General features: G+C 41.3%; 1 protein-coding gene across 4 annotated transcripts; it reads left to right on the top strand.

Moving 5' to 3' along the window:
• Positions 1-36,585: 36,585 nt before the first annotated feature.
• CHD7 (chromodomain helicase DNA binding protein 7) lies at positions 36,586-221,105 on the top strand. 4 transcript variants are annotated; one of them, XM_084619507.1, is made up of 38 exons: positions 36,586-36,896; positions 104,393-106,240; positions 151,709-152,139; positions 161,051-161,186; positions 167,299-167,436; positions 168,602-168,667; positions 174,221-174,276; positions 175,846-175,960; positions 177,965-178,048; positions 179,265-179,402; positions 179,499-179,620; positions 180,106-180,349; positions 188,967-189,143; positions 191,260-191,403; positions 194,093-194,348; positions 198,930-199,140; positions 199,807-200,002; positions 200,235-200,402; positions 200,714-200,893; positions 201,241-201,351; positions 201,433-201,638; positions 202,313-202,512; positions 203,083-203,242; positions 207,062-207,151; positions 207,627-207,730; positions 209,148-209,277; positions 209,651-209,723; positions 209,964-210,021; positions 211,187-211,415; positions 211,585-211,793; positions 211,978-212,655; positions 213,447-213,604; positions 215,290-215,517; positions 215,764-216,207; positions 216,830-217,051; positions 217,504-217,644; positions 218,166-218,270; positions 219,198-221,105. In XM_084619507.1, the coding sequence occupies exons 2-38, from the start codon at positions 104,567-104,569 to the stop codon at positions 220,131-220,133; spliced, it is 9,018 nt and encodes a 3,005-aa protein (XP_084475633.1). In that variant the 5' UTR covers positions 36,586-36,896; positions 104,393-104,566; the 3' UTR covers positions 220,134-221,105. The 4 variants fall into 4 exon arrangements, with proteins under 4 accessions (XP_084475633.1, XP_084475630.1, XP_084475632.1 ...); XM_084619504.1 differs by having other exon boundaries at positions 36,587-36,896; positions 213,444-213,604; XM_084619506.1 differs by lacking the exon at positions 36,586-36,896 and adding an exon at positions 37,634-37,741 and having other exon boundaries at positions 213,444-213,604.
• Positions 221,106-262,924: the final 41,819 nt, after the last annotated feature.

The raw sequence follows: 262,924 nt of genomic DNA, 5'->3' as shown, positions 1-262,924 counted from the left end.
AAATCTACCTTGGATCTGAGTGGTAGTCTAGCAATACAACTTGCTACCTTATGTGAGCCAAGAGCCCAGGATATTGGGGGCTGGCAGTGCTGCAAAGATAAAGTGCTTGATCCTGGAGCTGTGAGAAAGGAATACAGTGCTCCATAGTAAACTCAGGCCATTTTGGAAATTGGAGCCAGCCTTCCTTGGCCATAGCAATTGTCAGTATAAGAAGTCTAATGGACAAGAGCTTCCCCTTCTCCAATACAGCCTCACCCCCAGGAAAAGGGCAGGGGGTGATCATGTCCTGTATGAGTGATAGGTTTTGGGGTAGAACTAAAGAAGCATCTGACAACCATTTCACCTGCTGAAGGCTTGGTGGACTCTACATTTTATAGAATTGGAAATCTGAGCGTCTCTAGCAGAGAGCCAACCTTAGTTTTCAGACTATACTAGTATTGTTCAGAAGTCTGCAGATTGGAATAAAATCTTGACTTTGATCATGCTGCTAATCCTACTCCAGTAGAAGAATGTAGTAGGAGTTCTGCTACAGAATCCACTGCTGTCCTAGTCCTGTTACTGGTCATAATCTGGTGCTTTCAAGGAGGAGCTAGAACAGGCCTAATGTTAGTTCCTGGGGGGTGTCCTGCTGCCCTACTTCGGCCACCAGCTTAGTGTGAAACTTATCTTTAAAGCAAATACTTTTCACTGTAACATACCATCTGCATCCTTTTGTTGCTTTTGTGTTTTGAGGAATTACCAATTTTTTTCGTGGATATTCAACACTCCCACCAGCAGCAGGCTGGACTAGGGTGGTTGTAATTACACGGCACACTTTACCAAGGTTATGACAATTCTGTGGCAAATATTACAACTTTATTTACACCTTACTAGCTGTGATAATTTGTCTAATTTCCTAGTTGCATTCAAGAAACACACTGCATTTTTATGGCCAGGAAATTGCTTGGATGACAATGGAATTTAAATATTTGTGTACATCAGGGACTTACACAGCTGCTGTAGTCTCATGAAAAGCCACTACTAGCAATGGAAAAGTCATATCAAGGTACACTATTATGCAACTTGCTAACTGTTTCTGTCCCTCTCGTAACTTACAATATGGAGTAAAAATACTGCTGAGTACAGAAATGGTAAATTCAGGATGGCAAATTCCCTCAAGAAACTTCTAGGCTTTTCTGTATCATTCCTAATGTGAATAGTAACCAATCTCCCGGAATCTAGGAACACTCACTTAAAGATTCTTGCCCACAATGGTTTTATGCCACTGTAATTCCAACAACTTCAATCGTTAGCTCTGATTTTACACCAAAGTGAGATCAGACTCAGGTCTTTTGTTAGTTAAAGGTAGCAGTATTCCCTAACACTGTTAAATACACTAATTTGTTGGGCTTATTTGTTACATAGAATAGTGTTATATAAGTGGATGGATAGACCATCTGTTGAATGATTACCAGGAAAAGAAAATAACTCAAAGTAATGTATTCCACATGTATACTTATTTTGTACATTTACCTCCATAAGTTTGACCTCTGGATAGTCTGTGAATTTGTGGGGGTTAGGACAACAAATTAACAAAGTTGGAGGTTATGAGGCCACAAGCATCCTAAAAGCCAGTTGGCTCTGGATGTTCTAGAATAGCAAGGTCTGCTTCGAAAACACTTCAAGCATGACTCTGCCAGGGATCGGCATCAACTGTTCTATAGAAACTTCATGTATCTTCACCCAGTGACAGAGCATTACATCTTTGTTCCATAGTGGTAGACTGTTTTCATGCTCTTTTGTTAGTGCCATGGAGTTTTTCAGTAGATACCATTATAGAATTTAGTGATAGACACCACTTTTTAATGGCTTTTGCTTCTACTCAGTAGTACAAAATGTTTTAGAGAGAGACACCCATAAAAGACTCTTTTAAACAGTGCTGTTGTACAAGACATGTAAACATGCAAGAAATGCTTAGTAGCATTTAATAGATGCAGAAACCTGTGATCTGCCAAATAATTTTCTCAGAGTTGCTTAGAAATGATGTAATATTGCAAAAGTTTATTTAAACATGGTAGAGCTTTTGTCAATTTCATCCAACAAAAGCTCTTCACAATATTAGTCTTCTTTTTTCCCCTTCATACGGTTTAGTAACTTCATTTGGGTTAGAGGAGCATTGTGTGCGGTTCCTTTCTTTGTCTTCAGCCCCACCCCCACCCCCTTTTTTGTGGATGTTGATAATATATTAGGTGATATTTTAAAATACATAATTCTTCTAAGAAAAATACTGTTCTGATTTTTGGTGGTTGTGACAGGGTGTACCTACCCCACCCTGTCCCAGAAAGGGTTAACTGTACATTGCAGACTGAGGAGGCCACACCCTTCCACCCCTGCTGGGCATGCTCAGGCTGGAGCTAGGATATAAAAGGAAGCAGTCTAGGGTAGGCTGCTGAAGGGGAAACATGCAGATTACACACACTTTCCTAGGAGCTGATACAGCCTCTGGACTACAGAACCAAGGCAGGCCTATCCCCAGACAAATCCTAGCCTGCCTGCAGAACCCAGAGAGGGAAACGAGAGTCAGGAGCTAAGGACCACTGCAGCAGAAGACAGGATAGGAAGCAGCCCAGGGGATTTAGACATTGTTCTGGTTATAGAACTAGGAAATAGGTCAGCATATTTCAAGGGATCACCACTGATGCATTGGTGAGTACCCTTGCCACTGCCAGGGCCCTGGGCTGCGAGTCATAGAAGCAGGGAGGGCCCGAGTCCCCCTCCCCCATATGCCACAACTCTCTAGGCAGTGTCCACTTCCCTGACGGGCCAATAGGCCACACAGTCTCACAGAAATGGGCAACTTTAGTGACTCCAGCCAGTAGGCCAACGCAGCCCTGTGAGGATGGGCTGCTTTAATGACTCTGGCCATTGGGCCACTCAGTCCTGGAAGAAAGGACTGCCTATTGACTTGGGCAACCATATCAGGCCACTGCCCTGAGAGTGAAGGCAGATCAAGGGACTCTGGTCACTAGACCATACTATGCCGCTTTATAATCAGGCTCACTTGTTTTTGACTGTATGTGACCTGACACCCTGTGACAGGGTGTACCTACCCCACAACAGTTATTTTTTAAAAGTGGGGGAAGGGACTTACATTTTTTGAATTTTCCTCATCACCATTCTGTCTCAGTTGCTTCTTGGCCATCCCCTGGGTTTGCTGTGAGGGGAATCCAAGCTGCTGTGCTCTGGAGTCCCAGGGCTGTTTCAAGGTCCTCTAGCCTGATTGGAGTCCAGCCACTGCCCCGATCTCAGGGGCCCTAAGCACAATCTCTGCCACGGACCCTTCCAGTTGCTGGAACCCACTGTCTAGCTCCATAAGCCCTCTGGGCACAGACTCCCTGGTTACTTACACATACTGCCCAGAACTCCATCCAGTGGTGTGAAGCTTCTAATTTACCGTGTAACTCTAGCAGGAGCATATAGTACGTGTGAAACAGTCAACACAGGGGTGCACCTCGTCCAGTCTTCATACTCTGTTATATTTAATCCTGGAAAGCGCAGGAGAGTACAGATCATAGAAAACAATAAACATTCAGAACTACAATCCCCTTCCATAGCCCACCCTTCCCTTGGGGCATCCATCTGTGTTATGAGGGGCTGACAGGGTTGTCAGTTCCCTTGCCTATTCTGCCCCTGCGCTAGCCTCCCTCCTCTTAATCTAGTGCATAATGGCTCTTCTCCCCTCACCCCGTTCACCTCTGAGTCCCTTTATAGACTCCTATTGTGGTCACCTGCTAACTTTCCATTCTGTTCCAAGCCCACCTCCTTTCAGTTAAGAGGAGGAAGTGTCTCCTTCCAGCTGCAGCAAACCCACTGTGCCAAAGTGGTTTACCTTGAATGAGCCATTGTTGAATGCTGATCATTCAACATTGGCTCTGGCCTGGCAGAGTCATGATGCAATCCTGCTAACTCAAGGCTGATCTATGTACATATAGGCTTTCTATCAGGCCTGCTGGAATGTTGATTGAAGGGGGGGGCCATGAGGCCCTGCTACTCTCCATGGCCCCACCCTCTGCTCCTCCTCTTCCTCCCTTCCCCAGGCCCTGAGCAAGCTAGAGCTGCTCAGTGGTAAGAGCCGCCCAGAGAGCCTGGGCTGCTGTGTGGAGCTCTGGACCCTCCACCTGCTCTGAGGGGGATGGCCCCCTAGGGCGCACCACCCAGGGCAGCTGGAGGGTCCTGGGCTCTCTGAGCAGCTCTTACCACTGCACAGCTCCAGCTTCATGCATGGCCTTGAGTGGAAGAGGAGGGGCACGGCTACTGAGAGGAGCTTGGCCTCATGGCATGGAGGGGATAAGGCCCACTTCACCCCCAACCACCGGGAAGAGGTTGGCACTGGGGTGGGGGCTGCCACTGGTGCTCTGTGCCTGCCTGAAGTTTGCAGTTTGTGGTGGCAATGTGGGCCTGTGCCCTCAAACTATGCCCATTTTAAAAATTGTGTAGGTATGGCCCTCCCACATTTTAAAGGAGGGGACATGGCCCCCCCTTGTTCCAGTACCCCTGCTTTCTATGACAGTCATTTCATGGTACAACTTCATAAAATCATTCACTACTATGATCGTCTAGACAGAACTCCCAATTTGTCACATTTCTCCCCCTTTCAAACAAGAATAAAGCAGGGGATGTGACAAGTATCTCAGGATGAACAGGCACTCCACTTCTAGACAGAGCATCTGCTGTTACTACTTATTAATTTGAACTTCATACGTTGTCATTAAACAATTCCAATGATGGTACCAATATGCAGTTTCATGCCATTATAGGTCAGTTCCTGTGTCCATACCCCTGTGGGGAGAGGTGTGTTCCTTCCCCCATCCCATCAGGTTTAATTATATCTCAAATGACCACACAAACTATAAAGTAAAAGGCATCTTTCCCCCTCTTTTCCATCTACACTTCCCCTAGCGGTTGCATCACATCCTTCTGGGGATTTCTCCATCCTTTGCCAGGTATCATGAATTTGTCAGCACTCTTTACTACCCAGTCTCCCTCATTCCAGAGGAGCGCTGGCATACATCACCTCTTGGCCTCGCCTCAGTTTGCCTTTCCCTGTGGATATTTGAATCACAGCACCTTTTAGCTGTGCCCACTTTCTCTGCTCCCAGTGGAGTTCTGGCATCTTCTAACTGTATCAGTGGCTCACCACTCCCAGCAGGATTGTTGGCCACCACACCTTCTGGTTGTACTACAGTCTTCGCAGTCCCAGCAGAGTTCTGGCCTGTGAACAATATGGCCATTTCCTGTATTATCGTTGGGAGATTTTACTGTATTAAGTTACTCTATCATTGTGGATGCGGGATTGTATTCCATGGGAGAGGATGACCACAGCTTCGTCAGGAACTCAGCACATTGGGGGTGATTAGGCACGTTGACTCAGGTTGTGCGGGGCATGGATCAGCGTTCACATCACACGCCTCAGTGCCCAGCCCAAGCCAGAGAAGCTAATGATTCAACCACCTCACCAAATTCGATGATGAATGCTGGTTACGTACCACCTGAGGCATGTTGCTCATATGCTAAGAAGACACAGGTTGTAACACCACCAGACAAGTAGCACCACCTGGAGAGGTTTGCATATACTAGTTTAAACTGGATTCTGCAGAGACCAACAGACAAAGGCAGGCCTTTTGGATAAATAGCCAGAGTTTACACTGATTTAGGGCTTTCTTTCTGATCCAGCAAACAAACAGGACCTTCTGTCCAAGGGGGCTCCCAATCCCTGGGGAGGGGGTGGAAGGATTTGACCTACTGGAGCCCCATAAGACTGAGCAGTGACCTCTTGTAAGCTGTTAGCATGCATATAGGAACACGTTTTTTAATATGTTTTTTCTGTAATGCTTTCACCTTAAGAATAACTGCATGTACTTAGGAAGAGCTGTGTGGTAACTTGCAGCTGAGGGCAATTACCCTCTTCACTGCCTTCAGAGAGAAAACAAAGCGCAGATGCTGGCCTTTTAGTCAGTGGGTCTTGCAGGGGATATCCTTGTGTAGGCAGGAAACCGTGCAACCAGAAAAACCCCGGTCAGAAGGGAGACAGATATGGGTCCCTGCTCAAGCTGAGGAGCCAGGAGCCTAGAGTGAGTGTCCATGGTGGACCACAGAGAGGGAATACAAGTGCAGTTGCCCTGAACTGGCCCATAACAAAGGCTCTGTGTTTGTCACGGAGGTCATGGAAGTCATGGATTCCAGGACTTCTGCAGCGGCCCATGCGGCTGGCCTGGGACCTCAGGCAGCCCCTGGGCCAGCCACACCAGTTGCTGCTGGGGCAGTCTCGACCCCCGCAGCAGGAGTTTGGATGTGGGGGGCTCAGGGCTGGGGATTGAGGCATGGGGCGGTGCTTACCTGGGGCAGGGGCACTGCCCAGGTGACAGAAATTCCCTTCCCTCAGCTCCAAGCTCCGCCTGCTGCATCTGCCTGCAGGTGCAGGCACCGCCCCCGCAGCTCCCATTGGCCATGGTTCCCAGCCAATGGGAGCTGCAGAACCAGGGTTGGGGTGGAGCAGAGGTCACCGCATCTGGAGCTAGAGGTCATCGCTTCCCAGGAGCTAGGTAGGGAACTTGCCCCAGCCTCTGCCAAGCCATCCCCCAAGTTTTAGTCTGGGGTGTATAGTAAATGTTCTGGACAGGTCATGGGACGTGAATTTTTGTTTACTGCCCATGACCTGTCCATGACTTTTACTAAAAATACCCATAACTAAAACATAGCCTTACCCATAACAACTCTTAGCTGAACCACTATCTCACTGCTTCTAGCAGGATTCTTCACCACAAACATTCAGCACTGACTCTGTTTCCCTGGTGAGGGTAGACATCAAGTTTGCCCCCTCAGCCACTGAGTGTGACTATGGCGGGTTTCCTCCTGAGCCCTCAGGGTTTCACCCTGTTACATAATTACAGAAAATTACGTATCAAGAAAAATAACTTCCCCAGATTCCTACAATCAGAATCCTAGAACCTCTTCAGTGTCCACGTTGACTAAGGGCTGCAGGTAATATACCCATAGCTGTTTGCTTGCTAGCCTCTGATCAGGCACACCCTTATGTCCTGGGTCCCATGGGCATGACTTGACTGTCTTCTCCTGTCTGCAGCCTGTTTGTCCTGGTTAGCAAGCTTCTCTTGCTCCAGCTCTGTCTGCTCACTCTGATGTCTGGCCCCCAGCTCCATCCATCTTTCTACTTCAGCCTCCATTGCTTTGGACCTCTTACCATCACTGCCACGTTTGCTAGATCCTGTGTGGCCCTGTCGTCTTCATCACCTACAAGCCCTACAGGAAAAAAAAGGGACCCCTTCTGGCCCTATGTCTGAAGCACATGCCCCATTGTGCGTCATGGTCACCAGCTCTGATTTCTTTTGATCATCAGCAGTCAGATCTCACTGCACACAGAAGCCTAGGAGCTTCTCCTTCTTCAGCTGTTCATAATTCATGCTTGCTAACTCACTTTTACCTGAGACAAACCTGTTCCTGATTTTCAGTTTAAGAGCAAACGTGTTTTTAAAAGCTTCACACACCAGGTAAATCCCAAACCCAATCTCTACAATAGAATGGCTCCTCTGTCTCTAAACTTTTTGTTAGAGATACGTAGATATAACTAGGAAAGGGTGGTTTTTTTTGTGAAGTAGTTTGTCCTATTTATAATCCCATGCATAACAGAGTAAAATCAAATTGCATATTTAGGTTTTTACACTAAATGGGTGTCAGTATTTACTGCTGGGCCCTCATGACCTCAATCCATCTCAGATCAGTTACAAGGAATACCCCATTTCTTATCCAAATGTGTCTTTTTCCCCCTTTTGATGCTATTTGAATTGTATGTCCTTGAGGCCATCAACTGTGAAGGCTACCGCGAAGAACAGCAGCAGATATTGGAAATGGAAATTGAAGTTGCAGTCAGGTCCAGATGGTATACCACCTGAAGTGTTAAAACATGGAGGAAGAGGCAAAGTCATGGTCCTTTGCAAACTATTTAACCTCATTTGAACAAAGGGTGAAGTTCCTGAAGACTGACAATGCTCAATCATTGCTCTTTAAGAAGGGTGACCCAACGGATTTCAATAAGCACAGAGGAATAAGTCTTATAAGCATTCCTAGCAAGTGATTCTCAACCAAATGAAAAGAGCATAGGAAATCCTTTTTTGAGTCACAAGCTTGCTTTTGATCTGGACGTTCCACCGCAGATCAGAGATTTGCTTTTAATCAAATCTTGGAGAGACGCAGAGTTCAATGCACCCCTGTTTTGCACATTCATTGACTTTAAGAAACGCATTCAACACCGTTAATAAAGAAATGATCTGGAAAGTACTGAAGTGGTATGGTTTATCAGCAAGCTGATTCAAATGCTGCAGATTCTGTATAGTATAGGCATGTAATAAGTGTCAATGACAAGCTGGCAAAGTGGTCTGAGGTGAAAACTGGAGTCTTCACAGTTCACAGGGGTTGTTATGATGAAAAGTGGATAGCTACTGACAGCAGAACATTTGCATCCCTGAATAAAAATGTTTAGAACCTTAAATAGGTATCCATGATTACCCACATTACTTTACAGCTATGAAACTTCGGTACTGACAAAGCATCTGGAGCAAAAGCTGCAAACATTTGAAATGAGGTATCTGTACTGTATTGCAGATATGATAAGACTTGATAGATTAAGAAATGCTGACATTTGTAGAAGATAGAAAGTGCAATGCAAGACAACAATCATTAAAACACATCAGTTACAATGGTTTGCTAGAATGACCCCATGCAGAGTGCCTAAAATTGTTCTCAGTGGAAGAGTGCATGGTGATAGAGACCATGGCCATTCAAGGAGAAGGTAGTATAACAGTATATAAAACTATCCAGGCAACTCCCGCAACAGGCTCAAATGGTGGCTCTAAACAGCTGTTGATAGAATCTGCTCGTAACCTCAGCCCCACCCAACCTTAGCACTGAGGAGAAAAGAGAAGATGATGATACATGCTTTCCCAGTTCTGTTACTCTGACTATTTGAATATGCCTCATGCACAGTAGTTTTGACCACAAGGTTTATATATCATATTGTTCTTAAAAGGACACTGTCATACTAGTTTTATGCTAAAAAGCATACATTTTTAAAGTTCTGCATTCTTGTATACAGTAGTCTTCAATTATGAGAGAGTTGGAGTGCCAAAACCCCCTTTGGAAAAATCCCTTGGGAACCTAGGCTGGCAGAGCTGTAATCAGACACTAAACAGTGTCGCTTGCTTATAATTACAAAACTGAGAGGATATGTAGGAGAGAAAACAGAAATATCAACAGAAGAACTGGAGTTGGCTTTCCAGGGAAGGAATAGTGGCTTCTGAAGTAGAAAATGGTTTAAAAATTTATTATGATTGAAGTATTTTAATCCAAATGTAAGAACACCCCAACCACCCTTTACCCTTGCTACTTTTTGCCTTCAGTTTTCTTACCTTGGGTCAAGTTCTCCCACAGTTCCCAGGGCCTGAATTAGCTTAGTGTGAGGTGGCACTTCTGTCAGTTACTCTAAAGGCTCTTTTTTTCTGGCAGGATGAATTTAGTCACAGCTTTCTTCTTGTTTTGTCTATTTCCACTTTATTTTCTTCCTATATACTCTCCTATTCATCTTCAACTTATTTTGTTTATCCTCTTCCATTCTGCCCCCGTTCTACCACTCCTTCAAACCCCTTTCTTTCCCCCTTTCCCCTGCAAAAAAAAGTCCTTTTCCTTTGGCTGATCCTGCCTTATTACAGTTTAGGAGCTTTTGTCCTGCTCACACACCTACTCCTCTGCAATTCCTATCATACCTCTGTTCAATGTTCTTCCTAAGTGGCTTATACAAAGTGGTTCTAAGAGCCAGGCAGAAGAAGACACTAAAACGACTGATTTTGAGAAGCAGAACTCCCACACCAGAGTTAGGGAGCTGGAGTCCAACCAGTAAAATGTTATTCTACAACCCTATTACACTAGACCAATTACTTCTATGCTTTGTAGGTAATGTAGCCCATATTTCAATTTAGCGTGTGAGACAAGGAATGCATCTTTCTCCTCCTGGTTGTAATCATGTAGCAGGTGAAGAATTGCATGGGTGCTATTTGTTCTCATATAATGTATGCATGATTTTGCTTGTGTGGGGGACATAATCTATTTCCTTCTGTTTTTCCCATTCAGTACTGGAAAGATCAAGGTTTTCTTTAATGTAAACCTGCACTAATGTTAATTGTTAGGAACCATGCAGAAGACTACACTATAAACACCTATATTCCTAGAGAGTTAAAGCCTCCCTGATCCCTGCCAAACTACAGTTCCTCTGCCGTATAGCTATGTGCTAACCTTATTAAAAATATACAGTAGTAATTTGTTTTATTATCGTATCGAAGTCCCAGTTTGTAAATAATCCATGTCACTGCCATATAAGTAGCTGATGAAATGTCTTTACTAGGTTTGCTGAGCATGAAAGAAACCACACCATTTGGCAATAAAAACTACTAACAATCTAACCAAATCAAGACCACGACAAAAGCAGCATGTTGTCGATCTATCGTTTTTATTTTTGGGACAGGTTTTATTATTTTTGGAGCTATTACAAGACCTACGTTAAATATTGTGGATAAGAGGAAACAGACTCTTGGCAAACGTGGAAAACCAATTACAGCATATTACTCTACTCTGGCTCCAGAAAAGGAGGGGCTAAGCCAGACATTTATTGCCTGCTTTCCTTAACAGCTGAAAAAGTGTTCTGCTGAAGGATCAGCTTGAGTAAAGAGACTATAACTATGACAACCTTATTGCAGGCAATCCAAGCTGGGGAAGGTAAAATGACACACTAAGCAATCAGTTTTATCTAAATCTAAAGGGGAATACTGCTGTCAGGGGAGCTTTGATTAAGGAAATCACTATTCTATATAGATATATTGCTCACTTAAAAAATAGTGCCCTTGGTTGCAACCTTCACACTTTAGGCCTTCCTATCAGGGTAGTGAACACTTCTGAAACTTGCTATAGGAAATACAATGGAATATGTGTTTGATCTCCTGACTTGACAGATAATAAATAATTTGATCCTATATTTTTAAAAGAGGAAAGAGGTAAAATAAGGAGAGGAGAAAATCATTCTAGTTGAATGTTTTAACCAGCATGTAGTCTAAGTAGCATATTGTTACAAATTAGTTTGGATGGTACCTAACCTGTTTCTCTTATCATTTGTAAAACTACATCTGTGTCAGTATGCAGGTGTACGTGAAGCAATGGATCAGCGTGTGTTGAAGTCACAGAGCCCTATTTCTTCTAGAATGTAGATGGGGTTGCTCACAGTATACCTCCCATAGAGGTTGGAGCCACTGATGGACATATTTATAAATGGGGAGAAAGTCAGTCTTTCACTTCTTTGGGGAGGGAGAGTAGGAAGAGTTATGGTGTACTTACTGTAACCTGGTAGGCCTCAATGGTCCCCCTTCATTTCTGTGTGCCAAGGAAAGCCCAGAAATATGGACTGACTTTGGTGGAAACTGGGGATGCTCACTATTTGTCAGGGTTGGTCAAACAGATATTAGGAGGCAGGATGCTAAAGAGCATAGATCAGAAGAAAATAAGGCAACTGAGAGGGAACTATTAATTGAGCAGACAGGATACGGGATAATTGAAGAAACATATAGGATCTCTCTGATTATGACTGAAGAGCAATTAGAGAAACTAAGTTTAGATGCAGGAGAGGACACCCTTCATCTCTATGAGACTGTGTATAAAAAAGGTAGATAACAGAAGAGTATTCAAGAGGACAACATTGCAGTTAAACTTACTCCTTACTTCTGAAGGCAGAAACTGAAACTAAGGAAGGATTAGCACTCTCGGGCTCACAGAAACAGCTTCTGTTTAGAGAAGGTAAGTGAAAGATGGAACAGATCAACTCGTGATTGAAAGAGAACATAACTTCTGTTAAACTAATTTATTTAAAATCTTTAAAAAAACAGATAAAAAAGGAGGACTTGTTGAATTTGCACTGTTCAAGCATTGGAACCATTTAAAAAGGCACTAATACAAGCTAAAGTTGTGAACAAGATAGGTGAAGATATTGAAAAAATGTACTAAAGTACCCTAAATCAGTGGCTCTCAACCTTTCCAGACTATTGTACCTCTTTCAGGAGCCTGATTTGTATTGCATACCCCCAAGTTTCACCTCACTTAAAAACTACTTGCTTACAAAATCAGGCATAAAAATACAAATGTCACAGCACACTATTACTGAAAAATTGCTTATGTTCTCATTTTTACCATAGAATTATAAAGTAAATCAACTAGAATATAAATATTGTACTTACATTTCTGTGTATAGTATAAAGAGCAATATAAACAAGTCATTATCCCTATAAAATTTTAGTTTGTACTGATTTTGCTAGTGCTTTTTATGTAGCCTGTTGTAAAACTAGGCAAATATATAGATGAGTTGATGTATCCCCTGGAAGACCTCTGCGTACCCCCAAGAGTACATGTACCCCTGGTTGAGAGCCACCGCCCTAAATAGCCAAATTCATGGGGAACAGTTGGCCTCTACATCCAAGTGGTGGTGTGTATAATTAATTTCTAGGTGCTTGTTTGTGAAACTTGACAGCAAGAAGAACTTCAGGGGCAGAATCTGTACAAGTCCGTGGTCAGAAAACATAAATAAATGTATTTTAGTTCTAAAACTCTCTATATTTTAACATGTGTTGACTTCCCCCCTTAAACTTTGAAATCATTTTTACTATAGAAAACTATGGCCTAGGAGAATATAAACACAAAGCTAGCTTTACAGAATTATAGCAATGAAAACATTTTAGCAGATCTATCCGTAGCCATGCTAATGAATGGAAACAGGAGTGCCATGTTGTTAAACTCAAGGATGTTCGCCTTCTTTGGTAGCAGCAGAGTGGCTGGAAACCTGATATTCCAATAGTTTTATACTCCCTTTAAATGTCCTGCCCCTCTATACCTTCAAAAGAGGGGCATCAGGGCAGGCAGGGCACAGACATGGGCCAACAAACACTGCTGTTCTAAACAATTCTAATCTCTGGTGTAGGGATATGCAAACACCCAAGACTGGAATACAAATAGACAATCGTTTGAACGTTAGTTACATAAAGTAAGTAACCTCTTTTTCCAATAGCTTCCTGAAAAAGAAATATGTGACCATGTTAAATCTGTTGATAAAAGGTTGGACAACTAGTTGATCACAAAATGTTCATAAGCTAAATTCTAGATCTAGTCAAGATCTAAAAAAGGTTTCTTAAATTCATTGCTTTAAATTAAGGAAGCTTCAATAGAATGAATTATACCTATATGAATACTTATAGAACATTTTGAAAATATAAAGTGTTCTACAAAGTAATTTTATTTCCATGTACTGTAATGTTTTACTTGCTTTGTATGTATTTGGCAGTAAATGGCTTCTTGTACCACTTCCATTTTGGTTTGATTTGAGAAAGTGGGATGTAATATATGTTGTGAGGGAAAGGATGTCCATGAGACAAGATATGGTGCTTGCTGTTTAAAATTAAAAATAAATAAAATAAATCCTCTTCTAAGATTATTTTGTAGATCTATGCTAACTTTATACTGTTCTACCGCTGAAAACCTTTTAGCGGAGATGATGCATAAATCTTGATGGTGGGGGGGCCATAATATTAAGGTTGCGGGGGGCATATGACCACCCCGCACATCACCTCTGGCAGGGGGGACATGGGGAAAGTTGAAACTTACTTGCTGACTTTGGCTGGACTTTTGCTGGCAGCTGGAGTAGAGCTGAGAAATCACATGAGAAATCCCATCCTGTGGAGGCAGGCAGTCAGGAGCTGTTTTGCCTGCAGGTGTGAGCCTGGGAGTGGTGGTGGAAGAGAGCCCGACCCAGGGAGCAAGGGGAGGAGGAGGGTAGCTCAGCAAGGACTGCTGTCCTATTAGACAAGCTGCTTCGTGCCCTGGTGGAGAATGCAGAGAGGGGAAGGGACAGGGTTGCTGGAACAATTTGTTTAATGGGGTTGCTGAGAGCCACTGAACCAAACTGTAACCCCTGTATATCGGGGTGGCCAACCTGAGCCTGAGAAGGAGCCAGAATTTACCAAGGTACATTGCCAAAGAGCCACTGTAATACATCAGCAGCCCCCCATCAGCTCCTCCATCCCGCTCCCAGCGCCTCCCACCCACCGGCAGCCCCACTGATCAGCGGTTTCGTGGCATGCAGGAGGCTCGGGGGGAGGGGACCGAGGGCACGGCAGGCTCAGAGGAGGGGGTGGAGTGGGGGCAGAGCCAGGAGTTGAGCAGTGAGCACCCCGGCATACTGGAAAGTTGGCGCCTGTAGCTCCAGTCCCAGAGTTGGTGCCTATACAAGGAGCCGCATATTAACTTCTGAAGAGCCGCATATGGCTCCGGAGCGACAGGTTGGCCACCCCTGCTGTATATAATGGAAACCACTTCAAGCCAGGGGTGCTGCAGCACCCTCCGCACCCTTAGTTCCAGCACCTATGGGAAGGGACCGAGCCCACACATCCCACTGCACCTAGAGATGGTGCAGGACTGGGTGATGCAGGACTACATCAGCACTTCATGGAAGGCAGAAACAATAGTGATCTGTGGTGCTGATTTACTAAATAATTCTGGTACCTTCACTGGCTTTATCTACATTTCTGAATCTAACTCAGATGAACCACCTGGTTTTCCAAACTCCAAAGATTCTTCCTCATGTGTTCCCCATTGCATCTTCTGCATTTCACTCTTCTCTATTATTTGGTCTCTCCTGTTCCCTATATCAATTGGACCCCTTCTGTCCAATTGTTTTTTGGAGGGGGTTGTTAAAGGATGGAGAGGGGGCAGACGTGAGGCAACACAGGAGAGGGGGGTTTTACTTGTAGTGCCCTAGCTCTCTGAAAGGGTTGTATTCCAATATCACATGAAACAACACCTTTTTAGTTTACACTGTGAATGGGGTCCCATCTTTCTCTGCTATGTGAAGTGGAGAGGAGAAAAGATGCTTGATTAAAAGGTGCAAAGGGCTTGGAGCCAAAGTGGTCTGCTCTTCTTCCCCTCAGGAAACCCTGAGTCTGGCGTGTGTCGGGAGGGAAGGAGAAGGGCTAGCATTGTAACTAGGAGCCAAGTGTCCTACTTTAGTCTGCTCTCCTCCAAATCTGGAGGTATTTAACTGTGTTGCCTACTTCATTCAAGTTGTGACTATATTAGAGTAATTGGTACCTGTTTTTTGCAACAGTGCAGCTACACTGTAAGCACTAGCATAGATAGAGCTCAAGCAGTCTTACCACTGTGATGAAAATCTAAATTATAGACAAGACCTCAAAGGGGCAGTAGGGCACAAGTATGGTGGGGGAAATCTAATAATTAGCAGCACCTGAAGAATCTGAGCTGTAAGGTATCCAGTAACAGTGCTGAAGGTGTTAGCCATTTCACACAGATGCTCTAGGATTTCTAGGGTTGGGATTCAAAGGCACACGCCTTGTCCTTTGTGAAACCACAAACTCTTTTCTCCTGTGGGTAAATTTTGTGGAATTTTCTGATTCCTCTTTTTCTTTCCTGTGGCAATGCAGGACTTCTGCCATTTCTCTTCCTCCACCCATTTACTTCTGATCACAGAACTAAATATTAATAGTAATTTATGTACAAAGGTCATGACTTGATCACAATTATAGTTTACAACCTAAATGAACTCCAGACCAGTAATGTATATAATTGGTGTTGTAGTAGGGACAATTTCACAAAGCTGAAAACAATTATAAGCCAAATGAGCTGGGAGGAAGAATTTAATCAGAAAAATGTTAATGATAATTGGGAATCATTTAAGAACACCTTACTAGCTGCCCAAAAAGACACAATCCCACAAGTGTCTTTAGAGGGGAAGTGAAAGCAGCTATAAAAATAAATAAAAAAGAAAAATATGTAACAAATGGAAGAAAGTGGGAAGTTGATAGTAATGAATATAAATCAGAAGTTAGGAATTGTAGAAAACTGATAAGGGAGGCAAAGGGATACAAGGATACATATAGGGACAGCAGTGATAAAAGCAATAAGGAGTTTTTTAAATATATTAGGAACAAAAAGAATCCTAACAATGGTGTAAGCCCATTACTAGTTGGAAGAGACACAATTATTATTAATAATACAGAAAAGGCAGAAATGTTTAATAAATATTTATATTCTGTACATGGAGAAAAAACAGATGATATAGTCTCATTGTGGTGATTACACTCATTCCATTCTGCTAGTATCTCTGAAAGATCTTAAACAGAAGCTACTAAAGTTAGACATTTTGAAATAACCAGGTCCAGATAACCTGCATCCAGAGTTTTATAATTGCTGATTGAGGAGCTTACTGAACTAGTAACGCTGACTTTTCAATAAGTCTTAGCACATTGGGAAAGACTTCTAGAAGACTGGAAAAAAGCTAATGCTGTGTCAATTTTTAAAAGAGTAAACAGGATGACTCAAGTAAATATAGGCTTGTCAGCCTGACATAGAGCTTGCACAAGATAACGTAGCACCTCATGTGGGACTTGATTAATAAAGAATGATGGGAGGGTAATGAAATTAATGCCAATCAACATGATTTTATGGTAAATAGATCCTGAAAAACTAATTTGAGATCTTTGTTTTATGAGATTACAAGTTTGGTTGATAATGGTAATAAGGTTCTCTAAGGTGTTCGACTTGGTACCACACATTTTGATTAAAAAAACAGAATGATATGAAATTAACATGGCACACATAAAATGGATTAAAAATTGGCTAACTTATAATCTCAAAATGCAATTGTAAATGAGGAATCATCAAGAGGGGGTGATTCCAGTTGGGTTCTGCACGGATAAGTTCTTGGCTCTATGGTATTTAACAGTTTTATTAATGACCTGGAAGAAAACATAAAATCATCACTAATAAAGCTTGAAGATTACACAAAAATTGGGGGAGTGGTAAATAATGAAAAGGACAGGTCACTGATTTAGAGCAATCTGGATAACTTGGAAAAATGGGCAAAAACAAGCAATATGCGTTTTAATATGGCTAAATATATACATCTAGGAACAAAGAATGTAAGCCATACTTACAGAATGGGGGACTCTATCCTGGAAAGTGTTGATTCTGAAAAAGATTTGGGGGTCATGATGGATAATCCCCAGTGCAACACTGTGGCCAAAACAGCTAATGGGGTCCTGGGTAGGATGTATAAACAGGGGAATCTCTAATAGAAATTTGGCACTGATGTAATTGCTTCTGGAATACTGTGTCCATTTCCTGTGCCCACAATTCAAGAAGGATGTTGATAAATTGGACAAGGTGAAGAGAAGAGCCACGAGAATGATCAAAGTATTAGAAAACATGCCTTATATTGATAGACTCAAATAACTCAACCTATTTAGTTTAACAAAGAGAAGGTTAAGGGATGACTTAATTACAGTCTTTAAGTATCTACATGGGGAACAAATATTTAACAATGGACTCCATCTAACAGAGAAAAGAGTAACACAGTACAATGGCTGGAACTTAAAGCTAGACAAATTCAGACTGGAAATAAGGCATAGATTTTTGATAGTGTGTAATTAACCAATGGAACAATATTCCAAGGGTTGTGGTGGATTCTCCAAGATTGGATGTTTTTCTAAAATATATTCTCTAGGAATTATTTTGGGGAAATTCTGTGTCCTATGTTACACAGGAGGTCAGATTAAATTATTACAATGGTCCCTTCTGGTCTTGGAATCTATGTATCTACTATTATTTGTATTACCGTAGCACCTGTTGGTCCTTGACTCCATGGTGCTGGGCACTGTACAAACACATAACAGGACAGTCCCTGACCTACAGAGATGTGATTTTTGCCTTCTCTCTAATAGTTCCTATCTGCATCTTCATTAAAGTCACAGTTGTCTGTGTGCAAGTTTTTGTTTTGCAATCTATTTAGAGCATTTTTTCTTAAAGATACTTTGTATGACAGATTCTATATAAAACTTTGGTGGGTATCCATCGTCTCCCATCCTACATAAGGTACTGTCAGGAACATATACAGTATTAGGACTCCATTTACCAGAAAACAATGATGCAAAGAAATTGTGAGTGAAACTCACCCAAGAACAGCCCCCATCTGCTTCCAGTTCCGGAGACTCCAGCCAACATGAAAGGAGCCCTTGCCTCACTTTTCCTGTTCTGCCTACTCTCTTCCTTCTGATTTGCATTCTTTTTTTATTTCCCCTAGAATTTTTAAAGGAAAAAAAAGAGAGAGAAAGAATAGGTATCCCAGAACCTCCTTCCTTCCCCCCCCCCCTACTCCCACTGAAGCCAGTTAGGATCCAAGCATAAGGGAAAGCTGGTACTCATTCTGTATGTAAGTCCTCTGCTGAGAGCAACAGATTTCACAGAAGGAGCAATTTAGGGATCCAGTATCAATCTTCATTTTTCTGGGTTGTTGCAGGGTCTGATCTCACATCTGCTAATGGAGCAAGCTGTTCTGTCTGCTCAGGGACCTGTTAACCTTTCAGTTTTCCTGTACCTGCATCCTCTGCAGGGTGAAGCTTGGGGGAGAGCAGTGATTTCTCCTTCAGAAACCTCTGTCTACCTCTGCTCCCATATTGTCATCTCGGATTACCTCTAGCCCCCGGCTTTTCAGGAATGTTTCCATCTCCTCCCTTCTAAACTCCTACTAAGACTGGGTCTACACTACTGCAGTAAGTCGACCTATGATATGCAACTCCAGCTACATACCTTAGGTCGAGTTACCGCAGGGTCTACAACATGGGGGGTCAACAGGAGAAAAATCTCCCGTTGACTTACCTTACTCTTCTTGTCAGGGGCAGAGTACAGGGGTCGACTGGAGAGTGATCTGCAGGCAATTTGGTGGGTCTTTACTAGACCTGCTAAATCAACTGCCGATGGATCGATCCCCGCTGTAGTGTAGACCTGCCCTAAATCCCACCCACTCTGGGTGGTGTACTCTAGAGAAGCTCATTCTTAAACCTGTAGAATGTCCTTGTCAGTAAGAAGTCAAGATTTAAAAAAGGACTTTAGAGCCCTTAAGAGTTCATGCCTCAGCCATCTCATATTCACACGGCCTTATTAGCTCCCATCTTTGTTTCATTCTTATTACAAAGGTCTAGCATTACCCTATTAACACAGTGAGATCCATCTGACATTCAAGGAAAGTAGCTTTGTGTCCTGAGTCGTATAGAAGGCTGGAAGAACAATATGTTCATTTAATATGAAATTCTGTGTTCATCTTTGTGAAAAAGGCTAAAAAACATCATTTTCCCTGGAAAGAATGGTAGATATGGAGAGGTATTAGTGAGAGAGAGCCCAATTTTTCATTTCTTTCGGCCTTAATAACTGCCAGCCCCAAAACATGTTTGATAGTAATAGATTTTAGAGAATTGTCTCCAATAGGGCCCTGGGGACAATTAAAATCCATCCTTAGAGGTTTTTAAGGGCCGGCTTGACAACGCCTTGGCTGCCATGATTTAGTTGGTGTTGGTCCTGCTTTGAGCAGGGGATTGGACTAGATGACCTCCTGAGGTCTCTTCCAACCCTAATATTCTATGATTCCAGCCTTCTGTACAGCTCAGGACACAAAACTACTTTTCTGGGATGTCAAATGAGTTAAGTTTTCCCTATGTTCTCCTCAGGAAAGGTTTAAGTTGTTCAATAGGTTTGAGGGCTGCCATTGAGGAAAAGCTGCTAACTGCTTGTCTACACAAATATTTAGTTTGGAAAGCTGGGGTATAAATCTACCCCAAACTAGCCTGCTGTGTACTAAGTGTCTGTGTAGACTCTGCTGCCACACACTAATATTTGCCGAGTGTCCTTTGATCTACCGTGCTCTGAAATGGCAAGACTACCATTGCCAGATGGATTGTGGAATAAATTTGTCTAGTGCAGGAACAGGCAAAGCTCCCTCCTGACATGACTGTCAGGAACCACTGCTAGAAGTCTCTTTCCTTCCTGTACAGTGATAAGTGAGGCATCTTTCTGAGGCAGTAGCCCCAATTTAGATATTTCACAGGATGGGGTGGGGGCAAATTCCAGTCCCTGCCTCCTCCAGATCTTGTCTTCACTCATTCCCCCGCCTAATAGGGACCCCAGGTCTCCCCTCAGCTGAGGAGTCATCCCTCTCTCTTAAGCACACAGTGCATGAGCTGGTGCTAGCCAGTGTCAAGTTCTCAGCAGACTCTCTTGTGCTCCATCATACAGGAACAGACTTCCCACGTGCCAGATCACTCACTGAAATCTGGCCCAACCGCCCTTCCCTCTGTACGTTGTGGTGCCCACACAGCCAGAGCAGTGCTCAAAACCACTGACAGCACCCATACTTATTTAGTATGGGACCACTGATTGAAAGTGGCTGGGCCATATGCTTTCCTTCCCCCTGGCTACATGGCCTATGGAACCTTGAGCAAGTACAAAAACACTGGGGGACTAAGTGGAAGTGACCCTCAAATTAGTGCCACTCCTTTGGTGTATGTACAGTGGCAAGTGACACTCCATACATTTATAACATGCTATCAACTGGATCTGCTATCTACTAACTCCAGACCCCACCTTTGCTTGGAAAGTGTTTTAAGTTCCATTAAAAAATTCCTTCTCCTATATGGTGCTTCTTACATCCATCTGTTTCTGACAGACTTTCATGAAATGGGAAAAGTGAGACATAAGACAAGCAAAAATTACATACCAATGTTTCCATTACCATAACTTCCTTTTTCATCCTACACCCTGCCAAGAAAGGGTGCTGCTACTTTTTGTATACTTCTCCATTTTTTCTTTACCTTATTACTATAGCAGTAGATAATTGGAGGAGGAAGGGAAGGACTTGTGCTTATGTACAAGAAACCTGTCTCAGTTTTTTCCTCTTTTGCTTCCTGCACAGTGGAGCAGTAACACAATCTGTCCCTGACCATCCCTTTTGTGCAATGGGAGAAAATGAGACCACAGACTTGTCTACATGCACAATTGCAGCAGTTAAACTAAAAGTGTGAGATTTAAAATCAGTTAACCTGGTGCAGAAGGCTCTGTGGCACGCTTAGAATGATCTAAAGCTGCTTTCATTTGATTTAGCTTAAGTTGATTAGGACCAGGTTTAGACTAACACCCAGTAAGAGCGTATCAATGTGGGGTTTAGGTTAAACGAGTGCAGTGTCTGCATCTAAACAAAACAAAAACTAATGGAATGACTAATAGTTTTACCCCCATAAACCTGAACCTCTAAAACAGCGGTCACTTCACAAAAGGGCCAGGTAGCCAGTTTGTAATATTGTCTTTAGCTGTTTAAGTCTTTAAGGGCCCTGTTTCTGTGGCATCCCGCTTTCCTGGTTAGAAGTGGACTCGTCTCCCCGCAAAACGACCCCTGTGTCATTTCCTGTTTTTTCTTTACCATTAAGTACGTGGGTGCCAGCCCCAGAGCACCACTCCCGCAGCTGGGATTCCTCACAGGAAAGGGAAGGGCTCTGGCTGCACGAGGGCCATCTTCCCTCCGGGCAGAGCTGAAGGAGGAGGCTCCTATTATTTTGTTAGAAGCTGGCCTAGGCAGTAGCAGGAGGCCCTCGCTGAGGTCAGGGCCCGTTGTGCTGCATGGGGCACAGACACAGGGAAGGGCTTTCAGTGTGACTAGCCCGGACAAGGCGGGGAAGGGGGGAGGGGCTATCAGGTATTATCCTCCCCACTGCCAGGGGCACTCAGGGCGCCCAGGCACGCACACAGGCTGGCAGGGCCAGGGCAGGACAATGGCCCGGCTCACTCCCCCAGGTGCTGTGGCAGGAAGCGGGCAGGGCCCAGAGTCGTCCCCATGGGGTACAGCGAGGGGGACCGCCGCAGCGCGTGGGGTACCGCCAGGGGGATAGCGGGACCTCCCCGGGCCGCGCGCGGCAGCGAGCCTCATTGTCCGGCCTGCCCTGCCCTGCCCTGCCCCGCTCACGCGCGGCGCGGTGGTAGGGGCCTGTCTCTTTAAATGGTGCTGGGCAGCTGTTCGGACATTTACGGGATTAGCCCTGGGCCACCTGGTGCCTGAGCTCGCTCGCTCGCTCTCCCCTCTCTCCTGACGCCCCCTCCCCAGGGAGCGGAGAACCTGCCTGCGCCGCACCAGCCCAGCACGGGCCGGGGGGGGGGTAGGGCCGCGCCGTTCCCATTGGCCGGAGACTCCAGCCAATCAGCGCGACGAGGAAATTGCCGTCAGGGAAAGGAAAGCCCTGTGATGGTGACGTCACGGGTCAAGCGGCACCTTCAGCGGGGATGGAATCCCGGGCAGAGGGGCCGGACAGGAACCGCGGCTGCCGCCCTGGAGGTGCGAGAGGGGCCGGACTGAACCGACCTATGGGCCGAGGCGCGTGTGACCGCCCCTGCGTGGGGTGCTTGGGAAAAGAGATCCGGGCTTCGGGGGGTTGTATTCGTGGGCGAGGGCATTCCGGGGAGCACAGGGAGCTTCCCACACCTGGGGCGGGGGGGAGGGCGATCACGGGGAGCGGAGGGGAACGGCCCACGGGGGGTGTGGGTGTGTGTGGGAGCGATCCCCGTGAGCTGCCCACGAGGGGGATTGGAGGGGAGCAATCCCGGGGAGTTGGGCACGGGGGGATGTGTGGGAGGGTGATCCCGGGGAGCTGCCCACGGGGGCGAGGGAGCGATCCCAGCGAGCTGCCCATGGGTGTGTGGGGGGAGCAATCCTGGGGAGCAGTGCGGAACTTCAGGGGAAGAGCATCGTGGAGGGGAATGGGGCTCTGTGAGGGCGAGCTGTGGGGATAAGGCGACTGCTGGGTAGTGAGAGGTGAGGGGCATTCTGCGCACTGGTGGGGGAGCGGAACTGTGTGTCATGTCATGGAAGAGGAGAGGAAAGGCAAGGCTCTGCCACAGGAGGGATTCCCAGGGGATAAGTCTGGGGAAATGGGGGGTTGGGGGGTATCATGGCATCATGCTCGGTTAGGGGGACTGGTGGTAACTCTGGAGTAGAGGGGTGAAGATGAGGGGGATGTTGGGGAAAGGGAGGAAGATGTTACAGCGTGAAGAATCTTGGGATTAGGAGGGATTCTTTGTGATCCTGATAATTAGAGATGGCAAGAGCCAGCAAAAGGTACACTTGAGTATTAAACTGACACTGTGTTGGATTTCAGTTCATTTTCAGATCTCTCTTCTAAAGATTAAATCTTTCTGTGTGTTGCCTGAAACTGCCTCTTCTCCAGTTCCCAATAAACTGCTGTTTGTTTCTTTAATTTGGGATAATTCATTCTACTGGCCATCCTTACTGCTATCATCTCCTTGGCCTTGTACAGATTTTCTAGCCGTTTAACTGTATTTTCTTTTTAAAATGTCCTTTGTGGTATTTTCACATCTTTGCTTAATTTTCACAAAGAAGATCTTCCAAGTCTCATTACTTGGCGAGACAGACTCCTCTATTTGGGGTTACTTTGAAGGCAGTTGTTGCAGAGGGTTTCACTATGTGTGTTGGAATGACACATTTAAAATCATACTGATAATATAAAATATTCTTCCTGAGGCTGTCACAACTCCACATATTAGAGTTATCTTTGTTTAACATTAATTCTTAGATAATGGGAATATTACTTCCTACAATAAATATGTCTCTATCAACTACTGAGGCGGCTGATGTATATCTACTGCTATTTATACAGCGTTCATAACCATGCTATATAATATACTCATTTTGAGGCTGAATGTTACATTATAAATAAAACTACAAATATACCTATAGCTAGTTGTTTTCAGTCTTCTTTTCCTCAGTGTAATAATGGAAAATTATTGATAGTTTCACTTTCTTGTATAAAACATAAGACATGAAAATTTGCAGTCATCTTTTTCAAAATAAAAATAGAAGCTGTTAGCTACAATTTGAATTACTGATTTAGATTTTAGATTTCCAGACTCTTACTTTTTACTTTTAGTTACTTTTAGATTTTCAGACTACACCTATCCAATTAGTACAAGGGTGAACGTAGTACAACTGCCTATCTGAGCATATTAGACGTTCTAAAAATTAACATTCTCAGAGTAGTCTCTATTGTTCTGGGCATGATACAAATGTATCAAAAGACAGTCCCATCCCATTCCGGTTTAGAGTTTCAGAGGATTCTGAGAGTTTGGCTCCCAAATTACACTGAAATTCAATGATAGTTGGGTGCCTAACTCCCTTAGGCATCTCTGAAAATCCCAGCCAAAATGGTCCAGGACTGTCTTTCTGATGTTTGTACAGTGCCCTGCAGAGTGGGGCTCAACCCTAATCAGGGCCCCCTGGGAGCTATTATAAATAATACTTAATAGTAGGTCAGGAAAGTAGGTTTTAAATTTCAGTCTTTATGAACCAGGTTCATTAACAGGTTTATGTGCTTCCTTGGGAATATGCTTTGTAGGAGTTTAAAACAAAGCCAGGACAGGGAAGCTTATTTCTATTTGGTCCAAATTTGTCTAAAAGATATTGTGTCTTTCAAAACTGACATCCCTTGTTAGAAAGAGCAGGTAACCTTAATACGCTTGAGTGCCATCCAGTTGAGAGTGAGTTGCATAAAGTCAGGTCAAAGTGAATCTCTTCTCAATTACAGTACCATGTGGATGGGATCTGACTCTGCAATACTATAATAAACATGGCAATTGCCGGCTTTCTGTCATTCACATGCTAACTCAAAAGTACACAGTAGGGAAGCAGACCCAATAATAAACTTGTGTACTTTTTCAAAATGACAGAGCATTTCAAAATTAATTACTTCCTTATTGTACTTTTACTGTTTATTTCATAACTATTCTTGTAGGTAATGCCCTTTTCCCATGAACATTCTCTTGTTACTGAATGATGGTTAGCCTGAGCATGGCTGATATGCAAGGGAAGTGAGGGATGGGAAAGGACTGGTTTGAGAACCAAAATTCTCCTTTGCAGCCTGGGGTCAGGATTCTTGTGGCCACCCCTCCAGCCTATGGGCAGTCACAGCCTGTCACCACTTGCACAATGTTTTGGGACCACTAGAGCTTCATGATTCTATATCACATAGCCCCTTCCTTGCAATATTTCACATTAGCCTTTGCTGTAGTCTTTGTAAAATGGGTGCAGAAACCTTTACTGCAGTGGTATGGAGATCCTCATGTGTGTGTGGCCCCTTCACTCTCCACCTGTGCCCCTATGCCTCTATGTTGCCCCACCACAGGCTTTATGTGGTGTGGAGGGTCTTATAAGGGCACTTGGCACATATGTAAGAATTTCACCCATAGTGAATGATCTGATTCAGTTTTTTAGGGGTCCAGTTCTGCTTCCATTAAAGTCAATAAAGGCTTGCCCTTGTTTTCAGTATGGGCAGCACAGGACCGTTAATAGAGTAAATATATACAAGGGATTTTGGTCCCGATCCTCAAAGACAATCAATGGGAGTTAGGTGCCTAAATACATTTGGGCATCTGGGCCTTTGTGGCTATGATTCATATCATAGTTGTTTTTAATCTCCCATTTTATTTTTGCTGTCACTTCCTCATTTCTGACTACATTTGGAACTGATTGTAGAATCCTTACACAGACAAAATTCCTGTCAGAGTTCTACCTGACTAAAGATTGTGGGACCTGGGTCATATAAGTAATAATTGCCAGTAAAGATATTTGTGTAGCGCTGATCAAAAAGAGGGTACTCCACACAAAAAATGGAAATACAATATTTCATTCAACAACTTTCATTAATTCTTTCCTTTTATAAAAATTTTCAGAATTAAACATTTATTTTGTTCAACAATTTTTAAAAATCTCATTTCAGTGAAGGAAAAACATTAACTTTTTACTTTTTATAGTGGTGGTGGAAGAGGAGAGTGAATTGACTGAATTTCCCCCCTCAAAATGAAATAAAGAATGTGGGGTGTTTTGGTCAAAAAATGGGGGAGGAGCGAAGGGACAAAAACAAATTTTCTTACAAAAATTTCCTCTTTGTTGAAAACCCATTTTTGTTGACTTTTTGACCAGTTCTATACTTTCAGTACAGTTGATTCATTCACATATGAACTCACCCCAAAACTTCCTGTATTATATGTCCTTGTGCCTAACTTGATATTTTTTGTAGATAAGGTCAATTTAGCATTTATTAAAATAAAAAAAAATGTGGGACTCGATGTAGGTGTTCTGGATAACCAGTTTTTCATTAACTAAGGCCCTCTCTCCAGAATGCATCCAAATGAATTAGTACTAGACTTTAAGACATAAGCATACTAATTAATACAAAGTTTCTTTCTCACAGAAATGTACTAATACTTGCTTGTTCCAAACCTGTACCTATTTATTATATTCAAAATAAAACTCCCATGGAGATGGTTGAACTTTGGATGCAGTGTATCTGACTCAGTGTAAACTGCTGGTTTTGCTAAAACAACTCCTTTACCTTCAATTTTATTTTCAGGCAGGTACAGTACATCATGGAAATGTCATTTGAACCTGAAAACTATGCCAGTATATTGATGTCATGCTGAGCTATTTGTCATTTAATGGGTAGACGGGTTAATTTTAAGTTCAAATTTTAAGGACTTAAAAAACTTACAAGGAATACTACTCTTCTTTCTCTCTGTACCCCTCCTCCAGTGTACAGCCAATTTAAAGATGAGGCAATATATTGTATGCCGTGTCTAGTTGTTTTGTTACATGCTGATAACGTATCAATTTAACTCTATTTAATAGAAAGACAAGCAGCATCTGAACAAAACATAATATTGAATTGATTCCAGATATAATTGGCCTGCATTTTTCCTCTTATTCCACCTTTATGACCTTCTAGAAATTCTCTTGATCATATGTACTAAACCGGCTCTGATCTTGCAAACACTACCATGTGTATTATTTACTTCTGACTAGTCTCACTGAAGTCATCTTAGCAAGCACTATGTATGGTAGCAGAATTAGGTCCCAAGTTTCCAAAATGTTCTGTTTTGTTTGTTTTCCCTTTCTATATATGTAAAATGATGGTGGAGTGGTAATGTCACCATGTTTAAAGTTGGACCTGGATTTTTATTTTAAAAGGGGTGAAAATGTTTTAGAAAATCTCTGTTTTGAGTTAAAGGATCAATTTCAAATGCTTTTTGTAACTTATAGAAAATTCAAGCCGTTCATGACATTTTGGTTTCTTTCCCCTTCAATATGAGTTAACTCCAATTTATAATTCCAGTCTCTAACTTTTTTCTTTAGACCCCCTTTTTAAAATATACTAGAGCAATCAGGGATATGCAATTTAAATGTGTGTGATTGTTTGCCATGTGGAGCAGAGACAAATGTTTGTGAAAAGTTCCAAGATGATTTCAATGAGTAGTTAAGGTTTAAGAAGTTATTGTTTTGAATGTTGATAAAACTTATGTTGACATAGTGTTATTAATTACACATCATTGATGACAGCACAGGAGTTATATTTACATAATGACAAAGGGCTAGGACAACATAATGTATCAGATATGCTGCCTGATTCTACACTGGAACATTTCAGAAGACTTAATTGTAAACCAGACTAACCAAGAGTATCTTAACACTACCCCCTACCCTGGCCTTTGCTATCTCACATCTCAACTAATATAGCCACCTCCTCTCTGGGCTTGATAAATCCCCAACTTGCTCCCCTTCCCCTTAAATCTTAAAGTTGTGACAAAAATAATCTTCCTGACTCATTGTTTTGATTATATCACTCCCCTCTTTGTATCTTTCCACTGATTCCCCTTTTCCCACTACCAAGTTTGTGCCAAGAACAAACTACCTGCAATTTGCCTGCAATTATCAGGATTGGCTGGTAGGTGATAGGGAGATCGCCATATGAAGTGATGCCAGGTCGAAATGGGCCTCTTCCTGCTCCACCCTCCATTCTGCTGCAATTTCACCTCTTCAGAGCAGCAGTGAGTTGAGTGTCTACAGGAAATATTTTGTTTAAGTTAATAAGTTTAATAAAGCTGTGGCTACTTGATCATGCCTGTCTCTATCTTCATTTGCTCCCTGCTAAGGAATAACTTTCAATGCTTACTTCAAAATAACTTTCAAAATTTCCTTTCAATGCTTGCTTCCCATATCATCTCATGCTAATATGCAGTTAATAAAAATATTTAAGCACTTTGTTAAACAGAAACCAGAAAATAATAGCAGCATGGAATAATTTCATTAACTTCTGGATGTGGGTTTTAGCAAAAATGAGAGTGCATATTATGTTTGAACAGTACAGTATAATTGTTATGTACGCTTCTACAAATATTTTTTATTGTGTAAAAGGTAAAGTTATGTATGAAAGATCATGTATTTAAAAAAAACCCAGAGAACTCAGCAGAATGTTCTCACTTGGAGAAAAAAAAGTATTTGGTAAAATTCTTCCCTGGTGTAACTTATTAAAGTCAAATCAATTAAGTTATTTCACCAGAGATTAAACTGATCCATTGCCCTATAAACTGTGCAGAAAACACTTGTACTGAATATCTGTGTTTCTTTAAAAATCAGCTCAGTGTTATTCTTAAAACGAAAACTAGTATTCAGCAGATATTGCTATTTTATAATATAATGTAAAGTAAAATCCTGCCTCCTTAAAGGGAACCTTAATGTATGTGATCTCCATGCTAAAAAAGTAAGTTCTATTTTTCATTAAAGAGTAATATGGGAACTTATAGCACCCTACAAGGCAATGATACCTAAACTGTAACCTAAGAGCTAAATATGAGGTCGTAGCATCACAAAATGCAAATCACACCTATCTCCTCCATAACCTCAGGATGAAGATAAAGCTGATCAGCTGCATGGTTTTATCACTGATTAACTCAAACAGCAAGCAATTTCTGTTCATCCATCAAGAAATTACAAACAAATATTATGGTTGTGCACAGTTGTTTCTAATATAAAAAAGTGTAAGTGAATTTATGCAAATTAGATGTGAATTTGTTTCATGTTAACCAGGTTTCCATTGCAGTTTCCTCTGTGCTGCAAAGCTGAGACACCCCTATTTATGGATAAGGTGGAAGGATGGTCATCTGTACATAGGAAACATGGGGAGAGAGATGCAAAGGAGAGGGATTACTAAAAGTGTAAAACGTGTTCTTTTTAAATATTGTCCTTACTGGACCAGAGACTTGTCCTCAGAAAAGCATTAAAAGTGCCAATTATGGCTGACTGCTTATTGTGTAAAATCTTTGCCACTTTTTTACATTTTATTATTCTTAAAAACTTGAACACAAATGTTCGGATTAATAAAGTTCATTTTGAAAGTTATTAGGCACTATACATGTTTCACCTGTAACAAAGTGTAATAGGTTATAGCTGCATTTTAAAACAATAAAACAAATTTTATTGCTGATGCGTTTTGTCACATTGTTTATTAATATAGGCTAGTACTTATGGTACTGCTTCACCAACCCTATGCTACCTATTATCATGAGAGGTGTGGGGATGGTTTACTGGTTTAGGCATGGAACTGTGAATCAGAATGTCTTGAGTTCTAATTTTGGCTTTCACAGTGATTCCTTCTGTGATGCTGGGCAAGTCATGGCCTGGTTTTCAGAGGTACCAAGCACCTACAACTCCAGGTGAAGTCAACAGGAGAAGAAGATGCTCAGCAACTATAAAAATCAATTAATATCTCTTCCTTAGTATTCTCATCTGTGAAATGACGACAAAGGAAGGAAAGCTCACTTATCAAATAACTGGAATTATCTGAATGTATTGCCTTTGCAGATCCAGACTGTACTGTTTTTTTGGTGGTTGTTTATTTTTTTTGTTTTTTTGGAAAGCACCTTGATTGAACTTGAGATTTTGTTTAAAGAGACATACAGGAATATAGATATCAGATTTCTCTATGAGTGTGTTACCATATTACATAACGAGTATCATTACAACACTTATGACTCATCATTTCTAGTGATTTTTATTAAACTAAGTGAAATATATGATTATGCATATTTAACAGAACAGGCATTTCTATCAATTAATAATATTTCAAAAAATTAGACAGTTATGCAGGTTTTTTGCCGGTTAATGTACTTTGTGTATTGAATAAAAGAGAACCTTTTCCCAGTGTGTCATATATGGACTTGCTTTTGTTAGGAAAGTTGTCTGCAAAGATAAATGATAAATGAGTTGTTATTTTGTTTCCTAATTGACTAGATGATATCGCTTCTCTTAAAGTTAGGTTTCCATATAAAACAGTTCTACAAATTTTGAGAAACATAGTGCCTAACTTGAAAGTACTGGTACCATGGGAAAGTGAAAGTACCATGGGAAAGTAAGCCAGTTCAAGTTAGTTTTTATTTCTAAATTAGAAAAGTTTCTTTATTGAATAGCTGGCTAATGGTATGTATTCCATGACTTTCCTAATCTTTAAAGCTCTCTGGTTTGTGATTTGGGTTAATGTCTGGATTATTTGCAATGGGTGTCATTGTTGAGGGAAAAGAACTTTCCCCAAACCCAAAAAGTATTCTTTGCTAAAGAATGTGTATACATTTCTGGAGGCCATGACTTTTTATTAATCTGTGGTAGCATAGCAATGTTTTCACTGCCATAATATTCTAGGTTATAACTATTTATAGGAACATTAGCAACTTAAAATCACACTTCTACTTGAATATTTTTTTAAGCTGCTAACCACTATACATCTAGGTTCATATGTGGTCCCCAAGAGCACAGAACTTGAGTGCCTCTTGAGTATTTTAAAATAGAAAACCACAACAACACTACATGTCTCTTATTTTCCAGGCCCATGAGACATAGCTTGATCAATCTGTTCTTTGCATCTGAAGTCTTTATTGAAGGAAAGCCGAGTTAAAGAGCTGAGTTTGGCTTTCAATTTTTATATGGTGAGGTCCGTGGTCTGTCTTGTGGGAATGAATGCGATAGTCTGAGAAAGGTCAGGGTCTCCTCTCCTGTTGCCCAAGAGTTCCATTGCTCCAGTGGAATATAGCTGTTGAGAGAAGTTATGATCACAGAGGCAGAAGTGACCTTTTAGGTAACTAGTTCAATTCCTATGGATGGTTTGAATATCAGGACGGAGTCCTTCAACTGAGCTTTGTATTCAAGAGGGACCTGATGCTGAGAGGAAAGCTCCAGGCTGATCTGCTTGTGGCAAAATGTGTTACTAAGCAGATGAGCTATTGCATTTTTTACCATTTGGAGCTCTTTCAGGGCATGTGGCTTCATTTTTAAGTATATTGAGTTGCAGGGATCAAGCATGAAGATTAAAAATATGTGGTTCACCATGGCCCAACAGGGAGGGGAGCAATCTACTGAGTAGATGGAATCATGGCTGTTTGGACATTGTGGAGCCCAAAAATACTCCAAAGCTGCAAATTGATGCAATGACCTGAAAGCAAATGTCCTCATGACGGGTATGTTGTAGAGGAAGTAAACTCTTTAGTGTTCTTCACGTGTTATAGAAACAAGAATTGCCATACTTGATAAGATCAGTGAGCATCTGGTCTAGTGCACTGTGTCCAACAGCATAAGTACCAGAAATCCTGAAGTGGGCAGTTATGGAATAACTTGCTTGTAGGAGAAGAAACTTCCCCATCTCCTTTGGTTACACGAGAGTTTATATCCGTTCCAAACTTTTTTCTTTTAATCCCAGTGTAACTTTTCCTAAGAGTTTCACTTGAATCTTGCCTGGAGTTTAGATTTAGAAAGATCTTTCTCTAGCTGCTGATTTCAAATATGTTTTCAGAAAGCTAGAGATGGAACTGTTTGTTTGATGTAAAGAGGATGTAGAGCTAAGTGTCAGCTGTGCTCTCATGGCACTTCAGTATGCATTATCTCATCTGCTCTCCCTGGTTGAATGATATGGAGAAGAAGATTGAGTCTTGTGGGATTCCACTGCCAGGGGCTTTGGAGGCTGAGGAACAGGCTACAGCTCACAGCAATCCTGGCTTCAGTCTGAGATGAACGAATGAAGCCATTTCAGGGCATTTCTGTTTACTCTTGCAGATTTTTGGAGGAAGGACAAGAGTATTTGATTATCAACAGCTGCAGCGAATTACAGCAGGATGTACTCCCCTTGCCTATGGACAAGAGGACTTCATTCCCCAGACCTTCAAGTGCTGTCTCTGGACCATGCTTTGGCCTAAACTTTAGCTGAAAGATTCCTAGAAGACTGACAGCTACTTGGAGACTGGTTTTTCCTAGCTTCTCAGCATGCTTAAACACTGAACAGTCATTTGTGAGATCATTAACAGTGAGTGATAGATTACAATGATTTTTGGACAGAAAAAAATGGGCAAGAAGAAACTGCACTGGAAAGAATCTGTCACCCACCCTGAAGCATACTATAGCATGACCAATACTAAGTCAGTAGCTGCATGGGATGGGGCACTTTAGCAGAAGAGCCTATAGGAGTCAGGGATTCTTCCTATTTCTTTTATTCCTTGGTTTATTGGCTGGATAAAGGTTTGTGTACATTTTAGAGTTTGGCTGAGTCCAAGAGTTTTGGGGTGGATCATGATGATCATTCTCTTCTCAAGACAGAGAGAATTCTTATTTCCTTCAGAAGTAGGAAGTGGTCTGACCAGGGCAGGGATGGTTCTTGCATTTATGTCCAATTTCAGCCTGAGGATCCAGTCCGAGGCTTGTGCATCTGGGGATTACCTGTAAGAAACCTAAGGTGGAGAGTTCAGGTAGGCAGGCTGGGGCTATCATATCAAACACAGCATCTTCATCTCCTAAAATGATTAGTCTTGTGCACTTCATCCACTGTGTCAGACAACATTTCTATCAAAACCACTCAAAAGCCTTTGGTGTCTGGGACTTTATGGATTAGCTGGATGTCCAGGTTAACCTTATTTCTGCACTCACAGATTAAGTGGGTGCACTCACTGGATTCTGTTTTGAGTTAACTGTTCCTGCATTTGATCCTGGGACTAGAACAGTTATTTCCTTCAGATTTGTCATCCCTGCTCAGTGAGCTGTTTAAGATTACTATAACAGACATTTTAGAAGGAAAGCTTCAACATCTCTCTGACCTCATCCCACTGAGCTTCCATTGCCCTGGAATCTATCTTGAAGTGTTGATTCCCCATCTCAGTTATTTGATTTGGTGCCTTCACTTGGTGCATAAATTTTACTTCCTTCTTCTCTTTTGAATCTCACTTCAGTCAAATTCAGAAGAGAGAAGACCTCTGAGTATTGTATTGGGCATCTCTTCATGTTCAGGAGACACTAACCATAGCTTATTGGAGAGAATAGAGCACCTGAGATCTCCTGAATCTTCCAAATGATAGTCATCTAAGTCTAAACCATATCCCATCCTGGAGTGCTTCAAAAGGCTCTGCATCAAAGCACATGGCTACTGAGCTGAGATGCAGCCTTTAAAACTCTCCTGATTGAGAGTGAGATGCTTTGAGTCAAGAAGATGTCAAGGTTTGGGATATGTGCGTAGAATGTCCTTTGAACTTCAAGATCCAGAATCAGTGCAGGGCATTAGCCCTTCAGTATAGATATCCTGAAATCACAGAGATTAAGGTAGATAGGGTCTTCTGAAATGCGGCCTATCTCCTTGCAGTTCTTCGGACATGAAGAAGCAGATGTATTTGCATCTGTAGCTTCTTTAGATAGATGTGCCTCCTTATAGTCCCACAATGTTCTGTACTTCACATTGGTAGTTCTTGAACACTCAAAAGTTCCCAGAGTATTTATGAATTGTTGTAGGAAATGAGGCATGGACCAGTGAGACCTTATAGCCTTAAGCCCTGATATCGCACTGATGATTTCTTGGTGTTGTACACATCGGTGTTGTAAAGTTCCATCCTATCTTTCTTTGAAGTGACAGTGCCTAGAGCTGAGTATCACATTTCACTAAATCTGCCTTTTAAAACAGAAAAGTCTACACAACCCAAACTTCCCAATGTATTTTCATGTGAGGGTAAGCCATGCTCGTTTTATAACACTGAGGCTTTAACACAACAAATCCTAATGCCATTCAATTATCTTAACTATTTTATTTTGGAAACTACATTAACTTCGCTAAAAGAGTAATTATATACCTGTAATTCAACTTCTCTGAATATAACATTTGACTGAATTCCTATTCATGCCTCTTCCTCCCATCACATGGTTTTCTAATGATTATATATATTCTCTGATGGTCTAATTCATATATATATATGTGGTGTCTGTTACAGTTAGAATTCTGAACTCTGCTTTCTGCTCATCAAGAAACTGAAAGGGAATGTTTTAGGGGAGCATGAGTCCCTGGCTGTTAGTATCAGAATGAATTTTGCTTTCCTGTGTCTCAGAGGGCACAAACTCTTTGAAAGCTGGTTGAGCTCTGGCTTGATTCATGTTAAGGAGCTGGGACCCAAGAGCAGGATGCTAGTCAAATGATACCTTCAGAGAAGAATTACAGCTGAGTAACTCTCTTGTTTGTTTACTCTGTGCCTTTGATAACATTGTGTAATCAGTTTCAGTTTCCTCTTGCATGGGCAACTACTATGTTAGTGTCCTCTGTTTGTGAGGCTCTTTCACACAACAGAAGTAAAAAATACACGTTAAAAATTGCAAAATGTGATTATAAAACTAGAAAAATCACCAGAGGTACTTGGGGCATGTGTGGTACCAGACTCCTTTACACTTATTGTTAAAAAAACAGAGTCAAAAAGCCATCAACTTTTAAACAGAACTCCCCATTGCAATCATGGGACCTAATGAGTCCCCATCCATACACACAGGGGCTCCTTAACATGTGTATTGGAGAGAGTGGAGTCAGCTGCCTCCATAAATTGTCCCTTTTCCTTCCCTGGGACCCTGTGAAAGCTGTTCCATGAATGTAGGATTCACACAGGAAGTAGGTGGAGAGAGAGAGGCCTGATGGGAATGCCCATTGTCCTCCACAGTTTTGCAGATTTTTCCCAGAAGAACCTGAAAATATATATCTATATTTTTTTACCATGGAGCTGCCCCTGCCCTTGTCCTGGAGGCTGCTGCAGCCAAAGGGAGTCCCTAGTCACACAAATCCATGGAGCTATTCCGCCAAAGAATTGAGAGGCCATAGCTAGTGCAGAGACACTGGGCTGCCCATCCACCTGGTTTAGGGCTAGCACCCGGACCCTGGCATACGGTGGAGTATTTGAGGAAGAACTGTGTGAATAGATGCTCCAGACCAGCCACCTCAGTTTTTACCATGAAAGGGGTCAGAAAGCCCCAGAAAGCCATCAGTTAAAAATAGCTGGGTTGTGGGGTCAGAGAGGAGGTGGCACATCCTTATTTTCTTACTCTCCCAGTCACACAACCAAAGACTTTAAAAAAAAGTTAACTTGCTAGAAAGTTCACTTTTAAAATTCACCCATATATAATCTTTACAGTAGCATGGGCTTTCAGTGCAATTCAGGAAAGGGTAGCCCTTAGCGAACCTTAAATAGGCCCGCAGAGCATTCATTGACTGGGGGGGCGGGATTTACTTATGGAATGAAAAGATGTTGATACTGCATTTCAGTTTGTATGATGAATGTGAATTTATAATTTATGAATAGGAAACTGGCCTCCACAGAGCCTTAATCAGCACCAGCCTACTACTCAAATAAAACCACATGACAGTATTAGAGGGCGACTTGATTTTGAAAAATTGAGCGGGTGGTGCAAAGATCACCGCACAGCGACAGGGACGCGAGCAGGAGCCTGTCGCTATAGACCAGATAGTATTTTCACAAAAGACACGTTCATAGGCCCTATGGACTCTGCCCTGGCTCAAGGCACCGTTCCCTGCTGTTCGTAAGTCCCTCTCACTGTAAGGAGCCGCAGCTCTGGCAAGCTTTATGCTACTGGTGGATGGTGCCGTTAAGTCCCAGTGGAGTTGCGAAGGGGGCTTGTTTCCCCGGGACGCGGGATTTGGCTAGAAAGGGCGAGCCGAGGAAAGGCAGCGGCAGCGCGAGGGGCTCGTTGTACCCTGCGGGCTCCGTGGCATCCAGTCTCTCCGGAGGGGTTTCGCTTTGCCGCGGTCGAGAAGTTGGCGGCGGCGGCGAGCAGCACTTTCCGGGACTCTGCCGTGGGTGGGTGCCTGGCTGGAAGACGCAAGCGTGGGCTGGGGAGCGGGCAGCCGGGTGCGCGCTGGCAGCAAGGCGCAGCCCGGGGGTCCCGGAGGCGAGCCGGGGCACGGGCTCTGCCGCTGGGGGTCAGTACGCGTGGCCGGCTTCAGCTCGGACCCTGCGACGGGGCTCGTGTCCCCGGCTGTACACACCTCCCCCTCGCTCCTCGTTCCCTCCCCGGCCGGCTGGGGCGCCCCCGGGGCTGGCTGCGTGGGGGAGCTGGGAGTGGGCTCCGGGTTCCCTGCGCCGGGGCAGCGCCTTAGCCCCCCGCCGCCGGCCAGCGGCTCCCGAGGAGGAGCAGGCCCGGCGCGGCGTGGCGCGGCGCGGCGCGGGAGGAAGCCCTGGCGGGGCGCGGGGGAGAGGTTAGTGACCCCTCTCCCGCCCGAGCGGGGCTGGATTCTTGCATAAATTATGCCAGGCTTGGGTGGTGACGTGTAGGGCATGGGCGGGGCCTGCGGGCGCGCTCGCCCCCGGGGAGGGGGCGGTGTCGGGGGCGCGCCTTGTGGCGGCGGGAGGGGGGCGGTAGCAGCAGCAGCAGCGGCAGCCGCCTGGCTGGCTGGTTGGTGTCTCGCTCGGCTCCTGCGGACGCGCTCGGGAACTATCGGATTAAACTTGAATCGAGTGAAAATTACACAAAGGAGCGGAGCGGAGCCGGGACCCGGCGGAGAGCCCGACACGGCCCCAGACCCGCGCTGACCTCGGGCAGGGACCTCCTCCGCCCCCACCCCCCGCACTCCCGGCGCCAGGGAGCAACTCCGCCGGGTGTGCGAGCCCCGCCGCAGCCCCGGGCAGCGGCACCAACTCCGGAGCGTGTCCCCTCCTCCTCCCCGGCCCCTCGGCAGCGGGCAGCGAGGGAGCGAGCGGGGGACACCGAGCCCAGCCAGCCCTGCGCTGACCCGGTGAGTGACCCCGCGCGGCGGGCGGGCTGGGGGCCGGATTGGCGGCGGCGGGGGGGGGGGAGAGACCCGCGGCAGGTCCCTGCCCCCCTGGGAGCGGGGTGTCAGCGCCCCTCCCTCCGGGACACCCCCGCGTGGGGCCGCGCGGTCTCGGCGGGGCGCTGCCCCACGGGCAAAGGGCTTTTTGTTGTGCGCCGGGGGGAGGGGGGGTGGCCCGCCCGGCCGGACCCCCGCCCGCCCCGCAAGTTTGGAGGGCGATGGAAACCGGGGAAAAGTTGGGTAAAACTGCGCGAGAGAGGGAGGGAGCGGCGAGGCGGGGGCCCGAGCCGCGGGGAGAGCGGCTCCCCCCGGGGAGCGCTGACCACGCTGCCTGCTCCCGGCGCCGGCAGCACAACAAGCGCTAACAAAGTGAGGGAGCCCCCACCCCGCCCCCACCCGCCGTCCCTGGGGCTCGGCGCGGGCACATGGAGCCCCGACGCGGGGGAGCCCCCCGGGGAGGCCGGGAGTGTGCGGGTGGGGGAACACGAGGTGCCGCCGGGGGTCTCTGCCCGGGAGGGGAGGGGGAGAGTCACACGCAGGGGACCGGGGGAGGGGAGGCCGGCAGGCGAGGGGGCTCCCGGCTGCTTCCAACAGCCGGAGAAGAAAGAGAAGGGGGTGGGGGAGAGACACTACCTAACGCGAGCTGGACTGGTGCTGGCGGCGCCTGCATAATAGAGACTTAACCCTGCGAACCAACTCGCCTCCCCTTCCTACCCCGGCCCCCTCCCCAGGCTGGGTCCGGAGCGGAGCGCTGGGCAGAGCGCACACGAGCTGGGGCTGCTCCCCCTGAAATCAAGGCCATTTTGTGGGTGAGCGGAAAAGGTGGTTTGAGGCCAAGCGGTCAGGGAAGGAGGGGGGGGGGCGTTGTTTGTGTTTGATTCACACAGGGAAATGGGGCTGGCAGGCGATTCTCTCTGTGTCTCTGGTTCGCCCTGCTCTGCTGAGGGCTGGGTTGTTGCTGCGGCGGGGTTGGGTACTGAATGGGGGGCTGGTGGAAGTGGGAAGCGGACACTGTGTGTGTGTGTGTGTGGGGGGGGGGTTGAAGGGGGGGCGGAGGGAAGGTTGTTGGTTAGACTCAGGGAGAAGGAGCTGCAGGCAATGAGCAGCCATCATTACGTTGCATTCATTTATCCTGATAGCATTACATAAGGGGACACCCTCTCACACTCTGGGGTACCCCCCGAACTGCTGGTTCTGTTATTTTAGGGGCCACTCGATTCTGCGGAAGGGGGTCACTTTCGTGCACATGCTGTAAATCGGACGAGTTTCTTTAGATCACTTTTACACTCCACTTACGCCTTGGTTTAAACTAGTTTTTAAAACGGACAATGGACAAAAGAAAAGTAGCAATGCACGGGGAGTTCCCTTTGAATTACTAAGAGATTGTTGGATACCCCTCACAATTCTCCACGTACTTGCTCCACTTTCTACCTTTGTTTTGGTTTGGGAAGGTACTGAATGTGCCTTCTCGCTACATTTAGGCTGGATTTTTCGTTTGTGAGAGCCTTTTCAGTTACTTGATCTCGTATGGATTTTGGTTTGGGGAATATCAGAAAAACCACCCCAGGGCAATAAGTTTCTTTCTGTGTATATGTGAGCCTCGATTTTACTTTCATCAAAGTAAAATCTGAGTGATGTTTGTAGTAAAAGATGGCTTTCAGGGAACTGTTTGTCATTTTCTATCGTGGTATATGGGACTAAGGGAGATACAAAGAAACAAGTTGAACAAAAATGTTTCTGTTCATTTCCTCACAGATCATCCATTCTAATGACGGCAAAAAAAATCTTAATGACTATGACCTTAGCAGCATGGGTAGCTGATTTATCCCAATTATAAATCCTGTTAGTTTGCAGTAATGTGTGAGTATCAATATATAATTCATATTAAAAGCATGACCAGTAATTATTTTTATAAAAGTTGAAATCCATCATTTTCCAGCGAGAATGCTGCATCTGTCGTTTGGAGTGTTTTTGTCTTGCTGTTGCACAACAGAGACTCTCCAGTCTTTAACCTAAAATGGCAGCTTTAATTTGACTGGGGCCCATTCATTGACAGTGATAATAAAAAGGCTGAAAGCTAAATGTAGCTGGATGGTTGGGGCACGTTGCAGGTCTCTTTTGCATCACTAAGCACAGCAGAGAGAGGAACTTCTAAGCTCTGTAGTTTCTTCATCAAAAAGTTTTCAAGAAAATTTTCCTTTAAAAAATCATGTTGCTTTGTATAACACATGCTAAACAACCGGCTGGCTTAAGAACTTAGCTGTGCTGAGACAGCTAGATAGGGGTTATTTTAGGAGAGAGAATTGCTCTGTTTAAACAATAGGGGAAAAATCGCAGTAATTCCCTTCAAAATAACCTGCAGTACATTGGGAAATTAACCATTTGTTTCTGAGGTTTGCTCACATCACCTGTTACAATGTTGACATTCTTACCATTTATATCTCTAGCTGAGAGGATAAAGTGGGCATGTTACTTGTTTTCTTTTGATATTTATATGGCATTATAAAGGTGCTAGATACTACGTAGTTTAACTTTTCTCAGTTAAATAATACCATATCTTCTTGGAGATGACAGTTACTTTCTCTAAGAACAACATTTGACATTATTTGACGTTCCAAACACTAGTTTTGGAAAACAGAACAATCGTTTATCTTTTAGATAGAAATGGATAATGCCACAAACGTTCATAAAATCTGTCCTGGTTTAAACTTAACTTTATTTTAGCGGCTTAATTTTAGTTCCTTTAAACCTTACAAACACTTTAATTTAAAAAAGACATTTTCCCAGAGATACTTAGTTCTAAACTATATCCTTTACGATTGAATCCTTTAGTCAGTTAAACCTGCATTGCTATCAGCTGGATAAACACACTTGACCAAGCTTCTCACTAGCTATTTAACACTGTAAGGTATGCCTTTTAATTTTTTAAAATTCAAATTAATTGGTTTAAACAATAGAAAAACTTGCTTACTCTTAATTTAGAACACACACACACACACAAGTTTACTACCTGTCTAGCTATTAAACAAAGTTTTGATTAAAGTGAGTAAACATTTGGATAGGATATTAATCCTCTTATATCATTCCTCTACACACTAACATTTCATAACAGAAATATTAATTTATAACAAGGTACTGAAATCAAAGTGTACACAAATAGCAGGCTAAACTTTATTATGGTTTTGGTGATGTCCATTGAAATACTTATTACTATGAATGTGTGAAATTAGTTTTTAAATAGCACTGGAATATGTATTTTTTCTCTCTCTACTGAATGTGCAAACTGTATAGTACAGCTATTTTATAAAATATTGAAGGGTTTTATCAAATAGCACATACATTAACTTTTCCAAAGTAGATATTTTCAATCTAAAAGTTTAAATAAGGTTTACAACCTTGATCTATGATTATCATATATTAGAAATTTATCTAAATACTTAATTTCACTTATGGTACATCACAAAGATTTTTAGTTATTTCATATTAACTTCAGATATTTTCAAGCTATTTGCCACCATGCTGGAATTTTGTATAGGCCAATTTTGATTTGACTGAAGATGTTACACCATTTTTATAAATATAAGGTGCCAAAAGTAAAGCTGTGTATGAGTACAAAGTAAGTCACTGCTAAGAAGGCCCTAAACTTCAGTTGTTCAGTGGAAATGGTCTTGGCCCTAAAGACAGTCTAAAGTATATCTAAAGACGGTCTTAAGTATAAGGAGATGGTGTGGAAAAACAGATTTTTTTTTTGTGCATCTGTAAAGAGAAAAAGCCTTAATAAGAAAGCATTACAAATAATAATTAGTATTTCAAGAGAACCTCCTAAATCTTTCATTGTGACTCTTTGGATTGGCATGACCATATTATATTGTCTGATATTGGCTATTTCTATCTAAATTCTGATATGACAAGTTGAAGCAGTGTGTGTGAAGAGGGAAGAAGGGGCCTGAAAGATGGGGAAGGGGGGAAACAAACATGTAAGTGCCTTTAATTCTATTCCAAATCTTTAGCCTTCATTTCCTGTAGGTAGTATATCTGTCAATTAATTTCCAGATGGAAGGCTTTTAAAATCTGCTGAATGTTTGAATGGGTGAATTTAGTGTTCACAAATGAGGCTGTCTGGATCAAGTTGGGGCTGGTGGTGTGGAGCAGTTGCACAGCAGGTTTCCACAATCTCTACAAACATACCTCATTCTTGTCTTGCAACCCCTCTCCTATGCCGTTCCTGTGGCTAGATTACCAATTGTTCTGGATTAGGGAATGGTTTAGTGATGCTCAGAGGCAATATGGATGAAACCGCATACTTTATACTCGTGTGGCTTAGGCCTTGCCTACAATATGAAAACAGTACTAAACTGATTTAGTTATGCTGGTAAAACTTTCTTATATAGATGAGACTTTAATTTCCATTTTAATCTGTTCTCCAAAGAGGCAAAAGTCTGTTGCGTTAATCTGCTGACACTACCTAGTTCTATCTGTGGCAGATTCCAACTTCTTCCTGAATGCATCCTCTTCCCTTATTTCCCAACCAATCATACTCCCATAAATAGGACACTTGCTATAAAGACTCTCCCTAATATAACTTATTTGAGCTAAGATTTAAGATTACTGTTGCTGGAATGCTACCAAAGTTAAGAGGAAGAAAACAATTTATTCTAAGGAGACCTAATCTGGTTTTAGGATCCTTTGTTGCAGAGAGATGGATAACTTGTTGCAGAGCAGCAGTTACAGGATATGTAACGTTATTTTTTTAGAACGCTTCTGGCAAGGTGCTAAAACTTGAATGAAGTTTTTTGTTTTGTTTCCATACATATAATCTAACTTTCTGTCACTCTTTATTTTACCATGGATTTCTCAGAGTGAAAATACATCGCTTGGTTACAAACTGAAATGTCTTTATTCTCCACTATTTTCTAAATAATTATTCTATTCAATAAGAAGCTTTCTGTCCCATAGAGAATACATTCCAAGGGTCTCAATATGACGACAAAGCTCTTAAGGATGTTCTTAAGTATACGGAAACTGATTAATTCCTACCTTCTAACCATGATCTTTCTGTTTTGTTTTTAAAGCTGTAAATATGCATCTAGAGAAAAATCAGGTAGGAGCTGATTATCCCTAAGCTTCTGACCTCTTTAATTTCATGCATACTGTTCCGCAGCTGTTTCTGAACATAATGTTCATTCTTTTTCCTTCTCTATGTTTATATCAAATAGTGTGCTTTTCTTAAAACTTGGAAACACAGACTGATGGCAGTGAAACTTTTAAGGATGCATCTTAATTTAAAAATGGGGGAAAATAAGCAAGACCACTCATTTAACAATAGGTCAGATTAGTGGTATCAGAACTCTCTGCTTTGAAAATTGATTGGCATTTGGGAGTATAGGTGCTGGAACTAGAGGTGCAGGGGGTGCACCATTCCCCCTAGCTTAAAGTGGATTCTGTTATATACAGACTTTACAGTTTGGTTCAATGGTTCTCAGCACCCTCACTATACAAATTGATCCAGCATCCCTGTTTGGGAGCTGACCACAAGCCCCTTTTGTCATGAACTAGGGAGCACTTTGTGGTGTTGTGACCCCTGTAGTTATTTTGGGTGTGGGGTTGCCTGGCTTTGGAGGGAGCTGTATCCAACCTTCCTCTGACATAGAGACAGTTGCTGTAATGAGAGGGCCTTAAGGGGAATGATGGGGAATAAATAACTTCAAGAATCAATTGTCTGGAAAAAGTCAGTGCAGCCAAAATGTCTGCCTTCTTCCTAATGGTTCGGTGAGAAAATTAAGTTTCACCATATATAGCCTTGATCCTAGAGGTTATTTTGTTCAGAGTTCATTGAAATATGGGCCCACTTCACTATGATTGAAAGTTGCCTTCCTGTGAATAACCAGTGGAGAAAGCAGTGCTGAATAACTTTTTAAAACCTTCTAGTCTGTAATATTGTTGTTTACTTTTTAAGTTATACATTGTAAATAGTGATCTCATGATTTCAACAGGTATTTGTCCATTAAACTTTGCTCTAGTAGTCAAATTAGGCAATAAATTGCCTCATATGCAAATGTTTTTTTGTAGACAATTCAAACTCCATATTTTTTTTTTTTAAATATCTCATTTGGTATTTCACTCCTACTATTAAAACTAATGTTTTATGAAGCAAAGTGTAGTAAACTTTGCTGTAGGTAGAAATTAGATCTCGTATCAATTTTAACACAGCTGTCATTTTAAAATATACCTGTAATACCTCCTTTGTGTTTCTCTCAAGACTGAACCACTCTTCTTACATTTTCATTGAAAAGTACTTAGTCAAACCTCCCAGTTTATGCTACTTTGTTTGCTTGATGGCATTGTTTTTTTTTTTTTTTTTTTTTGGCTAGGGTCAGATAATGATTTGTTGCAAAAGTATCAAGCACCTCAATTCCTAATAATCTTTCTTTGTCCCTGAGATGTAAGGGAACTTCTGACTGGTGTAAACCAACAGTCTGATCCAAAGCCCACCAAAATCAAAGTTTAGAACCCAAACTCTGACCCAAAGAGTGGAAATGTGTTATCTCTAAAATGCCAGAATAGCTCAACTTGATCACTTTATATATTTCAGAAAGTTGCCGTCATAATTATTCATGCATTTTTGAATAGGAAAGTGTTTTCAATATTTTAGGGCTTTACACGTTAAGCTTTATTTTGTGTTGTACGTTTCATGAAAACTCTATCCTAGAATTCTTGAGAGTTAAAATAGTGGATTGGAGAAGTTAGTTAAGAGGTAGAATCAAGGGGAAAATGTATGCAGATGAGATTTTAAATAAGATAGAAATAATTATGTTGTTACAGGAATGTTGTTCCATGTGATAGGAGGTATAAGGAAGAAGGTACTTGAACAGCTGATGTTTTTCTGGAGACTTACTAGAGCCTTCACTCCTCTAGCCTCCATGAGAGATAAGAGACAAAGTAGATAAGGGACTGGAGTAAGTCCAAAGAGAATTTTAGTAAGGGGAGTTGTGCCCTAATCTTGAAATAGGGGGCTAGTGGATTTGCACAGGAATGGGGCTGACTTGTATGTGTTGAGGAGCCCGTAGGCATTCTTTGTAAGAGAGAATGCAGGAAGTGGCATTCTGCAAATGCTGGAGCCTAAAGAACTGGGACTTGAGAAGGCCATGGAGAGGTTATGATGATCAGTGCAAAAAGGAAATGAAATAAAAGGATAAGAATTTCATCAGAGGTAGAGATGAGGCTGTGCAATACATGGGAGAGAATGCTACTCTAAACCTTCAAATCTCACTATCTTTGTGTTGAGAGGAGGAGAATTCAAAGTCGAAATGCCTCCACTTTTCATTGTTTCAGCAAGTGGAAAATCAGAGCTGTGGGTAATTTGTCTCTCAAGGTGTTCTTTCTGACAAAGAGAGATTATTAATCCACCTATCTGATGGAAGTTGACATAACTACAAGTTTACTAGGTAGAGACTGGCAGAGAGAGGACAGAGAGGAGTCATTTTAAAGGTGATGAGGGGGTGGTTTAGTATGAGCATAAAGGTGAAAGTAAGATCGGGGAGAGATCTTGAATTGAAAACTATCAAATACTTATTAGAGACAGATTCAAAAAGATGGTGGGGTGGGGGGGAGGCATAAGGGTAAGAGCTGTTCAGATATTGTGATGGGGTGTGGTGTAAAATCCTAGATAGATATGGTGAACTAATGGGCTCCAAGGACTGTGCTCTAGTTCAGTGCTACTCAAAGTGGTGGTCCGCGAACCATTGGCTGCTCATCTGCGCGCACATAGGAAAAAAAAATTGCTGGTCACCCTCATCAGATAGCTTGAGAAGCACTTCTCTAGTTTATAGTTCAGTATGTAGCACCCCTATCTTCCTGAAACCCCCAGACTTGCTTAGATAGGAGAGCATACCTGTTAAAGCTGAAAGTTAGAAGTGTGGAGATCTTGGAGAAATGACTCTAACTTTTGTATTCAGTGATATGCATTGCCTTATTTATGTATATGATAGCAAATGTCCTGATAACCAGAACTAACAAAACTAGCATGGAACAAGCTTTAGGAGTGTAGGAAATGCTGTGCTCATAGCTGTCTCTGGAATCTTCCCTAAGTTGATATCTAGGTAAATCTGGTAGTTACCAGAGGCTCTGCCCCTAGTTTTTCCATATCCTGGAGTGATGAAGAATTGCTAGCCCCTGGTGCAGGCTGCTTCTTGTCCTGGGTTAGAAGGAGGGTATCTGCTTTCTGTCATCAGCTGGGAGATAGTTTGGCTATGCTGCTAAGGTGGCTGTTTGGGGTTGCTCTTTGCCCCTTACCCCCTGGTTGGGGGAACTCTGGCCCTGGCTGCTGATTCCTGGTTACTGCTCACCGGCTCCTGTATGTCTACAGTTCAGATCCTACCTCAAGCAGCCCTGATGGCAGAGATTGAGCCTTAAAGTTTCTCATCAGCTCTCTAAATCACTTGATTTAAGCTCCTAAGCAGGACCAGTTTAGAAAGCGGCTAGAAACAGGAGCACCTTGCTGGTGCGGGAGACTTAACAAGTCTGGGAGAGGTGTGCTGGATAACTCCACTCTTTCATGTTAGCTTCTCTTTTAAGAGGCTGCTAAATTTTGAGCTCACCTGGCTACTGGAGGAAGCGGGCAGAGTTGTTTTCTCCTCTGTTTGGTTCAGCCTTCCTGTCTTAGTCTGGGAGACAGATAAGCAGACTTTTTTAGTGTCTTCTTGCCTTCCTCCATTTCTTGATTTCCACAGGGCTATACCTTTTTACTTCTGTATAGAAAAGTCACAGTTACAGGATTCTTAAGTTCTTCTGCTTCCTCAGAAGAGGAAGTGATATTTTAAAAGAAATTCATGTGTTTCATACTGCTGCTGCTAGAGCTCTACTTGACAAGAAAAGTGTAGTAACTCCTCTTCCTTTCCCTCCCCCTCAAAAAACTGTTACCTAGGAAAAAAAGAGGATAAAGATTTGAATGTTGTGGTATTTCATACAGAAGGAGTCTTGTCAGAGAAGTGGAACTGCCATTGGAAAGAATGGTTTGTTAAATAGAAGCAGAACTATAACAGCATCACCCCTAGTTTGAGGGAGCAGGGTTGTCTTGGAGTCATGTGTTGATGGCTGCATTGAGGCTAAAGAGAGAGAGGAAAAGTCAAACCTGGAAAAAATGTATTTTTATGGTGGCTTCTTTTTATTAGAAACCTGCTAAAGTGACTGAATATTGAGAAGACTATTTTTCAAGAAATAGAAAAGAAAATAGACTAGAGAGAGAGAGAGAGACTGTTCTGTGTTGAGAGAATTTTTTAGAAAGGTTGGGTACTGGAGGAATGTTGGGTAAAGTACTAGATTAGATCTATCATCTGAGAATTTTTATGTGAAAAAGATTGTTAGGTTTCACAGATCAGAAAAGCCACTTGTCTGTGCTCGGTGCTTAAGGTTGAATAGTGGAAATGGACATAGAGTTTTTGGACAGGGTGCATTTCCTTGATGCAGACACTAAACAAATCGAGAGAAAGCATGCCTTGAACTTCAGCAGAGTGAATAGCAAGTCAAGGGTTCTTGCAGCTCAGCTGCCCATTTTGCTACTGTAAACTGTCCAGTTCTGCAGTGGGAGTGATATTTTTGATACATGTTCACTTCTCGTTTCGCAAGTGAAATGGCATATCTACAGTAAGCAGTCTTTCGCAAAGTTCGGCAAATCTATCCACTGAGGAGAGGGGGGGGAAAAAGCACTGGTCTGGAAACCTAAGAAACTAGAGATTTAGGTCAAACTCTTATTGGGATAGGGAAACGTAACTTGCCATTTGTGGGCTTGCTGTCTGTCTCCAGATACTTTCCTTGGGGTTTTTGGAGAGCATGGATGTCCTCCTCTTGTAATATATTTAATAGTGGTGATGGCTTCAAAAGAGAACTCTTTGCTTCTTGTGTTAAGGAAAAATTGGCAAGATTGCTGATCAGGAACATTGGTTTTTAGAATCTTAATGATAAAGCCTTTTGTGAAATTTATGGTCCTTTAAGCTGTTGCCTTTATAGTTACGGTAGCTAATTTGGTTGTCATTTTTTTGTTCATTGCCAAGTTTTTCATTTAGTGTGGAAAATGTAGCAGTTTTTTCTGTTTAATTGCATTATCTTCTACTTCTAGTTAACTTTGTCTTAAGGCTTTTCTTAATCTGACATCTATTGCAAAAACTTCTCATACACTAGGAAATCTGAGTGCCTAAACCAGGGGTAGGCAACCTATGGCACGCATGCCAAAGGTGGCATGCGAGCTGATTTTCATTGGCACTCTCACTGCCTGGATCCTGGCCACCGGTCCAGGGGCTCTGCATTTTAATTTAAATGAAGCTGCTTAAAAATTTTAAAAACCTTATTTACTTTACATTCAACAATAGTTTAGTTATATATTATAGACTTATAGAAAGAGACCTTCTAAAAATGTTAACGTATTACTGGCATGCGAAACCTTAAATTAGAGTGAATAAATGAAGACTTGGCACACCACTTCTGAAAGGTTGCCAACCCCGTCCTAAAGTATAGACATGTCATACATAGTGTATTCTGTCTTTTACTATAGTAAATAGTTCTGTAGCTTTCAATACAGTTATATGAACATCAGTACATGCATTAGGCAGGGATGCTATTGGTGGGATCGGGATCAGAATCTGTTTCCTGAGCTTTGCAGTTGAGTGTATTGTCATTGAGTTAGAAGAGTAATCTTAGCTCAAGATCACATATATTTTATTTTTTTTAAACCATAATTGGTTGCAGTTAGTGAGGATATGAGTGCTCTAAAGGCACTTTAATATCAAGTTAGACTTCAGTTGTGTTATTTTTAAGATGGTGTGTGAAGACAAAATTCATCTCTTTTTGGATAGAGGGTGAGAAACCTGAAGATTTAATCATGTGTAAAATGCCTTGCCTAAGCTGATATACTTCTTCATTACCTCTTCACAAAAAAGATGCTTCTATTATCTCACTGGTCCTTTCCTTGCAGTTCCTATTTTGGCAAACCTCAAGTCCTCATTTGGACTTCTCAAGTCTGAGTGTCAACCTGAATATCACAAACTTTATCAAATGAGCAATCACTTACAATGGTGTCAATTATTCACACCTGTAAATTTGCCCAATGTAATGAGACTAATGAAAAAATAAAATGTGTATTTAGGAATAATTTGTATCCTATGAAACTTCTCAGCATGGTCTCATCAGATGTTTATTGCTATTATACTGACTCGGGCTATTTTCTAGTGCAAGTCTAAAGCTTTATATTATTGAAGTAAACAAATGTAATACAACTCACATCATATCAAACATTCCTTAGGTTAAAAAGGGTGGGGAAATCATGAAATGATATTGGATGAAGTAAAATATGAGTGAGAGTGAGCAGTTTTCTATTACTCTGGAGAACAGTGACAGCATAATATTAAATTGACAGTTATACTTACACATTTATACTTTTATTTATATTTATTTACGTTTATTTATTTATATTTTCAAGACTATTCTAAAGGGCTAGGTTCTTCAAATGACAAGCAGCTGTTTTGTGTAGATACACAAATTGATTACAGTGTTATGGACAGACATTTCTCAGCTGGATTAAGCCCTAGTTTTCCATTAAAAGTCCACTTGGTCTTCCCCTCCTCCTTTATGTTTTCAAAACCAAAGCTTATGTCTGTGCACTTATGGTAGAGTAGAAATCTTCTGGAAAGCTTGAGGCAAAGTAGACAAGGTGTATTTGAGATGAGTTCTTAATTAGGTTTTTAACTCCTGATTAGTTTTCTGTTTGCAATGTTGTGATAGCCATGAAGACCTGAAGAAGAGCTCTGTGGAGCTTGAAAGCTTGTTTCTTTCACCAACAGAAGTTGGTCCAATAAAAGATAAAGCTAACATTTTTGGCTTGTCATATCTCCAGTGACTGGAACTTGAAGTTACAAGCTTCTGTTGTTACTCTCAGTGAGGACTGGTGGCTTTAATTGTATTCAGAGTGAACACTTTAGCTGTGTTTGCTTTAATGGGCTTTGAGAACCCCAAAGCCTGACTGTAAAACATCCAGCACTGGGACCAGATCTAGTCTGGGATGCATTTGTGCCGTTCATGGCATGCTCAGATTCAGGTGTAAAATAAAAAAGAAAACTCCTAGCCATTCTCCTAGTGTAGATAAGCTTCCAAGTGTAAATCAATGTAGTGGTGATGTCTTGAGTCTGCACTGAGCCTGAAACAATGACTCGGAGGTATGAACAACTCTGCTCCCCAGTAATTTTTAATGTAGATTAACTATTTAATGGATGAAAGGAGGAAGCTGGTGGGAGCGAAGCTCCTGGGGGTGGAAATTGCTGCAAGAAATGCTGAGGAAGGAACAGAGGACACAAAGACAAGGAAGAGGGAGAGAGACAAACAGGAAAAATAGCAGTGAGGATATTTTTCCTTTGCACAATGCCGAATGTGACAAGGCAATGAACAAATAGAAAACAAAAGCTTGATCTACTATGTAAAGACCATATACTACTTGAACTTTGTGTAAAACTTTAATTTGACCAAAGCTAGCTCAGGTATGTCTGTACATACTGCAATCACACCTCCCAGTTACAGTCTAGACCGGGCTGGGCAAACTTTTTGGTCCAAGGGCCACATCTGGGTATGCAAATGGTATAGTGGGCCATGAATGCTCATGAAATTGGGGGTTGGGATGTGGGACGGGGTGAGGGCTCTGGCTTGGGGTGCAGGCCAGAAATGAGGAATTCACAATACGGGAGGGGGCGGGGGGTGAGGGGTCCAGCTAGGGATATGGGCTCTTGGGGGGGGGGGGAAGGGTTGGGGGTGCAGGAGGGTACTCTGGACTGGGACTGAGGGGTTCAGAGCGTGGGATTGGTGCTGGGGCACGTGAGGGGGTCAGGTGTGCAGGCTCCTGGCGGCGCTTACCTCAAGCAGCTCCCATAAGCAGTGGCATGTCCCCCCCCTCCGGCTCCTACATGGCAGCGCAACCAGGAGGCTCTGCATGCTGCCCTGTCTGCAGGCATCGCCCCTGCAGCTCCCATTGTCCTTGGTTCCTGGCCAGTGGGAGCTGTGGGGGCAGTGCTTGGGGCGGAGGCATCGTGTGGAGCTTCCTGGCTGCCCCTAGGCGTAGGAGCCAGAGGGGTGAAATGCCGCTGCTTCTGGGAGCCGCGCGGAGCCATGGCACGCACGGAGCAGGCTAAGCTCCCAACCCTGCTCACCGGCTGGAGCACTGGAGTGGGGCAAGCCCCAGACCCCACTCCTTGGCGGGAGCTCAAATGTCTGAAGGGCCAGATCCAGCCCCTGGGCCATAGTTTGCCCATCCCTGGTCTAGACATACCCTATGCGACCAATATTTGGTCAGTCTTTATAAGTTTACTGAGAGACTAGTTAGTTTTGTCTAGTGGACTAAACAGATACATGCAGGAACCTGTGAGTTTTATTCTAAACTGGTTTCCTAAGTTCATAATGGTATTTTCACGTCTGCTACAATGGGGTTAATAAGCCTTAGCATTTACGTAGCACATTTCATCAAATGATCTTAGTGTTTTATACATTTTAATTGTCTTATTGCTACTTTCTAGAAAAGTATATTGGTGTCATCATTGGGAGCAGAATTAGTTTAATGCTGAGCACTTTCTGAGTATCCCACCATAAGTATTTTTAAGTATTACACCTACCCTTTAACCCCTTTTTAAAAATTTCTGAGATTTGCAGAAATTAGTATTTTTTGTGTGTTTATATCTTTGTCGGGGGAAGACACCTAAACGTAGGAAACTAGCTATAGAGGGGAAGTGGTGAAACGTAATATACATGAAATGCAGTTTTATAGTTTAGGTTGCCTAACACTTTCCATTACAAGCCCCTGTTTTCAGTTGCTTATAACTTTGCCTAACTTTGACCATTTTGACTGAAATTTTCCATGCTTGGTCACTGCTTCAGGCTGAATATTTTAAGAAAAATTTAAGCAAATTATGTCATAGCCACTTCTGAGACTAAGGCTAAGGGAAAATATGTATTTTGCCAATGTTTTAAAAAAATACTTTCTTTGAAGAGCTTTACTGCCTCATTTAAAGTAGGATTTGTAATTTGTCAGGGATGTGCTCATGGGTTGAGAGATGCATTTTACTATCTTGAAAATCCATAGAAATTTGGCCAATGTATAAGCCTCTGAAAATCACCATTTATTCATGCTTATTCGAGGTTTGCTGCAGCTCTGAACCTTTCGTCTGCACTGAGCATATTCCCAAGCCTTAGTGTGAGCTATTGTTGATATGCAAAAGCAGTCACCTCTCTTTTTTAAGGGAAGGAATGTTGGATTGAAAGCCTGGAGGAGGCAGAGTTTTTTAATTTCAGTTCTTAAACTTGTATGTATTCTATATATTTCACAGTTGTTGAGCAAGGGTTCTTGCCCCTAATTTAGGAGGCAGGCAAGTATCATAACCTCATCTGTAAAATGGGCGTAAACTGAGATTGCACAAGATCACATCGGAGCTGAAGTTGGGTCTGCCATATTAGAGACAGCTCTAAGTCTCATCTGCAGTCATGCTGCCTTTCAGAATGGATATGCCAGATTTATTAGGTTCTGGTGTCAGTAATCATTAGATTATGCTGCCTTGCAGAGCAAGGCATAAAGCCTAGAAATTCCTATTCTTAAAACACTCCATTATTGTCTAGAAAATAATTTTACAAGCAACTGGCATAGTTTGTATCCTACCCCTCATTAGTGGCTGGTTCAGAGAGTTAACTGACTGCTACTGGTGAAGCTGCTACTTCAGCTTAAGTGCTAGATGTCTCTGCTGTGGACCTAAAGGTCTTGATCTCAAACCCTCCTGAGGACCCTTGTGAAGTTCAATAATGATTCCAGATAAAATTTGTTAACTTCATTTTTTTTGTCCAATACTGATTAAAGAATGTCATACTTGTAAATTCAAGCACTCGGGTCATGTCTACACTACAAAATTGTCAACCTAAGTTCTGTTAATCTACAGCCACTGCAGTAATTGAGTCAGTTTTACATGTCCACACTATGCTCCTTGTGTCAGCGGTGCACAAACTTACCAGGAGCGCTTGCACTGGATGTAAGTGTTGGTGTGGGGCATTGTGGGATATCTTCTAAAAGACAGCAACAGTCGATGTAAGCAACGCAGTATCTGCCCTGACACTGCATCTACTTAAGTGCTACGCCTCTCATGGAGGTGGAGTTAAGTCGGTGTTGTGGGCAAGTTACATCAGTAGGAGCTACATTTTAGTGTAGATGCTTACAGAGTTAGGTAGTGTAGACCCAGGCCTCAGAAATAAGGAAATGCCAAATGCCATTCCACTTTAATTCTGTCCACTTGTGTGTATGCTTGGTAGAGCTGAATGACCATTGCCTCATTCAGTGCTCAGTATATACAATGAATCTGATGGAGGGCTGAAAGAATAGAGGATTCTCTCCTGTGTTTAAGGCACTGGGCGAGGAATCAACAGAGCTGGGTTCTATTTCTGGCTTTGCTACTGTTTTATATGCAATGTCTGATAAAACTGTCCAAATGCACACATACTCAAGGGGGCCGATTCAAAGTTGCATGGGCTACCTTAACTCTTGCATTTCCTAACTTTTGAGTGCTTATTTTATTTAACCTTAATATTCTTTACTATAGTCATCTTAAGTATTGCTTGTAAGAATAGTAGGTAAAACATTTTCAGACTGACTTTCAGTTGACAGTGCCCCTTTTAAGCTGCTGTTAAATCTGGAAATGTTTCATTCATTAATCAAGGTGTTTTTGGAGTATCTTTTCCTGATTTTAAGTGCAACTTGAATTCCCTTGTCCTCAGACTTGTTTAAACAACATTCTTTTAAATTACTAATCCTAATCCTTTAACTATATTGAAAAATGTATAATCTAAAACGTGTGTGTGTGTATGTATATATAAAATTTGTTGCTTTGGTCTGGGAATAGATCATATGTGAGAACCAGCATATGTATTTGGTAGTATCTAGACAAGATGTACTGTTCACATTATAGTGTATATAAGAGTGTCTGAATTTTTGGTGCAAACCCTGCCCACTCTTTCCCAAGGGGTTATAATGAACCTATAAAAACATACCTTGCCGTGAAATTTGTTCTCAGACTAGGGTAACTTTTTATACAGAGTCCTTTAGAGCCTGAAAATAAATAGCAGAATTGTACCAGTGCATGTTATTCACCTCTTCGGGGGTCATTGTTTCATTCCATGTTACAATGTTTTGAAGCGTGACATTCTTAGATGCATCCTTGAAGCACTGAGGTATGGCTTGAAAATGGAGCTTTGTGGAAATAAAGAAGGCGCATTTGTGGAGTTGTCTTTTTTTATTTTTTTAAACCAAGAATATTTTTTCTATTAACATTTAAAACATGCATACTAAATACACACTATTACTTAAAGTCAATATTATATTTGTGACACACAGTAAAAGGCAGGAAATTCAAACATAATGTGCTCTCACTCATAAATCCATCCTGTTTTCTCCATCTGTTCTAACTATGAACTTCCTTTTGTCATTTTGTCACAACAGTTACTAAATTGTGTTTTGTGTTGCTGTAGTGCTAAGGCATATTTATTTTAAGCTCTATTTCTAAGGCACTTGGAACTTTGGGGAAAAAAACAACTCTACGGTTAAATTTCTCATGCCTAAGGTGCCTTACATACACATGTATCCTCTTAAAAATAGCCAGTTTTTTTAAAAGCTTGTTTTAGTTCCATTGTGGGAGAGGTTTTATTTTTTTTTTTTTACCCTTTTAACTTTGTGATTCTTTTTATTTCATTCTTTCAATAGCTTATTTTTAAGACTTCCCACAATTTTACTCCTCATTGACAAGTGTCTTTGACTTATTGGAAGAAAATTGATCCAGCGTGGCATTATTTATCCAGTAGTCGTACACCACAGTGGAATCTGGTAGTATAGATGTACACACTGAAATACAATGTAAACAGGTTAAAGTGGATCATTCTTTCTGCCAGCGCCCCCGAATACTCCTTTTTAGGAAATCATGCAATGGGTGTGGCCTGTATGGCCATCATACTGTGCTCTTTCTCATGTACCTCTTGTGCCCTCTGTAGGGTGTTCCATTTGCTGGGGCATGCAGCATGCAAAAGGTAATGTGAATGTACCATTCTTGTAAAAAAAAAACAAACCCCCACCAAAATATGGACTGCTGTATTTTGGTTGGGACTTTGTGTATAAAGTCAGGAAATTCAGTTACAATTCCCACAGCAACTGTAAATTGGTTATGACATAAATTGTCTCAGTATATAATATAAATATGCAACTGAATCAAGTTGTGGTTATCATGGGAGCCATAACTTTGATTTTCCTGGCTCTGCATATGAAAAATTCAACCATAACATTGCATTAATGTAAATTTATTTTATTTAATTGTTTAGAATTGAGGTCTCTTAACAATGAGGCCCTTTTTTGTCGTATGTATGTAAAATGTTATAGTACAACCTTGAATGAAAATCTCTAGCCCTTGAGGTTATGATAGCTACAGTTGAATAAGCTCATTTGTTCTATGTGATGTACATATTTTCAAAGAAACATAACATTCTAATTTTACAGAAAACAACTACTTCAATGTATTTTTTCTGAGAAACTACTTTCTTAACATTAGCTAGGTAACTAGATTTATCTCAAGGGTGTTTCAAAGAAGAGAAATAGCATGACCAATATCTAAATATAAGGTATGAGATAGATAGATATATACACACACTAAAAAGTATTTATCTCTATTGCTGTTTCATTTAGTAACTGAATAGTGTTTTGGGTGCTGAATCTGAAGCAAACACTTCTGAAAAAAGTTACAGTATCTTCCAAATACAGTGTGAAACGTGTAGTATAAGCACAACATTGAGGAGCTATACTTTAGTGGCAGGGAAAGTGATTGCTATGTAAAGATTGTGAAGTTCTCTGGGACCCTTTGGGATGAGGTGCTACATAAATGTTATATCATTATTAATTATAAGAAATGAAGTGAATTTTTCCTAAATTAATGCTCTGAAAGGCTGTGACTATGGATTCTTTTAACCTGGAAAGCAATTGAGAGAACTCAGGAAGGGGACCTTGCAGAAAGTTTTCATTTCTTCCCTTTTGTCAAAATACAAATTTCATAATTTTGTTTCCGTTTTGTGCCTTTGTTTTGTGACTCTGTTTTGTGCAGCACAGCCCTACTTGGCTTGTAGCTAGTATCCCAAATACAGTCATGTTTGCAAGAATCAATTTTGTTCACACCCTAAAATGTATTTAACTGAAAGAAATTAATAGAATTCCATTGGTGACCATCATATTTAAGATAATGTGGAATCTCCATCATTGTCTAATCTGCTCTTAAAAAATCTCCAAACATCTGTCAGGGATGGTCTAGCTCTAGATAATATATAGTCCTGCTATGAGTTCAGGGGACTAGACTTGATGACCTCTCCATGTCCCTTCCAGTCCTATGATTCTATAATTTGCAGTTGCCCTGGGTCACAGGGAAGGGAGATCAGTACACTAGTACTGAGTCTGATGTTGACAGGAACTTAAAAACCCCTTAGAGGAATAATGGCAAAGGACCTAGTGTATGGAATACAGTGCTTTGTAGTAGCGAGTATTCGTGATTTAGGAGCAAAGGTTTGTAGAACATATTACTTTAAATCCCCAGGCTGGTCAGGGAGGAGTTTCAAACCTTGTATATTTATATTTAAAGGTGATGGAACTAGAGTGATTAAAATGTGAGCTAACGAATTTAGTAGATCAGCAGTTCTCAAACTGCAGGTCGCAACTCCATTTTAAAGGGCTCGCCAGGGCTGGCATTAGACTTGCTGGGGCCTGGGGCTAACGCCCAAGCCCCACCGCCAAAACCGAAGCCCAAGCCCCACTGCTTGAGGGTGAAGTCCTTGGGCTTTGGCCCGCCTTCCCAGGGTGCAGGGCTCAGGCTTCAGTCCCCTCTCCTGGAGTCATGTAGTAATTCTTGTTATCAGAAGGGGGTCGCTGTGTAATGAAATTTGAGAACCCCTCTAGTAGACAGTACTTAAAGAAGAAATGGTTGAAGTACTAAGCACTTTCATTAGAAGGAGCTCTAGTTCAACTCCTATATGATTTAAAATGGGAGCAGCAGAAAAGTTTGAAAAACATGCAAGTTTAAAATTAAAAAAAATCTGGACGACTTTTGTCCCAACAGCTGCAAAAATTGTACTGTGATGGCACACCACAAGATAGGCATTTTGTCTTTCAGTTAGCTAGCCAGTAAAGCCTCCACCCTCTTGGACACTGATAAATCAGCATCACTGAACCTTTAACTAGTTCTTGGGCATCATTCAGTCTTGGTTAATGATGGCAGCGTTAGATTCTGTATAGAAAATGGCATCAAATCCCATGAAGGGATTCTTGTCACAATATATAAACTGATAAACTAGATGCTGTAATATTTCCCCATCCCCACTATATCTTAAAAGTGGGCATTGGCAGGTGGAAGTGACACATTAAATAAATACATAAATCATTTGGCTGGAAATGTGAAAAAGTTAAATCTTCCAAATACACAGTGAAACTTATAGTATAAGCACACATGGGACTGGAAATGTGAAAAAAGCTCTTTGCTGTTGCTTCTGCTTCTTTAAGTTTGTAAAACTATGCACAACTAGTATTTTTCTTCTTAAAACCAGCATCTCAAACATACGACACAATTGCATCCACAATATATTGACACTTAAAAATATGCACAACTGGTATTTGCTTTTTTTTAGCATTGAAAAACTATATGCTAGCTACTCCTTTATACTTTTGTTTCCAGCTGGCAATAAATGTAAACACAGACTTCTGCATCCCCTTTAATCCTTCTGTAAAATATTATGGAGTTAATGAAATCTGTATGGGTTCACCATCAGTAACCATTTTTAAAGGGGAAAAAGTGCTTGCTCCCCTCTTCTTTGTGTGTGTGTGTGTGTGTGTGCGCGCGCAGAGTTAAAACCCAAAAACCCAAAATGCAAAAACCCATCTATTTTGCACTTAATATAAAAACTACTTTTTGACAACTAAACGAAACTATCTACTCATGTTTGCTGCTTTCTTACTCAGTTACTTCACTGTATAAATCATGTGACTTATTGGAGAACATAATTATTTTATCCAAGGGAAAGGTGAGAGAGGAGCAATTTAGACACCAGGAAAAGAAGAGCGGGAAAGGGAGTCTGTTTCCTCTCTTCCTAATTTGTTGCAGGTAGGAGCAAGGGTTGGTGTGGTTTTTTTTTTTTTTTTTTAATTTGAGTGCACGTTTGCTAGATTCAATATGAAATTGGAATGGCCTTCATACTGGTACCAGAGGTTCCATAGTGGAAACGTAGTGTGCCTCCCTTTCCAGCTAGCTGGAAGGGGGAAATATACTTATTTGCCATTGAGATGCTGCCCTTGGACTCCCCTGGAGGACTCAGTTTTTCAAAATACTGTTGAAAAGTCTATATAAAGATGAGATTTTTCACTCAGTATGTATTTGGTCCCTTGTCCACCTACATACTGCAAGTCACTTGGAACTTGACCTCTCCATATACGCATTGCAATTTAATAACTAACTCTGTCTGTTTCCACTGTGATGTTGGCTTTAATTTTTTCTTAGTGTTTTTTTTTTAAATTTATTCATTTTTTGCAGGTTGAGGTGGTCTTTGGAGTCAGCTGACTTTCAGGAAAGATGGTATAGATCTGAGCTCATATAGTGATTTTAACATCAGTGACGTTAATATGGTAGCTCCCACTTTGATTATTACTGGTGCAATAGTAATTTTTTTTATTTTTTGGCTACAGTGGGTAGCAAGCTAAATTTTTCAATTATGTAATATTTATATTATAGCAGTGCCCAGAGGCCCCAGTAAGGGTCAGGGCCTGGTTGTACAAGATGCTGTACAAACACTGAAATACATACAGTCCTTGCATCAAATAGCTTAATATATAAGATAAGCCTACCTGTTATGAAAAGCAATAAACTTTAAATAAGTTTATGGATGAATGAAGATGAATATTCTCTACATTTATGTATTTTATTCCCAGACTATTTGTCCATATGAAACATTGCTTTAGTTGCTTAATACTTGTAGTCGGCATGAACCAGAGTTAGTGTCATGTATAAGTGACAATGTAAAATATTTGTTCCCAAACATAGGAACAATAATGTAGTTTCATAATGGTACATAATGGTTACCAAGCCTTCAGTCTAGTTTTACCATTTTTTTTTTCCACTCTTCATATTTCTGTGTGTCTGGTCAAAAGTTAGTTTCACTTGTTTTTCCAATAGTCTCTTCAACACAACATTAAGATTCTTCTATTTAAGGCAAATAGCTTCTTTGTTGCTCTTGGATATTTAATATATAATCCCCAGAATGGTATATGTGATATGCCGATTGTACCATGCCAGACAGAACCTTGTAAATGGTGATGTCGGAAGCTAATTCTTAGCAAAACGGTCAAACTTAATTTTTCTATATGCTTGTACATCTCATAGAAGAGGGAGATGACTGAGAAATTGAACTGTATATAGGCAAACAGTAGTATCACTATACATCTAAAATATTTTAGTGATGGTCAGAGTTCAGCTTTTTTTTTTTTTTTAAAGGGAAGATTGACTCATAAACTTTAAAGCCAGAAGGGACCATTGTGATCATCTAGACTGATTTCCTGTATGGTTTCTTTGGTTGGATCTCTGAGTAACCTCTTTCATGATAGCTTACTCAACTCAGATTTTTACTAGGAACATAAAAATTACTACAATGGGTCAAACTAATGGTCTTTCTAATGGACAATTTTGGTATGAACATTCAAAGACTGTAAAGTTATTGTACCTTTTGCCATAATTTGCTTTTATTAAAAGAAAAAAATTCAAAGCACAAAAATAGAACTAATGGTAATAAAAGGGGGGAACCAATGTCTATCTTTCAGTTGAAGTTACTCATCGCTAATTTTTTTTATATGTACACAAATAAGTCACCATATAATGTGATTTGTGACCCTGTCCATCTCTTTTCCCATTTATTCTCATCCTCCCAAGAGTCACAAAATAAGATATAGTCACCCTGTCTCTCAGAATCTGCCATTTCTATGATGTGCTCAGTCGTGTCTTAAGTGGGACTACCTTTACCTCTATAGCCTGCTGTTTTGATGTGTTTTGTTCTCATTTAGTGGCTGATCCACAGGGGGAGCAGCTTTCTGCTGCCTACTATTGTAGTTGGTTATTAGTGCAGAGCTCTGTGCTGATACATTGAAGGTCATGATTCAAATCCAGGTGATTGAGGAAGTGGAATTGGTAGGGTATTTTAAAAGAAACTAGTAAATTAGTTACACAAAATCTACTTTATTAGGATTGCAAATTTCAGACACTACAAAATTAAAACAATGTTCACGCAATCTTAATTGTTTCCTCATGCATGTGCATGCTACATAGTCTTTTATTACATGATATGTCTTTTTCCACAGGTTCTCTGCCTAATGCTGAGGGAATGAGGCAACTATTCAGTATTTATTCTCAATATTCAGTGTATTGCCCCATATCTTTTTTTCTTTATACCATCAAAACCTTGCACCAAAAATGGACTTCATTGGCTATACATTTCATACAGTGGCAGAGCCAGATTCAGGACTTGGAACCTCCTCACTCTGAACCCTCTGTTCTTTCCTCCAAATCAGACTGTTCTGTGCCAGATTCACAGCTGTCATTGACTTCCTTGCTCAGTATTGTGAAAATCAGGCTGAAGTTGGGCATCAAGAAATGAACATGGCCATGAAAATTAGTGGGTTTGAAAACTTTTTGTGTTTGCCAAGAAATAGTGGCATAGTTGGGAATAGAATCCTGTTCTCCTAAGTGACATTCAGCTGCCTAACTACAAGTCCCTCTTTTCTCAGTGAATTCCCCTCATTCTCTCTACATCTTTGAACTTCTACAGCAAGTAGGGGTTTGGGTCCTACAGACAACAGCCTCATTCACTACACAATCGTGTTTCATTCAATGAGCATTACCTGTCCTGTGCTCTGAATGAGAGGGGGATCCTGTATGGAGAGAGAAGTATATGGTCATGTAAGTAAAGGCTCTAGCAAACATGCACGCAAAGGGGCTAAATTAAGATTGCACAGGCAACCTTCATTCTGACACTTCCTAACTTTTAAGTGACTGAATTTACAAAGTTAAGATTCTTCTGACTTTTTTGTATTTAAAATATGGCTATGTTCTAAATATCTAGAAATAGTAAAATTAAGGCTACCTGCACAGCTTGATCTTTGCTTCCTTGTGCATATGCATTGACAGTTTCCAGTTATGTGATCACATCTCTATTTTTCTGGACCCTTGGCTCATCAGCGTACAAGCTGGGCAGAGCTCTGGGAGTGGGGCAGCTTTTTGATATCTATTTTATCGCTTGGATTCAATGTGAATCCTATACTCAATAGTCTGCACCCCATCCTGAGTGAGACAGCGGTTCTGTGGGAAAGTAATGGTACGTTAGTCACTGTATTGTAGTGCAGTGCTTCCCAGCTGGTGTGCTGTGACATGTTGGCGTGCCATCAGGCCCAAACAGGTTTGCCACAGGATTTTTCTTGAAAAACATAAGAACTTTCAACCCCTTCCATTTCATGTTAATTTAGTGTCACAGCCAGTTCGCATTCTGTACTCCTGCTGTCCAGGACAAGGTCCCTTTCAAATATTATGCATGCATCACATTCCAGTGAATCCTACGGAGTGGGGGCAGGCGAGGGGGAAAGAAGAAGGGAAGCCACCTTCTGATCGGCCATCTGCCTCACTGCTTTCTCCAGGGGCAGAGCAACCAATCAGAGCTCATTCTCCCTCTCCTCTCCTCTCCTCTTCTCTTCCCTCCCCTCCTGAGAGCAACAGGTTGGGTCCTTTGCCCCTCCCCCTCCATCCTTCAGCTGCTGGGTTGGGGGAAGAGCCCATGGAGCTGTCCCCAAGCCTGGAAAGGGAGTGGGGAACCTGCTGTAGCCCCCAGCATTGGGAAGGGGAAAGAACCCCAGGAGAAGCAGAGGTGAGGTGGGGGCAGGGGTGCTAGAACAATTTGTATAATAATTCAGAGTGTCATTGAGCCAAATTGTAAACCCTGTATATGATGGAAAGCACTTCAGTACCCCTCGCACCTCTAATTTCAGCACCTATGGGTGGGGGAGTTGGGAGGCAGAACTGGTGGGGGAGCAGGGTGGGGATGGGGGCAGAATCGGTGTGTGGTGGTGGGCTGGGTGTTACTTTCTCCACTGAGCATGCTTTTGTCCAGAGTTCTTATATTTAGCTTTAATGTTTAGTTTCCACTGTTGAAAATGTTAACTCTGGCACAAAGGATAGATCACGATCTAACAGCCACCATGGTTGTTTTGACTTTAACTCTACTAGCCTCATTCTGGATTAGTTCATGAATATTCATGAGTTTATTTGGAGACAATACGGTGTGCCTCAAAATTAAAAGTATCAAGATGTGCTGTGGTAAATGTTGGAAACCACTGTTGTGCATTATGCTCTTGGGAGATAGGTTAACATTGCTAGAGTTAAGGGTACTTGTCACAATTTTGGACTTGAGGGCTTCACTATGCAGCTTGCTTTTTTTAAACATAAGGAATTTCCAAGGTTAATGAAAAGCATTCATTGTGTACAACTATGTGCTAGACAGTAGTAGAACACTTGACAGTGTGTGCACACAGTCAGACAAAAGGCTCCTGAGGAATGAACTGAGGATCTTTCAGAGCCTTACTTTTTTTTTCATGTGCATGCTCACATCAATATATGTAAAGAAGCAGGGCTCCTTTGGAATGTCTATTCAGTGGAAGCTTCCACTGTATATGTATGCAGTTTCAGTTCAATGTTGGCAGTTTGTTAGAACTCATATAACATACCTGTATGCAGTGTGCTTTTTTTCAATTCTTAACGCTGTCAAATCAATGCCAATAGAGACACCTATGACTAGACTAGAGCTTATGTCCTAGCCAAACTGAAAGTGTCTACCGCTTTCCTTAGGAAAAACTAGAGCTAGTTTAAAAAACAACTCCTCCTCCTCCATACTTAATGGCCATTTGCCTACTACCCAATTGACTGTAGCAAAATCAAGGGCGGATAATATAGTAAAACTGGCTAACTTGGTAGGAGTACATGGAGACAGGTGTTACCATCTTTGACTTATAACTCTCAGAAAATGCATATTGTCTACTGGAAAACTTGGTTCTTTAGTGGTTACATTTTACCTGTGTTCTGTAGTAGATATCTAATCGCCTTTTGTACACCGAGTTTATTATGCCTTAGGATTTGGACTCATAACAGAATTTGCCAAAACATCTACAAATATTTTGTTTAGTTTCAAGGTTTAGTTTTTATTAAAAAACAGTCAATTTAATTGTAATTACTTTCTATGAATAATCTATGTAATTACTTTCTATGAGCCATTCAGTGGGTCTACAATATGTGACTAAAGGTAAAAAGTCTGTTTCAAAAGCTAGGGATTCCAGCGCTGTTTATCCTTGAATATAACCTACCAATTCACACAGGTTGAATTTGTTCATACTGTACTAACACAGAGATGGAATTAAGTAAGCAATGTTAGCAGTGAACTGCAAAGCAAAAATGCAGGAAGAGTTGACCAGAGGAAAAAATTATTTTTGCCCCTTTAATACTTCTTGATACAGTGTCGTTCAGTGGATAGTGCACTGGACTTGGGAAGATAACTGATTTTTTTTAGACAAAGGAAATGCAGTAGATTTAAACTACCTAGATTTCAGTAAGGCATTTGATACAGTTTTACATGGGAAATTATTAGTTAAATTGGAGAAGATGTGGATTAATATGAGAATTGAAAAGTGGATAAAGAACTACAACAGGTCATATTGAAAGGTGAACTGGCAAGCTGAAGGGTGGTTACTAGTGGCCTTCCTCAGGGATTGTCTTGGGACCAATCTTATTTAACATTTTTATAAATGACCTTGGCAAGGGAGTGTGCTAATAAAATTTGTGGATAACACACTTGTAAGGTATTGCCAATATGAAGGAAGAACGGAATATCCTACAAGATGACCTGGACAACCTTGAAAACTGGAGTAGTAGAAGTGGGATGGCATGTAATAGTGTAAAGTGCAAGTTATGCACTTAGGGACTAATAGAAAAAATCTTCTTGTAAACTGTGGATTTATTATTTGGAAGCAACAGGAGGAGGAGAGAGACCTGAGTATATTGGTTGATCACAGGATGACTATGAGCTGCCAGTGTGATGTGGCCATAAAAAAGACTAATGCAATTCTAGGGTGCATTAGGAGATCTATTTTCCAGGACAGATTAGGAAATGTTAGTGTCATTATACAAGGCATTGGTGAGACCTCATCTGGAATACTATGTGCAGTTTTGGTCTCCCATGTTTAAGAAAGATGAATTCAAACAGGAACAGGTACAGAGAAGGGCTACTGGGATGATCGAAGGAATGGAAAACCTATCCTGTGAGAGGAGACTTAAAGAGCCTGGCTTGTTCAGCTTAACCAAAAGAAGGCTGAGGGGAGAGATGATTGCTCTCTCTAAATACATCAGATGGATAAATACTAGGGAGGGAGAGAAGTTATTTAAGCTAAGCGCCAATGTGGACACAAGAACAAATGATTAAAAACTGGCCATCCACAAGGTTAGGCTTGAAATTAATTGAACGTTTCTAACCATCAGAGGAGTGAAGTTCCGAAACAGCCTTCCATGGGGACCAGTGGGGCCAAAAAACCAAACTGGCTTCAAGACTGATCTTGAAAAATTTATGGAGGCGATGGTATGATGAGACTGCCTACAATGGCATGTAGCTGAGCTGTGATGACTAGTTGCAAATATCCCCAGCAGCTGGTGATGGGTCACTAGATAAGGAGGGCTCTGAGTTACTACAGAGAATTTGTGGGTGTCTGGCTGGTGGGTCTTGCTGAAATGCTAAGGGTACAGCTGACCGCCATATTTGGGATTGAGAAGGAATTTTCCCACAGGTCAGATTAGTAGAGACCTTGGGGTTAAGAATTGGAGGGGTAGCCATATTAGTTCGTATCCACAAAAAGTACTAGGAGTCCGGTGGCACCTTAAAGACCAAAAGATTTATTTGGGCATGCTCGGGGGGTCGCATAACTAGTTAAGCATGCCAGAGTCTCGATCATTATAGGAATTAACCAGACAAATCGCTCCACCAACCTCACGTGGCCCGGACACGGAAAGGATTGACAGATTTGGGAGCTCTTTCTCTTTCTGTGTGTGGTGCATGGCCATTCTTAGTTAGTAGAGCGATTTGTCTGGTTAATTCTGATAATGATCGAGACTCTGGCATGCTAACTAGTTATGCGACCCCCCGAGCATGCCCAAATAAATCTGTTAGTCTTTAAAGTGCCACCGGACTCCTAGTAGTTTTTACCCTGGGGTTGTTTCTTTTGTCTTCCTCTGCGGAATGGGTCACTTGCAGGTTTAAACTAGAGTAAATGTTGGATTTTCTGTAAGTTGAAGTCTTTAAATCATGATTTGAGGAGTTTAGTAACTCAGCCAGAGGACAGGGATTTATTACAGGAGTGGGCGTGTCGGGTTCTGTGGCCTGCAATATGCCTGAGTTCAGACTAGACCATGATGATCCCTTGTGGCCTTAGTCTGAGTGAAGTGAGTTGGGGTTTCTGTTTCTGTCTCTGCCACTGATATGGTATAATTTTGCAGAAAGTAATCTAGATCATGTGTGCCTCAGTTTTCCTGTCTGTAAAATTAAGATCATGCTTATCCAACTTTATGAAGTGCTTTGAGACGGCCAAACAAAAAAAGCCCCATACAAATGCTTATAAAATTATTGGCCTACTAACATATTGCTATTTTTGACATTAGAAATTTATGAAATAACAGTGCAAAACATGACATTGCAGAATGGCATGTTTTTGTATATAGCCATTGAACTGAGAATTAAGAGTATTTTGTGACTTGATAGGGGGTGAGGAGAGAGTTAAAAATGGAAGAAAACTCAGTTTTAATTTTTTTCTTTGCAGCTTATCTGTACAGTTATGATGCAAATGACAAAAGATAATACAAGTACTTACACCGGACCCTCGCTAGAACGCGGGATTTAGGATCCATGCGTGTTAACGCGGGAACCCCATTAAAATGAATTGCGATTAAAGTAATTGGGATCCATGGCCATGACTGCGTTTATATGCAAATTTGCGCTAGATAGACATGCTTTCTGGCAAGGATCCGGTGTATTTCCTTAATTTACCCCATTCTGCTGAAGTATTGAAATGCGCTTGTTATATAATATCACACATGGATCAGATGCTTACAGTTACAGTAAATGGGATGATTTATGTCACATGTCAAGTGTCTGCAACAGTTCGGTATGAACATGACATCTGAATCAATGATAAATCTGAAACTGTGCTGGCTATTTGAAAGTTATAGGTTATGAAAATAAACAGAATAAAACCACTTTATATTTTCAGCTGAAATAGTGAAAGTCTACTTCCATTATATGCAGTACTTGATAATACTAATCCCTTAAGAGTAGTGATTTATTTTACTTAGGACATAACTCCTTCCAAACTATTTCAAATCTTAATATTTCTAAATTGATACAGGTTAAATTTTCTGAAAAATGTAGAAATTGGTGACTTCCTCCAGCTTGTATTGGAGTACAGGATGGATGCAAGTACTTTCTTTGAAATGCTTATGTACATACACCGGACCCTCACTAGAAAGCGAGATTTGGGATCCATGCTTGGGACCGCGTTAATGCGGGGATCGCATTAAAATGAATTGCAATTAAAGTAATTAAATTTGGGATCCGTGGCTGCGACCGCGTTATATGCGAATTTGCGCTATAGAGACGCGCGTTCTAGCGAGGGTCTGGTGTAGTATGCTATTGCTTAAAACAGCGGTCTCCAAAGTGGGGTGCATGCACCCCAAGGGGTGCGCAAGACCATCCCTGGGGGGTGAGTGGCATGAGGAGCACTGCCGAAGGAGCGCTGCTGGCATGGTGGCAGCAGCGCTCCTGTACCTTTGATTCTTCGGCGGCCTGCCGGCTGCAGCTCTTCTGTTTGTTTTTTTTTTGCACTTCCCTAGAGCTAGCCCTGGGGGTGCGCGATCCATGAAGTTTGGAGACCGCTGACTTAAAAAACTCTTTTGCTAAGTTTTTGGGGAAATAGCCTTTGTGCTGACTTTTTTGCATTCAGTAAGTTACTAAGTGGATGATATCAAAAGATTTACAGTGAAGTCTACAGCACTTTGAAGGCAAAAGTGTAGTAGTCTCTTCAGACATAGCTTTACACCCTCTTGACTAATAACGAGGGTAGAATGTAATTAGAAATTGTCCCTATCTTTATTGAGTACTAAAGAAAACCATGGCTCAGAGGTTAATTCAAATAATAATTAATATTGGCTTCTGTCAGTACAGGGTGATAATGAAATCTTTTGTCTCATGATTTTGACTGTAAAAGTGGATGGGTGCATGGTAGATAGGGACTCCAGCTTATAATCTCTGTAGGATAACTGAACATAATCAGCACCTAATTTTGATAAAATATAATTTAAGGGTCACTTGTACATGGTTATAATTAATATAGCAATCCACAATTAAAATTGTCCAAATCATATCATATCTGAGAGTAGAGATTCAGTAGTAGCTTATTTGCTGAAGTGGAGAGCTGAGCTATGAGTGATCTTGGATTCTGGTAGGTAATTTTCTTTTGTTAGTTACTGAGTGGTAATACAGGGTTGGGAATGGATCCCCTACAGAACTTAAAACCTCTTTTCCCACAGCATAGTGTTGGTATCTTGTCACTGAGTTAGTGTAATTGAAAACAGAACAGAGACTACTGGACAGCCAGCATTGTTGAAGGGGATATAGAGTGTCTACTGGAGGTCAGTGCTCTCTAAGATCCTTGTGGAGCTGTCGCTGTTGGGTGGCCAGTGCTGTAGAAGATCTTGGAGCCATTCCTTAGGCAGCTAATACTGAAAAAAGTTGCTTAGCAATTTGATTATTCCATTTTTTTAACTTTACTCATTACTCTTACATCACTGTGGTATGTTATATATGGAATGCTGCACTATGGATAAAAAAAATGCCATATGAGGGAATTGGTGTAACTACTATAGTTATTATTTGTGTAGGAATAGCGTTTCATAAAGCTCTGTAATATGATTAAAATGTTATCTCAAACACTTTGAGGTCATTGCAGGTTGACTTCAAATAGAACAAGACTTCTTCAGAAGTGCATAAAGTCTTCGTGCTTTCTAAAGTACAGCTTCAGGTTTCTCATGTTAGTTTTGTGTGCATTCTAGCTAATTTGACTTGCTCTTCAGAATCATTTAGCGAGGGACATGAACATTATTTAAATTTGAGGGAATTAGTGAAAACTTAATTCTAAATAGTGTTTGTCTTTTTTCTGTCTGGCACTTTCACAAAAACCCACTCACTTGTCCTGTCATAGTCTATATTCACAATGGATAGTGCCGTGTTCACTGCAGAACACTATCCAGCACAGCCCAACGTTAAGGTGAAATGCTTCTCTGAAGGTGAGAAGCTGAATGGGATCCATAATTGTCTCATATTCTTTCAATTCTAGAGAGTCAAACACAACATAAACTTTAGAATATGAAGTCACCCCTCTGTGTGATTGGGTATTATCAGCTAGTCATCAAGGTAGTTATTCCTGTGTGTCCTCATGATAACTGACAGTAGTGGCAACCCATGTTACTCTCTAGTTGCAGACAGGCTAAAAAGAACTGGTTGTAACGTAATGGTGGTGGTTCATCTGAAACCTCAGATACTTCTTGTCTCTTCCACAACTTTATAAGTCAGTATACATCTTAAAGGCTGAAGGCTTAAAAATGGCCTCCAGAAAGAATCAAGCGTAGGGACTGCTAATGGAAGGTTTGAAGGTCCTTGGGCAAATCAAAACTATTGCTTTACAGAGCCTGAAGAAGGTGACGTCTCTGAGGCTGCAGATAGCCAATTGAGAGGCTATAAATGAATTCTTAGATTAGTATTAGAACTTCAGTGGGACTAGAAGCCATGTTTGGGGAGGTGAAGGGGAACTGGCAGACCTGGCACTCCTATAACAGAAGAAGGGAATGCCTCTTCCTAAGTGAAAACTGAGTTCTCCAAAGACATCACTGCTGACCTTTTAGCTTCCGAGAGTTCTTCTCTCCAAGTTGAATCAGTCTGTCTCTTCAAACAAAAGGTTTGTTGCCTTTACTTAAGGCAGTTTTCTAGCTGTGAAGGTTACCATGTCTGGTATTTTAGGAGACTCTTAAAGAAGATCAGGAGATAGCAAAGTACTCAACTGCCTTAAAGTCTCAACTCGCCTCTGAAATGTGCCTGTGCCAGTCAGGAAAATATATCTGCAAGAATAACTGTAACTTGCCATTGGCAGAGTGAGAGATACTGAGCAATATGCCTTTTTCCTGAACTGGTCCAGTTGTTTCAGTCTATCAGGGGAAAATAATGGCGTAGACAACAGTTTGAAGTTGCAGCTTGGACTGGAACTCAGGCTCTGAAGCCTAGGGAGGAGGGGTAGGCTTCAGAGCCCAAGCTGCAGCCCAAGTCCCAAATATTATGGTAGGTCATATTCTCCCTTCTGTGTCCATTTCTTAAAGAGCCAGGACTCATGGGATTAAAGGTTCTTAAAATCTGGACCTTAAACTGGACTCCACTCAGCAGGGAGGCACAGGAGAGATTAGTCCAGATGGATTCCTTCTAGAACACATTCAAAAGCCTTGAAAAGACTCTGAGGAAGCCACTTCCAAAGATCCAGTTGGTAAAGATCTGGATGTGTCCATTCATAGGAGGCCCTGCCAGCTTCAGGACCTTTTAAGATTTAAGGGCCAGGTTCTGTACCAGTGAAGGATCAAACCAGAAACCTAGTTTCTTTGGGATCCCTCAGAGCTAAGGCTGTGAGTTTGTCACGGAAGTCACGGATTCTGTGACTTCTGCAGCAGCCGACGTGCCTAGCTCAGGGGCAGCCAAGGCAGCCCCTGCACCAGGCGAACTGGGCGCTGATGGGGCATGGTGCACCGCCCACCCCCGGCAGCAGAGTTTGGGTGTGGGAGGGGGGCCGGGGGTTGGGGTACAGGATGGGGTGAGGTGGGCTGTAGGCAGCGTTTACCTGGGGGGCTCCCCCGAAATGGCGACATCCCCCTTGCTCGGTAGAGGCGTGGCCAGGCAGCTCTGTGTGCTGCCTCCACCCAGAGTGCCCCAAGTTTTATTCACTGATATTTTTAGTAAGTCATAGAAAGGTCATGGGCTGTGAATTTTTGTTTGCTGCCAGTGATCTGTCCCTGACTTTTTTTTACTAAAAATACCTGTGACTAAAATGTAACCTTACTCATAGCTAATACGCCTTCTTCTCTTTGGTATCTGCCTTCTGAATCTGTAAAGGGGCAACCAGCTCAACTTGCAGAAAAGGGATCAAAGATCTCTGATGTGGGTACCAATGTTCCCTCTAACTTTTTCCATCCATGTGCAGCATGAATTTTGTTATGTGCACAAGTATGGAGGTGGTGAGTGGCAGGGGTGGGCCTGAGGTATTTGAAGTGTGGGAGGGGGCTCAGGGCTGGGGCAAAGGGTTGGGGTAAGGTTGCCAACCCTCCCAGTTTGGCTGGGAATCTCCTGGCTTGATCTCCTGGAAGCTACTGAAGCCAAACCATTTTTAGGCTGCTGAAAGTCCAGCAGAGCTAATGCAGACTCCCTACTTGCCCTGGCTCTGCAGAGCTCCTGGAAGCAGCGACTTGGCCAGCAGCGGTTCCTAGGAGGAGGCCTGGTGAGGGGGTCTCTGTGCACTCCCCCCGCCCTAAGTGCCGATTCCGCAGCTCATGTTGGCCGGGAAGAAGGAACTGCGGCTAATAGGAGCTGTGGGGGTGATGCTTGCAGGCAGGGGCAGTGTGCAGAGATGCCTGGCCATCCGTGAGCATTGGAGCTGCTGCTGGACATGCTGCTGCTTCTGGGAGCCACCCAAGGCAAACACCGCCTGGATGGAGTCTGCACCATGAACCTCCTCCCACACCGCACCCGAACCCCCTGCTCCAGGCTCAGCCCAGAGCCCACACTCCATCCCTCACCCCAGCCTGGTGAAAGTGAGTGAGGGTGGGGGAGAGCAAGTGATAGAGGAAGGGGGGCTGGAGTGAGCAGGGGTGTGACCTTGGGGAAGGGGCGGGGCAGGAGGAGGGGGCAAGGGTCTTTGGGTTTGTGCGATTAGACAGTTGACAACCCTGGGTGGGTGGGGGTGTGTGTGTGTGTGTGAGTGTTAAGGCTCTGGGGTGGGGCTGGGATGAGTGGTTTAGGGTGTGGGAGGGGGCTCAGGGCTGGGCAGAGGATTAGGATGCGGGGGGGGGTGAGGGCTGGGGTTGCGGGCTCTGAGGAGGGACTAGGGTGAAGGATTTGGGGTGCAGGCTGCCCTGAGGCTGCAGTAGGGAGAGAGCAACACCCCCCCCCCCCCGCCATAGCAGCCTGGGGTTGGGGAAGAGGCGCCTCTCCCCTGGCTGCAGCAACCTTGCACGACCCAAGCTCCCTGCCCACCCCCTATTCCGCACTTCACCCTACACCTCTCTCCTCCCCAGGTCCCTGTGGCTTCATGCCTGTGCGGCTCTCCTCATCAGGTGCCCGGCCCTTGATGGGCTCCTGGGCAGCTGCGCAGGCATGTACCTTAGAGAGAACACAGCTGGTACTTAGAGGTACTTACAGAATCTGGGTGCATCATTATTTCCTGATGGATCTGTTTCTGACTGCCAGATTCATTTGGCCCAGGCCATCTCCTGAAGAAGAGAGTAGCTTGAGTCCTGGAGACTTTTGAGTCTGAGGTTCTTGTCACCCCTTCAGATGTTCCTTACCTAAACACTTCAAACACTGGAGGAGTTGGTCCTAAATGGTCATTTGTGTAGTGTTTAACAGCTATTCTTCTTTCCCTAATTTTATACCTAACATCTCCCATAATGGATTATTCATAGTAGATAAATCCTAAAAACAAACTTTAACTAAATTATAAACTGTGCTACACTATAAGTAAACAAGCTTTAGCAGAAAAAGCTAAAAATTTTCCATATCTAACTAAACACACACAAGGGGAACGTTAAGTGTTGACAGACTGGCACAAAAAAGAGCAGAGGGACAAGTGGAAGCTTTATCACTAGTTCTAGGCCATGTTGTTATCCTTTTGGATTATTACTTTGAAAGGGTTTCACAGCTCGTACTGTAGAGTATTCAGCTCCTACAGAGGAGATCTTCAGAGGTAGCAACATGAAAGAGAGAGGAAGATTTTTTCCCCTTAAATCTTCAAGATTTGAAAGATTATTTCAATAGAGTGAAAATTTCTGTTAAAAAAAACAAAACAAAACAAAAAGACTTCCTAGTAGTGGGACCTAAACCTTTTCAGATTACATTTTGTTTGAAAATGTCACAAGCTAAACTTAAATTAAAATGTTGTTCTAAAATGACTGAGTAATGTGACATGAATTGCAGTATAATATAATGTATAACTTTTAAAAAAAAGTTTAAAATATTTTAACTCCAATTCTGCATATTTCTCTAGTCCTAAACTTCTTTTTCTTCAAGCCTTTGCTGGGATTTACAGGTAGCATATTAGTGCTGTTACACAAGTAAAATTTAAGTGTAGAATTGTCATTTGGGGTCACTTTTTAAAAAAACTGGCAGTTATACCCCTATGAAGGCATCTTATACCATATAGTTTATTCTGTTCCCCAAACTAGAATAAGTTTTACTAGTATAAACATTTGCACTGGTAAAACTGTGTCAGTGTGTTGGGGATTTTGCTGCTTAACTGTATTGGTGGCAAAAATTTCTAGGCAGGCAAACCCATAGAAATCCCATACTTGTACGCCATACTTGGAGTTATTCAGAGGGAGATTATTCCAAAGGGCCACACCTGTTCTATTGCTTAAATAGCAGTAGTGTGAAACTGATGTGAGCCTTAGTTTTACTCTTCCTTCACTAGCATTCACTTTTACAGTGGCATGTGGAGGATCAGCACAGAGGAGTACAAAGGCCGTCTGTTTGGTCAGCCCAAATCACCATGGATGTGATAAAAGGGACTCATTACCATGGCAACTCTCAGACAGAAAGGAATTTGTTCTGCTGTGTCTAGAAAATAGTCTAGTAAGGGCCAGTTCTAGGAACAAAGCAACTTCCAGGGAGTGTGAGATATTTGAAAAAGTTGTACTTGTGGTGAACTTCCTTAAAACAAAGTTTAAAATGAACTAATTCTATCCCAAAGGAATCTTAATCTGAGTATGGTTACATGTGTATGTGGCAGGAGGAAGGAGTTTCTTTTCAACTTCAGAGAGGTATAGTGTGGTCAGGGAGGTTTAGCTGAGAAAGCTTCCCCTGTGTGTTTGTGTTTTTTTTTTTTTTGCTTGATGGCTTTCTTGATGCCTTTCCATGCCTACTGGGCCAGCAGCTAGCGATACTTCATCTCCATTCAAGTTTATCATCCACTTAAGGACAGATTGGACAGTAATACTGAGGGGAGTGGTCTCTGAGCACCCCAAGCTAGCTGTTCTTGGGATGGAACCTTTTCTCATCAAGAGAGTCAAGAAATGTATGCTCAAGTTCTTGAATACAAGTGACACGTTCTTTATTTTCCAAGTGAGTCAGATATGCTTCATCTATAATGTACTGAAGTAAACACTAAAATGCATGAATATTCTTAACTGAAGTTGTGCTTAGCATTGCTGGAGGTAGCATTTCAATTCTGCCAGCTAGGATTAATTGGTGCTAATGTCCTAAATTGCCATGATTCAGGTTGGAAGGCTTTAATGTTCCTGTACTGACAAAGTTTGGAGCCTGCACTTAGCCTATTCAATAATGCATGTTTCTGTCATGTATTGATCCAGAATGCAAAGTATAATGTACTACTTTCCAAATTTAAGATTGTTGGCTTACCTGTCTGTATCCAGAATATTTTGAGGAGTGGTTGGAGACAGACATCAGAATGACAGCACATGGTTTGGGCTTGGAAATAAGCACAATAGCAAATTAAATAGTGAACACAAACTATCACTAAGACTTTCTACTATGCTATCAATGTTAGTTTCTTACATTTGCTGATTTCTAACAGCATTTCCTACTATCACTGGAAACAGAGTTCAAAAGTCTGTTACCTGACATATTACTTACTAGATGTAGATGGTAATTGTGCTTATGCTAGGGTGTTGGGAGCTATCGAGGTTATACTAGTATATAACCATTTGGAGGCTGCTGCTTTACATATTAATCAGCTGTAGTTCCATTCTGCTCCTCTATTCACTGAGATTTTTCTGGAAAATACCCTTCACTTTGTCGTCTGTCTCGTACTTGGGGTGCAGTGAACTTCTCTAGCTCTTTCTAGGTTTAACTTCTATTCCTGGGGCTTTTTTACTTTTATTAAAGAACAAATCTGTTAAGTATAAATAACTCTGCTGTTTATAACCTCAGTCCCCTTCTCTAGTTTTGGGACTACTTAAAACTACCTTCCAGACTGCTCCAGAAAAGAAACATTTCCTATTCCCATACAGCTGTTTATTCCCACTAGAATGAAGCCGCACTACCCACACGCTCCTCCAGTGGTTGAGATAAGTTGAGGGGAAGGAAGTTGGTGGTGGTCACTATGCGTGAATCAGTACAGTTACTCTATTTCCTGTGCGTGTATTGTGACACTGGCATCAAACTTTCTGTAACAGTAGTGCATCATTTTTCTCTGCTTTATTTTACTTTCATTAGCTTTTCTTTCTTTTAGTCTCTCTTCTGTCCAGTTTTACTAAAACATCCTTTCCTTTTTCTTCAGAGCACTCTTGATTTGTCCTCTTCAGTCTCTTTTTACCCAGCCTGTCCTTGCCCTTCTACATTTCTTGTGTCCCTCTGGCACTATCATTTTATTTCCCCTCTCTATCAAAACTCTCTTCTCTGGTAAGCTTTTGTCTCTACTTATTCACCCATTGTTTTTCTCTTTCTAATTCACCTCCCCATTATATTTCCTCAGTTGCAGCTTCCTCTCTTTCTCCCCATTCTATTGTACTCATCTTTCCTGAAGTCACACATCTCTAGCTGTCCTTCACTAGGAGGGGAAAGGATGTCATTAACAGTTTTTTGCCATTGGGCTCTGCCTAGGTCTGTCTTTTCAGCTTCTCACAGAAGAGAGTTGTGGGCTGGGAAAGGAGGAGTTGGCTAGATGATTCTGGGCAGGTGCTGTTGCTTCTCATACTGATGGAGGGCTGGGAGGCCCTAAACCTCCCAGCCATACACCCGTTCCTCCCACTTCTGGGGCCTGATGAGTCCTCAGATCAGCATGCAGCAAAATAGGGTGGCTGTGTGCAGGAAATGTTGCAGTTTTTTCTCTCTCAAAATTTAGAGAGGAGGGGGAGCTGCAACTTCTCTTTACTGTAAAACTCTGTGTTCTCCTCTCTTCAGCTGTTCTTTGTTTTCTAGCTGTCACAGAACCCTCTGTTATGACTGCTGCCTAATCCTACTAGCTAAACAGAATTTTTAAAGGACCAGACAATAACCCGGATTACTAGAGCATAGTAAAAATTTCAGAGAGAATTAATTACGCTCTTATCTCTCCCCACCCACAAACCTTGGCCACGGGGAAATAAAACATGAACTTTATTCACAAAGTGTATGTCTGCTGTTACCTTGTCCATAACCTGCAGCTGTGTTTACAGGCAAATGCTATTGTTTTTTTTAAAGCGATAAAACTTGTATTCAGGGCCTTCTTTACTGTGCAGCATAGTAGACCCAAATTATATGGCAATGCCTCTAATATAAGCTACACCTGAGTTCATTGGTGAACTGGGAATTAAGTGGCAGTGTTAACTGATTAAGAAAGTATTTAATAACTTGCAGCAAAGAGCAGGGGCAGGCAGTTGCAGAAAGGAACCCTTGTTTTGTGAGGAGCAGTGGGCAACTTGCAAGAAGCAGTCCACAGTTGAGGAAGGCAATACCATGGTTTGTTGCTTCTAAACCATAAGGGAGTGAAGCTTGATTTTGACAGGATTAGGGGTTTCTTTTGGCAGCCACTGCCTGCTGCTACTTTGACACTAATTCAGTTCCTTTTTGTCTTACACCCCTGCCAGGTCCCCAAACCTGTACCTAGCCATACCTCCTCTCCTAGGGATTGTTAACGGCAGATTGACACAATGTAAATGATGTGCTCACTTGTGCAGTTATACGTGTCCTACTTGTAATGTAGAAATGCAATACTCTTCACCATGCTACTAATATTTTTAAACTAACCTATGAGACTCTTAAAAGGACACCAACTTAAATTTGATTTGTCTGACAACTTTACTTTTCAGTTACAGTAATCACAAGCACAGTTTTTCTGCTTTTTTTGGTTTACTTTGGGCATGGATATCTTTCCGTAGTCAGTTTCACTCACCTCAGTATTCTTGGAATGACATATTGAAACATCAACAGGGAAGCAGAAGAATCCTTGCAGGAAAATAAATTGTTAAATTCAGAAACTGGATATTTTTTAAAATTGGCAATGCAAAAGTTGTTACTAATGTCTCTAACTTAGAATCAAAAAGTAATGTGTATTTCTCTTTAACTACAATTTGTAGCTTCCTACTTTTCAAACTCTTTAAAAGTGTCAGTCAGATTCAAGGCTCACAGAATTTGTCAGACCACTCTGTTTATTAGCAAAGCGCTTTGCCAGTGCACCCAGATATGTGAGCCCCATGCAAAAGCTCAAGCTAACTTATTTATACAGATAAGCCAAAGCCAATTTAACGTAAGAGACAAAAGGAAGCAGAAACTGACAAATATACATACATGTCTTATTTGCATACTAACATTTACCAATCTCCTAGCTCAGTAGGAGCTCTAAGTTAATTAGTTTGAGGACCCATTGTCCACACTCCTTAATGTTTCTCTTCCTGACAACTATATTTCAAGAAACCCACCAGATGCATTTCTTTAATGAATTATAATTTCAATATAATTCATTCTACTTTCACAATCCATCCTTTTGGTCAAGCTACGCAATGACCAACAATTACTGGGTTCCATATATCAATTGTTCTTTATCTCTTTGTTTATCAGTGATATTTAAAATCATCAAATTAGCACTCTGGTTTGGGGCAGCTATCTGTGTAGCATGCCTGACGCAATTTTGGATACAACAGGAAAGTAACTGAAAACATACAAAAATTATTAGGATTCCAAACAGGAGAGTTACGGCTCCCTGAAACAACCAGTTTCCTATGCCAGAGAAATTGAAAAGGTTACTTAGCCACTTCCATAAAGAACGTGGCTCTTTGTGGGGAAGATATGTGATTTGTTCTAAGTGGCTAGCACGATCTGTTACCTCATTGGTGTTGTCTGGTATATACACACAGCAGTCTTTTCCAGTAAGAGCACAAGTCCCTCCTTTTGCCACCAGCACTATGTCCAATGCCTGACTGTTTTGGAGGACCATCTGTTGGATTGCCCCTGTTTCTTCGGCCAGGGCTCTTAAACTTTCTCCGGTTTCATTTGCCATTATTTCAACTACTGCTTGTAACCTTAGGAGCCTTTTTGCATGATGTATTACTCCCCCTAATGATATGAAGGAACCGCCAATGGCCTCTTCCCAGGTTAAGGGGCTTATGTTATTTACATACCATTAGGCATCTGTTAAGTCCCTTCTTTTTCGCCTGAAATTGCGGAGGCGTTCTCGAGCGAGGTTCCTAGCACTCGGAATTGTGGGAAGAGTCGGGTGGGATAACAGATTCCTGACCAATTAGCTGGTAGTGCGGTATAAGCTCTGGTCCCACACACCTAGTGATGGCCTATTAAGGCCGGGAAGGCTCGGTTGCACCCATTTGTCATATAGGTGTTTGCAAAGGAGGAGTAGTATCCCCCAAAGGGTACAGGGTGATTCTCCTTACGAGGAGTGGTGGTGTTTGCATGACTGTAGGGGGAACATGAGATTGATTTCTCTGTTTGATCCCAGGTTGAGAAAAAAATTCATATCTCCATACCCGGCCTGCTACTTTTCAGTTTTGTTTGAATAATCCCATACACCATTGGCCACAATATGCTGAAGGCAACGGCTTTTCCCCCGATCCAGCCCTGTCCCCTTACACACCCAACACCAATGACCTTTTCCCTCCACCACACTTATCCATTTAGATGCATTTATTCCCACCGCTTCCCAAGTGTCATTGGTGTTCCATATTTTGTTAAACAGACGAGGCCCTCCAGTGAGGTCTGGGGACTTGAGTGGGATAGCCAGGACAGGAACACCAGTTTGAGAGTGGGCTGGGATGTGGTTGCAGATCTAGCAATTAGAAATATTAAGGGTCTGAGCTGTCCACACCTGCTGCTGGATGAAAGAATTGTCATCGTGGTCTCCCCAGACCATAAGATACCAGCAGCTGAGGAACAGGTAGAGACGCATGTTGGAGGCAAGGCTCTTCTGGTTCTGACAACCTCAACTGAGGGAACTGCAGTCACGGTTTTACGCCCACCAGGGTTTTTTTTTTCCTTCTTGTCTGCTTTTGGCAACCCTTACGAGAACATAGATTGTAAGGTATTGCAGACTGTTCCTCTACGTCGTCTTCTGGAGTCAAAATTGATTCTTGTTGTCCTGAGGTGGTGGTTGGTTCTCTGGGGATGGTGCCTTCTTACACTGTGAAGCATGTATCCACGCTGCGATGCCAGATAGTTTAACAGCTGTCTGTGTAGTAAGCAGTACCTGATGAGGACCCTTCCACCGGGGCTCCAAGGCGTGCTTTCGATGATGGCGCCATACGTAGACCCAATCACCTGGCTCGAGGTTGTGGCAAGCGTCAGAGGTGGGTTCCGTGAGCCAGGCTGCTCGAACCTGTGAATGGAAGTGACTTACAGCTTGCATTAGTCCCTTGCAATACTGAAGGCGCGCACTGTGAGTCAAGTTCAAATCTGGAACGGGAGTAATGGTAGTCATAGCTCGCATAGGGCGTCCCATAACAATTTCAAAGGGACTTAATTTATGCCTTTGGGATGGAGTGGATCTCATGTCCATAAGGGCTAATGGTAAGGCTCCTGGCCAGCTTAATTCTGTAGAGTCACAAATTTTAGCAAGCTTATTCTTAAGTACACCATTTAGTCTTTCAACTGCACCTACGCTCTGTGGGTGGTAGGGACAGTGCAACAGGTGTGTGTTATGCAATATACAGTCCAGGTGTTGAACAAGTTGTCCAGTAAAATGTGTACCCCAATCACTGGACAGAGTAGCAGGAATTCCCTTGGCAGGCATAATATGATTTAACAAACATTTGGCAACAGACAGTGAGTCGGCCTTGCGACAAGGAAAGGCTTCAATCCAATCGGAGAATAAACATACCATAACCAATATAAATTCATATTGTTGACACTTAGGCATTTGTACAAAATCAAGTTGCCAATGCAAGAATGGTGCTTGAGGCAGACCCCGGAATCCCTGGGCCACTTTTACAGGTTTACCAATATTATGGCTTTGGCAAATGGTACAGGCTGCACAGTGGCGGGCCGCAAAAGAGCTAAAATGGGGGGCCCACCATCCTGTCTTAGTTACAGCAGAGACCATCCCCTCCTTTTCCAACATGTGAAACACTGTGTAGCAGGGCGTCCAGAGAAGGGTAGAGTGAAAAGGGGGCTACAAAGGCGCCAGTAGGCGAGCGCCAAAGAGAATCGGGATGTAGAGAGCAACCTTGGGCAACCCAGGATTCTTTCTCGGTTTCTGGGGCAGACTCTTGGAGCAGGGTGAGGTCAGTGAGGGACGGTGGCAGTATAGAAACAGAAAGGGAACCTAGAAATGCATCTGGGGAAGGTTCTATGGCAGCAGCATGTTTAGCAGAGGCATCAGCAAATGCGTTACCCTTAGCAACATCAGTATCTGCCACTGACTGGCCAGGGCACTTAACAATAGCTAGGGCAGACGGAAATAAAACTGCATACAGGAGGGCAGCGATGTAGGGATAATTTTTAATAGGGGTACCGGCAGAGGTAAGAAAACCCCGAGTTTGCCAGAGGGTACCAAAGTCATGTACAACCCCAAAAGCGTAGCAGGAGTCAGTGTAAATGGTGGCGGAGCATCCCTCCGCCAAAAAGCAGGCACTGGTGAGAGCAACTAATTCAGCGACTTGTGCTGAGGTTACAGAAGGTAAAGGCGCAGCTTCCAGGGTTTCAGAGAGTGAAACTACAGCGTATCCTTGGTCGTCTCGAAAACAGGAACCATCAGTAAATAAAACAAGGTCAGAGTTAGGGAGAGGGACATCAGAAAAGTCAGAGCGCGGGACGGTGACAGCAGAGACAGTTGCAAGGCAGTCGTGGGGATCACAGTCATTAAACAAAGGAAGGAGGGTGGCAGGGTTTAACTGAGAACAATGCTTTATGGTGATATATGAAGCTGATAGTAGTAAAAGTTCGTACCTGGTAAGGCGGGCAGAGGAGAGGTGGCCTATGTTACGTTGTAGCAGGAGAGTTTCTACAGAGTGAGGGACCAGGAGGGTAAGAGGAGAGCGGAGAACAAGGGAATCGGACATTTCGACTAGGCACACTGCAGCAGCCACAGCACGCAGGCAGGGGGGTAAGCCTTGGGCAACAGGGTCTAAAGTGGCAGAGAAATAAGCCACTGGGCGGTTCTTTTCTCCGTGCATCTGAGTGAGAACTCCAAGTGCACACCCAGATTGTTCGTGGCAGAAAAGGGTAAAAGGCTTAGAATAGTCAGGCAGCCCTAAGGCAGGGGCAGAAGCCAAACCCTGTTTGAGGGAAACAAAGGCAGATTTGGCCTCAGGGGGCCACGGCATGGGGTCAGGCACAGAGAATCGAGTGAGTTCCTGGAGAGGTTTTGCAAGGGAGGCATATTGGGGAATCCATTTTCTGCAAAATCCGGCCATGCCTAAAAACTTCCGGACCTGGCGTGGGGAGCGGGGTCGGGGAAAGCTAAGGATAGCTTGGATGTGGGTGGGAGAAAGTGCATGGGAACCCTGGGAGAGGAGAAAGCCAAGGTATGTGACAGAAGCTTGACAGAGTTATAGTTTAGAGCGAGAAGCTTTGTGACCCTTATTTGCTAGAGCAGTAAGGAGCACTAAAGAGTCAGTTTTAGAGGCAGACAATGAAGGGGAACAGAGGAGTAGATCATCTAGATATTGGACTAGTGTGGACCTGGACAGGAAAACAAGGTCAGCAAGGTCTCGGGCTAATGCTTGGGAAAAATATGACAGGCTTTCAGTATACCCCTGGGGCAGTGTGGTCCATGTGTACTGTTGCCCCTTGTAAGAAAAGGCAAACAGGAACTGGGAGTCAGGGTGAACCGGGACAGAAAAGAAAGCAGAGCACAAATCAATAACAGTAAAATGAGTTGCATCTGGTGGGATAGAAGCCAGAATCTTTGAGAGAGGCACCTTTTGATTCTGTCCACCTATGATTTGCCTCTTCCCACCACTGTATGAAACAATCAACCTCTCCTTTTGCCAATTTAGTTTTAGGTTGGCCGAGTTTGTCTTTTAAGACGTCTACTCTGTCTTTGTCCCAAGATCCTAACAGTGGCCACTGAATTTTGGGATTCTCCTGAGTTAGCTGAGACCATTTTTCCAGAAATTTACAAGAGTCCGGACCCTTCCTAAAATACATAAAATGAGCCGGCGTTCATTTAGGGAACTGTCCTAACTTAGACGTCTGGTTACCCATACAGGAGGACTTTACACACCAATCACACAAGAAGGAAAGTCGGGTTCGTCAGAGCGATGCCCGGTGCAACACACAAAAGGAGCCCACAGGCTACTGCCTCAATCACCCTTGCTTTCACACCAAGCTTTTTACCCAAGGCGCGGTGTGGCTGCGATTGTGCAGATTTCACTCACTCAGACCATGGGGACAGGAACCCTTTGGTCAGCCAGTCCCTGGACGGAGATGGCGCCCAGACTTGAACACACCACAGAGAGGACGGATAGACACAGAGACAAGACAGTACTCAGACAAAACATAGAAATAATTACCTGACCAGATTCCTGATGTCAGATCCCAGGATCCCTACCAGAACAGAGTGGGAACCAACAGGTTCGATGGCGTAGACTTCAGTGTGGTCAGGCACCCTTCCGTTCTGGCGGAGGATCGCTCGGGCCAAATGCACAGGTGCTGGCTTGCCACGGCCGTCCTAAGAAAGGTCAGGAGTCACAAGGCCCCAGTGAAGACTGTTGCCATCTCAGTGGGACCTCCAAATTGTCAGTCAGATTCAAAGCTCACAGAATTGTCAGACCACTCTGTTTATTAGCAAAGTGCTTTGCCAGTGCACCCAGATATGTGAGCCCCATGCAAAAGCTCAAGCTAACTTATTTATACAGATAAGCCAAAGCCAATTTAACATAAGAGACAAAAGGAAGCAGAAACTGACAAATATTCCTACATGTCTTATTTGCATACTAACATTTACCAATCTCCTAGCTCAGTAGGAGCTCTAAGTTAATTAGTTTGAGGACCCATTGTCCACACTCCTTAATGTTTCTCTTCCTGACAACTATATTTCAAGAAACCCACCAGATGCATTTCTTCAATGAATTATAATTTCAATATAATTCATTCTACTTTCACAAAAGGAACAAGAAAATAAATGGACTTTTCCATGAAAACTGTGAAAATGTAAATAATGGGTCCAATGTTTGCTGTCCTTGTAAAATGTCATGTAACATTTTCAAAATTACAAATAAAATGAGTTTTGTTGTCAACGTCAGCGCTTCAAACTGAGTCTGGGATCTGAAAGTCAAGCTGTTTTCTTTCTATCTTTCTATCTCTTGGATATCGTTAGTAATGGATTCTGAGGTAAAAATTCTGCACTCAGACACATCTAGGTAACCATACTGATTTTAGTTGGGTTATCCAGGTGACTAATTGCCTTCAGTGGGGCTGCCCAGGGTGAAAGGGAGAGCAGAATCAGATCCAGCATCTTGAACTTGGTTACAAATTCAGTTGATTCATCTAGAAAAGAAAAGAATCTAGCTCTCTGAGATGTATTGGCTCTGCAATAGTAACAGGTGTGAAAAGCAGAAGAAAAACTGGAACTAAAATGACACTGAATACACACAACAGAATGGTTGAGCAACAGTGTCCTTTTTATATTACTTTTCTGACTGTACTCAGTCATTTTTTTCCCAGTCTGCCTCAGCTGAGCAAAATTGCCATTGTTCATGTTGAAGTATCATTGGCACAGTCACTTGCCAGTCAGTTTGACCTAGGAAGCAAGAGTCTCTTCCCTCATTTTATCTGCACACCCTTAAACGGCCAATTACACCATTTCCTAGAAGACTAAGTAAATTTACTTGGGCAGTATCAAATTTATTTTATTTTTTTAATATATACATATCTTCTGCTCCCTTATGTATGTATGTATCTCTAACTTCTTATAATTAAATTTTAAAATGTTAATTATCTCCAGAATCTTTAAGTGCCTCCATTAGCATGGTGCTATGGCATCCAGTTTTTAATTTCTGTGGGTAACATTTTTATGGTCTGTCTTATGGGGTTTTTCAGTCCTTTTTATTAACTCTGCTAGATATTTATATTTACACCCATATTTATGGTGGTTCGTTGGTAAGCCTACTTTAGGAGATGGGAGGGGGTTTAACAATGGGACACGGTGACCTAAATTTTCTAGATTGATTTTGGAGGCCCAACTTGAAATCCCTTAAAGGGAACTAATTGCCAAAGTGCTGAGCACTTGGCCTCCTGAAAAATAGGGCTTCTTTAAAATGTCTCAGGTTGGGCGGCCCCCAAATGTGTAGTTTGTTTTGAAAAAGTGGCCCTCTCTGTACAAATTTCAAATTGCTAGCTATAACCCTACCATTAAGTTATGAGGAAACACAGGTTTATTAGCACAGGTGCATTTCATCTGTTAGAAGCCAGGCTAATAAGTATTTCCTCATTATAATTGGTGGTCCTTTCTGGCCTTAAACTCGAGTGTAAATCTCAGAAAAGAAAAGCGATGCTTGACAATTCCAGGTCACAAAACCTGGTTTGCCAATGCAATTGCTTACCTAATTTTTGCATGGAGTTACTGTGATTGCATGTGTCAAAGGGCAGGTAGACCCATAAAGGTTGAACTGTATATGCAAATATCTGATTTATGCATGTAGTTTGAGGAATTCACATTTTGTGTGCACAACTGTGCTTCTGATGGTTTGAGAAATCAGAGTTAAACTAAATCATGTGGAGAGTTCTTGGACTTGTACAGAAAACACATACAACCATTTTACAGACCAGTTTTATTTGGATTACCTAGCAGTACAGAGATTTGAGGACCAGCTAGTTGTATGATCGTTGTTTACAGTACCCTTCCAAGAAGGCCTGTGCAGATAGCCACATCTTGAAGAGAGTGCTATTTAACAAAGAAATACAGAGAGTATGTCAGAATTCTTGCTAGGGCCAAATTCAATTCACATAATTTTAATAGGGGATTAGTTTTTTCTTGAGGTGGAGCAATGCTGGTTTTATTACTCTTGTGTTAGAGTAGCGCCTAGAGGCTCTGATCATGACCTCGTTTGCTGGATACTCTATAGAGATGGAGTAAAAAGAGCATCTCAGTCTCAAGGAGCTTGTGCTAGAGAGTTAAGTCTCCAGTAAATCTAGCAATGCCACACTTCTTGTACACTGTAGATGCTGTCTTGTGTTTCCTGGGGCACACTTCCTCATGGAGCAGAAACACAGAAGCCCAGAACATGGCAGTTGTAGGCTGTAGCTATACAAAGTAGTAGGTTCATTGTACATAGCTCTGTTCATAATAAAGGGTTTATCTTGCTACTGGTCTCTGGTCATCATAAAGATACTACATGGTACCAGGAGTGGGGACACAGCGTGCTAAAAGACCCTCTGAGAGAAGGAGTATTGGAGTTGCACAGATTCTGCAGCAGCCACTACAAGTAACTCCCACAAACCCTGAGAGTCGAGGGAAATGCTAAATATGCCTAGAAAGATTTCAAACAGCGATTTAAGCTGTATGAGTGTCATGGAGGCAAATAAACTGGAAGAAGAGCAAAAGATTGCTCTTAAGTGGCAGAACAAATAAATAGCGTAGAAAAAAGCGCAGAGTGCACAGATGTGCTAAACGAACAAGGGAACATGCACCAAAATGAAATAGGCCAAGGACAGAAACCTAGGAAGTAAGAAACAATGCCAGCAATGTGGCAACCAACATGAGTATAGGAAATGCCTTGCATACAGGTCAATAAGTAGAAATGGTAATAAACCCAACCATTATGCTAGAGGAAGCAGGAAAGTGCATTAAGTGCAGAATGGAATTCCTCAGGTGAAGAAGAGCTCCTTCTTAACCGCAATAATGAAAGAGGCTGAAAACTCAAGATTGGTTAATTAAAATGTGCACCAGTGGCACTTGTGTGACATGAGACAGGGGGGCAAGTGAACATAGTAACGTAAATTGAAAGAGATACAAGGAACACAATTGAAAGAGTGAAAAGTCTGTGAAAGACTATAATGGAGGAACAATTCTAGCGCTGAGAGTGCACATTGACACGCAAATACAAAGGGAAATGATAAAACAGGAGTTAATGGTGGTACAAAAAGGCAAACCACCAGACTTATCTCTACACATGTGAGGTGCTTGGACTTGTTAAGAAGATGTATACCAAAGAGACAACATGGAACTGGATATGAAGCATTAATAGCATCATATGAAGGTGTATTTACAGGAAATGGGTGCCTCCCACTAGCATACAAGATATGGTTAAGAGAATTTGGAGAACTTGTGGTACATCCTACATTTAAAAAAAAAAAAACTTTTCAAGGATTGTGGAAGATGCTAGAATAAGAGCTGCAAAACATCAAGTGGTATCATTCAGAGCAGGGGTGGCCAACCTGTGGCTCCGGAACCATATGCAGCTCTTCAGAAGTTTATATGCGGCTCCTTGTATAGGCACAGACTCAGAGGCCGGAGCTACCGGTGCCAAATTTCCAGTGTGCCGGGGGGGGGGGGGTGCTCACTGCTCAACTCCTGGCTCTGTCACAGGCCCTGCCCCCACTCCACCCTCACCCAAGCCTGCCATGCCCTTGCTCCTCCCCCTCCTCCAGGCCACAAAACAGCTGATCGGGAGGTGTAGGGAGGGAGGTGCTGACCGGGGGGGACTGCTGGGGCGTGCAGGAAGAGCTGATGTGGGGGCTGCTGACTTATTAATGTGGCTCTTTGGCAATTTACATTGGTAAATTCTGGCTCCTTCTCAGGCTCAGGTTGGCCACCCCTGATTCAGAGAATAGAAGAACCAACAGATTGGTTTCATTCCTGAGTAATTTTAGAAAGAAAAAAGGAGGGGGATTACAGCTGTTTATAGAGTTGGGCAAAAATATGAGAAGAGAAACTTCCACTTCATCCCAAGAAGTCTTGTATGGCAGGAGCCAGATACTTCAATAAATTAGATGCATCAGCTGGATAGTTGTGGGTTGCATTGGACAGTATCTTCACTTTGAACACACCATTTGGCAGATATCGCTTCCCAAGTCTACTTTTCAGAATGTTTGGCTCCAGAAGCAGTCACCTGACAATGAGTCAGATGCCAGAGGCGTGAAAATGTACAGTGCTGACATAATTTTGGGCAGCATTGCCATTGAACATCAGGAATAACTGAGGAGAGTTCTGGAAACTGAGGGCTAATATTCTTAAATTGAATAAAGTCAAATGTCAATTTCAAATGACAGAAATAACATATTTGAGAGGGAGACTGACCTTCAAAGGAATCTTCCTCAATGAATGAAAGATTCAAGGAATACTGAACATGCTGAGACCTAAAGGGAGTTGACAGGCTGCTAGACATATTGAATTCTCAAATTCATACTGAACTCTCGCACAACTCATCTTAAGACATCACTACCACAGGTCACTGAATAGGCATGGATGCCAGAGCATGAAAAAGTTTTTAATATGTTAAAGCACATCCTGACATCAGCTACAGTGATAGTTTTTTGACCCATTGAAAGATATCAAACTCTCCACAGAGGACTGGGAACAGTACTACACAGTGTCCTGGAACTGAATGGTTGCCAGTCTCCGATGCATTGAGGGCTACGGCAGCTACAGAGGTGATGTATGCACAAACTAAAAAATAGACACTAGACCTAGACTATGGTTGTGTGGAATTTCATGTTTTTCTCTACGGCCATAGCTTCAGAGCAGAAACTGATCAGAAATGGACCTTAGAGAATCACCCTCCAATGGTACAGCAACTACTTTGGAAAATAGGGAAGTATGGGTTTACCCTTGAGTTCCTTCCTGGCTACCGCTTAGGAATACACATTCTGATAAATCTGAAATAAACCATAAGCATACTTTTGTTCACATGTATCTCCAGGCATATGAGGTAAATGGAAGACAAACAGCTAAAAATGAAATGCTGCAAGCAGGTACAAGTGATAATTAAAAGAGGAAAGAGCAACACTTCCTGCCTGTGTGTTCTAATTATCAGAAGAGCTTTCAGTGATCTCAGGAGTGCTCTTGAAGGAAACACAGATTGTGGTTCCCACTATGATGAGAAGAAAAATACTGGAATGAATACATAAAGGGCATCTAGGAATGACCATACCCAAAAAAAAAAAAAATACTGGGGAAGTTGCATTCTGGCCACAGATAAACAGTGACATCAAAGTAATGGTGAGCAAGTGTGGAACATGTCAGAAGTACAGTGATTCCCAGCAGAAAGAATCAGTGATACCACACAAACAACTCGCATTTCCATGGGACAAAGATGGAATTGACATGTTCAACTTGGGAAGACTTGAGGACCTAGTTAAAATGAAAAGGAGTCCTTGTGGCACCTTAGAGACTAACCAATTTATTTGAGCATGAGCTTTCGTGAGCTACAGCTCACTTCATCGGATGCATCCGATGAAGTGAGCTGTAGCTCACGAAAGCTCATGCTCAAATAAATTGGTTAGTCTCTAAGGTGCCACAAGGACTCCTTTTCTTTTTGCGAATACAGACTAACATGGCTGTTACTCTGAAACCTAGTTAAAATGGACTATTTTACCAAGTTCCCAGAAATAGCCCTGCTTGAAGACAGCACAGCAGCAATAGTTGTTGTTAGGCATATTAAATCTGTATTTGCACATCATGGAATTCCAAGCACAGTAATAACTAAGGCTACATTTTAGGTATTTTTAGTAAAAGTTATGGACAGGTCACGGGCAGTAAACAAAAAATAACAGCCTGTGACCTGTTCATAACATGTACTATATACCCCTGACTAAATCTTGGGAGTTGGAGGATTGGCAGCCTGGGGGCACCAGGGGAGGGGGGGTGGGGCTGGCCCAGGGGAGTGCCATGGATGCTGGGGGAGGAGGGTTGGCGGGGCTGGCAGGCTCCCCGGAAGTGGCAACATGTCCCTCCCTCAACTCCTAGCTCTGTGCACTGACCCTGCCCAAAGCGCTGGCTCCGCAGCTGTCATTGGCCAGGAACCGTGGTGCCTGTGGGCGGAGGCAGTACATGGAGCTAGGAGCTGAGAGGGAGGGACATGGCTCCCCGGAAGCGGTGACTCCCAAGATAAGCACCGCCCAGAACCCTCACCCACTCCCATGCTCCAACTCTCAGCCCTGAGCCCCCTCCCACATGCACCGAAACTCCTGCTGCTGCTGAGGGGGGTGGTGGCCAGTGCGGCTGGCCCAGCGGTGGCCTCCTGAGCAGAAATCCCAGAAAATCACAGAATCTGTGATCTCTGTGACAAACTCACAGTCCTCGTAATAACTGACAGTGGACCACAGTTGAAGAAGAGGGAGTTCTGGGACTTTGCTAAAATGTACCATTTTCTTTGTGAGACCACTATATATCCTTAGGTCAATGGATTAGCTGAATGTAGAGTATACTTAGTGAAGAACTTGCTCAAAAAAGCAATGGATGGAAGAGAAGATACATATTTAGCACAGCTCAACTATAGAGCTATACTGCTGCAATGTGGAAAAATCACCTGCTGAGCTGCTCTACAACAGACTTATAAATATCCAGGTATGGGACAAAAACAAAAGATGCCTAAAGTCTGATTGTAATTTCCCAATAATTTCCTTACTATCAGACGTCGTATTACAATAAGAGCAAGACCTATTCCACAGTTCAAAAAACTTAAGACTCAATGAGAATTTGGCAAGATTGGGCACTGGCCAGTCAAAGCTACAGTAATCAGAATTACCTCACTCACACTTGGTGACCATAGATGAAAGCAAAATCTCACAAAGGAATTGTAAGCATCTGCTCAAGATGCCCGACAATTTGGCATATACAAGTGAAGTGAGAGCAGACATGTAAGTTGAAAATAATTCACAAACTGACCCCAGTAATGACCGTGAGAGAGAGAAGTTGTTACAGTTAAGGATTTGCCTAAAGATGGTTTGGAGTATAGCAGATCGAGAAGATTGCTGAAATGTTCTAGGAGACTGATTGAGGTATGTTAGGGTTGTGTCTAAGCAACCTGAGGAGTTGTTGTTTGTTGTATTTGTAATAGTTTGATAGTGTGTTAGATCAGTCAGGAAATTTTACAAAGGAGTTCAAAAAGTGTAAGATGCACTATAGATTAAATCCTCCAGGAAGTATAGAGATGCCCTACTTCCTGTACACTGTAGATGCAATCTTTGGTTTTCTGGGACATGCTTTCTCCTGGGGTGGAAACAAAGAAGCCCAGGGCAGTCACAGGCTGCAGCTACACAGAATAGTAGAAAATGTTGTTACTTAGTCTCTATATCATTTCTTCAGGTTTCAGAGCAGCAGCCATGTTAGTCTGTATCCGCAAAAAGAACAGGAGTACTTGGGGCACCTTAGAGACTAACAAATTTATTTGAGCATAAGCATTTCTGTTCATAATAAAGGGTTTATCTTGAACCCGGTCTCTCCTCACTGGCATATTACTATAGAGCTGACAATTCTGGTTATTGCAAGATGTGACATGTGGATGAAACAATGATTGGTGCAGCAGTGAGACAACGTTCCACAGTAGGCAGTACTTACCTACAAAAATATGGCTAAGCAGATGGTGAGCTATTGTAGCAGAGGTGACCTTTAAAAAGGGATTTGAAGGACATAAAGTGGCCTTGCAGAATTGTGGAGGGAGCTTTCCTTCCACCTTTATGAAGGACAGCATAAGAGAAGGCACAAAAGTATCGGAGGGGAAAAGCTGATAGTTGGGTAATAAAGGCTGGGAACATTGGAATGAAAGTGGTGGTTGGTGTTTCAATGGGTGGGTAGAATAACTAGTCATTGTTGGATTAGGTCATAGAGGGGTTTAAAGGTGAAGACCAAGAAGCTTGTATTTGTGCTAGAGAAGATGGAAACTAGTGGAGTGACAGGGTGAAATGGTCAAAATGGTGAGCTAGAAAAATGATTGGAGCATTTTGAATGGACTTGATATTGAGGCAGAATTGCAAATGTCAAGACCAAAGAGGAAGAGGTAGCAGTTGTAGAGTCTGGCTTTCCTGCTTTTCAGCTACTAAATTTCATTAAGAAATCTTAAACTATACTACTACTATTCTTACAAGTATGCAACCCTTGTGGTCCACAGATGCTCTATTAAAGATTGTTCATGCTGTGAGAAAGTTTGAGAACCCCTGCCATGTAGAATAGACTTTTACACGAACCCACAGATTTGTATGCCTACCTGCACCTTACTTTAATATCTGATAATCTCTCCTACTAGAGTTGGCAATCTAGAAGGATAAGAGCTCTGTACTTATGTGAATTTTCCCTCACACATTTTTCAACTAGGCCAATTCTGATAGTGAAAAGAGATTTTTTTATCAGATACTTCAATTATTCAAGAGAATCTTTCAGAAAAATGTTCTGTTCACCAAATGTAGAGATTCCAGTTTCATAAGATTCCCCTTCTGAAAAAAATGATATTGTGGGGTGAAGCAGAGAAAGTTAAGGAGGATTAGAATTCATAAAACTCTTCCTATTCAGTGTCATTAACTTTAATTTCAGAGTGTAAAAATATGTATCCAAAGCTTTTGGTGCTGAAAAGACACAAAACATCAAGCTTAAAGATACGACTTTTTAATCTATGAAGTATCTTCAGATTCAGTGTTGCATGGGGAATGAGGGTGACTCAGGTGGACAAGATCAAAACTGTTCAGGGATTTTTATGTCAAAATGTACTCTTAACCGTCACATGAAAAATTTAACTCTTTGCTAGTGTGGATAGCAGGTGTAATGTTCTACGAGCAAAAACCCACACTTAATAAATGGGCAGCACTATTCCTCAGTAGCCACAATTTTCAAGATGTCCTCTACTAAAATTATTACAATGTACTTTCTACTCTGGTGAAGTGTGCTTCTGAAAGACAAAGTTCACAGCCTTCTTGCTAAGTAGAAATGATTGTGTGCATAAAGACAGCTGCCACCCAGACATCCAGAAGCACATTAGTGTTCAAGATAAACCCAGTTTGTGAACCTGAGTAACAAATCCCAATGAAAACTGCCGTTATCACTGTGTTATGTCTTAGCTGAATGGGTCTCCTTAACTCATTTGTAGCCCTAATCTCTTCTAGCAGTGAAGTTTGTCACTGAACCACACCATACAAGCTGGGTAAGCTGGAAACAGTGTCAGCTATAAAGTGAAGTCCTCCTGATGGCACTGGTTACACAGTGAATAGTAGTGAGGATGGAATATTGTAGAACCCTGCAAGGTAGCTCCTTGGGGCAGATGAGCATTTTCCCAGTGTTACTGTGGTGGTTTCTTGGCAAGAAAAAAACTGGAGCCATTTAGGTAAGTATCGTCCACTTCTAGGGTCTGAAACATATTATTGCCTCATGGCCAAGAATACAGAAGGCAACTGAACATAATCAAATAATCACATTAACTCTCTTATATGGACACTGTATCTATGTCTGTCCATTACCAGGTCAACCAGTTAAGTCTCAGTACCATAACAAAACCTAAAATAAAACGCAGTGAGGTCAGACTTTTTTTGATGATTTCAGATTCTACTGGAGTTGGCTTACTGTAACTTTCTTTATGATCTCCTCTATCCTTTCACCAAAAAAGAAAGATGAGAGACAGACAGATCAAGAGTGCAAGCTGTCCAACAGGGAGGAGGAGCTTCTGATGGCTGTTTAGCTTCAGGGGATATATATTTCCTTGAGGCAGTCTAGCCTTCACTTCATAAAGTTATCTGTGAAAGTGGTGTATTTCCATTATATGCCACTATGTTTTGGATTGGCATCATTTTGAGTCTTACAAATACTTTTCCCTAATGGCTCACGTCCACTGTCAAGCAGAGCATATTAAATCTTCTGATAATTCTAGGCTAGCCATAATACTAAAACATTAGTACAGTAAAATCTTGCACATGAGTAGAGTGACTTGCAATAAGTCCCTCAGCCTGTCCAGATGGATGATGTATCTGGGAGATCTGTTTGATGCATATAAAGAGTCAAGGACAGTGACGGGTAAAAGATTTAACTAGATAGAGCAGGTAGTGGGCCATCTGTGTTTACCATGGGTTGGGATGATAATAAACAGTGTGCTTTATGGTGTAACATGGATTTGATCCCCTGTTTTAAAGTTACAGATGTTCGTTGCAAAGAATGATACAGGCAGCATGAAATAAGTGACCATATGTCTGGCACCCACCAATATATTTATGCACAAAATAAATATTACACTGGCAATAACAGTGTGATGGGGAGAGCCATGAGATCATTGTAGTAGCTAAATACGGTAGGCCTGACAAGTTGGGGATTTCGCTACGTAATACAATGGTGCAAAGCAAATGATATTTTTTCAGGACTGCGTCTGGAGACAATAGTAGTATACCTCCACTTATTACCTCTATGAAATCAACTGGAAGAGGCTTCTCATATCTGCTGTGATTCCTTGGCAGTTTTGTAAATAAACCACATGAGATTCAGTAAGGCTTTTTTGAAGAAATCCATACCAGGTGCTGTGCTAAGCTGAAAAGTACCTAAAAACTAGATACCATCCTACTTGGCGGTATGCTTAAACATTTAAAGCAGGAGTGACTCAGTTATCTACCATCTATATCCAAGGCATAAAAAGCTCTTCGCAGAACACTTTGGTTGCAGAAGAGCACTGCCTCACTTACTCTGCTAGATTTGAGCCTGAATTCTTAGGTGAATGAACAGGTACGCTCTTCCTTGGACCTACATCTTGTCTTTCCTTCTGCTGCTATTCCATGATTATCATTTAGATATTATGGCCAGTCAGTGCCCTAGAAATATTTGTGGCATGGATTTCAAGAGTATTGGGGGGGGGGGGGAGGGGGAATGGTGCCACTTGATTTCACTCTAGGACTTTTAGTGCACTGTAGCAGTGACAACTTGGTGTGCTGTAGTAGATTCACGCCCTAGCTTGCCACACATTATCTTGCCATGTAGACAAGCCCTAGTACTAAATTATATCCTAACTTTATAGCAGTCCTCAGGCTGTGTAACTTAAACTGTCTACCATTATCCTCAGTGGGTCAGTGTGCCTACTGAAGCACAGAAGAGAGTCAGCCATATCCCCTTTTCTCCACCCAGGCTCTATAAGTCAAGTTCAGGGACAAGTGAGGTGGTGGAGGAGGAATTGTCTGTACATCACAGGAGGATCCTCCTCTACTGGAATGATGAAAAAATCCTTGTTGCAATAAGGAGGACACAATAACAGTTTTGGAGTTAAACTTAGAGTAAAACCACACTTAATAGACTCCCCCTTTTATTTTTATCCCCACCCTGTACCATACATGGTTACTACATTCTAGACAAACCTTAATTTTATTTACACAGGACAAAGTCTTTGAAAGCCTGAAACTTCTTGTGGTATTGCGGAGCTAAATAGGATCTTCCTGCCTCTAACTTTGCAATAGTTTAATTTCCTCTTGTGTTTGTGAACCCTAAGTTAAGAAATAAATTTTTAGTTGCTCAGGTTTGTGTTGTGACTCTTGGCTGCTTCCTGGACCTTGAAAGCAGAATTCAGGCTAAGAAATGGGTAAAGCAGTGGACTTGGAAAGAAGTCATTTCATTTACCCCTTATTATAAGGTAGAATGATGCCAGATTTGACCAAAAGAGACCTGCATGCTGTAATTTCTTAGTTTTATCATAACTCAGTTTGGATTGCTTATTAGTTTTCAGTCCTAGCCTGGCATAAAGAATATTACAGATTATTTTTCTTTCTGCAGAATTGTATTCTTATGTTTCTTTGTATCAGCCTAGGAACCCACATTAATTTAGGATTTTTTGACTTTCTGACTGATCACGATCTCAATAAGTGGAGTGAGTAGCCACCGATGTCTGCCCATGGCATCAACTGATTTGTAGCCGAGAATGCATTGCTTGCATTAAATGTTTTTTTTTAAAGCAAATCTTTTCTTTACAATTGGCTTAGTGTTTAGATGGTGACTAACACTTAAACTTACTATTTAAAAATGGACAGGATGTCTGGGCAAAGACTTAACAATTCTTTACATGGTTTTCCCTCCAAGATAATAGATTAAAACCTGTGAGGCCATTTATTTTAATAAGGCCTAGTGCCAGGAAGGTACAGCAGAGCTGCAAAGTGGCAGATCACATTTACCTTTGATGCATTTTGAAATAATTACTGTGGTTCATTACATGATTATCATACACAATTGTTTTGTAATCTGTTAAATAGTTCACATTGTATTATAAGATAAATTACTTATTACATTTCTTAATATGCTTTGTAAATATCGATATGACATACTTAAGTTGCAAGACAAATGTTAAGTTTATTGGTGCCAAGAACTTTTGCCCAACTCTGAAAAGTAAATAAAAACCTAAATGCCAGAAGCAATATAAGTAATCTCCCTACATGTAAGCAGCACAAGTGAAGAGTTACCATTTTATTTCACACAAATAAAATGTGTGTTCTGATGAGTCCCATGAAAACTCAAGCTGGCTTTTCAGTTGTAACGTATGAGGTGTCTTTATCTTCTCAAAAATGAGTGTAGATATGTGGTTCCTGTACAAATGCTGACTGTAATCTGCCAGTATTTATGAAGAACACATGTACAGGAAAATAATTTTCAACTACAGAAGTCATAAATTGAAGTAACTGAATATATGGGGGAAAATATACCATGTGTGGTGGTATTAGACTGTAATTTCATCAACTGATTTCTCCGGCTTCATAAACTCTAAATGAAACAAGATTGTATTAGCCTTATATAGCAGATAAGGTAAATAACAAGTTCTGGCTTCCTTAAAATGGTCAGAATGCTATAGCCAGCAATAGGCATTTCAGGAGTGTTTAAATCTTTAAGAAACTGATAAGCTTCCTGTCCAGGATACTAAAAGAAATAATGATACTCTAATAGTAATCAAATGTTTAAAAACATGGAAAATTGAGAATTGTAAAATTCCTGAAAGCTGTTTTCAACAATTTGGTTTAGTTTTTGCTGTTCTTTTATAGCTTAAATGTTCTATTATGTGTCCTCTCTATCTCTGATATTTTATAGGCTTCAGCATTTTGTCAATTATTTTTTAGTTCATGTTTAGGATGTTTCCTTCATAGGATAAACTTGAAACGCTCTTGCCTAACGTTTGTTTTGCATGCCAAAAAATGAATGAAGCAGCCATGCATTAACAGCCACAGCCCTGCGCAATCCCTCCAGCTTACTGTTGTGACCTCTACCCTTTTGTATCCTGTGACACTCAGCCTGTCTTTGTGCTCAAGTTTATTCATGATGGATACGTTTCCCTCCCAATCACATATGCTGTGCTCTTGCAGAGAGATTCAGCTGCAGCCCTTCCGAGCTTGGAAAAAAGAATGTTGGTAGTGTGCATAAGAGGAGCCTGTTTGAACAGAGGCCCCTCCATAACATGATCAGGACAGGGTGCAGTCTTAAACTTCTCCTAGAATATGAAAGGGGATGACTTTCAGCCTCTCTGATCCTTTTTAAATGCAAAAGAATGTAGGAAATTGCCAGATCACTTAGTTAATCAGTGACAACTGCAGTAAGTATACAAAAAGCATGGCCCTTAACGAGAGTAATCAGTTGTGCTTGGTGTTTTTTCAGTGCCTCAGCAGGTCGCCATTGGCCCCACCTCTTGAATCCTCCATTGGTTTAGTGTCAGCTTTATAGGAGAATGTAATTACTAGGAGATCTTTTGATAGCTGATGGCAACAATATAACACTTCCCTTCTGACTCTCTCCCTGCTCCCTCCCAATCTTACGCCATCTTTTTTGTGTATTGAAATTAGTGAAATGTACAGTTTATACTAGGGATTATTAAGAATTGTGCTGTCAAAGTTTTCTTGATTTAGTGGGTATACTTGGCCTTTAATTTATATAAGGCTCAAAAGTATGTATTACACAATTATATGCAAAAATTTCATTACTTCCCTTCAAAAAATTTTTCAAAATATTCCTATCAGCTACTTTGAAAATAATTCCTGAAATATTTGAAAATTATCTTGCTTGTTTTCCCCTTACCTTGAAGTATTTTTAGACAAACCTTCTCCTTCACTTTTTGTTTTGAACTTCTGTAGGGGGTAAGGTGTGGTCATATGACCAAACAAGGCAATTTAAGATCCGACTAAATCACACTGAAACTGTAGTGTTTTTACCCTAAAATATGTAAGTATATTGTGTTTAAATATAGTTAAATATACTTAAACTTAGAAATAGTGTTACGTTTTCAATGCTGCACCACTTAACATCCCAAATTTGTAGTGGCAATAGATGGCTAGAAATTCTAGTGGTTCTGGTTTCTTTCTAGATTGGGAAGAAAAGACCATGCCTGATTTCCTATTTTGTGTCATAACTGTCCATTTAAAACTGGCAGAATCCCATGTTAGGACCATAGCTTGGACATTCTGTACTGGGAAGCCCTCAATGTATTTGCATCATAGCAGTATTCTGCATATGTTGCTACTATTGTAGCTTTGTATCAAAGCTTCCATGAATTTGAATGACGTAGGATATTGTTTCCAAATATGTGGCACTGACTGAACTACTAGCTGGTCATTCTCGCATCAGCTGCTTGACAGCAACAAGCTGCCAGATATTCTGAAAACTCTTGTGCCCTCAATTGCCTCTGTAAAAGCAAGTTCTGTGCCAAGGTACTTGATGATGTAATAAGGAAATAAAGAACAATCTGACTGCTGCCTAATATTACATGAAAACTAACCAACAAGTTATTTTTTATGCAAGAAATCTGAGAAATAGAGAGATGTATATAGCCTAGCCTTAGTATTTTGCAATGAACCATTTCGTATAGATATTTTTACTTTTGCAAGGTGTCTGATGGAAGGGAGATAGGATTCTTTCTCAGTGAAGATTAACATGAGATTTCAGTATTTTAAGACAATTGACTGATTTGCCACTAAGAGATCCTATTTAAAAATAAAAGAATGGCTCTTTTAGTGAAGAACTAACTAATTGCACTGAGATGTATACAAAATTAATTTTTGCTCTGAGTACTTAAACTGTAGACACTTAAGCTGTGTCTATACTGCCACTTTCAGCGCTAAAAGGTTAGTCGTTCAGGGGTGTGAAGAAACTCCCTCCGGAGCGACACAAGTTTTAGCGCTGAAAAGCTTCCGGCGAGAAAGGTACCACCACTTGCCGGGAGAGCTCTCCCGCAGCGATAAAGCGAGACTCTGCTGCCCATGTCACAGTGCTGCTCCAGTCGTGCTGTCGTGTGGGCAGTGTAGATGGACCTTAAAGCGGCACAGCTACAACTGTGCCACTATGAGGTCTCCCATATAGCTGCTGCATGCCTACAGGAGAGCTCTCTCCTGTCGGCATAATTAACGCACTCCCAGTGAGCGGTGATAGCTATGTCGGCAGGAGAGCATCTCCTGCCGACATAGTGCTGTCCACACTAGCACATCTGGCGATCAGGGATATGTGTTTTTTCACACCCCTGACTGACACAAATTTTGCCAACAAAAGTGGTAGCGTAGACTTAGCCTAAGCCTCACTCCAGGATTTTCACTGCACTGTAGCACTGGCCACATAGTGAGTTTATTGTGTGGCATGCCAGTGCACCTCTACAAGTAAAGGAAAAACCCGCAGCTGGCCCATGCCTGCTGACTCGGGTTTGCAGGACTCCAGCTGTGGGGCTGTTTCATTGCTGTGTAGGCTGGAGCCCAGGCTCTAGGACCGTGTGCGGTGGGTGGGTGGGTCCTAGAGCCTGAACATTTCCGCAGCAATGAAACAGTCCTGTAGCCTGAGTCAGCTGGCACAGATCAGCTATGGGTTTTTCTTTGCATTGTAGACATACTCAGTTACACAAAGTGGAGGTGAACCTTAAGTTTCAGTGCAAGTCGATGAGACTCAGACTCCAAGTGTCTAAGTCACTTTTGAAAAGGGGACTTCAGCTTCTAAGTCAGTTAGGCCTTAAAATACTGAGTGGAGCCTATTGAGGCATATGGGGTTGCTAAGCAATAAACTATTTTGAAGGTGGAGGAAATAACCAACAGTGATACCTCTAGGCAATGTTGACAAGCCTGCATGCATAGGCTCTTACAGACAGTGTTTTTCCCCAGGAATTGAAATTAGAGGGGGTGTTAGAATTTATAGGGGGGGGATTGGAAAATGACTAAATTGGCAACACTTGCACCATTCATGGGGTTTGTAGAGAAATCCCTGAGGACCAGAAGGATTGTAACAGTAATGCCAGGTTAAGTGGAATTATAGAAGACATTGGTCACCTGTGGCTTAGTGAAGACAACAAAATTTCTGTTAACACTACTTCCATTTTCCCATGCTTATAAACCTGTGAAACATCTGCTTTTTGGGCAGAATTTTCTTATGCTTAGTCTCTTTTGGAAAGTCTCAAAAACAGCAGAAAGGATTTTGAGATTGTAGGAGAGAGAAGAGAACTTACTACTTTCTGAAATTATGTTTTTAAATACTTTTTTGTGGTACAAATGGCTGATGTTTAAAACAGAACATAGTCCTCATTAAGATTAGCACATTTGCTTTATATGAGAATATCACTTCTGAGCATGCGCAGTGGATATCTGAATTTTATAAGATCCTAAAGAAATTCCACCCTCTTTGATGTTAAAAAGCATCTTCTTTCTGACTGGCTCAAGCAGAAACAAGTTGATGCTTGGACATTTTGTAACAGAAAGACTGCCTGTGCTAGAAAATTTTAGTTTGTTTGACGTAGAATGTTTAAGTTTGTCCCTGCCTCTCCAGCCCCACAACTCCCCCAACTATTGTTAAAAACTACTATCCTGTTGGTTTCAGAGTAATAGCCGTGTTAGTCTGTATTCGCAAAAAGAAAAGGAGTACTTGTGGCACCTTAAAGATTAACCAATTTATTTGAGCATAAGCTTTTGTGAGCTACAGCTCACTTCATCGGATGCATACTGTGGAAACTGCAGAAGACATTATTATATCCTGTTGGTGTAGACAGGTTCATTGTTCAACATCTGTTGTAAGTTTCTTGGTCGACCATTCTCTCTCAACGAGGGTGCTGAGCTATTTGGAATCTGTTCAGTGCAGTGTAGTCACCACTCCCATCTATCCCTACCTGGACTAAAATTCAGGGATCTCTTTTATGGGAATACTAGGTAGCACAATCTGTGTCTAGGCTAGGAGTTAGCACGCCAGGAAGAATAATCTGTCTGTGTCCAGTGACCTAAATAAATAACCCCATTTTATATTACAGTGGAGCTCTTTTCTTCTCTATCATGAGGGGGATAGACGGGAGGGGCAAAGATTTTTAAATACCCATTTGGGATTGAGAGAAGATGGAGAAAGCTGTTTGACACCAATTCAAATATGACAATTTTTAAAATTTTTGAACCCCTACTTGCCAGAGGGTAAAAGATGGAGCTCCGAGACAAAATCTAGGGACACCTTTGTGGTGGCTTGGGCTAGCCTTCTCATTGTCATTGCCTTGGGAGAGTGACACTTCCAAATCAATCTCATTCATAGACCGAATAAATTATTTTTCAAACAGTTCATTAATACTGTGTACTGGCTGCACAGTTAAAACCCAATCGTGTATTGTTGACTTTGTTGCTCTTGGAAGCTTAAATTCTCATTGTCATCGGATATATTTTTTTATGCTTGTGTTAATGCATATAGCGTACTACAGAGTTCTAAAATGTATACCCTGCAACATTTAGGATATACAGTTCAACCGATTTAAAGGATAATCTGCCACCAAAAAAAAAATTCTTTTTATTCTCTAAGATGTATAAAGACTGGCTGAATGGTGTAATAATGATGGCTCTTTTCAATTAGAAATGCAGCTCTGGAGAACAAGATTCTGATGTCACAAATAACAGTTAAAATCTGAGAGGAGAGAATTTTGTAGTAGGACTGCATAAAGATTTTTGTTTGCAATGATTTAATTCAAATGCCAGACAAACAGTTAAGATGTTTGTGAATGTTCAGTCTGAGCCTTAACGGCTACACCATAATTTTACAGCTCTGCAAGCAGAGTCTCCTGACTCGGGTTGAACTTCAGTGTCCGCATACTGTCAGCAAATCTGTGTCTTTAACTGAGGGCTTCAAAAGCTCTCACCTCCATTTCCATGGTATTCCAGAAAAACAGGGAAGATGAGTATATATAGCTGATATTTCTGTAATGAGTGGGGGGCGAAAAACCTTTTCTCTCCCCCAACACAAAAATAAATAAAAGATCAGGCCTTATTTATATGTGAAAGTTTTAAAAAAATGCATAGATTGATCTTATTTTGCTTTGGATGCTACCTTAACATTGTTTTTGGATTGTTAATTTGCATTACTTTAGCTATGCAGTCTTAACATTGCATTAACATAATTGTTTTATTTCTTAAATGCAAACAACCCTGTTAGCCTGATCTTCAAAGGTGCTCGGAGCATCCCTTTATTGAAGACCATAAATCTCTCTAATGCCCAAACTTATTTATACCTTCTCAGGAGAAAGATGGGCTAGCCTGTTTGTCTGCTCTATGGAAACAGAACTCTCAATTTTAAGACATTTTGGAAATTATGGCAGTGATGAGGATGCAGTACACACAAACACTGAACTTTTTATAATGCCAAGAACTTTTCACACCACTTCCATAGTCCTTAAACCTACTACATAAATTTTTTTAATAGCCAAGTCGAATGCTTAAATGTTAATCTTCACCAACAAACTACTGTTTGAGTACATTTTGTACTGATCATTAAAGGCATAACATTTAGTAGAGCAAGTTGTTTGCTCTACTGAAATGAGCTGATGAACTTGCTCACTTAAGCTCTTTGCTCTACCAAATATGGGACCTTCAGAATCTGTTTCATATTTGAAACTGTTTTATTTGAAATTAAGACCTAAACACAACTAAGATTACATGCAATTTTTTTTTTGTTTTTTTTTGGTAAGACACCCTACTTAGGAAATCTGGAAATGACAATTGCAGAGTTAATGTATGCGTTTTGATTTGATTTTTCTCTGGCTGATCATCTTAATTCTATATTGTAATAGCTTTTTTGGTAACTACACACTTTGTATATTGCTGCTTAAACTCCTGAGATACGAATATTTCATAGAAGATCTATCTTCCTGACAGAAGTACAGATATCTGGGATAACCACATTTCTTGATTGTGGTTTTCTAACAGTTATCCTTTTTTTTTTTTTTTTTTTTAAAGAGTGTAAGGACAGCTAAATTATTGCTTCCCATTTAAATGGCCACAATCAACTTATATTTGATACCAAATTTAAATATAAAACCCCCTTAAATAAGACTAGAAGAAATGTTCCTGAAATTGAAACTAATGCAAACATTTGTCTCTAAACAAATATTTTTTATTCATTCTTTGAATCCCAAGCATTGGAGCACTAACAACCTGAAAGAGAGAAACTCTTTTCATTGTGCAAGATGAGAAATGCAGAACATAAGCAAAAAGCATAAATAGTAACAATTAAATTGTATTTTCACTTCTAGTAATCAAAGATGTCAGTAATGTAGCCAAAGAAACAAGTTTCTGTACACTGCATCTTAAGTTTATGGCTTAGAAGTACTACATACCTGAAAATACACAGTGGTCCTGGCCTCTAGCTTCCATCAGAGAGCCTGTAGTCTAAGTGACTGTAACTTAGTTCAACTACAGCAGGGGTGGGCAAACTTTTTGGCCCGAAGGCCACATCTGGGTGGTGAAATCGCTTGTAGGGCAGGAGCAGGGGGTTGGGGTGCGGAAGGGAGTGCAGGGTGTGGAAGGGGGTGCGGTGTGCAAGAAGGGGCTCAGGGCAAGGGGTTGGGGCAGAGGAAGGGTGTGAGGTGTACAGGGGGGCTCAGGGAAGGGGGTTGGGGTGCAGGAGGGGATGCACAGTGCTGGAGGGGGCTCAGAGCAGGGGTTTGGGCTGCAGCAGGGATGTGGGGTGCAGCAAGGGGTTGTGGTGCAGGCAGGGGGCTCAGAGCAGGGGTGCGTGGTGCAGCAGGGGGCTTAGGGAAGGGGGTTAGGGTGCAGGTGGGGTTCGGGCTCTGTCCTGGTGCTGCTTAGCTGGAGTGGCTCCGGGGTGGCAGCGGCGCACACTGGGGCCAGAGCAGGCTTCCTGCCTGCCTGTCCTGGCCCCGCTCCGCTCCGGGAAGTGGCCAGCACCATGTCCCTGCGGCCCCTAGGGGAGGAGGGGCAGAGGGCTCCACGTGCTGCCCTTGCCTGTGGGTACCTCCCCCGAAGCTTCCCGGCCAATGGGTACTTGCAGGCAAGGGCAACACACAGAGCCCTCTTCCCCTCCTCCCACAGGGGCGCAGGGACATGGTGCCGGCCACTTCTGGGAGTGGCATGAGGCCCGCGTGGCCCCAGGGGTGGCAATCCTGAGGGCCGGATCCAAAGCTCAGGCCGTAGTTTGCCCACCCCTGAACTACAGACAACCAGCTCTAAAGTGCAGCCTTTCCAATCTACTTTCTGCAGAAATTGGGGTCAGATGGGCAGAAATAAAGTGAATTGTTAAACAAAACTTATTACCTTAGTTTCACCAGTTTCCATGGAAATACTAGCAGGCACTGACCACCACCATCTGAAATTGACTCTGCTACTGGTGGCTCCCACTGCAGTTTTCTTGGAAGCCTGGCAGCTCATGAAAAATAAACTAAGCATTCAGATATAACAGTTTAATCTTTCATGCATTTGAACCTAATTTCTGGAGAAACTGGATTGGAAAGGCCATAACACTTAGAGTGAGAATTGTTACTTGTAGATTTCAGTTACTGAATCCCAAAGCCTATGTAATTGGCAGCAAGGGACTTTTTTTATTTCTGTCCCAAACCCTTGTTTTTTTTTCTCCCTAAGACACTGGAGGGATTCCTCTATGCCAGTGGTTCTCAACCTATTTACTGTTGTGGGCCACACCCACACAATAAATATACTACCTGTATGGCCCTGAGGATGTCACATGGGCTGCAGCTGTGTGCTGATTGGGCTGCAAGTGGGCCATGGGTTAAGAACCACTGCTCTATGCAAAGAAAGTTCACAATAACAGTTTAGCCTAGATTATGGCAGCTTTGTGCCATAAGATTGCATGAGTGAAACAGCCCTTACCATTGATATGTTTGATTTTTCTGACTTGAAGTTTAGTGTTAATACTTAAATATTTAAGCACCTCTAAAATTACGTCCTTTGTAACTGATTTTTTTAATGAGTTTGTACTTCTAAGGATATTTGAGAATCAAGAAATTTACCTAAATGATCTAGATCTTATTGGATCAATCGTCATTTAAAGGTGGTGATCAATGGATATTTTTTAAAAACAGGAAGGGGAGCTTGTATTTCTTTTTGTATAGAGCTCTCTAAAAAGTGGTTAAATAAACGCACAGCCAAAAATCTATTGATATTTTCCCCTTTGAAATATCTCTCTTGGTTTTGCTGGAGGATACAGAATGTATCATGTTAGCTCATATCTCTAATTGAAGGAATGATGGTTGAAACTTCAAAAAGATGGCCTTTCTCCAAGATGTTGGCTAGTACATTACATAGGTATTAATAAAATTAATTAATAAAAATTAATAAGTTTTAAGCAATAACTCAGAAATAAGTGTTCTATTATTTCAGTACAATTCTGTTTGAGTTTACAATGTGAGTTACAATGGAGTTAATTATTTTAGTTCCAATTGCCATGTGGACAAGCCCTTACTTACCATGTTTAGATGTCCTCCAGCCATAGATCACAGAATCTGATTTTCTAATATAAAAAAATAGTTTTAAATTCGATTTAGTTTAGGTCCTCTTTTTAATAAACACAAAAGAACATAATCCCACTTGCAAATGACTTTTAAGACAATGTCATTCACTCCATCCTAAACTTAGTTTAGTCTTGTGTGGAAAAAGCTAGAACTTTCTTGGAACCATTCTGTTTGGAAAGTAACCTGTCACTATAAATGTAAAGTTTTTAACGGAACATCATGTGCTGTAATACTTAACTGAGAGAGACAAGTTTTTGAACTACAGATTTCTTCGTTAGGTCTGGGCCTGAGGAAGAATTCTGTAGTTCAAAAGTTTCTCTTTCACTAAGGGAAGTTGGTTCAATAAAAGATATTACGATACACACCTTGTGTTTCTCATATCCAGGGACCAGCACAGCTATAACAATACTGCAAACAGTAATAATTACCTGACATAAGTATTTAAATGAATAAAATACTACAGCTCTGACCAGTTCTTTGTAGTTGGAGTTTTGTTTTCAGGAGGAATACCACCTTTATACAAAGCAGATTGTGTCTTCCTCTGAAGCATTTTAGTATGTAGTCACAAATGGGTATTATGTCATTAGTAATGAGTTTGCCTGAAGGTGAATAGTGAACCCCAGTGATTGAACTTCCTCTATCCACAGACAAATTCTGGCATGGATTTGATCTGCAGTGGGTTTGGAGCCATGGGTATTGGTTTGAACACGGCATTTAGAAATCTGCCCTCTTGCAGAAAGAAAACTTTTCATTTTCATTTCAGTTTTGAAGCTAATAACTGCATAGTTTTGCTATGGGGGAAACAATATTGTATAGTTCCATTTTTAATTTAGCAAATGAGCCATGTGACCTATATCACTGTTGTGCATGTGTGCAAAATAACCTTAATTTTTATATAAATGTACAGTTGTAAAACCTTTAGTTTTTAAAAGGGTCACTACTGGTGTTTGCACAATCCTGTTGTCCATTTAACTAACTTTAGCTTATCATAGCCCTTGATGCTGCTGCCTGCTCATCTGATTACACTGCTCAGGGGAATAAGGTTAAGGACATGCTGTTGGTAACTAGAGCATTTTCAGGGCTTTAGTTCAGCAGATGGGCTGCTTGGCTATATTCATACATCTGCCTGCCTGCTGTGGCAGCTGCTGCTGCTGCATGTTGTGTTCTTTTGTTCTGTTCTATCCAAGAATGGAACACTAGGAAGTGTAGTGAATGGATTAATTTAAGGTTAAGGTTAGTGTTTTGCTTGCTCTCTGGCGCCCTATCATAATAAAGCTTCTGATAGAAGCTAATGAGTTTTTCTTAAAGTAAAATAGATTTAAAAAATACACTTCAGAGTCTGAAACAATCTAGTGTCATCTGACACAGTCAGGTGTGTTATGATATTGTATGACTATTTTATTATTTGTTTCCAATTTTGTTTTTCCTCTTTTTTTCTAGGATCGGTAACTAGACTTTGGCTGACACTACGTGGTCCGAAAGAATTAAGGAAATATGGAATGACATGAAGGAGATTAGTTGAGGATTAAAGGCTTTGAGGACAAACACCTCAGTGAGGTGAAGCACAGACTAGCTTTCTACTTGTAGCTCTGAGGAGCTGTGTGCTGAAAAAAGATGGCAGATCCAGGAATGATGAGTCTATTTGGAGAAGATGGGAATATTTTCAGTGAAGGGCTGGAAAGTCTTGGAGAATGTGGATATCCTGAAAATACAGTAAATCCTATGGGGCAGCAAATGCCCATTGATCAAGGATTCCCCTCCTTACAGTCTTCTCTTCATCATCCTCCCACCAATCAAAACCAAGCAAAGTTGACCCACTTTGATCACTATAATCAATATGAACAGCAAAAAATACATCTGATGGATCAGCCTAACAGAATGATGAGTAATGCTCCTGGGAATGGTATAGCATCTCCTCACTCACAGTATCACAACCCTCCAGTTCCTCAGGTTCCTCATGGTAGTGGCACTGGTGGTCAGATGGGAGTCTATCCTAGTATGCAGAATGAAAGGCATGGGCAACCCTTTGTAGACAGTGGCTCCATGTGGGGACCACGGGCTGTTCAGGTGCCCGACCAAATAAGAGCACCATACCAGCAGCAGCAGCAGCAACCGACGCAGCCACCACAGACACCGTCAGGACCCCCTGGGCAGGGCCATTCTCAGCACATGCAGCAGATGGGAAACTACATGGCTCGTGGTGATTTTTCAATGCAACAGCATGGTCAGCCACAACAGCAGAGGATGAACCAGTTTTCTCAAGGTCAAGAAGGCCTTAATCAGGGAAATCCTTTCATTGCCACCTCAGGACCTGGCCACTTGTCTCATGTGCCCCAACAGAATCCCAGTATGGCACCTTCTTTGCGACACTCAGTCCAACAATTTCACCACCATCCCCCCACTGCGCTCCATGGAGAATCAGTAGCCCACAGTCCCAGATTCTCCCCTAATCCTCCTCAGCAGGGTGCTGTTAGGCCACAAACACTTAATTTTAGTTCTCGGAGCCAGACAGTACCCTCACCTACTATAAACAACTCAGGTCAGTATTCTCGATATCCTTACAGTAACCTAAATCAGGGATTAGTTAACAATACAGGGATAAATCAGAATTTAGGCCTTACAAATAACACTCCAATGAATCAATCTGTACCAAGATACACAAATGCTGTAGGATTTCCATCAAACAGCAGTCAAGGACTAATGCACCAGCAGCCCATTCACCCTAGTGGCTCACTCAACCAAATGAACACACAAACTATGCACCCTTCACAGCCTCAGGGAACTTATGCCTCTCCACCTCCCATGTCACCTATGAAAGCAATGAGTAATCCAGCAGGTACCCCTCCTCCACAGGTTAGGCCTGGTAGTGCTGGAATACCAATGGAAGTTGGTAGTTATCCAAATATACCCCATCCTCAACCATCACACCAGCCCCCTGGTGCCATGGGAATTGGACAGAGGAATATGGGCCCCCGAAACATGCAACAGAGTCGTCCATTTATGGGTATGTCTTCAACTCCACGGGAGATGGGTGGGCACATGAGACCAAATGGTTGTCCAGGTGTTGGCCTTTCAGATCCACAAGCAATACAAGAACGACTGATATCTGGCCAGCAGCATCCCAGCCAACAGCCGTCTTTTCAACAGCAAATGCCAACTTGTCCTCCCATGCCGCCTCATCCAGGGATACATCATCAGTCTTCACCGCCACCACATCCCCACCACCAGCCTTGGGCACAGCTTCACCAGTCACCACAGAATACACCACAAAAAGTGCCTGTCCTTCAGGTAAGTTACATCCAGCTGAAAGAGAATGTTTTTGAATTATATACCTATTCAGACCCTGGGATACAGGTTTACTGCTCTGAAACCATTGTTCTGCCTTGACTATTATGTGTACTGGTGGTTGTGTCTTTCCTATTTTACTTAGTTTTACTGAGTAGCAAGCTATCAGAACTTCATTCTTTGTCTATGGTCTTGTGATGGTTTTTACAGGTTTACACTGTAGTATGTTTAAATGTGAAGCAACATCAAACTTATCCTGAATGCAACAATTATTTTATTATTGTGGTGAATCTTTTGAGAAAAAGCTGAAAGTTTGTGTCTAAATTTTCACAATATCACTAAACCAACACTTAAGCATTTACAAACTTGCAGAGTGTTAATATAGATCTACATCTTGATTAAAGTAAATTTAGGCTTGGGATGCAGATTAGAAGTGTTCTAATTTACGATAAAGTTGAAAGTTCTTCAAGGAAAAGTTCCACAATATTTTTTCATATGAAACTTTCCAGCACTAAATAATACACCTGATAATGAGAGGTGGGCAAAGTGGTTTAGATAAAATAAGAGCAGATGTGAATCTTAGCCTAAAACCAAATTTCTTGAGGCTTGAATGAGTCACACTTGTACACACAACTTTGGTTTTACTGAGTCTCTGAACTTCCTGCTTCCACTTAAAATAGCACTGCTGTAACAGTGTTTCCCACTCAGAAGCTGGAAGTACTGGAACTCTTGAGAGCTTTTTCAAGCCTAACTTAGCAGGTTTAACTAAGCATCTGTACTCTTTGTTCTTGATCAAATCAGATCTCTAGTCTTTTTCAAGTTTGCCATCACTATATCTCGATTGATATGCCCAATCAGGCACGAGCTTTTTGCTGTATGTATAGGTGGCAGACACACCACAGTAGTGTGTATTCCATTTTTCAATCCCTCATTATATCAGAAATCAATCCCAAGTAGCACTACCCATAAATATTTGGAGACAATTGTTGGAATGCAGTCATAAGGTCTGATACAATAAGTCTAATAAATCATATGAGCAGTTGTCCCAGCCCTGCATGGAAAGCAGCTGCTCAGCAGCCCCCTTGACTGCTGCCTGCCGGCTGCTTCTGTTAGCTGCTCAGCACAGCATGTGATGGATCTGGGAATCAGATGCATGGGTGGAGAGAGGCAGCTGGTGGGGGGTGGAGGAGAGATGGTGACTCAGCAGGTGGGAGAGGCTTCTGCGCTTGCTGGACAAAATAAAATCCTGGGGAAATATGGGTCAAGCCATAGGATAGGTGAAGCAATGGGTGGAAATCAAGAGATGGAAGCTATGTGGGGATAAGGGGAGAGGCTGTGTGGGAGCAGGGGTAGAGAAATGGGGTTGAGAGGGGTGAATATTTTCAGATTTTTTTTTCAAATCAGCTGGTGAGTTGAAGGAGCCTTGTGCAGGCTGTGTGCATTCTAGTGAATTTTGAATGTTTTATTTGCATTTTTTTCTCCTCTCAGTTTTATAAGGAGACTTTAAATTAAAGTTTACCAGAATGCCCAGAGAATTATCCATCATTTGCTAGTTGGCAGAATTGTTCCTGAAAATACATTCATCTTGCCAACTGTATCCCAAGGAAAGGGGAAGACAGAAAGGAGAGCAAAATCAAGTGTTTGTGTTAGAATGGGTAGGGATCTAGAAAAAGAGGAAGACAGGTTGGAGAAAGCGATAGATACAAGGAGGAGAAGGGATGCTGTAAGACAGAAAAGAGGCGAGAACATCATAACAAGGTGAAGACAGGGACACAGATGAAGAGAAAAGGATGAGAACGTCAGAGCAGCAGGGAGGAAAAATCAGGAATAAAAAATGGAAAGCAAAATTGCAAAAACATGTTGAGACAGATGCACGAAGAAATAAGAACTGACATAGGCTGGGGAAAAAACAGGTGAAATGAAGCTCAGGTGAAGATCTGTCACAAAATGGTAGTGGGGATGGGCCCTAATCCCCAGAAGGCTTTCATTATTTAAATTCCCCTAAATAAATATTACTTATTAAAAATATATATAGCACTGTAAATTTACACCAGGGTTTCACATTTGGTAGAGCTTCAATAACATTTTCAGCAGTCACACATTTTGCAGTATTAGAGGGTTTGGAAGAAATATTGTCTTTAACGTAGAACAGGGTGGGCAAACTACGGCCTGTGGGCTGCATTCAGCCTGCCACCCGTTTTAATCTGGCCCTTGAACTCCCACTGGGGAGCAGGGTCTGGGACTTGTCCCCACTCCGGCACTCCAGCCAGGAAGCAGGGGCATGGCTCCCCTCCAGCTCCTGTGCATAGTAGCAGTTAGGGGACTCCACTTTGCATATAGCCCCCACACCCAGTGCTGCCCCTGCAGGTCCCATTGGCCGGGAACCATGGCCAATGGGAGCTGCAGGGGTGGTGCCTGCAGACGTGGCAGCGTGAAGAGCTGCCTGGCCACGCCTCCGCTTAGGAGCCGGAGAAGGGACATGCTGCTGCTTCCGGGAGCTGCTTGAAGTAAGTGCTGCCTGGAGCCTGCACCCCTAAGCCTCCCCCGGTGCCCCTGCCCCAGCCCTGATCTCCCCCCCCAAACCCCTCAGTCCCAGCTCAGAGCACCCTCTTACACCCCAAACTCCTCATCCCAAGCCCCACCGCAGAGCCTGCACCCCCAGCTGGAGCCCTCGCACTGCACCCTCAAGCCTGGAGTCCCCTCCTGCACCCTGAACTCATTTGTGGCCCCACCCCTGAACCCTCACTCCCAACCAAAGACCTCACCCCCTCCTGGACCCCAAGCCCAATTTTGTTAGTATTCATGGCCCGCCATACAATTTCTATTCCCAGATGTGGCCCTTGCACCAAAATGTTTGCCCACCCCTGATGTAGAAAGTTCTGTCTACCATTTCAGTAAAAAATCTTTGCAAATATACTTCTAACACTTATTAATTTTTAAATGAGTATTGTGGTGAAATATAAAATAAAAACAATTTGTGGGCTAAATAAGTAAAAGCTTGGATAGCTCATTAGTGATCCTGAACTCATAGATATAAATGGAAAAAGGTGAATGGTGATAGAGTAATTGACTAAAATATTAGAATGAAACCAGTCTTGATCATAAAGTATAAATCAAGTGTTTTGTGGCTAGAGATGTTACTCCTTCAGTGGAAAATCTAGATTCCTCTTGTTTGACCAAATTAAAATAGAAAAAACCATTTCCTAATGCGCAATTATGTTAAATGGATTAAATCACACTAAGTAATGCTGCAAGGTTGTGTGATACAGTATGCAACTTGGCTTGCCGTGTCTCACCTGCCTAATACTTGATATAGACACTTTGGTATCTCTTCCCCATAAAAACTATATGACTTGAATATGAAGTGCCCATTTTAGTGAACACTTGCCTTTTTTAAATGAAGGTTACAATAGTGTTGAAATCCTTGTTGCTGTGCTTTTGTAACCTGGAAACCAATGGTATAGAATTGGTTTGCATCATGTGCATCAGATGCTTTATGGTCTCTGCTTTCTTCATTTGAGTTGGTGAGAGATTGAAATTTATGAAAAGCATGGTTCTTTCAAGTCACTTTGTATTAAACGATAAGTGTAAGGATAAATCTCATGACTAGAATATTGGTATAGAGGGGTATAGCGTGTTCAGTAAGCACAGAAAGGAGGTATTGCATCATACGTGAAGAATATATACACTTGTTTTGAGGTCCAGAAGGAAATGAGGCAGACTAGTTGAAAGTCTCTAGGTAAATATAAAAGGGGTAAGAAAAAAAAATAGGGGTGATGTCATGGCAGGAGTCTACAACAGGCCATCAAATCAGGAAAAGGAGGTGGGTGAGGCATTTCTAGAACAAGTTGCAGAAATATCCAAAACACAAGCATTGCTAGTAATATGGGGGACTAACTATCCAGACATCTGTTAGAAAAGTAATATGGCAAAACAAAATTTACAATAACTTCGTGGAATGTATTGGCGACAACTTCTTGTTTCAGAAAGTGAAGGAAGTAACCAGGGGGACTGTCACTTTAGACTTGATTCTAACAGTCAGGGAGGAATTGGTAGCACGTTTGAAGGTGGAAAACATTTTGCATGAAAGATCTTGAAATGATAGGTTTCATGGTTCTAAAGAAAGGAAGGAGCGAGAGCCGCAGAATAAGAACAATGAACTTCAAAAAAAAAACAAAAACAAAAACAAAAAACTAACCAACTTAGAGAACTGGTAGATAAGGTTCCATGGGAATAAAATCTAAGGGAAAAAAGAGTTAAGGAAAGCTGGTAGTTTCTCAAGGGGACAGTATTAAAGCCACAACAGCAAACTATCCCAAAGCAAAGGACATCTAGGAAGAATAGTAAGAGGCCAGTGCTGCTCCATTAGGAGCGCTTTAATGACCAGATAATCAAAAAGGAAATCTACCGAAAGTGGAAACGTGGACAGATTGTTAAGGAGAAGTACAAAAGCATGTAGTGCAAGCATGTAGGGACAAAATCAGAAAGATTAAGGCTGTCTACACTAGTGTCTATGTCGGCAAAACTTCGTTGCTCAAGGGTGTGAATATTCAACCCCCTGAGTGACATAAGTTACACTGATGTAAGTGCTAGTGTGCACAGTGCTTAGTCAGCAGGAGAGCTTCTGCCCCTGACATAGCTTATGCCGCTCTTAGGGGTGGTTTTTTTTATGCCAACGGCATAGTGTCTTCACCAGACACACTGCAGCAGCACAGCTGTATTGGTGCAACTGCACCCTGCAGTGCTGTATGTGTAGACTTGGCTTAAGGCACAAAATGAGTTACACCTAGCAAGGAACATAAAAGAATAAGACGAGGCTCTTTAAATATATTAAGAGAAAGACAAAAGAAAATGTAGCTCATTTACTTAGCAAGAAAGGAGTGCTGCTAAGTAATGACGTAAAGGAGGCTGAGGTACTTAATGCTTGTTTTGCGTCAGTCTTCACTAAAAGGGCTAAGGGTGATCAGATACTTAATGCAATTAATATTAATAAGGAGGAAGGAACATAAACCAAAACAGGGAAAGAACACTATAAAGAATATTTAGGTAAGTTAGATGTATTCAAGTCAACAGGGCCTGATGAAATTCATCCTACGGAGCTTAAGGAACTCGCTGAAGCAATCTCGGAGCCTCTAGCAATTATCTTTGAGAGCTCCTGGAGGACAGATGATGTCCCAGAGGACGGGAGAAGGGCAGATATAGTACCTGCCTTAAAAAGGGGAACAAAGAAGACCTAAGAAACTACAGACCGGTCAGCCTAACTTAGATATCTGGAAAGATATTAGAACAAATTATTAATCAATTTGTAGGATCCTGGAGGATAATAGGATTATAAGGATAGCCAGCATAGATTTGTCAAGAAATGCCAAACCCACCTAATTTCCTTCTTTGATGGGGTTATTGGCCTAGTGGATGGGGGGAAGCAGTAGATATAATATATCTTGATTTTAGTAAGACTTTTGGCACAGTTCCATATGATGTTTTCATGAGCAAAGCAGGGAAATGCGATCTCAGTGAATTCACTATAAGGTGGGTGTACAACTGTTTGAAGGACCATACTTCAATGGTTTGCTGTCAAACTGAGAGGGCATATCAGTGGGGTCCCATGAGGGTAAGTCTGGGGTCTGGTACTGGTCAATATTTTCATTAATGACTTTGGATAATGGAGTGAAGAGTATGCTTATAAAATTTGCAGATGATACCAAGCTGAGAGGGGTTACAAGCACTCTGGAGGATAGGATTAAATTTCAAAAGGGCCTTGACAAATTGGAGAATTGGTCTGAATTAAATAAGATGAAATTCAGTAAAGATAAGTGCATAATACTTCACTTGGGAAGGAAAAATCAAATGGCAACTACAAAATGGGGAATAACTGGCTAGGTGATAGTATTGCAGAAAAGGATCTGAGGGTTCTAGTGGATCACAAATTGAATATGTATCAATGTAATGCAATTGTAAAAAAGGGCTAATACCATTCTGGAGTGTGTTAATAGGAGTGTTGTAAGTAAGGTGGGGGAGATAATTGTCCTCTTCTACTTGCCATGGAGAAGGTCTCAGCTGGAGTACTGTGCGCAATTCTGGGTGCCACATTTTAGGAGATGTGTGGACAAATTGGAGAGAGTCCAGAGGAGAACAACAAAAATGATAAAAGGTTTAGAAAATGTGACCCATGAGGAAAAGTTTTTTAAAAAAACCTGGGTATGGCTAGTCTTGAGAAAAGAAGTTTGAGGGGGAGTCTGATAAGTCTGCAAATATGTTAAGGGCTGTTGTAAAGAGGACTGTGGTCAATTGTTCTCCATGTGAACTGAAGGCAGGATAAGAAATAAAAATGGGCTTAATCTGCAGCCAGGAAAATTTAGGTTAAATATTAGGAAGAACTTTCTAATTATAAGGGTAGCTAAACTCTAGAATTGGCTGTCAATGGAGGTTGTGAAATCCCCATCATTGGAGGTTTTTAAGAACTGATCAGACAAATACTGTCAGGGACGGTCTAGGTTTACTTGTTCCTGCCTCAGCGTAGGGGGCTGGACTTGATTTCTCAGGGTCCCTTCGAGCCCTAAATTATGATTCTGTAATTTTTATATAAAACTAAAACACAAAAATAACTTACTCAGAAAAATGAAAACCACTGCATAACTTTTTACACCAGTGGAGGCCATTTTAGTAATTGTTTCTCAGTTGTTCCAAGCTAGTCCCACCTTGGGCTATAATCCCCTATAATCATGGTTAAATGAGTAATTGTTTTGTATGTACAGGCATCCTGGAAGGAAAGTAAACATTCTTTTCCCTATCTATAAATTGGGAACGAAGTTAAAATATACAAAATTCTGCAGACCCTATTTCATGTTGCTTAAAAAATGCCAACAACATATATATGCTGGCTGGGAGTCACACGGACTAGATGGCAGAGGATTAGTAATGGGATAAGGATCTTTACAATTCTAGGTCACCAGCTGATATTTAGACCAGATCAGTAGAAAGTGGCATCCTTTACTATTTGGCCTGTTAGGAGTGAGTTGCAGGTTTCAGTTTGGTTCCTTGCAGACTGATGTTCATATCATGAGGATCACCACTGTAATTAGCCCCCCTGTTGGCAGACGTGGCAAAGATGCCAAAAATAGAATGGGCACAGAGACTCCCTTCCAGTCAGGATTCAGACGTACTGAGGGAGGCACAATACAGAAATTTTTCAGTTAGCTGTGCATAAGTTGAAGTCTTCAGTCTCAAGTGCTGTCTGTCTATCGTATTTCGCAAGCACTAAGTAATCTGCACTACTGTAGTTAAATATAGGAATAATTAAATAATGGGACATGGAAGCTTTTTTCCAATACTGTCTGGAAAGTAAAATGAGGAGCACTGCAATAGGTGCACTGTAACATTGCTGTGGAGGGGGATACCAAGTGAAGTTCTTGATTCCTTGCTGAAATGGAGTTTCTGAGAAGTGCTGAGCCAATGCTCCTCGTTTGTGTGTGGTACTGAACACATTCATGGTGCCCTATTGATTAAAATGTAGCAGTTTACCAGTGGATGGAACATTGCAACTGGCAAAGTAGTGAGACATTGCCTGATCTACTGGATTGCGGGATGTGAGAAAACAAAGGGAGGGACCTTTCAGTAGATCCTTACCAGGGTAACTCTTGTGACCAGGTCCATTCGTTTTTCAAGATTCTTGGGATTCAATCATTTTCCACAGCATGCATTTGATGAATTGAGCTGTAGCTCACGAAAGCTTATGCTCAAATAAATTTGCTAGTCTCTAAGGTGCCACAAGTACTCCTTTTCTTTCTTTAGTTCTATTAGTTTGTCTCTGAAAATGTGTAAATTAAGAAGAATATTACCTTTTTAAAACTCCGAATAGCCTAGATTCGAATAGCCAAATTCAGAGGCAGCTTAAATGATGCAGTAAGCTACACATCAGAAAGTGTGAATAAATTGGTGTACTTTGCATGCTGAAAGGGTGAACATTTCACCCTCCAATTGGCTTAATTTGCATACAAAGTGGGTGGGGCTGTAGCAAGAAAAGTGACCAAATCATGTTTTCTTACTGATCTGTAACTTACACTGCCAGTTATCTTTGCATTTGGCTACCAAACCTACATTAATACTATATGGCTAAACAAAATACTGATACCCTGAAATTGGCAAGTCAGGCCTTTGAGAGAGACAAGGTAGGTGAGGTAATACCCTTTCTTGGTCCAATTTCTGTTGCTGGAGGGGACAAGCTTTTGGGAGAGGGCTGTGAAGCTCGAGAGCTTGTCACCTCCAGCAACATAAGCTGGTCCAATAAATTATCTCACCCGCCTTGTGTGTGTCATATCCTAGGACCACCGTGGCTACAACACTGCAAACAAGTCAGTCTTTTGTCACTATTAAATATTGAATTTTAAGCAAAGACTAATTTTTACTTTTCTCATTCAGCTTGTTTGGCTTCTTTTTCATTAAACTTTTTTTATAAAAAGGAATGTCTTAACTTTTTGTATTAGAAATAGAAGTAGTAGTCTTTCTCATACGATGCTGCTGTTATTGACAGATCTTCTGGAAGTGTACTGTTCTGCCATCTCAGACAGCATAAAACAGTGGTTGCTGCTGAAAATCTTAAATCTGTTTGAGGCATCTTTTAAGCCTGGAGCCAACAGTGAGAGGGTGCAAATTCTGGCAGTCCAAAAAACTCTTAGACAGTTTCTGTGGAGAGGATGACCGTGGAAAAATTGGTATTTTTCTCCATCCAAGACAGATGCATATTTTGTTGGGAGCCAATGATGGCCAAAACATGCATACATACCATACCCTCTCTTTGGCTGGCTGCAGGGTTCTTCAGCATGCCAGAGTAAAATGAAATCTTTCAAGCACTGATTGCTGTGGCAGTATCACTTGGAAGACACTACAAGCCATCCCAATATTAGCAGCACTGGATGAAGATTATTCTACCAAAACTGAAAAGTAAAGAAGAAAATCTGTAGGAGTTGGGAGGGAGGTTAGTACAGAAAAAAGTATGGGGTAGTGGTAATTTGTTTTGCCAAGCTTTTGTGTCCCTCATTTGTATGAGGGATAGAACATTATTAAAATGTATCTGTATTTTTCTTTCAAGAAGCTGAACAATTATGAGACTGTTTAAACTCTTTTCAGTTAAGGTCAAGGAAGATATTTCATATCTATTCTTAAGTTATACTGACTAGCTGTCTTCTATTTATTATTATGGAAATGCTCCAGCAGTGAGCTTGTCTGCATTCCATCTCTCTCATTCAAAGGGTGTAACATTTTAGTGCCAACTATTTTCTTTTATATTTTGCAGAGGAAATTCAAAGTGCAAACTACAAAACTCTAATATGTTTATAAATAATTAATAAAAATGTATGGCCTCTAAGAGAATTGTTTGCATTTTTTACTGCTGAGAGCATCTTGGGATTTAACTCTGGATGTATAGATTACCCTCTTCTTCCTCCATTTCTCCTCCCCCTGGTTCCCAAGAAAACAAAGGGACTATATACATTCTTCTAAATAAGAGATTAGAGACTAGCTCTTGAGTGTATATGCCCTTGGGCAAAAAGGTCTTAGTTAAAAAAAAAAATGGAGTTAAGGAGATACAAATGACTTTGGTGAGAAACATTGTTAGGAGCATTTTGCCACATCAGGTGACATAAGTTAACTGGAGGAAAGTAATTTGTGCCATTAAATTATCTGTTCATGAGGCTGGCTGAAGCCAGTTTGCAGTATTAGCATAAAAATACAAGTCCACAACAGCATGTTGATTTGGTAGACTGTAGAGTCACCTGACTTGTTCTTAGAGGTTAATGTGTTGAATGTGGGCAGTTGGAAAAGCTGACCTGGAATTTTTTTCCCCCTGGAATAGTTGGGCAAAGAGTTTTCAGATACAGTTTCCAGAACAGTGAATTAAAAAAGTGTTTTTTTATTAATGGTTACGCAGACAACTACATTTAGGATTTTTAAATATAATTTATTTGGTATTCTTTTGGTATTTAAGTTGTCATTTCAGATCAGATCTCTTGGCATATTCTAGCTTCATGGAAAAGTGTCCACTGTATCGTACTTTGGCATGTATTTAAATCTTTCTTTTTAAAGTGTCTTTTTTACAATTTAAAAATGGTTTTCTAAAGATAAATCTGGTATTTCAATGCATATCTGAATATCTGCATGATCAGCAGATGAACTAAATGTAAAATAATGGAAAATTGGTGCAAAGGAAAAGAGAGAATTGATCTTTGACTTGAAATACTCTGAAAATCCTGGTAACGTGGGAGCTTCAGATTAAAATTCAGTAACTCTGTCAACCTTCCCTCAAAAAAGGGGAAAAAAGCACATAAAATTTGCAGTACATCACTTTGTGAAATTAATGTTGGCAAAGAGGGTGGAGGGATAGCTCAATGGTTTGAGCATTGGCCTGCTAAACCCAGGGTTGTGAGTTCAATCCTTGAGGGGGCCATTTAGGGATCTGGGGTAAAAAATGGGGATTGGCCCTGCTTTGAGCAGGGGGTTGGACTAGATGACCTCCTGAGTCCCTTCCAAACCTGATATTCTATGAATCTATGAACCTCCAGGACAGTGCTGCTGCTTACTACTTCTTGGGTGTGAGATGCTGTGAACTTAGCTACTCTTCCTTCATATAGCTCACGAAAGCTTATGCTCAAATACATTGGTTAGTCTGTAAGGTGCCACAAGTACTCCTTTTCTTTTTGCAGATACAGACTAACACAGCTGCTACTCTGAAACCTTCCTTCCTTTTCTGATCCCTCGAAGCTGAATATATCTAAGGACTTGTCTTCACTGTAGACTTATCTGAGGCTCAACAACGAGTTTTCCGGATAACATGCTCTACATTCACACATCATCACACCTCTATCAGTGCTACACCACAAGGTAGCTATTGTTCCCTTGAACTTCAGGGTGGATCCTGAAGTAGTTGTTAATGCATATGGCTACCCTGAGGTAACTGCAGTGAAGACATGCAGCTATAGGCAGTCACAACATTCAAGACATGTTGGTCCTCCAGTCCATGCTGATAAGACTCCTGACTGGAAATGGACGATCAGTCTGCCTCTACTCGGCTTCCTGCTTATAGTTTGTAGTTTCACTGGCTTCATGCATAGCTTAGGGTTGCTATGGGTCAGATCCCTGCCAAAAGTGAGGAAAGGGAGGCAGTTTAAGGAAGCCTACATAATGCGAGTCCTCCCAGGGGTGGGAAAAGCCCAAAATATGTGTGCAGCAGTCATGAGGTCACTGCCTGTAGTAGAAGACCCTTTTCAGAGAGTGGCTGTGGATTGGAGGACATTGAGTCCTCACAGCCTGTACAGAGATGTGGCAGAGAGCAGAATCTGTCCCTGGGGAAGGAACACAGGGTTATCCCAAAGGCAGGATCTGGCTTTCTCTGGGACAGAGACAGAAGCCTGGAGAGGGTGTGCCAAAAAATGAATTTCATGGACCTAGACCATTTCTTCCCATGATCTCCACAGTGGCAGACGAGTCTCACAACACCCTGCAAATATGAACACAGTGTAGCACAGTGAGTTGTGGCATTGTGAATCTTAGGATATATGCCCAGATAGCCATTGCTTACCTCCGCCAGATGCAGTACCAGTGTAGGTGCGGAGTGTGACCAGACAGTAATGTGGTCATGCTATCATGGGTTAAACTACCATTGGTTAAGTTACCCTGTGATTCTTACCCCATGCTTAGCATGCAGTGAAAACATAGCCTTAGCTTCCACCATTCTGGGATATGAAGCCTGCTTTTAACATCAGTCTTCCTCTTGGGGAAGCAACATGCAGATACTGAATTCAGTGGGCCAATGCAATGCTTGACCTTTGATGTTTTCAAAGCAGTATTATGGCTTTTAAAACAACAATAGAAGGGATACTTTAAAATAACTGTAAACAGCCATATAACTACTACTATATTAAAAAGGAACCTCACACTTGAATTAACTTTCAGGAAGAAATACACCAAACACAATTCAAATTTACACTTTTCAGTGTCTCTCATGCTGTTGAAGATTTATTTGAAGATTAGTCTCTTTTACAAATCCACAGTTTTCTCCTGCAGAGATGCCACAATGCTGGGTTTTTGACATCAGTCTGGAGAAATGGAGTCTCAAATTTAGCATAATGCCTTCACTGTAAGAGAAAACAGTATGAGAAGATTGGCTATTAGGGAGAGAGTTATTTAATAATCCTAGGTAACTGGCAAAAATTCTATGGAACTATATCTAACAGATGATGATGGTGGCTTAGTTTTTGGCATGGGATGAAATAGCTACCAACAGCAAGGTTTTAAGATACTATCTACAAAGGTTTAGCATCTTTTTGGCTACAGAGGCCTAAAATTTTGGAGCCAAATGCAAACCTTGGTTTCTACATTCTGAAACTAGCTAAAATATTTAAAAATCAAAGTTTTGCTCACTGTTGGCTGTTGATGATACCATTACCCAGACTGCTGTCTTAGATGCCTCAATTAGTAATATTTGTTACACCTAATTTGTTACTTCAACTACCTATTTTACCTATTGCATTTCTAAATATACAATAAAATAAAGTAAAACTTGCCTTCATGTCTTTAAATAAACAAACAAACCCACTGTTTGTGCAATTTACTTTACCCCCTCTGTAAGCTTCATCATCATGCATAACATTTAGTCACTTTCCCTTATCTAGTCACTAGGTAGACACATATATTGCAGTCCTGTTGCTTGCTGTTACTTGGCCCCAAACAAACCAAAAAACACTATAACAGTACCACCAATCTGATGAGTTCAAAAGTCTTCAGCCAAAAACTCATGAGCTTTGTTTTAGATAATATACTTTGGGTTCTTCTAATTTGGCTTCTGGTTTGAGCCCCTACTGTGCATGTGCTTTACAATTTCTCTGTGGCCAAGAGGGCTAGAAACTTTTTTAAATGAAACTGGAAATTCTCATGCAATCTTGTTTTGTGTGACTACACCCTGCTCAGCTCAGATTTTTTTACAACATTTTTAAGTTTGCAATAAAAATTCTCATTCACTTCTACATTTTTTTGACTCGAAGATGTATGAAGGTTTATGAATAGAGGTCATGGTAGAATGGATCAGTGGTCTGACCAGACAACTGAGCCAGTTCTAACTCCTCCTCTGTAGCTGACTGACCTTAATGTTTCATTTCACAAATGTTAGTTATGATTCTCCACTTCCCTAGGAGGTAGATAAATAGTATTGCCACCCTTTATCAACTGAAATAAGTTGAGGGGAAGAGAGGTTGTGATTTTACTCAAGTAGAATCCAAGTTGTTAAAACCATGGTCTTCAGATTCACTCTAGTATCTAATATACTAAATCACAGTGTGCCTGCCCATCTACAGGTAATTCTCTTAACTTCTATGCCTGTTTCTCAAAGTGACTTTCTCTGTGTGGAGGGCACTGTGGTCTTAGGGGTGGATCTAAGGAAAAATGAGGTTGGCATTTGCTTACAAGACTTACACCTGCTGTGTAATCCAAGGGCTGGAAGTACTCCAGAAGTTCTGCAGTCTTCTGGTCTGCCAGTTTGCTGGGGAGAAGTTTCTTCCTGCTGGTTCTGCAGCTTCTCCTCTTTCCTCAAATCACTGCCAAATTCTCTTCTCTCGGGTAGCAGATGCTGCAAGAGAGGAAGAAGCTGATGCATTGTTTCCTCCAGTCAGGGCCGGTGCAACCACTAGGCAAACTAGGCAGCTGCCTAGGGCACCAAGAGGTTGGGTGCGGCCAAAAGTGCGCTCCGGGGAGGCGGTGGAGCGGAGGTGAGCTGGGGCAGAGGGGCGTGGGGAGAGCAGCCTGCAGCAAGTAGCGGGGGGGTGACGGGGCGGCGTGCAGGGGAACCGCTCTCTGCCTGAGTTCACCTCTGCTCCGCCGCCTCCCCTGAGCATGCTGCTTCTCTCCCTCCCCAGCTTGCGGTGCCAAACAGCTGATTGGCACCGCAAGCCTGGAAGGTGGGAGAAGTGGAGCGGCACCCTCCTCTACCCCCGTTGCTTCCTGCAGGTGGCCCTCCCTGCACCCCCCCCGCCCCACTTGCCACATGGCTCCCCGGGCCGAGGTGGGGGGGGCGGTGGGGAGCTGCCGCAGGGGGCACGCCTCAGGGTGGACAGGGGTGGGAGCTGCCGCAGGGCTCCCAGGGGAGAGGGGGATGGGCGGGTGCAAGGTGGAAGTTTCGCCTAGGGCGCAAAACATCTTTGCACCAGCCCTGCCTCCAGTCCTCAGGGAAAAGTGCAAAAGGCATTAAAGGCTAAATGCAGCTGCCTCTGTATGACCAACCTCAGCTTCCCTCCATTTCAGCTACCTCCAGAAGGAAAGAGGAAAGAGAATCTTACCTATGTATTGACTTTTTTTTTTTTGGTGTACATTTGTATGAAGCCACTTTCTTTAGTGGAAACTGCATCTCAAGAAACTTCAATATTCTAGAGTTTTTAGACTTGCATAGAATTGCTGGTAACTTCCTTTTTTTGCAAACCACAATTATTTAGCTTCAGAAGTGCAACAGCTATTGCATTTCAGTAGTGTATAAGGCATACAATGACTTTGCTGCATTGGTATAAAAATACTGTAATGAAGACTGAAGACATGGTAAGATAAGAACAGAACTGATTTATTTAACTTAACTATACTGAGCCTGTTTGTTTTCACTATGAAGTGCTCTTTTCTCTAAAGTTTTGTTGGTTTTTTTTTCCATTTGAAATATGGAAGAGTTTCAGGGGGAATGTGTAATAGACACTTTTCAAAGCAAGGAATTTAGTCATATGGTTAAAACCTGTGTACTAATTTGAAAAATCTCAACCAGTAAACTTTAATTATGCCTAAATATAGCTAAATTATTTCTAAACTGTATGTCAGCTATTGTAATCAAAAACATATTGACCACCATTGCTGAGCAGTTAGTACTTCCTACTGGCTTTAAGTCTAAATTGTGTTCTTGTAGGTCAAGAAAGATAAAGGGAAAATAGAGCTTCATAAAGAACTTCCTGGGATTTAGATGACAATGTGAACTTTGTTTTTCCACTTTCCTTTCCATCTCTCTCTCCAGATCGCCCTGTATCCACTTACAGCTCTGGTATCCCATATCTTTTGGCCCTGTTAGACTATGATAACACTGTAATTTTCCCTATATGGGCAGGCTGATTGATATGAAGTGCTTAGTTTTATTTTTGGAAGAAATCTTTCATCTGTATTATTCGGTTGTTCCTGAATACAATGTACAGTTTATAAACACGACATATGGTTCTGAATTTGTGATATTTTTGAGTAAAAGTTACACATACACACAGGTGTATAATATATATTGACACTAACCAGTAAATATGTTTTTAGATCAGAGCAACATACATTTTTAAATCTTTGACTTCACAGCTGTTAGAGACATACCTTTCATAGTCATTTTCACAATGGGGTATTGCAAATATTTATCAGTGGTAGGGGCCACGAACTGGAAGAAATAATGTCAATGGAATAAATGCATAAAAAAAGGTTAGAAATTGGGTTTAATTTTTAAGAAATAAGCCCTTCTCTCTACTGTTCTCCTGAAAAAATGTTTGGAAAGATGGTTTTGTGGTCAAGACATTGGACTGGTATTCAAGAGATTCTGTTTTTATTCTTACTTCTGGCACAGATTTCTTGAGTGACTTTGCCCAAATTATTTTAATTCTCTCTGTCTCAGTTCCATATCTGTAAAATGGGGATATTTCTGTACTCCGTGTTTGAAGTGCTCAGTACCACACTGGTAAGTCCCATAGAAAAACCTACAAATGAATGAATAAAATAAAATGCCCAAAATACATGCATGCATATAAGATAAAACATAAGTTCTTGACCTACTAAATAGCCACCATGCTTGGCCACACTTCCTGGTCAGTGGTCTGCCATCTGTACTTGAGCAGAGGAGAAACAGGCACTAGCAGCCACAGGGTATCGTCTACCTTCTGCGGTTTTCAAGCTGTGGGTCGCAACCCTGTTTCAATGGGGTCTCCAGGGCTGGCATTAGACTTGCTGGGGCCTGGGGCTGAAGCCCAAGCCCCACCCCACAGGGTCGTGGGGGTCAGGCTTCAGTCTCCCCCTCCTGGGGGTGTGTAATAATTTTTGTTATCAAAAGGGGGTCGCAGTGCAATGAAGTCTGAGAACCGCTGGAAGTGTAGCTGCAATTAGTGCTTGGGTTAGGAATCATACGGGCTATCAATTTGGTCCTATTAAACAACAAAGGGACTGTGGGGCGGTGCAAAAATTCTAATATTGGCATGCCTTTAATTTTTTTATTTAAAAAAATGTGTAAATTTTTTCCAGTGAGCACTTGAGACTTGTACTTTGGTAGCCCCTTTAGCTGTTAAATAAATTTGTTCATTCCACCCAGTGAATCTGGAGGGTTTGTAGTTATGGAGAGTTACTGCAAGGAGGGAAAAGCCTTGGGTGCACATGATATTGGTTTGCACCAATGATTCTTTCACACCCTTTTTAAAATCCCTAATACAAAAACACAACTTTAACCAGAATTCCTAAATAATAAAACACATATGCTCTTCAAGGATGAAAATAAGGTTTCAGTTTTTAGGTGCATTTTATCATTGTGTATGCTTCTTTCCAGACATTTACTATGGTGTTCTAGGTATCTTGGCTTCATACTCTGCATGATCATGCTGCCTTCCTAGCGTCAAGTTCAGGACTGAGCTAAAGCTGATGAGCAGGGTATTTGAAGCACCATAAAATTATTCTATTGTTTTGTGGATTATGTAGATGTTGAGTAATCATTTTAAACAGCTTTCCTTTTCCATTTTCTTCTACCTTATTAGACTAGAAACTTCATTGTGTGGGTATTTGAGATCTGCACACGCCAAAATATCTTATTGAAATCTTGGGTAACAAGATTGTGACAAGTATTGAGCAATTCACAAAGCTCACCATGATGGTGTGTGTACCAGCTAATTAAGTAACGGTTACAAGTTGTTTATGGCTGGGGATGGGTGGGTATCCTTCCTATTTTTGCTAATTGTATCTTCTCTCTCCGCCCCCATTCTCCACCATGTTCATATTTAATTAGGACTACAGCATCTCTCTAGCAGCTTCTGGGAGGACAGTGGATTACGCAAAGGCTCTCTTTATTGCTGGCTTCTATCTCCATCCTTGAAACAACTTCTTTATCAGCATCCTTGATCAGAGGGGCTTAATATAGCTTTAATGGAAAATGAATCTCTACCTCCATCCCTTTCCCACAAGAGCTGTTTTAGAATTTAGAATGTTTCTCTCTGCTCAAAGGGAATGAGGGTTCTAGACAACTTTATCCCTACTCTTATGACCTTTTCCGTTGAAGTATTTCTAGCTCAGCGTTTAACCATGTTTGATGCAAAAGTTAGACATTATTTTATAAGCTTAAAATAGGCAGGTTTTTTCTGATAACAGCTCTGCCACAGGGTTATGGGTGACCTATTTTGCGTAAAGAAGCAAAGTTATGCAATTCTGATTTTTTTTCTAGGAGCAAACAGCTCTGTATTCCACGCAGGAATCACTGTTGTCCAATGACGCCACACTGATTTCTACCCCCTCCCACTCCTCCCTGTCAGGCTGTGCAACATACAGCAGCCAAATAATGGTTGCACCCAATTAGGTACTCTTATTAGGTTTTATGTTAATATTTGAGACACATGTTAATCAAATGGCATTTATTGTTACCTGGCTTGATGGTACTACTAAATGGAGTATTGGGGCTCATAAGTTGGAATCTTGTTTTAAAGAATTCTTTTAAAGAATCTAATTGTGTTCTAAGTATCTGTTTAGAATGCATATAATTCATGGCCCATGGTTCAATGACTTCAGAAGCTAGAAAGAGACCTTGCTTTGATGCCACCTTGTAAAGTGATCAGACAACAAATATTCTAAGGATGGCATTATTATTTGATAGCTTGAGTAGTACTTTGATGCTCAGTTCTTTGCCAGCATATATAATGTAAAAGAACTGTAACAAGCTTACTATTTCAGGCCCACTTTGCTAATTTTCATGCTGAAGTTGATAAAATACTGGAAAAACCTTTTGGAAAGATAGTATCTTTCTTCCCCAAACTAAATCTAGAATGGATAGATAAGTCTTCAGCTGTGTTTTTGACCAATTTTTTTAGTCTTGTATATCCATTGGGACCTCTTGTTCCTCTCAGCAGTGATGGAAGCTAGCGGAGTCTGTTCTAACTGTGGACTAAAAAGTTATTGGAAATGTCTAGTTGTACCTTGCTGTAAAATTAAATGTGCAGATGACTTGTTCAGGGACAAATCTCCCAGGTGACTGGCTGAACAAGTTAGTGTTCTATTGGTTACTCTTAAAGTAACATGCTATTTGTCACTTTCTAATTTATTTTTTATTTTTGGCAGGCTCAGGAGCAACTTAATGGTAGAAATGCCTGCCTTATTTTAGGAAAGGAAACCATTAATGTACCTTTCCCTGAAGTTGTGAGATGAGCATGCTACACAAATTATGGAAGCTCAGATTTGTAGTCATTTGAATTACCAATGTTGGTTTTATCACATCAATAAGTTTACTGGGGAAAGACCATTTTAGTTTACTGAACACTGTATTTCTGTATCAGTTTCCATCATAGGATTCGAGTAGGTTACCCATCCAGTCTGGCAGAGATGGGAGCAGTCCTGTGCTTCAGCCACAAACCCATCCTTTCCCTCAGCGGCTGACTGCTTTATCTAGAGTTCCATTCAGGATCCATATCTTTTTCAGCAGGTCAAATTTCAGAATCTCTCTCTCTCTCTCTCTCCCTCAGCAGCAATCAGCTACTCTGTTGTCTTATAGTAAATTTCTCTAGTGCCATAAAATGATTTGTGCCATATATTTATGGGTACCCTACATTTTCAAATATTATACTTTTGGTACAATGGGTTGAGCATTGCAATGTACTGAAAGCAGCCACTTTACCTTCAGACAGTAGTTCTGTCTAATCATCTAGAAGATTTTACAAACTTTTTTTCTGTCCCAGATATTTAGATATTTTCATGCAGCACTGTTGCATGGGCTTAAAAGGAATATCATCTGTGTATGTGGAAATGGCTATTATTTTAATCCTAGAAAAATGCCACTTAATACATCAGAAGTCACAAATACTCTTGTATTGCAGAAATTATCTTGAAGATTATATTCCTTTAAGTGTACAAGCTCATTCTTTGAGTTACAGCGACTGCCTAAATAAATTAAAAAAAGCTTGCATTATGCAGTTGTGTAAGGCAGCCACAAAACGTTTTGATTTTTCCCTCAAAAATGCTATTGATTAGACATCTGGACCCCAGAAAATACTTTTTACAAGATTGATTTACACTTTGCCATCTTCTCCTCGTGATTAACTGTTTACAACTGAGATCCCTACTGGTAGGACTAACTGTGGAGAAGGGAAAACTTGTTCTCCTCTCTTAGTGGCCTTTATGTGATATCTCCGCATCAGTCTGGGCAAACTTACCTCACACCTGAGCAAATTGAGGTCATTGTTTAAAAGAAAGTGAGTTCTATGATGTTAGTGTTGTAAAAGAACATTGGTGGTAGGAATTACCTGGTGGTTTACAAGAAAGCTTCCTTGTGTCTTGTCCTTAGTTAAAAACAAAATAATAAAAGTTAAATCTTAAATCTTGACTGGTGTGGAGAACGTTCAAACTTCACAAGTGACTCTGAGGGAAGAAACTGAGTTTATCTAGCTCTGTTTGGGTAACTTACATGGAATTGGTTTTCAGTATAACCTTCTCTATTCTCCCCTTCCGCCTTTTAAAATGGACAATATAATCAAATACACTAACTTCTTTGAACTTTGGCGGTATTCAGTGATTCTCTCACTGTTTGTATTAATGACACTGGATGTGAACTCTTGGTAAGAGGCTAAATGGAAAATACACATTCTGTTGGGAACCCTTTTTTGTAGCTAGATTTGTCTTTGCCTTCTCTCATCCTACTCAAAAACAGAAGTATTGAGGAAGATTCCCAAGAAAGCCAGTCTTTTTTTTTCTTTTGCAACTATACAAAGTTTAATTTTTATATTTGATATTTATAGTTTACAATGAAAAATCTAAAACTAGAGCCCATGTGAAGATAAGGGGAAAATACTTTTTATTTGTTTTAAATGTAAAACAGTGGTTTGAATTTGAGAAGGAAACCAGAAGCTAGAAACTCATGAGTTTTAATCTAGGTTGTGTCTTTAATTAGCTGTAAAGCTTTGGTCAAGTCATTTACCTTTGTCTGTTTCCTCATATGTGGAAAAAAAGGAGTGATGATCCCTACCTTTATGAATGTTGTGAGGATTAATAGTATTGGTTCAGTATTTTACATGCAAAGCAAGTTATAAATGCTTCTTATTAGTGATATTCTGTTTGAGGGTTAACTTTTTTGCATTGCTGAACCTATTTGTTATATAATTGCCAAGTAATCTGCAAGTCTTTAGCAATATTGTCAATTTAGTTTTGATTTTCAGAGATGTCACCTATCCTGTTTTCCAGAATGACTCTTATTTGTTAAAGAGCTTATTTTATAGTCATATATAAAAAACTGTCTGTTTTTGTATTTCTAAAGGTTAGTTTTTAAGAGGATTTTTTTTAAATGAATCTATTTGTTGATTGTAAAATTTTACAAATCTCCATGTACAGCTATTAGAAACATGCATCCTGGGTTCTAAATATTTACATAAAATCATTTCAAATATACCATGGTAGCCTTTCCATATAGCTTTAATAATAATTAATCAATCAATACTTTAAGAAAAAATCCCTCAACTCTTCTGTACTCACAACCTATGTGGCCTTTTGCAATGTGTCTGGAAGGTTATCCAAACTGGGCTCAGGCAGACAATGGCAGGAAGAAATTTGTGGAGCTGAGGGGTCTTCAGTCAGAACACCTTGCCGGTAGCCCTTTCCATTTTAAACTGAGGGGACTACAGATGGTGTGCCTTTGTATATCCCAACTGTGGCATGAACCAACAGAATAACTGTAAATGTGCATGTTTGAAGCTACAAAGGTTTTCCTTCTAGTATTAAAGCTATAAATGGTGCATAGCATGCTGTAACTCAGTTCTAAATTTAAAAGTATAATAGTGTTACAACTCAAGTTTATTTATTAAAATGAAAGTTCTGAAATCTGATCCCTTTGCTGATTTCTTTGCTATTTAGTTCAGATTTTCATCACTAATACCTGTCTCAAAGTTCTTACAGGCAGATAAAGCTCTTTAGCTGAAATGAAGAGTTTGTCTTCTGTTTTGTTTGACTATATGTGAGTACTAAAGTTTAAGGACAATAATGTAGCTATTGGAGGGCAGTTAGAGTTTGATAACTTCAAACTAAACACAGATGCTGCATAAGAAATGATTGTTCAAATGGTGTTGGGTTTATATTGGCTTAATAGTTCATAGAGTGTTTGGAAAAATATTTTCAAGCTGTCATGCTCTTTTTAAATCACTGTGCACCTTCTTAACTAATAGGATTCTGAACATCTAGCAAAATATCTACCAGTTAAGTCACACTGCAATGTGAGCTGAAACTGCCCTGTGTGTAAAGGATACAACCTTATTTTACAACCACGTTTAAAAGTACTACTACTCCTTCACCCACCTCCACTACTCCCAAATTGAGCTCAGGGCTATAATGGAACCCATTATGAGTGAAAGGTCTATGACTCAGCCACTGAGCCACTCAAACTCTTGGCTTTTTAAATTACCACCATTAAAGCTTTAGTAGTTTTATCTCATAAGATATCATTGATGTAAAATGCATCACTGTTGGAGATATATTGTATGTTTGTGCTTACATTTATATTAGTTAATATAACCATTTGAGTTTGAAAGGTGTTTAGGTATTCTGCACACTGAATAAAGTTTATTTTCCACAATTAGTCACTTGTCCTTTATATTTAAGAACTTGTTTAAAATCAAGGAAGATATGTGGTGACACCATCTCACAAGGAATTAATTTTCAGTTTGCGCTTTCATTACTGATTAATTGAAAAAAAGCTACTCTGCCCATCATATTTTGACCACCTTCTAAGGACTTGTATTTTACTCCAGGGAGCATATACCTTTGATGTGACTACAATGATTATTAAAAAGCCAGGAACTTAAAGGGAGAAATTATTTCTTGAACATCTTACCTGAGTAAGCATCCAAATGGTACAATTGATCTTGTTTCTGTATTCTTTGCTTGAGATTCTTTGCTTTGCTAGAAAAGGTGGACATTGAAACTATTGCAATAAAAAAAAAAAATCAAAGTGGAGAGGAAATTCCAAGAACACAGTGAAGGTTAAATGTTTGAATGTTGAAAGCTACTTTGTTCTTGTTTTTTCAATACACCAGGGTGTCACACTCCTTAATTATTCATATTGCTGTGAACAAACAAGATAAAATGTCTCTAGAAGAGACGTGTAATGAGGACATCTCAGGAAAGTATAACTGTGCTTAACCACATGCAATGTATCTTATTTGTATGTATTGTAAAAATATATTAACAGATTGTTACCTATTTCATTTATTATGATCATATATACTTCACCTCAAAAAACGAGAATCTTGGATGTCCACATGGCCACTAAAAATGTAGTTAAATGAATAACCCCTCCCCCTAAAAAAAATTCCCAAACAAACAAAAACTATAGAACAAGCAATATTAGTCCAACACCTCTAAAATCAATCCACACAAGGCTTTTATGAATACACACTCACTCAGATATATAACCATGTCTAAAGCATGTTATTAAGGTTGCAAAGCTAAGCATTCAAAGGTTAGGAAATGCAAAAGCAACCTTAATTCTGGCAACTTTTGTTAATGGGCATTATGATTCAATCTTTATTTACATGATCATGTACTATTTTTCCGTAGGACCCCATCTCAGTCAGTGGACAGTTACTATTTAAATAGCTATTTAATGTCACTTTATTTTCATTGTTCCTTGTGTGGCCCTATGATTTATTTACCTTATTCTGTCCAAATCCTACACTGAATAAGGAATTAATTGCCTCCTGAGCTTTTCTGTGGCACTCATCACAGTGGTATATGAGACCCTCAAAACATTAATGAATTTATCTTTGGAACTCTGCAAGGTAAGAGTATTGTTATCCTCACTTTATGGATGGGGGAACAGGGACAGAAAGTCAGTGACTTGCTGAAAAGCACACAGTGAATCAGAGACAGAGCTAGGACTCTGGAGTACCAGATGCTCACCTTTGTGTACATTCTTTCAGACTGCACTGCCTGAATGTCAGAGATGCTGAGCTCCCATTGACTTCAGCTGCATTTGTGAGTGCTTGGCGCGTCTCAAAATCTTGCTGCAGATAAGTTATGTACCCAGAAAATGAGTAATGGACACTTAGTGGTCATCTGCAAAATGTTTGATTTAAATGACTAGAAAAAAATCACATTAAGAGCCTGTGGCAGAGGCAAGATGGGTGACATTTACCTGCCTTAATCACACGATCATCTTCTGATGCAATCGCCTGTCTCTTTTTATGTACTCCTTCCAACTTCCAGAGCAAGTAAAGTAGGGGACCTATAGGTTACAGCCTCTTTGATTCTCTGAGTGCTATCCATCCTGTGAACTGAATGAGGCAGGGGTCCAGTGGCTGGTGGAGAAAGTGTATATGATCATATAAATCAAGACTATATCTTAATGCATATACACGAAAGTAGAATTAGTTTGAAAGGTGACCTTAATTCTGGAACTTAACTTTCAAATGCTTGATATTAAAACCTAAGTAACTTAGTTTTTATCCTGTATGTTACTTTTGAGATTTGCTTTAAAAAGTCAAACAAGTTCTGTGCAATTGTAACAATCACCCATCTTCTATCATCAGGTTTTGAGCCCTCATTTTCCAGTGTACATTATTGACCTCAACTTCTTGAGCTACAAGGCTGACTCCATTAGCTGGTGGCTGGAGTGGGCTGTTATCATATGTGAACCTGCCACTAGAGGAGGATGAGATAAAGCACTGAAAGGAGTGAATTCTTTTTTTTTAGTCCTGTGTGTATTGCACTGTGGGTGCGCATGCACTTCATGCACCTGAGACAGGAAGAATTAATGCTCAGGAAACATCTTGCAGAGTTAGGCGATGAGACTGCAGTCTGACCCAGGCCAGGCAGACCCATCTGTACATTGGACAGTGGCATTAAGTGCATCCCCTACTATGTAACTTCCAATATGGGGTGAGTAGGAATAGAACTAAGGACTCTCTTATTCAAGGGAGGCACTCCCCACGTTTCAGAGAAAAGTCCCCTTTCATATCCTCTAAGAGGAAGACCTTCTCCCCAGTTTTGTCTATTGGCTGAATCGCTGCATTCTGGTCCTACAAAGACCCATGGCACTAACAATTAAGCTCAGAAAATTAAGAACATGGTGGTGGTGGTACCAGCTATTACTGCCTCAGTAGCAGTACTGTGAAAAGAGAAGTGTCATGAGCCCAGATGTCCACTAGCAAAGATAACCAGCTAAGAAGTCTCACAATGAGCCACAAACACTGGTACAGCATGCTCCCATTCAGAACCTAAAACTTGCTCCATCTGTACAGGGAGACAAAAATCTTCATCCTTTGTCTGGGGAGGGATATACCACAACTGAGGATATCACTTTCCAGTCTGATCCACATTCTTTCAGAACTGCTCTTTGCCAGATACACTTTGGTGCAGGATTAATACAAGGAGAGACGCACTTCTCCACTGCCACTCATCAGTAAGACATCACCAGTACCATCAGCGCTGCCATTAGAGACCGACCCTACCTTTCGATCAGAAGCATCTGACATTGAGGAGAGAGAATCTAGAATCTCTTATAATATTTCACCGCACCCTCCTTAGGACTGCTGGGTACCATGTGCTTGGGGACCACCACAACCCATGAAGGATCCTTCTTACTGGCCATACTGGTATTGTCCCATAGAGTGGCACATCCCTCTCCTTTCAGAGACCAGCCAGAACTCCCTCTGGAACCTGTGGAAGGGTGGGGGGAAAGAACCAGATCCAGCAGCATTTCCAGTTCAGTTGTGTATAACATCTTCCTGCCCTGAAGTGGATGCTCCGGCATCATCTACGCATGATGACTGCAAACTGTTCCAGGAGCTATTAAGAAGTGTTGCTGAGGAGCTCCAGATCCCTCTAGAGGAAGTCATCCCATGAATACCTGGATATTCTGCAAAGTGCAGGTCTGAGTACAGTGGTTCTCACAGTAAACAAAGTGATCCTGGAGCTGGCTAAAGTGATGAGGCGTACTCCAGCAACATGTGCACCTACATCTAAAAGGACAGAGAAAAGATACTTTGTCCCAGCCAAGGGAGCTGAGTTCCTGTTTGTTCATCCCATGCCAAATTCCATGGTGGTGCAAACCACATTGGAAAGGAGTAGTCAACAGCAAAGCAGACTGGCTTCTTTGGATAGGGAAACAAAATGCCTGAGCCTTCTGGGGAGGAAGATATTTGATAAACAAGCTTGCAATTCCGAATAGCTAACTATCAAACCCCACTTGACATGTATGACTTTAAATTTTGCAAACTTGGAATATTTGACAGAGACAAACTCCCCCAAGAGGACAGAGGGTAATCCCAGGCCCTTATTCAAGAAGATAAGCTTGCAGCTAGATCATCCCTCTGCAGTGACAGGGTCCAATTAGTGAGCATTCTGATCAATCTGCTCCAAAAGAGTCCACAAACATTGGTTTGGACATGCCTCATGCTCCTGAGTCATATGGCGTCTTTCACATATGTAAGCCCATTTGCAAGACTCTTGACTTTGCTGCCTTCAAGCCTGGCTTCATAGTTTACGTACCAGACATGCATAGTTTGGACAGGTTAGTTAGGATCCCTCACAGAGTATGAGACTCTAGCTTGGTTACAGGAGAAACCGGAGTGTTTGGGAATTTGTTCAGTCTGCTACCTTCTCAGATATTTAATCACAGATGTGTGTCTGATAGAGTGGGAAGTGCATGTAAATGAACACATAGCTCAGACTATATGGAGCCCCATGTGAGTCAAGGATGCATATAAATTTCCTGGAACCGAGAGCAGAATATCAAACCACTTATCCACTCAGTGTATTCAGGTGATGTTGGACAATATGATAGTATTCTGCATCAACAAGCAAGGGTAAAGCAAGATGTATACTGATTTGCATAAAGGTACCCTGTGTTAAATTGATCTATTGTCAGATTATACTATCAGCCGTACACCTCCCTGGAATCCACAACACACTGGTAGACCCTCAGCCATCTCTTCTTGACAGCAAGTATAAGAGGAGTAGCCGTGTTAGTCTGTATCCACAAAAACAAGGAGTCTGGTGGCCCCTTAAAGACTAGCAGATTTATTTGGCCATAAGCTTTCGTGGGTAAACCCACTTCTTCAGATGCATGGAGTTAAAATTACAGATACAGGCATAAATATATATTGGCACATGAAGAGAGGGGAGTAACCTTACAAGTGGAGAACCAGTGTTGAAGGCCAATTTAGGCAAGGTGAATGTGGTCCACTCCCAATAATTGATGAGGAGGTGTCAATGCCCAGAGAGGGAAAATTGCTTTTGAAGTGAGCCAGCCACTTCTAGCCCCTATTCAAGCCCAAATTGATGGTGTTAAGTTTGCAAATGAATTGTAGTTCTGCAGTTTATCTTTGAAGTTTTTTGGGTTGAAGAATGATTACTTTTAAATCTGTTGCGTGTCCAGGGAGATTGAAGTGTTCTCCTACGGGCTTTTGTATGTTACCATTCCTGATTTGTGTCCATTTATCCTTTTACATGGAGACTGTCCGGTTTGGCCAGCGTGCATGACAGAGGGGCATTGCTGGCATATTATGACACATATCACATTAATAGATGTGCAGGTGAATGAGCAGGTGAATGATGGTGTGGTTGGGTCCTATGATGGTGTCACTAGAATAGATATGGGGACAGAGAAGACAACGGGGTTTGTTACAGGGATTGATTCCTGGGTTAGTGTTTCTGTAGTGTGGTGTGTAGTTGCTGGTGAGTATTTGCTTCAGGTTGGGGAGCTGTCTGTAAGCGAGGACTGCCTCCCAAGGCCTGTGAGAGTGGGGAATTGTTTTCCAGGATAGGTTGTAGATTGTTGTTGATGCACTGGAGAGGTCTTAGCTGTGGGCTATACGTGATGGCCAGTGGTGGTCTGTTTTTCTTGTCAACAAAGGCCTGTCCAGTAGTAGGTGACTTCTGGGTACCCATCTCACTCTGTCAGTCTGTTTCCTCACTTCCCCAGGTGGGTATTGTAGTTTTAAGACGGACAGAAATGGGAGATTCAGAACCTCAGTGGTGAGACACATTCCAATGATGGGGATCCCAGTGTCTGGACCTGTTTGCATTGCAGGACAAGAAATGCACAAAGTATTGTTCCAGGGAGGCACAGGACCAGAACTCCAGAGAAGTTGCCCTTCTAATCCCATGGTCTGAAAATCTGGTGTATGCTTTCTGCGCATCCCAGTCTTACCTTGAGTTCTCAGAGATACACAATAGTCCATTGTTACTCCTGTGGGAATTCTGTGCCACTACGCAAAATGCAGAATTTTGTAGAAAGTAACATGTACGCAGAATTTCCTTTCCTGCACTGAAGTGGGCTGCGGTGCTGCTAGCTGCCACTAGAGGCCAGTGGGTTTGGCAGAGCCCAGCTTGTATATAGAAGACACTGCTGAGGGTGGGAGAGGGAGCTAGAGGGTTCCTGGCAGCTGCAGTTACCAGAGGAGAGGGTGGGGCACAGGAAATTCGGTGCAAGCTTGGGACCTCCCTCTGGTTCCCTGGGCTCGAGGAGGAGAGGGGGTTAGATGGTCTGGGCAAGGGGGGGCCCCCGCATCTAGGCTCATAGGGGAGTTGGTGTGGGCATCTGGACTGGAGGGGCCACTGTGGTTTTGCTCTAGGGCATGGAGGTGGTTTAGATGTTTTGGGTGGGAGGGATCTGCAGGTTGGTTTGGGGAGGTGGTAGGGGTTATGGGTGTCTGACCCACAGGCTAGGGCAAAGAAACAGGAACTACGTTGTCATAGGGGTTTCTTTAACTCTACTCCTGAGGGAAATTTTGTGTCTGTATTGTTAGACTTACTTGCTGACAGGTATTTTGAAATAAATTACCAAAATAATTGAAACTGGTGTGATTATGTGGTGGTGTTTTGACAGATTTTGCAGAATTTTCAATTTTTGGCACAAAATGCCCAGGAGTACACTGTGGTGGATCATCCTCTTTGTTCTCAGATGTCTGCAACAATTTTGGTTCCCCATTCTTCTTTGACTGTCGTCCTGTCTGCCAATTAGCATTCAGTCCTTCCCAGACCTCCTGGCACAGGTCAAGGGCAGGATCAGGTGTCTGAATTCAGTCACTTCACCTTGCAGTATGGCATTTGGAAGTGTTGAACCTGGATCAGAAATGTTCAGTAGCTGTTAAAACCATCCTTAGCAATAGTAGAAAAGAATTCACGAGAAAGTGTTTCTTAGCTAAATGAAAAAGATTCTATACTTGAACTCTACTTTACCATATGTCCCTAGAGGAAATGAACATCTCTACCATTTTGGACTTCCTACTTGCCTTGAAATCGCCAGGTCTTTCTCCTTGGCTCGCTTCAGTTTCATATAGCAGCCATCAGCACCTGCTGCCCTCTGATTGACAGCAATTCCCTCTTCACACATTCAGTGACTATGGGGCTTCTGGATGGTTTACTCTAACCTACCCCCATCTTGGGATCTTACCTTGATGCTTGAGTACTCCTTCCTAGGAAGGCAGTCATTTCCCATTTTGTATGTGTGCAATTGATTGTTCCTTCCTGAGTGGAGTACTTTGCATTTGTCCTTATTGAATTTCATCCTATTTACTTCAGACCATTTCTCCAGTTTGTCCAGATGATCGGGAATTTTAATCCTATCCTCCAAAGCATTTTCAATCCCTTTCAGGTTGGTGGTATCTGCAAACTTTATAAGTGCACTTTCTATGTGATTATCTAAATAACTGATGAAGGTATTGAACTGAACTGGACACAGAACTGATCCCTGCAGGACTCCACTTGATATGCCCTTCCAACTTGACTGTGAACCACTGATAATTACTCTCTGGAAACTGTTTTCCAAGCAGTTCTGCACCCACCTTTATAGTAGCTCCATCTAGGTTGTATTTCCCTAGTTTGTTTGTGAGAAGGTCATGCAAGACTGTATCAAAAGCCTTATTAAAGTAAAGAGATACCACATCTACCACTCCTCCCCTCCCCCCAATCAACAAGGTTTGTTACCCCTTTAAAGAAAGCTGTTAGGTTGGTTTGACACAATTTGTTCTTAACAAATCCATGCTGACTGTTACTTATCACCTTATTATCTTCTAGGTGTCTGCAAATTGATTATTTAATTATTTGCTCCATTATCTTTCTGGATACTTGAAGTTAAACTGACTGGTCTGTGATTCCTCATGTTGTCCTTGGTCTTCCTCTAGCTTCTAATGTATTTGTAGAATGTTTTCTTGTTACCCTTTGTCTCTAGCTAGTTTAATCTCATTTTGTGCCTTGGCCTTTCTAATTTTATCCCATCATACCTCCTTGTTTATATGCATCATTTGTAATTTGAGCTAGTTTCCACTTATTGTAGGATTCTTCACTGAGTTTCAGATTATTGAAGATCTCGTGGTTAAGCCAGGGTGGTCTTTTGCCATATTTCCTATCTTTCCTGTGCAGTGGGATAGCTTGGTCTTGTGCCTTTAATGTCTGTCTGAAAAACTGCCAATTGTCTTCAATTGTTTTTTTTTCCCCCTTAGACTTGTTTCCCAAGGGATCTTACTTACCAACTCTGTGCATTTGTTAAAGTCTGCCTTCTTGAAATACATCTTCTTTATTGTGCTGTTTTCCCTCCAATCATTCATTCGAATCATGAACTCATCATTTCATGATCACTGTCACCCAAGCTTCCTTCCACTTCCAAATTTTCAACCAATTCTTCCCTATTTGTCAAAATGAAATCATAAGTAGTGCTTGTCAGTCACTCACAATGGAATGCACCTGAAGAAGAAAGAGGGAGGTTACTTTGATGCAATCTAGTAAGGGGTCACTATCTGCCCTGGGATTTTTGGTGCTTTAAATGCTATGTTGCTGTGGTTCACAATCCTGACACCAACAGCCAGTATACAAGTATGCAGGTCACATCCTGGTTTCTACCACCCAGTAATACCTGCCCAATCCCAAGTTTCCCTGTAGTATCCAGCCCTCTCACTGAACACTTAAAAACTGTTGCCTGCTTCCTTAAAGAGACAGTAACCAGGCAGCAGGTTAACAAACACTATTTTAATAAAAGCACTGAACTGGCTTATAGTAAAAGTAAAACAAGTTTATTAAACAAAGTCTTAGGTTTAAGTGAAACAGAGTATAAGGAATAAAGATGATAAAGGGTTACAAGCAAACAAAGGTAAAATATGCTTTTAAGGCTAAAAGCTGATTTAACAAACTGGACTCTCTTGTTCAAAGAAGTGTTTCTCAACAAGTCTCCTTTCCAGAATCGCTGACTAGACTCTTTGGCCAGGTCCCTTCATAGAGCTCAAAGTGTTTGGTTCCTTTGTCTCCTCTGAAGAAGGATGCCAAAATGGCTTTTTCTCTCTGCCTTTATCTTTCCAGAGTTCAATGACCTTGTTTCAAGAGGCGGGAAGGCTTCCTGAGGATGCAATCTCCACCCCCCACAGAAATTATAAGTGGTCAGCTTCCCCCACTTACTTTTCTATGGCTTTGTTTACCTTTCATGTAAATGTGCATTTCTTTCTTTGGTCACCCCTTGTTTAATTTACACTGGAGACACATCCACACAGAGGAATGTCATTCCACCTGTTTGAAATAGGTGTGGCTTAAGCACTGTTTGCCAGATGCTTTTTAAGAACATATTTCCAGCACATATCTGTAAAGATCTTTGTAGGTTTACTATACATAAATCATGAGTATTAATGATCAGTGAGTTATTAGTTTTTAAGTGATATATTTCATGTCACCTTTGGTAATATATCATGGCAGGTGTACTAACTGGCATTGGGGGTGTTCTGAGGGTCGCAGTTACTTACTTTCTTTAACCTTAGTTCTTTGAGATGTGTTGTCCCTATCCATATTCTGTTACCTACTTTGCTTTATCTCTGCTTTGGCTCTTAACTGTGATTTGCAGCAGAGACGGAACTGGAGAAGCCCACCCTTTATGCCCCTGGTTCAGAGCACAAGGGGAGAGTGTGTGCAGGCACATGCCAACAGACCTTACTAGCAAGAATCTTCCAGTCTTAGTTGCATGGAGCATATACGTATCTACAGTGGATTACAGATAGGGACCACAAATCTTGAAGAATTCCATTTATGGAAGGTAGGTAAACTCTCCATCTATGCATGAGTAACCTGAATTTATGGATGGCATAGCCCTGGACAAAGATATGGCATATTTATTCTTTTCAGAGGCTGTGGGTGAAGTTGATTGTATTGGGTATTTTGTGTTCAAGCTGTGAGTTCTCTTCCCAGTTTGTGCACTCCTTATGGGGTATAAAGGCCTTGAAGAGAATAATAATAATCGGTTAGGAAGGGTATAGTTACTAGCACCAGTCGAAAGAGCATGTTTAGAACTCGCGGTCTCCTGGTTTCTGCTGTGCTACAACTTCTCCTAAATCAGTGGTTCCCAAACTTTAACAACCTGTGAACCCCTTTCAATAAAATGTCAGGTCTCGCAAACCCCCTCCTAAAAATGAATATTTCCAGGTATTTTCTCCTTTACTGGAATATAAATTATATAAGTAGTGATCTTAAATATAAAATTTGTTTTTATGACATGCTTATTACACATTATTATTAATTATTTATAATTACAGTATTTTTATTACATTATGAACACAGCAACACTCTTCCAAGATCTCACTTTTGTAGCTTGTATCACTTTAAATAAGCCTGTTATAAGACAAGCCTGTTTCATCAAGGAGTATCAGATGTGAAACAGCATGAAGATATTAAGAAGCCAGCTCAGAGTTCCTCCTACATAAGCATTCAGGTCTTGAGTGGACCAGGCAAACAATGCATGTTACAACAAAGCTTAAACTTGTGCTTCATAATTTTAAAAACAATACTAGCTGCCTATTTAATTTTAAAAACAGGAAAAAATATCCACCTCCCTTTCCATTTCTTATAAGGAGTCTTGAAGTTTAAATCTCCTCAGTGTAATAGATATGCTTGCTTTGATCTGCTTAGCTCTTGGAAGTCCAGGGGCTCCTGGCTGCTGGGCCCATGCTGCCCGGGGTCCCTGGGGACAGCTCTGTCTGCCATTTGGGAATTTTCTCCCGAGAACCCCCTGTAACATTTCACGAACCCCAGTTTGGGAACCCCTGTCCTAAATCAATGAGAATTTTGAGGGAATAAAAGAGAAAGTGAAGAATATATAAATATATTTTGTGTGTGTCACATCCAGGTTTGAGCTCCTTGTATGGAATTCTAAAGTTGAAAAACTAAGGTGGTACACATACAGTGTTCTAGAACGTTGCTGGGTTTTGGCCAAACCAAAAACAAACTAGGTTCTGTTAAATGGGTGGGAAATGGTGTTTTATTTTAGGAAAAAAACAAACGGTTTATAACTCAATCTAATCTGAATTGATTTTCATGAAGACAGCAAAAGGCACTTTCCTGACTGCGGAACTAGCCCTTTGTCAAATTTCAAAATCTTGCTGAAAACCATGAAAATATTAGAGCTGTTCAAAAAAAAAACTATAAGAATTTGATGTAATGGAAGTGCTAGGCAACCTTAAATAGGGGTCACTCCTGTTCCTTCTATAAAAATTTGTGTGTGCACATGAATAAAAACTAGAGGTTCTAAAACAGTGCCCTATCTGTAAAGAGTGTCATGTCAATTATCTCTTCAGCTACATAACACTGGCATTACTATATTTTTAGTTGGTAAACGACCCTCCCTTTTTTTTTGACCCTTTCAGTGTTGGTAAAATGTTTAATTGCTTTAATAGCTTCAGTTTCATGTGTAGCTCCTACTGGAATGAGTCTTAAGGACATAATTATCCTCTTTAAATCTTAAACTGTCTTTGCCTAACCTCTAATAAAGTTTCATGAGTTGAGGGTAATTAAACTCTGCTGTCAGTAAAGTTAAGTATTTGATTCATTTTGGGAGAAAGGGGAAATTAATAGGCTGTTTCCCTGTTTCTTGGCTACTGTAACAGTGCTGTTATATGCTTACACCTCTGGGGGGGAAGGGTTTTGCTCTTTGTTCACGCAGTGGTTGGTAGGTATGCTTAGTGACAAACTTCATGAAACCTTCTTTGTAGACTGAGCACATTCTATTTTCCTTGGCCCAGTAAACCGGATCCCCATTTGTTACTGCACCAGTAGGTTAATGTATTATTCCTGTGCAGACTTTCTCAAAACCAATCAATTTAGTTGGTCAAAGAACTTAACTCTTAGGATGAAAAGCTAGCAGTGCCCTCCATAGCATGTGATGGCATGTTCATCTCCCTTGATTCTTACTGGTATTGGGAGCCTCTTCTATAACACTAAAATGTAAAATCAGATAAGCTGAATCTTAACTCAAAATCCTAGAATAAATGATGATTCATTCCATAATATCATTAATACAAATTTTACAATATTCTAAAAATGAATTTTTTGAAACCATTTTACAGACATCCCATTTATTCTATTGTCTCAACATGTTGAGCTTCTAAAGTATCTTTTATCTAAGAGGTTCATTTTGTAAACAGTGCATTAATCTTCACAATGCACTGGTCAGGTTGGTGGTATTCCTGTTTTACAGGTGGGGAAACAGCTGTTCAAAAAGGATGACTTCCCCAAAGTGTCAGTCTATGGCAGAATTGGCAATAGAACCCAAATCTCCTGGCCTACTAGTTCTGAGCTTTAACCATTAGATGATGATGCTTTCATTAATGAGCTAGGCCCAAGTGTATACTGTTCTTTCTGAATTATAAGTTCACTAAACAAGCAGCAGTGGCATATCTTCTGAATTTATAATTTCATATGTAGCTATTAATTAAGCAGTTTTGTCCCTAACTGTTTGTATGGGGTTGGGAGAAAAGACAGAACATTAGTATATTAAGGGACTTCTAATTTTCAGTGTGTATTAAGTTAATTTCGTTTCCCAATTTCATCCTGAAGTGGGAAGATAAATGGACCTTACTAGTTTATCTTTTTGGACCAACGTTAGTGGCTTGTCTGCTCTGTGTATTGGCATTTGGAGTACTGCTCTGCACTAAGCCTGGTGAAGTTTACAACATGCCACTTAAGATGTGAGTAGGAGAAGTGAACTTTACTGCTAGAGGAGAACCTAAATGAACAAGGGCAATTCTAAAACACTTTTATAAGTGATCTGAAGCCTTGCTTGATTAAAAAAAAATAATTCTTGGGGTATTTATTACTAAATTACCATAACCTGGCTATAAGAGGGTTGAACAAGTCAAGACTGCTAGTTCTTAAGAAGAAAACTAACCAAGGCCTGACTGTGTGGCTACAATGTCATGTCAAGATTATGAATGTGATGCTGAAACTGCCTGTTTCCAACTTAGGCTATACCTTACAGACTGGAACTTCAGTACCTAGCTTGAAAGATCATATTTTTAAGTTGGGGGGAAAAGTAGGAAGGTAGCACGAAGAATATAATTCTCATCCTTCCAAAAGAGCTTTCTTGTTTCTAGACATAGCTGCAAAAGGGTTCTGATTTTGCTACAGCTACTGCGTTCAGTTTTATACTGAGAGAAATCTTTTGCAAGTAAGAGAGAAGCACATGACTTAAGAATTCATCTTTTGTTTATAATATACCATTATTTACAGGAATTATATAGCAAAACAACTTACAGTAGTTCTCAAAACTTGCTTTAAGGTGAATGGTGGGGAGGGGGCGTTGGGTTTTTTTCTTGTAGCAGCAGCCTAACTCTTGTGTTGAATTTCCCACAAAACTGTCTACTTCAACTCTGCAGTTTTATGTAACATTCCTTCAAAATATTTGTCTGGAGTAATCTCAGTTTGTTATGAGAATTTACCCAGGCAACTTGCATTAGGTTAGCAAAAGTTGCATAGCCAGCACCTGTTGTAAATAAAGTTGAGAGTAAACCTTGTGTTTATGGGTACTCTTGGAATAACCAGAGGAATTTTCTAGTGTTAGGCTCCTTTTTGATCTTGTGTTGGAGCAACTGAAAAGTCCAGCTTACACTATAAGAAAACGGATAACCAAAATCATTTAAAATCAGACCATTGGCTCAGGTCATACTTCAAAGACATGAGATCAAAAGTAATGGTGAGTTAGTTGAGTGTACGTCAGGCTTCCTTTACTGTGCCCATCCTGTCCCCCGCCTTTTGCTTAATGTGTTTGAGTTCTTTGGTCACAAGTATTGAAAGTGCAGGGTGGAAATTTCATTAGTATGTTTCTTGCCTCTTGGACCATAGATAACTGAAGTACAACCTTTACCATTCTGCTGTAAATTGGTGTCAGGGACTTTCATAGAGGTGACTCTAGGTTAGCTAAGTGGAATCCATTTGAAATAGTACTCTGCTAGCAGGGTGGTGAAGATGTTGAGCTGGGGTCGTTACTGTGATGAATTCTATGCCCAGTTTGTCCCATCATGTGTGGATGGCAGTACAACTAGAGCTGGTAAAATCTGTTAACTTGAGAGGTTTTGACTACTCTGTTCATAGGAAAAACATGTCAAGTTAGTTAGGATGTGCGCATTGCTAGGTTTGTCATGTGTAGAATTCACCCTAAATTCTTTAGCAGTGATCTTACACTGCTATCTTAAGCCAGGAGTCCTCAACATTTTCATACTGTGGATCAGTTCATAATAGAGCTGTTGTTTTGTGGACCATCCCGCATCCCATTTGCAGCTGTATAAAATAGCTGTGGCAACTATAGCAATTGCTTATGTGAAAAAGCAGCTTGGAAAGTAGGTATGTATTCAGCTGTCTTTAGTGTCTGTTTTTGCTGTTCATGTCAATTTCCCCTCCTATCAGTTCTAATTCTTTCAGGGCAAGCAAGGAGAGTCAATACAATGTGAGTCAGCTTTCAATCGCCACCACCAAATGCTCAGTGCTTCACAGACTACAATTTAGGAATTATAAAGCCCAGGGGAAAATGACTAATAACTGTTGTCATATGCTGCGGTGTTGTAGCCATGTTGGTTCCAGGATATGAGACACAAAAAGTGGGGTGAGGTAATATCTTTTATTGGACGAACTCTGTTGGTGAGAGACACAAACTTTCAAGCTACACAGAGCTCTTCTTCAGGTCTGGGAAAGGTACTCAGTGTCACAGCTAAATACAAGATCGAATAGATAGTTTAGGGGACCATTCAAGGTGAAGTGGCCTGTTAACACTATTTCTTGTTCGAAAGGTGTTAATGAGACATGGCAATGTGTTTCCAGAGTTACAAAATTACAAGATTAATTATTACCCTATCCATTTGTAAAATAGTTTATAATACTATAGCCTTTTCTACAGTGTTTAAAGAAAACGTGGCAACTCTTCAGAATTGTTCTTAAAAAGTTTAACTATTTTGGCTTTTCCCTATATTGCAAAAGGGACCTCCTGAAAAAATTAGTTGTAGCAGATCAAATCAGCTGTCATCCTGGATCCTGAAATATTAACTATGACAAGTATTTGAGGTCTTATTACTATTGTATCTTGTAAGTGAATGGCAGTGAATGATGCTGTTTTGCCTGAACACTTATATACTATCAAATCTACCCCGCCCCCAAAAGATCTTGCAGTTAAATTTCGGATGGTGGTTTAGGAGCAGAAGAGCATGGGATGAGAATGAGGAAAGATTATTTGAAGAGATGGGGTGCACAGAGGGATTTAGAGAAGAAAGAATAGTCTTGATGGATGACAGTGAGGCTGTACCCATATTCCAGCACTGGTGCATCTGTACTAGTAGTTGATTAAGACTATGGGTGTGTCTGTACTGAAATCGAAGGTGTGATTGCAGCTCATGTAAGCATTCCCATAGTAGGTTTAATCTAACTAGTGCATAGGAATGAAGACATGGCAACACTGATCCCAGTGTGGGCTCTAGTAATGAGAGTACGTATCGAGGGTTCTGGTCGGGCTTGCGCAGCCTGTACTGCTGGATCTACACCACTAATTTTAGCCGCGTTCACTGGATTATAGCTAACATGGGTATGCCTATACCAGCTCCAAGCACACCTTCAATTGCAGGGTTGACAAACATATTGTGGTGAGCCCTGTCTTCTGAGTCTTCCAACTTTGCAGCTGGACTACTGCTGTTACTATTTTTCCTAGTGTCGACTAGGCCTGAGCATGTTCCAGATGCAGGGGGCAGCATGAAAGAGAGCCCGAAACCAAGAATGGTATAAAGGCAAAGGAATCAGGAGGGTGAAAGTTTTAGGGAGAGCATATGGAGTGAGAGGGGAAGTAAAAGGAAAATGAGGGGATAGATATTTAGGGGAAAAGTCCTATGTGGCCTAGTACAGGTAGGTAAAGATTAGGAGCATGAATTTAATTCAGTAAAAGAGGAGACGCTAATGAAGGGATTCAAAGTGATAGGAATGGGGCATATATTGCATGTGTAGACTTCATCTCCCTGATGACCTTGTCATCGAGCTTGAACCTACTAATGACTAACCTCCATGGCTAGGGCCCTACCAGACTCACAGTCCATTTGGGTTAATTTCTTTAAAATAGTCAATGTCATGATTTCAGATATTTAAATCTGAAATTTCACAATGTTGTAACTGTAGGAGTCCTGATCCGAAAGAGGTTGGGGGAGCTGCAAAGCTATTGTCTGTGTGTGTGTGTGGGGGGGGGGGGAGCGGGGCAGAGGGTGTCATGGAATTGCCATCTTTGCTTCTATGCTGCCTTCAGAGCTGGGTGGATGGAGAGTGGCCGCTGCTGGCTGGGCGCCCAGCTGTTAAGGTAGTGCTGCCATCAGGAGCAGCGCAGAAGTAAGGTATGATATTCCCATCCATATTTCTGTACTGCTGCCTTCAGAGTTGGGCCTTTTTACCACTCTTGCTTCTGCGCTGCTGGTGGGGCGCTGCCTTCAGATCTGAACACCTGGCACCGATGCTCTCCATCCACCCAGGCAGCACAGAAGTAAGGGTGCCAATGCCGCAACCCCCTACAATAACCTGGCAACCCCCTTTTGGGTCGGGACCCCCAGTTTGAGAAACACTGGTCTACCCCGTGAATTTGTATAGTATAGGGTAAAAGTATACCAAAGACCAGATTTCACAGAGGAGACCAGATTTCACAGTCCTTGATGCATTTTTCATGGCCAAGAATTGGGTAGGGCCCTGGCATTACACAGCTCTATTTTCCAGATGTGTTGCTGCTGTCTCCTGTTGTCTAACCTCTTGCCCCTATCGCCACCTCTTTAAAAAGAGGTCTGAATTCAGTCACTGGATGCTGTCTGCACCTTTCTGAAGAGAATCAGCGTATCTGTTTAGATCGGGGTTCTCAAACTGGGGTGTCGCAAGCTGTCAGCCTCCACCCCAAACCCTGCTTTGCTTGCAGCATTTATAATGGTGTTAAGTATATAAAAATGTGTTTTTAATTTATAAGTAGGGGTCACACCCAGAGGCTTGTTATATGAAAGGGGTCACCGGTACAAAAGTTTGAGAACCATGGTTTAGATGGAAGAGATAAAACTTACCAGAATTATACTTGTTATCGAGGAAAAGTTTGCTTAAACTGAAAAGTTTGGATCTGTATCCTATTGTCCCATAATTTGCGGATGGTGTTGGGAGCAGTTCAGATTTTGGAGTCAGGAAACTAATTGGACATTTCTTCTCATGTTATATGCCATGATTAACAGATGAGATTCCAAAAGCGTAAATAAAATGTGGTTATCCTAGATGTGCTTCATAGGGTCTGAACGGGTTCCTGGAGTCTAGAAGAGTGCCTGATGCAAATTAAAATGGTGTTTCTCAGCTGTCAAAGTAAATAGGGATTTTTTTAATGCTGGTGTTTATATCTGACAAAGTTAGCTGAGTCACGTCACATACTCTGTTGCTCTTACTGTAGAGCTGAAAAGCTCAATATCTCAAGAGGCTCCTCTGCCAGGGAACTGACACCCATCTGCTATCACTTCTTAAGTATAGTTCACGTTGTTTCAATCCTTGTTCAAGCAACAGAAAGATAGTCTCCTTCTTAATTCCTCACCATTTCCTCCCCCTTTTCCCTCACACTAACCCTCATTGGATTAATTCTGCATCCTGTCCATCCTGCCACTTTACATAACAGGCCTCATTTGAGCCATCCATCTTTTCTGAGCAGTGGAAAATGAGTTTGGATTTAAATATGTAAACATCCTTATGCACAAGCTTCTTTACTTTTAATTTATTAAATCTTTTGAGCTTCTAATGTTTGTTTGCAAATTAAAAAATAAATGTGAAATCGGGTGAGAATGTACATATCTGAAGAATTTTCTCAAATGCCATATTTGTATGAAATTTATTCAAATATGGCTGGGCTTTAATTTTATGAAAACATTTTGTTATCAAAGGTAATTTGTTGAGCATCAAGTTATTTTTTTAAAAAGTTGCATTTTTAAAATCTTTGGGAATCTCCACGTTTGCTCTAATAACAAGATTTTAGCAACGTCCTGCATGGTCATATTGCATGTTAATGACATTGATTAACTGTCAGGCAGTGGAAATTGATGAGAAAATGTCCATAGTAAAATTAAATGGCATTACTGAAGACAGTACTGCTGGTTAGGGAGGTGACTAGACCCAGTAGTCTGTTGTAGGAGTATTAATGTGAGCTCCAGGTTTTTTTCACATGATTAAAACGGGCCATCTGTTCTTTGTTAAATGTTTACAAAAACAGCTTTTCTCTAAAAGATTTAAGGAGATGTGGGTCTAGTAAACACTGCAATATTTCTGAGCACCTTTTTCACCTTATTTCAAAGAGCACCAAAAATAATTTTGCCTGCATATCAAACAGGATTAATACCTATTTGTATTTAATCTTTACTGGTTTCTTTTCTGTGGAAGATTAAATTCTGTACCAAGATGCTAAATTATGGCCTCATTTATTACTAAAAACAGTTGGGGGGAAATGATTTGTGTTCTGAAGTGTGCAGGTAAGTTTTCAATCTTTTTGTAAATGTATGTAGTACATATAGTTTTGTAATTTTTTATAAACGGAAAACAGGATTCTGTCATTAGAAATTGTGACCCTGTAACTGTAGTTAATCCAATGTAGATTTAAAGATGAAGAACTATTTGAAATAAGTCCCTATGATAGGTTTAAGCCAATATTCACTGGTAATAACCTGTCCTACCTTCCTTCCCTTCTCAACCCTGTTTAAAAAAAAACAATTCAGACAACTGTTCTAGGGTGGAGAAATGCCTCCTTCAAGCTGCCTCTGATCTCTCAGCCTCCTCCCAGATTTGTGCTGCTCCTACACAGCTTCACACTAGGGAGCAATGTGGGGCTGTCAGTCAGGGATATACAGTTTGGTGCAAAAATGTTAACACACAGTGCACAGAAAATTGGACTTAATCACACCCACTTTTGAAAAGTATAATGCTAAAAATTAAAGATCATATTGATATAAAATTTTAAACGAAAACATTTGCAAAGTAAAATGAGACAAAAGTAATACCAAATGAAAACTAATTAGAGCAGACAGGCTGTTTCACTAATGATGCTTTTGAGGTATGTGAATGAAAATTTCTAGCAATATAGAAATATTTGAATGTATAAGGTATTTTCTTTGGTTGAACTGGGATGCCTATTTTTAATTCTCAATAACCTAGTATTGTGAATAGGAGTTGGTATAACTTCTTTAGATTTTTGGCTTTCCAATTTCATACATAATTTGTGCATGTAATATATAAATTTAAATATTTTAAAGCACCACTTGAGTGAATGTTACATATACGCTTTTTTGAGGTAGTGAGTGGGACTGAAAGAATGTGAAAGTCTACAGGTTAACATTTTACGAAACTTAATTCACTAGTTTTGAGAAGTTCTTAAATGAATGAGATGGGGAACAGTATTTTAAACATTTTAATGTAAAGTCTTGACATGAGGCAGAGAAGTTAAAATTGTGACAGCAATATCCATCAATTTTACATCATAGTACATGGGGAAAGTTGGAGAGAATGTGAGCCTTAACTTCAAATATCCTGGTTTTTACTGGTCTGTTCTAAATAGTTTTTTAATTTTTTGAAAAAAGTCATTCAGGAGATGGAGAGGCAAGGTAAGGCACGGATATTTTTGGATTGCATTAAAAAATGTCATCAAAGCTTGTGTGCGTGCACATTCATTTTGAAATCAGTGGATCAATCCTGTGAACTTTGCTTCACAGGCACACTTTGAAAAGTGGCTAAAATTTAAACATCCTCAGTCTTGTAGTTCATTGAGCAGATACATTGAGAAGACTTTATTGAAACTGTTAATGTTAGTGGCTTGTCTGGCTGCTGGGCATTTTTTTTTTTTTAAATCCTCATGAATCATTTTTAAAAGAAAAACTCAACTTTGGCTCAAAAGTTAGATCTTTTAAATAAGCTTTTGCAAAACTTAAGATCAATAGAAATGTCTGTTTTTAAAATTCCAACACAGATAGCATTTTTAAACAAGTATTTCCCCTCAGCATTGGAACCAAAACCTGAAGATCTGAATATCTACCAACGAAACTGATTGAATAGAGTTTAATTGTCCAGACTAAGAGCAGTGCTAAAAGCAATCAAGTGGCTTAAACCTAAGCAAGGATATCCAGAACACGAAATCTACTATCTAAAGTGTGATTTAAAAGTCTTTGTGACGATATCCGAAGGCAGCAACCTGGAGGAAAGCCTAGGAGGAGTGTTCACCACCCCAGTCTCCTGGGAAAATGGAAAGTAATGGGATTCCTAGCAGATTGCAAAGTAAATGAACAATGGAGGGAAACATTTGAACTACTCATATACCTTACAGGGTTCTAAATTCACTGTATCATTCAGGAAAAGGATCTGAGTGCCATTGTGGGCAGCTGAGTGAAAACCTTGGCTCAAAGTGCAGTTGCAGTTAAACAAGATTTAAGGATGGGTATATAATGGAGAATAATATGGGGACTATTGTAATGCTTTTATGTAAGTTGATGGGGTGTAGCCTAACCTCGAATGCTGTGTGCAGAAATGGTCGCTTATCTTCCCTGCCCACCCCCCCCCCCCTTTGGTAAAATTAGAAGGTTCAAAGATTGATAAGTGGGATTATTCCTTCGTAAAACACTTTGAGAGCTATGGATGAAAAGCACTATATAAGACCTTGGTATTTTTATTATTTTTCAGAAAGGAGATGAATAAGATGAAATGATAAAAGTATATAAAATAATGAATGGTATAGGAAAGGTAGATCAAGGGCTTCTGCTTTTTGTCTCATAACACAAGTATAGGGGGACATTAAATTAAATTAAAAGGTGACAAATTCAAAACTAATAAAAGGAAATATTTTTCACATATGTAATTAAACTGTGGAAATCATTGCTACGTGGTGATACTGAGGCCAGAAATTTCGCAAAGTTAAAAAAGAGAGATTGAACACTTGTATGGGTAATAACTTATAATAACTATTTGTATGGATAATAGTGATCACTAATGTGAACAGATTTTGGAAGAGATATTTAACCTCATGCTTCAGAGTGGAAGCCAATTTCTTATAGGGATTTAGGAGGAGACCTAATGTGCAGGCACATATGCCTAACTTCAGGTTGTTTGCACCTTCTTCTGAAGTATCTGTTTGTACTGTCAGATACAGAACTATATGGACCACATGAATGATCTGATTTGGTAATTCCCACGTGTTATCCTGGACTATACTTAGGGATGCCATGTTTTATATTGGCCTCTATCAGTAAGGTGTCTGATAAATTTGAAACAACCTCACTACTTACCTTCCCATGGCTCAGTGATCCCTGTCTTCCAAAAGGCTGGACCTCAGGAAAAGCCTGGTGTAGGGCTATCTTCCGTTTGGAATCAGGCCTGTCATCTCATTCCCTCATCTTGAGAGTGAACAAAAAAAGAAAACAATTCAATGAAACAAAATTCAAAAAGAAATAAGAAAGGAAAACTACACAACGAAATATACAGTTGTAAAAGTAATGCAAGGAAAAGCAGTAATATTGCTCCTTACATCCTCAATAGTGTCATAGCAAACTCTGGATCATCGGACTCTGAGCTGATCTAGTAGGAGATCCCATGGGTGTGGAGGGAAGCTAGTTGCATCTGCATTGATAGTGTGAAGGCATAGCAGGACATAACTCCTTGTCTTCACAGCATTTGTGTGGGTAGTTGTGTAGGGCAGAACTATCTAAAGCACTGAGTGGAACAAAGCAAAAACAAGAATAGGTGCAAACAGACATTCTATACTTGCTCCAGAGTTTTGTGCCAGGAACTGTGGGACACATACAGAGGTGGGCAAACTACGGCCCAGGGAATGCCTCAGACCCTCCAGACACTTTAATCTGGCCCTTGAGCTCCCGCTGGGGAGTGGGGTCCGGGGCTTGCCCTGCTCTGGCACTCCAGCCGGGGAGCAGGGTCAGGGGCTTGTCCCACTCCACGTGGTTTCCAGAAGCAGCAGCATGCCTCCCCTTCAGCTCCTATATGTGGGGCAGCCAGGAGGCTCTGCACACTGCCCCTGCCCCAAGCGCTGCCCCCACAGCTCCCATTGGCCAGGAACCGCAGCCAATGGGAGCTGCGGGGCAGCACCTGCGGACAGGGCAGCACCTAGAGCCGCCTGGCCGCACCTCTGCATAGGAGCCGGAGTGGGGATGTGCTGCTGCTTCTGGAAGCTACTTGAGGTAAGTGCTACCTGTAGCCTGCACCCCGATCCCCTCTCGTGCCCCAACCCCCCTATCCCAGCCCTGATCCCCCTCCCACCCACCAAACCCCTCAGTTCTAGCCCGGAGCAGCCTCCTGCGCTCCCAACCCGTCATCCCCAGCCCCACCCCAGAGCCTGCACCCCCAGCCAGATCCTTTGCCTTCACCCCTCCACCCCCCACACACACATCCCAACCCCCTGCGCCATCTGGAGCCCTCACCCCATCCTGCACCAACCCTCAATTTCATGAGCATTCATGGCCCGCCATACAATTTCCATACCCAGATGTGACCCTTGGGCCAAAAAGTTTGCCCACCCCGGACATGTACAGCACATAGGTAATGCTTTCGAGGAGTGCTGTGTGAGAGCATGGTACACTCAAAACACTGGTACACCCATGGAACATGGTACACTCAGAACAGCATGGATGTTTTTGTATTAGTCCTCCTTTTTGCCCGATCTGCAGAGGATAAGAGTCCATTACTACCCCACCTAGAGAACCATGGCTCTACAGCGTATACTGTAAAAGATCATGCTCTTAGCTCTGGAGGTCCTCAGTTCAATCCTTGGGATGTTGGTCAAAATGTTGATGTCATGCATGCACTAGTGTGAATGGCACTGATGCAGTTCTCTTGTGTAAATGCACCCTATGATTGTGTCCTATTAATTTTCTAGCTGTATATATAGAAGCCAAAGTTAATACTTATTTTCAGATGACAAAAGTTCCATGTAAGTAAGTAACTTTTCCCAGATTACTCATACAAAATAGCTGTTACCAGAATATAGGAAAGTCTTATATAAACAACTTTTTATTTCAGAGATGGACAACTTTAGAATAGCAGAGGGCCATAAAATCCACTAAAAACCCCTTTGGTGGGCGATAAAGAAAACAGCCTCCCTCCCCCAAAAATTAAATATTGAGCCAGGTTGCTGTGGTGCACAGTCTTTTAGTAAAAGTGTTACTGCCTCATCAGCACAGTTTATCTGTCCCATGCCTCCCAGCTCGTTACTGCCTACCCATTAATGATTTGGGAGCTGAAAGCCAATGAGGTTTCAGCCAGGGTCTTCACTCTCCACCAAGCATAGGAAGTAACCAGAGCTTAGATGTCATGGGACGGAGTTGGAGCCTGTGTTGAAGGGGAGCAGAGTGGAGGCAGAGATTGGGGTCAGCAGGACCTCATGTTTCAAGTCGTAATGGCAGTCAAATTTGGCCTGGCTGGCCCTCCATCATGCCACCATGGAAGGGGCTCTGCTGTTACGCCACCCAGCTTATGCCACTGCCAGCTCCCCTGCCCCCCTCAACTCCCAGCCCTCCAAAATACATTCACCAGCTTCATATGGTCAGGCTAAATAAAACAAGCTGGTTGGCTGGATGAGGCCAATGTCTGCCTTATTTTTTCATTTTTAAGTATAAGTGAATTTTATTTGGTTTATGAAATTTTGTTTGTGGATTTATACCTTTTTATATGGCGTTTTTAAGAATAATTTTATACTTGCAATATTCAGTACTTTATAGCTGATCTGCAACAACCTTACCCGCAGCATAGCAATGCTTACAATTATTGTACAATATTTGTTTGAAATGTTACCAATTAACTTCACCTTCTGTTTTCTCGTCTCCCTCCATGACCTCTCAGCCCTAAAATAGAGAGCTTTAAGTAAACAATTTTATGGACAACAAATGTGTGTTTTTATTATGCTATACTAATTTAATGCCTATTTGTATTTCTTAGCATTCTCCATCGGAGCCCTTTGTAGAGAAACCAGTGCCGGATATGACTCAGGTTAGTGGACTGAATACCCAGCTAGTGAAAAATGATGATTACCTGCCACCGATTGAACAGCAGCCTCAGCAAAAGAAGAAGAAAAAGAAAAACAATCACATTCTTGCAGAGGGTCCTAGTAAAGGTTTTGGTAAGGAAGATTTTCCTGGTGGTCTTGACAGCCAGGATCAAACCAGGAACTCATTGGATTGCTCCCAAGAAGAGAAAAAGAAAAAGAAAAAGCCCAAGTCAAAAAAGGAGCTGAAGGATCCTAAAGAACCCAAGGAAAAGAAGGAGCCTAAGGAACCCAAGCCTCCCAAAACCCCTAAGCCTCCCAAAGAGCCAAAGGAAAAGAAAGCAAAAAATACCACACCAAAACCCAAGACCAGCAAAAAGACAAGGTAGGTCAGGAAATACCTCTTTGGGTATTTGTACTGTATGTATTTGTGGGATTTAAAAAAAAAATACAAAAAGAATGGGGGAAATAATTTTGTTGGCTCGGGATTGTACCAATTTTAATTATTTTTTCCCTTTTTTTAAAAAAAAAATGGGAGGGGCAAAAAACCCACACAGCCCTAAGTGAAATAGTTATGCTGATACAAAAATTGTAGCCTCTCTAACCCTGTTTCCTCGTAGTTGGAACAGGAGAATGATCTCCACTTGGCTTCGTGATCCCTTTTAGGATCAGGGTTAAAATCCTAGTAGGCCATATAAGAGAGATCAAATCGCAGTACTGTACAGTCATTCCAAAGCAAACCCTCCTTCCCTCCCAAAAAAAAATTATCACGAGTACAAATGTTCACTGAGAAAACTGAGAAGGGAAAAATATTAAAACTGATTTTTTCATTTGTATCTAAAATTTCTTACAACTGTTCTGAACCTGTTCCAAACATCTGAATCTGTTTTTCAAGATGTGGCTAATGTTAGAAAATATATAACTTCCAGATGGAAGCACAGCCAGACCTGGTTAATCCAAATCAGTTTGCAGAATCCATTTGTATTAAGATTAAAAACAATTTTGATTAACAAATCTGATTTGCATGTATTCTGCAAGGTTGGTTACTGTTTAATTCTTTCTAATACAGATATATGGATAAATGAAGCTCAGATAGTATGGACTTCTAGTAAGAATGAAAGGTTAGTCGGGTAGATAGCAAAACTAGTGTTTATTGAAGAATCTGTGTAAATAGGCAGGGTGAAGTGTTTTGTAAAAGCTTTCACAAAAAGAAAAGGAGGACTTGTGGCATCCGATGAAGTGAGCTGTAGCTCACGAAAGCTTATGCTCAAATAAATTTGTTAGTCTCTAAGGTGCCACATGTCGTCCTTTTCTTTTTGTGAATACAGACTAACACGGCTGCTACTCTGAAACCTGTAAAAGCTTTATTAGCTTTTCAGTACAGTTGAACCTACTTATAATTTACAAAAAAAAATGTATTACTGTAGTTTAATGTTCAGGTACATGTTACTGAATCTAGGTAGTGGACTGAACAGCTTTCCCACTGTAGTCTTTTGAAACTAGAGTATTGTATCAGCTAAATGAAAAGATTAGTTTGCCTGGGGACAGGATATTCATATTTTTTGGGTTTTGCGAAGTTTTTTTGCCTTTTTTAAAGGCCACAAAGGGAAGGGACTATTTTATGATTATCTAATTCAGCCTCTCACCATAACACAGGTCTCACCCAGCCATTCCTACATCAAGAACTGAAAAACTTGAGATTTATTTAAAAAAAAAAAAAAAACAAAAAAAAACTTCTCATTGCAAACCTTTTCAGCTAGGTTCTATGAATATAGTTTCTATAGACAGTCTTTCAGAATTTAATAATGTTTAACAAACCAAGGTTAGAAAGAACTTGGTTCCAAAATATATGTAGTTTCCTATGAATTGGGATTGACATCAGGCCTCAATATTTGAGATGCCACATAACCCAGGGTGATAAGTCTGTGCAGGGTCACACCAAGTGAAGGCATGGGACCACACTTTGCGGGCAGGGGAGTGGACTCTCCTTTCAGGAAACAGAGCTGCTCTCTTGCATGCCTGTGGGGGGGGGGGAGACTTTATTCTTTTTCCTCCTACCTTTGCAGTATCCCTTGCAATTGGATGGGTGAATTTTGTAATACTTCTCATAGTTGCAAAGTTATATTCTTACCACTCTTTGGGAAACATGTACATGGGATCATGAACAACACTTGCAGCCTCTTACCCCAATAGGCAAGACTGTTTAAGAAAAGTGTACTTGCCCAGTCAGTCACAGCCTTGATTCATTATTGCCAAATGTACTTTTCAAGTCCAGATTCACTTCAGTGTATCTGCTTTGATAGCTTCAGTATCTGGGAGGTAAACATTGTCAAAGAACCTGCTGACTTAGGAAGGGTAACGGATTGCTAAGGAATATGACTTCTGTGAAAGATATTTACCTGCTTTTGCCACGCAATGCCACCGACTAGGAAATCTGTCCAGTAACATTTGTAATTGAATCAAAGTTTTAAGTAAATCAACAGGCTAAACCAATAATCTGTTGAGCCACAGTGCTTCAGCTAGTCAGAGGAATCTTAAGTGATGCATCTTGATCTTGCTATAGTGCTACCTCACTAGGAAGGCTATAACATCACAATAGCAGAGATGACTAAAATGGATGCACCTAAATGTAAATTGAGTGGCAAAGGATAATTACGTAAATCGAATATGTGGTGCTGAAGGTGATGGGGTGTTTTGGCTATGTTAGTGCTCGTTATATTATCATAGTAGCTTGCTTCTAGGCATTGGATTACAGTAGTGGCAATTTTGCGTTTGGAAAGTTCTGTGATACTGGTTACTTTCAATCTCTAATAAACTAACTTGAGTTTATGTAAAAAGCCATTTTCTTAGGGGATGGGATAAGTGTTTGAAATGAGAGAGAATTCAGAGACCATCAGAGGTGTCTCTCTACATACAACATATGAGACATTTCCATTATTCAAATTCAGTTGGAAAAGGGTAACCCCTTTTACTGGATCGTTCAAAAAGTATTGCTACATAGATAGTACACAGACAGAGGCAGAAACTGCCACTGAAGTGAAAGGATGAAAAAATAAATTGAATTCAATTATAAAATGGGCAATATATACTAAAGTAGCAGATTATTCTAATCAATATGCATACTTTTATTAAAACAGCACATCAGAATTAACTAGCCATGTAATCCTCTTATCGACCATGAAAGTATAGAAAAATCTTGGAATCGTCCCTCCTCCTTTCTTTGGAGTAAACCTTGAAGAAATGTGTAAACTGCCGGGTAGAGATACACCTTAATCACATGGTGAACAAAACAGATGGATAACAGAAGAAGTTGACTTTTGTAGTGCTCATGTGAAATACATTTCCAGTGACATCCCAGAAATCTAGGAAACTTCAAAATACTTCAAAAGTGAATTTCATTGTACAGTTGGTACTTTTGGAAAGCAAATCCATGGACTAGGATGGCATGGTTTAACTTCCTGTGGCTGTTAGCGTGACCCTACAAGCAATAGTAAAAGGAGGCTGGAAGAAATGAAGGGGAAAAAAATCTTTCTCTCTATAAATCAGTTCAAGATCACTGTAGCCATATAATATTTTTGAGAGATTTCAAAATTTTGGGCCCTGAGTACAGATAAGATAGTATCCAAAAACATTCTTTCAGTATATTAACTACATGTGTGCCAAGGATTATGTGGGTCACTAAAGTCTGCCAATTTTCCTTTTAGTAATCTGGGCTACCAGACTGAAAGAAATTTGTTCTTCCCTGCTGCCATTGTTTCTATTAGTTATTTCAACTGAATATAAAACATCTAAAAAGCTTTTGGTTTTTCTAAAAGCTTTTAGAAAATGTTTCACTATATCCCTGGTTGTACAGAAATTTTGTCAGTGCCAGCATTTGGGGGAGAGGGAGTAGTAAGTTTTTTGTCTGTCTCTGTGTCTTCAGGAAAACGTCCATTAGTTTTGAGGAAGATGGGGAAATGTACACTTCTGAAATGCCCAGAATCTACTCCTAAAGTCCATGCAGCTCTCCTTAAAGCAGTCACTTAAGGTGCAGTCTACATTATGTATGAGAGTCAGATTACTTGGTTATTACATGGTTGTTTGTGACCTAGTTACAATGTGGTTAACACTTCTAGTGTGGGGACTTTAACCTAAATGCAAGGTTTTAGTCCAGTTATGGGACACAGTAGGCCCATTCATAACCAATATCTTGAGCCGGGCACAGGATAACCATGTTGTAACAAAGCCCCCTGGCTCTTTATATTTGTATTGCAAAACAGCCCTGTGCAAGGGACACAATTAAGTTTGGCAAAAAGAAAAGGAGGACTTGTGGCACCTTAGAGACCAACAAATTTATTTGAGCATAAGCTTTCGTGAGCAACAGCTAACTTCATCGGATTCATTCAGTGGATTTTCCACTGAATGCATCCGATGAAGTGAGCTGTAGCTCACGAAAGCTTATGCTCAAATAAATTTGGTCTCTAAGGTGCCACAAGTCCTCCTTTTCTTTTTGCGGATACAGACTAACACGGCTGCTACCTGTAATTAAGTTTGGGAGGATTTGTGTGTTAAAGCCTTCTCTCTACCTGTTATCAAGAGGACTAAACCTAAGCAAAACGCCATAACAAAGATGGAGTCTAGGGCAGCATCTTGCTTGGTGAATAAAAGGAACCATTGGCTTTTTCACCCTCAGAGCTCTTGGACCCTGCTGGGGGAACTCTTGTCTTTTGTATCACCTTGACTAGTGAGTGTTTACTAAATTCTGAATTACTGTGTATATCCAAGTAATTACCTTCTGGAATGAAGCTCCTCTCTCCTTCCTGCAGTCCAAAGCTACTGGAATGGGGTGGTGGTAATGCAACATTCTCGTCTACAGAGGATGGAAGCAGACTTCCATCTCCACCAGAAATGGGGGAGAGGATCATTCATCCCTGCAGGGCATTCTGATGTGTCTTCTGCTTGCAGCACATAAGCAGAGCGCTAGTCGCGAGACTCATCCACTTTCCTTGAGTGCATGCCTGCAGTGCTCTGGGTTGGCATGGCGCTCCCCTACTCTGTTGTCAGGTGGACTGGGGAGCAGAACTCGACTGGGGAGCAGGGTTGTTTGCTGAATTCATTTTTGTAGGGCAAGTGCTTGCATATTAATTTTTTCAGGTTTTCCCTTTATTGCAGGGTTCATTTTAGAAATTTGTCTGTGGGCTAGTGTCCCACAAATGAAAAAAGAAAGATCTGAATCTTAACCATAGGATTTATTTATTTGGATTTTTGGACAACAATAAGAGTACCCATCCAATATTTTGGTCAACCTTGACACTCTTTTAAATTACACTAATGAATAAACAGACCAGTTAGTAATCCCTGAGTAGATTAAATAACCCAGCAACAGTACGTTTATAACAAGAACTAGTTGACCTCCCTGCTCAATCCTTTGGAGCCTGCCATGCTGTTTTTTTGATACTTTCAAGTCGCATGATTCAGCAATCCCAGTTTGTGATGCATTGACCTGGCTCTTCTGGTGATGGTTTATTGTCTGACTTACAAAAAGCACTATTTTGTTGGGATACATATTGTCTCCAACTTCAGTTCTTTCTTCCTGTTGTCATGCTTTTCTTCTCTTACTGTCATTCTTTTATTATTGTTGTCCCCCATTGCCATTCTGATGTCTGTGCTGCTAGTGATTTTATTTGGGACAGTATGGTATGCTGCCTTAAGGAATAAGAACATTCAACACAAAGTTAGTATTGGATACTGGATTCCGAATCATGTAATCTGAAATGATGCCTGGTATATAGGCTTTAAATAAAAAGGCTATTTTTAACAGCAAATTCTGATGATTTATTTATTATTATTTTTTAAACTGTGCCAGGTTGATGCATTCTGTTTGGTGTCTGGAACCACTTGGCCTGTGAGGCCTTGTGCCTATGACCTAAATACTGTATGTACAAGTAGCCTATCTCATTATCTTGAATTTATTCCAAAAATTTAGGAAATACCATCCTGTACCTGTACATACTGATATTTAATACAGGCACCTAAGGTATTAAAGTCAGTTTTTAGATGTCTAACATAGGTTTTAGATACCTAAATTTGTATTTAGGCACCCAACTTTATGTACCTACATCTAAAAATTGAGCCCTAAATACCTGAACTATCTAAACTCTGAATGGGGTGTTTTTTATTAGCAGGTGGATTTAACTAGTTAGGTAGAAAAGCAGGTTGTAAGGGATCCACTTAGCAGTTATGAACATTAGAGCTGATTTGTTAAACATGGAGAGGAAAGCAAGATTGTTGACAGCTTCAGGAAGTGTTTGTTTCAACCCACCAGGTGAAGTCACCTCCCAGTGGGCCTACAGCATGACTATAGTATGGATGCAAATCCTCACTCAGTTTAGAGATTGAGCCTTGTTGCTTTTGTAGTTTCCTTCACCTTCTCTTCTAAATGATGTAGTGGATAAATAGATTTTAAAAAATAATTGTAATTATTGAACAATGGAATCTGCAATTTACTTGTTCATTAAAGCCAAATATAGGACTTGTAGAAAAATTACTGTCATGAAGCAATTTAGATTTCCCCCCCACGTGAATAGTACTTCTATATGTACCTGCTTTGCAGCAGACCTGGCATGAGGATGATTTGAAATCCTGTCCAAATTACTTAGTACGTATCTCCTGTTACTAAGAGAGACTTGGGGGAGTTGAAGCACAGCTTGTATATGTAGGTCATAAAAGGCACATATGAAGGTGTTTAGCTCACACCCTCTACTGTTACTAAGAGGGGAAGGTCTAATAGAGTTCAGAAAGAAATCTTTGTGTAGTTAAATCTGCTACAAGTACCTCACTTGGATGCATATTCTTTGTCTGAATCTTCCTGTGTGATAAGCCTTTGGAGATGCTGTATGACTTGAACAAATTTGTGAACATTCCATAGAGCATTCTTAGGAAGGGCAGACAGAGGATCATTAGCACTTTCTTGCCTTTCAGCAAATTGATATTTTACCAAACCTGGGCTATGCTGTTCTTCAGGACATTAAGGCTGTTATTCATATGTGATAGTGCACCCAGGGCACAGTAACTACTACTAAATTAAATTGTATGTTTTGCTCTGATTTATAGAGGTCACCAGTGAAAAGTACTAGCCTGTCAACTTACTTTACCTGGCAATGGTTCAACTCCCTGACAAGCTTACCTTTGATTTAAACAAATTTGAGAAATATGTAAAGTTTTGGAAGCAGTTTTGCACTGATTTGATAAAAGAAACCACAAAACGCTGCAGCGCAGGTGTTGAGAATGTTTGAAAGCTGATTGAGAGAAGCAGATGGCTTTAGTCAGTGGCATCCAGCCAAAAGAGCAGGTGCTGGTCATGTGACCACTGGTTACCAGGGTAATCTGATTGCTCTTGGCGTGCAGATGAAAGGAAAGGGGCCCAGTGTTCAGCTGTAGTATTGTATAATTTGTGGCAGTTAGAGCGGAAATAAATGCTGGAAATGGAGCCTCATAGTAGGGGAGACTTCTGTCCATGTGTAGCATGCACACTAGGACGATTGGAAGGGGAACTGTTTTATAGATTATTTATTTTTTTAATGATTTGTCTTATGTGGTTCTTTCAGTGGTACCAAACTCTTTAGAACGTTGTCAGAATTTGAGATTTTTTTTGAAAGCTAAACTGTATTACTGTGCCCTAGAACTTTGCTCTAATTAAGTTTTATTTTTTAATTTCCCAATATATTAATGTGTAAACATACAAATCTCTTGTGAACATTGTTTTTAAATATATAGCCTTGTTACAAAGCAGGAAAAATACATCCTAGAAATTCTTAAAACCAAGTATATTTGTATTTGTATGATTTGTTTTACAAACCTTAATAATATAAATATGCTCTCATTTGATAAATGCTTCAATCAATTGAAGTTTGTTTCTTATTAGATGTTACAGAATTGAACATTACCACTTTTTTCCAACTAGCATCCCTGATATGCAATTATGAATGTAAATAAATGGAAGCTGTTTAAAAGTTCTTGAGATGTCTGCCTATTTCAGTTTTTCACTTGACAAATTTGAGTATGATTCTACATAAAATGTTTTTTTTTTTTAAATGTTTCAGCACGAATGTTAGCCACTCTTTGTTGCAGGTTTGACAGATGATTGCTTTTAGACATGGAGGGGAAAAGAGCACATATATAGAACACACAAATCTACTTAAAACTTCAAAAATTGAGCACATTTTAAATTGCTCATAAATTTCCCCCCCTCAATCTTACATTTTTTGGTTTCATTTTAAGTATTTGACCTATATAATGTTCAAAATCCCCTAGTATTTAATTGGAAGATGGAGATTTTGAGGTATGTCTTCTCAGGTATGTAGTTTCTTTAAATTAAGTTTATATGCACAGACAGTGTTAAATACAGTGAGAGGATTATACAAAATACCCAACTCCTTGGAAGCTTGAATCTATTTAAAAAACAACCAAAAACTCCACAATTCCCCCTGCCCCCCAATCACATTAGTGTGGTAGTGATGTAGCCTTTCTTGTGAATCTTCAGCTATTGGTGTTTCTCACAGAGAGAGAGAGAGAGAGTTAAAAAGCACTTGAGAACTTGGGCAGAGGCAGGTTAGGAAAGAAATCATTTTGGCTACCATGGACAATTACAGACCTAGTCAGGTGAAGTGAAATGTAATTAATCCCTGCTGCACAAACTGACCACACCTACAAATTATGGTGGCACTAATTGTCTGGGTATGTCTGATCTGAGACTTGAAATAAAAACTGTCCTGCCTCAGTTTCCTTGTAAACACCATGAAACTAAAGAATAAAAAGGATGATTTGCTCATTACGTTCACTATTTTGATAAATTTCTCCTATGACTCTGCTCAGCTGATTCTTCTCCATACTTGCATTTTAAGAAAAATGCACGTAGTGATCATACATTCTACTTTTCCTCAGCTTTATCATGGAGCTCAACGATTTGGAATTCGCAAAGATATTGAAGTGGAAGTCCAGTTTTCATTTTAGCCACTCATTTTACTCTTATCAAATATTCTAGTCAATTCATCCAACATTAAGTGCAGGCCACATCAGCAGCTTGACCTTGGCAAAGGGAAGTAAGGTGTCATGCTAAAAAGGTCAAAGGGAAGTATATAAAATAACAGTGGTCAATGATATTTTAAAGATTTGTTTAGCTCCTGAAAATAAGGCAAAGTGATTAGAGTAGCAAAATAACTAGGGATAAATATGCCTTCATAGTTCAACATAGTATAATAGTACATTATTATTTATATTTTTCTCACTCAATCACTAATCAAAGATATTTGTTTTAGTAACAAGAAACCAGACTCAGAAACTAGTGCAGTGAAGAAAAAGGTCAACAAGGGAAAGGAAGGTTCTGAAAACTCGGATTTAGAGAAAACACCACCACCATCTCCTCATGAAGAAGAAGATGACCCAGGTGTTCAGGTAATGCCATTATTTTGACATTCAAAACCTAATTATTTAGCAATGGGTAACTATATATATGTGTATATATATATATACGTATAAAACATAAACTGTGACTCCATTAGTGAGATGCTTTTAAGATATTTTCTTTGTTGGCTGAAACAGTATATCAAGAAAGGAAAGAATCAGAGATCGCAGTGGAGAATAGTGTGTTAAAAGAACTCTCTTGTTTGTAATTTGGCTTTATTGGTTTGCCATCTGTGAATATATACAAATGAGTTTCACTTTCTTTTCCCCTCTGTCACTATACTGTATTCTGATGGTGGCCTTTCTAGTGTAAATGTATTACTAGAAGTCTTTATGTGGTCTGGTCTAGCCTAGCTGGCATTTGTTTTTTTGCGTTTAAACTTTTTGGTGGTCCCTTTTAGGTCAAGCATAAAGCATGACAGAGCAGGGTAGGGAAACTTTTATTGCTACTGCTTGTACTATACCTGTCCTGTGGATAAATAAAGGACTTCCATCTGTAGGTCTGTCAGTTGTAAACTTCAGGAGTGCTGAATTCCCCTAGGAATTTGCTGATGTATTCTGCTCATGTTATCCTAGCACTCTTATTTAAATAAATCTGGAAATGAAAACATTCATTTTGTTTAGTGGAGATATTCAGATATTGCTCAGGTAACCACACAGAGAGGTATTCAGCACACAGGTCACAAATGTACTGTTTTTTCCTCTCTTGTGAGCCTGTTAAAGATGTTACATTCTGTGGTATTGCTGTTCAATGGATCATTTCTAGATGTTGTGAAGGAGGTTGGCAAGAGGTGGCATTTTAGTGCATGGCACAATTAGTCTTTCCTTTTACCATGTTTTTCAATAAAGGTTATAGAATTTATTATAATAAAACTCAGAAACGTATGCACTATACTGGTTCAAAAAGCAAACACATAGAAACAACCCAAAGCACTATTTGTCTGTTTCCCACAGTCTATTCCCTTCTTTTTTCTTCTTCTTCTTCTTCTTTTCTTCACTCCTTAGTAGCTATGACATATCAGAATAATGCGTTCTGGAACAGAAGAGCAGATACAAGCAGCATGACATTAAGAATATCTAAAGGATGCATTTTTAGTTATGTGCTCAGTGTTTCTCTTAGCCTGGTTAATGGGTGAATTCAAGATGTTGCTGATGTAAATGAAGCATGTTTGACTAGAGGGTTCAGTTTTTTGCAAATCAACTTAAACAACATTCTGTTGGTATTGTTAGTTTGAGTGTTGGACAAAAACTTCCTTCTAATCCAATCTGAGACAGACATAAGAACTTTAATAGTTTAATATAAATCTCTCTCTCAATGAAAAACAATTAGTTTTTTCATCATTTTGGTAATAAGATATCACTTAAATATTTGATTTTTCATTTGTGCTCTTAGTTTTATAATTTTGAAATGCTTGGTTTTTGTATTTATATGTGATTAAGGAAGGATATAGTCAAACACATTAGGACATTCAGAATTAATGTTCCTGAAGAAACTTTACTTTTTTCCTTCACACACATGCTTGTTAATAAGAACTTTCATTACCTTATCACCAATCTATAGAGACTAATACAAATAGTTACATATGCATACAGGGATGCTGAAACAATTTGTATAGTGTGGGTGCTGAGAGCTATTTAACCAAACTGTAAACCCTGTATATAATGAAATCCACTCCAAGCCAGAGGATGCGGAAGCACTCACAGCCTGCCTAGTGCCAGCCCCTATGAATGCATATTTAGTTTATAGACAATATGAAGCTAAAATCTAAAACTAGAAATATTTTCCTTTTTTTAGCACTGAATCCTCAGTAAGACTTAGATACAAATGTGTAGCTTTTCCTATTGTTACATAATGCTCCTTAATTAGAGGGAAAATGTGTAGTCTTAATATTTTTGCTGTGCTGTCACACTGTAGTGTGTTGTGATGTCATATCTGTAAGTATTACCACAATGAAAAATTAAGTATAGATCTGTAGTTTTTATTCAAAGTCTAAGAGCAGCTCTATCCATCTTGCTGCCTATAAACCAGCAATGAGTAAAATGTTAAATTGAAAGCACACAAATGCACACATGGATTCAGGCAAGAATACATAAAAATTGAAAAGGCTGATGTGGACATTACAGGAAACAGGAAGCGAACCATGTAAATAAACATAAAATGCAGGATTATCCTTAGTTGTTCAGCATTCTTTCATTAAGGAAATGCAAGAAGAGTAGTAGCAAATATTTTCAAATATCCAACTATTGCCTTTATATTGCAGTTTAAGGGGAACTCCCTTAACTTATTTCTTCCAAGATGTAATTATATAGTTGCAATATCTTGCCTAAAGAAATTCTGTAAACTCAGACTTGACCCAAAATTTAGATTTTTTTTGTAAGAAAACCTAGCAGAGGGTAGTATTTTTTTACATAAATATTTGTAGAGCTATCCAAATATAAATATCTTTAGCTCCAGATCAAAAGATGTATACATTTCTATCCATATTTATAAATCTACTGAGCCAGTCGTACACATTTGTATTTAGCACTGTAGGTGTGCATGGTGCTTTTCAAAGTAAAAGCACAGTCTACACCCCAAAGAGCTTATAATCTGAACTGGTTTCATGAGATGACACAAAGGAAAGAGACAGGTGGGAGGGAGGGAGCACATAGAAGGCTATGTGGCTTGTTAGGTGGTACAGTCATAATTTTAGTCTAATTTTTTATCATTTCACTTCGTATTTATTGTGTGAAGGCATTGTGCTTGCAGGATTGTGAAAAGGTAGATTTCTATTAGTTCTCTTATATTCCAGTAGAGACAATTATTATTTTTATAAATACTCCCTTTCAGTGTTTGCATACTGAACATTATAGCACTACGAACCATAAAATGAAAATTACTACAAACAAAATTATAATTAATTTATGATTTTTCAATCACCAAGCTGAAAAATAAAAAAACTAACTAATATAAATATTGAAGAGTAAATTGAAAAGTTCAGGTTGTCATTACTAAGAATCTAAGGTGTTAACAATTCAGGTACTGTGACTTCTTTATTTAAAACTACTACTGCAAAAATATCATATTAGCTTTAGAAATGTATAATTTGCCAGACTAGTGATTAGTTGAAAAAGTTGAGAAGGATTGTTGCAGAAAATGGGGGTTAACTAGTGATTGTTTAAAAATAAATAATTTTTTTTTAAATTCTGCAATAGATATGCATTTATAGGATACTTCCTGTAGTCTCGATCTCTTTTCTCCTCAAACATATATTTGAATTAACTTGTCTTAATGTAAGCATATTATTTAGGTTGCAAAGTCAAACACTCAAAACTTAAATCTCAGATCTATGGTTGTCTACATGGGCAGCACATACAAGAGCCTGGGGAAGTTTAAGCCTCCCCAAAATAAGAGGCTGGCCATGTGTGGGACAGATGCTGGATGCAGCTCACCTTCCTTTGGAGACCAGCCCCCTTTGCACCTTGGGAGCAGGAGTACCAAAGCTCCCTAAAAGTGTGGAGGGGAGGCACTAGTGCCCAGACGGTGGCCCTGGCCTCAGCTCCACCCCTCCCTTCCTCCTGCTCCACCCTTATGGCAGAAAAAAAGTGGGAGGGCTGAGGGCCAGAGAGGAGTGAGTAGCGGATGGGGCCTTGGAAGAGGTGGAGTGTGAGCGGAAGAGGCAGCAAGGATGGCCACAGGGGAGTGTGGGCAGGGTCTCAGGAGGAGGGGTGGGGCAGGGGCCTGGCAACAGTCTGGACACTGAGGGGCCCCCCACTTCTAGGGAGCTACTGGCACTCCTGGGCTTAGCCTCCCCAAATGAGAGAGACTCACACCACCTATGGTTGTCCTTGCAATCTTAATTCTGCCCTCTTGTATGTCCAGCATGCATGCTAAATGAGGCAGGAGTCCCCTGGCAAACGCAGTATCTGACCATGTAACTGAATGTTCTCTCATAATGCACATGTCCAAGAGAACAACTAAGATTGCACTGAAAACTGTAAAACTATTTTCTATCTTGTGTGTCCTAGACTTTGTGATTGAAATGTTTCGACCACATTCTAAATATTTTCATTTGTTTTTTAGATACATGTAATTCCTTAATCTTTTAAAGAAAAAGAGGTGGGGGGGAGGAATTTTTGTACAACTGTAACAACTCATCATGCATTCGCCATAGGGTATGAACCCTGAACTTTCAGTACTACAGCATAGAGTAGTGACACAGGACTAACTACATTACCTGGCAGAAGCGAAGTGGGTTATCCTGAAGAAGGGAATGGGCCGGGGTGGGCAAACTTTTTGGCCTGAGGGCCACATCAGGTTTCCGAAATTGTATGGAAGGCCGGTTAGGGGAGGCTGCGCCTCCTCAAACAGCCAGGCGTGGCCCAGCCCCTGCCCCCTATCTGACACACACCCACACCCCCTGCTTTTTGCCCCCTGACAGCACAGGCAAGTGCACCTCCCCGCTCCCTCGGGACTCCTGCCCTATCCAACCTCCTCACCCCCGTTCCCTGTCTCCTGACCCCCCAGCCCCTGACTGCCCCTCGCCGCCCCATCCAACCCCTCCTCTCATTCCTGACTGCCCCTCGCCGCCCCATCCTACCCCTCCTTCTTTCTGACCACCCCCAGAACCCCTGCCCCTGACTGCCCCCTGCCCTCCCCATCCAACCCTGCCATGACTGGCCCCCCCGGGACCCCTGCCCCCCCCATCCAACCCTGCCATGACTGCCCCCGACCCCATACCACACCCTCTCCCCCTAACCGCCACCCCTAACTCCCCAGCCCTATGTCTAACACTCCCTGCCCCCTTACCGCACTGCCTGGAGCAATGGTGGTGGGTGGTGCTACAGCCATGCTGCCCAGAGCACCAGACCAGGCAGCTGTGCCGCCTGGTTGGAGCCAGCCACGCCACCGTGCCACACAGAGCACCAGGTCAGGCTGCATCTCTGCAAGACCCGGCAAGAGGGTCCTGTGGGCCGTAGCTTGCCCACCTCTGGAATAGGCTGTTGACAGTATTTGCTGAGTCAGGGGAGTGGTTTGAGGGAGGCTGGGCCAACTGTCTCCATGTGGGAGGGGGGGTGTGTATGTGTGTGGTGCCCCCTTACCCTATCTTGTGCCAGAGGGTGCTGTTGTGGCGATGTGCCAGGTCAGTGGAGGGACTTTATTTGGCATTCCCCTTCTATTCCACTGTGGCTACCGTAGCAGCTCCTCTGTGTTCCCAGTACAGGAAGGGGGTTGCAGGGAGAGCTGCTACTGCTTCTTTGGCAGCAGTGTGGTCTTACCTTATAATGTTCATATTCAGTTGTTGTTTGGCATCTACCAGCAATTCTCCTGAGGGATGAAAGTGAGAAAAGGGAAATAGTGAATTTTTCCTCAAAGTCTGTGTATCAGCAAAACTGGAATAGAATTTCATGGGACAAGCAGAAAACATATCTAGCCCCAGGACTTTGTCCGGCTTTAACAGTGGAGATGTTGGAGATTCTCAAGAATCTTTTATAAAAGAAGGTGTGAAGCAACCTAAATATATGGGTCTTTACCAGCTCTCCCTGGAATTACTAAAAGCATGATTGACTAGAATAAAACTTCAATACATTATCTGGAGTTAAGTTAAATATTGTACTATACTTTCGCTAGCCTCTATTTTCAAATTTGGAGATTTAAAAAAAACCCAAAACTTTAAACAAGGGGCTTAATTTTGCAAAGTGTATAGGCCCTCAGTTGACAATGAAATAATGAAGATGAGGTCCTCAGTGAGTGCAACTGTCTTCATTCATAACTACATATATACCAAGTCTGAAACTACGAAAACAAAACTAAGGAAAATTCACCTTTTTGCATATGAGTTCTATAAATGGCTAAATATTAAAATAGAAATAAATAAAACATTCTTCCAATTCAGAAACAAGCATGAGGAATTCTAGTCTAAACTTTTTTGCAAAAATTGCAAACAACTAAAAAAGTTTACAGTGAAAATGCCACTTTAATTTTAGTGTCACTACCAGAATGCTGTTAATTGCTTTTTAAAAAGTAGTACAGTGTATGAAAACTGTAAAGATGATTTTTTCGTATTTATTCTGTACCCCACCTTTTTGTTTCTTACAAAGAATATCAATGATCTCTTTTTAGAAAAGGCGATCCAGCAGGCAGGTTAAGAGAAAACGTTACACAGAAGACCTGGAGTTCAAGATTTCAGATGAGGAGGCTGATGATGCGGATGCTGCAGGAAGAGACTCTCCTTCAAATACGTCTCAGTCAGAGCTACAGGTCAGTTCATATTCCAAACATAGATGGACTGGAAATGTTGTAACAGCATCCTAGGTATTTAAAATTTTAAGCGTTTGCCTCTTTACTAAGGGATTTTCATCTTAGGTTAGCAAAAAGAAATTAGTTGTTTAGGTTCTTAAAGGCTATATTCATTCATGATTTGGGTTTTTTTGGTTTTTTGCAAGCCTACAATATGTAATTTGACTCAATTCAGTGAAATATAATGGTCTTTGCTAAGGAGAAGCCTAAAACTAGACTGCAAGAAGACTGAATTTACCTCTGTGAATTCAGTGGTCTGGCTTCTATGACTTTAATAAACCACTCAAGCTTGTCTCCTGCTGCTAGGCACCATAAGAACCCCTTTATGAAATTACTGCCTTGTAGTACCCAGCAGGGTACACTTTATTCTCTGTGCAATGTAAATGATGGATAAAATAGTTTGAATAAAATGAGGGGTAATAATGCACGAATGACTATAACAATCTTATTGTTTTGTAGTGCTCCTTTCATATCACTACTTCACTTAACTAACCGACATGCCATTGGTGAATGCATACATGCTTTTTGGTACTTCATCTGGCAATTTGTGCTATGTTAAGCTCTGTGAAATGTCATTTGTGATCTCCTATAAATACCCCTAACAGAAGAGGCATGGGTATGTTTACCTGCAGCTTTGATAGTGGGGACAAACGTATCTTTGACAGCTATCATGTGGACACTGTTACTGTGCATTGCCAACTGGGGTTTTTCAAGGTCCTTTGGCTTTGGGAATCTAGGTAACAGAGCAGGTGTTCAGCTTTATGGGAGAAGTAACTGGCCACGTAATTACATAAGAAGAAAACACACACACGTCTCTGGCACATGCAGTGTGTCACTGATTAGCCTTTCTGCTGGAGTGATTCCCACCAATGAATGTCAACAAAGAATTTAGTCAGCCTCCTATTGTATTAAAAATATTTCTGATTAAATCTGGTGGAAATTACATTTTAAAGGCATTAAATGCAATTGAGTTCTACAGTCCATGTATCAGAATTTTTTTCCCTGCAACTATGATTATGATCTGATTATGATAAACTATTAAAGGATGCCTTCCTGAAGAAAGTTTCTAAAGACCAAAAATACTCCGCTTGCTTCTGTAACTATTGGTGCAACCTTCGTTTTGCAGGAATCGGCTGATGCTGAAGGTCCAGTAGTAGAAAAAATAATGAGTAGTCGTTCAGTCAAGAAACAGGTAATTATTGGTTTTAATAAACAAAAGATGCCCACACCCAATTTAGTTTTTTTCATGTTCAAAGTTTAAATATTTCCAGTTCAACAGGTGCTGTAGTGAAGGGACAGGGCTCCTTAAAAGTGCCATTATATAGGCTGTTTAAGTGTGTGTGTGTCACACACAAGCAAGAAAATCTTTATGTAATCGACCTTCCATTTTTTTTTTCTGTGCATGTACAAATGAGAATTTTTACTTTTTGTAAATGCATTCACTTTATCAGAACTTACACTGGAGTACCACTTACTGCTTTGGAGGTGTAATAGGAGATATCCTTCTCTGGAATCTTAAGTCTTTAATATTTTGTATTTGTGGTAAAATCATGGGCAAGCTTTTTTTCATTTCAAATTCTCTCACAGTGGACATCCCCAGGCCATTAACAGAACCAACATGTGATCAAGAGGATCACATCTGGCCATCTGCAGAAATATGTTGAATACTGCAGTTTGAGGCAAGGGAAGGGTTAACATGGTTCTCCTCCAATCCCCTAGCCACAGTATGTCTGTTGCGCAATCGTATTGCTGAACGCAGAAGCAGGAGTTCCTCAATAGAGCTTGGCTGACCTGTACAGCAAAATAACATGCTAATTCCAAAATACTGGATTTTCTTACTCTGTGGGAAGTGCAAAGAGGACCGTCATTTACCAAAGGTCTAAACATTTTTGAATTCTACAAGACATTCTTTCTAGCTTACTCGTTGTTTATGCTGTAGCTTTTATGTGAAATTCAACTTACATGAATCACCTAAATATATTCAGGTTCATCATGATTAAATTAAGACTTTCACATGTCCTAGGAGAGTGTATTCCAAAAGGAGAGGAAAAGACTTTGCCTCAATTCTTGTGGGGGTTTCATAGGGTTTTTTAACTTTTGAACCTTACTCCTGGCTGTACTAGTACTTTCAAGTGTTTTATAAATCTAAATTCATGTCATGAGTGTTTTTGATTGAATTTCACTGATGGCTTGGCCTTCCAGTTGTCACAGCACAATAATTCTAACTTTATCATGGTTCAGAACTGTGTTTTGTATTTCAACCCACAGGCTTATTTTTTCAGGTAAATTTATTGTAATCTTAAATTCAGTAATTAGTTGTCCTGATGGTCCTCTAGACAACAGTGGAGAATCTGGTCTCTTCATAAATGTCTTTACATTGGAGGCAGTTTGTCACCAATTATTCTTCTCTTCGTCCTCTTCTCTGCAAGGAAAGGTGTGATTACCCATGGGCAGTGTGTATTTTGCTGCAGTTTGTGGGAAGTGGTTGGTCGGCTGCCTGCATGTCTTTGATTACAAGCTCTGCTGGAGGCAAGCTCTGTTTTGAGCTCTTCCTTTAATGTTTTTTATGGATTGCATTCACAGGTTTGAGGGGTATCTATCCTCTCTCCCTTTTCTACTCCATCTCAACCCTACTCCCTACACCAAAAATGGATTTGAGGATGTTAAATGTTAACATCTAAAGTACCCAACTGTGCATTTATTAAATCTTTTACACTCTTACTGATATAATCAAAACCATGGTTGCTAGATTAGTAATCAAAGTAAAATAGCTGTGATCAGGATCCGTACACAAAATAAACTCTAGAAAAGGCTTCACTGGGAAACCTCTCAGCAAATTGGGATGCAACAAAAGATTTTGTCCTACCAAAGGACAATATTAGATAATCAGACTACTTTTGAACAGCTTTATTGTCATTGAATTATACTGGTTTCCACCAAAATATCCTGGGTATGGTTTTGGAATTGCTCGATGCAAAATATTTCTGTGTAAAGAGCCTAAAACATTGGGCTTAAAACTCATTTTATTTAAATGTAGAGAAAACAAAATGTAAACCATTTCATTATATAAAACATTTAAGTAGATAAAATATTTTCAGTTTTAAATTTTCTGTCATTTAGTTTTATTGAATGTTCCCTTGCCTTTATTATAAGGGGGTAAATAGTGCCAATTTAGCTGTACAGCCAATTTACTGTTTTAATACCTCTGTCATGTCCCCCCTCTGTACTTACAGTCCCAGTCACTTCAGTTTATTTTCACATGGAAGCTGTTCCATGTCTGTAATCATTTTGTCACCCATTCTGGGACCACTGCCCCCTATTTCTGCTATATCTTCTTTGAGATGGGTTGACTAGAAGCAAATATATTCAAAATGAGGGCATACAACTGATTTATAGAAAGAATATACCGAAAATATGCCTAATAATGCATGCTGAGTAGATGTTCTCACCCAGCTGCCAATGCCCAAATCTTTTCTGAACTGGATAGTTTAGAATCCTGTGATGTGTATCAATAGTTGAAATTATTCTTTCTAGTGTATATTACTTTGCATTTGTCAATAGTGAATTTCATCGTCCCTTGTTCTAACCATTCATCTAACTTTCAACTGTTTCTGAATTTACTCTAGTCTTACTAGTCTTCTCTAGTCCTCAGTAGTCTCAATAACTATCTGCAAATATTGCCACAGAGTGGGTAAAGTACAGGCAGTTGCAATGCAAGCTTATCCCAGTAATGTATGCTATAACGTTCTCCTGGAGGAAGTGGTGATCTGGATCGCCACTGGACTGTGAGTGTAGTTCAGTCCAGATGATCATTCAATCCTCTGTTAAGATTATAAACAGAGTTGCCAGTTAGTTCTAGAGATCAGTGCTAGAGCTGACTGGAGGATGACACCTCTGTTTCACAGCAGTTTTTGAGAAGAATTTTTTTATCCCTTAGTACTGCAGAGCAGGGACTTGAACCTGGTTCTACCACATCCCAGGCACGTACCCTTGTCAGTCAGCAATAGTCTCTGTCCTCTCCTTTCCCTTGCCTCCTTCCTGCAACGGACCTAAAAACCATCCTGACAAAAGTTTCATGGAAACAGATACATCTCAGTGAAATGTTTCAGCTTCAATGAAACAGTATATATTTCCTCAAAAATGTTTCAGCCAGCTCTAATCAGGCCTACTTAGCGTATCCATGACTGCCCAAACAGGATGGATACCATCTTCGGACTCCATCGGTATCGGAGAAACACACAAACATTCTACTTAGTCTGACATCAGTCCATTTTTATTGAGTCACAACAAAGTTCATGGTTGAATATTTTAGGCTACAGTTATACAATATGCTTAAGCTGCTTTCCATAATTTGTGCTGCATCAATGTATTGTCAACCTTGGGGTTTTTAGATGCACAGAGAACAAGTAGATTAGTTCTTGGACTTTGAAAAAGATTATTCCTTTTTGGTTACTGTAAATGTGTTAGCCAAAACTTACTTCTAAATGTTTTTCAACGTGAGTTTTGTTTCCAAAGTATTTGCTTTAAAGAGTGACTTAGACACATACAGTTTGACGAAAAGAAGTGTATTTATTGCACACAAAATAAGTTTAATTCTCTATTAGGAAATATAGTAACACATTCTGGTACTGCAACAGTACAGAGTCAGTCTGTCAGCATTTTCAGTGTAAATCATTATGGTGTTAATTTATCGAGTGGAGACATTTTCATAAGGCTAAACCCTAGCAGAAGTATGCTAAATTAATAAAAACAAAAACCCGTTTGCTAACTTTAAAATTATATAGATGTTATACACATCAATCAGTTTTCAGATGGTATTGGCATTTAAATTTTTCAATGTAAAAATAAAAATAGAGAGATTAGGCCATAGTGTAAATAAAGTACAAGTTCTAAAATGATCACCAGATATTTAAATCTGTATTTATGTATTTATTTTTACTAGGAGCTACTTTCCTAAATGGTTGGTATCAGAGAGAGATGCTGACAAGATTCAGATTACTAAAATACTCCTAGTTGGAGTTTGTACTTCTATTATGTTAGGACCTCCAAATACAAATATCCAATTCAGAAATCTCCACATACCATTAGTTGTCTTGAGTGGGAAAGCCTTGGTGGTGTTCAAACTCCCTCTTTTGGAGGTGTCTTCATGGAGTGGCTGTGCAACCTATTCCTGCAGAATTAAGACTGGGAATTGTTCATCCCTTCCTACATAGGAGCTAGGAGAAACTGGAGATATCAAGCTGGAGGAAAGACCGCTTTCCTTCTCTCCCCTGATGTAACTCAGCATGGAAATCTCTATGGAGGGTGGTGTTACTTCCTTTCCTGAGAAGGGGGCAAAGGGAGCATGGAGTAGGATGGTGTCAATTTCTCCCTGATATATTAAGAGAGGGAGTACTTGGTGAAGCAAAGCATAGAAACACAAGTATGTTAGAACAGAGCTGAGAGCAGCTATTGTTGCTACTGCAAAGAGTAGAAACATGAGGGTGCTGGAACAGAGTTTGAGAGCAGCTATTGCTACTGTCAATAGCAATGGAATGAATGAACAGAATAGCTAGGGAGCAGAATGTTTTTAATACTGGCAGATAAGTAGTCTCATCTTTGTCTCAGGACATCACATCCTTTCTCCCTCTGTGATGAGGGGTTTAACGGTAGGGGTGGAATATGTGGAGGTGAGGATTCAAGGCATAGGGAGGGAATGTAGGTATATGTAGCCCTGAACATAATACTTTTCACAGAACCCCAAGAACTGACCCTGCTTATGTGTGCTGCGTCAGTTTTGAAAATTGTTATATAATAGACCGTAACAGTTCCAAAGCATATTAACACAACAAAAACTGTTTAACTTAATGTTGTGAAATAAACAAAAGCCTAAATTTGAGGCAGTCCTCAAATTTGTCCTTAATTTGCCCTATAGGAGGGTTCAGCAATAAGACTTTGATGTTGAATTACATGCCATATGTTTCCCCCATACTCTGGCACCAGGGATGAGTTAAGCACAGTCTCAACCCTTAACACTGAATGCCCTTGGCTTTGCTGGATTGTTTCACAAATTCAACCTTGCTTAAATGTAGTATTTTGGTGTTAATTTAATTTGGCTGCTCTGTATGTGAGACATCTTGCCTGAGTGAATTTAATTGCACCATTGAGTAAAACTAAATCCATGAACAGTGATACACTAAAATTATCGCAGAAGTACATGGCTTAGTTTTATATGGCTTCTTGTTTAGTGTTATTAACTATATGGAGGCATAAACCCCCTTTAAAAGTCTATTTTAAAACATTACAAAACCCACAATGTAAAGTCGCCATGATCCGGCCAAAAATAATACATATGGTATTCAGGAGTGCAGTTGCTAATTGGCTGCTGCCTGAGAAAATGGTACGCTTGGCTTCTATTTAACACTGTGGGTTTGGCAGAAAGCCAGATTTGGGGTGAGGTTGTTGTGAATGAAGCTGCATGTGGTTAGGGAGGAGTTAAAATGATTCATGTCTTGGAAGTTGTAGTAAGCAGTGTAATATGTGCTTGAGTAAGCTGATGGAGGAAACTTCTTACCCATATCCTTTTCTCCATTTCCCTTCATACATCTCCCCCATATAAACACACATGTACAAGTGTGCGCTCTTTTCTGAAACTTTAATCAGTAATACCTTTGGACAATATACTGTACTTTAGTTGGAGGGAATGGTTAAAACTATTGGGATATTTAGTAGCTCAACACACAGTTGAAATCTTATTTTGTTACAGATGGAGAATGAAGAGGAAGTGGAAACAGAGGAATTCTATGTAAAGTATAAAAACTTGTAAGTAAGCTGTAACTTTTGTTACTTTTTTCCTTAAAAATATCAGCAGGTTCCAAATATTTTGTTCAAAATTGTATTTAGAAAGTGACACACTATTAACATCTCACCTTAAACAATGAATAATAATAGGCATTTTGGCATTGACATGGTGCTAGATTTGGTGACTGAATACATTCTTATCTGTATGACTTTAAGTCTTCTATCTAAAATGAAGCCATTATAAGAGCAAGGTCAAACTGGCTTTGATTTTTCTTAATGAGGCCCTGATTCTGCAGTTAGGTCCATGCAGACAGGCACCTAGGCCTCCATAGATCTGACTGCAGCATTGGAGCCTTAATTTCTTAATTTACTAGAAAGGTCATAAGAATAATTAACCTTTACATTCCTTCCCTCTCTGCTCTCTCCCTCACCCCCTCTCCCCCCAGCCAAAAAAAAGTGAGTGTTCAACAAAATGTCTGACCTTTTATTAGACTGCTAAATAGAATTTTATTTCCAACAGTTTCATGATGGCAGCTAAATTTTCCTGAAATGTCCAGTATTAGCAATGGAAGCATATTGTATCACTTTTGACTCTGAGCTATAGTGTATTTTCCTTTTTAGAGAAGGGAGAAAGAGAAGGGCCTAATTGAGAAACTTAACCTATTAAAATGGTAAAATAAATTTCAACATCTGATAGAAATTCACTTGCATTTCCAGTTAATTGCAGGTTGACTTCCTTTTAACTATACTGATTATAAAATATAAGCAGCTAAACTACCCAGTTTTATTGTCCTTTGTTTCATATTGATCTGACATGATTAATAGCTTAAATCCTGTTTGTTTTGTTTCATTCTATTTGTAATTCTTATTGTAGTGTTAACCACATGTGACCGATGCTTATGATGTGTGATTTGATAGTAATTGTATAACTTGATAATTGAACTTTTTATTACTTAAAAATAAAATTTTAAAATAAAACCAATTTTAATTGCAGGTTTATGATAATGGAACATTTCATCTTTAAGAAAATGTGTTAAGGCTTAAGCTATTGATTATTGAATATTCCCAAAAGTATGATTAAAATTGTCTTATAGTGCTAATTGGCTTGCACAGGGCCTCTAATTACAGCTCTACATTAGAGATATGCACAGTGTAACACAATGGATTTAAAGGTATTTTTAGACTGTTTTAATCCCACTATACTTTTGAATGTAACGATAAGTAGTGAAGTTTATAGTGTGTACATTTTTGTCTTGTTACATATTCTGAATGCTCCCGATAAAATTTATCTTGAGCACTCTTAAGCCAAAGGCCAGAAGTGTGAGGTATGTATATATGAGCCATACTGATGTTTCTGACCAATACCTTTATTAGATAGTAAGTACAGTTGCTGCCAATAAAGGTGATTATTTTAATGAAAGATAGTATCTGCTATTCCAGATAACATGGTGCTACCCTGTTCAGTTGCCAGTAAAAGTTTGGGGGGAAATTAGAGAGAGGAATAGATGCAGGGAAGCAAATAGGAGTATGCAGTGGAAACATTTGGGCTGGGATTGCTTTGAAGAAGTTTTTCTTTATTCCATCTTCTAGCTCTTACCTTCATTGTCAGTGGGCATCTGTAGAACAGTTGGACAAAGACAAGAGAATTCAGCAAAAGGTTAAGCGGTTTAAGGCAAAGCAGGGTCAGAACAAGTTCCTCTCAGAGGTATGGCTGTTTTCATAACTATTTGAGTTCGATTTTTTTTAAGGGATATGCTGATAAATGCTTAAATCCCTTATATGTGCATAAGATTTTGAACATCTGGTTGATATAAAATTAGCTTTCATCACAATGTAAAAATATTAAGCTAAATTCAGAGGCTTTCGAATTCAGTTACATAAAGTTATCCAGCTTCTGTTTATAGTTGCTGCTTCTTACAAGTAAATGGTTAATTGCTCACTTTTATAAACAGGAAGTTACTTGGTCTTCCCATTGCTTATTTGTTCTAAGATAACTTGATCCCATCACAATTTAATCTGGAAATGATTGTGATATCATCCTGATTCGTAGCATCTCTATTCTGAAGAAAAGAATTGGAGACAAAGGTCTGTTTAGAATTTAAGATGACATGCAGGTGCGGAAGCATTCTCTTAAATTTAAACATGTTTTTTAAGTAAGCCATATGGGTTGTAAGTAAATAGACTTTAGCAAATTGTTGATCTTACATTATTTCAAAGTTCTGAATTCCAAGCCCTACTCAGCTATACATAGTGACTGAAAAGACTGAGTTTCCTGCAGAATCGGTACCAGAGCTCTCTCCTGAGCAGCCAATTATGCCAGAAAAATGCATGGAAATTTTCTGTGATTTGGACTACTGCCCACTAGGGACTCTGAGCTTTTGATCACCAATTTAATTTCACTTAGCACCACAAGCAGTACTATAGCAGAGGTCTTGCTAATAAAAGGCCAGCTTTGCTGGTTTGCCTTGTGAAACCTTACCTTTCAGCAAAATTTAGTAATTTGAAATAAAGGGTTTAGTACCTGATCCTTTTTTTTTTTCTGTTTTATGAGTTTTTATTTAATACAGTACTTCGTTTGTTGTTGGTTTCTGACCAAATATAGTTAGGAGAGAGATTTGTGTAAATTTTACCAGAATTCTCCCATTTTCCACATTCTGTGCTTTTACAAATAGGTACAAAATGTCTGAGTCATGGGTCAAAGCATCTAAAAGATGCTTTTGAATTAATTGGAAAGTGGGAGGACAGCTGTATCAGGTAATTGTAATGACTAAGAAACATTCAGATTAAACGGGTATCTCAGAAGAACCCCGATACTTGAAATATTTGCCAAACTTTGTCTTATATGCATTCTAGAAAAATTGGCTAATGACACAACATTGTTAAAGCAATATGTGAAATGTATGTAACGTTATTCTTCAGTGACCAGGCCATGTATTTCACTTTACTATTTATATTTTTGAGTATACCATTTCTGTTTAACAAGTGCTTGTAGGTATTTTTTATTTGAGTAAGCTGTCAAAATATTAAACTGTATACATTCTTACAACTCTTCCTTACCTTTCTCCCCACCACACACAGCCATTAAAGTAGTTGAGTACAAAGCAAAAGAATGAAAGAGCATTTCTGTGCATATAGCACTGAGTAAAGAACTTGGGGTGGAAGAGAGAGGTAACAAATTACAAACTTCGGGGAGGGCATTGTTTTTTGTTTGCTTTTCATTTTTTGGAATAATATTCTCTGAAGCTTGCTTATGAAGCAGTCTGACAACTCCTGTAGTTATGGTAATCTAATGGCACTTAGTGTACACAGCTCTAATTTCTTTATTGCAAGCTGTAGTTTTCAAGAATGCTAAATGCATTGCATGCCATAAGCCTTTTCGATTGCTCATTAGTGAATTGTAATTTCACACTTCATTTAAAATATTCTTAAACATTCTCTCACAGTAAAAGGTTTCACACAGTAATTAAGAGGCCCAGTTAACAAAGTCTGAGAAGTCTGATTTCCTCACGGGGAATGATCTTGCTGAATTGTGGCATTTCAATTAACATGATGAAGGTTGCCAAATATAAATTTGATGTTGCCGTAACCCAAAATATTGTTACCTGGTGAAAAGTATAATTTTTGGTCCAAGGACAGGCTAACAAAGTTTTTTTTTTTTTTTTTTTTCCCTCCCCACTCCACCCCCCCCCCACCTGCTGTCTTTCAACAGATTGATGATGAGCTTTTTAATCCAGACTATGTGGAAGTTGATAGAATAATGGATTTTTCACATAGCACAGATGATAATGGAGAGGTAAAGAAAACTGTTGGTACATCTTCAGTCATTTGTACAACTGCCTATCTAAATATTAGAAACTTCAGTAGGTTTTGATGACTTACTTCATCCTGTAGAAGTGAGGATGGAGAGCATTATGACAGGGATATGTATATGCATGCACATGCTGCTGCAGTAAAGTTCATAGACCTAATAGTCTACCACTCTTTAGTGAATTGTTTTTGGATATCCAACAATACATTTCAAATTTTAAAAAGCCTGGTTTCCATTAGACCTGATCAGAACATGACAAGATGTCTAGTTGTTAGCATTTTGCTCTTTAGTAATAGTTCAAAACGCATATGTTTCCTAAACTATTTCCCTCTGGATATGTCTGTAAAGTAGAAAAAGCATGTAGGTTAATAATGTACCTATTTTTGTAAAATAAAGCGCTCATGATAATTGCTATCTTTTTAAAAGAAAGTATACTGGTCATTTATAGAAGTTAAATATACAGCTAAGTAGTTATTAAACCATATAGAATCTGAATTTCTAATTCACAATCACCAAAGGAGCTAGGCACTTTGTTAATCCTCTCTAATCATCATTACACAAGAACCTAAATTGTCAGCTCCTCACTTACGACCCCGTCCCCTGAGCAGGATCACTTGCGTGGTTGACTTCCAGGAGAACTGCAGTGGACCATTCTGTTCTTGAGAGCAGAAAAGGCTTTAGTAACACTGATTTCTGTTTTGTTATCACTGCATCAGTGAATAGTTATGTCTCCCATTGACAGTTGCTGTTTCAATGATTCTGGATTTCCTGCGAAGTTTGTGATGTTACATTGGCAGGACGAATACAGCTCACCATCTGAATGTGTGGCAAAGGCAGGGGACCTTCGTAATTGTAAAGCAAAGTTTTCATTTATTCTAAAATTTTGTTTAATTTTAGGGGTTTAAAATTACAAAATTTAGCTTTGCCACTCATCTTGGTGGTGAACTGCATTCCCTTCATTTTTATCTTAAATCATCAGGTTCACAACAGGTCAGCTTGCTGTTAAATTATCCTTTTGGATGTTTTAAAGTCATTTTTAAAAATATCTGTTAATTCTTTTTCATTGTATATAGTGTCTAGAGTATCTTTCATGTTACACTGCAGCTTTCCTTTAATTAGTTACACGTCATGTAGAAAAGTTTGAATTGTTTTACATTGAATCTAATTTTATCCTTTCTTTAACTATTGATCAAAAACAAAGCCTGTTACTCATTATCTGGTGAAGTGGTGTTCACTTCCTTATGAAGACAGCACATGGGAGCTGAAGCAAGACATAGACCAAGCTAAGATTGAAGAATTTGAGAAACTGATGTCTAGGGAGCCACAAATGGAGCGTGTGGTAAGAATTGGCTCTGTATAGAGGATTTTATTTGAAAATAGCTAAGTAATGTGGTCTTTCAGAAACCACTAATGGGATTTGCTGTATTTGAAACAGGAGCGACCTCCTGCTGATGACTGGAAGAAATCGGAGAGTTCCAGAGAGTACAAAAACAATAACAAACTCAGGGAATACCAGTTGGAGGGAGTAAACTGGCTTCTTTTCAACTGGTACAACACGTGCGTAAAGTAACTTTTTATTGTAGAACTGCTGCTTTAGAGCAGATTTGATAGTTTAAATTTAATGTTAATATTTTCAATGTTTTATAGTCTTTTAAAAGTGAGACTTCAAAATGATGTTAACTATTTTTATTACTTGGATTACATAAAATTAATAGCTATTATATAGTTTTATTTATATATATAAAACATGTTACATAATGTTTATGTATACATATGTTTTTATTATGTGACAAACATATATATTTATATATGTACACACACACCTATACTTGAGAACTATATAATGAGAAATATAATGATCCTGTTGCAACATCTGCTAATATACTAGTTATTTAAAACTTTTTGAGAGTATTTTTCCTGTTTAAATCCATACTAATCTATTTATATATCTGTCTTGCAGATTTTAGCTTTATAGATGTTTTGTTTTGTAAATGCCATATTCAGAATAGAGCAGTAATAGAGCCATTTGTATTATTTTTCAGACGAAACTGCATTTTAGCAGATGAAATGGGGTTGGGAAAAACTATCCAGTCTATTACATTTCTCTATGAGATCTATTTGAAAGGAATCCACGGTCCTTTCTTGGTTATTGCTCCACTGTCCACAATTCCTAACTGGGAAAGGGAGTTCCGCACCTGGACAGAGTTGAATGTTGTTGTGTATCATGGGAGTCAAGCCAGCCGGCGGACCATTCAGTTATATGAAATGTACTTCAAAGATCCACAGGTACTTTTTGGAATTGTGTAAAACTGTAATTTTAAAAAATGAAGTAATGAGGCTGTAGTGGGTTGAGTTTTATGTGCTATGAACATCAATTTCTAATACTGCTAAGGTAGAATCCAGCTTAATGGAAATTTCTATATTTTCAGCTGCCATAAATTGCACAAATATTTCTTGAGATCACCACAATCTTGATGACAAGCCATTGTGCATGAAAGAGAATATGGGAAAGTGAATAGTTAAGGTTTCTAATTTTAGGTTTTAACTAATAAACACCAATAAAACAACCCCAGTACAAAAAAAAAAAAGCAGTGTTTATGCAATTAACACTGGAAATGGTTACTTGTATCTAAAGCCTTGTTTAAGCAGAGTAATATTACAGGGGCGTGATTTCTAATGTGCACTATTGTGCTGTGCATTAATTGGTCTGTGTAGACCTTGCTGGTGCTCACTAAAGGTCCCCCATGTGCACTTGGATATATTTCTGTTTAAAACATTTTTTCATTAAAGTGCACAGTACTATATTAAAGTAATATAATATACTTTTCTCACAACAGCATATATAAAGAGCCCCAAAATCTCTGATTTTGGATACCTGCATAAAACTCCAAAATAGCTGAAAATCCAGAAAAATAAAATAAACCCCAAAAAGCACTTTGAATAGAACATGCGAGAAATAGAAAATTAGTTGGGATGATAGGTGTTGGGGCTATAGGGAGAACCAAACAACATTTTAAAAACATATGATTGGATTAAGAAAATCTGATCCTAAAATCCACCTTTTTATATGTTGCTGCATAATGGAGAAAACATAGTTCAGTAATTATTGTCCTCTAACTTTTAATAAATTTAGTGCAGGTTGTTTACTATTAAAATGAGTGAGATGCCATGACCTCTGGCAGATAGCTGGTTTCTTTACTAGTCAATGTTTGGGAAGTGAGCTAGCATGTCTAAAACACTTTGCATCTATGGAGGGAGGTTGTTGGTGCTGGCAAAATAGTACTGGGAAAGTAGAAGGATTTTAAAAACTGCAGCTTCAGTGTACTTATCTTCTGAATAATAGGGCTTCAGTTTATAATTAATGCCAACGAACATGGGTTTATGAAAAATAGATCCTGTCAAATTAACTTGATATCTTTTTGGATGAGATTACAAGCTTAATTGATAAAGAATAATAGTGTTGATGTGAAATACATAGAGTTCTGTAAGGCATTTGATTTTGTTTCACACAGTTATTTTTATTAAAATAACGAGAATGGTATAAATTTGGCATTAAATGGATTAAAAATTAGCTAAAGGATAAGTTTCAAAATGTAATTGTAACCAGGTAATCCTAATCATTGAGCCAGTGTGTTTCTGCTGGGGTCCTTTAAGGATCGGTTTTTGTTCCTAAGCAATTTAATATTTTTATAAATGAACTAGAAGAAAATATAAAATAATAATCAATAAAGTCCACAGATGGCAGAAAGATTGTGGGAGTGGTAACTAATGAAGAAGACAGGTAACTGATGAAATGTAATCTAGATCACATATCCAGCTGGGCACAACCAAGCAACGTGTGTTTCAGTATGGCCAAAAGTGAAGTTATATATCTAAGAACAAAATCCATGTTTACAGAATGAGAGACTCTCTCCTGGGAAACAGTGACTCTAAAAAAGATGAGTTCCCAGTGCAATGCTGTGGCCAAAAGAGCTAATGTGATCCTTGGATGTATTAACGGAAGTACAAGCAGGAATAAAGAGGTGATTTTACCTCTGTATTTGGCACTGGTGTGACTGAAGCGCAAATATTGTGGCTACATTTCAAGAAGAGTGTTGAAAAATTGGAGGGGGTTCAGAGAAGAGCCATGAGGAAAGATTAAAGGATTAGATAACATGCCTTTATAGAGCGAGACGTGGAGCTTAATCTGTTTAGTTTGTCAGAGAAAGTTAAGGGGTGACTTGATCATGGTCTAAAATACCTACATGGGGAACAGAAATTTGATGATAGAGAGCTCTTCAATCTAGTAGATAAAAGTATAACAAGATCCTCTGGCTGGAATCTGAAGCTAGACAAATTCAGAGCAGACACAAGGCACGTATTTTTAACAGTCAAAGGTTGTGAATTTTGTCACTGGAAATCCATTAAATCAAGATTAGATCTTTCTGAAAGGCATGCGCTAGATCAGGGGTCTTAAACTTGCAGCCCGTGGGCCATCTGTGGCCTGCAAACCTTCCCAAAGTTGCCCGCAGAGCTCCAGCAGTTTTGGGGCCAGGTCTCTCCCTTGGTCCCATCTGCCGCCCCTGGGCGCTCGCCCTCCCCCAGGCGATTTACAATGGACTGGGGCCCCGGCATCAGAGCTGAGCAGCATCTGCCTGCTCGCTCCACCTGTCTGCCGGCCCCTCCCTGGGGCGGGGCCGGGCTGTGCCTCCATGTGCTGCCCCCCACCCCAAGTGCCCCTGAGGGCAATGGGAAGCTGCGGGGGTGGTGCCTGGGGGCAGCAGTGCTCGGAGACCTCCCAGCCCACCCCGTCTCGGAGCGCCAGGTAAGCACCGCACCTCCAACCCTCTCCCAGAGCCTGCACCCCCTTCCCACGCCCCCCAGCTTCCAAACTGCCTCCCAGAGCCTCCAACCCCACCCCCTCCTCCTGCACCCCCACACCCCTGCCCCAGCCCAGAGCCTGCACCCAGCACCCAAACTCCCTCCCAGAGCCTGCACCCCAATCCCCTACCCCCAGACCTTCTCCCCCACCAAAACTCCCTACCAGAGCCTTAGGCGGAGTCGGGGGTGGGAGAAGAAGTTTGGGGGGGGCGGGTTCTGGGTGGCGTGAGTGACATTATTGGCCTGCTGGGAGGATTTGAGGACTGGCCTTGGCCCTGGCCCTAAGGTAAATTGAGTTTGAGACCCCTGCTCTAGATCAAACAGAATTAATTCACTATGCAGTGTAGCTATAGCCATGTTGGTCACAGGATATTAGAGAGGCAAGGTGGGTGTGGGTAATATCTTTTATTGGATCAACTTCTGTTAGTCATCTTCTGAAGAATAGCTCTTTGTGGTTCAGAAGCTTCAATTTCTCACCAACAGAAGTTAACTCCTCCACCTTGTCTCTCTAGAATTAATTCAGGGAACTCCTATGGCTGTGCTATGTAGGAGGCCAGACTAGATAATCATAATGGTCCCTTCTGGCCTTGTAATAGATTTCACTCCTATGTGAATTTACTGACTTGATTTTATTGGCTTTCAGAACTCAAACACCTAAAATACTCTGTACTAGTCAAGTATAATCATGGTTCTTTGAGTATGTGTCTGTGGATCCCACTTTAGATGCGCATGTGTGTGAGACTGGATTTTTGTTTTTAATAGCAGTATCCGTTGGTAGCTGTGCATACTCCCTCTGCCACCTAATCCTCCCTTCAGAGGGCATAGATGGCTAGCCCCAACTTTCCCTCAGTTTCCTCTTACTGCCTATGGTAGTAATATAGAACCTGGAGAGTGGCCTTCCCATTTGTTCTTAGTTAAACTTCTTGAAGCTCTTCATAACACCTTCAGAGATCTTCTGATTTTCTGTTATACATTGACTATAAATGACCTTAACCCATCTGGACTGAACAGTTACAGGCAGACACCCCCACCCATCCCCAGTGGAGGGATTTTCAACATGGTGCATTTGCAACCCATGGGCTTGAAACTCTACCTATCCTGTGATGGGCATATTCCAAGTCCCACATGCTGTGCATCTGCCTTTCAATCTCGGCAAAACTACATAAATTGCAAGATGCGTGGTTGCAACTTCATCTCCTGGAGCAATCTGTGAAGGTCTCTTCGGATGCTGTGAAGACATAGAAGCCAGTTTCATCCAGCACATCATCTAGCAGGCAAGTGACTCCAAAGACCAGCATGGAGAAGATGGCACCGAAGACAGACCTGCCATTGGCACTTATTCCCCTGACACCACAGGTGCTGATGCTTCTGATGCTCTGATTGCAGAGGCTCCAGGTGGAGCTTAGTGTCCTCCCATAAGGACAGACCACCTAAAACCTCACAGGATAAAGCCACCAAGCCCCACATAATGTTGATGACTGGTGATAAGAAGCAGCCTGTGGCACAGAGGGAGGGCTTTCTCTAGCACTGATCCCAGCTCCTGCAGCACCAGATGTGAGCTGCTAGGAAAGCCAGGACAGTTACTGGTACCGATGTACACCCTGGTTCCAAGAGCAAGGTATACCTCAGCCCCACCCATAGAGTAAGTCTGTTCCTCCTCCCTGTCACCAAGTCTCATATTTTTGCTATCTTCAAGCAAGAAATTTCTCCCCTGAGATTTGTGGTCAGTGTCCCCTGAAAGGCCTTCCAGTTCTCCTAGTCAGATTCAACTGCCCTCATGAAAGGAATGGCACTGATCTGTCCGCTACCAAACAAGCCAGCCACACCCCTGATAGGCCCGCTAGGATCTGTCCTCACAGATCTCGAGGAGATGGTCTCTCCACGTCATTTGAGGAACAGCTCACTTTCCTATCTACTTCTCTGTCCACATCACCTATATTAGATGACCAGGAAGAGCCAGAATCATGTCAACAGCAATGTCCTGTTTTACCACGAAAGGGCCTGTCGTCGTCGTCATCATCATCCGACAAGGCGGTATCCTTGGAACCGATACTGATGCTGGATGATTTCAGGTCATTCCAAGAGCTCCTTATAAGAATTGCTGAGACTCTGGACATAGAATTTGGTCATGTAAGAGAAATCTCACAAGTTGTTTGACATTCTGACTGGACTGGTTGTCAGAATCACCCTCCCCATAAGTGAGGGTCTAAAAGCCTGGGGCATACACCAACCATAATAACTTGACTGCAAAATGGATGCAGAAACAGTACTAGGTTCTTCAGTCTGGGTTTAAGTACTGTTATGCCTACCCCAAGCCAGGCTCCTAGTCATTTCAGGAACAACTGAAATTAAACAAGGCACTACAGGAACAATTGGAATCAAAGGAGTACTGCTAATGACAAGGACCCAAAAAGCCTCTGTTTGGAGAAACATCTTACTCTTGTGCCTTGTCAGATGCCTCAAACTGGTTGGGATGCCCTCCTGGACCACCTGCAGATGAAGGGCATCTGGTGCCAGGGTGATTTGTGCTGCATATGAACATTCTGGAGTTCAGGGCCATCTGGCTGGCTTGCATGGCATTCCTGCAGAGCTCTGCGTTGCAGATCTTTTATGGGTAGCCTATCTGGAATGCACTATATCAGCAATCAAGAATGTGCTTCATCATCCCCTCACTGCCAAGAAGTTGTCAGGCTGTGGACATGGTGTCATCCAAACAGGGTGACCCCATTGGTTCTGCACCTTAAAAGTGTAACTTTACACCCTAATGGCCAAGGTGGAGTCTGCTCTACAGGCAGCTCTGGCCAAGAGAGCACGCATGCAGGAATGCAGCAGGGAAAAAAGTCCCTTCCACCCCCCAGGGCACCTGTTCCAAACCCCCCACAGTGAATGAACACACAAACACACAATGGATATAACACAGGGAAATATTTATTTACAGAGGGATGGGAGGGGAGAAAAACAACAAGGGGAAGTATAGGGGGAGCAGTAAAACAGGGATGCATCCAAACCAATGCCCCAAAGGCCCCGTGGTAGCACTGTCTAAAAGGGCAGACACTGAGCAATGTGTCTGCACACACAGTTCAGGAGGAACTGAGCAAAGTTCCAGGCAAGTGCTGAGCCTTGAGTGCTCCTGGTTGTCTTTGATGCCAGTAAACTTTCCTCAACAAATCCCTCCAGTGCCCTCTTCTGCCGCTTTCTGCAAAGCCACACAGAGCGATCACCTCCCCACTTAACTAGCTAGCAGCCTCCCTCCTTATTCCCAGTGCAGAGTTACAAGCCCCAGTACTTACAGCCCCAGGCAGCTCTGGGCAGCAGTGATACTGGGTCCAGCTCCAGCCTGTCCTTCTCAGGCGATTTCTCCCTGGCACAGTGCTTCTCCTGGCTCCTGTCCTGGGGTGTCCCCGATCCGCTGCCCTGTCCTTCCCAGGCTTCAGGTTCTCCACTGCTTCACTTTGTGAGAGCCTGCTTACTGCCGCCCTTCTCTCTCTCTCTTGAGCCCCACCTCAAGTTTCCTTTCTTTTTCTCACTGCTCCCCCTCCCTCCTTAGGAAAAAGATTTAAAGGGGCCATGCTCTTTAAATCCCAAGAGGTTACACAGGTACCAGCAATGACATGGTAAATTTCTTAAGCAGGCAGATGGTAACCAGCCAAGCGTGGCTGCTGCAGAAATCTATCACAGAGCTGATATTTTGCCATTGGAGGACTCCCATAATTGATCTTGTCACCATGGAGGACAATGCAAAATGCCTGAACTTCTGCCCAGAGAAGACATGAACCTGGGCTTCTAATGAGACATCTTTCTGCTACAGTGGACTACTGGTCTCAAACATGCCTTTTCCCTGGTTCCCTTGATACCTGTGATGATATCCAAAGTCAGACAGGACAAGGTCATGCTGACCTTGATAGCTCTATTGAACAAAGCAGTTTTGATGGTCAGATCTCTTGCACATATCCATTCAGACCTCCCATCCTCTTCTTGATCTTCCCGGATATGGTATCCTAGACCTGCAGTTGTGGCACTTGATGGCCTAGATGTTGGCTGATTGTGCACCACTGAGAGACTGTTCTCAACAGGTTCAAAAACTCCCCATACAGAGCAGGAAGCATTCTGCTTGGAAAACCTACTTCTCCAAATGGAAACGGTTGGACAGCCCAATATAACATGGTCCCAGTTGAGGCTCTGATACCACAGATCTTCAACTATATTTTGAACCAGAAACAAACTGGATTTTCATTTAGTTCTCCCAAAGTCCATCTTGCAGCAGTATCATCATGTCCTGCTTCCATTCAGTCGTACTCAGGCTTCTCGCATGTGACAGAATCAAAATTCTTTTAAGGACCCTCCTGCATACTTAAGTACCTATTGAAGACCTGATTTCTACATGGGATTGCAATATCCTCTCCTTTCAAGCTGCTTTCCAATTTTTGGATAGAACACTTTACCTTTAACATGGTCTTTCTAGTGGCCATCAGGTCAGCATGGCGGGTCAGTGAGCTCCCAAGTTCTCATGGCCAGATCTCCCTACACATCTTTTCACAGAAGCAAGTCAGTGCTGAGACTTCATTCTACATTCATCCCAAATGTGATCTCAGTCTCAAAGTTTCACCTGAATCAGTCATTTTGCAGACCAGCCTTCTTTTCAAAACCAGACTTGATACCATAAGAGAAGAATAATGTAGTTCTGCTGTCCTGAAAGTGGCATCAAACCTAGCCACCACATCAAGGGCATAATGTTTGACAAAAGTCAGCAGGTTTACATACATCACGTTCTGGCATGTTCCTGAAGCAGGCAGAAGATACAACATCTGCACTGATGTTTGGTGGGAGTGACTCAGCAGCTAACCAACAGGAGGAGATACAATATGTGATACATGTTGAAATTCTCTGTGATGAGATTGAGTGGCTTTTTAATGAGCCAGATATAGCCACAAAAAGAGATTAGGAGACAGTTAAAAGGGTTTGGTCCAGTCAGGTAATAGAGAGAGGCTATGGAAATATTGAAGGAATGTAGGTTTGACTCCTTGGCAGGCATTTTTCATTTCCACAGTTCAGAAGGGACACTGCTTGCTAGTTACCCACATTGGGATCCATACTGACACTCAAAGAAGAAAGAACAGTTACTTACCCTACAATAACTGGTTTCAGAATGTGGGAGGAGGGAAAAGTTGGGCAAATGACAACAGTGTCAAATGTTGTCAATTTGTAGCCACTGACTTTGGAACTAAAACATGTGGGAAGCTAGTTTACATTTTTTATTGTCTGAAGAAGATTGGGAAGAAATATATCAGAATTACATCCAGTCCATTATCTTAGAATAAAATATTTAATAGGTTTTATTGGACACTGGTACTGAAAAATGCAGGATTAACTAACCATAGTAAATGATGGAGATGCTCCCAATAATCAGCGAAACTGTCCCGGAGAACTTTTACCTCAAATTACGGAAATACTGGGGAAGTATATGCAAAGGTCTTTCCACAGTTGTGAATCTGTTCCTCTCCAAAACTCCACTTATTAGAATTAGATAAATTATATATGTAGTGAACACCAAGACATGAGTACTGACATGTCAATTAACAAAATATGTAATACTCAGAAAAATGGAACTCACACCTCCAGTTTATTCAGAATGCTTGAAAGAACTGTCAAATACAGCTTTGACGGAGAAGATAAATTTCTCAGTAAAATAAGGGAAAAAATTACACTAACACTTGGTGTTGCATTGATATGTTAATATTTTTGTGGTGTAACATGATAATGTGTCACTGCAAAAATTGTATCTTTGTGTCTAGTATGCACTGAGAAAGCACCGGTCCTTTCTTGTGCAAAATAAAAAAAAAACACAACAGCAAAAAGCAGCAGACTTATTTGTTTGCATTCCTTTGTTCTGATGTCACTGGTAATGATTGTATTTAAATATTTTGCTCATTGCACTTTTTTTGTATTTTCTTTATATGTAATGTAAAGTTTAAAAAAATTAGTCTTTTAATCTCCTTTATTCATTAGTAAGGGTTTCTACTTATAATCATTGCTGTTCTTTCAGGGTCGGGTAATAAAGGGGTCCTATAAGTTTCATGCTATCATCACTACTTTTGAAATGATTTTGACTGACTGCCCTGAGCTGCGTAACATTCCATGGCGTTGTGTAGTAATTGATGAAGCCCACAGGCTGAAGAACAGGAATTGCAAGCTTTTGGAAGGACTGAAGATGATGGACCTGGTAAGTGCTTCTTGGATCTTCTGTACTTACAGTAGTCCTGGTTGGTAATTTCTTAAGATGATTTGTAAGCCTTTTTCTGTGTTGTTCACTAAATCAAGTCAATTTTGAGAGAGAATTGTATGAGAAACTTTTCTTAAAGACTTTCTAGCTAGCCAGATGGACCTATCTACAAACTTTTAGTTTAAACTAAAAGTGCTGAAGAGCCCACCAATCTCCTCATTATATTAAACCTGAAAGCTGGTCTTTTCCCTTAAAAAAAGGAAGACAAAGAGAAATCCTTTCTATCCTACCTTTCCTCCCATATCATACCATTTTTAAACTCCCTTTTTGTCATCCTTTATCCCCATCTACACCTTTCCCTGCCTCCCATCTTTAAAAATTGGCCACTTATCTATTTTAAATGCGTACTTAGTGAAAACGTGGTGAAGTAAAATGAACTCTGGTGTAGGAGATAGGAACTGCTTGGTTCCAATTCTACCTCTGCCAGAGATTGAGCGAGTTCCTTAAAACTGACTTTCATGGGGAGGTAGTTAAAAGGTGCCCCATTTTCTTTATTGTATACCAAAAAAAGGGTTGAAAGATGCTTTGAAAAGTTGTTGTTTTTTTATTATTATTATTATTATTATTTTGCCTTAAGATGTGATATTTTTGATATTTTTGTCTTGTGCTTTTGCTGGAAGATTCCTTGCAACATCAAAGGAATGAAATAAAGTGGTCAACAGACCTACAGTAGGTTCTCCAACAAAAGTAAGGAAGTCAAACCCTGATACTGCAGATGTGGTTTTTTGTTTTAAGAAGCAAAAAATTAAGCTTTTTTTTTTAAAGTTGCCTTTAGCCTTTGTCTATCTGTAAAATAATATTTACCTTTCTCACAGGGGTCTTAAGGGTTAATTAATGAAGGTTTGTAAAGTTCTCTGTAAAGGCATTTATTATGATGTCTGAGAGGAAGATGGACGTATAGTTAAGGTGGTATACTGGGACTCGAGATCTGCTTTTGATTCCTGTTTTACTAGACACTTACGATGTAAGGTTGAGCAAGTCACTTAACCTTTGTGCTTCCTTTCCTAATGTGTAATATGCAGATAATGATACTTCATTTCTCCCACTCTCTGTCTTGTCTATTTACATTGTAAAATCTTTGGGGCGGGGACTCTGCATTTGTTTAGTGCCTAGCATGATGTAGTCCCAGTCTTGGATCAGCTTCTAGGAGCTACTCTGATATAAGTAAATAGCATTATTCTTTGTTTTTCAGCTGCCAATCCACAAAAACTAAACAACTTATTTAAAAATTTGTTTGCCTTTTTTATATTACTTAAGCAATATAAAACTTTACATTTTGCTCCCCTGCCATACTGCAACAATTGTCCTTCCCCATTGACTCTGGGGCCAAATCTTAATTTCTCCTACACTCTCTGCCTTATGCCTCAGCAGCTCACTTGCCACATCTGTTTCCTTCATCCTCATCTGCACCTTGATAATTCTACTTCCTAACTCAAGAAAAAAAAGGTTCTGCTTTGAACAAACATAGGGCACTGTGTACAAATAAATGTTTACTCAGCTGGTTTTGAGATGCTTGAAAAGCTAGGACAGATAGGTAACTGCCCTTTTCTAATGCTACCTGAGTAGTGTAGAATTTTTACTATTAAAGTGGGGAGTATAGTCACGCTACAGGACTGGTTTGTGGCAGTAACTGGCTTCTGTTCCTGGAGAAGAGGTAGCTAGTTCTAGCTATATTGTTAATGTACTGTAGTATGCTGAAGGATTTCCATTGTCTTAGTGATGAGAGACAGTGAGGAAAGCAGAGTTGTTAGAGCCTGTAGTATATACGTAGTCTAAAAGTCCATAATATTTGTGGAGGGGATGGGGTCATGCAGCGTAGATAAGCGAGAAAGGACACCGGCTGGTTGGCTAAAGGACCTATCTTTGGCAAGAAACTTAGTGGAGTGCCTGGACTGATTTGGAGTTAATGCCCTAGAGTGCCCTTGGAGGAAGGCCAGAGTGTTTGGTGTCTCAAAAGATTTACGAAGAGCCAGAAGAGTTGAATGATAAGGACAAAAACATAATGAGAAAACGTCTGCATAGATGGTTTCTAGTCAACTGCTTCTTTTTCTTGCAGGAACACAAGGTGTTGCTCACTGGTACCCCATTACAGAACACTGTAGAAGAGCTGTTCAGCTTGCTTCATTTCTTGGAGCCAGGTCGCTTCCCGTCAGAAACCACATTCATGCAAGAGTTTGGTGATCTGAAAACTGAAGAACAGGTAATTTTACTCATGCACTTTTTCTTTCCCTGTTTAAAGAGACTGTTTTAATCCTGTTACAGTAATTTTAATTACCTAATGATTATTATTTATTATTACAAACAACACCGTAGATCTTCAGAAAGGGAAGAGTAAAGGAGAAAAATATTTTTCTAGTTTATTTACTTTGTGCATTAGACAGTATACTTTTTGTAATAAATTTACCTGTTTCCTCTGTTCAGTCAGTCCCAAAAATGGCTGGGGGATCTGGGGACAGGTGTAGTAGCAGGAACAGCTTTCACTCTTTTGTTTTTTTTAGACTGACTAGATTTTCAGTTGACATTGTCCCTTTAACATGGCAACAGAATAAGGGGCTGCTCCTTTTTCCCTTGAAACAAATGGAAATATTGCCGTTAATTTCAGTGGGAGCAGGATTAGGTCTGATCCCAGATTAGTAAATGACATAACCCAATATAGACATTATTGTGCTTGTTATCTTTATTCAGAAATAGACTATTACAGTGCTCCCCATTTAAAGAAATGGAAATATTTCTAAAAATGCATGCAGCATAATATAACAGGTGCTAAATTAAAGTCATTGATAAATATCAAGATAAACTAATTTATTATTACATACAAAAACTACATTAAAAGGAGGTTAGGGTTGCAAAGTTGAGCACTCAAAAGTTAGGAAATGCTAGGATAAAGATTATCCATGCAACTTTAATTTATCTGCCTTCTGTTTTATAATACAGTCTTTAATTACATGCTGACCTACTACTTTTTCAGCAGGATCCTGTCTTGGTTCAGCTTCAGTCACCTTAATTCTGGTGGTATTAACTTCTGTTTGCTTGACATGTGTCCGTAATTTTCTTTTAAGACTGTTTTTTTGTATTTAATTGTTTACATTTTTAATAAAGCAAATTGAAAAAAACAGCAGTTACATCATGTGGATCATAATGACCCTCTACATATGACATCAATAGGGTTGGAACCTTTTGATTCACAGCACAGTCCCGTACCACTTGAACTAACAAAGTTGCAGACAGAAATTTCCCCTGGATGGACTAGCCACAAGACAGAGATGAGGCACATCACTCTGACAGTGGATTTCATAGTTGTTTGCTGGACCTCAGAGGAGTATTGGGATATTGGAATCATAGAATTGTGGGAATGGAAGTGACCTCGAGAGGTCATCTAGTCCAGTCCCCTGCATTCATGGCAGGACTAAGTATTATCTAGACCATCCTTGACATATGTTTGTCTAACCTGCTCTTAAAAATCTCCAGTGGTGGAGATTCCAAAAACTCCCTATCCAATTTATTCCAGTGCTTAACTAATCTGACAGGAAGTTTTTCCTAATGTCCAACCTAAACTGCCTTGGCTGCAATTTAAGCCTATTGCTTCTTGTCCTATCCTCAGAGGGTAAGAAAAACAAAAGGTTGTTCCAAGGAGGAGGGTGAAAAATTATGTACTTGAAACTGTCACCTCTCACTAGTCTCTTCTACAGAATCCTGGGTTCCATTTCAGATTCTGGAAGGTAGGGTGCTCTAGTGATTTACGTTCTTCCTCCCCTGCCCCTTTGTTTACTATTTCCCTCTAATCCTCAGCCCTCCGCATTAGTCTACCCCCCTGCTTTCCACACTGCCTGATCAACAGCAGGGGGAGCATTGAGAGCACAGGAGAAACAGTCTTACTGCTCTCAGTTCTGGTGCCCAGCACCACAGTGGCCACTGGTAGATGAGGAACAATTGTAGGGTAATTCTTGCTCAGGCCTGCCACCAAGGGTGACTGTGTGCTGGGGGCGGGCAATGCAGATAGAATCTTTAGAGAATTTAGCTGCCAGCCTCGCACAAACCTCTGAATATGTAGTAACCGGGATTTTCAGAACCTTTATAGTTTGGTCAAATTTTGGTAGGTTTTCACTGAGACAGCAAAAGCATCTCTCCGGGGCTACTCTACTAAATTACAAATACCTGCTCCAAAGCATGCAGGTGCAAGTCATCTTAAATAAAGAGACACATTTTTCCCTTAACTACTTCTCACAAAAGGCATTTCCTTGGAACTTTATATAATAAATTAATATTATGCCTCTGGCAGAAATCAGCATGGAAAATTTCAGCCTAAACAGTTAGTTTTATAAACAACTGAAAACAGAGTCTTAAAATGAAAAGTGTTAGGCAACCTGTAATAGGCATTACTGCCAGCTCTATCTAAAACAAAACAAAAATCCTGAAGTGTTGTACATATCAGTTTGTCTTAGGCACACTCTTTTACTTCACTCAGTTGCCATGATTGGTGTGAAATGATGATTCTTGCCTTGGGAAATTTTTATTCAAATGAGATATATTTGATAGCATCAAATACATGAGGAAAAGTTTACCGGCCAGAAATAATACAGTAACATCACATTTTTTTAACTGTAGTCTTTTGTATCCCTAGAGTAACCAAAGCAAAATTCAGTCAGTGGGTTTTATGAAAATCTTCCTTTTTTTTTAAACCCTTCTGTATCTGAGTTGTGGTAGAAAATGGAGAGAAGGAAATTTTAGAGGTTCTTGGAGTTCTACGATTAGGGTGATGCATATGGTGCAGATAACCAGAGCATCTCCTTAAAACTGAAGGTGGTATAATATCATTTGAAAATAAAAACTTAGTATTTAGTATTTAAGACTTTTGTTACACAATTATTTACTAAAGCTGTCTCTCATAGGTGCAAAAGCTCCAAGCCATTTTGAAGCCGATGATGTTGAGACGCCTTAAAGAGGATGTAGAAAAGAACCTGGCCCCCAAAGAAGAAACCATCATTGAAGTTGAGCTGACAAACATTCAGAAGAAATACTATCGTGCTATTCTTGAAAAGAATTTCACATTTCTCTCCAAGGGCGGTGGTCAAGCTAATGTACCTAATCTTTTAAACACTATGATGGAACTAAGAAAATGCTGCAATCATCCATATCTTATTAATGGTAGGCCTGCATATTGATCCCCTCTTTCTCATAATAGCTATGGGGAGTTCAAGATGATATAACTTGATATAACTGTTCCAGTATGTACACTGAGATAGTAGATTCTCTCCCTTTCCGTCAAAAATCCACATGATAAAATCACTACAGATGGATGGATGTACTACATGTCTTGACAAAAACCTGTAAAATACGAGCATCCTTTTAATTTCCCCCAGCAGCGTGACAACACATTTCACTTTAGAGATCATCATAGGCCCAGGTCCAAGTCTGGGACCACTCCTTAGAAACCCTCTAACGTTTCTTATCCCCTCCACCACCGCACTACCGCTTGAATTCCAACATGACTTTAGTTGGACAATATGTCAAACCACTCAAGTAGAGATTATTGCTTTATATCTCTTCGAAGCTGCATTTGGGTACATCACATCTTCTAGCTCTAGTGAATCTTGATATAGCAGTTAAAATAATCTCTGAATTGAACTTGTTGGGTAAGAAGTGGTGATCAGACATGATATTAAAGCAGATATTTCATGGCCTGCTAGAATTAGGAACAAGTTCTGGAAACAATATTTACATTTGTAAGATACCAGACTTTAATTGTCATTGGTCTTTCAGTGTAACACTGCTGTTTTTAGATCCAGACTGAATATAGCAAGTACGCAATGATGGACCAGTATAACTTCATTACTAGCTAGTATAATGTAGCTAATTAAAGTATGCTAATTTACACGTGTTAGGTGATCAAACCCATTATCTGCTTTTTGGGGACAAAGCATTCACATACCTCTGTAAATGTCACTTCCCGCATGCTGTGTTTTTGCCCACCAGCTTCTCTTCTTTTCTACAATAATCTATCATATGTGTTTGATCTGATGCTGATTGTAAGATCCCTGATTTGAGGGCCTTCTCTCTACAGCTGCATGCATGACCACGGTGCTAAAGAAATTAATTTTAGTTTTGAGTACTGTGAGGCTTCCAGATTGTTGCTTAACTAAATTTTCATGGAATACTTTTTAATAGAGGGAAAAGAAGTAATTATACTGATGTCATTTGATGAATCTAAGATATGATTTAGTATTTTGGAGTATCTTGCATTTTGCCATGCTAGATGACTGTCTTCAAGCTCAGCTGATCCTGGACTAGAGTAGTTTAAAAAAAAAAACTTTGATCCAATAAGTAAACTGAAGGCTTTTTGTTTGAGGGCGGGGTGTGTGTGAGGTGACTCACAGTTTTTGAAAACTTAAGTTTAGCAGTACAGTGCTGTCAGTTTCATGGCACTAAATGTTTAAAAAAAACCCTCAGATTTAGCTAGAAAAATCTATCTATCTAAAAATCTATGGCTATCATAATGAGATGAAGTTTACCAAAATAAGTCCTTTAATTCTAGAGAAGAAATGCTTCTAATTCTTGCCTTCTGTAACTATCTGAGCCTCAGGTTTTATCCTGTTGATCAATAATTAACATCTTTGCACTTATAACAGTGACACAAGTTAATTGTAATTCTGTCTCAAGATCTTACAATGGATATACAGCAGCTTTGCATCGCTATTCTGTGGAAAAACTTATAGTTTATAGCGGTTGCAAGATCTCAAGAGTGACTCACCACTGTTGTGCAGGCTATTCTTTTGATATTTTGCAGTGTACACAATTATGCAAATATTGTGACTCCTTAGGTCACCAGGTCATATTTGGTACAGTAGGTATTGACTAGAGTGATGTGTAATATTTAAGGGGAAATTAAGAACACTGTATTTTTAGAGTTCATGAAAGCTTCTGCGAACATGTTCCATTGCATATGAAGGTTTTGGTTTGTGTGTGTGATTTTTTGTTTATTTTTTTGCCCCCCCCCCCCCCCCCCAGCCCCCGGGTCAAACCAGGGCATTAACCATCTTGCATTACGTGAGTTGTCCCATGTAAATTTTGAGGCAGCTTTTCACAGTATTTTTAAATTGTGTTTAATAGTGGAAATTTTATTGTTGAAGTCACATGGTATTTCTTATGGTTCCTTAGTTGGGTGAGCATATTCCATGTGGAGTCAGCAGAAACTATTTTGATTCCCCTAATCTCAGGGAATGGCTGCATTTTGTATGTGTTCTGAGACAGACAAAGCAGTGTCTGTTTTTCTAGAATCAAGAGCAATGGGTTTTCCCTAACAACCACGCTCAAGGACTTATAGATCATACCTCTTCCCCAGATCCTGGAGAGCCAGTAGCAGAATGTGACTCTATGCTGATCCTTGCTGCGGTGTTGTGGGGCATGGTGAGAGGGCATTCTCTTGCCCTCACAACATCATGTGCACCTGGAAGTCATTTTTGATTGGCGAGTGTGAGAGCACTGGCCTACCAGATGATCCACAAATCCCCCTTCTCTCACCCACCACCCAAAAATTAACAACCTGAGGCTGAGTGGGGAGAAAGAAAGTTGGTGTTACTGGCTTACAATCAGCCAAAGATACCAGATACTTCTCCCCAAAAGAAATTACCAAGTAGGGATAATGAAGACCATTGGAGGGTGAGAAAGATTGTTTGAGAGGCAAGGTGGGTGCATTCTTTGACCCAGTTTGTTGGAGAAGGGTTGTGGAAAGGGTAAATTGTGTGTTTGCAGAGGTCTGTTATGGAAGTGGTGTGATCTAAACCAAACTCTGGCTCTTTTGAGGTTCCTCAATCACTAGATTTGTACGTAGGTTTGCTATGGTGTGGCTAGCGTAGTATGTCCTTTTGTATGTAGCTTGGTTACATATTTATATGTAGAGGTTTGCATGATTTTGTGCATTTCATAGTAGTACAACTTGAGTGTGATCAGAGGAAAACTGTGGGTGAGACTAAATAATGTGGCTGAAGTAATACTCTACATAAGCTGGCTGATAGTCTACAGTAGGCTTGGGGCATGAGTTCAGTAAAGTATTTGACTCTCATAGCATATAGGTCAGGATGGCTGCACATTTTACAACACTGAGAAGGGATTCTAGATGGAGACCAGGCTGGAGGATATGTCTAATTCTACTGTTCTTGCCTACGTTTATTATACTTTTTAATGAGACGTCATTCTTGTGCAGTATTTAGGCCATAAGGATCAATGATTAGTTAGTCTGGTGGGCAATAGTCCAGCTATGTGCTTCAGCTGAAGATGCTTATGTTTGTGAGAAATTTTGCATACACTTTCTCATGTGAACTCTGTTAGGTCAATCCTAGTTGTCCAGGTTGTTTGCTGAGCAATGCAGATCTCTGTCCAGGTAACCTGGCCTAAATTCTATCATATGTACTCTATCCTTCTTGTTTAATATAGAGCTGTCAGACATACTGGAAATTTAGTCACTTCAGTTCCTGTTTCTTGACTTGGGCTCATATATAGGTGAGAGAGTTCACATTACAACAGACGTGGATGGACTGCTGTGGTTCAGCACACCGACTACATGTATGTGAGTGCCCTAGAATCTAGGAAGGGAACTTAAACAAACAAAACCAAATATAACATGTTTTGTCTCTGTTACCCTCGCTCACGTTGTGCAAGACAAATGTCCAAGATGGTCCATATACAACTCTGAAATATAAAATTTAAAAAACAGCTTTTGCTCAAAATTTCAAAGAGGAAAAATGTCCATTGTCCAGAAGTGTCACAGAAATACTATTTCTCAGGCATGGAATTACCTGAAAGCAAATTGTGAAAAATGCCCTTTGTGAAGCTTCTTGCGCACCTGAAAATAACTATCTGATATGCTTTTAGTGGTCTGTTCTGTGTCCACATAATAAGCCCCCTATTTAAAATGGCATTCTTGTTGGCAGCCTCACAAGAGAGGTCAAAGAGAGAATGGGAATGAAACTTGAAATACCTTTTGTCCCTTGCAGTCTTTCTTAACCATAGCAGTCTGAGATGGAAGAGTGACTAGAAAGTGAGTGAATGAGTGTGTGGCCGGGGTGCAGCGGGGGGGAGCTTCTGCAAACTAAGCAAACACGAAGGAATACATATAGTGAGAGGAAAGCTAAATAGAAGGTAAAACAAAATAATTTCAGAGCTCTTTGCTTTTCCAATTAAATATTTTGTTGTCTGAACTTGGGCTCTGTGAATGCACTGTGGCAGTAGCAGGCCTACAGCTTTTACTCTTTGATGTTTGATTATAAATATTTGTAAAAAGCTAAATATAACTTCTTAATACTGTAATGTCCGAATACTCATCTTTCACACTTACATTTATCTGTTAAATTTCTTTTTTCTGTCCCTTAAATATCTATTTTAAAATGGTTCAATCAGTGTCTGGTCTGCTGCTTTTTTTATACAGTTTCTGGCTTGACAGTTTCTTGTTGAAATTCATGTATTACTCATAGTCAATATTCATTTACTTGGAAGGTGTTTTCTCCTCATCTTTTTCTGTTGAAAGCTAAGATCCCTTTTTTCCGTGTGCGCGTGCATGTGTGTATATATTTAGTTTTAACTAAGCTAATGTATTTGTGTAAATGTTTATGCACATAATACTTAAAACATTCCTGGGGCTTATACACAGGGTATTGAAGGAAAGCTCATGGTTTTTGTTTTTTTTTAATAAAACCTTTACGGTATTCGTGTATTGCTGTCCAATCTTTGCAGGTGCTGAAGAGAAAATTTTGGAAGAGTTTAAAGAAACACACAATGCCGACTCTCCAGATTTTCAGCTCCAGGCAATGATCCAGGCTGCTGGCAAGCTAGTACTGATTGACAAGCTGCTGCCAAAATTGAAGGCTGGTGGCCACAGGGTGCTTATCTTTTCCCAGATGGTGCGCTGCTTGGACATACTGGAAGACTACCTCATTCAAAGACGGTGAGAGCAACGATACAATACAGTTCTAAATAAATTGTATTTTCCTCAGTGGCCAAAGTATTTAACCTGTGAGTGATCTATATGGTAAAAGGATGGAACTCAGACACTTAATGTTACACATTTAGCCAGATCATTAAGGAAAAAAGCATACCTGTAATTGCAAAGGAGTATGGTATTTCTTAATGGGCAAGTGCAAGTGATCTCTCAGAACCTTAATGGACCACCTTTTAGTTGACTGTTCAGGTAAATTGTCCATCTGAAGTTTAAAGTAAGAATGTCGTCTGCCTCTAGCTAGACAGTCTCTTTTGGGTGAGAGCTGTTTCTGCTGTGGAAGTTGCTCAGAGGAAGAGAATAGAGTATGTTTTTCACTTTTGCACACAGTTGATTCAAGAATACTCGCTCTCTACTTTGCTGAGACAGTGGGCATGGAAATATCTTTTATTGGACCAACTTCCGTTGGTGAGAGAGACAAGCTTTCAAGCTACATAGAGCTCTTTTTCAGGTCTCTACTTTGTTGGAATTCTGCTGACCTGGTAGTCATGCTAAGATTTTTCTTAAAAAAAAAAAATAATAATAATAATAATAATAATGTTGGAAGATATGATGAGAAAGCTAGTGATGAGAAAGTGATGGTAAAAGTCTGCTTATAACACAACTTTATTTCAGGTACCCATACGAGCGAATTGATGGTCGAGTAAGAGGCAACCTTCGTCAGGCAGCTATTGACAGGTTTTCCAGGCCTGATTCTGATAGATTTGTTTTCCTGCTGTGTACAAGGGCAGGAGGTTTAGGCATTAATCTTACTGCTGCTGATACCTGCATCATTTTTGATTCAGACTGGAACCCCCAAAATGACCTCCAGGTAATATTGCAAGAGGCAATTCTTGTTAAACATTTTCTTTAGTTTTCTGCAGTGTATTTTTCTACCCAGTTAGGAGAGAGTCTGTTGTTGTCTCTCAAATTTCAAGCTTAATATGTTTTTATATTTAAAAAATTTTAATTTGAGTGCTTAAAAGAAACATACTAAGTTCTAGGCATTGACTTTTAATTTCTGTGTAACTTGTAACTGAATATTTCTTTTTATACTTCTCTAGGCTCAAGCTCGATGTCACCGAATTGGACAGAGCAAATCAGTGAAAATCTACAGGTTGATCACAAGGAATTCTTATGAAAGAGAAATGTTTGACAAAGCTAGTTTAAAGCTTGGCCTTGATAAAGCTGTACTGCAGTCAATGAGTGGAAGAGAAAATGCTACAAATGGGGTGAGAATATGTTCAGATGCAGACTTCCAAAGGCATAAATGTATCCTATTTCTTGCTTACTGTAGCTTTAGTTAAAGGAAATTGGGATTTTTTTGACTGTCAATTAGCTTTAGAATAGATTTACCTTTGTTTTTACTGTTCTTCACAGAAGATAAGTGCAACAAGTGTGAAAGTTTTTTTTATTGATGAACAAAACATTTTAGAAGTTTACAATTTTTAAGGACTAAGTAAAAGGCAAATTGTCTGGCTGTGCTATGAGATGTAAACAATGACATATCCAAGGAGATTGTTTCTCTCCTCCGAAATTATAGGTACAGCAGCTTTCTAAGAAAGAAATAGAAGATCTTCTACGAAAGGGGGCTTATGGTGCTCTTATGGATGAGGAGGATGAAGGGTCCAAATTTTGTGAAGAAGACATTGATCAGATTCTCCTAAGGCGAACACACACAATTACTATTGAGTCTGAAGGGAAAGGCTCAACATTTGCTAAGGTGTGCTTTGAAATTTGAAGAAAAAGTTGATAAAATATTACCAAAATAGATAAAAATAGTAATAAATGTGTTTTATGCATTAATTTAGCTTTTAGATTTACACTGTCCAACTTACTTTGGCTGTTGATTGGACAGTGAGTAAATCTCCATATAAATATATATTGGTGTTTCAGTATGTCCAGTTACTATGTTTTGATATCTCCATAATGTTAAGTTTAAGGAGCACCTCCTTTTGCTTTTATAATATATATATTTTTTTAAATAGTTGCATTTACAACTGAAAATGGAACATTTTTCCTGGTGATATACAGTAAAGAACTCAATGTGGTGTTTTTCGTATTGTCTAGGCTAGTTTTGTTGCATCTGGTAACAGGACAGACATTTCCTTGGATGACCCCAATTTCTGGCAGAAGTGGGCTAAGAAGGCTGAGTTGGATATTGATGCCTTAAATGGAAGGGTGAGACCTTTTATACAAGTTCATAATTCATTTAAAAGAGGATTTTTCTGAGTTTTCACGTTCTTTTCACTTTTGTTTTAGAACAACCTAGTTATTGATACACCAAGAGTAAGAAAGCAAACCAGGCTGTATAGTGCAGTCAAAGAAGATGAATTAATGGAGTTTTCAGACCTGGAAAGTGATTCTGAAGAAAAGCCCTGTACAAAGCCCCGTAGACTTCAGGACAAATCCCAGGGTTATGCAAGGAGTGAATGTTTTAGAGTGGAGAAGAACCTTTTGGTCTATGGGTAAGTAGAAGGCATCTGAATGGCTATGTGAAAAATACTTGTCTCTTTTTACATCAGTCCGAAGAGAGCTGTGGATAAATATTCTGAAGTGTGGAAGTCTTATAATTTATAGTCAATAACTAAACCATCATCTAGTACTGTACTGAAATCCTGTTTTGCCAGTTGATAAATTGGATGCAGAACTTCTTATCTCATGGTGGATAGCCCAGTTTGAATTCTTGTGTCTTCACAGGCAGGCAGCTATACGTGGCTACCATCATGGTGGGCTTCATAGTCACTTTGTATGTCTCTTTTTCTAGAAATATTGCATGTGATTACTATGATTGATGTATTTCAGGATCAAACTAAAATTGACTCCAAATCATTCTGGGGTTCAAATCCCTATTCATACCTTATTGGAAACATCATTGTTAGACATATGTACTTTATTATCAGTATAATTTAATTTCGGCTTTTACGAGCAGTGAACTTATTGCCTGCTCTGTAAAATAAGCATTCTTAACTTTCCAGTGCTGGAAGTTGGATTTCCTGACATGATGTGCAAATGCAAAATACATTAATGCATATACAACCCATACAACATCTAACCCACCTGGCACCCAGAGGTTAAAATGAAAATCTCAAATGGAAATTCCAGTGCCAGAACTGTGTTCTTGAGCATATTTTTCTCGTAGTTGGGGTCGGTGGACAGACATCCTCTCACATGGGCGCTATAAACGTCCGCTAATGGAACAAGATGTGGAAACCATCTGCCGGACAATCCTGGTATATTGTCTTAATCACTACAAAGGAGATGAAAATATCAAAAGTTTCATCTGGGATCTGATCACTCCAACTGCAGATGGACAAACACGAGCCTTGGTTAACCACTCTGGTATGTCTACCACCATACCAGTGATAGTGCTATTGTAGGTGGGGGAACCCTCCTGCAGTTGTACTACATACTACTTTTAAACTGTAGCTCACACTACACCTTATGTGCGGGGGAGGGGGGGAGTGGCAGTGGTTCAGTGGGTAGTACTCTTCCTCTGAGTCGGAAATGAACAAATACTCCAGCGTGGTGCTAGAGGGCATTGGGCTGCAGGAGGTGCTGTCTGTCAAATGAGACATGAACCATAGATCCTGACCACCTGTGGTCATTCGTTCCAATGGCAATTTTCACAAAAGCAGGGAATTTAACCCCATTATCCTGGCCAGATTTCACTTTGAGTAATTGCACTCTTCATAGCTAAATTCTTACCGTAGTTTCAACTGACTTTGGTATTCAAAATCTAATGTACTAAATTCTTGTGTTGCTATTCATTGCTAGTTGTCATGTTTCACGTCAGGGGGGCCTGTGGTGGTGGTTAGTTTTTATATCAGTTTGTCAGTAATACACTTTGGGATTCTTGGGATCAAACTACTGCAATTCAGACTGTGAGAAGTGTTGCGGGATGTTTTGTAGGCCTATCTGCACCAGTGCCCAGGGGAAGGAAAGGCAAAAAAGTGAAAGCCCAGAGTTCACAGCCAGTGCTGCAAGATGCTGATTGGCTGGCAAGCTGTAATCCAGATGTCTTGTTTCAAGAGGACAGCTATAAGAAACACCTCAAACATCACTGTAATAAGTAAGTGTGTTTAATTTATAGTGAACTTATAGTTCTTAATATGTGCGAGAACATTCATTTGGGTATCTTTAATATAACCACAGGACCACATAGTGGGGCTGTAAACTGTTGTATGTTGCTGTTAACTTCTGATGAAGCATCACATCAGTTCAGATCAGGCCTGGGTGACTGGATATAATCTTTTAGGTGGATGATTGGCTCTAACAAGGACATTTCAGGAAGAAAGTTTGTTTTGTTCACTAAGCGAAAGAGATTCTTCATTATTCCCAACATGGCAAAAGGAGGAGTGGATCCTGGCTTTAAGACAGCCTCTCCAACAATGTCTGGAATCTCAAGGCTATCCAAAACTGTCCTGATGCTAATAGTTCTCCACAATTTTTTTCTTTCTCCTCCCCGTCTCCCAGACTCATAATCACATCACCTTTTCTTTGAATCCCTTTATGTGGGTTCTTGGCCCTTACCACACCAAACTCCTAGTCCCCAGTTTTACATCTCACCCTCCTCTCATTTTCTCCTACTCTCCCTCTTGCATCTTCTGTTGTACCCAAACATCTCTTCTCCGTAGTACCCAAATATCTGTTCCTTTTGGCCCCTTCTCAGTTTTGCTGCTCTCTTTGCTTGGAACAAAGTTCAACTTCTTGCCTCCCAGGCCTCCGCTTCCCTGTTAATCCTTCTTTAAAATTCAGCCCTCTGGTAGTTGTTCCAATCTTACTTTTCCCATCAAAATCACAACGTCCCATTCCTTCCTGAATCATTCTTCCAAGTCTAGTCTTTCCAAATCTGCAGGGGCAGAGGCTGTCCTATTGGGGTTTTTTTTGTTTTTTTAAAATCTCTGTATATTTTGGTACTATGTAAATGTATAAGAGGAAGGGACCACCTGAATTCTTTTTGCTTTGCTTTTGTAGCATCTTAGACTACATCTACACTTACGGCATCATGTAGAGTACAGATACTACATGCAGCTACACGCCAGAGTGAAAGGCAGGCTGCATCCAGACTTGTCACTGCAGAGTGTAGCTACGTGCTGCAGCGAAAGGCTTCTTTCCCTGCTGCCAGAGCCTTTTGGGCTGTAAGTGTAGCTGTAGCTTTAATAGTTGGGTATTTTGTCACTATTCTTTTTTATCTTATGCTGGTTCTCGTCCACATCTCAGCTATACCTGTTCTGTCCCAGACTTACAACAGGGTTCCCAAACTTTGATCAAAGACCTTGGACCTAATTCTCCTCACCTAAATAAATCTTCTTGTTTTTGTACTGTTACTTTAGCACGTGGATATCCATGAATGTTATATACCCGCATTGAAGTTCCACTCAGAGCTTTGTATGACATATGTTGCATGTTGTCTTACTACTGTCATGCTATTTAAAAGAAATAATCAGTAGTGAAAAGAGATTCTTTGGGCATGTCCTTGGAAGATATTCCTTGGACATGCCCAAAGAATATCTTTTCAGTACTGATTATTTCTTTTTAATAGCATGACAGTAGTTTCTTGGACATATTAGGTGTGGAGTGGAGGAGAAGGGGAAAGGCACTTAAGTTAGTTATCAGTTATTCTCAAGATGTTTGCCATGCTAAGATGCCGTTTCTACCTACTGATGAAAATGAGTAACAGTATGCAAGTCTGTGGCCTCTGATTCTTCTAAACTGTCACTCAAATCCACTTCGTACCTTCATTTGCCCTTCAAATAACTATTTAATTCCTGGTTTCAGAGTAGCAGCCATGTTAGTCTGTATTCACAAAAAGAAAAGGAGTACTTGGGGCACCTTAGAGACTAACCAATTTATTTGAGCATAAGCTTTCGTGAGCTACAGCTCACTTCATCGGATGCATGTAGCTCACGAAAGCTTATGCTCAAATAAATTTGTTAGTCTCTAAGGTCCCACAAGTGCTCCTTTTCTTTTTAATTCCTGCATCACAACCGTCCATTTCAGCCCCCAAATAGATGTCCTGGCCCCTTTCTACATCAATCTAGACATCAGAATCCTAGGCTTCAGTAAATTGGTATCATAACACAATTAATAATATCAGGAAAGCTGATGGCAGCACTGGAACTAGGGGAGCTGCCGCGCCCCCCCCGGGTTTGAAGTCATATCCAGAGCTTACAGCACCCCAACTAAATACATTGTTCCAACTCCAGAATGGCAGGTCATTATGCAGGATCATTTTCAGTCCCAGTCTTATCCCTTCCCAGATTTGCAGGGGCTGTAGAGGCAACATGTTTAGCTCTGGGTGAAGTGGAGGAAGCTTGTTGCTGACTTGAATGACAAGGATGCCGGGGTGGGAAGCAACCAGAACGGGCTCTATAAGGATCAACATTCTGTCTTTCTCTGTGACAATTGCATGCTAGTTTGGTGCATAGGACTTTTGAAAGGGGCAGTGGCATTGCCTGATGAAACCCGTGTTTTTCTCTACTGTCCTCCCTCTTTTCCCCTCTTCCCTTCGTACTTGGCTTGATACAACAACAGCTATTACCATTTTGTCAATATTATGGCACTCAAGATGATGCAATGCCTATGCAGTCATATGTACCTTTCCATGCATGAGCCTGGGAGTGGTCCTTTACAGTGCAAGGATGATGTGAATGCAAGGGTAAGTGGGTGGGAACAGTCTGACACCTGTGTACAATTTTTTAAGTTTTTGACACAAGACTCCAACTACAAAATTCCAACTACAACGTACCCCTTGCTACTGTCACAGGACTTCTTTAAATCACATACCCAAAACTGGGTGTTTGCTGCTGCTCCTAATTGCTGGTGAGGTGCTCTCAAAATTGGTGGTGGTTTGAAGTTTTCACATGCAACCTGGTAATCAGATTTCTGCCTCTCTGATCACCCTCACTACTCCAGGAGCAGCAGCAGTTCAACAGTTGGTGTGATGACTAGATTCAGCTTGAGAGGGTGGGCTGAGCAATCCATTGTAGTCAGCATTGATGTTACTTCATTAATTGGGCAGCAGGGGGTGTCTTTATTGGGTAAATGTAGTTGAGCACATTTTCCAGGTAGATTTTTGCTGTAAGGAATGCTTTCCTAGCCATCTTGAAAATCCAGTCCCTGCCATTTCCAGTTGTCTAAACTTTGACTGTGAATACTTGATAATGGTTCAAAAATTATCTGTAGCATTTCAGAGATGAGACAGAGGAAACCTGAATAACTAAAGTTCCATGTTCTACAAGCAGTTATGTAGATGCACAGGTAAAATAAAATAGCAGTCTGAATACGAAAGTGTAAAAATAGCTAATGTCTCCTAAGGGAAATGGGTGGGATTTTGGTTTTTTCATTCTCTGAAGCAAAAAGTTGTATAATCTGAAAAACCTGACATTCCATATTGAGGGTTTATGGTAAGGTAGTAAAACCAGATTTTATATCTCGTTTATTCCTACAACTTCTGATGTGCTTCCAAAAATGGTATTAAGGCAGCAGCTGAGGAAATTTTATGAGATAATGAAGCAGAACAGTTACTGAAAGCCATCTGCTCAGTTGTTTACAAACTTGCTTCAATACTTCAGAGGCAGTGGTAGAGTACGTGTTTAAACTTCACAAGCTGCACTAGGTAGAACTAAATGAAATGCGCCTGGACTGGGTTGAGCTCGATCCCTCTCTGTGCAGTGTAAGCGGTTGCCAGGCAGGCCTGTTGGAAGCCAGCAGAAAGCACCACACAGAGGTGATTATGTGCCACCATCTGTCACGCTTCAAGCCTACCATACAGCATGGCTAATCAGCCTTGGCAGGATGATGGATGAACAGCAGCAGCTGCCAAAAGCCACTGTTGGCAAACAGTCCTGAAGTTAAGAACTTTTTTCCCCTCTGCCTTCCTCTCCAGGGTCCTGCTGCGTGTCCGCATGCTGTACTATCTAAGACAAGAAGTTATAGGGGACCAAGCAGACAAGATCTTAGAGGGTGCTGACTCAAGGTTAGTGCAAGTGCAGGCTTATTCTTTGCTTTGTAACACGGAATAATATAATCTGAAAATACTGTAATGTGCTATTTAAAGACCTTCATAATCCATCAATTTACACCTCCATTTTCAAGCAACTTGATAAATCATTAAGTACTGGATATTTGGGGGCAAAGGGTGACAAATGGGATTTTGAACTTTCTTTATATTGGAGGATTATTCATTCACTGCTTAAACAATGAATATATTTTTAAAGTTAACATTAAAAAGCTTAAATGAATTACATTTGGACAGTCTTTGAGCATTACACCCCAAAATTCCTACAATTGGACCATTTTTTAAATTATTTTCAGAAATCTTGATTTTAGATTTGTTCCAAGAAATGTATGTTTGCAGAATAGTTTTAAACACGTCACTTCAATGCATATGGGTGTGTGGTGCCTTGTCCTTCAATAGTCATTTTTTTAAAAATGTATACCTGTCTTTACAGTGAAGTAGATGTGTGGATACCTGAACCATTCCATGCTGAGGTTCCTACAGACTGGTGGGATAAAGAAGCAGATAAATCCCTCTTAATTGGAGTATTCAAACATGGTAAGTGATGTCTCACTCTGAGCAAAATGTAGTTGCAAGGCTTTCTGTGTGTAAAACTATTCAGTCATAATATTAACAAGTATAGTTCCAAAGAACTGTTGGCTTCTATCTCCTTTTTTCCCCCTTGTATTAAAAAATCTAATATGAGTTGTAAATATCAGATGCTGTTTTTAAATGTTTGCAGAACATTTGAGAAGAAAACATTACTTTCTTGGCTGTAAATAAAACAAAACCATATTTGTTTTAATAATAGCCGAGCAATACTATAGATCGCCATAAACTTTGCTTCCAGCACTGCTTCACTTGCTAACTCTGCCAGCCAGTGTCAAAGTGGACGGTGGGCTTAACCTCTGCTATTAATCTGTACAAGTGCCTCCTGGGCTTTGTTCCAAGCAATATTTCACAAATGTCAGTGCTGAGAACTCCCGGCTCCCTTGAGTGGGATGCAGCCTTGTTAACTTTGAAAGGCTGGGGATGCAGAGCTGGCATGATATATACAGTGAGCGATTCCTGATTATAATCCCAATTCTCTGGAGGTCGCAGAGGTATTCTCAGCAGCCCAGCCTGACTAAAGGGGAGAATGATGGCTTATAAAACCTTTCATGATTACAGTTTGGCTTGAGGCTCTACAGCAGTTAGGAGCAGTGTGTTGTAGTACAAATCCTAATTGAATTGTGCTGTTCTGCCTATGTACAGCAGCTCAGTTTTGTGGGCTCAGCTGAGGCAAGTCTCGTCTAAAAATCATTTTCCTGCAGTGCACTGTTGGGATCTGCCATTTTCCATCTAGTCAACTTGGGCAGTAAAAAAAGCAAACAGCAGTTTGAAAACTATAGAGGGAACAGTGTCATCTTACTGACATGCATCATCCTAAACCTAATAAGACAGGTTCGCTGGCCTTGCGTACAACCCATGTATGCAGCATTTTTTCAGCTATAATGCGGGTTCTAGCAGGGCCAGAGCTATAGAAAGAGCGGGAGGTGGGGGGTGAAGGAGAAGGGGGTTGAATGTGGAGAACTGCTGCAGAGGTCATAAAGTAACCAGTAAGATGCTTTTCATGTGTCATATAAAATTGGATATTGAAGAAAAGCCTTGAATATCTTCCAGTTTAGTGTTTACTATTGGTTTAAAATGTTTTCACATTAGTACTTTTTGTATTGGCCAAGTTACCCATACAAGAATATTTTGTTACATGAGTAGAAAGAAAATAATTTCTAGGATCCTGAGTTTCTTTATGAAACAGTTTGATTCAAGTCATGGTGGTGATGAGGAAGAGATTTGTTTGTTTTATGAAAATAAATCATGTGCCATTTGTCCTTATGACATAAATCATTCTGTTCAGTTGTGGTGTGATTTTTCTTTTCTTTTTTTTTCTCTTCCCTTCCCTTCCCTTCCCCGCCTTCTACTGCACCCCATACAGGCTATGAGAAGTACAATTCTATGAGAGCTGACCCTTCGCTGTGCTTTCTGGAACGGGTTGGTATGCCTGATGCCAAGGCCATAGCTGCTGAACAGAGAGGGACAGATATGTTAGCAGATGGTGGTGATGGGTAAGAAGGATATTTATAAATAAATAAATAATAAACTGATTTTAATAAAATAAATGCTGTATATATTGGCGTGAGTTCACTTATTGTGTTTACATCTAACTTGAGGATACTAAGTGATAATGTATTAATTAATACAGTGTAAAAAATACTTCAAACTAATATTTTCAGAGAAGCAGATAAATTGAGACAGGTGAACTTGAAACATATTTGTGTATTAATACATCATCACAAATGGATGCTTGGTTGTTTTTTCATACTTGTTCGGTTTTTGTCACTTCTTTTTTGAGACCAATAGCATCAGTAATGTGTGTTGTTTTGGGAAAAATACTTGAGTTCTGTTCTGATAACTATTCTTATTTTAAATTTTGTGTAGAGGAGAGTTTGACAGAGAGGATGAAGATCCAGAATATAAACCAACCAGAACTCCTTTCAAGGATGAAATTGATGTAAGAACCTCAATGTAGTAATGCACATGTGTAATGTTGACATTCAGTGCCTATGTTAAAATGTTCTTAGAATGATGTTTAATTATAAAAGTTCACAAGCTACCAGATAAAACACATTTGTGACAATCATACTTTGCTGCTAGTTTTTTGTTTGTTTGTTTTGGAAGATGGCCCTTTTTCCTCTAAAAGATAAAGCACAACTGAAACCTAAAACTAAAATAACTCTTGTCTTTCTCAAAGGAATTTGCAAACTCACCTCCAGAAGATAAAGAAGAATCCATAGAGAGCCACACGACAAGTAAGGGTCTTGTGAAAGTGAAAAGGGAGGGGCTAATGCAAACTACGTGTTTGTTTGCTATCTGTATTAATGCCAATACTTTGTACTAGCTTGGTCCTTTTGGACAAATCTGTGTTAAAACTTTTTAGTGCTTAGAAAAGCCAAATCTTTCGGAGTCTTAGATCAGGGGTTCCCAAATTTCATTGCACCACGACCCCTTCTAACAACAAAAATTACTTTACAACCCCAGGAGCGGGGACTGAAGCCTGAGCCCACCTGAGCCTCACTGCCCAGGTTGGGGGACCAAAGCCCGAGCCTCACCACTCTGGGCAGGGAGGTGAAAGCTGAAGCTCAAGGGCTTCAGTCCCAGGCACGGGCCCTGCAACCTGAGCCCCGCTGTCCAAGGCTGAAGCCCTTGGGCTTTGGCTATGGGCAGTGGGGCTCAGGTTTCAGCCCTGGGCCCCCAAGTCTAAATCAGCCTTGGTGACCCCATTCAAAGGGGGTTGCGACCCCCTTTGGGATCCTGATGCACAGTTTGAGAACCGCTGTCTTAGATCTTTCCATTAATTCTTAGCTACTTGTGAACCATCCCACTTTATTATGTGTCTTGTTCAGTTTCTGATTACACAGTGGGGTTTATGGGATGATCAAAAAAAAACCCTGTATATTTCAGATATGAAAGTCTAGCCATTGATATTTTTCCAGTGGATAATATTGAAATCATTTAAGATGTTTTTCTCTGTAGTGAGGAAGCTTGCCAAGTGTGAGAGTGAAAAATAAGATGGGAAATTGTAAACTTAAGTGTTTCCTCATAAGGGACTGAATAACTTTAGTACATATGTTTAGAGATCTATCGCATTAACTTTACTCTCTAATGTAAATCTCTTGATGTCACAAAGTCAATAAGGAAGGTGCATGTGATAGAAATATTAGGAATCAGAGGAAGGCAGTTGGCTATACATAAATCTGACAAATGCTTGTGTAACTTTCTGAGGTAGGTTTTTTACTAATCCTATCTATTCCTCCCTTTCAAACAAAAATAGTTATTCCCAATTTTTATTTATTTCACTTCTAGAGTAATGAAGTATACTTTCACCTTACAAAATTAGAATCCTGTTTAGTAATAAAGACTTTTGACATGCCTAATGTTATCCTTACAATACACAAATACTTTTCTGTTCTCTAGGCAAGCACAGTGAAAGCAATGCTGAGTTAGGCCAACTCTACTGGCCCACCACTTCAACCCTGACTACCCGTCTGCGTCGCCTCATTACTGCCTATCAGCGCAGCTATAAAAGGCAACAAATGAGGCAAGAGGCACTAATGAAGACGGACCGACGGAGACGTCGGCCTAGGGAGGAAGTGAGAGCACTAGAAGCAGAAAGAGAAGCTATAATAACTGAAAAACGTCAAAAGTGAGTTTAAGATTTCTTCCCCCAAATGCCAGAGGAGGATATCTATGAAAATGTATGTTGCCATCACTTCAGTTTTGCTTTGGATGAATAGTTGATCTTTGGGGTCTTCAGGTGCATCTAAACTGCTGTCAGGCCTTGTTCTAACTATTCTTAATTTTTTGCACTCTAGATGGACAAGAAGAGAAGAAGCGGATTTTTATCGTGTAGTTTCTACTTTTGGGATTATTTTTGACCCTATGAAACAGCAGTTTGACTGGAACCAGTTCAGAGCTTTTGCTAGGCTCGATAAGAAGTCCGATGAAAGTTTGGAGAAGTACTTCAATTGTTTTGTGACTATGTGCAGGCGGGTATGCCGAATGCCAGCCAAACCAGATGAAGGTAAGTTTATAATAATAAAAATCCACATGAATAACTTACTCTCTTAAAATCAAGAGACCAATCCTGTTGAAACAGGATTAGATAATAAAACGTAGTAATTGGAAAAATTACAAACTTTGTAATTTTTAAAAACCAATTCATATATTCAATCAGGTTAAACAATGAAAATCCAATTTTGTTACAGAACCACCTGATCTTTCCACCATGATTGAGCCAATCACAGAGGAGCGTGCGTCTAGAACTTTATATCGCATAGAACTGTTACGGAAAATCCGTGAGCAGGTTCTCCATCACCCTCAGTTGGGGGAGAGGCTAAAATTGTGCCAGCCAAGCTTGGATCTGCCAGAGTGGTGGGAGTGTGGTAAACATGACAAAGACTTACTGATTGGTGCTGCTAAACATGGAGTCAGTAGAACAGATTATCACATCCTGAATGACCCTGAACTCTCTTTTCTTGATGCCCACAGAAATTTTGCTCAAAACAGAGGGGCAGGTAATGCAAGTAGTGTGTCTTCACTAAACCCACTGGGTGCTGGCTGCAGTCAAACGCCCCCTATTGTTCCATCCACACCAGTACAAGACGACAAGGCTACAGAACAAGCTGAGTCTAAAATTGAGGGGTCTGAAAATTCAGCAGCCAAAGAAAAGTCTGATATTAAAGAGGAGACAGATATTACAGAAAAAGGCATTAAGCAGGAATGTGATGCTGAGGCTGAGCCTGGACCTGTTAAATGTGAAAGGAAAGCTATAGAAATGAGTACAGATGTAGATCCAAAATCTATTTCTGAAAAAGGTTCAGAAGAGGACGAAGAGGAGAAACTTGATGATGATGACAAATCAGAAGAGTCCTCCCAACCTGAAGGTAATGCACACAGAAATGATTTGACGAACATAGAACAGTCATGAAGCTAATGTTAAAAGTTGTGCCAGCTGATAGTTGGCATCCAAGGAGCTGTTATGGCAGCTGAGGATTGGACAGATGCATCTGCTCCCCAGCCACTCTCCCTAGGCCAATGGTCCAAATAGGGTGGTGTAAGAGCAGCTACAACAGCCCTGTTTCACCTGGGGATTCCCCCACAGCAGGTCAATATCGAGATAGCTAATTGAGCCAATAATATAGGCCCTTGGCACCATCAGAGCACAGAGAGGCTGTAGAAGGGCAAAGGATATGCCCCAACAATTATTCAATAAGTGTCTAAATTACAAGCATTACTGTGCCTCAAGATTATCAATCTTACTTTTTAGTTACTGTTTTAAAATCTTTCAGTAGAAACCTGAAATCCTTCTCTGAAAGGGTTAACAAAATGTTATATTAAATTCCACTTTTTTCACCCTGAAATGCCAATAGTTTGACCTCTGCAAGATTTTGGTCAGCATTTTATAGCAGAAGAATTTAAGTTAGTGGTTTTCTTCAGTAGGGTATGGAAAGCTCCTCTGGAAAAAGAATATTGTTTATGCCAAATGTTACTCATCTCTGAAGCTGCAACATGACTAATCTGTATGACAAAAAGACCAAAAATTTTTTGTCAAATTTTGTTCTTTTAAAAAAAAAAAGTGTACCTTTCTCCTCTACATTCCACATTTCAACCAAAGATTTTGAGTTAGGATTGGTTTGTTTGTAGCTAATACTTGGTGATTGTTATTCCTCAGCAGGAACAGTTTCTCAGGGTAAGAATTTTGATGAAGAAAGCAATGCATCTATGAGCACTGCAAGGGATGAAACCCGTGATGGATTCTATTTGGAAGATGGAGATCCTTCAGTCGCTCAGTTGCTTCATGAGAGAACGTTTGCCTTTTCTTTCTGGCCTAAGGTTGGTTCATGATTGAGTGGTACCTTCCTCAGTATGAATAGAATATGGAAAACTTCCTGCTTTATTTCATGAATAGTCTTTCACTTTTGCAGTATGTATGTTTATGGTCTAAGAGAGACCTAGGAAGTTTATGAAATAAGGTTGTAAATTTCAGTTTCTTTGAGAGTAGGCAGAGAAAAAGTAGGAGTTACATTAAGTTCTTTGGTACATACAGGCTGGTAAAATACATTATTTTTCTCGCAAACTATATATCCTTATGTCAACAGAGTCACACTTTCGTTGATAGAAGCAAATGTATGACCTTGATTTATAGGTTTCATCTGCAGAGGCTCCTATAGTGTTAAGAGCAGAGGTTTGGAAGATCACCATTTATGTTGGGGGTGAGGAGATTGTAGAGAGAGCATACGAATGACCTACTTGTTCCATTTTATAATGGAACCATTATATAATGTTGACAGATGTAATTGTATTAAGGTTTCCTGTAAACGTAAGCAGCAACTGTAGATGAAGTTTTATCTTGTATTTTATTTTTGTCACAATGCAGAAAATTATTTAATAGGAAACATCTATAAAACAGTGATTTTGTGATAAATCCTTATAAATTTGTTTCCCGGTTTTGCAAAGAGGGTAGGGAGAGAAATAAAGTAGTAATAGTCTTAAGCTTACTAATCACCATAACAGGGCCATCTGGTTTAGAAACAAAACTTGCTCTAATAGGCTTATTCCTGGGGAAAGCAGGCAGTCTGCTGCAGCTGCTGAGACTTGCTAGTGGCTTTTGCAGTGTTCTGCTGTTCAGGAAGCTAAAGGACGATCCTATTCCCCCTAATCGGCAGTATTTTTCATATAGTGTTTTTCAGTATATTTCAAGCAAGCTAGAATACAAAATCATTGAATACTGAAACGGAAAAATCAAGTGATCCTTCTTTTTCATTTCATAAAATAATTTTAGAAAACATTAAAAATGCTAAAATCAGCTATTGCTAGATTCAGAAAGTTTCACCAAAGGAGTTTAAAGGTTCATAGTAACACATGCTTTTAATCTGTAAATTCTAAGTAAACTAAACTGTACTTAGAATTTTTTTTAATGTACACGCTTCAATGAAATTTGAAGTGATGATGGGTGTGGAATGAAAATTGACATTCATTAGATGTCCCTAGGTTGGTGCCCGTTTCATAATGTTGAACTTTATTACTAGTGACGCTAATGAGGAACCAATTCCTGGGACAGAATTGCAGAATCCAGCCTGCTGGATTTGAAATACCATCGCTTTAAGATACTGATTGCAAATATTTTAATTCTCCTGTCCTAACTGATGATTTTGCTGAACAACTGAAGTTTAGCATTATGTAAACAATAGTGAGTGCTTTGTAAACGTGTCAACTAGTGTAATATTTCTTTATAGAAAACGAGTTTCCCCCAACACACGCTTTAGTTTTAAACTATGAAAAGTAACTTCATCTCTCTCCACCATAATTCTCAACATGTGAACTGTTTTATTTAGAACATGTGAACTGTTTTATTTAGACAACTAGTTTATTTTCTGGTCGGTAAGATTCTGTTAAATATTTTTGCTTGTGTTTCTCAAGTATTCCAGGCTATTAAACTGTGCAGTTGTGCTTAGTCTGACTGAGTTTAAATGACTACTTTCACACCAAATGTTCATTATATACTCTCCTTTATGCAGGACCGAGTAATGATCAACCGATTAGACAACATCTGTGAAGCAGTGCTAAAAGGGAAGTGGCCAGTAAATAGGCGCCAGATGTTTGATTTCCAGGGGCTCATACCTGGGTATACTCCGACAGCTGTGGACAGCCCTCTACAGAAAAGGAGCTTTGCAGAGCTCTCCATGGTTGGTCAAGCCAGCATCAGTGGTAGTGAAGATATCTCTGCTTCTCCTCAGTTGTCAAAGGCAAGTTGGATCTTTCTGGTTACATTATAGAAAAAGGAACCTCATTTTGCATGTTAAGTAACTGGGGGGGCGGGAAGATTAAAAGAAAAATAGGCTGCTTTAAACTGCTTTATTGAATAAAATGAGGTCTTTCTGTCTTTTAAAATGTTTGTGCAATCTGTCTCTCGTATGGTCAAGTGGGCCATCAGATTTTTTCTAACATTCTAACAGCTTTATTGGTAATTAGAAATGCTCATTTTTTATTAGGAAGATGCACTCAATTTATCAGTCCCACGTCAGCGGAGGAGGAGACGGAGAAAGATTGAAATTGAGGCTGAGAGAGCGGCCAAGAGGAGAAATCTTATGGAAATGGTTGCCCAGTTACGAGAGTCTCAGGTGGTCTCAGAAAATGGACAAGAAAAAGTTGTAGATTTATCAAAGGCCTCACGAGAGGCAACAAGTTCTACCTCAAATTTTTCATCTGTTACTTCTAAGTTTATCTTGCCTAATGTGTCCACACCAGTGTCTGATGCCTTTAAAACTCAAATGGAGTTGCTGCAAGCAGGTCTTTCACGCACACCCACAAGGCATCTACTAAATGGTTCTTTAATGGATGGAGAACCGCCCATGAAGAGGAGGAGAGGAAGGAGGAAAAATGTAGAAGGGCTTGATCTATTGTTTATGAGCAACAAACGGACATCGCTGACTGTTGTAAGAGAGCAGTATTTTTTTCTGTTTGTTCCTCTGTATCTATTACTCTAGGTATCTGAGTGCTATTGTAGTCAAAATTACTGTGTAGAAATTTCCTCTCTTTACTAAGTCCATCAGCTCCTCGTTCATATTCGGAGCTATATTTTCTTCAGTTAAAGACCAAAATGTTATGAATTTCAAATTAAGCACTTTTAACTGTGACAAATGACAACTTTGTTATGTGTAGTAATCACCTCTTAAATAGTAACTACAAATTTCACTCTTCACAAAAACCTTATAGGTGCACTGAGAAAATGGAATTCCAGTTTGAGGTTTTACTGAATACTAATTATGGTGAAAAGAGGAAAGATCAGGGACTCTGCACTGGGAACAGCTAGAAAATAGTCTCAAAACTGGGCTTTTGGGCTATAATGTGCACTTGTAAAATAATCGCTAAACTTCCCAAATGTCCTTAATGTTACAATATTGCTTTCTATGGTAAGATTTATTCAAACACCTTTAATAGTCTAGGGAGATTCTCTGATGGGTAAGCTCTGATTTTAGCTAGTCATTCTGGGAAATCACTTATCCCAGGTAATATTCCTTAGACGAGAAAATTCATACCCGCATCAATTTTATGCAGGAGGATGCAGAAGTGACCAAAGTATTTGAAGACGATATGGAGACCCCACCAGCAAGAAACATTCCATCTCCTGGACAACTGGACCCAGACACTCGGATCCCTGTAATTAACTTAGAGGATGGGACCAGGCTGGTGGGAGAGGATGCTCCTAAAAACAAGGATTTAATTGAATGGCTTAAATCACATCCTACCTATACGGTTGATATGCCAAGTTATGTACCAGTAAGTAGATGTTACATATAAAACTATAGCTTATATCAAATTAGTGTGGCTTTAAGGCTTGAGAAATTGAAGCAAGTTTCTTGAAAGAGATTGTGAAGACCAGGCATACTTATATAGTGTCTGATGCTACATCCTGTTGAAGTCAGTCCTAGTTTTCTCCTAGACTTCATTGAAAATGGGACCCACAGGTTGCCATAGGTTGTTATTTTAACTTCATTTTTATATTTACATTTAACAGCGATGTGTGTATTGGAAAATATACATCAAATTGTGCAGAATGTTTGTTTCCCTCTGGCAAAAAAAGGATAAGATTTTTGAGAAAATCTTAAAGAAAGGAAATTGGCTATATAGAGTCCTAAAAAATTTTGTTGCAATGAGTTGGTTGAAGGGTTATTTCTTTTGACCGGAAAATGGAAAAACCTAAAGCAATACATTTTGTTTTCTCCTTTTAGAAGAGTGCAGATGTGCTGTTTTCCCCATTTCAGAAGCCGAAGCAAAAACGACACAGATGTCGAAACCCTAATAAATTGGATATAAATACGTTGACAGGAGAAGAGAGGGTACCCGTTGTAAATAAACGAAATGGAAAGAAGGTAATACTTTGACTAGTCCTCTACTCTGCTAGAGCCGTTTCACAGCATCTCTAGCACCCAGGAAGCAAGTCTTTCATGCCAAGATGATTTAGGGGGCCTGCATCCCCCCCCCCCCCAATTTACATCTCTTTTAGCTAGTGGGTGAATAATTTGCTGAACAATGTTTGACTTCTTTGTGAAATTTTTAAAATGAAATATTTAACTAACTTTTTAAATTATTGACTCTGCTTGAATTACAAATATTAATTCAAAAATAATCAGACTTCCAACTAGTATCTAAGGGCTTGTCTATACAGACAGTTAGTACACACCATGCTAGAACACTATAGATTTACACCCAAGCTGGCCCCACATGAAGTTTCAGCAAAGACATGACCTAAGATGGACAGTATCCCTTAATCACCTCTGAATTGCACCACTAAAAGTCATTATAACCTCCTTTTAGAAAATAAAAATAATCTACTGCATATGAAATGTGTGCATTGTTTCATTCTTTAAAAGTCATTAATGTTTGTAATTAGATGGGTGGAGCTATGGCCCCTCCAATGAAGGACCTGCCAAGGTGGTTGGAAGAAAATCCTGAATTTGCTGTTGCTCCAGACTGGACTGATATTGTTAAGCAGTCTGTAAGTATAAGACTCAGTTGTGTTCCATTTAAAGTTTATTTGCAAAAAGAAATCAACACTGTATACATTTTCCCCACATAGGCATTGACTGTTAAGCCTTTAGCCTGTAGCTTGTTTTGAACTAAGGAAATATTAGTGGCAGGATGGGGTTATCTGGCATTTGGGAGAGGATGATAGAAACATGCGTGGGATTGCAGTAGATCGTGCACTAGTGGCTACCTTGAACATTTATTATACATTAAGGTTTTTTCATAATCATATAAATATGAGTGACTGCTAAATACAAATACTCATTCACTAATTGAATATGAATCAAATAATGGTCACATCCATATAAGAAATGGATTCTTCAATTGACGCATATTGGTATCAACCAGCATCCAGAGGTTAACTTTTCCGGCTGTTCATTTTAAAAGATTGGTCTGAAGCAGAAGCAAGCAACGCTGCAAATACTCATTTATTCTGTTAAAGTGTAGGGTAATGCCCAGCTGATAAACAGTAGTTCAGTAGAAACAGAAAAACCGTGACCAGCGTGTAATTGCAGTGTTTTCATCGTATTTTAATTGAATTTGGTGAGCAGTCTGTGAAATATGTTTCACAGGTTTGATTCTATTCAGCATGTTTTGTCCATCATTGTGATGATATGTATAAAATTAGCATTTTTTGCAGTTCACTTTGTTCCGTTTCCTATGCTTTCTGCCAGCTCCCAGCATTCATGTTAGTCAGTCTCCATTAGTCATTTGCCAAATTTGAGGTTTTTTTGTTATAACCAACATGGAAGAATTCAAAATATTGTATAACAATTCTTCTCTCTCTCTCATGACACATTAAACATATATGCTGAATATTGAACACTGACAGTGCATAAGCAACCATTCCTATTTAAAGTATATTGATAACGAATCTTTTTTTCACCTCTTTGTTCAGGGTTTTGTTCCAGAGTCCATGTTTGACCGTCTTCTCACAGGACCAGTTGTGAGAGAGGAAGGAGCAAGCAGAAGAGGAAGAAGGCCAAAAAGTGAAATTGCCAAAGCAGCTGCAGCAGCTGCCGCTGTAGCTTCAACTTCGGGAATCAACCCACTGCTAATGAACAGTCTATTTGCTGGAATGGACCTCACAAGCCTTCAGAATCTACAGAATCTACAGTCTCTCCAGCTTGCTGGTCTCATGGGCTTCCCTCCAGGACTAGCAACAGCTGCGGCTGCTGGAGGTGATTCTAAAAATCCAGCTGCCATGCTGCCTCTGATGTTGCCAGGGATGGCAGGATTGCCCAACATGTTTGGACTGGGTGGATTGTTGAATAACCCCATAACAGCTGCTCCTGGAAACACCACTCCTGCCTCCAGTCAAGGAGAAACTGAAGATGGCACTTCAAAAGCAGAAGAGAAGAAAAATGAGAACGAAGAGGAGAACAAAGACTCTGAGAAAAGCACAGACGTTGTTTCTGCTACTGACTCTGCAAATGGATCTGTCAGTGCTCCCACTGCTGCCACCGCCACCAGCAACAACACTGGATTGCCCACAAACCCTCTGGCCTTCAATCCTTTCCTGCTGTCCACCATGGCTCCTGGCCTGTTCTACCCATCTATGTTTCTACCTCCAGGACTGGGAGGATTGACACTGCCTGGTTTCCCAGGATTAGCCGGACTTCAGAATGCAGTGGGCTCCAATGAAGAAAAGGCTACTGACAAAACTGAAGGGGCTGCATTTAAAGAAGAGGAGAATTTAGAAGGCAGTGATGCAGAGGAGAGCCTTGATAAAACTGCAGATTCCTCCGTTTTAGAAGATGAAATAGCACAGGGTGAAGAATTAGACTCGCTTGACGGGGGGGATGAAATAGAAAACAATGAAAATGATGAATAACCAGTACCAATTACAGTTAAAGTGTTTTAAACTTTTGACAAGTGGTAGTCCTACTGTTTACACTCACAGTTAATGTCCATACTTAGTTTTTATAAGCTGTTCTGTAACATAGTGTAGCAAAAAAAAAAAAGTTTCAAGTCATGTTATACAGATGTGTCAAAAGGTATCTTGGTCATTAAGTATTGTGCAGTGCATTATTTATTATCCCTAGGAGAGATGAAATTTGAGAGGTGATCATGTCTTTTTAAGGAAATTGACATAATGCTCTGCTTTTTTTTTCTTTTGGTACCATTGGTATTATTATAAAAGCAGCAATTTGTAATCAAGTGGCACTAATAGAAGGAAGTGCTGCTTAAAGGAAGTATGAAGTTATATATTTAATTTTTTTTATTTTTAATTTTTGCTGTGAAGGTCAAGATGAAATTTACCATACATATCATACTTGCGCATCATTTTGACTGTATGGGAGTTCATACACTCGCGCGTGCACACACCCACACACACACTCTTTCTGACAATCTCCATGATAGTGTGAATGTCTCTGTCTTGAGACACAGCAATAATAAGGCAGCTGTTGAATGTGAAGAGTACCTTTTGGAAATTAACCCACTGAGAAGGTTCTTACAGGATAAAACTACAGTTTAATCGTCTCGTGATCTTGTAATGCACTGGTATAAACAAAAAAAAAAGAAAGAGAAAAAAAAAAAAGAAAATCAGGTACCTTTTTTAAATTAAAGGACTTTGTTACTTTAGCCACAAAGCTAAACAGCATTACCTCAACTCTAAACTAGCCTTGAAGTTTACAGACATGACTTTGTAAATGTATTGTTTCCTTTGTTGTGATGTCTTTTCATTTTTTTCTTTGGGAACTGCTATCATGTAAGATAAGATGTAAATTGCTGCCAACTGTAGTAATGATGCTTTTAATAAAAGTGGCCCATGATATGCAGAGCTGTGATTACAGAATGTAGCGTTTAGAGACATGACCAATGGTGTTCTCTCTCTCTCTCTAGGTGTGGGGTTTTTGGTTTTTTGACGGGTTGGGGGTGTATTTGCAGTAGAAGCAAAATACATCATTGTGGCTTTTTGTACAGTTTCTTGCTATATCCTCTTTTACTAGATTAACTGTTAATAATATGTTGAACTGATTCGTCTTCAGGAGCCTAAGCGGGATGAAAAATCTTGAATTACCTTTGCATTATTCCACTCTAACTCACTACAGAAAAACACAAAAACCTTGCATTACTCCCTCGAAAGGGCATGTGGGACTGAGAATACTTTAAAATGCGTTCAGCATGTGATAATGTGGTACACTAAAGAACAAAAGGGCAAAAGAAAAATGAGGCTTTAATAGGCACAATATCTAGGTCATTTATCCTTGGTTAATGGGTAGAAAAACACAATGCTGTAGTGTCAGCAAGGGACACAAAGGCTCTGTGGTATCCTGTAGACCAGAGCTTGTGATGCCAGAAACCACCATGTCAAACAACCTACATGAAACTAAAAATGACCCACTTTTCTAAAACCAAAGCCTTTTCTGGAGAGCTACTGATTTGTACCCTTATGTGACCTTGGATGTTTGAGAACTACTGTTTTCACTTTGTTGTATCACCGGGGTATACACACAACCCTCCTGACATGAAGTTAAAGGGGTAGACTTCCACTACTGTGCATGAAAAACTAGATTTTTAACTTCTGTGGGTACGCAAGTCCAGTGACAAATAAACCCATGCACAGTGCTGAAAATGTTTCCCAGAATGTCTGAAGTGGGTAAATCCTAATGCTCATTGGGAGAACGTTATACTGTCTGCCTTAAGAATTGTAGCTGGCTGAGAACTTTAAGCTGATCTGCAGTAGAGATTGACACAAGGTCTCAAATAGGCCAATGTTCCAAGGGCCAAATTCAGTGAGATGTAGGTGTGTCTGAGAGAACAGAACTTGGCCTAAAAAGAGCATTTCATGAGCAATGAAAATACAAGATTAGAAATGAAAAGCTAGAAAGTGAATATTGTATGAATGAATCACATGCATGCACTCTAAGTGAGGAGAAATCAAAATGGCTTGTACTTCCCCTTTAATAGATCATTCAGAGTTAATGAAGGTCAGGGAGGATTTTTTCCCTGTATGCTTCACTGCACAGCTGACTAGGTGCATTATTCTGGCCTTTCTGTAAAACATCACACATAGGATACCATAAAAAAGCTAGATACCAAACTTGAAAGGCCACGAGTCTGGTCAGGTGTGGCAAATTCTGTCTGATGCATTGAAGTTATTTGAATTCTTTTTGTTGAACTGATTTTTTGGAACCAGTTATGCAATTCTCAAAAGTGTCTGCTGTGAATGATTTGTAACTATATCATTTTTACCAATATATAGTATCCACTTTTATTCAATTTCACAATTCCAATTCCCAGCAAGGAATTTACACCGGCTAATGCTATCCTTGGGGAAGCCTTTATTAAATGAGAAGAGTAGGAATGAGTTTTAAAACCATGGTTTTGATACACCTACTGATGACAAACGGACATCAGCACAGGAAAATCTGAATCCTAGCATGGGATGTCCATTAGACCACACCACTATTTCTGCCTTATAAAATGTTCCTCTGAATTTTTCTATAGCAATAGTTAGCACCTGCATATCTTACTCAAAGAAAAATTGAAATTGTATACAACTTCCTGATATGTGACAAATTAATACTAAATAAGTTAAGAAAGCAAAACAACCTGCATTTTCAACACCTTACCTTTTTACATTTCGAATATAAGGCATCTACTATCCTTTCTAAAAGAAGGTGACGCTTGATTTTTGGAATGGATAACAGTCTTCCTATAAAAAAAATGAAGCAAGGGGGATTGCCATCTAATGTCCAAGATCTGTATTACATGAAAATATAAAGTGTTTGCTGTTGAGGGAGAAATGTTTTTACTCATTAGCCACCAAAAAGACTGTTAAGTTTTAAAATTTTATTTGTGTAGGAAAAACCTGCACGGGAGGTTGCACCATATCTGGTAAGAGACCGCTCCAGACTTACGAGTAAATGTAGAGTATAGGTAGTCTTCTGCTCCTTTACGAGAAGTCCATCTCTGTTAAACAGCCATTTTCTGTTGGTCTCTGGAGTGGTTACATGAAACCTACTGGCAATATCAGGGAACAAAAGTGAGAAAACTATTGCAAATGGAAACTTTCTGTATCATAGTACAGAAATGGTATGCCTTGTAATTTAGTATTCAACGAAGCCTTTTTCGGTGTATTTAATATTCATGCCTGCCCACTTAGAGTACGAAACTGCTCAAGCTATCAGATTAAAGATGATGTGCATTTAAAAAAACATTTTTTTAAAGTTTATATTCTTGTTCTATGAACTGAGGCTGTATATAAAACTGCTACAAAGTACAAGTGGTGGAAAATGCTCAGCGATTGAATTAGGTAACTCTCTAAACTAGTCCGTAGGGTCTCCCAGTAGCTTTGGTCTCTACAGTTTCAGAACAATGTCCAATACTAAGCCTGTGTACTTGCAGAAATTACTATAGGTTTTGTGTTTTACTTTCCGGAATAATGTTCAAATAAGGACTCCTCCATGAATAACCTTATCATTGACTGCAGTGGGCTAAGCATCTCAAAAAAAGGCCTTTTGGGGAATTAGAGGATAGCAGGCGTTTCAACCTATTTTCCATTATTAGGTTTCCCATCACATTTTGTATGGCATACGAAATCGCTTTGACATTTAGAGCTCTATTAATCTGGCACCATGCATTTCAGTGACCTTCAGAACTTATTGTATGGGTCTGGGGTCTAGTGACATAGGACATCTGATGACTCTGGCCCCTCTGACTTGTAACTCTCTTCCCTGTGAGGTCTGAAAGGCATAGGCTAAAGGATACTTTCTGATTCATCCAATTAAATAGGAAAGGGGTACTGCTTGGACTTTGTGTTGTAAATTTCCTTGGGCTTGATTATGTGGAAGGTGCTATGAGTAGTCTGTATTTTTTTTTTTCTCTCTTTGGCTGAGAGGATACCTTGGGAGGAACCAGTGGTTTGTCTTTTTAAATGTTGAATAAAGATTTTACATGTGGATGCCTAAGGTTGGCTTGAGCCAACTGTTTGGCCCAAAACAAGTCAAGAGAAATTCAAATCCAAGAATGACAGTTGCCATTGTATAAGTCTCTCGGGTGAGAGTTCCCTTCAGCCAGCACTACACCAGTCTTTTTTCATTTGTCTACATGAATGTATTGAGTGCTCTTGCTAAATCTAAAATCTTCACTCCAAAATTAAGGTATACAAGTAAATGTTAAAACCTTCCCTGCATTTAACTTTAGGTCATAACTGTGTGAATATAAAATAGTATCCGTTTCTGGTAAACAATGTGACCTAATTCTAAACTAAAAATAACTCAGATGTTCAAAATGTGCTGAGATGTAGTATGTAGATTTGTTTTTGTTATACCCTTCATGGCTTCACTTTAGCACTGGTAACAGGACAAGCCTGAACTTTTAACATTGCCAGGGTTCTAGATATTGCTGTGGCTTAATGAATTAGCTGAACTTCTCTAGAGATCTGGGTACAAATCTCAGAGTCACGAATGAGTGTTTAGTGATGATATTAAAATTCTAGTAACATATGTTCTGGCTTTTAAAAAGCCAGCACAGGAGTGTCAGATTTTGCTCAAATGACATAGTCACAGACAGGCTGATTTATTGAAAGTATCATTAAATTGGAGGAGTTCCCACCATTATGAATGGGAATTGCCACCCAGAATGGTACGTTGGAACTAAAAAAAAGACTCTTACATACATGCCTTATTAATGTATAGCGCAGTATTTTAACACTCAATCCTGACAGCATTGTGCAGCCCTTGAACTTTGGATTTATTAATAATAAAATGTGTGTTATGGCCCTGTAGTACATCTATTAACCAGTATAGATGACAAATTAAGTGAAAGCTGTAAAATGTCCAGTAATAATTACAAGTGTGTATCAAATGCTGATTTAAGGTGGATGTTGTCAGCAACTCAGGATCTGGTGGCTTTTATAGCTCTGTTCCTCTTGGATGATGCTTTTACCTTTCAGATGCAGATTTACGTAACTCTGAAACCTGTCATTTTTGTACGTGTAGGAGTCCACTCCAGCTCTGGTATTTGTGCTATCAGTCTCCTCCCACAGGGTTTTTCTGCTATTGTTGGTCTCATAAAGGATTTGCATATCTGTGGCTGCAGAGCTAATGTTCCCTCACTCAGCTCAGAGGCCCTGCAAGGCAACTCCATGATCCCTTCCATTTTTTTTCTAAGGGTGAGTAGAAAATAAGAGACGGCCATTGTATTTCACTGCAGAAGCATTGTTCTTCCCCAGACAAAGATGGCATATTTCTACGATCCATAGTTTCTGCTCCTTCAGCCATGGTTGGCTGCTGATGAGCATCTGTGCAGACTCTGAATAGCCTGAAGCATTTCCTAAAACCATTAAAAACATGAATTTTCCCTAAACACATGCCAAGCCCCCCACCTCTAAAATATATAGCAAATGGAGCCAAAGGGGTGAAAGCAAGATCTTTGCTCTTTAAAAATCTGTTCTCAATGCATCCGATGAAGTGAGCTGTAGCTCACGAAAGCTTATGCTCAAATAAATTGGTTAGTCTAAGGTGCCACAAGTCTCCTTTTCTTTTTGTGGATACAGACTAACATGGCTGCTACTCTGAAACCTGTTCTCAATCTGTTTTCCTGAATTAACTTTTCACAAATAAGTGTTTTCAGATGACATGTATAAGACATTTGAGACAGCATATTACTTTAGTACTTGATTCCTGGAAACTTTATCAAAACGTACATTTGTTTAGAAGAACTTAAAAAAAGCAATAGCTTTAGTATTTTCCCCTTGCTATGGATTTGTGTAAAGGAAAGGGATTAAATGAATGGTTTTCATTCATGGTTCAAGACAGTAGATAAAAACTGCTCTATAATGTTAGTATCCAGTCTGCACAGCAGCTCATCAATAGGCAGACATGGCTCAAGGAAATCTTGATACAAGTCCTATGCCTTGCCTAGCTTGGGCCATCTCTGCTGAATTTCCATTTTAGATTGTAGCTGTGAAGCACTGCCTTTTCTTCCTGGTCTTCAAGTTCCTCACAAGTGGATATGCCATTTTCAGCTCTCATAATCTGCAGCAGGCTTGCTATCTGGTATATGGGTAATCAGTTCACCAAGGTGCTGCTGTACAGTGCAGACTCCCCATCACCTGATAGTGTTTCCTGTAAGTTGTCAGAACACATAATTGCATTCTTTTCCAATTGTCACGAGTCCCACACCAATTCCAACTTGTTAGCAGTCTAGCATCCAGCAGGTATGGTTTTGTTTCGCAAGCAACGTAGCTCTTGTAATTGTCCATTTTAGTAATTAGAGATGTCATCCAAGACTGACGGTAGAAGGTAAGTCTGTAATTCCAGCATCCATTGATTATAGACAAGAGTTAGCAGTTTAATTTCTAAAAGCTGTATATCCACAAGTTTAGAGAGAAGGATGGTCTGGTGGTTAAAGCACTGAAGTAGGACTCTGGATTTAGTTTCTAGTTCTGCCAGATTCTTCCTGTGTCACTTTGGGCATTTCCCGTCTGTAAAACAGAGAATAATACTTCCCTATTTCACAGGGGGTGTTGAAGGATAAATTAAGTAATGACTGTTAGGTATTCAGATACTACAGTGGTAAGGGCTGGTTGGCAATGAGACTTCACCCATGATGATCTGGGCTCATATCTGTGAATGCAACAAGCAGTGCATTAAAGATGGGAAAAGGTTCAAAATACAACATATAAAGTAGGGAGATGTAGAAATAAAACAATGTCAAAAGGGCTTAGGTAGACATCACACAAGTTTTAGCCGTTCAATAGCCTTGGGGTCAGCAGTGTGGAGTCTGAAAAGTCCTCCTGCAAGACCACCATGAGATGTGTGTAGTTGTAGCTGGGTCGGTCACACACACACACACACACACACCCCTTGTCTAAGTTGGGCAAGAACAGATGCTTGAGTTAGTCTGTTCTTCTGGATCCTCCATGTGCTCAGTTCATGTTCTAGCATTGCCTGGACTTGTCAATGTCAAAGCATCATTTCTGCATCTATAACAACCCACTGTAGTAACAACCAGCAAACCAGTGTGCCAGACAGTATCATATGCTGCTGTCAAGTCAAGAAACAGCCCCTGACTTTTTCCTTCTGCTGAAAACCATTTTTTATATAGGTGGAAAGAGCAAATAGTGCTCCTATTAGGTCTCAAATCTGCCTGGTCATCACCCAGACCCTGCTTTACCATGGGCATGATTCTTTCCAGAATTAGTTGTTCCAGAAGTTAGCAAGCAAAGCTAAGAAGTGATATTGGATGGTAAATAGCTGGAAGGGAATGGTCCTTTCCTGATTTTGGTATAGCTACCACCATACTTTCTTCCATATATTTGGCATCTTGTTTCCTTGGATGACACAGGATATGAAAATTGGCTGCCATTTTCTTACCAAGGTGAAAATTTGTCAAAGCCACATGCTTTTCTGGCATTCATGGTGCTCAATGCTCTCCCCAGTTTCCCAGTGCAGAAAGGCTGAAAGATGTTTTCCTCACTTAGAGGAGGAGCCAGTCTATATCTAAACCAGTCTCTCTCTACCGATTCCTCACAGGGCTTGTTCCTTCTGGCTTTTACCATGTTAGTCATGTGGCAAAGCTGTTTGGGAACACTTTATACCAATGTATGGCTGGTGACTTCTGTGCTTCTCAAAACTTGCCTGAGTGACTGTTTCCTGCTAGACCTTGTCATGTCCAGTCAGGTCACCTCAGTAGGGCGCCATCCATTACTAGCCTCTTGTGAAATTCTCGGCAACTACCCACGCAGCGAGCTCTGTCCCATTCTTACTTGGATGGGAGTGATGATCCCTGTAACAACCACTATCCCTAGATTGTGGTAGAACTATAGAAAAGCAGACTGGAAAAATACTTGAAGTTGACTGCTGAGTATATGTGTATACCACACAATAATTCGAAAGAGTATTACACTCACCTGTCAAAAGCTATTGTCAAAGCAGCCACTAAATCCATCCACCATGGCTACCAAAAGTCTTAAATACCCTGCTTAGATGAAGAATGTGCAGAACATCTGAAGTAGTGAGAAGAATCCTAATTAACTCAGATAACAGACCACCTCATCGTCAATCTCAATGCTCATTACAGGAAACATTGAAGAAGCTACAGCTGGGCTCATTATATGCTGGCGGGACTGTAGTAACTCAATCTACTAGGGCAAGAAAATTTCAGTCCTGAGATAGCTACAGCTAATACAAAATGTAACACCAACCTTCTTGTTCATTCCAGTGATCATAGCAACATGGGCTTCCATAGACCCATCAGATCTATCCTCCACTTGCTAGATAGAGCTAAATATTGAGGCACTGTTTCTAAAGAGTAAGGTACATGACACTGTTACAGCTTCATAGTCTTAAAAAACCCGTCCTTTATGTTGTGCAGAATAGGCTTCTCTCTACATATTGGGCAGCTTTGACATTAAATGGTTGTGGAATGCTTGGCAGTTTTGTAGTTTTTGCAATGAACACCACTTCCCTCCCTCCCCCCCCCCCCCCACTAGTCATGCTACCATAGAACAGCACAGCTATGTTTAAAGGGTCCCCTCTTTAGTGTTGTCAGCAACTGCTTCCACAGGTGGAATACATCAGGTGGGGGAGGTGGGAATCATTCCTGTTCTTTGTCGCTATTTATCTGATAACAGATGAGCTAGTTGGAAGCAGTCTAGCACAGTTTGTTTCCAATGCCCGCTAGTCTCCTTGCTGAAATTGGTAGCTTTGCAGAGTTTTAAAAACTCCTACAGTTAATGATCTAGCGGTCGAACTACCAATTCCTAACTTGAAACCAATGCTCCTTCGCCCAACTTTCTGTCATCAGTAGGTTTTTGTCCCAGCAATAACAGCACACTAACAGGAGTGTGGGGTTTTTTCCCATCTAATAGCTTTAAACTACTGTTTCATTCAAACTCTTTTTTCTTTGCCTCCAAGTTTCTCTCCCCATGCACTGGACAGCTTCTATTTCTCACCTATCCTAGATTCATTTGTGACGACAGGATAGCTATCTTCCTGCATCTCTTGGCAGGCAAATGTTAATATCTTTTATTATGTCTTCAGCACTTGTAGCTCAGTACCTCCTTCTTATTCATTTGGCAACACTGGTGCCTTTTCAGTTTTACTCTGACTGGCCTTCAATGCTGCTGTATCAGTTTCTCTGCTGTTGGTAGATAGCAGGAATCATCATATAACTGCAGCATCTGGGTGTGCTTAGCATTCGGCTAGAAACATTTCACAGGTCTGTGCTTTTCACATGGGTTTAGTATGGCCCCTGTAAAGCAGTCCTCATGCAAGGAGGTTTCATTGTACGCTAGGTTGAGTAGGGTTCTTTGAGCACTTGCTCATGTGTATTCCACAGTAGTTGTGCATGCTTGCCACGTGCACCGGTGCCGGAAGTTTTTTCCCTTAGCAGTACCCATAGGGGGAGCGCTGCTGCAACCCCTGGAGTGGTGCCCCTATAGCGTGCTATAAGGGGAACCGCATGCTCCTCAGTTCCTTCTTGCCACCAGTGAGGGTGTGTTGGAACTACTTGCTCCAGCTTCTCTTTGCTGCAGCTCGTCCCAGAACTCGTCATTCATTGTTAGTGGTACCTGTGTATGTTAGTTCAACAAGTTTTCAGTTCAGTTAGTTTGCGTTTGGGCTGGGGCATGCCCCGTGCCCCAGGCTTTAAATTGTCCGACTCTTGTAGGCGTTCGATGTCCAGAAGTGACCAGCACGCCGACTGTCTCCACTGCTTGGGTCAATCCCATATTAGTGACCGCTGCAAGATCTGCAGGTCCTTCAAACCTAGAACCAAAGAGGAAAGAGACATTAGACTTTGGGCCCTTCTCATGGAGTCGGCACTGGCCCCAACCACGGTGCGCCGAGCGGATTCGGCACCGGGCACCTTGTCTTCGGTGCGCAGTGATCCCCCGGGACCTTCCGGTGGCTGGCACTGCTCCCTGTCTAAGAAACAGAGAAAGGCCCAGTCTTCTCAGCAATGTTGAGAAAAAGCAGGGGGAGAGGCTAGAGCCATGTTGGGCAGCCCCAGTTACCCCCCTGCTCCAGAGCTCAGACTCATGTCGAGCGGAGCAACCTGGCTGCATCAACTCAGGCATCTCCGGATGTCCAGATGCCTTCAACGCCGGAGGCCCTGCAGGTGGCCGAAGACTTTGACTCTGCAGGTACCCGGGGCACCCAGGCCCTGCTCTAGAGGCAAGCCACCACTGGGCTCTAGGTAGTCGACCCCGACCCGACGCTGATCCCAGTCAGGGCCCTGCTTTTGGGCCCGCTCGCCACTTAGCGTCCTGTCAGGGCACAGTCTCCAGCCTCCGCTTTTGTCACCCACTAGGTTGTCTGGTTGGGTGCTGTCAAGGTTCCTCCCCAACTCTGAACTCTAGGGTACAGATGTGGGGACCTACATGAAAAACCTCCTAAGCTTATCTTTACCAGCTTAGGTCAAAACTTCCCCAAGGTACAAAATATTCCACCCGTCGTCCTTGGATTGGCCGCTACCACCACCAAACTAATACTGGTTACTGGGGAAGAGCTGTTTGGACGCGTCTTTCCCCCTAAAATACTTCCCAAAACCTTGCACCCCACTTCCTGGACAAGGTTTGGTAAAAAGCCTCACCAATTTGCCTAGGTGACTACAGACCCAGACCCTTGGATCTTAAGAACAATGAACAATCCTCCCAACACTTGCACCCCCCCTTTCCTGGGAAATGTTGGATAAAAAGCCTCACCAGTTTGCATAGGTGACCACAGACCCAAATCCTTGGATCTGAGAACAATGAAAAAGCATTCAGTTTCTTACAAGAAGACTTTTAATAAAAATAGAAGTAAATAGAAATAAAGAAATCCCCCCTGTAAAATCAGGATGGTAGATACCTTACAGGGTAATTAGATTCAAAAACATAGAGAACCCCTCTAGGCAAAACCTTAAGTTACAAAAAAGATACACAGACAGAAATAGTTATTCTATTCAGCACAATTCTTTTCTCAGCCATTTAAAGAAATCATAACCTAACACGTACCTAGCTAGATTACTTACTAAAAGTTCTAAGATTCCATTCCTGGTCTATCCCCGGCAGAAACAGCATATAGACAGACACAGACCCTTTGTTTCTCTCCCTCCTCCCAGCTTTTGAAAGTATCTTGTCTCCTCATTGGTCATTTTGGTCAGGTGCCAGCGAGGTTACCTTTAGCTTCTTAACCCTTTACAGGTGAGAGGAGCTTTCCCCTGGCCAGGAGGGATTTCCAAGGGGTTTACCCTTCCCTTTATATTTATGACAGGTGCTGTCAGATCAGAGTTCCAGGCACTGCTCTGCGCTGAGCAGAGTATCGACGGGACAGGCACAGGCGCCGTTGGACCTACCGTAGCCGCTCCCGACACGGGCGCCATCGCCGTTCACACTCCATCTCTCTCTCCTCGAGGCACCATGCCCACGACTCCCGGCGAGGATCGTCAGCTCCGTGTCGTCGTGGATCTTGGCGTCGCAGTGCCTCGAAGTAGTAGCTCGAGGCAGCACCGTTCCTTGACATCGGAGTCCTGGTCCCGTGGCAGACGTCATTCTCGGCACCATCGATCTTACCACTCCCATCGTACCGATAGGTCACTGGTAACCCCGACCTCGACCCACACGTGGCCCCCTATGTACCCGCCCAGCCAACGCGACCAGCTGGTGCCGCCCGTGCCACAGCACGATCAGTGGCAAGGGCCCCCCGTGCATGCCCAGCCAGGGGCTCGTTGGGTAGCAGGGGCGTCGGAGGCTCCCTCTGCCTCACTATCCAGGCCTCCAAGGGATAGATCGGCGGGTCGTGGATCCTTGGCACCGCACACGGAGTCCGACCAAGGGGTGGATCCTGCGGCACCGGCTGATGTGCAGAGCTCCATACCGGCCTCCTCCCCCACACTGGATGACAAGGTTGCAGCCCCACAGGAGGACTTCAGGGCTCACCAGGAGCTACTGAAGTGAGTAGCGTTGAGCCTCCAACTCCAAGCTGAGGAGATGGAGGGGGCCCTCAGACTCGCTCTTCAATGTCTTCTCATCTTTGGTACCGGGCAGAGTGACCCTACCACTGCACGAAGGGGTGGCTAACATTTCCAATGCCCTCTGGCAAACGCCGGCCTCCCTTGCGCCAATATCAAGGAAGGCAGAGCGCAAATATTTTGTGCCCACGAAAGGGCATGAGTATCTCTTTATACCCACCCGGTCCCCAACTCCCAAGTGGTGGAGTCTGTAAATCGTAGGGAGACCCAGGACCCACACCGAAGAATAAGGACTCTAGAAGGCTGGATGCGTTTGGTAGGAAGCTTTATTCATTGTCCAGTTTCCAGCTCCAGGTGGCCAACCACCAAGCCCTCCTCAGCCGTTATGAGTTTAACTTGTGGGGGTCACTGCCCAAATTTGAACTCTCCCTTCCAGAGTGTGAAATGAAGAAATTTAAGGCGCTTGTGGAGGAGGGTGCCGCTGCCACAAAGGCTGCTCTGCAGGCAGCGTCGGATGCAGCTGACATGGCTGCTTGGGACATGGCCTCTGCAGTGTCCATGCGCAGGGTGTCGTGGCTACTGCTGTCCGGGCTCTCCACGGGGGCGCAGTCTGTGATGCAGGATCTTCCCTTCGATGGCAAGGACCTGTTCGTGGAACAAACAGACGTGAAACTTCATGGCATGAAGGACTCACGTACTGCCCTGCAAACCCTCAGGCTTTACGCCCCGCCTGCCAAGGACAAGCCTAAGCTGCAGGCTCCCACCCTGGCTCCTCAGCCGAGATATGAGCCCGCCTATAAGAGGTCCAAGACCCAAAAGAGGTGACCTTAGAGGCAGTCTCGCTCTGCCCCCAGCCTGGGCCCTTACAAGCAGCAGGGTAAGAGGCGTTTTTGACTGGTTGCAGGAGAGGACCCTCCTACCAATAAAGTTTGTCTTCAGGAACCACTTGTGTGCGTTCCTTACGGAAGGGTCCCAAATAACATCGGACCGTTGGGTCCTCAACACCATTTCCCAGGGCTACACGCTACAGTGTCTCACCCCTGCCCTCCCACCCCCCTCCTTTGGACAGCAGGGGGGACCCGTCACATGTACCCCTGCTAGAGCAGGAAGTGGGTCAGCTCCTCAGCTTGGGAGCTGTGGAGAGAGTTCCAAGGGAGTTCCGGGGAAAAGGGTAATACTCCCGTTACTTCCTTATCCCGAAGGCGAAAGGGGGGCTCAGGCCTATCCTGGATTTGTGAGACCTCAATTGGTTCATGGCCAAATGCCAGTTCTGCATGGTCTCTCTGGCATGTATCATACCCTCTCTGGACCCTGGCGATTGGTATGTGGCCCTGGACCTTCAGGATGCATACTTCCATATCCATATATTCAAGGGGCACAGATGCTTCCTTCGTTTCTTGGTGGGACAGGACCACTACCAATTTATGGTCCACCCATTTGGCCTGTCCACCGCGCCCAGGGTATTCACAAAGTGTATGACGGTCATGGCAGCCTGCCTCAGATGCCGAGGGGTCCGGATATTTCTCTACCTCAATGGCTGGCTGCTCAAGGGCAGCTCGTGGTTTCAGGTACGGGACCACGTGGAGCTGCTCTTGGCGACGTGTGCCAACCTTGGCCACCTAGTAAACGAGGCCAAGTTGACATTGGTTCTGGTGCAGCGGATAGAATTCATAGGCACTTTCCTGGATGCCTCCAAGGCCACAGCCTCCCTTCCCCTGGGCAGGTTCCAGACCCCGAAGGGGCTCATAGCCTCGGTCACAGAGTTCCCCGTGACCACAGCTAGGGCATGCCTGCAGCTCCTGGGCCACAGGGCAGCGTGCACATACGTGGTCCACCACGCCAGACTTTGGATGAGGCCCCTCCAACTCTGGCTGGCCTCGGAGTTCTCCCAGGCCTGGAACAGGCTGGACAAAGTCCTCACAGTACCAGGTGAGTACAGGTGATTGCCTTGCTACAATGGTGGTCCTGCCTGGTCAATATGCTCCAGGGGATTCCCTTCTGGGACCCGGCCCCATCCCTAGACCTAGTGTCCGATGCATCGGACTTGGGCTGGGGCGCCCACATAGGGAACTCACAGACCCAAGGGATGTGGTCTGCCTCAGAGTTTTCCTTTCACATAAATGTCAGGGAGCTCAGGGCAATACACTTAGCTTGCATGGTGTTCAGCTCACAACTGCACGGCAAGGTGGTCAGAGTACTCATGGACAACACCGCCACAATGTTTTACATCAACAGGCAAGGCGGGGTGAAGTCCTCGGCCCTCTGCCAGGAAGCCCTCAGGCTCTGGGAGTTTTGTATAGCCCACGACATCTCCCTGAAGGCTTTCCACCTGCCAGGCGTCAAAAACACACACACCGATCGCTTGAGCAGAGTTTTCTCCTCCCAACATGAGTGGTCACTCCACTCAGAGGTCACTCACCAGCTCTTCCCAGTGTGGGGCACTCCCCAAGTAGACCTCTTTGTGACCCGACAGAACCGACGTTGCCACTGGTTCTGTTCCGGGGGATGGGGGAGGAACGCAATCTTAGATGCCTTCCTCCTGTCATGGTCAGGTCAACTCCTCTATGCCTTTTCCCCGTTCCCCCTCATTGGCAAGGTCCTAGAGAAAGTGAAAACAAACAAGGCACGCATCCTCCTGATCGCCCCAGCTTGGTCTCGGCAGCATTGGTACAGGACCCTCCTGGGCTTGCTGGTGGCCCCTCTGCCCCTGTTGCCACTCTGCCCAGACCTACTCTACCAGGACCATGGCAGCCTCCTCCACGCCAGCCTGGCCACCCTTCATTTGACAGTGTGGCTGCTCAATGGCTAGATGCGGAGGAGAGACGGTGTTCAGAAGGGGTCAGGCGTGTCCTCCTAGAAAGTAGGAAGCTATCCACGCGCCGGGCCTACCTGGCAAAGTAGTCCAGGTTCTCCAGGTGGGCTGGTGAGTGGGGAAGTACATGCTCTGCCCCTCTCCAACTTATCCTTGAGTACCTCCTTCACCTTAGAATTCAGAGTCTGGTACCTTCCCCTGTCAGGGTGCACCTGGCGGCTATATTGGCATTCCATCTGCCGGTCCAGGGCTGCTCAGTTTTCTCCCATGCCATGACCGGGCATTTCCTCAAGGGAATAGACCAGTCCTTTCCGTATGCTAGAACCCCCGTTCCTCAGTGGGATCTAAACTTGGAGGTGTTCCGCCTTACAGGGCCCCCATTCGAGCCCCTGGCCACATGCTCCTGGTCTCACCTTTCATGGAAGGTAGCCTTCCTCATGGCTAACACATCAGCCCGACGGGTTTCGGTTCTCATGGCCCTGACCTGCGACCCCCCCCACTACACAGTCTTTCACAAGGACAAGGGTTCAGCTCTGCCCACACTCTGCATTCCTCCCTAAGGTGGTCTCTGCCTTCCACATGAGCCAGGACATCTTCCTGCCTGTCCTCTGTCCCAAACCTCATGCCTCTGAGGAACACCACCTCCATATGCTCGATGTGCGCAGGGCACTGGCTTTTTATCTGGATAGGACTAAGCTGTTCCACAAGTCTTCAACTATTTGTTGCTTCAGCTGAGCACATGAAGGGTCAACTGATCTCCACCCAGAGGCTTTCCTGGTGGATCACACAGTGCATCCACACATGCTATGATCTAGCAGGGGTTCCCTCACCACCTATTATCAGGGCGCACTCAACAAGGGCTCAGGCCTCGTCGGCTGCTTTGGTGGCTCATGTCCCTATCCAGGTCATCTGTAGAGCTGCTACCTGGTCCTCAGTTCACACGTTCACCTTGCACTACGCGATTGTCTCCCACGCCAGGGATGACGCTGGTTTCGGTAGAGCTGTGCTTCAGCCCGGGAATCTGTGAATTCCTACCCACCTCCATCAGACACAGCTTGCAATCACCTACTGTGGAATACACACGAAGAAGAAAGGACAGTTACCTGTTCCGTAACTGTCGTTCTTTGAGATGTGTTGCTCATGTCTATTCCACATCCCGCCCTCCTTCCCCTCTGTCGGAGTTGGTCCAGCAAGAAGGAACCGAGGGTGGGGGGAGTGCGCGGCTCCCCTTATAGTGCGCTAGAGAGATGCCACTCCAGGGGTCGCAGCAGCACTCCCCCTACGGGTACTGCTAAGGGAAAAACTTCCAGCACCAGTGCACGCGGTGAGTACGCACACCTACTGTGGAATAGACATGAGCAACACATCTTGAAGAACGCCAGTTACAGAATAGTAACTGTCCTTTTTCTTGCCCATAGTTTAATGAGCACCTTCAAAAAGCAGTTTTCAGTAGAAGTGCTAACAGGATCCTAAGTACATTGGAGCAGATTATGCTTTGTAATGCATGTGTGGCGTGTGATGTGGAGATAGCACTTTAGATCTCCACTCAGCAGATTATGCCAGCTGTGACTCGAGCGATAGCTAATGCATTAATAACAGAGGTTTTCTTGCTGCATTTTTACTGTTTGCTTTTTGGAATAAGCATATTGTCTATTCAGACTCGAGGAATAGTCTGAAAGCTAAATGCTTTGTTTGTCCTTGTCCCATCAGATAGATGTGGTAAAGCAAACTAAAACTGCATTGATCTTTACAATGACTATGAAGCCAGTGAACATGCAATGGGGTGGCATCGATCCCCTTTAGCACCATGCTTTTAGGCTTTGTACTAGCCCTCTCCGAGTGGCAGCAAGCAGAATAGCCATGCAATTTAAGATTGGTTTTATATAGCTTTTTAGGGGGAGCATGTGTGAATTTTTTTCATAATGGCTTTATTATTTGCCTTCCTCTTTTGAGGATTTGAAAGACTGGCAGCAGTCATTTCTCTGGCTGGTCAGTGACATCTTTGGGGAACAGAGTGGGGTTAGATGTACCTTTTAAAATAACTGGGTGTGCCCTGAGTGGCAAAGTTTTGATGTAGCCCCACAGGTTTGGTGTAGTTCATGGGGACAATGGTAGCTACTCTAGGATATGATAGGGAGATACTTTTCCTCATTCCTTGTGCCCATCATGGGTGCATATTATAAACCAGCACCATCAACTGTGGCCAGCAGTTAGCATAATAAAGTTACCTCTCTAGTACATGCGCTTTCCCACCAATGAGGTACTTGAGAGACCTGGCTGGAAGAGACACTGGGTAATAAAAGTAGTTGGTGACACAGGCCTCTTGCACTGCATCAAAAAATCGTCAAGCTTTGCAGTGTGGTAAATTACCAGTGAGCCAGTTCCAGTGGAGGCCTTCAGCCATCCATCTCTGCCACCTACCTTCAGGAATGCAAACTTGGGCACAGACAGCAAGAGCACTCCTGTGAAGGGCAACTGAAGTATGGGGACGTAGGGGCTGGCTATCATTTTAGCCTGTGACTTGCCTCAGAGAGACACTTTGCCCCCTTCCATTAACTTGGAGTGGGTTTGGAGCCCATACACAGCATAGATGTGGCTAGCAGGGAGGGAAATGTGTTTCTGGGGCCAGATATATGTGGGCAATGACAACGGTTTGAAGCTATCTGCTGGAGTCACTGTAACAGCTCATACTTGCTCCAGGGTAAGCCAAATAGCTGATCCACCTAAGGCCAAGATCTTGCATGAATGCCCCTTTTCCTGCCCATTCGGTTTCACTCTGCTTACACTTTTCACAAACTCATTCTCACAATTTCTCCTCATGGAGGACCGGCCACCTGCTTTATTACTATGAAGGTTGCTTTACAGCCTTTTTTTCTTTGATAAACAGCTTAGCACAGACTCGTTTTTACTGTAGTTTCACTCATTGCCTATTAGATCCCACATGACTTAGATGCATCTATCTCGCATCTATCTATAGGGTTTTAACCTTACCTAAAGCACCAAACACAGTAGTTTAGATCCGCATAGGGGACGTCTTAGCGGATTCTGAAACCTAGGAAAATTCTCACTCTGTTCCCTTAACGTTCTTGTATTGTCACAGCCTAGCCTCTCTGGGAATAAAGGGCACAAGGATAAAATGCAAATTCCTACCCTGGAGTGCAGAGAAGCTGACCACTGTAAATCTGCTTAGGAACCATCATGTTTGATTCTAAGAAAATGGGTAAGCCTGGACTAGGTAATTCAAGGAGATATAAATGGCCGCATGATAATGAGCAGACACCTATTTTAAGCATGATCTATGTTTTTAAGAAAATTCATTACAATAAGTCTTAGGATACCCAGCTCTTCAATGAATTTTTCATGTCTGCATACCAAGATATATATAAAATGATCATAATCATACACCTTTGGGGCAATGCTGAGCACCAGCTGTTTCACCGATGATTTATAGGTTGCCATGCTCAAGGTTAATAATCAGGAGAAACAGGTTACAGAATGCAATGTATTTATGTCAGGTTAGAAGTTCAGTAGTGAGGATCCGATGTTAGGAAGATGTACACTGTTTTAATTAGCTGTAGCCCAGCTTTCCGGCTGATCAAATGCACCAACTGTCTTACAAAGGTGAAGTTTAGCAACATTAACAATGTTACATTTATATAAAACTTCACTGAAAGTAAAACACCAGTTCACAATGGCACACTTTGTTCATGTGGCTTGTAGGAAATTATGTAAACTGTTCAAACTTTCATGTCCCATAACATTTCAATGGTAAAGTAAATGGAGATTCTACAAGAATAGAAAAAGAAGGGTGTTTTCAACTCTGAATTTAGTTACCCCTCAAATGTACAGTGAGGGACTTCTCTCTGTCAGGTACAGAAAGGCTGACAAACTTCAAATAAAAAAAAACCCACACAAGCTCAGGTTCCCATGAGAAGAATGATCCTAGCCATTTGATTGCCAGGATTTGTGTGTGTGCATGAAAAACAAAAGCTTAAACAATGAGCCCTAATGGGCAGGAAAGTTTTTGTAGCTGGGGTTTGCTGCCACAATAGAAATACAGAAACTTTCCCTGGTGGATTGATAGTCCTGTGAAACTTTTGCTACTTGTAAAGAGTTTGAAGCCCCCATACTGTCCTTATACTGTCAGAGGCTTTGTGAAAACTTTTGCTTCCTCCCATTCAGCTTACCAGTACTCCCTCCAAGTAGAATGTTCCTTCCTTGCATGGTCCGCCTTAAGGAAACTTGTATTTTGATGACCCTGGACCCCACTGCTTCCCCACGCATCCCTTTGGCCCCACTGCCTCCCTCCTCCTCCATAACCTTGCATCCCAGGGCCACCCCGCTTCTTGTCCATGGTGCCTCTCTGACCATGGTGCCCACCCCTATGGCCAGCCCCGCTTCCTTGATTCTGATTGTCTCTTCTAAGCCACCTTACCTAGCAGAGTCCTGTTTGGATAAAACAGTTGATTCCACTGTCTCTTCCCCATGTCTCCTACCATATCAGACACCAGACTGAAATTGATTGCAAGGCTGGCAGTGACCTTTACTCCAACTAAGTGTCAAATTTCACACACAAGTCACTGGGTGAAATTCATCCCAGTGTAGAGGGACAGGACAAGGCCAGCACAGGACTTCAATCCCGCTTAGACCCTATTCTGAAGCTTTACGGGCTGCTCAGGCTTGGTGCTAGCCCTCTGCCCAGGAATGAATTTTACTCCCTGGTCATTTTATTTTTACCCTCTGGGTTAACTGTCTAGTTAATAATGGTGTATGTTTTCTTAGGCTGTACACATATACTCAAGTCCAATGTTCACCAAGCCTAAATCCACTTCTCACTCTGTAATGATATATGCTAAACAATCGAACATAAAATAATGAATTCAGTCTGCCCTTGAAACAAATGGGAAGGGGAGGCCTGGATTAATAAAATCACCAGAGTGAGGGCAGAGTATAGGACTTGGAAAAGAGTGTGTTTCTCTTAAAATGCTTCAAATACACTTTTGAATATATTCAAAATGGGGCACTCCAAATAAGATAAGAAAAGAGGCTAATTCATTTAATCAGCATGGCTTTAAATTGCAGTCTGTACCAATACAACAAAATTGTATATGGCCTTGATGGATGAAAGGGGAAGTTACATCAGTAATGAACATCACCATATCCTGCTTTCTCACAGACTAGAGGTATTCATAAATGTTGGCAAAGCAAAACAAGGAGCTACCAGAACACACATGATTTGGTGTATGTACTGGTTGCCTGTAGATGTAAGCAGAGTTATTGCAAACCTGTTTAAACGGTGTTGTGTCGTGGTGGATTTTTTGTTTGTTTTGAGTCCCAGAAATGCGGGCGACACCATTTAGGCAATTGGGCAGATGGTGGAAAAATGCTGGTCATAAGTGGCATAACAAATACTAAAGTTGAGTAACCTCAGTAGCAAGTAGTCTTAGGACGCCTACACTACCTGCTGGATCGGCGGGTAGTGATCGATCTATCAGGGATTGATTTATCACATCTAGTATAGACACAATAAATCAATCCCTGATCGTTCTGCTGTTGACTTTTGTACTCCACCATAGCAAGAGGCGGAAGCAGAGTTGACGGGGGATTAGCAGCAGTTGACCTCACGCTGTGAGGACGTGAGGTAAGTTGACCTAAGATAAGTCAACTTCAGCTACACTATTCTAATAGCTGAAGTTGCGTATCTTGGGTCAATCCCCCCACCCCAGTGTAGACCAGGGTGAAATCCTGGCTCCACTGAAGTCAAAGGCAAAACTCACCTATACTACAAAGGGGTCAGGATTCTGTTTTTGCAATCTGTGTTGTGGAATCTGAGTCCTAAGCAAAAGAGAGGTTTTACCTTTGCATGATATTGGATTATAGCTCTTGCTTATCAAAAAGGCTGGTGTTAGTGCCTTGTTTCACTTGTGTATGAGTCCACATATGCAAAGACTAAAATAGATTCTGTGACAAAGTTCCTGTGCTACCTCGGTGGGTCTTGCGCTTATTGGCGGATTTGCTCACCTTGGAGCTTCATGGTAGCCCTCAGCTTGGCCGTTTTTCTGAATTCACAGTCCTGGTCGACGACTCCTGTGTCTGACCAGGAGTTGGGAGGATTTGGGGGGAACCCAGGCCCACCCTCTACTCCGGGTTCCCCCCAAGTACTCCCCTACAACTCCCTGGGCTACTTCCCCAAGACCTCCTCCCAACACCACCTTTATCCTCACCATAGAACCTTCCTCCTGGTGTCTGATAATGCTGATAATGTACACCTCAGTCCTCCAACAGTCCGCGTTCTTGCTCTCAGCTCCTAGTGCCTCTTGCTCCCAGCTCCTCACACGCACACCACAAACTGAAGTGAGCTCCTTTTTAAAACCCAGTTGCCCTGATTAGCCTTCCTTAATTGATTCTAGCAGCTTCTTGATTGGCTGCAGGTGTTCTAATCAGCCTGTCTTAAATGTCTCCAGAGGTTCCTGATTGTTCTGGAACCTTCCCTGTTACCTTACCCAGGGAAAAGGGACCTACTTAGCCTGGGGCTAATATATCTGCCTTCTATTACTCTTCTATAGCCATCTGTCCCAACCCTGTCACAATTCATTATTTTAATAAAATCTGTATTTTCTACTTAACTGCCACTGGTGTCCTCTCCAACATGCAGTGTCACCAAGCATAAAATGACAACTGTTTCTTTGTGAATACAAAGTTAAGCATACACTGAGAACAATGCAGTACAGCTTTCCACTTTTCATAGAGTAATCCTGGACGAAAATGGGCATCTTCTGAATAACTCTAAAGAGCACACATACATTTTGGTGCTGTAGTTCTCATACACATCATGGCTGGAGGTGGCTGGTGATTCATTATGGATTATATATTTGTGTTGGAATAATCTGAGATTCTGACAATTGAAGGCACAACTCCATCTTCTCTCTCTGACACCTTGATTCAGCCCTTCCCTTGGCTCCCACCATCCATAATACTGGCACTGTCCTTGACCTGATCTCTCTCCCTACCACATGTCTGTAAATCTTTCTCTCACCAGCTCTGCAGATGTGCCTCTGTATATCACTATTCTGAATATACTGTCTTCTGCCAAATTCTTCATCCACACATTCATCTCCTTTTACCTTGAATACCATGTTCTTCCACACTATTCCCAAGGTGCCAGCTCTTCAGGCTCCTGCCGTGTATTGACTGCTGCTGCCTTCTCACTTGTACAATGAAGTCGGACCACGTCACCCTTATTCAGATATCTACTGGCTGACCATTCATTTCAGGATCCAAATCATGACTGCTTTTAAAACTCTCCATGGATTTTTTTCCATCCTACTGCATACATGAAGTCTCTCTATTATCTTCACCACCATATCCTTTCTTCAGAGAGCACAGGCTTCACCCCTGTGGTTATTAAACTTTTATATAGTACCATAAATTTACATAATAGTTTACAGAACCTAGATAAGACTCTGTCCCTGCCCAGAAGAACTTGCACTCTGCTCCTTTCTGTTATCTTTGTACTCGTGACCGCATTCTTCTCCACAGCTCCTGCCTTCTCGAATAGCCTTTGAGTGTCTCCACCTCTTTCAACACACCTCTGCTCCATTGCTTCTTCCTCCTGGGGTCCAATCTTGCTCCTGTTCAAATGAGAGGAAAATGCTTCGAAAGTCCTGCTTAGGGTCACCAGATAGAAGTGTAAAAAATCGGGATGGGGGTGGGGGGTAATAGGTGCCTATATAAGAAAAAGCCCCCAAAATCGGGACTGTCCCTATAAAATTGGGACATCTGGTCACCCTAGTCCTACTCAAGGCCTTTAAACCTTTAATACAATATGTGCATAGTCTTAATTATAACAAACTACATTTTAAACATCAAACTGAAATGAGAGACTTCCCTCCAGGTTTGTTCTCCCATCTCATAGAAAAGTAACTGATATTCTTGGACAAATAGTGCAGGTGAGAAGATTTCTACTGTACTGGAAAAATTATTTCATTCTCCAGTTCTCTGCCATGATCTGAGATTGGGGGTTTGCATTTCTTATGCATGAATTCATGATCTCCTCACTTACACATAAAATAGATCAAAGAGCTGCATGTTGACACTCCTTCACCTGCAAATGAGCTCAGCCATGAACACTAGCTCCCGCTTTTCTAAGCCCAGTGGCCCCTGTTGATTGCAGTTGCAGCAGTATTGCCCACATCGGAGTTCCCAACTCTGATAGGACTTTGAGTCAGTGCTATCATGAACTACAATAGCCATGTTGAATGACACAAGTACATTTGGTGATGTACTATGCTGGCCTTTTTAATTACACTTGCTAAGAGTTCTGATGCTGCAAGGTGCTGAGTGCCCTCAACTTCCATTGAAGTGAATGTCCAGTTAGGAGGTGGGAGACCATAAATCACATAATTCAGTCATTTGTAGTCTGCATCCCAGTCACTTGTGTGAGCTTGGTTCTTCCTGTATTTTGTTTTAAAACATATAGTATCAATTTTGAAGTGTCATGCATTTGGTTAACACCTAAGTTTAAGGTCACACACAGGTTTAGTATGTCTCTTTACTGAAAACACTTCAGTTCATCTTTACATTCTTTCTCCTCCTGATATTGTTCTTATGTCTCAATGCATGTCTTTTATGATGTTCTGTTGGGTAATGGAAACTAATGTGTATAAATTGGAGCTGCACTGGAGGTCTTACGTAAATATATTTTGTTGTGCTGAAAAAATAGTAAAGACACATTTGATAGCGAGTGAAAAAGAATTGCCAATATTTTCATAAGAACAGCCATAATGAATCAGACCAATGGTCCATCTAGCCCCGTATCCTGTCTTCCAGCCATGGCCAGTGCCAGGTGCTTCAGAGGGAGTGAACAGAACAGGCAATGTATCAAGTGATCCATCCCCTGTCATACAATTCCAGCTTCTAGCATCCAGAGGTTTAGGGGGCACCCAATTTTTGACTTAACTATCTTGAGTAATTTTGTATCAAACTTTACCACCTCATTGTTTACCCTTTTTTCCAGATCATTTATGAATATATCGAACTGCACTGGTCCCAGTACAGATCCTTGGGGGACCCTGCTATTTTCTCTCTCCACTGTGAAAACTGACCTTTTATTCCTATCCTTTGTTTTCTATTTTTTAACCAGTAACTGATCCATGAGAGGATTTCCCCTCTTATTTAGGTGTTTAAAGCAGAGCACCTAAATGCATCTGAAGGCATCTCACCTGGGGAGGAAGGAAAATATATACTTTACAAATTTCTAGGTTTTCTAGTCATAGCTAAAGTAGCAAAACTAGAAAATTTGTCTGGTAAGTCAACAGATTTTCAGCTAGTACGAGCCACGAGGGACGTCTGATACTTTGTTTTTCGATCACCTTTAGCTTTCTTTTTTTAAAAAGACCTAATCTCCGCAATGTGCAATAAAAACGTCCTAGCTGTTTAGTTACTATGTGCCGTGACATTCTCAGTACTTGCAGAGCTTCAGTGCCACTCCTGGTAACCAGAGTTTCTTTTATCCACCTGCTTTTTTTTTTTTTTTTTTTTTTTTTAAATAAGTGATAGGATTTTGGGTTGGGAAGGAGGTCTTTAGCATCTGTGCAATGTGCCTCAGGTGATGTGACCACGATTCATCACCTTGGTCCATTGACTGGATCATTAGCTTACCTGACTCGGGCCGGATACTGATGGGAGTAGGACGTGAACACTGATTCATGCCCCCCAGGAGGTCCTTGAAAAAAATTTAAAGCAGAACCTGTGATCTAAGACGTGATTAAGTTTGAAATTGGAAGGTAAAGGCAGGAACTGCGAAGTTCCAGTAGCAAGGTTCGTGAGGGTATAGTTGTGTAACTTTATATACCTGTAAACTTTGTGCAGTGTGGCTGAATTAATACTGCTGTGTGAACCTGAACGTTTACATTTCCTACCTTTTGTTTTTTATAGTTCAAATCCACGGCTTTCCATACCGTGGCTGTACAATGGATGCTTCATTAATTGAATATCTTCCTATTCTCTGAATTCCTCCCTTGTTTTATCCTGTCTCGGCAGGGGCAGGCTGCTGAACAGACTCCAGTGCCGCTCCATGTTTTACTTGATTTTTTCCATTAGCTGAGTCAGCATGTGTCTCTCTGTATGAGGGTATGTCTACACTCCAATGTAAGCTCTGGCCCATCCTCAGGCTTGAGCCCAACCCCCTTTCTGGCTACACACAAATTTCCCAGAGTCAGGCTCAGACCTAGAGTGCTAGGGCTCTGTGGGTGTGGAGGGTCCATGCCAGAGTCAAGCCAGGACCCAGGGTTTGAGCCCTATTTTTTAATGTAGATGCAGCCCTACTTGACTCAGGTCCTGGGAGTCCACCAAAAGTATCCCACAATCCCATTGGGTCAACTGCCTTTCTCCTCGCTATCCCAAGAATCTCCAACTAACTTCAGTGAAAACAGAAGCAACCCCCTTGGTGTACAGCAGCAGCTTACCTAGTCAGCATTAACCCTTCCATTGTCTTCTCATCACCGAGGTGCAAACACACCAGAGAGCTTTCTGTGTTTGCAATGGAGGCCGACCAGAACAAGCCTTTTGCAAAGCACACTCTTTCATGGTCACAGGAACACAGCCAGAATTGGTGAATTGATGTGAGGCCAGCAAGACTATGGATTTTAGTAAGAGTACCAGGAATGACCACACATACCAAAAAATTATGAAGAAGTTGTCAGTTTTGCAAATATACCAGACTGTGGCCAGTGCAGGGAGCGGATTAAGCAGCTTGAGAAAGAGAGTATCTGCAAACCAAGGATTGGAACTGCACCTTGGGTGACCCACTTGCGGCTTGGAATAACATCTCTCTTTGTCAGTAGGACACCACAAGAACAATTATGTCCTCCAAAATGTGAAAGGCCTGAAATGTATAGAAAAAGCTTTGGTTGCAAGGCCACCGACACCCTCATCCCAAATAGTTATACAATTTTTATAAAACTAAAACCACTTTGGATTTTTAACTTACCATTATCTCTGTACATCTTTAACTGTGATTAACCAGCCTGTGTCCAGGGAGAGTCTCTGAAGCGTATATATATACTGAAGTTCACTTTTGAAATGTAATGTTTTGTCCTTGAAAATCCACAAAAAATTATTTCTGTTCCTCCACTGAGCTATTTGAGCCAATCACCCTGTGTGTCTTGCCCTATTGTAGGCCCCTCTACCTCTACCGTTCCAAGAGGAAGCATTTCTATGAAGAAAGTTATAGTTGAAGCTCTGGAGAGGGCCCACAAGCAGGTCCAGGATCAGAAACATAGGGACTTGTGGCTAGAGGAAAGGCATGCCGAGAGGAAGAAGGAAAGGCTCAGATGCAGTTGGGCCATGAGAGTAGCTGGGCAGGGCAACTGAGCCCCATGCAGTCCTCCATCTTGATATCCTCTCCTGTGGATGCCACCGCCACCACCTCCCTTTCCCTGGCACCAAGTGGATGGAAAATGGGGGGCGGGAGGAGAATAGGGGGCTAGGGGACATGCAGCATAGGGGGTTTCTGTTTGCTCTTGTTCATGCACTTTTTGTTTTGCTTTGGGAAAGGTACCGTAGTAACTGGCGTTTTGGTATTGTAATAGCAGTTGACCTGTCTGCCAATGGGTGAAAGTTGTACTGCTTTAACTCCATGTTTATAAATAAAGCTTTTATGTCATCAAGAAAGTTATTGCTATCGCTGCATCTCATCATACAATCAGTATGTGAAATAATCTTAAATTCATGATCAGGAACAAATAGGAATTAGTAAGAAGACATTATTCCTCTATATAGTTAGGTACAGCAATCCACACTTCAGTCACTTCCTTGTGTGAATACATAATGTGAATCACCCCAAGCCCCATTTCACAAGTTGTTGCAATCAAGCCCCCTGCCCTATTCCAAGTACAGTATTCCCCCACCAATAGCCCCATCCCCTCCCCAAGCCCATTCATAAAGGTACTATTTCCCCTCTTCCACTGGGCCATGCAAGTCCATAACGTGGAAGCACAAAGCATCCCACACTTCTGTTGCCAGGGGGCATCCAGCTCCAGCTGTGGAAGGTGCACTTTCTGGCTAGCGGAACCAGTTCAGCAGTCCCTCGCTGTCACAGGTCTATTCAGAGGGAAATGGCTCAACTCTGGCTTCACAGAAATTGTGAAGAGCACAGCAAACCACAGTGAGGCAGACAGCATTGATGACACTGGAATCCAAACAAGTCTGTAAACATCTCCAATGGGATTTCAATCTGCCAAAAGTACATTCAACAACCATTCTGCACCTGCTGAGAGTGTAATTACACCTTTGAAATTAGGGTACGGTTTCATATGCCAAGGCAAAAGGGGGAACAGGAGGTCCCCCAGAATAATGGTGGGTACAGTAACTCCATTTATGACAGTCATTTGGTGGGAATAGTGTCCCAGCCTGTTCATGAATGTAGATTTCTGATGGGTGAAAACCCTTGGCATCATGAATTTTCCCAGTGCAGCCCACGCTGACATTCATAATTATAAGTTGACCATAATGGTCCATGAGGGCCTGCATAACAATGAGTAGTACCCACTGCAGCTTATGTACTCATGCTCCGGAGGAGGACAAGCTATGGGCACATGAGTCCCATCAATGACGCCAGTGCAGTTTGGAAACCCCAATCTCTCAAAGCAACCTGCTTCTGGACCAGCAAGGGTGACTCATGCATGTGTCTTTATGCTGGAGGGTGAGGGCAAGCTGTTCACAAAGCTCCAGAAATGTAGCTTTCTTCATGTGAAAGTTCTGGACCCACTGTTGGTTGTCCCAGGTCTGCATGATATGATCCCACCAGTCTGTGCTTGGGGCCCTGTGGTAGAGGCATCAGAAGCATCAGTCTACATAGGGGCATCAGCAACTCTGCCAAGTGTACTGAGTAGCCTCAGGCAGTGTGGGTCTGTCATACCTGTGTTCTCTTCTTCCTGCTTCATCTTAAGCTCTGTCAGATGCCTTTGGTGGGTCAGAAAATGCTGCTGAAATGTCCACAGCTGTTCAGGAAAGCTTTGCCTGTTTCCTGATGCAGGAGGGAAAGTGCAAGCAACAGAACTTCTTGGAAGGGATCTCCTCCATGTTGTGCAGCCGGCTGCGTTGGGGGCTGTTCAAGCTTCCTGTAATGTGAGGGATAGGCAGTAAAGTTTTCCCACAGTGCACCATGCTCAAAAGGCTCTGGTGGCCATGTTTTGGGAGGACATTAAGGAGTCTGGGCTATGGTTTGACTCAGGACAGTGTGCTGCAGCATGGGTGCCAGAGCCCCAGGTTTGAGCCCGGGTTAGAAAATTCTTTAACATAGGGTTAAGAATCTGTATAGATGCCCATGCCTCAAGTTTTCTAACATGAGTCAGCTGATTTGAGTCCCACGAGCCCAGGCTTACATTGCAGTGTAGACAAACCCAAAGATGGCAGCTCTTTAAAGCCCATAGTTATCAGGGAAGCATATTGCTTCCTTTAACCAGGCAGAGTGGCTGAGCTAAGTAATGGCAGTTGAGGGAATATTTGTGACTCATGAATACAACCAGTCAGGCTGGGAAATAATACATTTATTGTATGGAAAAGATTTAAACAGCAGCTCCTGTCCCACCAATTATTTGCTCCTGCATTGAAACCTGCTCTGGTAACTGTCCATTTCAGGGAGAGACAGGATCAGCACTGCAGAGGAAAAAGACCTGTTGCATCATCAAGTGCAGCTCTTCTCCCCTCTAGATAAGCAGGATATAATCCTTCTGTAGAGGATATTAAATTATTACTCCATTTAGCTATAACCACATGCAATGGTAAATGTTTAAAATGAGATTGTTCCTTTTAAAGATATGATGCATGCACCCTGTAGTGGGGTGACTGCCCCACTCCATGAGGAAAAAGGCTAGAATACGCCAGAGAGGCTGCGCAGACCAGCAGCCAATCAGCAAGGGCCTGTGGAGAGCCAAGCAGGGCTGGGCTGGGCTAGGCCCTATATAAAGGCTGCCTAGTGGAGGAGAAAGTAGTCTCTTCCTGACTAGCAAGGGAGGAGGACTGGCTCCTGATGTAAGGAGGTAGCATCTTGGCCAGAGCAGTGCTGGGCAGGCTTGGGGGAGCAGAGGAGAGCTCCGGTCCAGTTACCTGCCAGGCTGCAGCCTTTGCTAGAAAGGGCCAAGAAGGTGCACGGGGCCAAAGGGGAAGTGGCCCAGGGAAGCTAGGCAGACAAGAGGGGTGCGAAGGAGGGCAGAGAGAAGCTGCTGCTAGAGGGTCCCTGAAGAGGACACCGCTGAGTGGAGAGCAATGTGGGTCCCAAACCAGCAGAGCAGACGACGGGTGGGACACCACGCGCAGAGGGTGCTCTGCAGCTGACGAGCTAATTCCCAGAGCAGCGAGCAGGAGGTGCCATTGATGATGAGTCTTGACCCTGTCACACACCCTAACCATTCTAGAATAGTGAGAATTAGTAGGCTCATGAATTGAGGAGGTATCAAGAAGGTTCACTTGGGTGACTATTCATTTCTGGCCACTCTATCTGGAAGATATAACAGAAAAGGAAAAGGGTTCTGGGGCAGCTGATGAAAATGATTAGAAGTACAGAAAGCTTCCACACAAGGACAGTGTGAAAAGAGTAAGATCTGTTGCTTCATAGTTAAGAAAAGTGCAGAGGAGACCTGGCCTGTAAAATTAATAAATGGTGCAGAGAATGTGTATAGGGCACCTGTTTACCCTTCTCAAAATACAAGAACAAGAGGATGTCCAATGAAATTGAGACATCAAATTAAAAACAAATAAAAGGAAATTCTTTCTTACATGATGCATAATTAGCCAATGGAACTCAATGCCACAATATATCACCGAGCATGCATTTAGCAGGATTCAGAAAGGAATTGGGAAATTGCATATGAATCCTGAGAACAAATGTAAGCCAACCTCTAACTGGTGGAGGATAGAGGGAAATTTCCTCGATAGGTCAGAAATGCCCATTATGACCTCTTTTGGCACCTTCTCTGAAATATTTGTAACTGGCCACTGGCCAAATACTGAACTAGATGGACCACTCACCTGATCTGTGTGGCAATTCTAGATTGGAAGTGTCTGCAGTGCAGGTAACTCTCATGATTTTATTAGGAGTCTTGCGATATTTGTTCAAAGCCCCAGCTCCTGTAAGCAAAGATTATGTGAGACTCCTAGCTTTCATTTAAAAGGCAGAGTTTCTAGCTTGAAAACATGATCTGAGTGAGTCCAAAAGGCTCAAAACCCAGAAACAAACCAACAAGAACCCAAGATGTATACATTGTTTTAAAATCTCATGATACACCTTGATTTTTGAACTCTTAAGGTGGGCAGTACTCTGTAATCACTGCTCTCCATGCTCAATCCCTGGAACCTGGTTTTTGTGCTGGCTAACTATGGGGATGCCCAGAATTGTTTAGAGGACACAAGAAATACAATTTAACAACTTTTGTGATACTAACATGATATGTTTGTCATGTCACGCCTGATGAAGCATGACAATATGCGCCCTCCAGGAAGGAGTGTGCCGCTCACCTTGCCTTTCTATTCCTTCTCTGATGTGCAAACACCTTGGTGTGAAAACTATTATGCTTTGCTGTCCTGAAAAATATAGTGTCTTTCTAAGGGCTGTATAATGCCTTGCCAGAGGCTAAGGGCCTCTAGAGCATTAGTTCCTAATCTCTTAGCTACTGCCCATCACGTTTTAGACTGCAGCCTGGCTACCATTTCTCTGGCCTTGTGTCCTTTTGTGCCATTTCGTGCTGTGTCATAGACTCCAGTTTGCTTTTTACCTGTTCATTCCCTTTCTGAGGCCTAGCTATAAGATACAGGCACTGGTAGGTGTGACATGTGCAGAACCTCATTATGGTCTGTGGGAACAAACAGCTTCCTCTTGCTTGTATGTGTGGTTTTGAGATGAAGTCAGCTCTATGTCTTAGGGCTTCTTTGTCCCTCTCAGTAAAACTCCCAGATAGTTTTGTGTCTTGCATATCAGCTGGAGGTGCCTAGACCTTGACCAGTCCCGGCTCGTTAATTACAAGGCATGGCATAGAATAGTTATAACAACAGCCCCCTGGCTACAGTGGGAATTGACTTCTACCATGTGTTGCGTGTAAACTCTTCTAATTGTGACCCATGTTATGTGATTGATGCCAGAAAATGAAGCTTCGCAGCCTGGCTTTCAGTACTTATGGCTCCTTTGAAAATTAGGCCACAGTCCCTAACCAGCCCTTGTGTGCATGTCAACCCTTTATCAGATAGAGTTGTCATATAGTAAACTATGATCTTAAACAAAAGGAGGCAGGGAAAAGGATTTAAGTAAGGGAGCAGGACTGTTCACAGAGCAGGCTGCTACCGACAGGCAGCCTCCGCAACAACTTGCATACTTGATTCAGGCTGCGGATTATTTCAACTCAGCACCAAGGCTGTTCTGGAAACTCCCTAAAGACCAAGGACATCTGAGTAGCCACTTTATTGCACACGATGGGGGAGGAACCTTTATAATGTGCAGGAGACAAAGGCTAACAAGACGAATATCACTCTCTCATTTCCATGCTGAATAAAAGAGCTGGTTGAGGAAAAATTGCCACAATAAATATAGGCCCCTCTCTAAGCTGCTTGGAAAAAACAATGACAATTTTTCATCAAAAGTTTTTAAAACATTTTGCAATTTTTTTAATGCAAGTTCACAGTTTTTCAACCAGAAAACTCTATAATGCACTTGAGCTATAACAATTTGGTTACACACAAACTTATCAGTCTATAAAACCCTATAACAGCTACCTATGGACCCATCAGCATATAATAATAATATTGCACCAAGTACATATTTATGCAAAATACTTGGTGTAACATTTTATAAAATCTCACACAGAACGATATTCCACTACGTACTTCTGTTTTTCCCCATCTAAGCCATGCCTACGTGTGTACATAATTGTAAATATTCCTACAAAACAAACATCTAAGCAATATATTTTTTAAAGAGTTGATAACCCATTGATCACTGGGGAAGAAGGAAAACCAGACTTCAAAACTGTCCTAGGAAGGTTTGGGTGGGATTGTCAAAAGCTCTCAGAGTTGGCCCAACTCTGCTCCCGCTGAAATCAAAGTGAGTTTTACCACTGAAGTCAATGGGAGCAGAATTAGGCCAGCACTGAGTGCTTTAGAACATTCCATTTGTAGTTTTGTCAAATTGACATGCAATTTTCAAAACCATTCTAATATACTATTACTAACAAAACCCCAATGAAAAACATCAGAAAAAACTATGACCAGCACAGGTACCGCAGCAAATCACCTAGCTCAATTAGGTTCCTACTTCCTCTGCCAGACTGAAATCCTTTCACCCGATTGATCTTATACCCTTAAGAGATTTCCCAGTGTGCTTCACTGCTAAAGGGATGGATGGACGGACAGATGCCTCTTTTCTTGATGAGCCTTCCAATAGGCACAGCCGCTGAAAAAGAAGAAAACTGCAATAGAAATAGAGCAACCAATGTTTCTGATAGACCAAAAAAAAAAAAAAAACAAAACTCAAAGTGGTTATTGCAGCCCTGCTCCCTATCTGCACAGCAAGGTAACTAGTCAACTCTGGCTACATTATAAGGAAAAAATCCAATAAAGATTCCCCAAAGAGAGCCCAGCCCAACCCTAGCCCTGAGATAATTCCTTCCATTCAGGAAGTGAGAAAAATGTATAAAAATAATTTAAGTTCACCCTATCACAGGAGATATTCCCAGAAGAAATAATGTATTCTAATATAACCAAAATGAAGGTTTTGCCAAAAATTGTGACAGCTGATGATATGAGATCAGCTATATCAAGGTGAGACTAGGTGTCCCAACCGAGGGTGAGTGTGAGGGAGTATTTTTTAGTGTTGTGAGAAAAGTGAAAATCAACAGGACTGAAGCATTAGCTGGAGCAGGAATGGTCCCGAGTCCCACTCCCATTCATACTGGACACTGGTGTACAAGTAGGAGTAATCCATCAAATCTGTTAGATACATTTTGGTTTCTTACAACTCTGTGAGCCCCAATGTGACTCTAGTTGCTTTTGGAGAAAGCACATCAAGACCAAAACAGGGGTGGCACAATGTTGAATATGACAGCATAGGATGCAAAAGCTTCATCTGTTTCACTCTTCAGAGCTGATATAGTATTGTCACTGATAAACAGGGATATGTTGTACTGGACATCGAACACAGAGTAAATGTTAGACCACAAATTTCCCAAAGAGGATATCCGTGCAAATTATTTTATGTGATGAAATTAGATAATTCCAAATTGAACAGAATATTTGTGTTGATGACAACATTCCAGTCATACAGAGTTGTAGAAAGATACCTTACAGTAACTATTGTTCGTTTAGAAAATATAGCACTTATTAAGACAATTGTTTTGCCACCAGTTTGGTTATACCTATAAAAAGAGCCTGGGACATAATGTGTGGTGTTTTTTTTAATTCCTCAGATTATTAATAAATGCCTTCACAGGCCACACTATCCTATATGAACTCCAGAAGTCTACTGAACAAAACAGATGATCAGATTTCTACAGAACTAGACAAGAAAGAGAGGAATTGGCAGTGAAATTGGACGAGAAATTCCCTGTTCTATCCACTCAATGCTGTACAGGTACATTACAAATTTTGCTGATTATCTTTTAGGATTAAATATTCTAGAAGTGATTATTCCTAGAGCATTTAGGTGCATAAAGTTAAAGTTGGGTGAGCAAGTATATACAGCTGCAGCTGATGGGGATGAGTATGATACCATCCATATAAAGATAATGCAGTAGCAAGAGATTAAAACATTACATTTAGCAAAGATAAAACAGAGTACGAAGTTGCTGAGATGATATATGTGGGTCAGGAAGTGATTCCGTAAAGAGTTAAAACTAATGAAGCAAAGGTTAGAGTCATAACTCAAATGCCAGCGCCTGTAGATTAAAAAAAAAGTTTACACAAAGTAATGGATATGGTTAGACATACACTAATATATTCCAGTAGAGGCTGATAACCATTGAACCTTTTGAGAAAGCTTCTGTGTAAAAAGATTACTTGGTTATGGGGCTACAGCAAGGTAAAGCAAATGGATATCCAAAGAAAATACTCAGCAACACATCTGCCCTATGTTTTCAGTGCCAGTAGTGATAGACTTGGGAGCAAGGTTTAAGCAATACAGTTGCCTCCTAGCATATGCATTGTAACTGGATTGGTAGTGACCACTAGAATTAAGCTTGGAATACCACTTCCATTGTAAGTCCTTTTTTCAACCTACTCTCTCAAATTCAAATGTGTGTGCATAAATTTTCCTTGCGTGGTCTCTACTCATAAGCACTGTTCCCTCTAAGCTGTGCTCGTGCGCATGCACACACAGATCCTAAACTCCGCGCACATGGCAAAACAACACACACACAAAAATTTGCACAGAAGCACAAGAATTTGCACAGAAGAATTTTTTTTGCGCACATGGCCTGTCAAAAATTAGAGGGAACATTGCTCATAAGTGGTGATTTTTTTTTTTGTAGCTGAGATAAAGTTTCAGAATCTGTTTATTTTTGAATTTTGCAGGTACATTATAAAACAAATACTTGGACCATCTGTTCCAATCACACATTTTGTGCATGGATAATTCAACAATGGCTAAATTAGATTTTGTTCAAACTTGGCATGTTTTGTAGATCTCATTGTTATCTGAAGAACAATCCAATTTTCTTAAATTGTAATGGAAGTTTCTTTTTATGCATGTACAGTAGGATTTTTATCTTAGTCTGGTTTTTATCAGCTAGCATAGGGCTATATGTATACACAACTCTGGAAATGCAGAACTTTGTACAATCCCAGGAGAAGGAGGTAGCACCATCTGAGAATGTGGCTTCCAAGATTGGGGAATAAGACTGAGGGTACAGGCTGCCAGAGTTCTGTTTCCATTTCTGATACATACTGGTCTTAGCAGGTATCATTTAGTTCTACTTCCTAATGTTCATATGACAGAGGTAAATATCATTAGTCTAATTTTCAGGAAGGGTAACTGATACTTGGTGACTGGACATAGCCATTGTTGGGACCAGGATTAAAATGTAGGTCTCTCAAGCAGATGTATGGCTTGATTTTTCTCCCAGAGAGTTGAACTCCAGTGTGAGATTGCCTAAGAGAAGGAAGAATAGAGACATAGAGGAAAACGCAGGCATTGCAGAGCCCAAGCGGACCGGTAGATAGAACAGTGATACAGAGAAAGAGAATGAACCTGAACCTGTTGTCCAACAAGGTTGCAACATCCCCAGACAGAGTGTGTTTTCCAGGGAAGTTTTGTCTGGGAGATGATTTAAAAAAAAAAAAAAAGCAGATATGGTATCTCCCTGGGGGTACTCCTCAGTGGTCCCAAGGCACCTGACTCAACTGCTGAAGATTGTGCCCCTGGTGTCCTGATCCTGCAGAGTTACACCATGCTCCCTGTTACCATAGAGGCAACTACGTAGTGCCCCTGGAGGAGGGGAGACTGAGAGCAGCACATGGAACAAACTGCCACTCAGGGGCTCTCATGTGTTCCCTGGAGGAAGTCAGAGTGCCTCATTTTGGGGTACGGTGCTGTTCCTTTAAATCTGAAATCCCCAGTTTCCCATGGGAAGAAGAGCTCTGTGCTGTCACTGTAGGCTACGGGGGTTCCCTCTCCCGCTGTGTGTCCTGTCAGTCTAGCTCCCAGGTTGGGACAACACAATGTTTGCTGTTGCTCTGGTAACAGGCAGCACTGTGGTGGCTGAGGGAAGCTGTGCAATGGGAATAGTGGCAGTAGGCCTGGCAGGAAGTGGAGATCCCTGCTCAGCGACACTCAGCAGAGGAGGTGGAGGAAAGTGAGGAAGGGCTATGTTTGATTAGTGAGCCACAGGAGTGGGGCTCTACAGGGAAGCTGATACAACCTCTGGCTCGACTAACTTTCTAGTCTGTTGCACCTTGTATTTATAGCTGTGACACTGAGTACCTTTCCCACATCTGAAGAAGAGCGCAGTGTAGCTTGAAAGCTTGCCTCTCTTGCCAACAGAAGTTGGTCCAGTAAAAGATATCACCTCACCCTCCTTGTCTCTCTAATATCCTAGGACTGATATGGCTAGAACAACACTGGATATAACTTTCCTGTGACATTTCTACTGGGTGCAAGGGGAATAGGGGTGTACTCCCCAGCTCCTGAAACCAAACGCATCCAGACCCCATCACTCCCTTCTTATAACTCTGCAGAGAACCCTTACAGGGTCTGGGGAAAATAGGGGACATTGCCCTGCAGGCAGTCGGTTTTCTCTCTCAGCTTTTCTTTCTGCTTGCAGAGGGAGAGCCCCATGCAAAGGGGACGATCTGTATGTGGATTTCAAGAGCACAATCTGCCTCTCAGCATGGAGAAGGCCTTTATTTCCATCCTTCTCTGCTTTTATAACTGGGACCGAATTATTGATTTTTTTTCATGAATCTTGGGTACAAATGTAATACAAGGTGAAAGAGAATGTGCCCAGGCAGCTCGCTCAGCATCACTAGCAAACTTCATAGGCAAAATCCTGGGCCCATTGAAAGCAATGGCAAAACTCCCATTGACATCAATGGCTCTAAGATTTCACCCCATATCTCTGCCTATCCCCAAATCACTACACTATTAAAGGATGACGTGTTGGTTCCATTATGATAAAATACCCCAATCATCCTAATAAGCAATTAAATTTTTAATGCTGTGATGCTAAATCATGATGCTGCTAATGTGCACTGTATCATAGTCTACAGGTACCAGCTGTTACAGTGCTGAACAGCTGACAGCAGTATACTGATTCAAACACTCTCACACACTCCCCCCTCCTCCCTCCAGCCCTCACATCCCCCACCTCTTCCTGAGAGCACAAACAAAACAAAGAAATCTCACAGCCCTCTTTGAGGGCGTCCTCTCCTCCCATCCCTGCAAATGGGATTTCACTGCTGGCTTCCTGGGTCTGAAAAACATGCTGTCTCCTACTTTTCACCCCTCATAGTTTGCTTATGCAACTCTATTTTCTGCTTTAAAATAACCCTGGTCTGCATTTTGTTTTTCTCTCAGGTCAAAATTCACTTTCTTCCATACACTACAATAGCTATTCTCTTATCAAATAAGGTTTCTCCCCCTCCCTTTCATTCTTTCTCCCCCCCCCCTTTTTTTTGTTGAAGCTGATAATTAACCCTTCACAAAACAAGGCTTATGGCACAAATTACCACCCAGCAAATGTGGGGCTTTGGTAGGGAGGGGGGAGATGACACAACAAACATTAGACAGAGCAGCTTGTTCCAGACACAACATCTGCAGAATGAGTCCATTTTTCAGGACCTCTAATCTCATAATTCATTGTTTGTGTGGTATTGGTTACAGTAGCTGAAAGGGGGAATAACAGCAGGTCAATTTGGCACAGAGTTGCTTTTGAATCTGAAATGAGGGACTTGCCCTCCTTCTGATGACCAGCTGAAATGTTGCCAAAAACCCTGGAAATAAGGAGGAACGTGGTTTTAAAAAATTGGCAACCTCTTAAAATATGATCTTGATAATATCTATTTTTCTCTCTACACTCTCTCATATTCTTTTACTTGTGTTATTAACAAACCTTAGCACATGTCCTGTTAATTATTTTTGCAGTTTGTTTACTTTTGTCTCTGTCATGGAAATAGCTCATTAGTCAGCTTTGATTTTGTTTCCAGTCACATTAGCTTATCTGGCTCTCATGCACTAGCCGGATGCTGCAACATTTGGATAACAAATGCTACAGCAGAAAGAGTGTTTAAATTAAAAAAAAAAAAAATCTGTGAAACTTCAAAAAATCACAAAAATGTTTATTAATTTTAGCGGGGTTTACTATTAATTTTTTTTTTCTAAACACAAAACCCAGCTTGTGAGCCTCCGTTAGCTAACAGTGAGGGAGTGTCAGTCTAGATTTGCCTGGGCTGTAGCACATCTGCTCTTTGAAGAAAGAGAATGAGCAAAGTAGGTTTTTCTTTTGCATCCCATTTGAGTGCATTCATAAATGTCCTCATGAGAGACTCTGTGTGTGTGTGGTGAATAAAGAGAGAGCGGGTCTCTCTCTGTGTGGGGGATGCCCTTCCTCCTCCGAGCACCATCTCCTCTTCCACCTCCTCCCCTCAGCATTTGACCTTGAGTTCATTCTCTCCTCCCTCCCCACCCTTTCTGCATCTGGCAACAAATGAAGACTAAGGTAGCCAGGGGTCCTAAAAATCCCCTCTCTACACACATTCTCCATTCTGCGGACCACAGCTTCCCACCTTGATCCCTTTAACCCTCGTCATTCCAGAAGGCAGTGGCCGTGCATTCTCTGGCGAGGAGGGCAGACAGGTGGCCTCCCCTGAGTGCATTGTGAATGCCATTCCATGGATTAGCTGGCAGGGAATCTTCTCCCCTCCCCCATCCCCTCATCGTGAGAGGTCGTTATCCTCCCTCTTCCCCAGGAAGCACTTCATCTTCAAAGTGCCTGAGCTCCACCAGCCCAGAGCAAGAGACAGTCATGGCTGCTCCTGAACCTGGGTCTCCTATGCTATGGTTGCACAATGCTGCTGCTACTAAGCTAAACAACCCTAATCCGTTTGTCTTTTAAACCAGTGTATTATGGAACAATAGCCAGCCTTGTGCTCTTCGAGACTGTGCATCCCTGTCCTTGCAGCTGGCGCTTCTACCAGTACTAAGCTCCAGTGAACAAGATCAGCTGAAACCCTCATTCTCCTTCATCCCCTGTCAAGGGCTTGCCTATCCACTGGGGCCACTATCAGTTACATGAAACATTTGGTTTCCAATGGCGTGTTTGTGCTGGAAGGCACAGGTCTATTTGAGCAGCAGGCAGTGATCCTAGGCAGAAAAAGCATGCCCTGTGTTAGTTTACAACAGTTTCACCCACACAGAAAAGTACAATGGAGACAGATCATGCACAATGACAGGCTGCTGGCGGCTCCAGGGGATCCATAATTTATGATGTTTTTCTTACCAGTCTGGTTTTGGATTTCACAAGCAGGCTGGTTTCCTTCCTATTTGTTGCTTCCTTCCGCCCCTATTTCAAGAAAGTAAACTCCAAATCCAAAATGAGCAACAGCAGAAACAACTGCCAAAATCACCATGCACTATATTTGTATAGGGCCAGAGGGGGATTCCCAAACCTAACCATAAGTCTGTTTGTTTATTGCAAAGAAACGCAAATGATTTGCCACTCTTTAGTGAGTGAGCTTCCGCAGCAGCAGCCTCCTGCCACTGCCCTGAACTGCATTCAGGTTCATCAGGTCATCTGGGAAAAGCAGGGCTACTAGGATGTCAGCAATTGTCTGATTAAAGGTAAAGAGGTTAATAATAGCTTTTAAGGGTTGTCCTTGCTCAAATAAAAAAAAAATCAAAACTTAATCTTCTCCATCATTTGTAATCAAGCAATCTGACACTCCTGGCAGATATAGATATACCCCAGCCAAACAGAGGTGATCAGGTACCGCTGCTGTGATATATGTGGGTTACATTAGTTAGATCCAGATCCAAACTTCACAGCTTGGTCTATTTCTGCAATGAATCCAAAGAACCCTAGACTTTGGGGAAGTTCAGATCCACATCAGAATTTCACAGTTTAGGCCTGTTGCTAAGATAAAACCCAGTGGTTCTGCTTCTTACTTTTTTTTAATATATATATATATATAGTGAAGATCACATGCTGCCTGTTTCAGGTATTGCTGTGCTAAACTCTGTTACCTATTGTAGTGCACAGAAGTCACTGTCACAAAAGTGCCTGGAAGGCAGTGGAGGAAAGACCTGCCTGGAATGGGTTTGTAAAATTCCAATCAGTTCCAATCACATCACTGGCCCTTGCTGGAGGGGGCACTGTGAGTGAGCTGGTTTCAGTTCCAGTGGGTAGGTAATGACGAGACAGGCCAAGCTTCCCTCAGAGACTCAGGGGATGGGGCGTGAGCTCACAGACAGACACTGCCTCATGCAGATGGCTGGGTTATCAATGTGGTTTACAAATGACCAAGTAAGGTTAAAACCACAGTCACTGTGGTTACAGACGACTGTGATTAGTCACACAGTAAGTGATCCAATTATGGCAACCCCCTACCCCATTTCATCTGTTTAAAAGGGAAGCCCAGGCTTCCATTAACTTGATTTCAGGAAGATTTTGTGTGGTAAAGACAGCCATGCCTGAAGTTTGCAGGGAAAAAAGAGATATTTTCACAAGGTTTCATTTTCCAAAGCTGCATCAGTATAATGTTATAGTTTCTGCTTTTGGAAATGGAGTATATTGCTGAGGGCAGGTGTTACACAGTTTTAGCGTCATCGAAATGGGGAGCGTTTGACGCTCAGGTGCTGAGCATAAAAAGAAGCTGAGAACAAGTCTGACACAGTGCACTGTGTGATTCCTTTGCTAACAAAGTGCATGGACAGGGCGAAAGTGGCACAAGTTCTGGAGGAACTGGAATTGCTCTTGGAATCATTAGCTTTGTGTCTGTGTTTACAGCAGATTGTAACACAAAACTCTTGTCAAGATGGAGGATGATGCAAGGGAAGATATGATGTTATCAGGCTGAGTAACTAAACTGTGGAATCTAAATAAATGGTCTGATTTTCAGAGGTGCTGAGCACCTGCGTCTCCTAATGGGCTAGAGCCTAGCTAGTGCAAACTGGCATAGCTCTATTGTGTGGCCTTGACAAGCTAATCTTTGTGCCTCAGTTTACCCACCCTTAGAATTGGTATAATACTACTCACCAAAGGGTAGTATGCAATTTGATTGCCTAAAGGAATTCCCTCAACGTAAAGTATAGTCCCGTTTAAAAAGAGGAGTTAAAAATAATTTCAGAGACTGCACTTGAGGCCCCTTTCCAATTATTGTGCCTTCATAAACACATTTTCCTATTTAAAAATTTTTAATGAAAGATCCCTACAACCATGATGGGGAAACACAGTGACTAATTCATTATAGACGAGAAACAATGAGTGGTGCCAAATGCACCAAGGAAATAACCTGGGGGGGAGGGGCGAGAGAGAAGATCCTTTTTCTCTGATCTCTTTCAGTTTGAGTACCCTTGGGGGCTGTCACTGGAATATTTTCAGGCAGAGTGGGATTTTGTGTTTTTTAATTGACTGTGTTTCTTTAATGAATTATGGCAAGACTGTGATCTCTGCCCACATGCATGTTCAGGGGCACAAGTGGATGGGAGTAAGCCCCCCGTTACATCCCTGTGTGAACTTCCCAAATCTGAACAAGGCATGCAGAGGCGAACAGGTGCTGTGCACCTCCTCCTCTCCCCCTGGAGCAGGTGAGTGGGGGATGGTGGAGAGTTGGCTTTCCCCCTCTGACTCAGTCTGAGAACCAGCAGTACTGAGTGAGTATGTGAGAAGCAGGGGATAGTAATTTGCTGCTTCTCTACGCAGGTGGCATCTTATTACCCAACCTGGAGCAAAGGGGGATCAGAGATTCACTATTCCTTCCTTGGGTTACTCCTGGTAGTGCAGCAATGCGCTCCCCCATACTGTAACCATGCCACACAACCTAGCCTTTAGTATTTTTAAATCATGTAGAGATGCTTTGATAAAACACACTATATGGAAGCACACATTATTATTATTTCTTTTTTAAGCACTGAAGATATGCTTGGGGCTGTACAAGACACAATAATATTAATCGTATTTAAGGTCCCGCTCCTGTTCCCACTACATTCAATTGGAGTTTTGCTAGTCAGTGGGTAAATTTAATTACCTCAGTGCATAATGCCAAGGATAAGTCAACTTTTCTTTAGCAGTGTGAGGGTTAAGAAATGGCTAAATCAAATTTGCTTCAAAACAATAAAGCCACAACTTTGCTCCCATGCTGTGCTAGGCCAAGTTTCACCACAGTGCACAGTTTTATGGCCAAGTTGTAAATCCTGGGAAAACTTTCTAATGGAGAACCTGACAAATCCTTCAGTGTGTTTGTTCCAGCACCTGTATGGTGAGCTGTTATAGCCTCAGTCCTCTATCTTCTAGAAGACTGACTCACTTTGATTGCAAAAATTGGTTTCACAGCCCCCTCTCACATGTACCTTAATTTTATCTAGTTAAGGCTGATAAAACTCCCATATAATCTCAGGGCTCAATTCTGAAGGGGAGGGGATGAAGATTGTAGGATGGAATAGTTGAATCAACTGCAGGCAGCAATGTGCTAAATGGGTCTCCTGGGGGACCCGCGGGTGCCCCGTGTTTAAATTTCACTGCTTGATTTGGGGGTGTTGGGATGTGTTCCTACCTCTGCTATAGTCATCCCCTCTTTGGATATTGTTAAATCATCCATGTGTGCAAGGATTTTACCCAAGTGCTCATAAAATAACTCTGAAGTGCAATTTTTTTGTCTTTTAGAATGATCAGGTATCAGCTATGTTCAAAAATGTTTCCCAGGGAAGGATATCCCTGTACCTCTCTACCAGATTTACTCTCACACATAGTTTAGCTTCAGCAGGCTCTCAACAACAATTACAACTAGCATATTTTTCAGGAACAATGTATAAACACCTCCATCCGGCACCCTTCATCTCTGTTTGCCCAGTAGTATTGCCTCGCTATTTAGGATTGAGAGAGCAGTTTTTGTTTACATGGGGAAACAAATGAATCAGTTCCACACAGTCCCTCACCCCTATTCTTTGCAAGTGCACACACTCCAGTACATTAGATCGGGCACAGGCGGTAGTTTCTGAGGGAGTTCCCTGTTCAGATACAAGCAGTACATCAATGCCCATGAGTGGGACTGTGGTGCTTTGGGCTCACAATCCATTCAGGTGAAGTAAGTCGAGGAGAGTGGGTGGTGCAAGGTGAAGGGATGGCCAGAACACTGTGTCCACTGCCCAGCATACATCATGTGGCATTGAGCAGCTGGCTGTGAGAGGTACTGTTTCACGGAGCTACTGGAAG

Source organism: Lepidochelys olivacea (genome assembly GCF_965140295.1).
Source record: "Lepidochelys olivacea isolate rLepOli2 genome assembly, chromosome: 2".
Taxonomy (NCBI): Eukaryota; Metazoa; Chordata; order Testudines; family Cheloniidae; genus Lepidochelys; species Lepidochelys olivacea.
Note: the sequence above shows the minus strand (reverse complement) of the source record. Positions and strands in the feature narration are given on the sequence as shown.

Coding starts and splice junctions, on each gene's coding strand:
- CHD7 (XM_084619504.1), top strand. CDS start 104,567: ATGGCAGATCCAGGAATGATGAGTCTATTTGGAGAAGATGGGAATATT. Junction 200,003..200,234: donor ACCCCCAAAATGACCTCCAG/GTAATATTGCAA, acceptor ATACTTCTCTAG/GCTCAAGCTCGATGTCACCG. Junction 209,724..209,963: donor CTTTCAAGGATGAAATTGAT/GTAAGAACCTCA, acceptor TCTTTCTCAAAG/GAATTTGCAAACTCACCTCC.